This window comes from Eubalaena glacialis, chromosome 10, assembly GCF_028564815.1.
Source record: "Eubalaena glacialis isolate mEubGla1 chromosome 10, mEubGla1.1.hap2.+ XY, whole genome shotgun sequence".
NCBI lineage: Eukaryota > Metazoa > Chordata > Mammalia > Artiodactyla > Balaenidae > Eubalaena > Eubalaena glacialis.
In genome coordinates this window covers 74981340-75244479 of record NC_083725.1, presented here as the reverse complement: position 1 = coordinate 75244479, position 263140 = coordinate 74981340, and the positions used below count along the sequence as shown (strand labels likewise).

The following is a 263140-nucleotide window of genomic DNA, read 5'->3' as shown; positions in this document are numbered from 1 at the left end:
GAAAGGTGGAAGCTGCAATGTCTTTTATGATCCTGCCTCAAAAGTCACTTATCATCATTTCTGCAATATTCTACTGATTACTCAGGTCAGACCTATTTAAGGTGGGAGGGGAAATACAAAAGAGCATGAGTATCAGAAGGCAAGAACCACTGGGACCCATCTTGGAAGCTGGCTACCACAGAGATGTAGGGCAGAATCCAGACTCCACCATTTGCTTACCTATGAGCAAATATGAGTCTTCATTTCTTCATATGTAAAGTGGGAAGGCTAATATTTATCTTGCAAAACTGTGATGATGAGGCTTAAATGAGACACTAGTACATATGAGACACAGCATCCTGGTACCAGGCAACTGTTGATATTTGGCTCATGTGGTGGTTTTGTGCTGTGTCAATTTAACTAAACTGAAATTTAGTCCCCCAAATTTCCCTTCCCAGTCTGGTTCCAAGATAGGATTGGTCACAAGAGAAATTTGTGTAAGATTTGAAAGGAGCAAGTGAAGCAGCAGCCCTTGTGCTCTGAAGATGCCAGGTACCAGCTGCAGATTGCAAACTTGTTACTGACCTGCTGGCACACTGTTGGTGCAGAGCAGCAACTGGTCCCCAGCTCCTCCAGCTCCCACCACATCTCCTATTTCAGCTTCTCCAAGCCTCTGGGGCAAGGCACACATGTAGTTCTGTGGTAAATGCATCAACTTCTCCTGCAGACCACCTGCATCAGCAGCATGAGAGATAGCTATGGGTTCCGTTTTGTCCTCATAGGTTCCAGTTTGTCCTTGTGGATTCCAGTTTGCCCTCACTCTCCCCCAGTTCAATCCAAGCTGTCTTCCTGACTGCTAGCCCTGATGACCTATCAGTTTCAGGCCATTTCCGGATGCAGAGTCTACAGCCTTCCATAGAATTCTTCACCAGCTTTCCTTTGTGATCCCTGGTTAGTTTCCTTTGATCCTCCAGCCATCTCCTTCCAGACTTTTTCTCCCCCAGCTTTTCCTACAATTGTGCTGTATTTAATCCCCGTGATAAATCCTGTATTCCTTAGTGGTGCTGCTTCCCTGACCAGCCCCTAACTGATGTTGAAATTTGTGAAGTTAGATACTGTTAACAAAAAGCATGTGTTACTGGCTTTGGGCAGGGGTGTGGCAGAAGCTAAAAGGATCTCAAGTGAAGGTTTGAAAGACAGTGAGGGAATTGTTGAACGTTGCTGCTTTGAGTTGAATTGTCTCTCCCCAAAATTCATATGTTTAAGTCTTAATCTCCAGTGTCTCAGATGAAGTTTTACAGAGGTAATCCAGTTAAAATGAGGTCATTAGGGTGGGCCCTAATCCAATATGACTGGTATCCTTATAAAAAGAGGAAATTTGGACACAAACACACGGGAAGAATGACATGTGAACATGAAGACAGAAATCAGGGTGATGGGTCTACAAGCCAAGGAACACCAGAGATAGCCAGCAAATCACCAGAAGCTAGGAGACAGGCATGGAAAAGATTCTTCCTCATAGCTTTTTGAAGGGACAAACCCTGCTGGTAGCTTGATCTTGTATTTCTAGCTTCCAGAACTGTGAGACAATAAATTTCTGTTGTTTAAGCCACCAGTTTGTGGCATGTTATCATGGCACCCCTAGCAAACTAATAGAGTTGGACAAAACCTTATAGCTGGTAAAAAGTTTGGCAACACTGTTGCCTGAGATAATGTAAAATCTAGGAAGAGTATCTAATGAAAACTAGTAAAGATACTTAATGATCTTGTGGATCTGGCTAAGGAGATTTCCAATCATAACATTGAAATTGCCAACTGGCTTCTACTATTTCTCTAAGACAAAATACAAAAAGGGAGTTGAACTAAGTTTGAATTGTTCAATTTTCAAGTAGAATCTAGAGGGACTGTAAAGGAGCCAAGATATGCTGGTTTCAAAAATAAAATTCTTCCTAATCCCCAGTCTCTCCTGGTAACCGACAAGGAGCACTAGGCCTGCCAGTGAGCTCTATCGAACTCTCATCTTATCTTGGCCAAAGGCCTGTGTCGAAGAAAAAAATCAACTGATAGTCAATCTAAGAAAGAAATGGAAGATTTTATTCAAGCCAACCTGAGGATTATAATGCAGGAAGCAGTCTCTCAGAAAGCTCTGAGGACTGTTCTGCCTGTGAGAGGTCAAAGCACAGGTATATAAGTTTTTGAGACAAAGGGTTCTACATCAAATGACATACTGACAGTGGACACAATCAGATCTGCACATAAGAAGTGGGTCATCATGACCCCTTATAAGATTAAGAAGGAAAACATTCTCCTAGAGCTTCCCTGGTGGTGCAGTGGTTAAGAATCCGCCTGCCAATGCAGGGGACATGGGTTCCAGCTCTGGTCCGAGAAGATCTCACATGCTGCGGAGCAACTAAGCCCATGCGCCACAACTACTGAGCCTGCGCTCTAGAGCCCGCGAACCACAACTGCTGAGCTCATGTGCCACAACTACTGAAGCCCGCGCACCTAGAGCCTGTACTCCACAATGAGAAGCCACCGCAATGAGAAGCCTGCACACCGCAACGAAGAGTAGCCCCCGCTCACCACAACTAGAGAAAGCCTGCGCACAGCAACAAAGACCCAACGCAGCGAAAAATAAATAAATAAAATAAATTAAAAAAAAAAATTCTCCTAAGGAGGTCTGGGTAACGCAGATGCACAATACACACTAAAGGGGAAGGAAGAGGCCCAAACAGGCGGAGAAAATTTTTAAATAAAATATGAATTTTGGGCTTCCCTGGTGGCGCAGTGGTTGAGAATCTGCCTGCCAATGCAGGGCACACGGGTTCGAGCCCTGGTCTGGGAAGATCCCACATGCCGCAGAGCAGCTAGGCCCGTGAGCCACAATTACTGAGCCTGCGCATCTGGAGCCTGTGCTCCGCGACAAGAGAGGCCGCGACAGTGAGAGGGCCGCGCACTGCGATGAAGACTGGCCCCCGCTTGCCACAACTAGAGAACGCCCTCGCACAGAAACGAAGACCCAACACAGCCATAAATAAAATAAATAAATAAATAAAATTTTTTAAAAAATATATGAATTTTATCCCATCACTGAAATGCCCTGTAATCAGTGGGCACAATCTGGCAACAAGAAGCAGAAATGCTGAGCAACTGTTCCTGAAGCCGGCAGATGTGGGAGTGGTGTCCGGCCCCTGGCCACTCAGCGGCTGATAGCATCTTTGTGACTGCCATTACCCCAAAGCTTTCCTGAGAGGAAGCTTCTGGTTCCATGGGAAGTTTCATAAACCAATGCCAGGATTTAAGTTCTCAGAACCAGGACAAATTGCAGTCTCCTCAACTGGTGAAAACAGCTCTCTCCGCCTCATGGGGTTATTGTGAGGATCAAATAAAATAACAGCTGTGAAAGCGTGGCATAGTCACTAAAGCCCATCCAAATGGGAGGGGCAATCATGAAAAACAGGAAGGAGGAGAATAATGGAATTCTGATGCCAACAAGGACAAAACCCTCTGAGGCCTTAGGGTTGGGTGGTTTGCTCAAGGTGCAAAAGCAGCAAAATCTGATCTTGTAACTGTAAGAATTGTGTGACAGGGTTAACTCTGAAAGCCTCCTCCAACATCACTAGCTGGAGTTTAGGCTGAACCCCATGTTCCAATGAAAATCCTGATTTAATCATCTGTCACTGAGACCAAGGCCATATCTATTGCCCCATGGAATGCATGAAAACTCCATGTCAGCCTGACCCATTAAGAATAGGGATGAGGGTAGAGTTAGGAGAAGCTTCTCAGATGTGGAGATTGAGTCTTTTTTTTTTCAATTTATTGAAGTATCGTTGATTTACAATGCTGTGCCAATCTCTGCTGTACAGCAAAGTGACTCAGTTATACACATATATACATTCTTTTTTTATATTGTTTTCCATTATGGTCTATTACAGGATATTGAATATAGTTCCCTGTGCTATGCGATAGGACCTTGTTTATCCATTCTAAATGTAACAGTTTGCATCTACCAGCCCCAAACTCCCAGTCTATCCCTCTCCCTCCCCCCTACCTCCTCCCCCTTGGCAACCACAAGTCTGTTCTCCATGTCTGTGAGTCTGTTTGTTTTGTAGATAGGTTCATTTGTGCCATAGTTTAGATTCCACATGTAAGTGATATCATATGGTATTTGCCTTTCTCTTCCTGACTTACTTCACTTAGTATGATAATCTCTAGTTGCATCCATGTTGCTGCAAATGGCATTATTTCGTTCTTTTTTATGGCTGAGTATTCCATTGTATATATGTACCACATCTTCTTTACCCATTCGTCTGTTGATGGACATTTAGCTTGTTTCCTTGTTTTGGCTATTGTGAATAGTGCTGCTGTGAACATAGTGGTGTATGTATCTTTTGAATTACAGTTTTGTCTGGGTATATTCCCAGGAGTGGGATTGCTGGATCATATGGTAATTTTATTTTTAGTTTTCTGAGGAACCTCCATACTGTTTTCCATAGTGGCTGTACCAACTTACATTCCCACCAACAGTGTAGGAGGGTTCCCTTTTCTCCACACCCTCTCCAGCATTTGTTATTTGTAGACTTTTTAATGATGGCCATTCTGACCGGTGTGAGGTGATACCTCATGGTAGTTTTGATTTGCATTTCTCTAATGATTAATGATGTTGAGCATCTTTTCATGTGCCTACTGGCCGTCTGTATGTCTCCTTTGGAGAAATGTCTATTAAGGTCTTCTGCCCATTTTTCCATTGGGTTGTTTGTTTTTCTGTTGTTGAGTTGTATGAGCTGTTTGTATATTTCAGAGATTAATCCCTTGTTAGACATGAAGATTGAGTCTTGAGAATTAGTGAAAGTTCACAGATAGCTGTAGAAGAGAAGGAAGGACATTCCAGAAAGAAAGAGGTAGCTAGCTGCATGCACAGAAGTACGAAAGCAAAAAAAAAAAAAAGAATGGTGCTTTGGCTATGTGATATCGTGATTTATAAAAAATAGATTTGCTCTTTGTCCCATTTCTGGCACAGAGCTCCTAAAACCCTTAGAATTTCCTAAGTGTTGAGAGCCATAATGGTGTCGTTTGTTATGTTAATGAGGTGACTTTTGGAAAGAACCTAAGGATAAGGGCTGACTGCCAGAGGAACCAACCATTTGATTAGAGGGTTGGAACCTTCACTCCCACCCCTTTTGACCTCTGGGGATGGGAGAGGGGTTAGAGATTGAGTTCAATCACCAGTGGCCAATGACTTAATCAATTGTTCCTATGTAATGGAGCTTCCATAAAAACCCAAAAGGAGGGACTTCCCTGGTGGTCCAGTGGTTAAGAATCCTCCTTCCAATGCAGGGGACGTGGGTTCGATCCCTGGTCAGGGAACTATGATCTCACATGCCGCAGGGCAACTAAGCCCGCGCACTCTAGAGCCCGCGTGCCACAACTACTGAGCCCGTGCGCTCTGGAGCCCGTGCGCCACAACTAGAGAGCCCACGTGCTGCAACTACTGAGCCCACTCACCACAACTAGAGAGAAGCCCGCGCACCACAACGAAGAGCCTGCACGGTGCAACGAAAGATCCCACATGCCGCAACTAAGATCCCACCTGCCACCACTAAGACCTGATGCAGCCAAATAAATAAAAATATTTTAAAAAACAAAAACAAAAACAAAAACCGACAGACACAGGATTTGGAGAGCTTCCTGGTTGGTGAACCAGAACACATCCACATGCAGGCCCCAAACTCGGCAGAAACAGAAGTTCCTGTTTTCGGAAACTCACCGTATGTATCTCTTCATCTGCCTGTTCATTTATATCCTTTAATAACTTCTGTGATAAACCAGTAAACTAATAAGTAAACTGGTTTCCTGACTTCTGTGAGCCATTCTAGCAAATCAATCAAAACCCCAAGGAGGGGGTCGTGGGAACCTCTGATTTAGAGTCAGTGGGTCAGAAGCACAGGTAACAACTTGGACTTGGAATTGGCATCTGAAGTCATGTGAGCCTTGTGGGTCTGAGCCTTTAACCTATGAGATCTGATGCTATCTCCAGGTAGATAGTGTTGGAATTGACACCAGCTGGTGTTGGAGGATTGCTTGGTGTAGGGAAAACACTCACACATCAGAATTGAAATCAGCATCTTGAAGAGATATCTACACTCTCATGTTCATTGCAGAATTATTCACAGCAGCCAAGATACGAAAACAACCTAAATGTCCATTGATGGGGAGTGGGTAAAGAATGTGGCATATACATATATATATACATATACAATGGAATATTATTCAGCCGTTACAAAGAAGGAAATCTTGACATTTGCAACAACATGGGTGAACCTGAAGGACATTATGATAAGTGAAATAAGCCAGACACAGAAAGCCAAATACTGCATGATCTCACTTGTATGTGAATCTAATATACTCAAACTCATAGACTGTAAGAGGAGAATGATAGTTGCCAGGGGCTGGGGGGAGGGAGAAGTAGGGAAATGTTGATCAAGGGCACAAAGTTTCAGTTTTACAAGATGAATAAGTTCTGGAGATCTGATGTACAGCAATGTGAATATAGTTAACAATACTGTAGTGTATACTTGAAATTTGCTAAGAGGGTAGATCTTAAGTGTTCTTACCACCACCAAAAAAAACAAAAACGGTAACTGGTAACTATGTGAGGTGATGGATATGTTAATTAGCTTGACTGGAGGAATTATTTCACAATGTATACATATATCAAAACATCAAGTCAGGGCTTCCCTGGTGGTGCAGTGGTTAAGAATCCGCCTGCCAATGCAGGGGACACGGGTTCGAGCCCTGGTCCGGGAAGATCCCACATGCCGCGAAGCAACTAAGCCCATGCGCCACAACTACTGAGCCTGCGCTCTAGAACCCATGAGCCACAACTACTGAAGCCTCTGCACCTACAGCCCGTGCTCCACAACAAGAGAAGCCACCACAATGAGAAACCCGTGCACCGCAACGAAGAGTAGCCCCCGCTCACCACAACTAGAGAAAGCCCATGCACAGCAACAAAGACCCAACGCAGCCAAAAATAAAATAAAATAAATAAATTTATTAAAAAAGAATTCAAGTCATATACCTTAAACATATACTATTTTTATTTGTCAATTATACCTCAATAAAAATGGAGGGAAAATCAGCAATGTCAAAAAGAAAAAAAAAACTTCCATTCTTCACTCTCTTCCTTTCTTCCTCAGTGCCTTCCTTCCTTTCCTTCTTTCTTTTTTCCTTCCACAAATAAGTGTTGAGCATATTCTCTGTATCAGGTATTGTGCCAGGCACTGGGAGTCCAACAATGAACATGAAGGTTGGCCCTTCCCCTCATGGACTTAGAGTTGGGTGGAGGTCCTGTCCTTTCTGCTAATGACTTGAGAAGGCCATGCCATGTGGGTGCTGCTGAGTTTACCACTCCTGGACTGTTCAGGGTCCTCAGAATAGCTTCCTGCTCCTTCTCATATTTCCAATCTTTCCCCATCTCTCCCATCATCTAACCTTTGATACATTAGTAGAATCATCGGAAGATTTTACTTCCCAGGAAACAAAGGATGGAAACTTTAGAGTCAGCTTTCTTTCTTTATGATATTTGATTGATGCACCATCTTGTAACACATTATCAGATCCCCTGTTTACCTGGTTATTATGTGACCATCAGGTTAATCCTATTTTCCTGTTCTTAGTAGGATTTCTGCTTTTTACATAATTCTTTGGCTTACTTTTGTTCCCTGTATACATTCATCCCTCATTACACTGAGAGAAATATATACTTATACTTTATACTGTTGGGGAAGTGGAAATTTCCCCTTTACCCCTCTTGAGTTCCTGTGGGACTAATAATAAAACTGACACAAAATAAATTAACAGGAGAAAAAGAAACAAATTTTAATTCATGGACTTGGAGGTGCCATAGAAATGAGACTTAAGAAGTGGCCAAAGCAGGAAACTTTTATACTTTTTAGACAAAAAACCAAAACAAAACAAAACAATAAATTTGTGAAGACATGACAGGACAAAGAAACTTATGTGTTGGCTGTTCAATTAGTGAAGAATCTAAACAGAGTTGGGCCTGGGGGAGTACATTAAAGAAGTAACAAGGTTTGTCTATACAGGCTTCCTGGCCTGACTTCCTTACCACTAGTAATAAGGGTCCCTTCTACCTCCAGACGCAGAGAGGGCACCCTTCACGTGAGAGACTGATTTCCTGCTTTCAGGGAGACCGAGGGGAGAGTCAGACTGTCCCTCGTATGTTGGCCGTTTCTTAAGTAACTTTAATTCAAAATAATCTGTATGCCATTGAGGCACATTTTGGGGTGGCCTGCCCTGAGCCCCAGAAATACACAAAATGTATTTACCAGAAGAAACAAAGTGGCCAAAAATAGTAACACCTACTTTGAAAATTAATAAGAATTTAAATATATTTTATTATATTTAGCCTCATTTGGTGTTTTTTGTTTGTTTTTGTTTTGGTTTTTTGGCTGTGTTGGGTCTTTGTTGCTGAGCACGGGCTTTCTCTAGTTGCGGCGAGCAGGGACTACTCATCATTGCGGTGCGCAGGCTTCTCATTGTGGTGGCTTCTCTTGCTGCGGAGCACGGGTTCTAGGTGCGAGGGCTTCAGTAGTTGTGGCGTGCCGGTTCAGTAGTTGCAGCACGCAGGCTCTAGGTCGCGCAGGCTTCAGTAGTTGTGGCGTGCAGTCTCAGTAGTTGTGGCTCTCAGGCTCTAGGGCGCAGGCTCAGTAGTTGTGGTGCACGGGCTAAGTTGCTCCGCGGTATGTGGGATCTTCCCAGACCAGGGATTGAACCTGGGTCCCCTGCATTGGCAGGCGGATTCTTAACCACTGCGCCACCAGGGAAGTCCCATTTGGTGTTATAATTACCTTTTTATATGCCTCTTTAAAACTTTTCACTTTGAATCATGGACTTTAGAAATGTTATAATTAACTGTAATTATTATTCTTTTTTGATGCTCAAAAGAATCACAACACGACTGCTGAGAGCCCTGTTATATTGGCTTCAATGTCCAATCAGCACTATTTCAAATATTTTTGGAAGCATCCTTTTCTCAGATGTTACAGGCTCCTCCTTGTCTTTCCCTGTTCCAAGACATGGAATTGGCTATGCTTTTAAAAGTCTTGGCTTTTTTTAAGGAGCATAGTAGAATCTAAAATCTGGATGTTGGGTGTGCAAATCAATTTGGTAGTGAGTAAAGTTGTTTCCAGGTGACAAACCTGACGAATATCTTTCTTTCTAAGTCCACATCAGTTTGCATTAAATCTTTCCACTTTTATCCAACTCTTAATTATTCTAATGTAAAAATATAGTTATTTAATATACCTTCTGCTTCCTTAATTTTTAACCCCACACCAAATCTATGATTATAATCTCTTCTCTTTTATAATCTTTATTTGAATCATCTATCACCATTCAGAAGTCTCTTCTTTGATGCAAATTTGTTTGCATTCTTTTTTTGGTCCAAAATAAATTTAGTGCTCAGCTGTAAGAAAGATTTTCTTAGCTGTTAACATCTATACCTTGGCTATTTATAAATGACCTGTGTTCTGTTTCAATTTTAACCCTTTTTTGGGAAGAATCTAGATATAAATATGAAACAAATGAACAGCTTAGTGTTGTAATCAAATAAAACTTGGTAACAAAGCAAATCTGATACATATTTCATGAGTTGTTATTGTGATAATAAGATAATTAAGCATGTATGGAAAAGTTTGCATAAATGGTGGTAAGTATACACCTGAAGATAGTATGTCAAAAGTTAGATGGTAGGAGAGGTAGGGAAAGATTGGAAATATGAGAAGGAGCAGGAAGCTATTCTGAGGACCCTGAACAGTCCTGGAATGGTGCTCAGCAGCACCCACATGTCATGGCCTTGTCATCAGCAGAAAGGACAGGACCTCCACCCAATTCTAAGTCATGAAGGGACGGGCCTACCCGCATGTTCATTGTTGGACTCCCAGTGCCTGGCACAATACCTGATACAGAGAAGATGCTCAACACTTATTTGTGGAAGGAAGAAAGAAAGGAAGGAAGGCATGGAGGAAGAAAAGAAGGGAGTGAATGCTTAATATATAAGGCACGTTTATATTTCCAATCATTCCAAACAACTGTGTAAATACATAACAAAGCAGTACAACCAATTATATAATACAAGCATACTTCAGAGATACTGCGGGTTCAGTTCCAGCCACCACAATAAAGCATATATTGCAATAAAGCGAGTCACATGAATTTTTTGGTTTCCCAGTGCATAGAAAAGTTATGTTCACACTATTTTTAGTCTATTAAGTGTGCAATAATAGCATTGCCTAAAAAACCAATGTACCTACCTTCATTACAAAATATTTTATTGCTAAAAAATGCTAACCATCACCTGAACCTTCAGTGAATCATAGTTTTTATGCAATAGTAATATCAAAGATCACTGTCCACAGCTTACCATAAAAAATATAATAAGAATGAAAAAGTTTGAAATATTGGGAGAATTATTGAAATGTGACACAGAGATGTGAAGTGAGCAAATGCTGTGGGGAAAATGGTGCCGATAGACTTGTTCAACATAAGGTCGCCACAAACCTTCAATTTATAAAAAGCACAGTATCTGTGAAGTGCAATAAGCAAAGCACAATAAAATGAGGTATGCCTGTACTAACTAAGCAAAACTATAAAATACATAATTTCAGGAAATCCCCCATGAAAGGTAAAGGCATGACAAATGCCACTGATGGAGCAAGTTAAGTGTAATGATTAAAAGGGACCCAGCCTCCACAGGGTGTATGATTCCATTTGTATGAAACGTCCAGAATAGGTAAATCCATAGAGACAGAAATTAGATTGATGGTTGCCTGGGGCTTAGAGGAGGGGGGAAATGGGGAGTCACTCCTAATGGGTTTCCCATTGGAATGATGAAAATGCTCTAAAATTGATTGGGTGATGGTGGCATAACTCTATGAGTATACTAAAAGCTATTGAATTGTATACTTTAAATGGTTAATGGTATGGTATGTAAATTTTATCACAATAAAGCTGTTATAAAAGGGGGGAGGGCAGCCTGATGCATGCCAGCTCAAGTTTAGAAGGTGCCACCAAATCCCCTGCTCCAGCCAAGAATCAATTATAAATAATCCCAACCTACATAAATAACCTACAACCGTGGCCAGTATGAAATGGTATTATTTTAATTTGGGGTCTAGTAAAATCACTGTAACATAGAAAAGTATCAAAATAAATATTACTTCTACAAATAAGTATAGAAGTAATGAAAAAGAAATTAAATCCATGGTTTTAATATTTTGAAGTTAGACTTAAATGTGGTTATAGCCTTTGTGATTATTTTATTTTCGTGATTCTGTCTGCTATTTGGTGTGTTGGGATGTTTCAGTGTTTGAGAAATCAGTCTTATTGGATTTGTGATTATAACTTGGATTGTTTAAGGGAATTTAAGTGATGAGGTGATCATTATCATGGACTTCTCAGCACTCATTCCACTCTGAGATAATTAGTAAAAGCCAACGGGCGGTCCCATTCTCCTTGCCAGTGATTGGTTTAGGAACAGGCATGTGACACAACTCTGGCCAATGAGATGGAAGTTAAAGTCCATGTGGGGCTTCTGAGAGAAGTTTCCACAGTCCTAAAAAAGGGAAATAAAAGTCCCACTTTCTCTGAATTGTTGTGTCTGGATATGATAATGTCATTGCTGCAGCCACACTGCTACAAGCCTGAGGCTTCTACCAGGACACAGAGAAGGGCAGAACCAAGAGAATCATAATAAAGTGGAGCTGCAGCCTGGGCCCACCATGCCCACAGCCCATCCCACCTCAGAGCTTCATGTCATGTGAGATAATACATTTCCTTATTGTTTAAGCCATTTTGAGTCAGGGCTTCCTTTTATTTTCACCCAAAAGAAACATTTTTATAACGGGATTTAAATGTAAAACTGTAGTTTAAGAAACTTTTAAAAATGTATTAGTTTTAAAAATAAACAAATGGGACCTAATGAAACTTAAAAGCTTTTGCACAGCAAAGGTAACCATAAACAAGATGAAAAGACAACCCTCAGAATGGGAGAAAATATTTGCAAATGAAGCAACTGACAAAGGATTAATCTCCAAAATTTACAAGCAGCTCATGCAGCTCAATATCAAAAAAAAAACAACCCAATCCAAAAATGGGCAGAAGACCTAAATAGACACTTCTCCAAAGAAGATACACAGATTGCCAACAAACACATGAAAGGATGCTCAACATCACTAATCATTAGAGAAATGCAAATCAAAACTACAATGAGGTATCACCTCACACCAGTCAGGATGGCCATCATCAAAAAATCTAGAAACAATAAATGCTGGAGAGGGTGTGGAGAAAAAGGAACCCTCTTGCACTGTTGGTGGGAATGTAAATTGATACAGCCACTATGGAGAACAGTATGGAGGTTCCTTAAAATAGAACTACCATATGACCCAGCAATCCCAGTACTGGGGATATACCCTGAGAAAACCATAATTCAAAAAGAGACATGTACCACAATGTTCACTGCAGCTCTATTTACAGTAGCCAGGACATGGAAGCAACCTAAGTGTCCATCGACAGATGAATGGATAAAGAAGACATGGCACATATATACAATGGAATATTACTCAGCCATAAAAAGAAACAAAATTGAGTTATTTGTAGTGAGGTGGATGGACATAGAGTCTGTCATACAGAGTGAAGCAAGTCAGAAAGAGAAAAACAAATACCTTAGGCTAACACATATATATGGAATCTAAAAAAAAAAAAAAGTTCTGAAGAACCTAGGGGTAGGACAGGAATAAAGATGCAGATGTAGAGAATGGACTTGAGGACATGGGGAGGGGGAAGGGTAAGCTGGGACAAAGTGAGAGCATGGCATGGACATATATGCACTACCAAATGTAAAACAGATAGCTAGTGGGAAGCAGCCGCATAGCACAGGGAGATCAGCTCGATGCTTTTTGACCACCTAGAGGGGTGGAATAGGGAGGGTGGAAGGGAGACGCAAGAGGGAGGAGATATGGGGATATATGTATATGTATAGCTGATTCACTTTGTTATACAGCAGAAACTAACACACCATTGTAAAGTAATTATACTCCAATAAAGATGTTACAAAATAAAGTAAAATGAAACCCCCCCAAAAATTTATTAGTTTTGTTTGTTTATTAGGCATATAAATTGGATAAATTGAGCATCAGTTATACCGGAAGTTGTAGAGAATGTTCCTCTGCACAGACAGAAGCCCCCTGGACTTTGAACAACCTAGAAACAGTGTGGTGAGGCAAATTTCAAACAGGGGTTCATGCCGTTGATCCTCATATGAGAACCTACTGGTAACATGACACGTGTCTTCAACTGTGTCATTTATTATAAACTCAGGGAAGACATAGCTGCAAGAATCACAAACACTGACTTACGCTGGGATCACAACTGATTTCTGCTGGTATCTGTAGAAATTACAAACACTGGTTTCTGGTGTAGGAAGAGAGGTTAGAGTGTCCAAAGGAACAGATCACTAGCAGCTGTGCTATCAGTGACCAAAGGGGACTTCACAGGCCAGGAGCCCCCAGTTTAAATGCCTTCAAGGCCCAGGCAGGATCCATACATGAAGGAACATGAGTGGGAATGAAGCAGTAGGAAACGGTGCTCCTGTCTACAGGGAGCATCTCCGCTCAGGCCCAGGTGATGCTACTGTGACGAAATGCAGCTTCAGTGTTGCCAGATCTTCCCTTTTTCAAGAGAAGCCAAAAAACTGGATCATGTGAATCTTGTGGAGTTTTAGATTAGGGCAACCAATTCAACTAAAAGAACAAAACCAAAACACTGCGGGGCCAAACAGCACACATCTACAGGCTGTCTGTGGTCCACAGGCGGCCAGTTTGCAGCTCAGCCCATAACTTTAGAGTACATCCAGAGGGTAGACATATGTGGAAGTCGGCAAACATTTTCTTCCCACAGGAGCTTCTCAGACACTGAGATCTGGGGCTACATAGCTGAAAAGACGTGATTCATAGTAATAGCCCAGTAAGAAGGATTAGCTGCAAAATGCACACGCATAGTTAAACAAAATAATCTGTTCCATGGGGCTGGTTGGTGTCTTCTGCTTAAATCTCAAAGACAAAGACAATTTTTATTTCAATCCTTGTCAGAGCCAAGTTGCATATTTGTGATTAGCTACCAGCATGATCAGTTCTACTAAATTGCTTTGCTGTCTTCCCAGGCTTTATAAATTAGGATTAGTCATTCATCTGTAACCAAAAAATTAAAAGAGAGGGAGAAAGACTGAGACCACTGGTCCAAAAGAGACATGAGTCCCAAGAGAGTCTTGTCACACCTCCCTGGAGCTTCCCAGCAAAGCCCAGCACAAGTTTCTGGTCTGCAGGGGTCACACAACAAATATTCCCTGGTTTCTCGAAGATAAGAGTAAACCCAAGGCCTGTGAATGCCTCTGACTCACAGAAAAATCTGCTCATTTTCATGGGTCTGTTTGTGTGTCATTTTTTAAAAATTGTGATATGACACATGGTAGCAGGAGGAACTTAGGCTAGATAGTAAGAACAATTTCCGGACTAACAGACTGTGAAATATTACAGCACATTACAAATGAGGAAGTGGAGGCTCCATCTATGCAGGAGTTTTCCACTAGGGTAAACGCCTGATTCTGTTGGTCAGATGCTATCACTGGTGAGGTGGGAAGGTGGCATTTGTATAATGTGTCCTCGCCAGCCTGCTCTTCACTCTTAACAAGAGCTGCTATTTACAGAGGGTCAACCTGCTCACTGTCCTAGGTCCTTTATCTTATCAAATCCTCATAGAAACCCAGTAAGAAAAATTATCCCTATTTTACAGATGAGGACACTGAAACCTCAGAGGAATGAAATAACTTGCTCAAGTTCATCCTGTTAATAAATGGCAGAACTAGGATTAGAACTCACCTCTGTGTAGCTTCCAAGTCCAGGCCCTTTCTCTAAGGCTGTGCTGCTGCAGGTGCCTGGGCAGAACACCTGTGGCTACCTGTGGGGAAGGGAGACCAAACAGCAGGTTCAGGCAAGAAGAGTGTTACGCAAAAGAGTTGTGAGAACGCTGCTGAGGCCCGAAGAGGAAGCCAGTGTCAGGAAGAGAGATAAAATGCCAACTGGGGAAGTGACAGAGACACGAAGGGGAGGTAAGGTCAAGGGATATCCTTCCAGAAATGAATCTGCACTGACTTGGACAGTCCAGGAAGTGAAGATAGAGAACAGGGAGTTCCTTTTAAGCAACACCCAGCCTGTGTTCTCAAGCCCACCAAGCAGAGGCTGGGTGCTGCTGACCCGCCCAGATCAGATTTTCCTTTGGTGACTCCTCACCTCCTAACAGTACCCTTGGACAATTCTCATTCCCACTCCCCCGCCCATCAGCAATTTTCTTTGATATACAGGAGCTAAAACACTGTTTCCAACAATGACTCTGCAATTGAGTCAAGTGCTTATGTCCACATTCACAATACCTATAATCATGTAACTTTCCTTCTCTAAAAAACTGTCCCCGTTGTTTCTGCCCTGTTAGGGCCCAGGTTTCTGGATTAGGATTATTGCTACCACAAAAGAGAGGGCAGGTTGAAAATTAGTGGGTCCCTACAGCCTCCATATATTTATATGTTAAGCCATATCGCCTTTCCTACTTAACACTTGTGGCTGAAGAGTTAGTGTTTTTATTGCAAAATCAGCCAAAAAAGCAGGTCCAGGCCAACTTTGGAGCAGCAGTCAGCTGTAGACTATTTCAAGAGGTGATTTGGGTCCTTCATCCTCTCTCTTAAGAGTTCATTTCCTAAACTCCAGTATGGGCCCAGTAGCTCCAGTCTCTGTGTTCAGATAGGAAATCTAAGGAAATGAATACAACTGCAGAGACACAGAACAGATTCACTGGGCTGGTCTTCCAGCTGTTCAACTAGATCTGATATCCAGTTCCCTTAATTAAACTCAAAACTTCCTGGACGCTCAGGCCTCAAGAAGCAGGAGGGAACCCCAAACCTGTTCTGCTGGTCAGTGCCTTTGGGAAATTCTTTCATTCAGTCTGTACTTTCCTGAAGCTCACCCCGCTAACAGTGAGGGCAGGAAGAGAAAAATAAACCAGAAATCAAATAAGTCAACAAATAAACAAACCAGAAGGACTTTTCTTTTCTCTGAATGGCCTTTGGTTGGCCATGTCAACAAATCAATGCAAGGACACACCTTCCTGAAATTATTTCTCACCCTAACCCCCACCCACTATGAAAAAAGCTGGAGCTGACTTACCTATGACTGCAATGAAAGTGTAAAGTTCTCCCAGGCCTTCAAGAGTTTCGCCTAGGGATTAGCACAATTCTGGGGAATGCTTTGGATTTTAGGCTCATTCAATTACTCCGTAATCAATTTTTGAGTACTTCCTATTTTCTGGGTGCTGAGTTAGAAGTGGTGAAATGCCCCAGAGATGACTAGGACACATACCCTGCTCCCTAACTGCTCAGGGTGCAGTAGGGGAGATAAAGCATGAACTTGATGACTGTAATCAAAGGAAGAAAGTGCTTCATGTCACAAGAGAGAGATAACCAAAGAATAATCATCATTTATATTTGAATGGGGCTTTCTGAGGTCAGTTTCCGTATATTATCTCATTTGATCCTCGACATACTTGTGATGGACATCTGCCGTTATTCTCATTCAGCATCCTTTCCCCCTTCTGGTAAGTGTGCCCTAACTTCTCAGTGAAGAATCTCCAGCCACCCACTATGATCCTGTGTGCTGCTGCCAGGGCTGCACCCAGGGTCTGAGGCAGAACAAGTCTCCTGGGCCGCAGCCAACCCAAGCATCAAGTTCTCCTGGCCATAGTGACCACCTCAGGGATGGGAACATGACCCACTGAGAGCAATGAAAATTCAGTTGGTACTTCTTTCTTTCTTTTTTTTTTGGCCACACTGCACAGTTTGCAGGATCTTAATTCCCTCGACCAGGGATCCAACTCGGGCCCTCGGCAGTGAAAGTGAAAGCACGGAGTCCTAACCACTGGGCCGCCAGGGAATTCCTTAGTTGGGACTTCTGAGAAAGAGATTCTCAAGTTTGTCTGCTGGACTTGAAGCACGAAGACTGTGGGTTCTGGGAATGCTGCCAACCATCTCGCCACTCTTTGAACCTGAGCCTGAAGGTGACAGAGCGAAAAGCAGAACTGAAAGAAGGAAAGATACAGAGTCTTGATTATATCATTTGAGCTTTGACTTCACCCATGCCTGAAGCCATCTCTGCCCCTAGACTTTTCACCTATATAAATCAATAAATGCTGTTTCGTCAGAAGCCAGTTTGGGTTGGGTTTTGTTGTCACTCAAAATCAAAAGAGCCAAAAGAAATTTTAACTCCATGGGGTAGATATTTCTATCTCTGTTTTATATAAGAAAAATTGAGGCTCAGAGAGGTAAAAAGAGATAGCTAAGGAGTAGCAGAACCAGGTCCTGATATCAATTCACAGATTCAGTCATTTATACCATAGCTGCCTCCCTCAGTGACAGAAATCCAGAGGAAACGCAGATAACTTTAGTCTGGAAAGATTAGCCAGTCTTTGTAAGAGCACCAGTTGAGCTGGACTTTGAAAGACAGGTTGGATTTGGCCTGAAGTGATGGCAAAAATATTCTGGGTAAAGGGTAATATGCAAGGTCGTGGATGTGAGAAATCTCAGGGGCATATGGAGAATAACAGGTACTTGGGTGTGTCAAAAGCATTGGGTGTGGGCTTTCCTGGTGTCGCAGTGGCTAAGAATCTGCCTGCCAATGCAGGGGACACAGGTTCGAGCCCTGGTCCGGGAAGATCCCACATGCCGCGGAGCAACTAAGCCCGTGCGCCACAACTACAGAGCCTGTGCTCTAGAGCCCGCAAGCCACAACTACTGAAGCCCGCGAGCCAGAACTACTGAAGCCCGTGCGCCACAAGAGCCTGTGCTCTGCAACAAGAGAAGCCACTGCAATGAGAAGCCCGTGCACCGCAAGGAAGAGTAGCCCCCGCTCGCCGCAACTAGAGAAAGCCTGCGCGCAGCAATGAAGACCCAACGTAGCCAAAAATATAAATAAATAAAATAAATTTATATTTTAAAAAAAGCATTGGGTGTATAAGAGAGCATAACAGGAAATAGAGTTAGGAACATATATAGGATCAGAATGTTTGGGGAACAATCTATAAAAATATTGAATCACTATGCTGTACACCTGAAACTAATATAATTTTGTAAATGAACTACACTTCAATTTAAAAAAAAAGAAAATTTGGGGAACTTGAACTTTATCCTGAAGGTCAGAAATTCCCAAACCCCACTGTATTAAACATTGGCTTCAATTGACCGAAACTCAATTTTCGCCAGCTTAGTTGTACTAGATCTTGTAGATGAGGTTTATTGACACAGGAAAGAAGGCTCGAACCCAGTGAGGAGAAAGAGTCAAATTTTTGGCTTTGAGTTCCAAAACAGTGTCTTGAAACCAAGACAAGCTGACACAACTGAAGCAGGACTCACTGCTCACACAAAGAAAATGCTGGATAATTTTTTCTTAAGATGTATCTGAGATTGAAAACTACAAAGGGAAATTCCCAGGTGCCAGAAATCAAAAGGGAACCCAAAGCTGGCATGGTAAGCAGAATGCGAAGCTGAGACAGGATAGGTCTTAGGCATTAGGGATGGGATTTTAATGTTGCTGTGGCAGCAGAAGATGAGGCCTTGAGCCCTGACAAGGCCTGGAATTAGAATAAAAATCCTATCTATTCCCCACAGGAGGATAGAAAAACTCTGCTTACCAGCCTGGGGAAGGAGCAATAAAGTCTGCCATTGGCCTGGGCGACAGGCAGAAAAGGAATCACCAATGATAAATTAGAACCCCAAGCCTGTTCTGCACCAATGTGGGACCCGAATTCACATTATCCATCAGGTGCGGGTCACAAAATGTTGAGCAAAATACAAATAAATGCCTACCTAGACATCATGGTAAAACTGGAGAACATCAAATATAAGAAACGAAAATCTTAAAAGCAACCTATGGAAAAAGACAGACTACCTACAAAAGATGAACAGGCTTTAGCAGGCCATCATGAGCAACAATAAATGGCAGAAGACAAAGGAATATCTTAAAATAGCTGATCTACTGAGCTGCAAATGACAAAGAGAATGAGAATCATGAGACTGTTGGGTAGCCAAACAGAGAGCGATGTTTTAAGAACGGAGAAGTTATGACAAAAGCTGCCAAATAGTCAAGTACGATTAGGATAGAGAAACATGCATTGGATTTGGCAACTTGAACAGCATCAGTGGTTTTTTTTTTTTTTTTTTAATTAATTAATTTTTTTTTTATGGCTGTGTTGGGTCTTCGTTTCTGTGCAAGGGCTTTCTCTAGTTGTGGCAAGCGGGGGCCACTCTTCATCGCAGTGCGCGGGCCTCTCACTATCGCGGCCTCCCTTGTTGCGGAGCACAGGCTCCAGACGCTCAGGCTCAGTAATTGTGGCTCACGGGCCCAGCTGTTCCGCGGCATGTGGGCTCATCCCAGACCAGGGCTTGAACCCGTGTCCCCTGCATTGGCAGGCAGATTCCCAACCACTGCGCCACCAGGGAAGCCCCACATCAGTGGCTTTGACTTAGTGGTTTCAGTAGAGGGGTGGGGGGCAGAAAGCCCGTGTGAGGAGATTGAAGTCAACACAAGGAAGTGAGTTTTTATCTCCCAAAACCCCTTTACTTCAAACACATAGCCAGCCATGACATTTAAAATTATAAAAATGAATTTTAAAAAAGATATAGCTGGGACTTCCCTGGTGGTGCAGTGTTACGAATCCGCCTACCAATGCAGGGGACACGGGTTCGAGCCCTGGTCTGGGAAGATCCCACATGCTGCGGAGCAACTAAGCCTGTGTGCCACAACTACTGAGCCTGCGCTCTAGAGCCCGCGAGCCACAGCTACTGAGCCCATGCGCCTAGAGCCCGTGCTCTGCAACGAGAGAAGCCACCGCAATGAGAAGCCTGTGCACCACAAGGAAGAGTAGCCCCCGCTTGACGTAACTAGAGAAAGCAACGAAGACCCAACACAGCCAAAAATAAATAAATAAATAGAAAGATATAGCTGGACCCTCACATATCTCCATGAGCCAGAAATGAAATAGAAACACAGTAAGATCAGTGGGGCCCATGTCTCAGGCTTGTGGGCTCCAAGTCTGGAAGCTGGACTTTGGCAGCTGGGTGGGCGTTCAGCTCCTGTGGTGGTAAAGTGCTCCCCTCAATTTGAGGGACTGAAACTCACGGCTTGATAGCAGAGGCTGATGTGGGGTCCACTGCTTGGGAAAAGAAGTTGAAGAAAACAGCTGTCAATCTAGGAACTCTGACTTTATTAGAGCCTGGGGAGGTGAGGACACCTTGCTACCAGGGATTGTCAAGTTGTCTACTGGCCCTTGACTAGATATGCCATATCCCTAATATCTGGGGCTGGAGGATCATAATCCAAAGCCCTGGCTCTAGGTTGAGGTCCAGAGGGCCAGATGGTGGCATCCTGAGAAAGGATGAGAGGAAAGTCAGAAAGAGAGAGAAATCAAACAAAAACAAATCTTTTCTCACTCGAACCATAATTCCAAAACATATGAAAGAAGCTACTTGGTGAGAAAGATGGCCTTTGAAATTAACCATCAGATCAGAAATTTTCTCAAATTTCCACTGGAAATTTGTAAAAGAGTATAGGAAGACTTTAAAATAGGATGTTGAAAATGTTCAGAGATGAATGCACACCTTCCATTTCAAAAGGAAATTATTAAGCAAAAATAGACTGAAATGAAACAATATGAACAATAACCAATTAGAAATCCTTGAAATGAAAAATACCCTAATTGAAATCTAAAAGGCCGTAACAGGGGAATTCCCTGGAGGTCCAGTGGTTAGGACTTCACGCTTTCACTGCAGAGGGCCAGTTTCAATCCCTGGTCAAGGAACTAAGATCCCGCAAGCCACACAAGGTGGCCAAAAATAAAAAATAAAAAAAGGCCATAACGGGAGAAACTCTAGATTGAACACACTCGGAGAGTGAATTAGAGAATTGGAAGAGAGAACTCAGGAACTCACTCACAATATAACATGAGATAAACAGAAAGAAACAGTAGTTAAAATATGGAGAACAGATTAAAAGGTTTAAATATTTATATAATAGGAGTTCCAGAGAATTGAAAGAAATGGCAGAGAAAGCAATATTTGAAAAGTACTGGGTATGTTTTTTCCAGAATTGAAGGAAAAGCCTTAGGAATGAAAGAAATTTAGACTCTGCCAAATTATTATTCAAGAGTATTAGGGGAGGTGAATCTCAGCATATAAAAATTAAGAAATTCTTACCACTCACAGGCCCTTCCTAATGAACAACTGGGTTTTGATTCTAACATGTACATTTGTTCACATTTTAACATCTCTGAAATCATGACGCATATTACAATCAATTGGCAACTTTTAGTTTTAGTTTTGTTTTCCCTTTTTAAAAATAAGTCTAGGGCTTCCCTGGTGGTGCAGTGGTTAAGAATCCACCTACCAATGCAGGGGACACGGGTTCGAGCCCTGGCCCGGGAAGATCCCACATGCCGTGGAGCAACTAAGCCCGTGCGCCACAACTACTGAGCCTGCTCCCTAGATCCTGCGAGCCACAACTACTGAGCCCACGTGCTGCAACTACTGAAGCCCGCGCGCCTAGAGCCCGTACTCTGCAACAAAGAGAAGCCATCGCAATGTGAAGCCCGCGCACCACAACGAAGAGTAGCCCCCACTCGCCACAACTAGAGAAAGCCCGCGCGCAGCAACAAAGACCCAGCACAGTCAAAAATAAATTAACTAATTTAAAAAAATTTTTTTTAAGTCTAGATTTTTGTTTGCTTAGTTTTCTATGTCCTTATCCTAATGTATCTTCAAATGTTCCATCAGCTGTGTATATCTCCTCTCAAGTATACTTCTTCCCTTTAGGCACGCTCTCTATCCCATCTCCTTGAAATCTCCTCTGGAGCCTTCTGACTTGTTCCAGTGGAAGCTGGTTGTCCTCTAAGCTAGCAACATCATCGTCATCTTGGATTCTCCATTCACCATCATTTTGGGGATTTCCTTCACCTCTCTCTCATGATGAAGACCTGGTCCTCTAGTTCCCATTCTTTCTCCCTTTTGGTTTAACCCCTTGCTTTACTGGAGCAAATTCTCCTGTTGTGTCCCAAAATTGCATTGGAAGTAACATTTTTTGAGATTTTGCGTGTCTGAAAATACTTGATAGCTTGGTAGGGTTTGAATTCTAAGTTGAAAATTATTTTTTCTCAGTATTTTGAAGGCATTTTTCCATTGCCTCCTAGCTTTCCATAAGAAAGGTGAGAATTCAGATGCCTTCTGATCTTTGAGGCTTTGTAGAAAACAGGTCTTTCTCTCTGAAAGGTTTTAGGAAGACCTCCTTGTCCACGCTGTTCTGAAATTTCTCCATGGAGTACGGATTTTTATTCACCCTGCTAGACTTTTAGTGGACCCTTTCATACTTTATGATGGGACCTTCATTCCAGCTCCAAGTCTTACCAAGTCCAAAGCCTCATCTCCTGTTGCTGTAACAACATTAAATCCCATCCTTAGTGCCTGAGACCTACCTTGTCCCAGCTTCTAATTCTGCTCATCATACTAGCTTTGGGCTCCTTTTTGGTTTCTGCCTCCTGGAAATTTCCCTTTCTTGCTTTTAATCTGCCTTGGTGATATCATCCTGTGTCATGGTCTTAAAACACCATCTATACACTGACAACTTGAAAATTATATATCTACAACAGACCTCTCCAAACCTGCATATTCAACTGTTCCTTCATATCTCACTTGAGTATCCACAATAGGAATCTCAAATTTAAAATTCCAAGCTGGAACTCCTGACAGCCCCCCTAACTCTGCCCCTCCCCCAGTCTTTTGCTTCTCAGTAAATGGCGTTCTTCCAGGTGCTCAACCTGAAAACCTCAGAGTTACCCTGGACTCTCTGTCTCACACCTGCATAAAATGCCATCAGCAAATCCTCTCAACTCTACCTTCAAAACATATCCAGAAACCAGTGAATTCTTACCATCTCCATTGCTAACACCTTGGTCCAAACCACCATCACATCTTGCCTCAATTATTAAAACAGCTTTCAGTGGTGCTGGACTATCACTTTGGTGCCCCCAGTGAACTACAGCTCCTATATTCATGTCCTTGAATGGTTCCTCCCCTCAAAACCAAGGTGGCCCTGTACCTGCTTTAAATAAGAGAATGTGGCAGAACTGATGCTTGCCAGTGCTGAGCCTAAGTCTTTAGAAGGTGTGCCAGCTTTTAATTTTACACTTCTGGAAGCCCTGCACTGTCATGTAAGAAGTCTGGCTTTGGGACTTCCCTGGCGGTCCAGTGGTTAAGACTCCGCGCTTCCACTGCAGGGGGCGCGGGTTCGATCCCTGCTCGGGAAACTAAGATCCCGCAAGCCACACGGCATGGCCAAGAGGAAAAAAAAAAAAAAGAAGTCTGGTTACCCTGTTAGAGAGGTCACCTGAAGAGGGAGAAGCTATAAGACCATATGGAGGTGAACCAAGGAATCCAGCCAACAGCAAGAACTAAACCGTCAGAACTGTGACCCCAGTGCTGCTGTTGCAGCCAGACCCCGACTGTGTGTGAACACATGTGAGCAAAGGAGCCATATGGGACATTCCAGGCCCCCTGAAATTGCTAGCCCTGCTGTGCTTTGTCCGAATTCCTGACCCACAGCACCATGAGTAACAATAAAAGTTTGTTGTTTCAGCCTCTAAGTTATGGGGTGGTTTATTTTGCCCCATATATAACATAAACTCTAGTGTCCCTGCTTCCTCCTTCACACAACTCCCCTCCCCGCCCCTTCAGTCTGTTCTCCACACAACAGTGGGAGAGATCCTGTAAAATGTAAACGAGGTCCTGTCACTCCTCTGCTCAGAATCCTCCAGTGCCTCTCATCTCACTCAGGGTAAAAGCAAAATCTTTACAACGGCCTACAAGGTCTCAGAGGGTGGCAAACTAAGGCCAGAGGGCCAGACCCTTGTACTGCACAGGAAAGAAGACTACTACACTTTTTAAAAGTTGTTTAAAAATTTTAAAGGGGGGCTTCCCTGGTGGCGCAGTGGTTGAGAATCCGTCTGCCAATGCAGGGGACACGGGTTCGTGCCCTGGGCCGGGAAGATCCCACATGCTGCGGAGCAACTAAGCCCGTGCGCCACAACTACTGAGCCTGCGCTCTGGAGCCCGCGAGCCACAGCTACTGAGCCTGAGTGCTACAACTACTGAAGCCCGCGCACCTAGAGCCCGTGCTCCGCAACAAGAGAAGCCACCGCAATGAGAAGCCCGCGCACCGCAACGAAGAGTAGCCCTCACTCGCCGCAACTAGAGGAAGCCTGCGCGCAGCAACAGAGACCCAACACAGCCAAAAAATAAATAAAAATAAAAATAAATTAAAAAAAAAAATTTAAAGGAAGAATATGTGACAGACCATGTGTGGCCTGCAAAGCTTAAAATATTTACTATCTGGCACTTTACAGAGAAGTTTACCAAACTCTGCCCTTCACAGTCTGGCTCCTCTATGACTCTCGGTCATTCCCTTTGCTCCGCTAGCTCCAGGCCAACTCCTCCTCGTCATTCCTTGCAGTTTCTTGCAGTTACACTAACCAACCAGGCATGTTCATGCCCTGAGGCCTTTGCTCCCGCCCTTCCTTCCCCCAGGTATTTGCCCAGCTAACTCCTCTAGCTTCCTCAGGTCTTTACTCAAGTCACCTTCTCAGTGGGGCCTTATCTGACCACGTTATTTAAAATTACAGTCCCCCTGCAGACACTCCCTAACTCTCTCTGCTTTATTTTTCCTTATATCACATAACATGAATATATACTTTTAACTTTTTATTATCATTGTTTATTTTCTATATTCTCCAATACAATGTAAACTCCATATGGACAGAAACCTTTGCTTTTTCACTGATGCATTCTCAGGGCCTAAAACTATTCCTGGTGCATTGTAGGTGCTCAATATATATTTCTTGAATGCCCTATGAATCATGAAAACCACCACTTTCTTCTGTTTTCTGCACAGCACTTGTCACTCGCTCTAAATACCATATTTTGGGGTTTGTCCACCAACTCATGATAGTGGGGACCACAGAACAACGCTCAACAGATATAAAGTATTCAATGTAATATTTAGTCAATAAACAAATACACCTCCCATGCATCTTTTAAAAGAGAGAATGGGAAGTGAGGAGGTAGAAACACAGTAAGTCGACAACCTTCTCAAGAATTTTTGCTGTGAATGGGAGTGGAGAAATGGGATGGTGGCCGGGAGAGCAAATAGGATCAAGGGAGGGTTAAAAATGGGGATACAAGGCATAACCAGATTGACACAATCAGTAGCATAGGAGAAAGGAGGGGATTAAAGAAGCAGAGTTCTTGGAGAGGTGAGAGCATTGGGATGCAGAGCGTAGGAGGAGAGGTTGGCTGGTGATGGGAGGGAAGAAGGAGCCGCCTCCAGCAGAGTTAGAGCCTCCCACGTAGGTGGGAAGATGAGGGAGTTCCCATCTCCTGGCTTCGACTTCCTGAATGAAGTGTGGGAGGTGAGGTTATCTGCTGAAACTAAGGGTGAGCAGGATGTTGGAGGTTTGAGAAGAGAGAAAAGTTAGAGACCTTACTAGGGAAATGTGAGAGGACAGCTAGGCAGTTGTTGAGGGCCCATTTGGAGTCTGTAATCACAAATTTAAACAAAAGCAGTCAGCCCAGTTGGTGATTTCTCTTGAGCAACATCCAGCTACTTGGTTGCACGTGCAGAAAAGACAGAGCTGAGTTGAATCAGGGTGATTGTAGCAAAGCAGTGGTTCTCACTGTGTGGTCTCCAGACCAGCAGCATCAGAATCCCTGAAAACTGGTAAGAAATGTAAAGTCTCAGGCCTCATTCCATATGTCCTGAATCAGAAACTCAGCAGGTAGGGCCCAGCAATCTGTGTTTTAACAAGCCCTTCAGGTGAGGCTTATGCTACGCCCAGTCAAGTTTGAGCAGCACTGCAGTAAAGGGAAAGAACAAGAGACCTGAGGGTGCTTATAAGGAAATAATTATAATGACAGACTGGAGAGTCTAAACTGGAAAAGAAAGGAAATAAAGGCCTGAGGGACTGACCAATAGTGATAAAGTGGTGGGGATCAATGGCTTAGAATATAATGTGAATTGGGACTTTCCTGGTGGCGCAGTGGTTAAGAATCCGCCTGCCAATGCAGGGGACACGGGTTCGATCCCTGGTCCAGGAAGATCCCACATGCCGCGGAGCAACTAAGCCCGTGCACCACAACTACTGAGCCCACGTGCCACAACTACTGAAGCCCGTGCGCCTAGAGCCTGTGCTCCGCAACAAGAGAAGCCACCGCAATGAGAAGCCCACGCACCACAATGAAGAGTAGCCCCCGCTCGCTGCAACTTGAGAAAGCCCACGCGGCAACGAAGACCCAACACAGCCAAAAATAAATAAATGAAATAAATTTTTAAAAAGAATGTAATGTTGGGGCTTCCCTGGTGGCGCAGCGGTTGAGAGTCTGCTTGCTAATGCAGGGGACACAGGTTCGAGCCCTGGTCTGGGAAGATCCCACATGCCGCCGAGCAACTAGGCCCATGAGCCACAACTACTGAGCCTGCGCGTCTGGAGCCTGTGCTCCGCAACAAGAGAGGCCACGATAGTGAGAGGCCTGCGCACCGCGATGAAGAGTGGCTCCCGGTTGCCGCAACTAGAGAAAGCCCTAGCACAGAAACGAAGACCCAACATAGCAATCAATCAATAAATAAATCTTTAAAAAAAAAAAGAATATAATGTAAATAATTGTAGTACAGCATATTCATTTTCTATTAATATTGCTGCCAGACAAATTACTACAAACTAAGTTGCTTGAAACAATACCCACCGATTATCACATAGTTCTGTAGGTCAGAAGTACAGGTACAACATGGTTCAACTGGGTTCTCTGCTCAGAGTCTCATAAAAGCTGAAATCAAAGTGTTGGTTGGGGGGACATCCCTGGTGACGCAGTGGTTAAGAATCCGCCTGCCAATGCAGGGGACACGGGTTCGAGCCCTGGTCCGGGAAGATCCCACATGCCGCGGAGCAACTAAGCCTGTGCGCCACAACTACTGAGCCTGCAAGCCACAACTACTGAAGCCCACGCGCCTAGAGCCCATGCTCTGCAACAAGAGAAGCCACCGCAATGAGAAGCCCACGCACTGCAACGAAGAGTAGCCCCAGCTCGCTGCAACTAGACAAAGCCCACGCAGCAATGAAGACCCAACACGGCCAAAAATAAATAAATAAATAAATAAATATTTTTTTTTAAAAAGTGTTGGTTGGACTGCATTCCTCTCAGGAGATTCTAAGGAGAAATCTCCTGAGATAATACAGGTTGCTAACTAAATTTAGTTCCTTGAGGTAGGAGGTGTGGATGGTGAACTCGGAAAAGCTTGAACTCACCTCCTCCCACAAGCACACAACCATTTACCGAGCAACTATCTATGAGAACGATCTGAAGATCAGCAGAAAAGATTTTCTACCACTAAAGATATAAAGAAGGAACTACAATGAGATGGGTAGGAGAAATGGAGACACAGTATAGTCAAGACCCACACCCCCAGGGAGGTGACCTACAAACGGGAGGATCATCACAATTGCAGAGGTTCTCCCTAAGGAGTGAAAGGTCTGAGCCACACATCAGGCTCCCAGCTCAGGGGTCCTGCACCAGGAAGATGAGCCCCCAGAACATCTGGCCTTGAAGGCCAGCAGGGCTTGTGTACAGAGAGCCAGAGGGCTGTAGGAAACAGAGACTCTGCTCTCAAAAGGCACATGCAAAATGTCACATGCTTCAAGTCCCAGAGCAGAGGCAGTAATTTTAAAGGATCTTGGGTCAGATCCACTTGCTGACCTTGGAGAGCCTCCTGGAGAGGCAGGAGGCAACTGGGACTCCCTGGGGCACAGATGCTGGCCACAACCAATTTTGGGAGCTTTTTCTACCATGAGGACACTGGTTCTGGCAAGTGACTTTTTGGAGTACTGTCTCTAGCTTATTAGCTGTGAACTTACCCACTCACCAGCACCAGTCCTGGGACTCCCCGGGCCACACAGCCTGCCCCACCAGGTCCTGGCTCCCCAATCAGCAGGCCGGCACCAGCCCCACGCCCCCCGGGCCATGCAGCCAGTCACACAACGACCCATCCCCTCCCACCAGTGGGCCAGCACAGCCCACATAGGGGGCACCCCTAGAGCATATAGCTCTGGTGATAAGAGGGGAGTGTGCTGCTGGGGCTCATAAGACGTCTTCTACATAAGGCCACTTCTCCAAGATTGGGAAATGTAACCAACCTACCTAATACATAGAAATAAACCCAAAGAATTAGGCAAAATGAGGAGACAGAGGAATATGTTCCAAACTAAGGAACAAGACAAAATTCTAGAAGAAGAACTAAGTGAAATGGAGATAAGTAATCTGGGTAGATAAAGAATTCAATGTAATCATCATAAAGATGCTCAATGAACTTGGGAGAAGAATGGGTGAACACAATGAGAAGTTTAACAAAGAGAAAATATAAAGAAGAAACAAACAGAGCTGAAGAATACAATAACTGAATAAAAAATACACTAGAAAAAAATCAATAGTAGATTAGATGATACAGAGAGATGGATCAGCAAACTGGAAGAGTAGTGAAAGTCACCCAAGCTGAACAGAAAAAAGAATTTTTTTTTTGGCTGCGTTGGGTCTTCGTTGCTGCACGTGGGCTTTTCTCTAGCTGTGGTGAGCAGGGGCTACTCTTTGTTGCGGTGCGCGGGCTTCTCATTGCGGTGGCTTCTCTTGTTGCAGAGCACAGGCTCTAGGTGCACAGACTTCAGTAGTTGCAGCACGCAGGCTCAGTAGTTGTGGTAGGTGGGCCCTAGAGCGTGCGGGCTTCAGTAGTTGCAGCACGTGGGCTCAGTAGTTGTGGCATACGGGCTCAGTAGTTGTGGCTTGCAGGTTCTAGAGCACAGGCTCAGTAGTTGTGGCACACAGGATTAGTTGCTCTGCGGCATGTGGGATCTTCCCAGACCAGGGCTCGAACCCGTGTCCCCTACATTGGCAGGCAGATTCTTAACCACTGCACCACAAGGGAAGTCCCCAAAAAAGAACTTTCAAAATGAGGATAGTTTAAGAGACCTCTGAGGGGACTTCCCTGGCGGTCCAGTGGTTAAGACTTTGCCTTCCAATGCAGCGGGTGCGGGTTCGATCCCTGGTCAGGGAGTTAAGATCCCACATGACTTGGGGCCAAAAAACCAAAACATAAAACAGAAGCAATATTGTAACCAATTCAATAAAGACTTTTAAAAATGGTCCACATCAAAAAATCTTTAAAAAAAAAAAAAAGATCTCTGAGACAACATCAAGTGTACCAACATTTGCATTTAGGGGTCCCAAAAGGAGAAGAAAGAGAGAAAGAGGGCAGAGAACTTATTTGAAGAAATAATAGCTGAAAATTTTCCTAACCTAGGGAAGAAAACAGGTCCCGGAAGCACAGAGAGTCCCAAACAAGATGAACCCAAACAGGTTCACACCAAGACGCGTTATAATTAAAATGGCAAAAATTAAAGATAAAGAAAGAATCTTAAAAGCAGAAAGAGAAAAGCAACTAGTTACATACAAAGGAACTCCCATAAAGCTATCAGCTGACTTTTCAGCAGAAACTTTGCAGGTCAGAAGGGAGCTACCTGACATATTCAAAGTGATGAAGGATAAAAACTACAGCGAAGAATACACTACCTGGCAAGGCTATCATTCAGATTTGCATGAGAGATAAAGAGTTTTACAGACAAGCAAAAGCTAAAAGAGTTAAACAGCACTAAACTGGCTTTATAAGAAATATAAAATGGACTTCTCTAAGCAGAAAAGAATAGATCACAACCAGAATTATGAAAATTACAAAAGGAAAAATCTCATTGGTAATGGTAATTATACAGTAAAGGTAGTAGATCAACCACTTACAAGGCTAGTAGGAAGGTTAAAAGACAAAAGTAGTAAAATCACCTATATCCACAATAAGTAATTAAAGGATACACAAAACAAAATGATGTAAAATATGATGTCAAAAACATTAAACATGGGGGGGGGTGTAAAAATGCAGGGTTGTTAGAATGTGTTCAAACTTAGATTAACAACTTAAAATAATCACGTATATTTATAAGTTGTTATATATGAACCTCATGGTAACCACAAATCAAAAACCTATAATAGATACATAAAAAAGAGACTGGAATCCAAACATAACACTAAAAGATAGTCATCAAATCAGAAGGGAAGAAAGCAAAACAAGAAGGAAAAAAAAAAAAAAGAACTACAAAAAAATCAGAAAACAATTAATAAAATGTCAATAAGTACATACCTATCAATAATTACTTTAAATGTAAATAGACTATATGCTCCAATCAACAGATATAGAGTGGCTAATTGGATAAAAACACAAGACCCATAAACATACTGCCTACAAGAAACTCACTTTGGATCTAAAGACACAGACAGAAAGTGAGATGATTGGGTAAAGGTATTCCATGCAAATGGAAACAAACAAACAAGCAAAAGCTAGGGTTGGGGCTTCCCTGGTGGTGCAGTGGTTGAGAATCTGCCTGCCAATGCAGGGGACACAGGTTCGAGCCTTGGTCTGGGAAGATCCCACATGCCGCAGAGCAACTAAGCCCACAAGCCACAACTACTGAGCCTGCACTCTAGAGCCCATGAGCCACAACTACTGAGCCTGCATGCCACAACTACTGAAGCCCACATGCCTAGAGCCCATTTTCCGCAACAAGAGAAGCCACTGCAATGAGAAGCCCGCGCACCGCAACGAAGAGTAGCCCCCACTCACTGCAACTAGAGAAACCCCGCACGCAGCAACGAAGACCCAACACAGCCAAATATATATAAATAAAATAAATAAATTCATTAAAAAAAAAAAAGCTAGGGTAGTAATACTTATATCAGACAAAATAGACTTTAAAACAAAGACTGGTGCCACAACTAAGGAGCAGGTGAGCTGCAACTAAGCAGCCCTCAAGCCGCAACTAAGGAGCCTGCCTGCTGCAACTAAAGGAGTCCACATGCCGCAACTAAGACCCGGCGCAACCAAATAAATAAATAAATATTGAAAAAAAAAAACAAAACAAAGACTGTAACAAGAGACAAAGAAGGACATTACATTATGATAAAGGGAAAGATCCAGGAAGAAGACATAACCATTGTAAATATATATGTGCCCAACATAGGAGCCACATATACATAGAGCAAATATCAACAAGAATAAAGGGAAATTTTGACACTAACACAATAATAGTAGGAGACTTAAACACCCCACTTACATCAATGGACAGATTATCCAGACAGAAGATCAATAGGGAAACTGTCACTGTTTGCAGATGACATAATACTATATACAGAAAATGCTAGACACCACCAAAAAACTATTAGAACTAATAAGTGAATTCAGTAAAACAGCAGGATACAAAATTAATATACAGAAATCCATTACATTTCTTTACACTAACAACAAAACACAAGAAAGAGAAATTAATAAAACAATCCCATTTACAATTGCATCAAAAAGAATAAAATACCTAGGAATAAATCTAACCATGGAGGTGAAAGATCTATACTTGGAAAACTATAAGACATTGATGAAAGAAATCAAAGAAACAAATGGAAATATATACCATGCTCGTGGATTGGAAGAATTAATATTATTAAAATGACCATACTCCCTAAGGCAATCTACAGATTTAATGCAATCCCTATCAAAATACCAATGGCATTTTTCACAGAACTAGAACAAATAATTCCAAAATTTGTATGGAAACATAGAAGACCCCAAAGAGCCAAAACAATCTTGAGAAAGAAGAACAAAGCTGGAGGTATCATTCTCCCTGGTTTCAAACTATACTGCAAAGCTACAGTCATCAAAACAGTATGGTACTGGCACAAAAACAGACACATAGATCAATGGAACAGAATAGATAGCCCAGAGATAAACCCACACTTATATGGGCAATTAATCTACAACAAAGGAGGCAAGAATATACAATGGGGGAAAGACAGTCTCTTCAATAAGTGGTGCTGGGAAAACTGCACAGCTACATGCAAAAGTATCAAACTAGGGACTTCCCCAGTGGTCCAGTGGGTAAGACTCAGCGCTCCCAATGCAGGGGGCCCAGGTTTGATCCCTGGTCGGGGAACTATATCCCACATGCATGCTGCAACTAAGACCTGGCACAGCCAAAAATAAATAAATAAATCGTAAAAAAGAAAAGAAAAGTATCAAACTGGACTACTCTCTCACACAATGCACAAATATAAATTCAGAATGAACTAAAGACTTAAATGTAAGAACTGAAACTTTTACAAAACTCTGAGAAGAAAACATAGCCAATACATTGTTTGATATAAACCATAGCAATATTTTTTTGGATATATCTCCTCTGGCAAGGGAAACAAGAGCAAAAACAAACAAATGAGACTACATCAAACTAAAAAGCTTGTGCACAGTGACGGAAACTACCAACAAAATGAAAAGACAGAGGGAATTCCCTGGCAGTCCAGTGGTTAGGACTCCATGCTTTCATAGCTGTGGGCCTGGGTTCAATCCCTGGTCGGGGAACTAAGATCCCAAGAACCACATGGCACAGCCAAAAAATAAATAAATTTTGAAAATAAAAAGACAGACTCCTGAATGGGAAAAGATATTTGCAAATGATATATCCTATAAGGGGTTAATATCCAAAATATACAAAGAATTCCTGTAGCTCAATATATTAAAAAAAAAAAATTAAAAAATGGGCAGAGGGACTTCCCTGGTGGTGCAGCGGTTAACAATACGCCTGCCAATGCAGGGGACACGGGTTTAAGCCCTGGTCCGAGAAGATCTCACATGCCGTGGAGCAACTAAGACCGTGAGCCACAACTACTGAGACTGTGCTCTAGAGCCCGTGAGCCACAACTACTGAGCCCATGTACCACAATTACTGAAGCTCATGTGCCTAGAGCCCGTGCTCTGCAACAAGAGAAGCCACTGCAATGAGAAGCCCGTGCACCGCAACGAAGAGTAGCCCCCGCTCGCCTCAACTAGAGAAAGCCCGCGCACAGCAACGAAGACCCAACACAGAAAATAATTAATTAATTAATTAATTAAATTTAATTTTTAAAAAAATAGGCAGAGGACCTGAACATTTCCCCAGAGAAGACATACAAATGGCCAACAGACACATGTAAAGATGCTAAACATCTCTAATCATCAGGGAAATGAAAATCAAAACCATGAGATATCACTTCACACTTGTCAGAATGGCTATTGTCAAAAAGACAACAAATAATAAGTGTTGGTGAGGATATGGAGGAAAGGGAACACTTGTACACTGGTGGTAGGAATATAAATTGGTTCAGCCCTATGAAAAACAGTATGACATTACCTCAAAAAATTAAAAATAGAACTACCATACAATCCAGCAATTCCATTTCTGGGTATTTTTTCAAAGAAACCAAAAACACTAATTTGAAAAGATATATGCACCCCTATGTTCACTGCAGCATTATTTGCAATAGCCAACATAATAGAAGCAACTTAAGTGCCAATTGATAGGTAAGTGGATAAATAAGATGTAAAAAAATATATATATATACACCCAACCATGAAAAAGAATGAGGGACTTCCCTGATGGCACAGTGGTTAAGAATCCACCTGCCAATGCAGGGGACACGGGTTCAATCCCTGGTCCGGGAAGATTCCACGTGCCGTGGAGCAACTAAGCCCGTGTGCCACAACTACTGAGCCCGCATACCACAACTACTGAAGCCCACGTGCCTAGAGCCTGTGCTCCACAACAAGAGAAGCCACCACAATGAGAAGCCCACGCACCGCAACGAAGAGTAGCCCCCGCTCAATGCAACTAGAGAAAGCCCACGAGCAGCAACGAAGACCCAACGCAGACAGAAATAAATAAATAATTAATTTTTTTAAAAAAACATAAAAAAGAATTAAATCTTCCCATTTGCAACAGCATGGATGGATGTAGAGGGTATTATGCTAAGTGAAATCTCAGACAGAGAAAGACAAATACCATATGATTTCAGTTATATGTGGAATCCAAACAATGAAACAAAGGAATAAACATGAAACAGACTCATAGATACAAGAGAAGAAATTGGTGGTTGCCAGTGGTGGGGTGGGGGAGGGGTAGATGTGTGAAATAGGTGAGGAAGATTAAGAGGCACAGACTTCCAGTTATAAGATAAATAAGTCATAAGGATGTAATGTTCAGCATGAATATAGTCAATAATATTTTAATAACTTTGTATACTGACAGATGGTAACTAGACTTATCTTGGTGATCATTTTGTAATGTATAAAAATATCGACTCACTATGTTGTACACCTGAAGCTGATATAATATTGTAAGTCAATTATATTGTAAGTCAATTATACTTCACTTTAAAAAAAAGAACTCAGTTCCTTGTGGTTGTAGGGCTCAGGTCCCCATTTCCTTTCTGGCTGTCAGCCAGGAGTCTCTATAACTTCTTTTTTTCTTTTTTAATTTCTAGCATCAGCTCTTTATTTTTTTAAAATATTTATTTATTTATTTATTTATTTATTTGGCTGCACCGGGTCTTAGTTACAGCACGCAGGATCTTCGTTGCTGCATGCAGGATCGTTGTTGCGGCATGTAGGATCTTTTTTTTTTAGTTGCAGCATGAGGGATCTTTTTTTTAGTTGTGGCATGTGGGCCTTTATTTGCGGCATGCGAACTCTTAGTTGCAGCATGAGGGATCTAGTTCCCTGACCAGGGATCAAACCTGAGCCCCCTGCATTGGGAGCACAGAGTCTTAGCCACTGGACCACCAAGGAAGTCCTCTATAACTTCTTGAAACTCCTGCATTCCTTGTTATGTTGTCTCTTCTATCCTCCAACCAGCAACAGCACATGGAGTCCTCCTCACACTTCAAATTATCTCTGACTGCCCCTTTTGCCACATCTCTTCTGCTTTACTTCTTTGTTGCATTTCTCTGACTCCAGCCAGAGAAATTTCTCTGCTTTTAAGGCTTCATGGGATTAGGCTGGACCCACCTAGATAATCCAGGATAACCTAGCTATCTTAAACTTTGTAACTTTTTTACATCTGCAAAGTCCATTTTGCCATGTAAGGTAGTATATTCACAGGTTCCTGGGTTTAGAATGTGAACATCTTTGGGGGACCTCTGTTCTGCCCACCACAACATCAAGTGACTAGAACAAGTGAGCTGGAGAACTGGAAGGTAGAGATTTCACAAGTGGTGAAGATTCTGGTGGTAAGATCTCAGGTGAATCCATAAGAGTAAGGAGGAGTAGAGGGAAGCAAGCTCAGGGCAAGGCTCTCTGCCTTATTTAGCCATTCGTTTGGAGCTAGAATTCAGATGAGATATGTGTGCCATAGGGAAACACATGTTTATTGAAATTGAAAAATGAAGGCTAATGGGATAATTAATTTGATAATATCTGGGTTTGCCAATATTTTTATATGACAGACATTTCCCTTAAATTGAATGCACCAAATCTGCAGCTCCAAGGTTTTAACAAATTATAGTTAAAGCCCATAATAAGAAAAAAAAACACATTTTATTTTAAAAAATTATATAGTTGACCCTATATACACAGTTTATTTTTAAAAATTATATAGTTGAACAGTGTGAGGGTTGGGTGTGCCAGCACCGCCCCCAGCCGCAGAGTCAAAAATCACATTATATAGTTGTGACTCCCCCAAAACTTAACTACTCATAGCCTACTGTTGGCCGGAAGCCTTACCTATAATATAAATGGTCAATTAACACATATTTTATATGTTATATGTATTATATACTGTATTCTTACAATAAAGTAAGCTGAAGAAAAGAAAATGTTATTTAAGAAATCACAAGGGACTTCCCTGGTGGTCCAGTGGTTAAGAATCCACCTTCCAATGCAGGGGACACAGGTTCAATCCCTGGTCGGGGAACTAAGATCCCACATGCCGCGGGGCAACTAAGCCCGTGCGCTGCAACTACTGAGCCTGCACGCTCTAGAGCCCGCATGTCACAACTAGAGAACCTGTGCGCCGCAACTACTGAGCCCGTGTGCTCTGGAGCCCACATACCACAACTAGTGAGCCCATGCACTGCAACTACTGAGCCCACACAGTCTGGAGACTGAGCGCCACAACTAGAGAGAAGCCCACACACTGCAACGAAGAGGCTGCATGCCGCAATAAAAGATCCCGCATGCCTCAACGAAGATCCTGTGTGCAGCAACTAAGACCTGATGCAGCCAAATAAATTAATTAATTTTTAAAAAAAGATATCATAAGGAAGAGGAAATACATTTATAGTATTTTACTTTATCAATACTATGAACTTACATCCTCTGTTTACAGGATGAATCATCTGTCAGCACCTTCATCAGTATTGTCTTATATGATACAAAACACTGTGGGTGTTATAAGTATCACTAATGACAGACATGAAAAATGAAAAGATAATGTAAAAAAGAAATTTTTATTTACAGGTATTCATGCATTGATAATGAAGAAGCAGCAATATGATTGCTTTACGGTAGCCTAGTATAATTGATACAATTGCTTCACAGTAGCCTAGCCTATACACTAATGAATCGTTATAAAATTTTTATAGCATATAGTATTACAGTCATATTCATAATATAGTATTAGAAACATTGTTACTTTTTTTTTTTTTATGGCTGTGTTGTGTCTTCGCTTCTGTGAGAGGGCTTTCTCTAGTTGCGGCAAGTGGGGGCCACTCTTCATCGCAGTGCGCGGGCCTCTCACTATCGCGGCCTCTCTTGTTGCAGAGCACAGGCTCCAGATGCGCAGGCTCAGCAATTGTGGTTCACGGGCCTAGTTGCTCCGCGGCATGTGGGATCTTCCCAGACCAGGGCTCGAACCCATGTGCCCTGCATTGGCAGGCAGATTCTCAACCACTGCGCCACCAGGGAAGCCCCTACGTTTTTTAAAAACAACTTACCTGTGATGATAGGCTGATACCTAGTTTCTCCAATTATCAGAGAGGCATACTGTACAGTAATGTAATTCTTTGAAAGCAAAGTTATAAAACAGTAAGAAAACTAACACATTATTAATTTTATATTAAATATCACTCTCCTTATGCCTACATAACGATAGGGTATCCTCTTCAATACCAGTCTTGCACACGATGTTCTACAAGACGAATACTTAGGAGATGCTGATGCTGACACAAAAATATCTCATACAGTTCTTGCTGTGCAGTTATTAGACTTTCATACAAAGACACAAACATACACAACAGATAAGTTTATTAACTGTACCACATGATGATTATTTACTGTACATTAAGTGGAAGTGGATCATCATAAAGGTCTTCATCCTTGTCATCTTCGCATTGAGCAGGCTGAGCGGGAGGGGAAAGAAGAGGGGTTGGTCTTGCTGTCTCAGGGGTGGCAGAGGCAGGAGAGGCAGGCACACGCGGTGTATCTTTATGGAAACACAACATAATTTGTCTGACGTTTTTGCTTTTTCGTTTCTCTAAAAATGTTTCTGTGCGGTACAAATCCTTCTTCCACCATTTGCTTTAGTTTCAGTGCCCGTATCACAGAAGGGTCTATGTTGTAAAAGAAGTCAAAAGCAGTCTTAATTAATCAGAACGCTTCTGCCAGATTGTCTAACATCAATTTGTTTTCTGGCACTGCTTCTTCTGTGTCTTCTTCCTCCTCGTATGACACTGGTTCAGAAGCACTCACCTCCATCAAGTCACCTTCTGTGAACGCCTCCGGTGCGGTGTCTATTAGCTCTTGAATTTCTCCAAGATCCATATCCTGAAACCCTTCACTCTCCCACCTTTTTTGCCACATCCACAGTGTCCTTCATGATTTCCTTGACAGGCTCTGTCGTAAATCCCGTGAAGTCATGCACAACACCTGGACACAGTTTTCTCCAGCAGGAATTTATTGTTTGGGGACTGATGGCTTTCCCAGCTTTTTCTATAACAATGATGGCATCATCAATGGTGTAACATTTCCAGACTGTCATGTTGTTTTCTCTATCAGGGTCCTCTTCCACAGAGTTGACAATCCTTTCCATAGAGTACCGTGTGTAATGAGCCTTAAAGGTCCTTATGACCCCTCGATCCAGAAGCTGAATTAGAGACGTTGTGTTTGGGGGTGAGTAGACCACACTGACGCCTTCAGTGTTGAACTCATAGGGTTCCGGGTGGCCAGGGGCATTGTCCCATATCGAAAGAATATAAAAGGCAGTCCCTTACTGGCAAGGTATTTCCTGACTTCAGGGACAGAGTACCCATGGAACCAATCCAGAAAAAGGGTTCTCGTTGTCCAGACCTTCTTGTCGTACAACCAAAAGACTGGCTGCTGGTGTTTATCTTTTCTCTTCAAGACTCAGGGGTTAGCAGCTCTGCAGATAAGGGCAGTCCTGGTCATAAACCCCACTGCATTTGTGCAAAACAGTAGAGTTAACCTACCCCTTCCTGCCTTAAATTCTGCTGCTCACTTCTGTTCCTTACTAATAAATGTCCTTTGTGGCATTTTTTTTTTTTCAGAATAGGGCACTTTCAGCTGCATTGAAAATCTGTTCAGGTGGATATCCTTTCTCTTCAATGATTTTCTTAATGGCTTCTGGAAACCTGTCTGCTGCCTCTGGTCAGCAGAAGCTGTTTCTCCTGTTGTCTTGAAATTTTTTAAGCGAAACCTCTTTCTAAAATAATCAAACCATCCTTTGCTGGCATTAAATTCTCCAGCCTTGGATCCTTCATCTTCCTTTTGCTTTAAGTTGTCATGTAATGACCACATTTTCTTGAATCACATTTGAGTTTACAGGTATGTCTTTCTTACAGCAATCCTGCCCCCACATAAAAGCTGCATTTTCAATACAAGATAAAAAGGCATTTCGCAAAAGTGCAAGGTTTTCACTCCTGCTAGAGTAGCTGCAGCGATGGGCTTCACGAATTTCTTTTTCTTTTTTTGCAATGGTCCGTACGCTGGATTCATTTGTCTTGAAATGGTGGACAATCACAGCTGCAGACCTCAATTTACGGTACATATCAAGCAATTCAACTTTTTCTTGTAAAGTCATGACTTTTCTCTGCTTCTTGGGAGCACTTCCGGCATCACTGGTAGCACTTCGTATGGGTCCTATGATGTTACTCAAGGTTTACAGTATTGCCTTAAACACAATGGAAAATACGTGAGAACCATGAGAGATCACTTTTTACTGTGATATATTTCTTACTGGAGAGAGCAGTTAGTAGCTGCTCATGTGGAGATGATTATCCTCACAAAGCCTTTTAAGCAGATACTCACAACACTTGACCTTACTGCAATAGCAACAGGATGTGGCTACGAAATTATTAGAGTAGTACAGTTAGTACTACAGTTAATTTTATGCAACTATGATTTAATACTGCATCTTTATGTTTGTTTACACTTCTCTGGCCTGCGAATGGCGCCATGTATGATCTGTAAGTTTTTGCATACCTAAGTTTTGATAAATTTTAATTTTTTATAATAGATCTGTATAAATTTTATGGTAGTAAATGGTAAAATAGACTAGTATCTACATATATTTTATGCATTCATGACATACCTAACTTTTTAAAAAATGTTTCAATATTTCTAGGCCATGTGGTTTGTCTGAGAATTTTTTCAAATTGTCACAGATCTCAAAAAAATTTTCCAATATATTTATTGAAAAAATCTGCATATAAGTGGACCCACACAAAGTCATGTTGTTCAAGGGTGAGCTGAATGGGCAAGGCATATTAAAATTCATTTTTTATGTTCCCAGTTCCTTCTGAGTGTATTGGGTTAAATAAGAATTCTTTCTATCTGAAAGAATAAAATATATAAGTAATATTAATTTGTTAAGTCTTGGTAAAGCCTTTCTGGTATGCTTCCCAGAAATTGAAAAGTGAATGATTCTAACTGGGTAACAGTCCTTTTGAAAGTTAGGTGGTTTCCAAGTCTTTTGCTTTCAACAAAGCTGAAAATTGAGGTGTCAACCGATAGATTATTAAAAATAATTTTTGTTAAAAGATTGCTATGTGATTTTTGGCGTTTAATTCAGAAGGGGCTCAAATAATTGAGAAAGTCTACAATATCAAAACTCCTTACCCCACACACCTATGGTCAATTAATCTTCAACAAAGGAGGCAAGGATATACAACGGAGAAAAGACAGTCTTCAGCAAGTGGTGTTGGGAAAGTTGGACAGTCACATACATCAATGAAATTATAACACACCCTCACACCATACACAAAAATAAGCTCAAAATGGCTTAAAGACTTAAATATAAGACATGACACCATAAAACTCTTAGAACAAAGGCAAAACGTTCTCTGACATAAATCGGACCAATGTTTTCTTAGGTCAGTCCCCCAAGGCAATAGGAATAAAAACAAAAATAAACAAATGGGACCTAATCAAACTTACAAGCTTTTGCACAGCAAAGGAAACCATAAACAAAATGAAAAGACAACCTATGGAATAGGAGAATATATTTGCAAATGACGCAACAAACAAGGGCTTAATTTCCAAAGTATACAAACAGCTCATACAACTCAATAACAAAAAAACAACCCAATCAAAAAATGGGCAGAAGACCTAAATAGACATTTTCCAAAAAAGACCTACAGATGGCCAACAGGCACATGAAAAGATACTCAACATCGCTAATTATTAGAGAAATGCAAATCAAAACCACAATGATATACCACCTTCACTGGTCAGAATGGCCATCATTAAAACATCTCCAAATAAAAAATGCTGGAGAGGGTGTAGAGAAAAGGGAACTCTCCTACACTGTTGGTGGGGATGTAAATTGGTACAGCCACTATGGAAAACAGTATGGAGACTCCTCAAAAAACTAGAGATAGAGTTGCCATATAATCCAGCAATCCTGGTCCTGGGCATTTATCTGGAGAAAACTTAATTCGAAAAGATACACACACCCCTATGTTCATAGCAGCACTATTTACAATAGCCAAGACATGGAAACAACCTAAATGTCCATCGACAAATGAATGGATAAAGAAGATGTGGTACATGTATACAATGGAATACTACTCAGCCATAAAAAAGAATGAAACAATGTCATTTGCAGCAACATGGATGGACCTAGATATTATCATACTAAGTGAAGTAAGTCAGAAAGAGAAAGACAAATACCATATGATATCACTTATATGTGGAATCTAAAATATGACACAAATGAACTTATCTACGAAACAGAAACAGACTCACAGACATAGAGAACAGACTTGTGGTTGCCAAGGGGGGAGGGGAGGGGAGGGATAGATTGGGAGTTTGGGATTAGTAGATGCAAACTATTACATTTAGAATGGATAAACAACAAGGTCCTACTGTATAGCATGGGGAACTATATTCAATATCCTGTGATAAACCATAATGGAAAAGAATATGAAAATGAATATATATATATATTATAACTGAATCACTTTGCTGTACAGTAGAAATTAGCACAACTTTGTAAATCAATGATACTTCAATAGAATAAATTAAAAAGAAAACTTCCATTCTCATTTACTTATTTTTGTGAACAATGTAATATTTAACCACCAAATAAAACATAGGCCAAATAAAAACATAGGCATATCATCTCATTGAGAAAAACATTTTTACTAAAATTTTTCATGTTTAATAATTATTTATCATAATTTATAACATCTATATTGTTCTGACCAATTATGTACTACTAATAATTATGATGCTAATTGAGTCCAGAAGAAATTTAACATCTATAATCTGATAATCATAGGAAATATTTTTTAAATTTCAATTCATATGGTTTTTTGTTGCAGAAAAGAATAATAAAGTAATCAATAAAAAACTTTTAAGGATAAAAGTATGTTATATCAGGATAAAATTCCATGGGGAGAAGTGCAATGGATTTTACAAGTCCAAGGAGAAGATGCAAGATACAATTACAACTTTAAAGAAGATCTTGTTTTCTTTTTTTTTTAATGAATAATGGTGGGCATCAAACTGCCATGGTATTTAGATCTTATTGATACATTTTTTAAGGTGTCAATATATGCAGGAATTCCCTGGCGGTCCAGTGGTTAGGACTCCGTGCTCTCACTTCTGAGGGCCGGGTTCAATCCCTGGCTGGGGAACTAAAATCCCACAAGCCGCACGGCGCTACCTAAAAAAAAAAAAAAAAAAAAAATTCACTATGTGCAACCAGAAATTACATCCTTTGAAATTATTTAAACTTCTAATACAAATTCTAAAAATGATTGTGGGGAATACAGCAGCTCAGAAGTTTGAGGACTGCTGGCTAAAGACAACAGCAGGAAATACCTACCCATAGTAGGTGTATCAATGAATCTTTGTTGAATTTAATTAGCAGCAAGAGGCAGGGAGACTAAGACTAGAGGCAGGGAGACCAAGAGGAGATTGTTACCATAGTCCATTCACTTTTAATTTTATTAATGGACTGGCTTCTCTGAATTGGGAACTGTACTATGATCTGGAGATCAAATAGTAACCACGGCCCTGCCCTTGTCGAGTTGACAGGCCTGGAGAAAGGCAATGAGTCCTAAACCAAGGCAGTAGCGTCGAGGGTAGAGGTGAGGGGATAGATGTCAGTAATACTGACACTTGCTGGCTTATCTACATGTCTTGTCTTTATTCCATGTCTTCCTTTTTTAAAAAATAAGACTGGGACTTCCCTGGTGGCACAGTGGTTAAGAATCCGCCTGCCAATGCAGGGGACACGGGTTCGATCCCTGGTCCAGGAAGATCCCACATGTCGCAGAGCAACTAAGGCCGTGCGCCACAACTACTGAGCCTGCGCTCTAGAGCCCACGAGCCACAACTACTCAGCCCGCGTGCCACAACTACTGAAGCCCACACGCCTAGAGCCCGTGCCCCACAACAAGAGAAGCCACTGCAATGAGAAGCCTGTGCACCGCAATAAAGAGTAGCGCCCCTCGCCACAACTAGAGAAAAGCCCACGCTCAGCAACAAAGACTCAAGGCAGCCAAAAGTAAATAAATAAATAAATAAAGTACATGAATATATAAATGAAGTACATGAATATATATAAAATACAAAATAAAAAATAAGACTAACTTGCTGAAAGTCTAAGTCCAAATACTGAGGATGCAAATGCAGGGCCTTCTTGAAACTGAGTGATTTTATGACCCAGGCTCCACCCACCACCAATTTTTTAAATAACAAAAATAACTCTTGCTCATTTTAAGAATTCAAGTAACACCAAAGTGTAAAAGTGAAAAGTTAGCCTCTTTGTCCCATCCAATCTCATTTCCGTAAAGCAACTGCAGTTACAAAATGGGATGATTTTTATGATGCCAGACCCCAAGTGGGAGAGGATGTGGACAGGAGTCAAAGGTGAGGGGGCCAGACTCCTGTGTCATGCTGCCCTGGATCCAGATCTTTGCTTGCCTTGAAGGTCTAAAGCAACATGGCAAGTTTTGCACACACGGACACACTCAGGATTGTGAAAGATGAAACTGTGACACCCTTTGTGTTTCCAGCTGCCTCTGGACTCCAGGGCCCAGTGCATTTGTTTGTGCATAGCCCCTGCAAGCCGATTCCCCCTCCCAGGGCTCTGCTAACCCTAGCCCCATCCGTATCAGTCCTTTCAGGGACTTGTATATTTGAAAACCCCGCTGGTTAACCCAGATGAATCTCAAAATTGGTCTAATTGGTAGGTCTTCCCAGCACCCCCTCCACTGGCCAACACGTCCTGCCCCAGGAGTTGACCCACCTTAGACAGTACACAGCGGGCAGGAGTGAGGGGCAGTAAGCAGGGTCTCAGCCTACACGGCTGTTTGGGAAGCTTTAGAGCTCTGGTCCCATATTTGTGCCTCCTTGACCCAAGGCAGGCCCAGAGGTCCTGGGCAGCAAAGAGCAAGTGGATTTGCCACAGGAGCACCAGCCAATTCAGTTCACTCTGCTTTCACTTCTCCCACCTTGGCATCTCATATAAGTGTTGGTAACCCTATGAGACTGAGACAAATGTCCTACTCAGGGAATACGCTAGCTCTTTCATTCACTTGGACACTTCACCTTTTAACTCAGGAAGGCTCTGACTGGATACAGCATTGATTTTCTCCCTATTTTCCGTACTGTAGGAGCAGAGAACGCATTTGATGAATGAATGACTGAGTGAATGAATAAATGAACAAATAACTACATGGTCTCTGTAAGTTCCAGTTTTTTAAGATTGTCACTTTTTTTTTTTTTTTTTTGGCCACACTACGCAGGCATGTGGGATCTTAGTTCCCCAACCAAGGATCGAACCTGCGCCCCCTGCATTGGAAGGCGGAGTCTCAACCACTGGACCGCTGGGGAAGTCCCAAGACTGTCACTTTTAAAATATCCTTCCATTCCCTGTCTTGGTTCAGGTCCTCATAATCTTTTACCTGTACCCTTCACCCAGACCAGGAGTCTCAGCATTATACTTATACCGGCTCTTGGCAGCTTCCATCACTCCCACATTTCAGCTTCAGCATCACAATCTGCCTTGGAGACCCTCAGGCTCATCTCATTATGCTCTACATTCAACCATTCAATCATTCAACAAACATGTATTGAGCATCCACCATGTTTCAGGCACTGCTCTGGGTATTTGGGACACATCAGTAATTTAAAAAGACAAAACAGGGACTTCCCTCGTGGTCCAGTGGTAAAGAATCCTCCTTCCAATGCAGGGGACCTGGGTTCGATCCCTGGTCAGGGAATTAAGATCCCACACGCCGCGGGGCAACTAAGCCCACAAACCACAACTACTGAGCCCGCACGCCTCAACTAGAGAGCCTGCATGCAGCAAACCACAGGGCCCACGTGCTCTGGAACCCATGCACCACAACCACAGAGCCCACACGCCCTGGAGCCTACGCGTCACAGCTAGAGAAGAGAAAACCCACACGCCACAACTAGAGAGAAGCCCGCGCACCGCAGTGAAGAGCCCGCATGCCCCAACGAAGATCCCTCATGCCGCAACTAACACCCAACACAGCCAAAAATAAATTAAATAAATAAATAAATAATAAATAAATCTTTAAAGAAAAAAAAAGACAAAACAAAGATTCCTGCTCTGCAAAAGCTCATATTCAAATATTTATGTATTTGAATACATAGGTTATGTGGTTAAAAAGTTAGATAAAAAAGAAAAAGGTAGAGCAGGGAAAGCAGGGTCAGAGTGCAGGCAGAAAGATGCTGCCAGGGACAGTCCCACTGAGAAAGTGAGCCAAGAAAAATCTTAAGAAGGTGAGGGAATGGGATAGGAGGGTAGCTGAGAGAAGAATGTTCTAAGTGGAGAGAACTGAGGTGGGAGTGTGTCTGAATGTTTGAGAAACAACAAGGGGACCCGTGTCGCTGGAGCAAAGTGAATGAAGAGAACAGTAGGAGACAGAGGTGCACTCCTCTGCATCAGACCGCACAGGGCCTCGTGGGTTCTTATAAGGACTTTGTTGGAGGGTTCTGAGCAGAGGAGGGACTTGCTCTGACATGTTTTGAAAGAATCCCTCTGGCTCCTGTGCTGAGAAGAGACTGCGGGGGGTGGAGGGGTGTGTAGAAACAGAGGAAATTGTAGGAGGCTACTACGGCAGTAACCCAGGCAACAAATAACTAAAAGAAGGTCTGACCAGGATGGAGGCAGTGCAGGTGGTGAGAAGTGTTTGGATTCAATTCTGGATATAGTTTGAAGGCAGAGCCAACAGGATTTCCTGACAGATTGGATGTGGGAGGTGAGAGAAAAAGTAAAGTATGACTCTCAGGTTTTAGTCTGAGCAATGGAAGAATGGCACCCTCATCAACTGAGGCAGGGGAGGCTGTGGGTGGCGCAGTTTAGGGGGTAAGATCAGATTTTGGGTGTGGACACGCTGACCTTGGGTTGTCGTTTAGACTTTTAAGTGGAGATGTCAAGTAGATGTCAACTGGATAAATGGGGAGAGAGGTCTGAACTAGAGCTCATGTCTTCTCATGCTTTAATATCATGAGTTCACTGACATCTCCAAAATCTGCTCTGACTTCTCCCCTAAGCTGCAAGCTCCTATATTCCACCGCCTACTTGACTTAATTGTTTAGCTTTCTAACAGACATCTCAAATTTAACATGTCCAAAACTATGTTCCTAATTCCCTGTCTCCCTCTACAAAACACAAACAAATGAACAAACAGCAAAACGCAAAAAAAAAAAAAAAAAAAAAAAGGCAATTCCATTCTTCCTAAAACTTTAACTCATCACTGACGGTTCCTTTCAAATTTCACATTCAAACCATCAACAAATCCTACTGGATCCATGCCCAGGCTAACTGTACCACCTTTACCAATGCACCCTAGTCCAAAGCACTGTATCATCTCTTGCCTAGATTATTAACAACCTCTGAACTCTGACAGTCTGTTCTGCACAACAACAAAATTGATTCTTTTAAGAGGTAAATCAGAGCATCTCATTCCTCTGCTCAAAACCCTCTAATGGCTCCACTATCATAGGGTGTGGTACAATCCACCTTGCTGCTCACTTTCATCTTTCCCACTCACTCCACTTCTATCACACTGGCCTCCTCCAACATGCCAAGCACACGCCTCTGCCTCAGGGCCTTTGCACTTGTGTTTCTTCTGCCTAGAAAACCCTTTCCCCAGATTTGCAAAAGGACTGCTCTTTCACCTCCTTCATATCTCTGCTCAAATGTTACCTTATCAAAAAAAATCTGCCCTGACTACTCTATAAAAAAGGAGTACACCTGATCTCCCTCACCTGGCTTCATTTCTCTCTGTTGCACTTATGATTATCTGACAATATAATATATAATACTTAATATTTAACATATATGTTTATTGTATGTCTCCCTTAACTAGAATTTGAGCTCCATAGTAGCACAGACTTTGTTTTGTTCGCTTCTCTATCCTCAGTGCTTGGACCAGTGCCTGGCATGTAGTAGACATTTATTAAATATTTGCTGGATGAAGGAAGGAAGGAAGGAAGGCCAGCTTCTTTGGAGCTTAAGGGTTCATCATGACACCAGAAATTGGCTGGAGAAATTGGCTGGAGAAAAAAGACCTCAGCATGAACTCTCTGAACACAAGTTCATAGCATAACCACACACACACACACACACACACACACACACCCTCAATAACCTGAAACCCATGAAAATGTACAACAAAGGGAGATGATGAAATATGCTTGTGGGGTGGAAAAGTATATAGCCATTAAAAACACTAATTACGAAGATAGTAAAATGTTTATGGTATATTAAGGAAAAGTAGTAGATTGTGAAATAGAACAGCTCTCAATATACAATTATTGTGCTACTATAATCACAGCAATGCAAAATGCATGCACACAGGAGAGCTGATGTTTAAAACAAATTATTGTGTTAGGCCTATTAATGGGATTGTGGTGGTTTTGTAATCTTTTTTTTCCTTCACAATTAAAAAAGAAAATTCTTGTATTCTTTTTTCCTTAAAAGGAACACGTTTTAACTCCCTGGGCACATTGGCTGAGGAAAATCCCAGCCCAGTGAAGTCAGTACCCAAGTTCCCCCAGAGACTCCAGCGAGCGGAAGAGGGGTCCTGGGCCACGCCTGCGCCGAGGGCTGCCCCAGAGGCTGAAACCCAGTAGTAAGTGAGGCATAGAGCGTTTGCATGACTAACCCGGGGAAAAAACCCACCAGAGAGTTATTTCTATTTAAGCGCAGAGAAATGCAGAAGTAAATCTACTTGAACCCAAGTTGGCTTTAAAACGAAACCAACAGTGCCCCTGGAGGGTTTTTTTTGGGGGGGGCGGTGGAGGTGGGGAGGAGCTTCTGTAAGGAGAGAAAGTCAAGTCCAAGCTCTAATGACCCTCACTGGAGAACCAAACTCTTCCACTGGGGTCCAGATTCATGGGCCTCGGGCCCTCAGGGAGACCTCTGTGTTAGTGCCAAGGGTTCTGAAACTAGAAACGCACTGAATGTCAACTTTAGACAAGCTTTTCTTAACCAAACTAAGGTTATGAACATTGGTCATCATAAAAGATACAAAATTTCTTACTAGAAAAAGGCACATCACCCGCCAAATTGGAAACAATTTCAGGGCTGTCATGGACTCCCTAAATCCTAGACAATCTTACTTGGCCCTGTACCCCCAGATTAAGAACTGCTGCTGGGTCTCAATAAATATGTTTTACATACAATGTGTACATACAACGTGAGCGCTGTTTTTCGTCTCTTGATAGGTTTGTGATGAATAAATACCAACTAACTTAAAAGAAATACTGAATTCACAGACTTTGTTTTTGTTGATGTTATGTATGTTCTCCAGGCAGACAGTAAACTCCCCTGCAGGTCCAGGAGCATGTTAAAGGGGGTCTTCTATCCCAGGGGTCCCCTATCCCTGCAGCAAGGCTGTCGTCCAAGTGTCCTTTCCAAGAGAGTGGGTCCTGCCGCCTCTCCCCGGTCCCAGGGCCCAGGCATTGGAGGGCGCCTCTGCTTTTCGGGGTTTTTTCACGGAAATGCTGCAGCCGCTGGTTGGCTCACCTGTATTTAAGTTTTACTCTCCAGTTATCAGCGGGTTTTCCGGACGTAGATGTCGGCGCGTGTCTAAAAGAGTAAGCAGCGCGGGCCTGAGCGCGTAGCGCAGCCCTCCAGGGCGCTCCGGGTGAGGTCCACTGAGTAGAGCCCCGCGGGGCCCGGGCGTAGGCGGCCGTCGCTGCTGCGGCGAGCCGCGGAATGTCCTGCCCGCGAGCTCCCCCTCCTGGGCGCGCCCGGAGGCCTGGCCGGACCCGGGAGTGCACCGCCTTCCGGCCCGAGGGGCGCACCGGGCGGCGCGGCGTGGAGGCAGCTGGCGGGCTCCGGCTCCCGGCAGGCCTCGGCCTCGGGCGGAGCGGCGCCACGCCCGAGACTGTGCGGTTCCTGGACATCCTCCTCCCCGGCCCGGCGGCTCGCGGATTGAAGGGGAGACTGGGAGGAGAGGGGCGCACGGCCCAGCCCATTCCCCATCACTGACGATTCCAGGACGATCCCCCTCCCGGCTCTCTACTCATTCCCTGAGATGCTCCAAGACCTGATTTCGACTTTGGCAGCCCAACTTGGTTGGTTCTAGAAGCCCCGGGTTGGCTCAGTCTGGGACTCATCTGACAATAGTATCTGGCGCACAGTAGGTATGTGTACATCTGCTGAATAAATAAATATTTTATTTTTCATGTTTGAACTGCGTCTGCTTCAACAACACTTCAACAGTGAGCTCCTTGTGAAGAGTAGGTACAGTCAGTGATGTGCCGAGAAGGATGGGGGCGGCCGGGGAAGTGAGGGGAGATACGCGGGCCCAGCGAGCAGCTTCTGAGTGAGCTGGAAAGTCAGCGCCCAGAAGCCATCCGGGCGCAGCGCCTGGGTGCCGCGGAATTCGGCGCAGACGACCAGAGCCGCGGGCCACGGGCCCTGGGGTCACGGAATTGGGAAAAAAAAAAAGGACGCTAAAGGGAGAGCCCGAAGGGGACAGTCCCCACCCGACAGCTGGATACAGGCCCAGCTCTAAGGGATACTAGAGACCCCAAGAGACCTGAACACAAGGAAGCCGGTCAAAGGGGCCCCAAATCTCCCTGCAGAGACAGAGCGACACATCCCCCCGGCCTGCGGGCTCGGAGGGCAGATACCAGTGGGCGAGCGTCCCTGCGGCCCTGACCCAGGCTGCTCAGGTCCTGCGGGGTAATGTCAGCCTGCAGGGGGCGAAACGTTCCTTTCTCCTGCTGGGCTGCGGCTGAAACCAGAGCCAAAAATAGAAGCTGAGATCAACCGAAAGGAATGAGACTGAACAAACATATGCGTGTGTCTAAAATCCTGATGGGACACACAATAAAGTAATATTCCCAAACACGGCTGTAAGGCGGGATTACTTAGTGAGGAATGCTCGGATAAATGCATGAAAACTTGGAGAAAAAATTGTAAGTTCCACATTATACATCAAAATAAACTCCATGTGGATTAAAATTCTAAATATTTTAAAGAACAGTCATAGAAACACTATATCAAATAGGATAAAACCGAATTATGGCTAAATGTCAGCATTCTCAAAGCTGTAAAGCAATAGAAGAATGCAAAGGAAAACTAACTTTCAAAAATACAAAAACTGAACAGGATTTTTGAAAGAAAAATATTGACACCAAACAACAAGCAGAAAACCCCTCAAACGTATAAAAGCTTGTTTAAATATATAAAAACAACCAAGATATTAATAACTAAATAGACAAAGAAGTTAAGTATGTAATTCATGAGGAGAAATAAAATTACTACACAAGTGCATGGGGAAACGTTCATTGTCCTTGAAAATCAAACATTTTAAACTTAAAACAACTTTGAAAAATATTGAATCATTATGTTGTACACCTAGAACTAATATAATATCATAAATCAATTATACTTTAATTTTTTAAAAAACCTTGACAGGCGAGTTTAACTTCAGCCCTTTTGGCTCTCGGAGCAGCAATATGGCGGTCGGAAAGAATAAGCGCCTTACGAAAGGCGGTAAAAAGGGAGCCAAGAAGAAAGTGGTTGACCCATTTTCTAAGAAAGATTGGTATGATGTGAAAGCACCAGCTATGTTCAATATAAGAAATATTGGGAAAACACTAGTCACAAGAACTCAAGGAACCAAAATCGCATCTGATGGCCTCAAGGGTCGTGTGTTTGAAGTGAGCCTTGCTGATCTGCAGAACGATGAAGTTGCATTTAGAAAATTCAAGCTTATTACTGAGGATGTTCAGGGCAAAAACTGCCTGACTAATTTCCATGGCATGGATCTTACCCGTGACAAAATGTGCTCCATGGTCAAAAAATGGCAGACCATGATTGAAGCTCACGTTGATGTCAAGACTACCGATGGATATTTGCTTCGTCTCTTCTGTGTGGGTTTTACTAAAAAACGCAACAATCAGATTCGGAAGACCTCTTATGCCCAGCACCAGCAGGTCCGCCAGATCCGCAAGAAGATGATGGAAATCATGACCCGAGAGGTGCAGACAAATGACTTGAAAGAGGTGGTCAATAAATTGATTCCAGACAGCATTGGAAAAGACATAGAAAAGGCCTGCCAATCTATTTATCCACTCCATGATGTCTTTGTTAGAAAAGTAAAAATGCTGAAGAAGCCCAGGTTTGAATTGGGAAAACTCATGGAGCTACATGGTGAAGGCAGTAGTTCTGGAAAAGCTACTGGGGACGAGACAGGTGCTAAAGTTGAACGAGCTGATGGATATGAGCCACCAGTCCAGGAATCTGTTTAAAAATCAGACTTTTAACGGCGACTAATAAAAGACCTCATTTGTGAAAAAAAAAAAAAAAAAAAAAACCTTGACATAGCACTTTACATCTACTAAAGTTGCAAAAGTGTTTTAAAATTATAATGCATATGTTAGCAAAGCAGAAAAATAATGGAGTCACAATAATACTTTGAATATTTTAAAAATTGATTTATTTTATATACATATTAAGACAATGATAAATTCATTAAGCTGAAGTGATATAGTCAAATATGTGTCATTTTATCTTCACTAAATTAACAAAACCTTAACCTCAATGGAAGGTGACATTGCAAAAAGATTGCTTCACCCCATCCTCCTCCAGAGCTGGAGTTAGCCAGACATAAAATGCCACTTCTTCATTTTCAGTACACTCAGTCCGTTTCAAAATAAAGTATCTAAAGATATGAATTAAAGTACTGCCACAGTTTAGGGAAAGGGTCTTCAAAGTAAAAGCAAAAAAAGGTCTTGAGTGAGTTTATCCACTTTTGTGGTTTTCAATACCATCACTATGTTAATGATTCTCAAAACAGATTCCTAACCCGAACCTCTGCCCTGAACTTCAGACTCAAACATTTGTCTGTCCATCTGACCTCTCCAAATGGATGGCAAATGTAAATGTCCAAGACTGACCACCTGTTCTCCATCCCTCCTCCCCCAAACACACACACACACACACACACACCACGGACAAAGTAGTTTCTCTAACAGTCTTCATCTGTTAATAGCAAGTCAATTCTTTCAATTGCTCAGGCTCCAAACTTGGAGTCATCCTTGAGTCCTCTCTTTCCTTTAAAAGCTGAATCAGGTCATCAGTTCTCTACTTAAAACCTACCATGTCTCTCCATCTATCATATCTGTAAAAGCTGAACTGCTCACTGTTCCCTAAAGGCCCCACCACCTCTCTAACCTTTTCTCCTATGCCTCTCCCCTCCCATCACTCCTCTTGGTCAGACTGGCCTCCTTGCTGTTCCTCAAATACACCAGGCACGTGCCCACCCGAAGGACCTGTTTCCTCAGCCAGGAATGTTTTCCCCTCCATACTCAAATGTGGTACATGCCTCACTGCCTGCAGATCTTTACTCAAAAGCCAAAACAACTTTCTCAGTGAAACAAACACACAAAAAACTCCCTGCTTTGGATTTTCTACTTTATCACTATCTAAAAGTATATATATATATATATATATATATATATATCTTTCACTTGTGTATTTTGTATATTATCTATATTTCCTTAGAATGTAAGCCTCTGAGGGCAGAGATGGTTGTCTGTTTTGTTCACTGACGTATCCACAGTGCCCAGAACGGTGCCAGCCACCACATGGTGGGCAGTGGATAAATGTTCACTGTATAAATTAGAGGGGAAAGGAAAGAAGGTAATACAATGTGGTAAAGATCAGAGACAGGAGGAAACATACTCATTAACAGAAAACCAAAACAAACAAACAAACAAAAACCCAGAGAACTAGCTTAGGGAGATTATTAAGAATACAGGTGTGGGAATTCCCTGGCGGTCCAGTGGTTAGGACTCCGAGCTTTCACTGCCGAGGATGCAGGTTCAATCCCTGGTTGGGTAACTAAGATCCCAAGCCGAACGGCACAGCCAAAAAAAATTTTTTTTAATTAAAAAAATAAAAAGAATACAGGTGTGGTAGTGCAAAAGGTTCTACAAAATATAAATAGGTGTCTGGGTCACCAAGATAAAGGCTGGAGGCCAAATATTCTCTGACAAAGAAGACTGGCTCCCTCCCTAGTTCGTACTTTACATCAGGCTCCATCTTCAGAATCAGTCCCCTGAAGGGTAAGAATGCCAGAATCTGCACCATGCCCTGCCCTAAAGACATACCCTGGCCCCGGAAGGTCGCATGGAGGGGCTGATGGGACAAGGGGATGCCTAAGACAATGTTTGTCTCATTTAGGATACTCTCAAGTAAGGTAAGGTAACAGAAATCTCAACTCAAACTGGTTTAAATAATAAAAAGACATTATTGTCTCAGAAGCAATGAGGATCTGACCATTTGTTTGATCCAGAAGTTCTCAACAACTTCAGGGGCTTGTTTCTCTGGACTATCTCTCAGCTCTGCCCTCCTCTGTGTGTCGGCTTTGTCCTTAGACTGTTTTCCCTTGTGGGAGCAGGAATGGCTCCAGTGTTTTCAGACTGTACATTCTTAGACCACCCCATGCATACAGATTCCTGGCTTCAGTCTGTTTGGGCCAATGTCTGCCATGTGCCCAAAGCAACCCCTGTGGCCAGAAAAAAGCCAACACGCAGATGGGGGGTTAGGGTTTTGGGAGGAAGCTGCCTTAGGCCCCTCCCCTGAGTCAGTCACTGGGCCAGGGGTATGGGCTTTCTCTAGCTAGTTGAAACATACCGCTGGGGCTGGAAGTGAAGTCAATCCTATCTAAAGAGCATGGCTTCTCCATAGAGAAGAGAGAGTGGAATGGATGTGGCGGACCAGCCACGGGATCCATGACAAAGGAATATGCACCAAGGGCTGGGGTGCAGGAGATCATTGTCTACTTCTATTCTGATGCAGGTCTAATTACCCATCCCTTCACCAGGGCCTGGTCCTGCAGAGGCTCCCAAAGAACATCACCAAATTTTTGTTGGGAACCTGGTGCAAAGCCCTAAATTACACACTGGGTTGCCTAGGGTCTTTGTTTGTACAATCATAGAGGCCACTTCAATCATGGTCTCCTTTGGTCCTGGTCAGTCAGTCCCACTGTGCCTCCCTCCCTCCCTGTCATCTCAGGCTAACTCTCAAAATGCAAGTCAGTCCAGTTACCTGGCCCCTCCCTTAGTCTTGGATGGTGTTGCCCTCTGTCCTTCCTGCCGCTACTCTCAGCCTCCTGAGCCTGTATCACCTGCAACCTTTGTTCACCTACAGAAAGAAGCGCCCTCCACTTTCTGCCTTAACTGAAACCTGGCTGAGGACATGGCTTCCCTTGCTGATCTCTTGAGAGATGCCAACTCATTCCCATTGCCCACCTACCATGGGACAAGGAGGAGGGTGGTCAGCATCTTTCCACCTCTCACCGCCTCTTTTGGACCATCACTCTGCTTTGAGTCTCCCTTTATTGGCACTGCCATCTTCCCACCTCCCAACATTCACTGGGAAATATTGCCATCAGCTTGGATAACTTAGTGTCTCTGTGGGTAATACCGTCTACATTTTGAAGTCTCTGACTCCCGTGTCTCCAATGAACTTGGCCCTTCTTGCCACTTAGGCCACTCATCCTTTGGGCACACTCTGAGCCTTGTCATCACCTTGAAGGGCTCCACTGTCTGACAAAACCCCCGTTCTCCAAACATGGCCATACTTGTAGCTCTCCTTCCCTTACCTCACCACCTCCTTTGTCTCCTTATCCTTCCTTCTTCTTGTCAACACATACTGCTAAGCAGTGGTGGGGAAAATTCCATTCCCCTTTGGACTGGGACCAGGGTCTCCAGTTCCAGCCCCCTGACATCTGGATTCTCTACCACACTTCCAAAGCTGCTCCCTCTAATGTCACGAGACTTCTATGTTGCTAAACTAGAGGTACACTTCAGTCCTTATCTTATTAGTCCCCTTCTCTACATTGACCACTTCCTCATTCTTGAAATTCTCTTCTCCTGGGGCTACCGAGACACCTGTCACTCCTCATCTTCTTCTGTCTCCTTGGATGCTCTTTCTCCATCTTTGTCACTAGTTCCCTTTCCTCCATCAACCGCATAAATATTGTTGTTCTTTGGGTTTACTTCTCTCGTTTTACAAATTCTTCTCAGATTCTCTCTCTCAGGCCCGGGTTTCAATGGTCACTCAAATGCCAATGATGCCCAAATCTAAAACTTGAGCATGGATATATAGCTGATCACCCATTGGATATTGCCACCAGTGTGCCTCAGGGACCTTAACCTTAATATGTCCAAAATTGAACTTTCTATTCTGTAACTTGAACTCCCCTTTCTCTTCACTAAAGCATCATACTCTGTGTGAAATGGCAGAGTCTAAGTTAAGACCAGCAGATGCTGCCTCTCCCCTGGATAGAAAGGGAAACTTGAATAGTACTCATTATTACCAACTTAAGATGCATTAAAATGTCCCAAACCTTCCTTTGATTCAGCACGTTGGTGAATATAAAATCATTTACAATCCTATTCTCCTCTTAAAGTCCTGAGTTGCTCAACTGTAAATTCTTTTCCCACGGATGATTTCAGGGGGAAATACGGTGCCTTGGCCAGTTGCTCATCTTGGGTTGGCAGTTGACATGAGTCATGCAGTACAGAGCAGGGTCTAGGTGAGCAGATACAGTGCATTTCTCTGCATGGTTAAAAATGAGTTTTGCTTTATTGCAGATATTCAGCTTTCTATGAGAAGAGGATGGGTCACATATAAAGCTAGGGCTTCCCTGGTGGCGCAGTGGTTGAGAATCTGCCTGCCAGTGCAGGGGACACAGGTTCGAGCCCTGGTCTGGGAAGATCCCACATGCCGTGGAGCAACTAGGCCTGTGAGCCACAACTACTGAGCCTGCGCGTCTGGAGCCTGTGCTCCCAACAAGAGAGGCCGCGATAGTGAGAGGCCCGCGCACCGCGATGAAGAGTGGCCCCCGCTTGCCACAACTAGAGAAAGCCCTTGCACAGAAACGAAGACCCAACACAGCCAAAAATAAACAAATTAAGTAATTAATTTAAAAAAAAAAAAGTTTTTTAAAAAAAAGCTAAAAACAGATGTCCTATGAGAACACTCCAGGAAAGTGCCTAGGTTTCTGGGTCTTGTATTCTCTCCTGAACTGTGGGCTCTCAGAGGCAGGTCTCAGGTCTTTCTAGGACTGAGAGTTTCCTAGAAAGGCAGATGCAAGCTCTGGTAATGGAGCTTTCAAAACTGGCTGGGAGCAAAACAGTCCCTACTGACACAGCTCCCCTTGGGTATCACTGTGATCAAGGGATACAGAGTAATCGGAGGTCTGAGAAAGAAGAAAGCTTGGATAGGATTAATTTAACCTACTCAGTCCGTCATCTGTGTAAGAGAGACCTCTTGGTGCGTGATGCAAGAAACCAAAAACTGGGGCTTCCCTGGTGGCGCAGTGGTTGAGAATCTACCTGCCAATACAGGGGACATGGGTTCGAGCCCTGGTCTGGGAAGATCCCACATGCCGCGGACCAACTAGGCCCGTGAGCCACAACTACTGAGCCTGTGCGTCTGGAGCGTGTGCTCCGCAACAAGAGAGGCCGCGACAGTGAGAGGCCCGCGCACCGCGATGAAGAGTGGCCCCCGCTCGCCGCAACTAGAGAAAGCCCTCGCACAGAAACAAAGACCCAACACAGCCAAAAATTTTGAAAAATAATTAATTAATTAATTAAAAAAAAAAAAAGAAAAAAGAAACCAAAAACTAACTAACTACTTTGAGAAAGAAAAACAGGGGCGTGGGGCTTACTGGAAGGATAAATGATTGTTTCAATAGCAACCAAACTAGAGGAATGGGAGGGAAACCCTGAGTTTGGGCCTCGGTCAGATATAACTGGAACCAAGGATTCAATATCTGGGGTTCTCTCTGCATGCTGGCTTCAACTTTTCCCACTACAGACCAGGCTCCTCAGTGAGGCTGAGTGCCAATAGCTCCCTGGCCTCTCACATCACACCTGCCCCTGCAGAGAGGAATTGGCTTAGTCTCTCTCTGCTCTGAGGAGGGACTCTGGCCTGGCTCAGGGTGGGGACTGACCCCCATACTGAAACCGTGCAGGCCCATGTAGGGGCTTAGTCTCTCTCAGGCCCCTCTGTGTCCCCGCTGATTTTTGATCGGGAAAAGAGGCTATGGAAATACACTGTGACCTCCTAGGCCCTCCTTGTGGAACAAAGAATAGGTCCCAGCAGTTAATGTTTGGGGAAGTAAAGAATGCAGAAACAAAGATAGGGCAGTCAAGCAGGAGAGTAGCCTTAAACAATAAATCAGTCACAAGGACCCCCAGTTCTGTTTCAAAGGTAAAGATAAGTCTGACGCACATTCTTAAGTTGTTCTGCAGATACTAAAAACCCCACCAGGTGGAGGAAGTTGACTGCCTGCTGACCACCAGCATGTTGCCCCCAGACCAGTTGGACCCAGAAAGTTGATGATGTTGACTCCTGAAGTACCACCCTGTTACCTCGCTACCAACAAATCCGAAGGATGTACACAAGCTGATCACACACCCCAAAACCCCCTCCCGCATTCTGACTTTGAAAACCCTTCCCCAAAAGCCATCCAGGAGTTTAGGACTTTTGAGCATGAGTGGCCCCTTTCTCCTTGCTTAGCACCTGCAATAAACGCCAGACTTTCCTTCACCACGACTCAGTGTCAGTAGATTGGCTTTGCTGCACGGAGGGCAAGCAGACCCAAGTTTGGTCTTGTAACAGTACCACCGATGGCTGGGCTGTGAAGAGATCTGAGAGCCCTCTTGAGTCAAGTGAGCCAAGGAGACAGAGTCCCAAAGCACGGACCCATTCACTGGGCACCCACCCCATGTAATAAGAACACTTCCCAGGGCAGAAGGAAGTATTAGAACATTACAATTACAATACTATAATTAGAATACAGGCATTCACCCCTAGCAAGGATTGCTATATCACTGTTAAGTAAGTGTTTTTCAATCTTTACCCAAAACACAGTCAAATAGCCTTAACACATTGCCCATGCTAAGTTCAAGGGTTAGAGCACATGGGAACATGGCTGAGCCCTCTCTCCTTGCTCTGTCAGCTGCTCTCCCTCTGCTGTACTTCTAAGGCATCAGCCCCTCTCATCTGTCCCAAGCTGCCCGAAAGTGTCTTCACAAGCTGCCCTGTGTATTTCCCTCCCTCACACCATCTTATCTCTGAGTTGCTCTCTCTTTTTATTATGCCCAAAGGGAGAGACTTGAAGTTGCCTCCCTGCCAAGGGAAAATGCAAACAGATGTAAATCTGCATGTGCTCCAGTTTCACAGAAGGAGCCTGGTGGTTGAGGATGAATTTCCTTCCCAGACCAAGTGCGGAGGAAAGGGGGAAGGGGAGGAGCACTCGTGTCGCAGACTCCCCAGGTGGGTCTGGTTCTCTCCTGGGTGAAGCCAGGGATTCTCTGGCCTCCAGATGTGCGAGCCAGTGTGGGTGAGCTCGTGGAGCCAGTGTGACACACGACTGACAACCAGTGAAGCAGTAGATGGGGGTTGTGCCAGCCTGATCCAAGCCAGGATCCAAAACTTCTGCCTCTGGCTTGCAGTTGAATTTGGTTTTCTACACAGGCCCTTGTAGTTCTCTAAGATTTAGCTCTTACTCACCTTCTAGCTACATTGGTTAGGATCTTCCCCCTTTAATTTCAGCCTTTACATAGAACCTTCTGCCCCAGCCTGCTTGGCAAGCACTCCAGCCAAGATCATAACAGCAACACCCCGGGGGCTCAACAGCAGCAGCCAAGGAATAAGAAAGGAAGAGAAGCAGCAGCCCCTGCCAAAGGCGAAGGGATGCTTAGCTCCAAAGCACAGCCCTGCCCTCCACCTGCCCCAACTCCTGTCTCTGCTGGGGCTGGCTGCTCAGCGTTCAGGGACCAGGGGCTAGGAAGGGGCATGGGGGTGGCTATGCCCAAGGCTCAGGCACAGGGGCCTGGGCACAGAGGAGGCAGTAGCGGGAACACTGGAGGCAGGAGGATGGTACAGGGGACAGGAGGAGCAGTGCCTGCAACTGGCCTGCTAACGGAGCAGACAGCAGGACCAGTGTTGTGGTAGGAGCGGACTCTGGGCTCTTGCCAGAAGAGGGGGCTTGGAAGAGGCCAAAGTTGCAATGGTGATGGAAGCTCTTCTCTCCTTTTCCCCCCAGAGTCATTTTCCTTGACTGACAAGGCCTAGGACCTATTATATATTTTTCTTTCATTTGTTCATTCATCATTATTTTCAACTCTTCTCTGAACAAGAATAAACAGAAATCCATATTTCTCAGCAGTTTATCACAGAAGTGAAACCCAGAAATGGAAAACATGAACCTCACAAAATGAATCTGGGTTCCCAGTACAATTGGGCAACACTAGCTCACTTCCTCTCCTCTAACGCACAGTACATGCTCCCCATCCCAATACCCCACACAGCTCCATTCCTCTGCGCCCTGTTTACGCTAATCCCTCTACCTAAGAAACCCTTCTATTGATACTTTATCCACTTGGCACACTCTTACTCATCTTTCCAGACCTAGATGAAATGTCACCTCTCCTGGGAGCAGCAACATTCACCCCTCTCTCCACTGGATTAATTGCTTATCATTTTGTCCACACAGTGGCCTATGCATGCCCTAAAAAAGCACTTATTGGGCTTCCCTGGTGGTGCAGTGGTTAAGAATCCGCCTGCCAATGCAGGGGACACGGGTTCGAGCCCTGGCCCGGGAAGATCCCACATGCCATGGAGCAACTAAGCCCGTGCGCCACAACTACTGAGCCTGCGCTCTAGAGCCCGCAAGCCATAACTACTGAGCCCATGTGCCACAGCTACTGAAGCCAGTGAGCCTAGAGCACATGCTCTGCAACAAGAGAAGACACCACAATGAGAAGCCCGCGCACCACAACAAAGAGTAGCCCCCCCTCGCCGCAACTAGAGAAAGCCCACACGCAGCAATGAAGACCCAGTGCAGCCAAAAATAAATAAAATAAATTTTTTTAAAAAGTTTTTTAAAAATGCACTTATTTTACTGTATATATAGTTAGATGTTTCTAACACCTCCACGTAACTGAGTACAATGGAGAGGGTGGGGGATTACCTTGTTTGTATTTGTATCTCAGTGCCTAGCACTAGTTAGTAACCCCCAGCACAGTGCAGGTCCTCAAAATACATGTTGATTGAAAAAATGAACCAAAGAATGTAATCGACAAAGTAAAACTGGGTGCAATTCTACTCTGTACTTCAGTCCATTCAATGTTGGAGCCAGGAGGGAATTTCCTGGCAGTCCAGGGGTTAGGATTCGGCATTTTTACTGCCGTGGCCCGGGTTCAGTCCCTGGTGGGGGAACTAAGATCCCGCAAGCTTCGCTGTGCGGCCAAAAAAAAAAAAAAAAAAGCTGGAGCCAGGAATCTGTTTGGGAACTAGGTCCTCTTCCTTCTCCAACTTCAATATTCCCTCCACCTCTCTGAATGAAGAGGCATAAATACCATCCTTTCCCAAATTTATATGTCAAATACAAATTTAAGACTCTTCGCTGGTTTTTATCTCCAGGTTCTTCATTCAAAAATAGCATCTTTGGGACTTCCCTGGTGGTCCAGTGGTTAAGGCTCTGTGCTCCCAATGCAGGGTGCACGGGTTCGATCCCTGGTCGGGTAACTAAGATCCCGCATGCCGCACAGCACAGCCAAAAAAAAAAACCAAAAAAACAAAAAACATCTTTGACCTCATAGCAATAGTGTATGGCAGACAGGAAAACAGACTGCACAGTCTAATTATTGTCTAAATCACCAGGCTGGGTAAGTCTCTTTAGCTGTTAATAAAACTGTGTGTTTTCTAATCCTGTTCAGCAGGGGTTAAGTCTATCAGCAGAATTCTTTCTGGAACTGCTGTGCGTGGTGCTTCACACAAAAGAACCACTAGAAAATTGATGCTATAACCACATGTAACCAGAAAGAATGAGGCCGGCCAGGGGGGGATGCTGCGGAGTCTGCTGCCGTCACACACGAGTCTTGACCCAGCAGGAGCTTTAACAAAGGGATTTATCAGGAACCCTAGAATCTTTGGCATACATTTCTCAGTCATACAACGCCTAGAATATTTAATTCATGGCTGCAAGTTTAGAGAAATATGTTGCACCACTCAAGCTCTTTTAATTATAAGCAACAGAAACTCACCTCAGTATAGCTTAGGACAAAAAGAGGAATAAATACAGTAATGGAACCAAACTAAGATTGGCTTCAGGGACTGATAACACTGTCAGATCTTGCTCTTCTCGTTTCTCAGTTCTGGTTCTGTGCTGGTTCATTCTCTCCTGCAACAGGCTTTTTCCAAGCAGTGGAAAGTCTGGCTTTCCCATCTTTGCCAATATATTAATAGCAATTGGAGAAACTTCAGGGTTCCAGGAAAAACTCCATTTGACCCAGCCCAGATCGCATAGGTGCCCCTGGATTCAAGGGAGTAGTCTCATTACCAGAAATTTTAGGGCCCGCAGGTGTGATCACTGGACAAGTCTCTGCAAGCTGGCTGACTTGCCCAATTTGTACTGACTGCACATGCTAATAACGTCAAACATTTTTAAAGTGTATTTTTTCTGATTACAAAATAAAGGCTCATTGTTTAAAATATAGAAGGTTCATAAAGGAGAAAAGAGTGGGAAATATCCCACAATCTCACCGCTCAAATGACAGTCATTGTTAGGCCTCTATTCTTTTAATGCTTTTTAAAAAAAAAATCTCTTATACAATTTTGCTTCCTGATTTTTTTTTCACTTCAACATTATAACTCAAACATTTCCCTAAGTCATAAAAATTCCTTGAAACTTTGCTTTAAATGGTTATATAGTATACTCTCTATGTATTTCTCTCATTTAGAAGGAAAGAATGCAGTGGGGTAGGGCGGCATTCCTCGCACGTGTGTGCATCTGTGCACAGGCACTTTCAGTTCACGGGATTCGATAAGAGGCCTCAGACTGGATTCCCCTCCCCCATTTCCTGCATTCCCCAAAACACTTCCAAACTTGTCTCATCCACACTCATTCTTCCTCTGCTCCAGGCTCAAAGGACTTGCTATGAATTGGGCTAGTAGTTCAGCCAAACACTTTAGGTTTGAACACTGAATCTTTGTACCTATACCATCTGGGAAATTTGTTTTACCACTCTAAATATCATGTGTAAAATGGGGATTTTTGTGTAGAATTCTTATAAGGATTAATGACATTATGTACGGAAAACATTTAGCACATAACAGGTGATCAATAAATGATAGCATAAGACCCAAAGATTCCTCTCTAGCTGTATGGCCTTTTCCTCCCTTGCCCTGCTTTTTCAGCCATGTTTCTTAAAAATAATTTATACTTGCTATCTCAACTTGCCCATCTCCCATTTACACCCAACTCACTGTAATCTGTCTTTTGTTCCCCCTCCATTGACACTGCTTGCCAAAGATCTAGTGAACTTCAGATGCATTCATGGAGCTTTGAGTCATTTCTTAATCTTTTCTGCAAACAGTCACAGTTAACCAGTTTCTCCTTCAAACTTCTCTCCGTCTCCCTGATACCAGAGTCTTCCCAGTTTTCCTAATTTTCATACTGTTCCTTCCTGTTCTCCTTTGCTGCCTCACTCTGCCCTTTAATTAGTGTTGCCCTCAACTTTCATGCGTCTGGAAAAAGCATGATTCTTTGCTATGAGATCTGAGTTGAAATTCTGGTTCTCCTACTTACCAAATTGAGTTCCTAAGTTACTGAACTCACCTGAGCCTCCACATGCTAATCTGTGGAAAGGTAACTCCTCTCCTAGATAATCAACCTAAATGGAGTCATTGTACACTGAACCTGCATTTCCCATTGGTGTAATGGATTAGTAGCCATAAACTGGAATTCCAGGCCTAGAAACTCATTTCATACCTCAAGAATGTCAAAACTCAAAACAAAGAAATGCTCTTCAAAATATTTATTAACCATATAAAACTAAACAATATGAACTATAGTATAAATGTTCCTTTGAGGCATTTTTCTTCATGGGCTGGACTGGCTGAGGTTTCTTAGGCTCTTAGTTTAACGAAGTTTGGACAGAACATGCCATCTTTTCCTGGTAACTCTTCCTAGAGCATACACAGATATTTTTCCTTACTCCAGAGACCTTTGAACTGCATTGAAAATTAGGGTCATCTGCCACAAAGAAAAAAAAAGTTTAATGACGTTCAGATGAAAGCCTCTCAAAGTTTTTGAAAGTTAAATGCTGGGAGAGGGACAGTTTCAATGATGTCTTACTCTTGCATTTATATAAAAATCTACTTTGCTGAGCTTGAGAAATGTCTAACAGTACAACAAGGTTTGCAGGAGAAATGTCTAGATCCACTCACTCCACAATGTCAATCAGTTTCAGTGATGCTTTTTACAGTTATACAAATGCCTTCAAAATACTAGGCAGTTTCCTCCAAATTCCTAGTTCCAAGCTTCAATTATGATTTTCACAATATCCAAAACACTTCCAAAATTTTTGATCCATCCTCTTTGTTGATTGCTTTAACTGGCCTTTAATAATTTCACAAATAAAAATACTGTAAGGATGCAACAACTTTGATCTGTTGGCTAAAGTCAGTGAGATGCTTTGTGGATACCAACTGGGGAGGAAGAAAAACTAATGTCAGGATGCTGCTGCTTAAGAATTAGGAGACAGCCTAAAGCATTACCCAAACCCAGCTGTTACCAATTTTTTAAATACCATTTCTTGCCCTCTGGAACAGAGTAAAAAAATCAAAGCTTAAGAATCGGGTCTTCAAAAGACATTAGTTCATTAATTAAAGGGGACTGCCTTGAATTCTTGGCAAGATAAAGGTAAGGCAACAGTTTCAATTTGTAGTCAACTGCAGTATGGGATTCCTCCTACTCAACTGCATAATCAATATTTTAAAATTTTCTTCCTCACTGAAGTTAGCTTTCCAAAAAAGTAATTTTATCAGTGTTAAATATCTGTCTCAAACAATAACAGGCCTCTGCATTTTAATTAATGTTTCTGGGAAATTCTTCAATGCTTCCATATTAGCACTTGCAGCTGATTCTCCAATTCTGACCTTACACTAACAAGTTCTTATTCCATTATAAAAACAAACAAAACCTGTTCAATGTGCAGTGTTCCCATCTAATGAAATCTAACAAGTTCTCATTCCATTATAAAAACAAACAAAACCTGTTCCATGTGCAGTGTTCCCATCTAATGAAATCCTATCCCCTTGTTTCCATGCATAGACCTCCTAGTTCAGGCCCTCCTTACTTTTACACTGATTTAGTACAATGGCTTTGAAGCCAAGCTAAACCTAATTCCCACAATCCATTCTCTAACCTGCCACCAGCATCTTCCCAAGGTATAGGTACATAAATTGCCCTTTGAGCCATCCCTCCAACATAGCACTTACCACATTTTATTGTCATTTTGTGTTTACATGAATCTCCTCTATTCTACCCCGAGTCCCTAGTGGACCTATTTCTTTGGTCTACCAGTTAGTACATAAAAGGCACTTAACCTAAGTATACTGCACTGAATACGAGCCCAACTCTCATATCAGCTTTCAGAGAGCCTAAGAATTCCCTTTGAAAATCAGATTTTTTTCCTACTCAATCTACTACTCTTAAACAATGTGAAAAACTTACTGCAAATCTTGATGAAAAACAACACCTGATTTTTTTCTTTGAAGCTAGTGCACTAGAAAAATGCACCTTAATGACTTAGTGAGTGATGCTCACAAACACCAATTATTATATTTCTTATAGCTTTGTCCTCAGTGGCTGAAATGTATTACCTGCTCCAGCCTATGCAGCTTTAAGTTTTTCTGTCTTCCACACCTGTCAGCTTTTATATCTAATGTATCTGCACCAACTCCTCTCGTGCCTCTAAATTGTACTTTTTAACATGCCATGGGCTTAAAAGCTAAAATAATCAAGCTTGTTAGAAATGTTTATAGCAGAAAGAAATAGACCCTAATCAAGAGAAATGATGTACCCATGATCAAAAAGCCCAAGGATCTTGCAATGTTCATTTTTACCTGCTAAAAGGCCTTCACTGCTTACTCTCTGGTTCTAATCTACGTCAGAAAAAGATGTCACATAGAATTAGCACTGTTAATCACTTAAATTTGCACTCTCAATTCTAAAATCCAGCCCAGTTTAGTGAGTTAACACCCTCCCCACTTCAAAACTCTCTTCTGTGACTCAGTTCAAATTAATGTTATAAGTCCTATCCATTATATTCACTTAATAATCTAAAGCTATTTTAAACCACATTATACATTTCTAGCAGATCAAATGCATAATATGCAATGTGATGTAAAGATACTATTTATGACAAAAAACATTGAGGGTTGATGGGTAAATTTTTGTTAAATCTCAAAATGTAACTAATGTAGACTAAAGCTCATCATTAAATAATCAGTGTTTCATATTGTCAAAAATGTGCCCTCTGCTTTTAGTATTTCATATACATTATACTCTACATTTTAAAATGTAGTGATAATGGAGATAAAATAGTAGAAAATAGGCATCATAAAGATTTAGACAATTAAGGTAAGCTCAGAGTGACTTTTAATATGCCAATCAATGTTAATAAAACACAAGTCAAACAGACTAGTGCAAACATGTTTTAAACCAAAATTAATAGGAAAACAAACAACAGACAAATTCTATTTTTTTGCAACAACTGTTAGCCAGTATTATTAGTCAAATGGCTAATCACACATAAAACATATTTTGTGATAAACTTGGGACAGTCAGAAGTCATTCTGGCATTTCAAATAGCTATGTACAGTATCACCAAGATTAGTTTATATACACAAATATTGAAGAGAAACCAGGCAAAACATTTAAAAAACAGACTAACAATATAATCAAGTACAAAACGTGGGTGGAGGGAGGAAACATTTTTTAAAAAGAGTCAGGGAAGGGCATTATCAGGAAAAAGTACAAAACCAGTAATAATTATACTACATTAATACAGCATTCCAAAGAGGGGGGGAAAGGTGCATTTTTCCAATGCACTAGCTTCAAAGTTCAAAGAAAAAAAAAGGCAAATAGCTGCTTTTCATCAAGAGCAGCTATATATTTCACATAATTGTTTTAAAAAGAAAGCCTATTAACAACGATGATTGTTTAATGCTACAATTTTACAGCAAAGACAAAACTAAAATAGCAGCAAATTCACAAGGCAATACTTCCACAGAATTATCATTCCATGGTTCATGCAATGCCTACAAAGTGCTCCCAGTTGGATATACAAGTATAATTCACAATTTTAAAAAAGAAATATAAGATTGACACACAGGTACATTGAAGGCTGAGGAGTACTGAGTCTCTTAGCATTTCCCTTTTCAAAGGGAGAATAGGTATGTAATAAAGCCCTTGAGTCCTTTTTTACAAGTCACTACAGGGACAGATACCTTTTATTACAATGCAACAGCTAACTATAAGCAGCACACCACCACAGTGGTTAACCCTGGAAAGGCTGGTGTAACATCCAACAGTGACTGACATCCTACAGAAGACAGACTGGTAAAACTAGACAAAAGCCTGATATAGCACTGGTCAAAATACAGCTTTCAACTGTAATTCACAAATAAAAGTCCTAAAAGATATTTCAGTAAAACTACTGACACCGACTGAGAAAGTAATTGCAAACTGAATTCTAGCAGTGATTTCAACCTAGCTTCCTCTTGTCACAGTTTTTTTTGGGGGGTGGGAAATGAGTAGTTCAGTATATGGTAAGGCTGACAGAGCGGTTCATTTTCTTTCCAATAAGTCGAGATGTTCTATTACTCTGGGTGGTGGACCTGGTGGCCATCCGGTCAGTGAAGAGTGCTCTTTCCTCAGCCGCAGCTTTTGCCATCTGGGCTTTCTTGAGTTCTCTAAGAACGTAAAAACAGGAAACAAGACTTTTCACCTACTGTATTAATCCTAGGAAGGGATCCTAAGAGGCCAAATACAAACTACATTATTCAGTTGGGAGATCTTTGCATGACATCATTACTCTAAGATGCAATTGAGGAAAGAAAAAATACAATATTGTAAAAATCTCTTTACATAACACAGACAAAAGGAAAATTCTACTTCCTCTTTATATGAACTATGATGGCTATCAAACTAATGGCAAAGGAACCTTTAAATATTTCAAGTCAGTTTTATTAGGTTAGAATCAAAACGGCAGCAATAAAGCAAATGAATTAGAATGATCATTCCAACCAGTTTTCAAAAATGTCAAAGGTCATTCAGAGCAAATATGAGAATCATCTACTAACCTAATCGACATTTATTTCATCCTTTCATAAAAATAAGTAGACTAGAACGTTTCAAGGAAAACGTTAGTTTATGGTTGAGAGTTTGGAGGGAAAAAACTGATACCTGCTCATTTTAGTTTTTGTGGTAGTTTGGGGCTTGGGGATTATCACCACTGCAAATATATGCAAGTTTAAAAAATTTTTAAGGGCTTCCCTGGAGGTGCAGTGGTTGAGAATCTGCCTGCCAATGCAGGGGACACGGGTTCGAGCCCTGGTCTGGGAAGATCCCACATGCCGCAGAGCAACTGGGCCCGTGAGCCACAATTACTGAGCCTGCGCGTCTGGAGCCTGTGCTCCGCAACAAGAGAGGCCGTGATAGTGAGAGGCCCGCGCACCGCGATGAAGAGTGGCCCCCGCTTGCCACAACGAGAAAAAGCCCTCGCACAGAAATGAAGACCCAACACAGCCAAAACTAAAAAAAAAAAATAAAAAATAAAAAAAAAAAAATTTTTTAAGTCCATAATTTCAAAGTTTAGAAACAACACAAATTTGTAGGTCAAATACCAATGTAAAGCAGAAATCCCCAAACTTTAACCGTATAACATGCCAAGCCACTATATTCTTCATTGATGGAAAGTCTAAATCATCTCTCATTAAAATTTGAGAATAAAAATGAGAAAGTAAAAACAAAAACAAAAACCCCATCACTTACTTCTGCAAAAGTGAATTTTTGAACTTTTCAGCATTCAGTTCTATTCGTAATTGTTCTGCACTCTTCCTAGAAGCAGACAGCAATACTGAATGCTTTACCAGTGCCATTGCCGAAGGTCTTCTCTCTGGATCTGGATGAATCATAACCTTAAAAAGAGAAGTAAAATTAATGTAAAGACATGCAATTTAATAAAATATTGAATCATGTCAATAAAGTGCCTCATATATAAAATGCTCACTTTTAGCAACTCTGTAAATTCTTGGGAAAGGACTTGTGGAATCCGAGGTAATCTACCCTGTCTGATTTCATGCCATTGGTCTCCATTTCTGGGAAGAGGCTCAGCACCAGCAGCACATACCACTGTGAGGGCAAGGGCAAAAATATCCGCTTTTGGTAGATGGGTATAGTTCTGTAAAATTAAAAAAAAAAAAAACTTAAGGGAATATAAAAATGGCCAAAATAAAGTAAGATTACACCTCAATGATGATTTGGGTGAGAAATAAAAACAAAATTAAAATGTCCAATGCCACACTTAAGTTTAGGAACTATTCAGAGAACAAGCTAAATTTGGGGAGATTATTATTTTTTTTAATGATAAAATAATATACACTCTGGGGTGGGAAAGTAAATACATTTCTAAAAGTATTTAGGCATTTCTAAAAGGCCTCTTCTTTATCACTAGCCCAACTCAACTCTCAGAAGAAACTCCTATCCCCCTAGGGGCATTCATATGAAAATACAAAACATACATACATCAACAAGTCAGAAATATGCATATACATATAAAACACAAATATACATATAAAAAGAACAATGGAATCATATACTTCATTTGTTCTACTTGTTCTATTTTCATTCAAAACTCTTATCAAGAAATATTTTGCAACACTCTTTTTGAAATAGCACTATTAACTATGTGCCATAATTTACTTAATCATTCCCTTATTGCTAAATACATATTTACATCGTTCTCAATTTACTTGTATATGACTATCTCTGAAGGAGAGACTCCTAGAAATGGAAATTCTGGGTCAAAGAGTACGTGATTTTAAAATGTTGAAAGATACTAACATTTTTTTTTTTAAAGATTTTTTTGATGTGGACAATTTTTAAAGTCTTTACTGAATTTGTTACAATATTGCTCCTGTTTTACGTTTTGCCGCAAGGCATGTGGGATCTTAGCTCCTCGACAAGGGATTGAACCCGCACCCCCTGCATTGGAAGGCGAAGTCTTAGCCACTGGACTGCCAGGGAAGTCCCAATACTAACACTTTGATCCCCAAAAAGGCAATGCCATTTTAAAGTTCCACGAGTAGTGTATGGAAATTTCTCTTTTACTGCAACTCCACCACTGTTGAATATTATAAATCTTTGCCTTTACTGACTTTCGCTAGATTAAATACGTCCACAGCTAACAGTTTACACTTTCTATTTTGTATTACCTTTCTACCAGTTATTAACTTAAAATTTCAATACATCTGCATTTATAGTTTTCTAGCAACTGATAAGTGTTACAAGGCAAATGGCTTAAAGGAGAAAAACTACCTCCTGCAAAACTTCATTTGCAAGAAAACGGCTATCACCCTCTTCAACTTGTGGACTAGAGATCCTTGTTACATGCCCAAGGTCACCTAGAAGTATTGAAAAAAATACAGTCAAGAATTAAAACAAACCAGCCTCTCCCTCTTTATTTTGAGGAAGTAATCTGGTTATTTTTCTTTCTTACCTATTTTAAACATAACTTTGTTGGACACCCAGTCATCTTCATCTCCTTCTTCAGAGGCAGCATTTGGGATTGAAGTTCGAGATATGAAAATATTACCTGTTGAACAGTTATTTAGGTAAGCCATACTAACAGTTAACAGTTAAACCAAAGTTCACAAACAAGTCATATAACAGAATCAACCAGAAAGCTTTTAAATATATAGATTCTTATGTGTTCTACCCCAAACCCAGTGAGAATGAAAATCTCAGGGGACAAGAACTGAGACTATATTTTCTATGAATAAATTTTCTGGCCTAGCACTGGTCCTTGAATACTTGGAAACCACTGCATTAGACCCTTGTCACCTACACACTGATCTTCAGCAGTTTTAATTATTCAGAAATAATACAAAAGGCAATTAACATACTAATTTGTGATGCTGCCAAAGAACAAATTTTAATCTAATGCTACAAGGCTGGTGTGAAAAGAATAAGTCATGTAGCTATTGAGTTTGGCTGACCATACAGCATCTACATCCCAATGAGGTTCTGTGGTTCACTATTTCTGCTGTACACTTTTTCTTTTTTTTCTAATTCAGGTAAGCTCATGATTAACATAGGTTTTAGTGGCAGATTTTATTTTAGTAGTTTTATCAATATAGTATAGAATTTATAAATGTTACATTCACTAGAGTCATCTTTCCAATTTTGCTTTATTTACAGGACAACTTATTTTATGGTGGTATTTGTAAATTTAAAACTTCACACACCTTAATATTTTCAACTTTTGTACTTGTAATATAAGCATCCACTATGTTTGTCTGACATTTAATACAAGCTATGAGTGAGTATGGGCAAACCTTATTGATCCAAATTAACTGCCATCAGTTCAAATATAGTTTTTCCTTTTTGAAAATAAACATTTTAGTAAGTTAATGTACAAAAATTCTTCACATACTTCATATAATTAAGTTGTACAAAATGATTTAAATTCCCATGAATCACACATATTTCCATAGATTAAAAAAGAAAAAAGAAAACCACCTCATTAAATTCAACTTAAAAACACCTAGCCTACAATGTTAAACTTAAATCCATCAACCTTTTAGTTATAACTTCTAATTTATAGGATAGAGAAAGGAATAAGCTAGGAAGCAACCAGTCAAACCCAGAAGAAAGGATATCTTGCAAGACAAGGTCTGTATTATTATTATTATTTAAGTAGGGGAAGGATAAAACCTAAAAAAGAAAAATGGATTTAACCTGGTGTATTGTATGGTCCTGAAATGGATACTAGTTTGGACGAATCAACTGTTAAGGACTTTGGTCAACTAGGAAAAATTTTAATATGATCTGGCTACTAGATGAGATAAAAATTTACTGAAATGTAAAGGTAGAGACAGTTGTCTTAAAAAAAAAGTTATAAAACAGTATGTACATTATGATGTTATTTTTGATAAAATGAGAGGGATTTGCACTAAAATGTTAGTATAGGATTCACTTGCATACTTTTTTTAATGCAAGATAATCTAAACGCATGTACCATTTTGTTTTCTGAATAAAACAGTAACATTTTGATGGCATTTTACAGGCTAGAAATACCACCATGTTTGTACAGCACATAAGTTTTCAAAGCATCTTCACAGCTCAGTTTATTCTAATAACCCTGTTAGCAGCACTGACATTATAATTGTAGTTCCAAAGATTAATACAAGAATGGGGATTTAATTCTTTTTTTTAGTCCAGCTTGTCTATATTTTAAAATATTCTACAATGTACTAATTACTACTTCTGTAAAATACAATTTTGTTTCAGTTTAACCTAAAATTATGTAGGCCTACACCTTGATTCGTACCACTGCTCCTTCAGTTTGAAACCTCATAAGCCTTTGAAAGAATACTATGAGGTTGTTCTGAGCCATAGTATGGTCGATCTACTAGAGCCAGTTATATATAAAAATCAATTTTTTTAGCTGAAAATGATCTAACAGTAAAGAGAAAAAAAAATAAAACCACTATGTTCCTAAACTCTCCAGTGCTTATTTATCTGCAACATTTTAAATAAATTTATAATCACAATACATCTGTCATTTTGTTTTCTGGGTCATACAGTGACAATTTTATTATTTCTTTTACAGACTAGAAATACCTCCAGGTTTGTAGCAACTATGTTTTCAAAACGTTTTCACATTTCTCATTTTATTCTAATAACCATGTTAGTGGCACCAGCATTAATTTAAAATTATGGATCTATAGCCTAGTACAAGAGACGGGCTTTCAACACAGGTTCTTTTAGTCTCCCCAGAGTCCCACTCTAAGACTATGTGGTTCCCATAAGATGCAGCACATTTTTTTCAGCTTTTAGTAAAAATGAGTTTGTTATTTCAAATTTGGGATAACAAGGGAAGAGGTGATGGGAAATAAAACAATACTAATAAGTGGGTCAAAAATCTTTTAAAACTAACAATGAAAAAACATAGTAAGATGTTTATGTTCCCATATTATTTTAATGAAGTCATTTATTCTCTATAACCCTAAAGAACACAGGTCAGAGGATCTATAATACTTACTAGGCTTTATATCCATGTGAACCAAAGACATTGAATGAATATACCTCAAGCCCCGGCCAACTTGCAAAAGGAGATCCTTCAACTCTGCTTCTGTAAAGTAACTCATGCTTCTGTAGTTTTCACTTACGGCATCAGCTAAACTTCCACCTAACAAACACAAGAAAAATTAGAATTTTCTTCTTCCTGAAATATTATTTTTCTTCCACCTTTACTGTATGACCACACGCAACCAAGAAAGTGACATTTTATATAGGACCTATTCTCTTCAACCTGTTTGTGAAATCAAAATTTTATTTATTCTTTCAGTAGGTAATACACTCACATGGGTACAAAGTACAATGTAAAGTCTCTGTCTTATGAATACATACTTCAGCAATGCACCTGGTTCTCTTTCCCAGAGTAAATCAATGTTATCAGTTTCTTACGTATTCTTTTCAACTCCTTTTTACACAAGCGATAACATATTTTCATTATCTTGAAGATCATTCTCTACCAATATACAAAACTACCCCTTTCTTTCTTGTGTCTACAGAATTCCACTGTATAATTGAATGGTAATGCACTAACCAATCCCCTAATTGATGGACATTTAGAAATAATTTCCAAGCCTTTAATACTACATACTGTGGTCTCAGGAATAACTTCGTACATTGGTCATTTCACACGTATTTAGTATATCTCCTACAAACAAACTGCTGGGTCAAAGGGTATGTACAATGTAATATACACATGCATAGTGTGTGTGGGAGACAGTGTTTTATTACATACAGAATAAATTTCTGTAGCTGAGAGGGCCATTTCTGTTTATCCTGCAGAAGAGCTTAGGGTTGGTATTCACACCATCAGTGCCAAGATCTGATTGCCTCTGAAAGCTCACATAAAATAACAGTACACTCAGTTTCTGATTTCAAAATGGCTAATACTTAAATTCTGCTAGCATAAGCTTATGTAAATCTGGGGATTTGGAAGATAAATCTGGGGCAATAACACACACACACAGAGTACCCCTTAGAGAAGGCTGTACCAATTCAAACTACCATGTTTAATGTGTGAGAATACCTGTTTTCCCACACACTTAACAACAGAGTCTAAAAATTTTGTAAGTAAAAAACAGTATCTTAGTATTGTTTTAATTTATACTACCCTTACTATGAATAAGAACATAACCTGCTTTTATAGAATCAGTCAAACCAATTAGCTAATTTGTTTATACTTTAAAAAACTTTTAAGTTTATACTTAAAAACTTTGTTTATACTCTGTCTCAGAGGAAACGAGGAGTTATTGTAATAAATAAATAAATAAATAAACCACTTCTGTTTAAAGCTTAGTTGGGAATAATAAAATCAGAACCAAGGTAATAAAATCTAGGTCAATGATATACTACTCAGAAAAGGAGGTCCTATAATTTGAACAAGACTGAATAACAAAACGTCAAATGTGTTTAAAAAAAATAAATAAATCACACACCTGGAGAGCTTAGGATTAAGTATGTTTTCTGAACTTAACTTGAACAAATCTTGAACTGCAGGAAGAGGGCTCTAGGAGGGAGCAGGTCAAGAAGCCTGTCAGACAGGTGAGCTTGGAGTCCTAGATCAAGTTTACCAAGAAATAACATGGCTGCTTTTTAGTGGGTCTAGCAACTATAGCTAGGCCAGTTCCTTCTATCTTGTTGCTGAAAGGGCAAGAGGTAAGAAAAGCAAACCACTGATCTGATATTTCAGGTTCTACTCCCCTACTGATCAACATTTTTCTACACCTGTTTATCAAGAGTAGAAATTCAGTCTATCACCAAACCAAGAAAAAAGGCTCAAAATGCAAACTACGTTTGAGACAACAAGGAAATTCAGTTAAGATAAAGGATATCAGTTAATCAACACAACAAATGAATGATAACAGAATCCTTCCCTGTGAAACTGTAAGAAAGGATCTAAAGACCAGGCCTATTAGGACATTCAAGGGTTTATGTGGAGAGAATGGTGGGAAAGGGAAACAAAAGAAGAGCTCACAAATGTATCTAGATAGCCTCACTGTCTTTCATCTAAGCAAAATAAACAACCATACAAAGAGGCAGTCCTATTTTACAGAGGTCTATTTGTTTTTTAAAGATCCATATTCCTTAAGTGTTTTACAATGCTCCAAAATAATAAGCTATTTCAAAAGATTATTTTATAATCTAACTTTATTACAGGACAAGGTCTCTGTAATCTGAGAGGGTTAGCAAGATGGCTCATTCCCTCCCAACTCCCAGGCCCAAGAGTTTTCTCAAAATCATCTGAATGACACAACCATGCATCTGGACTGTGGCTGAAATACTTAAGACAGCCAGCCACATCCAACAAGGTGAGAGGGAGAAAGAAACTAAAAGGAGATGGTGTCTAGCAAATATGGAGGGGAGATGGTATTACGGTAAAGTTGTACTATTATTAAATGCCGTTACTAAAAAATGGAGGTTAAGAAACACAAGGCCATGGGCGATAGCTTCATAAATGTTTTGATGGTATGAAGAGAAACATTTCAAGAGATGTGTGAAACGAAACAGCAGCAATGCTGTATACTGAGCACTTATTCTTTCAAGGGTGGAGATTAAAATGACAACTCAATGAGAAGTCAGGTATGCGAAATGAGTCTTTTACTTCTGTTTTGTTCATTGTTTTCAAATACAGAAAACCTGAATCTACTACCTATACCACTTATTTATTCACAAGCTATGAAATGGCTGGTCTTAAGAAAAAATGAGAATCAACAAAAATAATCTTTGCTACTTGACTGTTCATTAAATTCTAAATTCTCTAATATTCACCGAAGGTACACAGAAATAAAAATCCATCATATATAAAGATTTAGGTATATAATAACAGCTGTCTGTAAGAATCAGAAGTGAGGCCGGGACTCCGGTAAAGCTTTAATAAAAAGGAAGGACACACGTTGATTGCTGAAGGACCTGCTGAAATTCAAAGCTATACAAAGGTCCAAAGTTAAACCTCTATAAATGCTTGTTTTAGGGGGGGAAGGAAGGAGGGAGGCACAACTAGGGAACTAAAAGAGCATAACTCTTACTTTACAGAAACATCTCAGTGGATTCTAGTGGTAAACTAGGTTGGATAGATGGAAGGGGGAGCAAGATTCAACAAATGGCTAAATTTATATCAATGGAGAGTCACTGTCATTTTATGAGTAACCAATATCAGTTTTAGCAGCACATAAAATGAAATGGAAACGGAAGGCTAGATGCAGGGAGCCTGGATTATTAACTACTATATCCCCCCCCACACACTATGCTAAGTGCTAGGGATACCAAAATATATATGGCAAGGCTGCTGTCCTCTCAAGAAAATCAGTTTAATTTGAGTAAAAGGCACACAAATAACACGCACGGTTCTACTATCCAGGTAGCAAGAACAAGGTTTTCAATATTAACTTCCACGTAAGAATTACTTGCACTTGAAATTCATGTTGAAATTCAAAGATCAGGTTCTGATCTTTGAATTTACAAGAGTAAAAGATATACAGAATTAGAGCAAGACTTTAGATAAAAAGAAGTATCTCCTTGGTGTTCATTTTCTTGAGCTTACGAGTTTACAGGGGAACCATTGTATTACTCACCGTTACAATATTCATTCTGTATAAGCATATGATCATCTTCTGCCCATGCAGAGAAATATCGAACTACATGAGAATGTTGTCCAAGCACTGCATGAGCATATACTTCTCTCAAAGCGTTCTGCCTAGAAGTTTGAGATTAAGAGGATGGTAAATCATTTTTATTCAAGCCTGAACTGGTTAATTTATCTGAAAGTTCATAAAAGAATCTTGACTTCTGGATCTATCATTATGCTGAAGGACAACTTGCTTGAAAGAGAGGGAGTTAAAACTCTGTACCAGATTTTTCCAAAGACTTCCATTAAAGAATGTTAGAAAGAAGGAAGCTTGCTGGCCCTAGGATTCAGAAAAGATGAAACTCCACTTTACTATGAATTCATGGATGCTACTAGAAATAAGAAATTTAAGTTAGGCTCCAAGATCAGACCCCTTATATTATTCTACCAAGTCCAGTAAGAACTAACAGCAAAAAATGAAATGGATCTGATTAAATCATTACAACTTCTCAAACGTTAAAGAATTAATTAAATTCAATGATTGACCACCTAAAACCTTAACATTTGTAACATCATACTGAACAAAAGAGCAGATGACAAAATCTTTAATACATACTCATCAACAGAGCCAGCCAATGGCTTTTTTGATCGCTTTATGGCATAAATGCATCCATCCAGCCTCTTCACACATTTAAACACAGAACCAAATTCTCCAGAGCCAATCTTCTCTAGCTCATGAAATTCTGTTGTATACCGTGACTTCATATTGCTTTCAGTAATTGTAATTCTCTGTAATAAAAAGTGTATCCATATATATATATATAATACAAAAGTATGAAAATGATTTTTTCACTATGGTGATAGCACTATGTGTGAAATTTTAAAATTATATCTTATGTTTTGCAGGTGCTCTGTGGGAATTGTTCCATTTGTAGATGTGTTTTTGATGAACTTGTGAGGAGTGACAAATTCCGCATCCTCCATCTTGACTCCTCCCTAAAAATTATATCTTATGTTTTAACATGCATATATGGTAGCTTGCATATGTGGCTTATTTAACATGTATATGTGGTAGCTTGTTAAGACGTAGAAAATCAAATTTCAAAAACAATAAAAAGAAAATCAAAAGCTATTTACTTTAGCAGGTCTTGTTTCATCTTCAAACTCATAATCACTGGCTTCCATGTCTTCACCACAGGAACTGAAAAATATTATTTTTTCCATCAACATATCTGACAGATACATCAACTAGAGATCCAAAACTTTATCTAACAGGTATATAACAAAATGAAAATTTAATGAATGAAAACAGAAAAGCATTTAATTTTGTAATGACAAGATACAGCTCAACTGATGGAAATGTTGTTCTTGCTTAAATACACCAACACCACCACACATATCAAAATTAAAGCCTTTGTAAATCAACCTTCTCTGCCTGTCTCATTTTGACACCAGCAGATTTCCTACTATCTAGGCTTTTTATTCCTTCTTTTCCCACACCACTCTTTTCCACAGGTGATTACTGAGAATTGCTAGTAATGGAGAAAATTCTCAGTGCATAAACTTCCATGTCATTCAGTTGAAACTAAATTTTAATAAGTATACCAAACCAATCTTGGGTGGTTGAGGAACAAAACTGTTGAATAATAAATAACTTACTCATTCCAGTATGTTCTCTTTCTTCTACGACACTGTCCTGAGGAATGAAGTAACACAGAATCTGGAGTAAAAGGATTAATATTCACTTGAGGAGTCTGTCGTATGTCAAATTCCCTTTTTCCTGACTTTTCTGTATCCATGAATAGAGAACCACCTCGGAGTTTAACAGAACTGGAATCGATTCCTCGAGCTTTGGAGAGCAAACTCTAGGAGGGGGAAAAAAAAATGTTTAGGATCCAAGTGCTATAGCCGGCCTTCTCAACCTAACTTTCAACAAGGCTTTCACGAGGCTGAATGTGTAGGTCAAAGCAACACACAACCCTTTGTTATCTTTCAAGCAAATAAACAGTGGTTAACTTAGGAGCCTGAAGCTGGATACTAACCACCTTTTCTGAAAAGGCCAAGTAAAATAAGGTCTCTAACCCCAAAAAGAATATGAATGCAGACTAAAATTAAGTTCATTCTAGAGGATAAAAGTTAACAAGACCTTTCAATCCATCTAAAAATGGAAAGCAGTCAGGGAGCCCTATAAAAGCTCCCCTCCCCCATCCAAGTAGGGCTTTGAAAGCCTCCTCCGTAGGACTCCTCCCCTCACTTCCAGAGGGATCTTGCCGTGGGCAAGTCAGCTAGCAAACAGTAGAGCACAAAAGCACACATCTTCCTGAAGTTTATGACTAGTAACGGTACTGAAACTGACTCACTTAAAAAGGTGCATTTCCTGCATTAATCTTATAAATGCGGCACCTGTCTTAATTTCGGGAAGTGTCCGTTTTAAAATCTTCTGTTACTTCTAAAGTTCTATAAGTGGTCATCGGCTTACTCACTAGCCATTCAGCAAACAGGTGCTGAACACCTACTTCTTTAAGATACCTTATCAACGGTATATGAAAGCCTGAGGATCCAGGCAACAACACCAATGCTGGTTTTTAACAGTTGGACGTTCCTAATCCTGACACTCAGGCTGACCAAACTTGGGAACTGCAAACCCAAGGGTGTAAACAAACGCTTACCCAATAAATATTCTGTCCGGAAAGAGGCTTAAACGCTACCCCTGAGTTATTTACGAATCTTTTTAAGACTGTAAATGCTTGAAGGCCAGCCTTTTCTCCCAAGTCGAAGCGCAGTCTCCCTCCGTATCTCAAACTTTCCCCCATAAGGCCATCTGATACGAAACGATAAGCGCATGAATTTTTTTTTTTTTTAACCGAACTCCTGCGTGCGCCGCCCAAATTACAGGACCGATCACTGCGTTTAAAAGGCACCAGATGGCTGCGGCGCTCGGGAGTGTCAGGTGGCCGGGCCAGGACCACTCGAGCATCATTCCAAACCACGTTATCGGTGCCACACTCCCGGCTGCCACGCTCGGGGCGGCCCCGACTCAGCGGGCGTCAAATCGTCAGCCACCTGGACGGCGCCGATCAGCCCCTTTGAAAGATGAAGAAGTTCCAGACGAGGCCCATTGTTCAGTTACATAATCTTAACGGACAACTTCTGGGCAGGGCCCAAAAGAGGGGCTGCCAACTTTTTTGTTGCGGCGCAGGAGAGCGAGCGCGGGTGCGGCCCGGCGGTTATGTAACCGAACCCGGGCAGCGCCGCGCTCGGCTCCCGGCGCCACTGCCTTTTTAAAAGGCTGGGCCGGCGCGGGCTCGGGGCGCCCCGGCAGCTGCGTCCTCTCACCTTGGGGGTGTGCGGCGTGTCGAAGAGCCGCAGCTTGCGGAAGGTCTTGTGGGGCGGGGTGCCCGGGTGGTCCGGCAGCGGCGAGCAGGGGCCCTCGCCAGCCCCGCGCTCCCCGCAGCCCCGCGGGGACGCATCCCCCGGGCCGCCGCAGCGCACAGGCGAGAACGAGCTGCCCAGAAAGTAAGCGGCCGCAGGCGACTTGACCGGCGACGAGGAGCCGAAGCCCTCCTCCTCCCACGAGTCGCCCTCGGCCCCGCCGCCCGCCGCGTCCGCGCCCGGGCAGGCGCCCCGCAGCAGCATGTCCTCCTCCAGCTCCCCGGGGCTGCCGGGGGCCGGGCCGGGCGAGCGGCGGCGCTCGGGCCCGGGCTCTGTGGGGCTCCGCGCGGGCGGCAGCGGCGAGTCAGGCTCCTGAAAGGCCGAGTCCTCCCCGGTGCTGTGGCCACTGCCTTCCTCCTCCTCTTCCTCCTCCTCCTCCTCACAGTCGCTGCTGGGCGAGAAGATCAGCTTCTGCCGCAAGGTGCAGGAGGCCCCGGCGCGGAGGGGCGGCGGCGGCTGCTGCCGGCTCAGGAAGCTCATCGCGCCCACGGGGCTGGGGCGGAGGACCGGAGAACCTGGGCCCGCGGAGTCCAGGGCACGGCCTGCCCAGGGGGCGGGTCCGCCACGTGCGACTGGGCGCGCCCGGTGGCCGCGGCGGCGGGCCTGCGCGGCGGCTCCGGGACGCTCGAGGCGGCGGCCGGCGGGGGCGGCGGCGGCGGCGCGGACTCTTCTGCAGAGGCGGGGCGGCCCGGGCGCCGAGGCTGGGGTCTCCGCAGGTCCAGCAGCAAGTTCGGGCTCCGCGGCTTCCCGCGACCGTTAACCACGTGAGTGCCCAGTCCACCAATCCCCGCCCAGCCCGGGGTTTGAAAAAAAAGGAGGGCGCGACGTAGCCCGCGGGGGAGGGATCAACTACGCGATTTTGGCGCGAACCCGCTGGCTCCGCCCCCCCGTCCCCCGCCCCCCCGCTCGGCGCGGATCCAGGCCTGGGCGGGCGCGGTGCCGCGGACCTATGAGCGAGCTGGATGGCTGGGAGCTGGGTCCGGCACCGCCCGGATGGGGCCGGGCGGGGGAGCAGAGGCGGCCCTCTGGGAGGAGCGAAGGGTGGGGACTGGACTAGGCCGAGCCTAGCGCCGGCCTGGACCAGACCTCTTCGCCGCCCTTCCGGCTCCCCGGAGTCAGGAGCGGGACTTGCGATGGGGGAGCGCCTCGGGGTCCCTGCGGGTCGCGGGGAGCGGGGGACCGCCGTGGCCCTTGGGCGCTGCCCAGGGAGACCGACCTCCTGTCCCGCATCCCTTTGGTGCCGGGCCCTGGGACTCAGTGGGCGTGGCTGTGGGGAGTCTGGTTCCAGGGTCGAGGTCTGAGCCGGGAATGGTGCCTCCGGCCTCTGGACCCTTGCGAACCGTGTGCAAATGGGTTAGGCCGACACCGAAGTAAGCCGGAAGACGGACGCTCGAGTTCTCGAGGCGAGGTCACTGGATGCGGGGCGCCCTCTGAACCTCGGTTATCCCCCAGAGAGTCTGTTAGGGGCCGGTGTGTCCGCAGCGAGGAGAGCGCCCGCAGGCCATGGTCCCCTCTGCCGTCGCCGCTCTCCACCGCCCGCCCCCCACTTGCCCACAGTAAATAAAGCAGCACCACACTCGGCCCTAAGCACAAAACCAAGTGCCCACCACGCGGCCACGGTGTTTATATTTGTTTGCCAGCACGTGGGCAAGTGTTGGCAAAACAGATTGGCTCCGCTCGCTGCAAATTTCAAAGCAACTTGAGAAAAAATTTCTCTAGTACTCCGTCAAATTGTGATTTAATCCGTCCCTTACTGTCGCACATAGAAGTTTCTGACAATTTTTCAGTTGTGAGTAACCCCGTAATGAATATTGTTCCTTCTCGTGTTGTTTTTCCTCTGTGTTTTGTTTTTTATTCTTTAGGATACATTCAAAGAAGTGAGAATTACTGGCTCAAAGTATATATAAACTGCCAAACTGCCTTCCAGAAAAAAAAAATTACGTTCTCACAAGCGGTGGATTAGAGTACACCGTTGGTGAATTCTGGACATCAGTGGGTACTTAATGTTTGTAGATATAGTTTTGTTGTTTTGATTCGTATCACTGGACAGTTTTCATGGGCTTAATGGCCATTTGCATTTATCTCTCTTGTCTGTTTTTCTTATTGTGGCACTTTATGGATATTAACACCTGACCATATATGTTGTTCTAACACTTTTCAAAGGTTAAACTCAAGGTGGTTTTTAACAATGGAAACACATCTTAGTACTTATCACATGGGAAATTCCCTGAGATCACATAACTGAAGAAGCAGTGAAGGGTAAACAGTCGTCTTCTCCAAATATTTGCTAACTGATGTATAAATGTGTCTTTTTTGTGTGTTAGTCCAAACTTAATTTTAAGCTCTCAGAAGACTGGAACTCAACCCTTTTGTATATTTCAGAGGGAGGTGTTCTCTGATGATCCGTGGCCAAAGCCAAGGAGTGGTTTTTAGCACCCTCCCTCCAACACTTCTCTCCTAGTGAGAAATATAAATTCTTTGATACGGATAGTTGACATTTTCTCAATTTCATGTGAAGTGTAAATAAAAATAACTTTAGAAAACTTCTCTTTATTGATCTGTAACATGAGTTGTATGTAAAAATAGTGTGCTTCCTAGGTAAACAGAAACTTTAAAGCTGAGTAAACACCTCTCCAGAGCGAGGTTTTTGTCCCTAAGCCTCTTCTATATAGGAATCCTGTATCCTCTATATCGCTACGCATGCAAGCTCACGCTGGCCCCCCCCTTCACGCTTTCACAACACCCTGCTTTATTTCCTTAACAGGCTTATATCTATTTCAAAGTGTGTTGATTGTTTACTCCTATTCCCTTCTAGAAAATGAGGTCCTTGAGTATAGGGACATTTTCCATTTGTTTATTGCAGTATTCTGATGTGATTTAGGTGCACAATATCTTCTGAGTGAATAACAGAGCCCTTACTTAAATATTTGTTGATTGGTTTATTTTTCTCTCTATATTATTAATTCAAATGGCATAGAAGTCTCCGACTTACCCCTGCAACCCCCAGCCCAAGTCCCCTTCCTGGAGGAAAACACTCTTCTAACATTTTTTGGGTTTTGTCACCTCTTAACTTTTCCACCTCTCTGCTTCCCTGAACTGGGAGGTTCTTGAAATTGGCTGGGGCAAAAGGACCTGGGTTCCGGATGGGAAGGGAAGAGTTCTTGGTTCACACCCAGGTCCTCACACAGAATAGGAGAGGTAAATTCCCAGCAAATGTATAAAATTACTGGGGGAAAGAAGGAATTTTTTTTTTTTTAAGTATTGTTAAAAGCAGTAATCAGGGCAAGAACCATTTGACTTTCGCCACTTCCATGTAAAATAGATATTCCCGGCTCCAGACTTTACACTGCACCCGGCATGGACTATGTAACACTCTTTGTTTACTTGTCTGGCTTCTCTCCCACCCAGCGCTGAGATGGAGTTTTATTTGTCTTTAGAGCTCCAGCAACCAGCAATGTGCCTTGGCCCCAAAGAAGGTTCTTAATAAATGTTTCTGGAATAATTAAAATGTAGTGTTCTTTAAAACAAAAGTGCCAAAATGAGTAAGAAACCCAGGCCCTGCCTCCTCCAGCTGAGAACAGGCACAATGTTACGGTTTAACTGCAGCAATGTCCTAACTGAAATTCTAAATGATTGTTCCGATTTTTAAAATTTCATGCTCCTCAGAGTACAGCACTCACTGTACTAAGAGACAGGGTTACGCCCACCTGCCCCAGGGCATATCTAATTCAAATTTCCTGTTCTTTCCCTACCCTGTGTTGTTTCTAACTGTAATGTTGCTAGGCAACTTTTGCAGAATCCACAGGCTTGTGGTAATGTTGTAATAACTGAGCGAAAATTTTGCCTCTGGGTATTGGGAGAACAAACTTAACCTGTTTATCTCCTTTAGACTGATGATTTAGCAAGTAAAAGGCTTTTTCATGCCACTGTTGTCAGCCTATTCACCTTCCTTAGCAGCAAAATAAGCAAGATTCCTGCCCTGAAGATTTATAATTGAGAGTCCTGAATCACCTTCTCAAATATTTTTTTTAAAATAAATTTATTTATTTTATTTATTTATTTTTGGCTGCGTTGGGTCTTTGTTGCTGCATGCGGGCTTTCTCTGGTTGCAGGGAGCGGGGGCTACTCTTCATTGCGGTGGGCGTGCTTCTCATTGCGGTGGCTTCTCTTGTTGCGGAGCACAGGCTCTAGGTGCGCGGACTTCAGTAGCTGTGGCACGAGGGCTCAGTAGTTGTGGCACATGGGCTTAGTTGCCTCCACGGAATGTGGGATCTTCCCAGACCAGGGATCAAACCCGTGTCCCCTGCACTGGCAGGCGATTCTTAACCACTGCGCCACCAGGGAAGTCCTCAAATACTTTTAATATATACAGCACATAAATATATGTGCATATTCTCATTAACATAAGCCATGAACTTTTGAATGAAAAGTCCTTCAGAACAAGGACCTAATTTTTCACACTGATGTAAAGTCTCTAGGAATGTTTGTTAAGACTAGCCAGATTTTACCCAAAGCTGAATCCTTTCCAGTTTATGTTTTTGATTCTGGAGAAATAATAACTTTTTCTAAAGAAGAGCCTACTCTGATAGATATCTAATTTTTTTTAAAAGCCATGTTGGTCAAATCTGTTTTTCACTTAAAAACCAAATAATATGCTAAAAAAGTTAAACTGTCTTTCTTCATCTTGCTTAATATCTTTACCTATCTCCTTCTGCTGGTTCTCTCAGCAAACCTCATCTCACTTCAACCCAGCTCTGTTACCAAGTGCTGGCTGGCCCCAGGAATCCAGTTCTCAAACTAGAATGTGGTAACTCCTACCACTGCTCCTGTTTGACTTCTCAGGTATAGATTAGATTTCTCTCCTTTGTCACTTGCCTTAATACCCTCTGATGGATGACACTGTTTGACCATTTCACCACATGTTCATCAGCTTACTCTGATACAGAATAATCAAATCCAGTTCCTCCTTTGTTCAATGGATTAAATGTGAGACTAGCATTGTCCCTTACGAATAGTGTTCAATAAATGTTATGTGTGCTTTTACTTATAACAGTGTTATTCGAGAATATTCATACTTGTTACTGGCTTTATACTCAGTAAATGCAACATGTGATTCCTGGTGTCACCAAAATAAGTTTGCTTAACGTGGATCAACAGTTAAAGTTTGTGTACAACCAGCAAGGGTAATCAAATCAGAACAGAGATAGTATTGATAAGAACTTGAAAAGTATAGCTAGGGAAGAATGACCAGTTGAAAGCTTGTATTTTAATGAAATGAGCATAATTTATTTTCATGCCTAATGAATCTTTAAGGATTACTAACATACTATTTTCATTTATCCTTCTGACATTTATATAAGATCAAGGGCAGATTCCATTACATGCAATTATATAGATTATGTACAAAAACTTTGAGGATCTAAGATTCTCATTCAGTTTTTTCTTGAGGGCTTCAACACTGAGAGACCGTGCTGGGGTGCTTAACAGTTGTGTCTGTACATACACAAAACCTTGGCTATAACCAGTTTTGTTAGTGAAAGAAGCCTTCAGGCCTGCTCCCAGTTATCTCAGCCTTTACACAGGCCCCCCTAATCTTCAACGACTTGACAGTCCACTGCAATCAGTAAGGCCTGTGGCAAGAATACTAACTTTAAGACTTTTCCCAAGAGAAAATACTGACCACTGGCCATATTATTTCTAGATAAGAGAGGAGTTCTCAACCCACATTTAAAATTACAGCTCTGTGAGGCAGTTAGCCAAAACATCATGCTTCCTATTTGCTATTTTAGAACTTCTTTTTACTGGAATGGAACGAAGTAGCCCCATTTTCTCCAATGTTACTTGCAAAGGGCTGCTTTTCTCTCTATTCTTCATGAGTTTCAATAACTGAAAAGGTCACTTCACAGTGGCCACAGTTATAAACAGGAGGAATCAGTAAGTGAGTGCCCAACAGAATGCCGGTGCTAAATACACAATCGGGTAATTGATTAATTGCCTCTCCTCCTGGGTTAGTGACATACACAGGAAATGACCCGGATGACCACGAGTTGTCTGCTGGCCACACTGTGATTATCTAAACCAGCTTTGTTCAGATTACTGCCGCACAAAAGATGTGATGACTCCTCTCCAGTGAGACAAGGGGCCCAGTCTCAGTAAGAGAGGGAAAGGAGATAAGGCAGACATCCCATGCTGGTCTTTTGTGAAGCAACAGGAGTGTGTTTGGGTATTGCTATGTTTTCATGACTCAGTGGTGAGTCAGTTTTAAAGTTCTGTAAAAGGCCTTGTTCAGCTCAGACAGGATTGAGAGATGAGCTCATCCAGTAGCTAGTTGGGTAGAGAATACGCGGCAGTGTGGGATACGATCAGCTGATTGGTGGTGTAAATATGTACATGGAAAAAAAACATACCAGTGAGGATGGACTAGTTCCTGAATGCAAAAATCAACTCTACCTGGCATCTTCTATTGAGTGCGTGCCATGTTCAAGCACCATCCATATCCTACACACTGCCCCTACTTTTATACAGGTCAGAATATGAGAAATGTCCTAAGTGCCACAAAAAGCTGGAGTGCTTTGAAGGGAGCTGGGAAGGCTATAGTGCCAGCTATATGGTAGGCACCGAGCCAGATGCTTTACATATTTATCTTACTTAATCTTTATAGGAACCGTCCAAGAGGTATTTTTATTCACGTTTTACGGATGAAGAAAATGAAACCCAGACACGTTAAATGCCTGTATCACACAGTCATAGAGCCAGCATTACTGAGACTGTATTACTACTGACTTAAAGAATAGCTCTTTCTACCCTGTCAGGAATGGGGTAAGGTGAGGGTGAGAACTCACTGGGAGACTTGATGGAGACAGTGTCACAGGACCCAGCCGTGGGCCAGGCTAGTTGTACAGTGTGCTGCTAGAGTCTGGACCGCAGGGCACACTTCCTGTACGGCGTGATTGAGGGGAGTGGGAATCAGAGACAGTCAGACTTGGCACCTCTACCTTTTTGTTATACCATAAAATCCACATGTATTTTAAATTCTAAAGTCAAGAGGAAAGATTATAAAGATTGATACTATGCTGTGTTGCAGAGGGTTGTCTGCTATGGGGGTGGGTGTAAATTGGTACCACTTTTAAGATATATTTTTTAATATTTTTAAAAAATTAATTATTTAGTTTTGGCTGCGTTGGGTCTTCGTTGCTACGCGCGGGCTTTCTCTAGTTGTGGCGAGGGGGGCTACTCTTGGTTGCGGTGTGTGGGCTTCTCATTGCGGTGGCTTCTCTTGTTGTGGAGCACAGGCTCTAGGCACGCGGGCTTCAGTAGTTGTGGCACATGGGCTCAGCAGTTGTGGCTTGCGGGCTCTAGAGCGCAGGCTCAGTAGTTGTGGCATGTGGGATCTTCCTGGACTAGGGATCGAACCCGTGTCCCCTGCATTGCTAGGTGGATTCTTAACCACTGCGCCACCAGGGAAGTCCCTAAAAGATTGTTTTGAATATTTCTGTTACAATTTAAATATTTATAATCTTTGACTCAGCAATGCTAGTAAACATTTCTACAGGTTTGCAAAAATATATAAAAGAATGTTTATTGTATTAATTCATTCAGTAAATACTTAATGAGATTCCCCTATGGGCTTGGCACCCTTCTGGGCACTAGGAACACAGCAGTGAAACAAAACAAAGTCCTTACTTTCATAAAACTTTGAGGCCTCTGGTGGAGACAGACAATATATAAGTAAACAAAGGTACAAAAAGTATCAAGTAGTGATAAGTGCTATATAAGAAAAAGGGAGGTGTCAGGGATTAAGGAGTGGTAGAGGGTTGGAGGGAGGTGCTATTTTAAATAGGATGATCTAGGAAGGCCTTTCTGAGGAGGTGGCATTTGAGCAGGAATCTGAATGAAGTGAGGGAATCAGCCAAATGGAGATTTGGAGGAATTGTGTTGTAGGCATTGTTTAAAATACCAAAAATTGGAAGCCACCCGAATGTCCATTAAATAATAAGTAACCACAGTTTGCAAAATAATGAGATAGAGCTATATGTACAAAATGAAAAGATATCTAAGATACGAAAAAAAGGTTGCAAAACTGTATAATGATTCAATTTTTAAAAATTAACCTAGAGTAAATATATTTACCACAGGGAAGACATTTGGAGAAATATACAAAATTATCAAAAAATCTCACTTCCAAAATGCCTAGGTACCAACTAAAGAGAGAGCCAAGAGGAAGGCCGTATCATTGCTCTAAAACAGGATGGGGAAGGTGGAATATGGCACAAGTCCTGGAGACCCATACCCTGCCTTTTCTGACATGCTAGAGCTCTCCTCTCTTTCTGGTCACTGATGCCCTAGCCCTCCTTCCCTTTCCTCGCTTCCCCACCTCCCTATCTCCCTCCCCTGGCTTTGCTCTTGGGAAAGGAGCCTGTGCTTCTGTTTTCTTAGCCTGGTTACTTCATCTGGACTGGTCTTCCTGCAGGTCTCAGACAAACAGCTCTGTTCTCTGGCTGCAGTCTGTGGTGAGGTGCTGATAACGAAGGGGCTTCCAGGAGCCCTCTGATTTATTACAGGCTCACTTTTAAGCACAGAATAAGAGGCTTTGTCCCTGGTTACCAGCTTCAGAATCTTAACTGAGCCAGGAGCTCAGTTTGGGACGTAGGATTGCTCACACACGCTCCTGCCAATTCTGACTGGATCACCTGCCTTGCCTTCAAGGTTTTTGAAGCAGCCCAGCCTTGTGTTTGATGCCCACCCACCACTACCAAGCTCTGCTGATTTCCAGGGCCCTGTGTGTCTGTGTGCTTGTAAACCAGTGGTTAGAAACAACAAGAGCACAGAATAATGGCGAAGATGAAATAAAGACACAAAACATGTTCTGTGCTCCTGGATTACTTCTAACAATTTTTCAGTTGATTATTTTGGATTTCTAGGTAGGCAATCATATAATTGATAATTCTGTCCTTCTTCCTGGTATTTATGACCCTTACTTTGTTCTGTTGTCTAATTGCATTAACTAACACTTCCAGAACCACATTAAATAAGAGGTGAGGTGTTCAATGGCTGGTTAGCTCAGTTGGTTAGAACATGGTGCTAATTATAGGAGAGGTAGAGCGCATTCCTGTCTTGCTCCTGACTTTAATGGGGATATTAAGAATAATATTGGAAAAAAAGAAGAAGAATATTGGTTGATAAGATGCGATTATGTGTATGTGTGCATGTGGACATGATTTATATCTGTTAGGGAAGTATTCTTTTCCTTTTGTCAGAATATTTATGAGGAATGATATTCAATTATATCACATTTTAGCAGTTCTCTTAATTATTATGCTTTTTCCTCTTTTTAATTATTTATGTGGTAAATTAGATGAGTAGATTTTCCTTCTATTATGCCACTCTATTCTTCCTGAAATAAACTGTAGTCAAGTTGTTTTCAGAACATACTGCAAAATTATGTTCATGTATTTCATGTAGGCATTTTGCATCTATATTTATAAATGGAACTGGTCCATAGTTTTTCTGTTGTACAATCTTTATAGGATTTTGGCTTCATGAAACACTGGAATGTTTGCTTCTTTCTCTGTGCTTTAGAACAGCTTTAATAGTATGAGAATGATTGATTCTGTGAAAGTTTGAAAGATGTTGCTCATTAATGTGTCTAGGTTCAGCTTTTTTTTTTTTTTTTTTTGAGGTATTGCTTTTTTTTTTTTTTGAGGTCCTGCATTGTGTGCTTTGTTAATGAACTTTTATTTTTTCTTATTCAGCAGTAAAAGTGTTTAAGGTCATGAGTTTTCTTGTGAATACAACTTTGGCTGCATTCCATAAGTAATGTTTCATTGACTTATTTTTAAAATAATCTATAATTCAACTTTTTTAAACTTCATGTTGAGGTATAATACACATACAGAAAAGCAAACATATCAAAATATGTACACTTTGGTGAATATTCACAAATTCAACACTCAGATTAAGAAATAGAACATTACAGCTACATAGTTTACAGGGTCCAATGAGAAATGAAAATGCAATGTTCTAGTTTTATTAAGAACTTTAAGATGGTGACAGCAGAGCATTAAACCACCAGTGAGGCCTTTCTAAGTGCAGGGCCCTATGGACATGCCCATGAAGCTAGAGCTTCAACTTCCCTCTGGGCTTTCTTCTCACCCCCAGCTCCCCTCCCTACCAAGAGTATCCACTGTCCTGACTTCAAATAATGAGAATGGTTTGGCCCGCACTCTTAGGTCCAGCTTCCTTTGCTGAACATTATATTTATGAGGATCATTCATACTTTCACATGCAGTTGAAGATCATACATTCTCATTGCTGTGTACTTAAAACTAGTCTATAATTTAGTTTTGGTCTGTCACTGATTGAAGAGTTGTTTAGGAAAACTTGAGAATTTTTCCTAGTGATAAGAGTGCATTAGACTGACTAAGTTCTAACTTCCTAGTCTCAGAGGTGGAGCTAGAAACAGGCTCTTCTTCCTCCGAATGAGCAAGTCCTTAGTCAGAGCACATATAGTATGAATAAGGAACAGTCAGCTTCGGAATAAAAAGCTCCTCCTCATCTTCTTCTGATACGCAATGAGGAAGAAAGAGGAAGAAAGCTAGCCAAAGAGGGTAGTTAAAGGCAACAGTTTTTAAAAACATCTCCAGAGTAGTAGCAGATGCAACCCTTGGGAACAAGGTCAGAGCCTGCTTGTTAGACTGGGATCCAAGGGTAGGGCAGCAAAGGGCATTTATCCCAGTGGTTGCTGTCTAAGAACATGGGGTAGGAGCTTCAGCACCCTTTTGCATCCAATCATGGTTGACACTGGGGCCCTGGACTGGGCTCTGCCTTTGGGTGAGCAAGTGACTTTTCCTGTGGGGATGGAGGAAGGTGACCCTATAGACCTTTCCCTGAGACTGTGCAGTGTGATGCAGGATGCCAAACACTGCCAACAACCTGCCCATGCATTCATTAGGAGTGGGCTAAGGAGTGTTGAATATTGGTAGGAATAAGTGACTAGGACTTGGGACTCTTAGGCCTGGCAGAGATTTGCCCTGTAAGTGCATGTGTGAGAATATTTAGTCCTCAGCACCTTCTAGTCACAAGGATTGCAGCTGGCATCTCAGAACTGAATCTCAGATGCCCTCAGAAGTATTTCTTTGGTCAACACTGGTTATAAAGCCAAAAGTGGTTGCCAGGTTGAGCCAAGACACAAAACTAGTCTCCAAGGTCTGGTGTGGGCATTTCCTCCTAATGTCAAACTCTGTGACCTGAGAAGGCAGTCAGGGTCCTTCTCTTCCTATCACTAACCCTGTTTTCTCCTAGCATGAAATGACTTCCTTCAAGATTAAGGACTGCCCTCGCCCAGGCACAGCCAGTTGATTTGTTCCAGAAGGAGGTGGTGAAGCAGTGTGTAGCTGTCGATTGCTCCCTGAACCTACTTAGCGCCTCCTGCTGGTGGCTGACCCCAAGGCTTGCCATAGCCTTTCATCCTTAACTAATTGCTTTCTTTTTGACTTTGATATACCCACAAAATTTCACCAGCTTCACAATAGTGAAGATCACCTTTGCAGAAAAAAATGGTCCACTTTTCTGTTGTTCCTGATTTTCCGTTTAAAAGAACATTAAGTAATTTCAGAATGTTAGAAAAGCTCTAATGCAGTGGGGAAACCGCTTGGCTGATCAGTTTCATCTGGGTAAACGGTCTGGTGAGTGTAAGAGCTGCTCCCAACTGGGACCCATTGCCCTCCCAGGGTCCTCATCGGCGCAAAAGTTCTGTCACTGGCTTGGAGCAAAAGCTCCCTATTTAAAAAGATAAGGCAACTCCCTTGCGGAAGCAGAGATTTTACCTCTTTCCTTTTTCCTTAGAAATTGCAGAATTTATCTGGAGGGCACTGGGACTGAGTCTGCAACTCAGATTAGAGCTGTTTTCCACATCCTTTCTTAGGCAGATGGGCTTCTGGACAGATTAGTGAAGGTGCTCTGTCTTCTGGAGAGCTTTTTTGGATGCCTCCTGTGTGTCCAGGGAAACTCTGCAGAAGGGAAACAAACTGGGAGAAATTTGGGATTGACATTAGAGCAAGAATCCTATTTTCTGTCATTTGAACGCAGAAAAGTGAAAAGAAAAAGCTTTTGCCAGCTAATTTTCATTTTACCTATTCATGCAATTATCCTGATTCTTGAGTGTTCTTTATTCTCAACATGACTTGCTTTCTGCCTTTCAATTTTAGCCATGCTCTGGAAGCAAAATGAAATTCCTGTATGGAGAATTGAGGACGCTGTACCTCTCAAGCCAGGTGAGTTTAGAGCTGGAGGGAACAGCCAGAGGTGACCTGCTTTGCAGGACCTCCAGGAGTTATGGGGAAGTAGAAGTTCCCAGTTACCCTAAGGGAGCCCATAAAAGCGTATGATATATTCCCCAAACACGAGTCACACCTCTTGTGTGACAGCAAAAAGAGAATTGAAGAGCTTTCCTCAGCAGGGCAGGCTACATAATCTGTGGGGCTTAGTACAAAAAGACAATATGGGGACTCTTGGTCAAAAAGCAGGAAAAAAGGGCTGTTAAAGGTATGCATAAAGCCAGATATAAATAGCATATGATTCCACTTCTGTGAAGTACCTAGAGTAGTCAAAGTCATAGAAAGAGAAAGTAGAATGGTGGTTGCCCGGGGCTGGAGGGGGCGGGGAGAGGGAGTTTTTGTTTAATGGGTACAATTTCAGTTTAGGAAGATGAAAAAGTTCTGGAGATGGATGGTGGTGATGTTTGCGCAACAATGTGAATGTACTTAATGACACTGAACTGCACACTCAAAAACGGTTAAAATGGTAAATTTTATGTTATGTATATTTTAGCCCGCCCCCCCATACACATAAAGAAATACATAAGCTTTTTCCTCCTTTTGCAGACTCTCTCGACTTGTCATGATGTTTTTTATTTGCTATTTAATGTCGTCCTAAGTAAAGAAAAATTAAAGACAAATTTTTAGCATGAATTTTACCCTTCATCTTTATATTATGCAATGCCAGTTTTAGATGAAAATGTCAAGAGTATTTAAGTTGTATTTGGAATCATTGAAATTACACAATTTGAATTTTGTGGCTCATTCCAGGAGGGTACCTTGAGCTGGCTAGAAGAGAAAAACAGAGCCAGCCTCAGGAAAAGTGGAAGGAAGAAGTGAGGATCCCCCTGGCACAGAGCCAGGAGAAAGGACCCTCCAGGGCATAGGACCCCATGGGTGCCTGAGGCAGGTGGTCTCTTCGGCCTGACAGCTGCCACCTTCCCCTTCCCACAGGCCTGCCACCTCAGCCCACAGCAAACAGGCTACTCCCAGGTATCCTCAAAACTCAGACGCACTCAGTACAAGGATGGGCAAGAGCTTGCCCCTGTCAAGACTCCGCTAACGTCGGCCGCCCACCAGGAGCACCGTGGTGCCGCCAGGCTGGGGTGAGGATGGCTGCCACCATGCCCCACTCCACAGCATGCATGCCCCCAGCACCCACCTTCCTACACTGGCACCAGGCCCCTGCCAGGCAGGGGAGTGGCAGTGAGAACCCATCCACGGAGGCCGCAGGGGTGGGAATGTGTGTAAGTTCAGGCTCCGAGCCCCCAGTGCCTGCTCCACTGTTCCATGAGAATTCCCTTAACCCAAAGTTAAAGATAAAATGATTAAGAATTTCAAGACTGCAACCACAGTGCATTAAATCCCAAGTGCAGGGTCCTCAACGGTACCGGTCACATGTCCCGTTCCTCAGGCCAAAGAAAAGAGCATGTTTGGCTAGGGTATTCTTTGAAAGACCCCCTCATCCCTAAAGGAAACCTAACTAAGTGTATAAGTGCTCACAGTGGAGGGGCTGAAGCAGCCTTTCCCTTTCCTTTCCCTCCTTGACAACAGACTCCATCTGTGCCCCTTTCCTTTCAGCTCCCCACTCCCCGCTCAGTGTTGGTCAACTGGTCTACAACTAATCCATGCCAGGAAATGTAAATTCCTTGGGATGAGACATGGAATCCAGCCCGTTTCAGCGCTGAGTGCATGGCTTCCCGAGTTACCTAGTCCCAGGGCTGCCATACAGGAAGGCGGCACGTGAGACTGTCCAAGGTTAGTTTGCCCCTAATGGCCTGGGGGTGAAGTGGGGGCCCACAGAGCAGTGTGGCCCTCTGGAGAGCTGCCACCTGTAGAGGATTAAGGAAGCCAAATCCTTCTCTTTATTTCCTAAATTCTTATGAGTGCGGACTGTAGTGGCCTCAATTTGTGTCTGGGATAGAGTGGAGGTGTTTTTCTCGGACTGAAATGTTTGCCTTGAGCATCGCCTGGATCATATTGCAGAGAGTTATGCTTCAACTAGCTCCATCTGCTAGAATGTACTCTGGGGGAATTCCCTGGCAGTCCAGGGGTTAGGACTCGGGGCTTTCTCTGCCGTGGCCCCAAGTTCAATCCCTGGTCGGGGAACTAAGATTCTGCAAGACGTGGAGCGGCCAAAAAAAAAAAAAAAAAATAGTGTACTCTGCTTTCATCAAGGGTCTTGGGGGACTCTACAACTTCAGAGGGCTCCTTTCTGCACCCTGCACTAAGAAAGCCCACACCAGCTTTACTAGCAACTCTCAATACATCAGCTGGAGTCTTCCCTTGGGGCAATATGCCACCTTCCTATGCTCCTGAGGTCCCTTCGCAGGAAGGCAGATAGGGGACAAACCAGCAGCACCCCTCTGCCCTTTTCTCTGGTGCCAGTAGGAAGGCATTTTCTTTTGAGCTGAGGTATAATCAGGCCCACCAGCCGCGTCCAGCTCTGCACTGCCCAATCCAGCTGGCAAAGGAGCTGGGGCGAGGGAGAAACACCCTGGAACCTGAACAAAGGCAGATGGCAGGCAAAGCCTAAGGAGGCTGAGCTTGGGTTTTGGTTCTGGGAAGTACAGCAGACCCAGCTGGGCCCAGCTGAAGAGCTCCCTGTCAGCAGCCAGACCCGGGACCGGGAGGTGGGAGCACCACCCCGTGAGTCTGAGATTCTGTTCTTCCTCTATCCCCCCATGCTGGCCCCTTTCTGAGCCTCAGCTGGGAGTTATGGGTGTGTTTAAATGTCTCTGTCAAGAATGGAGACTGAGACTGTGGGTGACTGAGACCTTTTCTAATGTTATCTATCTATGAAGAGCTTTGAAGGGAAAGCAGCCAATCCCCCCGCCCAACCCTGAAGGGTTTCCCATTTCAAATCACTAAATCATGACCCTTTTTAGCAAGACTTCAAAGAACCTGATCAAAGATAACATTTATATTAAATAAAACAGCACAACATTTTTTCCTTTTTACTGTAAGGCTTGAAATGAAAAACAGCCACGTTTCAGCTCCCTGGCAAACAAAGCATGGTGAACAACAGCAAAGAAGTGATTGTTGCAGGACAACCCTCACACACCCTCCCCCCCTTTTTCTGGACCTTGGTAGAGCCTACACTGATTTTCCAACATTAGAGATGGTTTTTCAGGTGCTCAGGTCATTGGGCAATCGAGATCGCCATAGTTCATCTTGATAATCTCTGCCACAGGTTATCATCTGAGAAGGCAGTTGTGGTGTGGTGAAAAAACACCCTGGACTTGGGAGTCAGAAAGTCTGGGTTCTTAAGTCTTTGCCCTGCCTCACCACAGCTGTAAGGCCTGGGTAGACACTTAACCTCTTTGGACCTTCAGCTTCCTTATGTACAAACAGGAGTAGTAAATCCCACATATCTCACAAAATTGTTATGAGTAGATAAAAATGTATGGAAAAGTACTTATTTTGTGCTTGATACACAATATACTCTCAATATATGTGTTGTATTTTATTATGTTCGTGGTATTTTCTACAACACTTCCCCCCACCTCCATACCAATTTAATGAAACAAATATAAAGGTAACATTTAAAAAATTGCTGTATTCAAAATTAATAATAAACTTTAGGGTAAATATGCTTTAAAACAAAAGTACATAAGCAAAAATAAATAATTTACACCAACCCACTAACCTAATTTTCAGAGTAAAGCCATTTCCAATTACAGCACTATTATCCCGGGCTCCAGCCTGTGGTCAAACTTTGATAGTTCATTATTTTAAAAAAACAGTAACAAGAAACTGAACGCTAAGGAAAATCTTTAACAAAACCAAAGTACTGGATTTAACTTTTTAATTTTAAATAACCAAACTTTGTAATTTTATACATAATCCAATGTAATGCTAATACAATTAGCACTTCAGCTTGAAGAGCTGGTATTTAACAGGGATGGAAAACTATAGTGAATAGTCTTCAAACCGTGAGATACAAATAAAAATGGACAAGTATACAGTAGAACAAAAACTGCAGACACTCTACTAGCTGAGGGAAATATGTGAAGGCTTTACATCCTTTATTATCCATGATGGCTTTTGGAATTATGATTGTTTGATGTATAGAACCTTTGACATTTTAGATACAGCCTTTAATTTTTCACAGTAAGTTAAAAATCTATCATAAGACTCCATAAGACTTCACTGGTCTTGCATGTAGACTCTAGGATTTTGCAATCTGATAAAAGAGTAACATAAAAATTTACCGTATTGCCCTAATTTCATACTTCCTTGTACACAATGAATCAGTTTGGGAAATCTATTCCAAGGGTTATATACACAAAAGTGTCAAGAATAAAATGTTCTCCACTCTTGCATAAAAATGTGTACAGTGTTTCAGGAATGGAAAATTTCTAATTTTCCTGGGCCCGGGCTTCATGGATCTCTGCTGCCTGAAGATGAAAGGCTCGTCTTGCTTTATTGCTCCATTGTTCTGAGGATTAATCATCCAACCCTGGCGTTTCTCCTTGTTGGATCCTGGATGCTATTCTGATGGCTTCTTCCAGAGATGGCTGTTCTCCAAGCTGAAACATACACAAAACCACAGTCAAGATGCCAAAGAAATATAACATACCAGAAGTAAAATTTCTCTCTGTAACTCTGACACCTGGGCTTGTTAAGGTACAACTGCTGATCCACAAAACATAAAAACAAATTCCTGCCGGGGATACAGTTTCTTTATTTAGGATTTTGATAAACCTTCACACATGCAAGGAACAAAAGATGCTCATCTTTTCCAGTGGAGATAGAGAGCTTCCTGAGCCTTTAGCTTTTATGCCCATAAACTAAATTAAAACCAGCTGGCATTTTCTTGAGTATGTTCTAACCCTTTTCCAAGTAAATACATTAAAAAAAAAATCTTCCCAAGGAAAGGTAATCTACACCTAGCATTCTAGATTCTCTGCCTGAATGCAGTGACTTCCCAGAGAATGTGTTCTTCACAGTCTTCTGACATTCCCCACCATAAAATACAGCTGTGCAGTGATTCTCAGAGGACTAACTTGGGGTCTATGTTTACAGGAGGTTCATTTCCAAGGAATAACTCCTAAGTGCTTTATAGAATCCTGCCTAATTAGACTTTTATTCTGAGAGTAAAGATGGCTGGCCAGGTACACACAGGTATATATATATACCAGGAGCTTTATTTGTCTTGTTATAAATTCCCCTAGAATATACAAGGATGGTAGAAAACAAAGTTTTAGTCTCTTTGAGTCTACTTCAAACACAGCAATTTCCTTAATGTGGCTAAGTAATACAGATGATTCTGTGCCCTGCCTCTGTGAAGGTTACGCATAAAGCAGAGTGTACAAGGCTGAGAGCTGAGCAGCACTGCTGTCAGTGGAGGACAGTTGCCATTGTACCCACCTGAACTGCAATCTGGGTGCCGTTGGATGTTGCCACTAAGGTCAAAGGTCTGGTTTCTGTGGTTACTAAGTGATGGCTATGCTGTTGGTGCCCCATTTCTGATGATGCAGTATGGAATGCTGCCAAGTCCTGAGCCACAATTGCAACCTTAAGAAATACACAGAAAAATTAAAACTATGATTTAAATAGGTTAAAATCCATTTAACACAAGGGACTGTCTTCAAATTCAAGAGGAAAACCTCCCTTCTGACCATACACTTGTAGAAGCCTAAAGCTGGAAAAGACCTTACATATTGTCTATTCTGGACTCTTTTTTTTTTTTGGCTGTGCCACGCAGCTTGTGGGATTTTAGTTCTCCGACCAGGGATTGAACCCGGGCCCTTGGCAGTGAGAAGCGGCAGTCCTAACCATTGGACCACCAGGGAATTCCCATGGACTCCTCTTTTTTATTTGAGCAAGTTGAGGCTCAGATAGAAGGGACGTATCTAAGGTTATGAAGTGAGCCAATGGCAAAACAGGGTAGAGGACACTGAAAAAGTGGATTCGCTATGTCAGGCTCCATTAACCAGGAGAGACATGACTGTGCCTAGATTCTATTATCCCTAAGCGGCTGCCTGTGAAGTTACACACGTGGACTAATTCACACCTCAAATGTCTATTTATTCCCGAGTTTGGATCACTGGTAGATATACTATTTTCTCCTGTTTATCTGTTGCATTTAAAATTAGATTTCCAGACTTCCCTGGTGGCGCAGTGGTTGGGAATCCGCCTGCCAATGTGGGGGACACGGGTTCGATCCCTGGTCCGGGAGGATCCCACATGCCGCGGAGCGGCTAAGCCCGTGCGCCGCAACTACTGAAGCCCGCCCGCCTAGAGCCCATGTTCCGCAACGGGAGAGGCCACCGCAGTGAGAGGCCCGCACACTGCAATGAGGAGCAGCCCCCGTTCACCACAACTAGAGAAAGCCCGCATGCAGCAATGAAGACACAACGCAGCCAAAGATAAACAAATAAATTTATTTTTAAAAAAATTAGATTTCCATAAAAAAATTAAAAATTAAAAAATTAAAAAATAATAAAAAACAATTAAAATTTTTAAAAATAAAAAATAAGACAAAAGAATAAAAAATAAAAATAAAATTAGATTTCCATTGGGAATTCCCTGGCGGTCCAGTGGTTAGGACTTGGTGCTTTCACTGCCAAGGGCCCAGGTTCGATCCCTGGCCAGGGAACTAAGATCCCGGCAAGCTGCATGGTGTGGCCAAAAAAAACAACAAAAAAAAGATTTCCATTAACTAGGAAGACAAAGTACCAGTAGCATTACTGACAAAATAGCAACTACCTTTTTTTGTGTGTGTGTGGGGGGGCCTCACCATGGCCTGAGGGATCTTAGTTCTGACCAGGGATCGAACCCATGACCCCTGCAGTGGAAGCGCAGAGTCCTAACCACTGGACCGCCAGGGAATTCCAAGCAACACATCTTGTTATACTCACTTCCTCTTTTAGATTCCATGGAATCTTTCCATCTTGTTCCTGAAGCATCTACTCAAAGTGGTTAAAAGTGCTTTTGTGGCTCTTAAACCACAAATATAGCTTTTGCTATGTGGATAACAAAGAAAATGGCATCAATTACTTCTGTTATATGATATTTAAGAATTTTGTCCAGCCAAACTCAGAGAAAGAATAAGTTTAAAACTGAAACTACTATTTTACTTGGCCATTAATCCATTAAAAATGCTAGATTTTAGAGCTAATAGATATTTAGCTTGGATCAATTCCAGTAATGTTCCATAGTCCAGCAACAGATTTCAGTATGGCAGTGGGGGAGTAGCTTATATTGGACTAACCCTTCCTGCAGATAACAATCATAAAGTGTGGAAAAAAATATGAAAAAGCAACCATTTGAAGGCAGTGGTGAATGATGAAAAGCAGGCAGGAAATGGAGGGGATTCTCAAAAGAAGGGAACCACACTGGGTCACATCTATGTTTAAATAGCTTTTCCACTGAGGGCACTCACCAGTCTGAGCAGCACAGGGCAACTTAAGGTATCAGATAATGGAGTCTATGGCTGCCAGAATGGCTACGTATTGAGAGGGATATCCTAGAAAGGAGAAAACCAGAGGGAGGGGGGCTCCCAAACCTGTGTATAAACTCCCCTCAATTCTTTAAGACCTCAGAACTGCAAACGTGTTGGGGAGGTTCCAATAAATCTGGTAGAAAGCAGCAGCTAGAAGGCTGAAAAGCTGAGAAGAGATTTCAGCGATACCGCAGGACAGACAGGATTTAGAATTTCAATCCCACCAAGTTAGAGGGGTTTGGAAAATACCTCAGGTTTTCCATTGAAACCCTAAGAGCCACACTTTAGGAGTAAAGATTGTATCCCAGGACTGAAGATTCACCCTGAGACTAAATGGCAAAACTAAAACAGAACTACTTTAATAAAGTATAAAACCCAGCCTCTACAAGTAACTTAACTACCTGACAAAGCAAAATCAACATTCTTCAGAGAAATATAACAAAATTAAGAATCTCTATAATGTATCATCCATAATGTCCAGAATACAATAAAAAAATTACAACACATAAGAAGAGGAAAATGTAACCCAGAGTCAAGAGAAAATGAAGTCAGTAGAAACAGACCATGAGATGACCAAAACGTTAGAGTTAGCAAACAGGGACTTTAACACAGTTATTGTAAATATGTTAAAAGGCTTATGGAATGCACACAAGAGGAAATCTCAGTAAATAAATGAAAACTATAAAAAAAAAAGTAAATTCTACAATCGAAAATGAGAGTATCTAAAATTATCTGAATGGGCCTAATAGAAGATGATGATGTCAAAAGAAAAGGTCAGTGAACTCTAAGATCAATAGGAATTATCCATCTGAAGAACCAAGAAAAAAGATAAAAAAAAAAAAAGAATGGCTCCCCAGCAACTTGTGGGACAATACCAAGTTAATATACATGTAATTAGAGACCCAGAAGGAAAAGAGAAACAGAATGAGGCAGAATAAAAACTTTTGATGAAATTATGGCCAGACTTTTCCTAAATCCGGTAAGAAACAAATACCCCTCCAAAATTATTATATAATGTTTTATAATATTATATATATTGTCTTATAATTATATATAAGAAACCTAGTAGATAAATACAAAGAAGATCACACCATAATCACATTGCTAAAAAAATCTAGAAAATAGCCAGAGAAAAACTGATATATTATATACAGGGGAACAATGATATGAAGATGGCTGATTTCTCATCAGAAACAATGAAGGACAGAGACAATTTAAAGTGCTGAAAGAAAAAAATTAACTGCCAACCAAAAATTCCATATCTAGCAAAAATATCCTTCAAAACAAAAATGTTTCAAAAAGAAGGGTGAAATAATATATTTTCAAATAAACAAAAACAGAATTTGTCACTGTAGATCTGCACTACAAATAATGCTGAAGCATATCCTTCAGGCAAAAGGGATGATTCCATATGGAAACTCAAATCTACAGAAAGGAATAAAAGGCACTAGAAATGATAAATTAGTGGGTAAGTATAAAATATTATGTTTCCTGTCGTCCTATAACTTACTTAAAAGATTAACTGTTTAATGCTAAAATATAATGTTGCATTGTCGGGGTTATAACATGTAAATGTAAAATATATCACAGCAGCACAAAGGGTAGGGGCATGAATGAAAATATACTGTTGCAAGGTTCTTAGATTTCATGTAAAGTAGTACAATGTTAAGTCTAAGTAGACTTCAATACCTTAAGGATGCACATTTTAATCCCTGGAGCAACCACAAAAAAGTAACACAGAAGGGTATTATTAGGAAGTTATTTGAGGAATTAAAATGAAATATGTATGCACCTAATAACAGAGATTTAAAATACTGGAAGTAAAAAAACCCCTAACAACTAAAAGGGAGAAATACAAATCCACAATCATAGTTGGAGATATTAATTCCTTTTTCTTAGTAACTAGTAGAACAAATATAGAAATGATTAATAAGGTTATAGAATATTTGAACAACACTATCAACCACCTTAACCTAATGTGTAGTATGCTACACCCAACAAGTGTAGAACACACATTCTTTTCAAATACATATGGAATACAATGGGAAATCAATGAAAGACAGGGAAAACAAGTCTCAAATTTCAAAATAATGAAATCTTACAGAATATGTTCTCTGACCATAACAGATTTAAATTAAAAATCAAGAACAACAGGTATCTTGGAATTCCCTGGTGGCACAGTGGTTAGGAATCCGCCTGCCAAAGCAGGGGACACGGGTTTGAGCCCTGATCCGGGAAGATCCCATGTGCCGTGGTGCAACTAAGCCCGCTAGCCACAACTACTAAGCCTGCTAGCCACAACTACTAAGCCTGCGTGCCACAACTACTGAAGCCTGCATGCCTAGAGCCTGTGCTCCGCAACAAGAGAAGCCACCACAATGAGAAGCCCGCGCGCCCCAAGAAGAGTAGCCCCCGCTCGCCACAACTAAAGAGCCCGTGTACAGCAACGAAGACCCAATGCAGCCAAAAATAAATAATAAAATAAATTTATTAAAAAAAAAAAACACATTTTCTTATTAAAAAAAAAAAGAACAACAGGTATCTAGAGAAGTACCAGATATTAAGAAATTAAGCAACCTTCACGCAAATTAAAACCACAATGATATATCATTTCACATCCACTAGAATGGCTAAAATTTTTTAAAGTAACAACACAAGATGTTGATGTTGTGAAACAAACAGAAGTCTTCTTTTTTTTTTATAAATTTATTTATTTATTTATTTGTTTATTTATTTTTGGCTGCATTGGGTCTTCGATGTTGGGTCTTCATGGCTGCGCACAAGCTTTCTCTAGTTGCGGCGAGCAGGGGCTACTCTTCGTAGTGGTGCGTGGGCTTCTCATTGCAGTGGCTTCTCTTGTTGCAGAGCTCGGGCTCTAGGCACGCAGGCTTCAGTAGTTGTGGCACGCGGGCTCAGTAGTTGTGGCTTGCAGGCTGTAGAGCGCAGGCTCAGTAGTTGTGGTGCACGGGCTTAGTTGCTCCATGGCATGTGGGATCTTCCCGGACCAGGGCTCGAACCCGTGTGCCCTGCATTGGCAGGCGGATTCTCAACCACTGCGCCACCAGGGAAGTCCCAAACAGAAGTCTTATACATTGCTAGTGGGAGTGTATGATGGTCAAACCACTTTGGAGGACTGTTTGGCACTTTCATATAAAGTTAAATATACCTCTACCCCATGGCCCAGCAATTCCACTAACAGGTATTTATCTAAGAGAATGAGACCATATGTCTACAAATATACTTGTACTAGAATTTTCACTGCCACCTTATTCACAATAATCAAAAATTGGAAGCATCCCAAATGTTCATTAAGGGGAGAATCTATCAACAAATTGTGATATACTCCTACCACAGAATACTGCTCAGCAATAAAAAACAATGAACTGATGTTATAAACAAGAACATGGATAAATCTCCAAAATATTATGTTAAAAGAAAAAACCCAAAAATAGAAGAGTTCATACTCTGGCTCCACTATGCAAAGTTTAAGAACAAACAAAATAATACAATCAGAATAACTAGGTGGAGACTGACTGGAAGGGGTCTCAAGAGAACTTTCTGGGGCGATAGAAATGTTCTAGATCTTGTTTGGGATGGGATGGGTGTGTATGTTTAATAACTCACTGAACTGTAAACTTAAGATCTGTGCAGGGAATTCCCTGGCAATCCAGTGGTTAGGACTCTGTGCTTCCACTGCCAGGGGCCCGGATTTAATCCTTGGTTGGGGAACTAAGATCCCACAAACAGCGCGCTGTGGCCAAAAAAACCCAAAAAACAAACAAACAAACAAAAAACCTGTGCATTTCACTGTATGTAAATTTTACCTCAATGAAGAAAAAACAGATTGCAGGCTAATATGAAAAACATGTTCAACCTCACCAAATAAATGAAAGTAAAAATATAATTTATCCTTGGCTTGTGAATTATGCAAATATAAAAAAAAAAATCCTAATGCTAGTGAGAATACAGTGAAAACAAGAACACTTTTAGATCCATGGCATGATTGCTAAAACTTTCCAGAAAATAATTTGGCAATATGTAGCAAGAAGCTTAAAATAGTTCATACCATTAATCTAATAATTCCATGTCTAGAATTTGTTTCCTATGAAAATAATCAGAGGCTTGCACAATTTATGAATGTGGAATGAGTTAATATGTTATGCATATCCATTTTATGGATTATTTTGTAAATATTAAAAATCCTTTTAAAAGAACGTTTAGGGACTTCCCTGGTGTCACAGTGGTTAAGACTCCAAGCTCCCAATGCAGGGGGCCCGGGTTCAACCCCTGGTCAGGGAACTAGATCCCACATGCATGCCGCAACTAAGGAAAAGGCGAGCCGCAACTAAGGAGCCCACCTGCCGCAACTAAGACCCGGCACAACCAAATATAATTAAATAAAATATTAAAAAAAGAACATTTGATTGATATGAGAAAGTACTCAGGATGTAGTGTTAAGTGGATGACAAGCATACAAAATTGTATTATAATCCTAACTTTGTTCACATACGCATACACACAGAAAAAAAGATGAAGTAAATAGTCTTAAATGTTGAGACTGGTTATTTTAACATCAAGGTAGATAGCTGATTTTTAGTTTGAGTCTCTATTTTCAAATTCTTTTGGGTAGATACCTTTAAGTGGAATTACTGGATCATATGTAATTCTATGTTCAACTTTTTCAGGAACTGCCACACTGTTTTCCACAGCAGCTGCACCATTTTACATTCCTATGAGCAATGCACAAGAGTTCCAATTTCTCCACATCATCCCCAAAACTTGTTATTTTCTGTTTTTTGGATAACGGTCATCCTAATGTAGGTGAACTGGGATCTCATTGTGGTTTTTATTTGTACTTCCCTAATGATAATGATGTTGAATATCTTTTCATGTGCTAATTGACCATCTGTAAATCTTCTTGGAGAAATGTCTATTCAAGTCCTTCACTCATTTTTTTAAAAAATTTATTTAATTTTGGCCGCATTGGGTCTTTGTTGCTGCACTTGGGCTTTCTCTAGTTGCGGCAGGCAGGGGCTACTCTTCGTTGCAGTGTGCGGGCTTCTCATTGTGGTGGCTTCTCTTGTTGTGGAGCACGGGCTGTAGGCGTGCGGACTTCAGTAGTTGTGGCACGCGGGCTCAGTAGTTGTGGCTCACGGGCTCTAGAGCACAGGCTCAGTAGTTGTGGTGCACGGGCTTAGTTGCTCCGTGGCATGTGGGATCTTCCTGGACCAGGGCTCGAACCTGTGTTCCCTGCATTGGCAGGCAGATTCTTAACCACTGCGCCACCAGGGAAGTCCCCTTCACTCATTTTTAAATTGGTTTGCTTGCTTTTTTCTTGTTGAGTTATAGGAATTCTTTATATAGTCTAGATAATTTTCCCCTCATAATATTATTTTTATTTTATTTTATTATTTTAAAATATATTCTAGGGACTTCCCTGGCAGTCCAGTGGTTAAGACTTCGCCTTCCAATGCAGGGGGTGAGGGTTTGATCCCTGGTCGGGGAGCTAAGATCCCACAGTCCTCTCCGCCAAAAAACCAAAACAGAAAACAGAAGCAATATTGTAACAAGTTCAATAAAGACTTTAAAAATGGTCCACATCAAAAAAATCTTAAAAAAAAAAAAAAATATATATATATATATATTCTAGATATTAATCCCTTTTAGATATATGATTTGCAAATATTTTCCCTCATTCTGTAGATTGTCTTTTCACTTTCTTGGTAGTGGCTTTTGATGCACAAGTGTTTTTAATTTTTTTTTTTTTGGCCATTCCTCGTGGCTTGTGGGATTTCAGTTCCCTGACCATGGATTGAACCCGGGCGACGGCAGTGAAAGCCTGGAATCCTAACCACTAGGCCACCAGGGAACTTCCGAGTGTTTTTAATTTTGAATGAGTTCAATTAATTTTTTTCTTTCATCACTTATCATTTTGGTGTCATATGTAAGAACTAATCTCCTAATCCAATTTATCTATTTTTTCTTTCATTGCCTGTGCATTTGGTGTCATACGTAAGAAATAAGATCATGGGCTTCCCTGGTGGTGCAGTGGTTGGGAATCCGCCCGCCAATGTAGGGGACACGGGTTTGAGCCCTGGTCTGGGAAGATCCCACATGCTGCGGAGCCCGTGCGCCACAGCTGCTGAAGCCCACATGCCACAACTACTGAGCCTGTGCTCTAGAGCCCGCGAGCCACAACTGCTGAGCCCACGTGCCACAACTGCAGAGGCCCGTGCGCCTAGAGCCCGTGCTCCGCAACAAGAAAAGCCACCGCAATGGGAAGCCCGCGCTCCACAACAAAGAGTAGCCCCTGCTCACCACAACTAGAGAAAGCCCGCGTGCAGCAACTAAGACCCAAAGCAGCCAAAAATAAATAAATAAATTTATAAAAAAAAAAAAAAAAAAAAAAAAAAGAAATAAGATCATGAAGATTTTCACCTATGTTTTATTCTAAGAGTTTCATAGTTTTAGCTCTTAAGTTTAGGTCTTTAATCATCTTAAGCTAATTTTTATATATGGTATAAGATAAGGGTCCAACTTCATTTTTTCGCATGTGGATATACAGGTTTCCCAGCACCATTTGTTGAAAAGACAAATGAAAAGCCCTTTCCCACTGAATGATCAAATTCTGACTGTCAAAATTTAGTTGACTATATATGTGAGGGTTTATTTCTAGATTCTCTATTTTATTCCATTGGGAATATGTATTACTTTTGTAATCTGAAATTAACTAACTAAAATAGATGGAAAGCACTGACTCTTTAGTCTATACCTAACTAGGCTTCCAAAGGCACCTGGAAAAATGAGTCTCAGAAATGCAATTACCTTAATGACCAAAAAAAAAAAAAAAAAGACTTAGGGAAGGACTGACTACTTTCTTCCCATGCATGTAAAGAAATGGTTACAACCAATGTAAGTGTTACAGATAATTCACAGGTGGGTCCAAACACCCCAGTGGATAGCCAACGTTTGCCCGATGGCCTACATGTAGTTAACAGCAGAAGGAGCAGTAGCAGCAGCAGGTCCGCAAGTGAAACCCCATCCCTGTTGTCATATCCCTAGTTGCTGGAAGCTGCCTGGCTTCATTCTAGCTCTCAAAGCCTTCTCTCTTGAGAACTTTTCTAGCTCACAGGCTACAGATAAGCTACATGAGAATGTGTGCTTTAGGGTCACTATCTTTCCAGACCTGCAACTGTACAAGGTATATTTACCCAAGCTGGGCTATAAACCCATCCAGGAATCCTAAAGCCATGGAAATGACTGCAAACTGATTAGGTGGGACCATTCCATAAGACAGCCTGAAAGCTAGTGGTTGCGTTTTTTGTTTGTTTGTTTTGGCATAAGGTAAAATTAGAAACAATAAAAATGCATGGATCTTAGGTGTTCTGTTGAGTTTTGACAGTTAGCTACAACTGTGAAACCACCACTTAAAACAAGATGTAGAACAGTTCCTTCATATTTCATTCCATCAATTTCCTCCCCAGCCAAGCAGCACTTTCTGATTTCTATCACCATGGATCGTCTTGTCTGTTCTTGGATTTCGTGTAAGTGGAATCATATGGTATATATTCTAGATGGAATTGCTGAGTCATAGAGTAGAGGTATGTTCGACTTCATAAGAAACTGCCAAACAGTTCTTCAAAGTGGTTGTAACATTTTATACTCTCACTAGTGTGTTGAATGTCCTAGTTGCTTCATATCTTTGCCAACATTTGGTTTTGTTTGTCTTTTTTATTTTAGCCATTTCCCTGTGTCTGAAATGGTATCTCTTTGTGATTTTAACTTGCATTTCTTTGATGATTAAAGACGTTGAGCACTTTTTTGTGTTATTGCTTTTCATGTACCTTTTTTTGTGAGGGGTCTGTTCAAATAAGCAATCAGATGATTTGCTCATTTTTAATGGGTTGTTCACCTTTTTATTGTTGATTTATAGAAGTTTGTCATATATTTTCAATATAAGTCCACTGTCAGATATAGTGTGAATATCTTTTTCCCAGTTTGGGGCTTATCTAATCTTTTACTACACATTGTCTTTTGGTGAGCAGAACTAACTTTGAAGAAGTCCAATTTATCAGAAAAGAAAAAATTTTATTATTAGTGCATTTTGTACCCTGTCCAAGAAATCTTTACCTTAAGGTTGCAAAAACATTCACTTTTCTTCTAGAAGCTTTATGATTCTGAGTTTTGTATTTCAAGGTGTAGAAAACCTTCAATTTTGTTCCTTTTTTCAGGACTGTTTTGGCTATTTTAGGTCCTTTGTATTTTCACGTAAATTTTAGAATCGGATTATCTGTATCTTCAAAAATGCCTGCTGGAATTTTTATTGTGATGGTATTGAATCTATAACTGAATTTAGGAAGAATGACAGCTACTAATTGACAGACTTTTTCACTGAACAGGGTAAGGTAGCTGCAGTGAAACCCCGCACTGCCTTCAGCATAGCACAAGAAGAGTTTTAAAATGTTATTAACCAACATCATTTATTTTAAAAGAAATGAAAAATTAAACTACAAAGAGATACATTAGATTGGCAAAAATCCAAAGGTTTTACCACTATGTTGACTATCAGAAGGGGAGGAGGCACTCTCAAAGGCTGCAGCTAGGAATGCAGATGGGTACAACCCTAGAAGGGAGGTCTGGGAATATCTATAACAATTACCAATGCATATGTCTTTTCACCCAGCAATTCCACTCTAGGGATTTATCTAGTAGCAGATGTACTCACACACATGCAAAATCACATGTGCACAAGGTTATGTGTTGTTTGAAACAGCAAAAGACTTTAAATAAATTATGGCATGTCCGATACAGTGGAATATGATATAGCTTAAAAAAAGAATGAGGAGGTAATTCCCTGGTAGTCCAGTGGTTAGGACTCGGTGCTTTCACTGCTGGGGCCCGGGTTCGATCCCTGGTTGGAGAACTAAGATAACTAAGATCCCTCAAGCCATGCTGCACGGCAGGAAAAAAAAAAAAAAAAAAGAGGAAACTCTCTATATAATGAAATAGAAAGATTTTCTAGATGTATTATTAAGGTTAAAAAAGAAAAAAGGTGAAGATGAGTATAGAATTTACTACCATAAAAAGGGAAGGGGGGGAAGATGACTATTTATTTGTATTTGTTTGTATATGCTTAATGAGTTGTTGGGAAAATTATGCAAGAAACTGATAAAAGTGGATTATATCTATTGGGGCAGGGGTGGAAAGAAGACTTTTCACTGCATATCTGTATATACTTTTTGATTTTTGAATTATGTGAATATATTACATATTCAAAAAATTAAATTTTGCAAATGAATTTTTTTTCTAAGCATCTGATGATGATAATGATGATAGGAAGAGCAACCATTAATGAACACTTAATATATACTTGGGCTGACTACTTTATATGCATTATCTTGCTTAATCCTTCTATTAACCTCATGGGGTAGATGCAATAATCACTCCTATTTTACAGATGAGGAAAAACTGAAACTCAGAGGGTTATGTAGCTAAGAAGTTGTAAAACTGGGATTCAATCTGAGGTTTGTGTGCTTAACCACTATATCACACTGTACATCTATGTAACGGTTTTGATATGATATATGTATTGACTGATATAAACGAAAAAAGCAATTACCTGCTGCCCTTCCGTACCCTCGGCGGTAACCATAGCAACAGAGTGTGTTCCTGCTGAGGAGATGACTGCATCATGAGCAGGTACTGTGATGGGCGTTCCGTCCTGTGTTACCATTGTGATGGTATTGCCAATGGCCTGCATGTCAGCTTGAGATATGTTGACCTGCAATACAATGCATTTTACAATCAGGCAATGTTTCTTGTTTTATCTGGCAGTCTTTATTAAAGGCTAGGCCTAATCCTTGTATAAGTCTACTCTGGGAGCAAATAAGCATTTTACAATGGAAAGAGGTCATCAGAAAAACTGCATATTCCTTTTTTTTTTTTTTAAATATCTTTATTGGAAAAACTGAATATTCCTTAAATGCATTTACTCCTCTCCATCTCTATTGCCAATTTAGACCCTTATTTTTCTCTCGTCTAATTTTCTGCAATACAATGTCTTTCCAAATACCTAGTCTAACCCATCCCTAATCATCCTCTACCTTGTCACCTTTCTAAAAAACAAACAAATTTCATTATGCTCCCTGCTCAAATCCCCAGTGACTCCCCATCACTACAGTTCAGACTTCTTACATGGCACTCATGACCTTTCATCATCTGGCCTTAACAGCTTCTCCAGACTCATCTTTCACTACTTCCAAACCAGCACACAAATCTGGCACTCCAGCCACAACAAATCATTTGCATCCCCGGGAATGTCATATTCTGTTATATTTTTGTGACTTTGCCCTTTCCTTCACTCTCTGCCTGGCTAACTCATAAAAATTCTTCAAGATCCAGCTGAATGGCCATTCTCTACAAGGGCCTCCAAGATTCCTTCAGGAAGCATCATTTACTCCTTCCTCCAGGTTGCCACAACACTTTACATACCTGTCGATTATATACCCATCATTATGAGAAATTATTGTTCATTTTAGGAACGTCCCTCTCCTACTAGACTACGATACCCCCCCTTCCAGTACTCCCCACACTAACTTTACCAAAATATCTGTCATTGGGTTCAATAAATGTTTGTTTTTTAATTGACCAAAGGAATGGAATAGAAATCCCTAAAGCAAATAGGAAGGTTATATCTAGAGAAAATACAACATTGGGATGGGAAAAATAGCTGCTTTAAAACATATGAAGAGGGATTAGACTCATTCTATATGGTCAGAGAAAAGCCATGAGTGGACGACACAGTGGTAGGTTCCAGTCTGATAAAACCTCAAATTATCCAGCAATGGAATAGACTGTCTCTTAAGAGAGAAACTGCCTCATCTATATGGGGGCTGCTGTAGAGGGAATTTCTCCAGTATAGGGAGGGAAGGAGGTTAGATCAAATGACCTCCACAGAGCCTATCTGTGATGACCTAATTTTTAAAAAAGGCTTAGGGTTGATGCTGAATTAAAATTGTGTTAGTAAATATGTTAAATCTTATATGCCGATCAGTGGACAAAGAGTGCTGTGTAGAATTAGTGATGTCAAAAGTAAGGGGAAGAGGAATGAATGGGATGGTACAAGTGCTTTGTATTTTCCTATCCTGAATACGTTCTGCCTTCTAGCTAACATCAGCACATTAACAGTTATCAACACAAAGGGCAAATTAATCATGGGAGGTGAAAGTCCGAGAGAGACAGGTAAGAAGAGAGTTCTCCATGGAGGAGGTCGATATAGAAGGATAAAGAACCCCATATGTCTATTTCCACCAGTTATTAAGACAACCTTAGCTAGAGCTTAAAAATGAAATCAAGTCTGAATTATTTTAGGCTAGTGGCATCTAGAAAACAATGACAAGTTTGACTATTGAACAACAGCCATTACGTTGCTCTTCCTGGGGAAATCAAGATACCTCTCCTATTAATTCTGTGAAGCTAGTTAAGTAAACTCCCATGATTCCAGGTAGGGAGAGAGTCACACTCTGGAAATTTTACAGATGTGCCCATCACTGACTTGCCAGGATGTTTTAATGATGTCCTTGTCACCTCAGCCAAACCTCTGCTGACTTCTCAATCCTATCCCTTCTCTGAATTGGGTTTCACATGGATCTATTACTTTTCAAGCCCTCAATTTCACTGTGGTTCTGACCTTCACCACCTCACATTTGAACTATACCCATAACACCATTTGAATTCTACAGAGTCACAAACCTTCTCTCTTTACTAATCTCCCTGCATGTAGTCGCTTTCAACAGGCTACTGGAAAGCCTCCAGGAGATCCAGCACTGCCTACAAGCTAAACTCCAAACTCTGTGCCCCAATTCAAGGCTTTCCTCAATTGGGACCCAACCTGCCTTTCAAGCCCAGGCTCAGAGAAATATTATTTAACTTGTTTGACTTCTGGTGGGTACTTACATGCTGAGTCCCGTCCTGGGATATGAGAGTAACCTGTTGACTCAACCCAGACTGGGTTACTGTGGCTACTTGTGTAGACACAACATCGTCCCCTTCTACACCTGTAACATACGTGATCTGGGACCCTTTAAGAACATCTTCACTTTGACCTGTTTAAAACAAATGAATTATTTATTTGATCAAACAACCAAGCTGTTTAGAAAACAGAGGAGATTTTAAATATTACAGAGTAAACTGACAAAAATTAAATGGCATGTGTATTAAATTCTAAATCATGTTTTTTTTTCTTTGGCCATGGGGCATGTGGGATCTTAGTTCCCTGACTAGGGATTGAACCCGAGGCCCTTGCATTGGAAGTGCAGTCTTAACCATTGGACCACCAGGGAAATCCCTAAATTCTAAACCATGAAAATGGCTTCCAGCACCTCCTGCCAATCTCTCCACCTCCTCTTTTGCAAAGCCAAACCAAATAAAAGCAGACCAAACCAAACTTTTCCACATAAAGTGTAACTGTTCTAATTTTGAGAGACCTTGCTTATTCTCTTATTTGGAGTAATTATGTGATACCATGCATGTGTGCTGGGGCGGGGAGTGGGGGAACTGTACAGGGAGACTAACTGGCAAATAACCCTTCCAACATGGCAAGTATGCACTAAGTCCTTGCAGTCACTTAAGAAGCTGCTAAAAATGGTAAGACAACCTTCATAAACGTTAACCACAAAACCAGAATGGTATGTAAACACAACGTACTAACACTAAGTTACTTACTCTTTTAACACAAGTGACTGACTATAAGTCATCAGTACACAGTGACATCATTGTGTAAAGACAACGTAATGGCATATTTTCTGGGTTAAGGTTAACCATTTAGTAAGTAACAGAACAGGAGCCCCCCTCCGCTTCTTTACTTCACAAAGAACCAGCAAGTAAACAGCAATTTCAATAGTCAATTACTGCCATACTTGGCAACCAGGAAGATTATTGATCCCTCTCTTCTATTGCTTTCCACCTCTCATGATGCCAGAAAAAGGGTAAATATTTTTTTTCCTTCAAAGAAGGACTTTATATGCTAATTTATGAGTACTTCTCAAAGTTATGGTTGATGCCTACACTCATACAGCTACAGTCATCATGGTGTAATCTCTATGACACTCACTACTTCATTTCTTTTTGTTCTGTTCCATGGCTATTTATTATATTTATTATTATACCATTATTCCAATGGGTTCAAAACCTAGGGGACCATATGGGAGAAAAGGAACATAAACCCATCCTTATTCTTGGAAAAACAATCTTACTTTAATTTTTTTAACAAAATGTATATTATATTATAGATTATCTTCTAGAACACAAGAAATTCTGACAATCTGAAATATCAACATTTAAGGAAGAGATTAAGGAAGCTTAAAAGAGGAACAGTCTTAAACCTAAGTTTGACATCATGAAAGTCTGCTTTCTAATTGCAACGATTTAGCAGCTGTTGTAATATCTAACCATGCACACTTACACTGCTTTGGCTAGAAAACAGTATAGCATTCAAGAGTGAAGGAATTTGGGGGAATTCCCTGGTGGTCCAGTGGTTAGGCGCTTTCACTACCAGGGACCCGGGTTCAATCCCTGGTCAGGGAACTAAGATCCCACAAGCCACGTGGCATGGCCAAAAATAAAAAAAATTAAAAAATAAAAGAGTGAAGGAATTGTTATTTTCTTACTATCACATGACTGATATCTGAAAAGACAAATTAGAACTACAGGGAATTATTTGAGTAGACAGTGAATGATCTGTTCTTTTCCTTATTCTCCAACCATTTTTTTCCTACCTAAATGTTTTTCAACCCTTCAATACTAGTTGTTAAGAATGGGTAAAGATGTTTTAATTTTCAAACTTACTCCATTTAGGAGGTACTCAATGAAACAGGACAACATATGTTTTTGTTTATTTGTTTGTTTTAGAAAAACCTACTTCATTTTACCTATTTAACTATGCTGATTTATTTAACTGAAATCATAGAATCTAATTCTCTAAAATATTTTTTCCAAGAGTTTATCCTCATTGAAATGAATGTTTTTGTCTCCTACAACACTACTGAATAGCACATGAATCAACTAAGAGTTATCTGGGAGTGCTTCACCACTCTTATGATTAAGACCAACATCTTAATACACCCAAATAGTCTAGGCTGCCCCTGCCTTGCCGTGCAGTCTCATTTCATACCACCTTCCCAGGCAGAAGTGCCATGCTGGCCAGACTTCTTTCAGTCTCTCCAATTTACTTTGCTCTCTCCCACCTCAGGGCTTTTTGCTTGTGCCAATCCCTCTATCTGGAATGTTCTTTTGCCTTTGCTCCCTGTTTACCACCCCCCCAACCCACCACATCCCTGACTCTACACCAAGTTAACCCCTATTCACCCTGTAGATCTCTCCAAAAATCACTTCCTCAGGGGAGCCTTCTCTGACCTACGAGACTAGACTAACTTCCCCTCTTATATCCCAGAGCATTAAGCACCTTTCTTTGATAGCAATTATCACAGCTGTAAATGATATGTTTGTGTGACTATTTGAAAAACTTTATGATTTGAGAAAATGCTTTAAGTCATAAATTATGTTCATAACTGTTGATTTTCAAACACAGACATAGACATACTGGAAAAAACCCTTACCTGGGGGAGGCTCAAAGAAGGCTTCCTGCTCCTCCTCGATGGGCTCAGTGTCATTGTGAGCTGTCCGTTTGTGCATGGCCAGCGTGGAGATCTGCTTGTATGTCTTCCCACAGTGGTTACAGTTGTACGGTTTGGAGTGAGTGTGAACAACATGATGTTTGTACAAACTGGAATATTCTGTGAACCTTTTGTCACACCCAGGGACTGTACAAACATATGGCTTTTCCCCTAAGAACAGCACACACATACAAAAAAATCAACTTTTACCTACGAAGGCATAATCATTCCATACCTTCTGGGGGGGGGGGGATGGGAGTGGGGGAGGGGGCAGTGAGGGGGAACCTCTAGTGGCAAAAATAGTTGTCAAATCCCTTTCTATCCTGCTAGGAGGCAGTGCACAAGAAAAGACTCCTTAACTATGGTTTCAACTTGGCTCAAAAGGTGGTCTGCACCCTGAGTCTCATCCCATGCCTGAATACCACTTTCCCCTTAATTTCAAGGGATGTGAAAAATAAGGATGGAGATGTTTATTGCCCAGTTAACTCTAAGATTTGGTGAAACTGTTATTGTTACCTGTAACTAGATAATCTAGATATCATTAGTGATACTTTACTAATAATGGCAATAATAAATGCAATTATTAGTATAACTAATGTAGCTTACCCTAAGGGTTTTTTTAAAAATATTTATTTATTTTCTAAAAATTTTTATTTATTTATTTGGTTGCACCGAGTCTTAGTTGTGGAAGGCGGGTTCCTTAGTTGGGGCTCCAGGGCTCCTTAGTTGCAGCAGGCGGGCTCCTTAGTTGTGTGGCATGCGAACTTTTAGTTGCGGCATGCATGTGGGACCTAGTTCCCTGACCAGATATCGAACCCAGGCCCCCTGCATTGGGAGCGCAGTCTTATCCACTGCACTACCAGGGAAGTCCCAATATTTATTTATTTATTTTATTTGGTTGCACCGGGTCTTAGTTGTGGCACGTGGGCTCCTTAGTTGTGGCAGAAGGGCTCCTTAGTTGCGGCAAGCGGGCTCCTTAGCTGTGGCATGTGAACTCTTAGTTGTGGCATGCATGTGGGATCTAGTTCCCTGACCAGGGATTGAAACCAGGCCCCCTGCACTGGGAGCGCAGAGTCTTAACCACTGTGCCACCAGGGAAATCCCACCCTAAGGGTTTTATAAGGACAATAAACAAAGATTTTCTAAAAAGTCTATGAGACATAGTTTGGACACTTCAGTAAATCTAAAAGGACACACATTTTATATTAACTTCAGTTGACTTCTTGCATCCAATCAAAAGCTATTAAATATTCACTAAAACCAACTCAATACAAAGTAATTCTTTTTCCATGAAACAGTCTGAGAACAATGTAGGCAGTACATATATTTTTACAACTTTTCATTATAGAAAATTTCAAACATACACAAAAGTACAGAGAAACAGTGCAATAAACCCCCATGTACCAATCATCTAGCTTCAACTATCAATTCATGGACAATATAGTTTCATTTATTCACCACACATTTCTACCCCCTCTTCCCACCCTGGATTATTCTGAAACAGCTCCAGATAGCATTCTATCTCATCTATAAATATTTCAGATTGTATAAAAGATGGATGCTTTTTTTAAATAACAAAATTAACAATAATTATTTAATATCATAAAATATCTAGACACTGTTAACATGTAGTGGGGGGAATCTAACACTGAGAGCAAACTGGAAGAAATTAACCTAACTCTAGTTTTTTTTTCTTTTATAAATTTATTTATTTATTTTTGGCTGCGTTGGGTCTTCGTTGCACACTCGGGCTTTCTCTAGCTGCGGTGAGTGGGGGCTACTCTTCGTTGTGGTGTGCAGGCTTCTCATTGTGGTGGCTTCTCTTGCTGCGGAGCACGGGCTCTACAGCGCAGGCTCAGTAGTTGTGGCGCACGGGCTTAGCTGCTCCGCGGCATGTGGCATCTTCCAGGACCAGGGCTCAAACCTGTGTCCCCTGCATTGGCAGGCAGATTCTTAAGCACTGCGCCACCAGCGAAGTCCCCCTAACCTTAGTTTAAATGAATACTTGTAACCACTTAGAAGGGGTATGGGGGCCAGGGCCAGGGTGGGGGGTAGCGGGGGGAGAATAAACTAATTAAAGTAACTCATACACACAGTGTTTGACTAATGCTCTCAGTCTTGGACTAGGCTGGAGTGGGGAAAACTGCAAACAAATCTTCAATTCTTCTTGGTAGGCTTGTTTATTGTAGTGCTATGGGCAAAACAACTCTGAAACTATTTTAGGTGTAATAAAGGATTAAGCGATGAATAAATGTGTCAATGCTGTTGGAAGCCAGAGCTCTTACTATGGAAGAAGGGACATACAAATACGGAATGAGGGAATAAAAGAGCTCTGTAAGATGAGCTGGAATTGGAGGTACTGGTGTGAACTCATATAATCGCTAAAATGTGCTTATGTGTGTATACTTATGCATATCCCAGTCTGTTCTCATTTTACACCTTTCTTGGGTTAACTCCATCTCCTTCCATGGTTCTAAACACAGTAAAACCAACCACAAATAATAAAATCACTAATGTAATCTGTAATATACGTCTTAGACATTAGTAATTGAGATTGCTTCCGTCCTTTGCCCAGCCTGCATTCTCAAAGCAGGGCAGGTTAAAGTTCTTATCTTGCGGAATGGTTGTGGGGGAGATATGACAAGGGCAAGGCCAGGCAGGGAAATGTCAGGCAATTCCAACTCAGAGAACCAGCCCTATTCATATTTAGGCTGGAGCAGAAACTGGCACTAGGTGGCACCAAACCACAGTTAAGATGGAAATGAATTTGTATTTTTGGTGGGAGGGGGGTTGTTTTGTGTTTTTGTCTTGAAATTATACTTTTTTAAATTGAAATATAATTGACTTACAATATTACATTAGTTTCAGGTGTATAGCATACTGATTCAATATTTTTATACATTACGAAATGATCACCACGATAAGTCTAGTTACCATCTATCAACATACCAAGTTATTACAATATTATTGACTATATTCCCTATGCTGTATATCCCATGACTCATTTATTTTATACCTGGAAGTTTGTACCTCTTAATCTCCCTCGCCTATTTCACTCATCCCCCAACCCCCTCCCCTCTGGCAACTACCAAGTTTGTTTTCTCTATCCATGTGTCTGTTTTTGTTTTATGTTTGTCTGTTTTATTTTTAAGCTCCACATAAGTGAAATTATATGGTATTTGTCTTTCTCTGTCTGACTTATTTCACTTAGCTTAATACCGTCTAGGTATCCATGTTGTCACAAATGGCAAGATTTCATTCTTTTTTATGGCTAATATTCCATTGTATGTGTATCACATCTTTTTTTTTTTTTTAATATTTATTTATTTGGCTGCGCCGGGTCTTAGTTGCGGCATGCGGGATCTTTTAGTTGCAGCATGTGGGATCTTTAGTTGCAGCATGTGGGATCTTTTAGTTGTGGCATGCAGGATCTTTAATTGCGGCATGCAAACTCTTAGTTGAGGCATGTGGGATCTAGTTCCCTGACCAGGGATTGAACCCGGGCCCCCTGCATTGGGAGCATGGAGTCTTAGCCACTGGACCACCAGGGAAGTCCCTGTGTGTATCACATCTTTATCCATTCATCTATCAATGGATACTTAGGTTGCTTCCATATCTTGGCTACTGTAAATAATGCTGCAATGAACACAGGGGTGTATATACCTTTTTGAATTAGTGTTTTTGTTTTCTTCATTAAAATACCCAGAAGTGGAATTGCTGGATCGTATGGTAGTTCTACTTTTAATTTTTTGAGGAACCCCCATACTGTTTTCCATAGTGGCTGTACCAATTTACATTTCCACCAACAGTGCAATAGGATTTTCTCTTCTCCACATCCTTGCCAACACTTGTTATTTACTGTCTTTTTGATAACAGCTATTCTGACAGGTGTGAGGTGATATCTCATTGTGGTTTTAATTAGCATTTCCCTGATAATTAGTGATGCTGAGCATCTTTTCATGAAGACATAAATAGAGTTGAATTGCACTTTTGAGCTCCCTAATGGCTAGCTGCACAGTCTCAACTGGGTCATCTGACCATCCTTCCAAAATGGACTGCATTTTACACAGCTGAATCTTTACACTGCACTTATAGCATAATGTGGGCTTTTATGGTATTATTGACTTGATGATCATTAGCCAGTCGTTTCTTCCAGCCCAGACCTACCTCTTGGGTCAGACCACCATTTATAACTATCTACTGGATATCCCTACTTCAATGATTCTTAACCATATATGCATATAAAAGACCTGGAGAGTTTTTAATATATACTGATGTCTGGGCCTCACCTCAATAAAATTATGTCAGAGTCTTTGCAGATAGGATCTGGGAAGCCAGTCTATTTTAAAAAGGTGAATTCAATGTACAGCCACATTTGAAAGCACTACTCTACCTACATGTTCCAAAGATCGGTATGGCCAAACTTAATGTAGGCATCCCTCTTATTAGAATCTAATTTGTCCATAAAACATGTTGAATCGCTAACTTTCAGATAATGAGTCTATATTCCATTACTTTAAATGGGAAAATTAGTTTTCCCAGCCCATCTAAAAATCCCAGCCAATTTCCCCAAATATCACAAAAAGGCTCTTAAGCACCCGTGTTACAACACACCAAAAATGTCTGCATAATATGAAGCACTTAAAATACCAATTATCTAATTATTTAACACTCAATGAACTCAGTAGCCGGTATATGTTTGTGTGTAATACACAATGATAGTGCAGTATCAAACAGGAATTTTGTTTCTTTCTACACCACAAACGTACTATAATTTTAAAATGAAATATCTTAAAGATATAAAGGAATGCAAATTATATTAGCAAAATACAATTTTTCTTCTAACCTACAGCCTTCTTTTCTAGGCCTCTTAGGTTTTCACAGCCTTTTCCACTTTCTTAGGAAACATACAAATAATGTAGGGAAGATGATAGCAATAATGTATAATATACAATGTAAGCATAAGGTATGAATGTATCAGAAATATGAGTTCAGTGTATTCTATGTTATCTCACATAGACTCACATGCAACTTAAAATTTTTTCCTTTTATAGGAAAATGCATGTACAAATAGATTCATTATAGTGGGTTTTCAATTCGAATAATAAATTTTGAGGAAAAATTTTACCAACCATTACAGCAAATATACAGATGGTGAGAGTTCAGGTGTGAGGGAAACCCAGAGATCTGTATATTGCAAACCGACACTATTATCTTCCCTTCTCAACCTTCTCTTCCCCATCTTAGCATTATCATCTAATCCATCACACAAGTCAGAATGATAGGTTCTCCTCATTCCTCATGACTAACTTGGTCACCAGGTCCTTTGCTGATACCTCTTCAATGTATTTCATTTTTATCCTTCTCCATCTCACTCACTTCAAATATTCGAATGGCCCTTGATCAGGCTCCTTGCTTATGGTCTCATCTCCCTTTAACTTCTTTCTATGGTATTGACAGAGTGATTTTTTTCTTAAAAAAGCAAATTTTCTTTAAATCCTCTTAAGGTTTCCCCTCTGTCCATAGCAGTATTCAAAACTTGTTAACGTACCATTTTCAAAGGAAAGGGATTGTTGTAAATGCCCGAAAACATTTCCAGAGATATCCAGGGGTCTGCAGAATGCAGACTAACTTGCACAACTAAAGTTCCATTCTACAAAAATGTCTTTTCATTTTGAATTATCACAAGTTTACTCTTAATATCAGTAATAAAAACAATATATTAAAAATCTCCCTCTCATTCACCTTTCCATTCACATCAAAAATACAACCATCTGAAACTAACACAATATTATAAATCAACCATACTTCAAATAAAAAAAAATACAACCACAAAGTGGAGAATCAAAATTAAAACGTTTTAAGGGGAGGGTGGGACGAACTGGGAGACTAGGATTGATATATATACACTACCATGCGTAAAACAGATAGCTAACAGGAACGTGCTATAAAGCACAGGAAGCTCAGCTCGGTGCTCTGTGGCGACCTAGATGGGTGGCATGGGGGAGGGTGGGAGGGAGGTCCAAGAGGGAGGGGATATAGGTATACATATAGCTGATTCACTTCATTGTACAGCAGAAACTAACACAACATTGTAAAACAATTATACTCCAATTAAAAAAAAAAATTTTTAAGTTTTGGGGAATTCCCCGGCAGTCCAGTGGTTAGGACTCGGCGCTTTCACTGCAGGGGGCCGGATATGATCCCTGGTTGGGGAACTAGGAATCCCACAAACCATGCAGCGTGGCCAAAAAAAAAAAAAAATTAAAAACTTTTGAGCTGCAAATGACACCATCAAGAAATTAAAACAAAAACAAAAACAAAAAAACCCCCCACAATAACAGGAGAAAATATCTGTAAATCACATACCTAACAAGGGACTTGTATGCAGAATATAATAAAGAATTCTTGTAACCCAACAAAAAAAAAAGACAACCCAATTTAAAAAATGGGCAAAGAATTTGAATAGACATTTCCCCCCAAAATACATACAAATGGCCAATAAGCACATAAAAAGATGCTCAACATCATTAGCACACTAGGAAAATACAAATCAAAAGCACAATGAGGTAGATATCACTTCACACACACTATGACGGCTATAATCAAAAAGAGAGATAACAACTGTTTGCTAGGATGTGGAGAAATTGGAACCCTCATACATTGCTGGTGAGAATGTAAAATGTTGCAGCCACTTTGGAAAACAGTTTGGCAGTTCCTCAAAATGTTAAACAAAGTTATCATAAGATCCAACAATTCCACTCCTAGGTATATACCCAAGAGGAATAAAAACATATATCCAAAAAGAAAAAAAAAAGGGAATTCCCTGGCTGTCCAGTGGTTAGGACTCTGCGTTCTCACTGCCGAGGGCCCAGGTTCAATCCCTGGCAAGGGAACTAAGATCCCAAGAGCTGTGTGGTGCAGCCAAAACAAAACACCACACATCCACACAAAAAACTGTACATGAATACTCCAGCATTATTCATAATAGCCAAAAAGTGAAAATAACTGGTAAATTGATAAATAAAATTTGATGCATTCATGTAAAGGAATACTAGTCAGTAATTAAAAAGGAAAGAACTACTGATATGACATGGCTGAACCTCAGTACTATTATGCTAAGGGAAAGAAACCAGACAATAAATACCATATACTGTACATCTATATGAAATATTCAGAATGGGAAAATCCATAATTGCTTATGGCTCGGGGGTAGGGTGGGAGAAGACTGCTACCAAGTATGGAGTTTCTTTCAGGTGAGATGAAAATGTTCTAAAATTGGATTTTGGTGATGGTGGTACAACCCTATGAATATAATAAAAAACACTGAATCATATACTTTAAATGGATGAACTGTACAGTACGTGAATTATATCTCAATAAAGCTGTTAAAAAATGTATATCCATAGACACTCTGCAATAATTATGTCTACTATCCCTCCCTAAATCAACTGTCCTGGACAATATCTTGTCTGTCTCTGTATTTCTGGTGTCTGGCAGGGGAACACACAGCAGATGGTCAATAACTGTTGAATAAATAAATATAAAAATGCTAAGGTGAAGTTTTTTCAAGTTGCATAATCCATTTCTACCATGCCAAGTGGCAGGAAGAAGGGAAGAGATTACTTGTAAATGGTTTATAGGAGAGGCAGGAGTTCAACTGAGCCTTGAAAGACAGAAGACCAAGAACTAGAGACCGTTACCTGTGTGTATCCTCACATGGTTTTTATAATTGGTTGCACTGGCAAATGCCCTCCCACATCCTGGTTCTGTGCAGTAATAAGGTCTTTCTCCTGTGTGTGTCCTAATATGCACTTTTCTGATATTCGATGTTGTGAAAGACCGACCACAGCCTTCAAAGTGACATTTAAAGGGCCTTTCTCCTGAAAACACAAAGGGAAATACATTAAATGGTGCAAAAATACACAGAAAATTGAAATGTCTTATCCTTCAATTCTGCCTAGGATCATTCATGCTCAGACTCTAGCCTTTTTGTATTGAGCTTCCCTTGGAGTTTTTTTTTTTCCTCTTTTTTCTGTCAACAGCATCGTCTACTCCAAACTTAAATTTACATAGGAAAACCTGAATAGTATTCAAAACTCATCACTGATTACATGACTTTCCAAGATGGAATCACCCAGAAGGGCATATTAAAAAATGAGCTGAAAAAAGACAAAGAAATACATATCATAAAGAAATACAAAAGAAAAATAGAGTCAAGAATAAGGATTAAGTTAAAACAACCCTAGAATCCCCTAAAAGCTTACCTCCTACTTTATTTATTCTATAATACTTGAAGAAAAAGAATTTTTGGTCTTTTTAAAATCTAGTGTCTAACACATAATATGAATCAAAAATACTTGCTGAATATATTACTATCCTCAGGAGCCTGGAGACGCTTGCCTCTGATATAACGGATAAAACTAAGAGCACGAATGAAATAGAAGCAGGGACCTACAGCTTTGTTCCTGAACACTGTAAAGTAAAGCCGATTTGGGATCATATTTGAACTAAAAGTTAAACTTTAATGACTGGAAGAATCCTCCATGAAAATCTGCTGAACTATCTCAGAATACTTAGAAGTATTTGGGGACAAAGCGATAACACTATGTTTAAAACATCTGCAGTAAAATCTCAAACTAAAGGACCTTATGCTATACTACTTAGTCAACAGCTTATAATAGCATCTCTTATCAACAGTTTCTGAAACTCTTCCAGCTCTGATCCAAAGCAAATAATTAACTTTATATTACCAATCTGCAAATAATCAAGTACAAGGAAGGGAGGGGAGGGGAGAGAAGATAAGAACAAAGTACCCTTTAGGAAAAGGAGAGAAGGAATTTAAGGATAGGGGAGATGATCACAAGGAAGTAACAAGTCTTTCTTTCTGTGGGGTTGTGAGGGGTTCAGACACTTTTTTTAGAAGCAGCTTAATGCAGAAGCACTACTAAACTGAGAAGGAATTGGGTGCCTTAGGTTCTGGTCTCTGTTGGGCTAAGTAGATGTATAATCCTAGGTAAATAAGCCTGTTGCTCAGATAATTCCTGAAAACTGAGAGGGTTGGTGGTCTAGGGCCATTGTTAATCTCTTGGAACATGAACCCCTTTGAGAATCTAACAGCGTTACAGGCCTTCATCGTGGAAAGAAGCATACGTGCACGAATGGCAAATTGCATGGAGTTTTGGGAGTTTAAGAGAAGCCCTTGATGTTGACTTCCTGAAACGCTTCCAGAAACTACTTCCCCAAGTCCCTTCCTGCAGATTAAGAACTCCTGGCCTAGATCTGACATTTCTTCACACCAGTACCTGTATGAGTTCTGATATGTTTTTGTAGATCTCCTGAAGTTTTGAAAGATTTAGTACAATTATCTTCTGAACACCGATATGGCTTTTCTCCTGTATGAGTTCTGACATGACTTTTTAATCCATAACCTTTAAGAAAAATTTAAAAGAAATTTAATTACACAAGACCCCTCTAAGCATGCCCATTGAGATTAAGTTATTGAAAAATATAGTAAACACCAAGGATATAATACTAGGCAAACACAACAGAATAACTATTAAAAAGGTACAAGAGTATGACAACTCAGGACTGTCCTGCTGAAAATTCAATAGTTTCATCTCTGTCTAGAAGAGATTGTGTGCTTCTTTTTTTAAAGTGCCCCAATCTTATTAGATGTTTACAACTCATACCCCAAAATCTTGAAGAAGAATCGAGACATGATACCCGGAGAAAACCATAATTCAAAAAGATACATGCACCCCAATGTTCACTACAGCACTATTTACAATAGCCAGGATATGGAAGCAACCTAAACGTCCATCAACAGAGGAATGGATAAAGAAGATGTGTACATATATACAATGGAATATTACTCAGCCATAAAAAAGAACAAAATAATGCCATGTGCAGGAACATGGATGGACCTAGAGATTGCCATACTGAGTGAAGTCAGACACAGAAAGACAAATATCGTATGATATTGCTTATATGTGGAATCTAAAAAAAAGGGTACAAATGAACTTATTTACAAAACAGAAGTAGAGTCACGATATAGAAAACAAACTTATGGTTACCAGGGGATAAGCGGGGGGTGGGAGGGATAAATTGGGAGACTCAGACTGACATATACACACTACTATATATAAAATAACTAATAAGAACCTGCTGTATAGCATAGGGAACTCTACTCAATACTCTGTAATGGCCTATATGGGAAAAGAATCTAAAAAAAAAAAGGGGAGAGTGGATATATGAATATGTATAACTGATTCACTTTGCTGTACACCTGAAACTATCACAACACTGTAAATCAACTATACTCCAATAAAATTTTAAAAAAATAAATGAATAAATGGATGAATACAGGAAAAACTTATAGAATGTTACAATTAATATTTGTACAGTAAACTGTATGTAAATTTTACCTCAAAAAAGAAATGTAAACAAATATTGAAAATGTTAGTTACTGATATGCATGCTGAACTGTTTATGGTGGTATACTATAACATTATTTTTCATTTATATAAATGTTTGTAAATTTTCATAATAAAAAAGAAAAAATCCTGAGAAACAAAACCAAAAAGAATCGAGACATGGAATGAGGAATAGGGTGAAGTCAGGAGGCCTGGCAACAGTCCTGGCCCTCTTGGATGTGTACCTGGGCAGGACCCATCCCACTGCTAAGCCCCTGTTTCCCATGGTACCCCCTAAGGTCTGTCCTAATGTTAAACTCTGTGTCAGCTTTAATGCTCGACTTTTGTTTTTCCTGCTAAAAGAAAGAGTGTGGAGTGAAATAACAAACACAGTAGGCAGAAACAGGTCTGAGGAGCAAAATGAGAACACAGAGAGAGAACAGAGCAAGCAGGACAAAAGGCAGTAAGGGAGAGACTGGAAAACTAGTCACTGTGTGCCCACTAATTCAGACCAAGGCAAGGGGTCAGTTCCTGCCTCTGACCCGTCTCTGCTTGACCCCCAAGTGGAACCAAGAAACAAAGAAAATTCATGTTTTTACCTGTTGCAAATGCTTTCCCACAGCCTGCATGCTCACACTGATAAGGCCGGTCTCCTGTGTGTGATCGCTCATGCACCTGTTATTAAAACACAGGCATGAGTTTATTTCCTTGAGGCACTCCACAGGTGGATGGTCTCCACAGAGACCTTTTTTATTTCCCCACTGCTGAATTATTTTGTTGCTTGTATGTTATTTTTGAAAATCAAAATATAACTTTTCTTTTCTCAAAAACTACAGGTCAGTAATTCTCAATATAGACCAAATGTTGTATGTTAAGAAGTACTCATTTTAAATAAGGAACAGGGGACTTCCCTGGTGGCGCAGTGGTTAAGAATCCGCCTGCCAATGCAGGGGACACGGCTTCCATCCCTGGTCCGGGAAGATCCCACATGACACGAAGCAACTAAGCCCGTGCACCACAACTACTGAGCCTGCACTCTAGAGCCCGTGAGTCACAACTACTGAAGCTTGCGTGCCACAACTGCTGAGCCCACGTGCTGCAACTACTGAAGCCCACACGCCTAGAGCCCATGCTCCGTAACAAGAGAAGCCACCACAATGAGAAGCCCACTCGCCGCAACTAGAGAAAGCCCGTGTGCAGCAATGGAGACCCAAGGCAGCCAAAAAAAAAAAAAAATATATATATATATATAAATTAAAAAATAATAAATAAGGAACAGGAATACTGGAGGTTTGAGTTTTTCTAGAGTGGTCAAAGGTGTTTGAATGGAACATGTACCTGGTGAGACGTAGGAGTACAGGGAGACGCTGCACAACATAAGGCTACGAGTATGGAGGCTGCTGGCAGAGGGGCCTCAATCTGAGGCAAGGCTTCACTGCTGACTAGTGGTGTGGCCATGGCACTTGCCTTCTCTCAGCCTCAAAGTCCTCTCTGTAAAGTGGGGACATAATAGTACCTACGATAGAGGGCTGCTGTGACAAATGAATACTCATGACAATGGCCAACATTTACTGAACCTTTACCACATGCCAGGCCATTCTCTTCAGTACTTTACATGTACAGAATTAACTAACTTAATTCTCACAACCACCGTTGAGGGAGGTACTTTTATCATCCAATATTATAGATAAGGAAAATGAGGTACTTAAGAGGTCAAGTAACATGTACACACTGATAAGTAGTGGAGATGGGCTCTAGGGCTGTTATTCCAAATATGCTAAATGCACACTTCCTGACACATTGTAAGTTATTCAATAAATGTTAGCTATTATTTTTATGGGTCATGGTATGTTGTGTTTAGCTGCAATCAAAATACTTGGCCTATGTATTTGACAGACAGGACAAACTAACACCAACTTTTGCTACATTTCAGCAAATCACTGTTAACGGAATAATTACACATACATCTCCCATGTAATTACATAAATTTCACATCTGAGAAAAATGTATTCAAATATGTAGAGTACCTATCATGTGCCACGTAGTATGCTGGACATGAGGGAGCCAGAAATGAAGAAAGCATAGTCCAAGCCCTCAAAGAGTTCAGTTTCTAAAAGCTGCATAGGCTTTTTTTTTTTTAATTTATTTATGGCTGTGTTGGGTCTTCGTTTCTGTGCGAGGGCTTTCTCTAGTTGTGGCAAGCAGGGGCCACTCTTCATCGCGGTGCGCGGGCCTCTCACTATCGCGGCCTGTCTTGCTGCGGAGCACAGGCTCCAGACGCGCAGGCTCAGTAATTGTGGCTCACGGGCCCAGTCTGCATAGGCTTTTGTATATGAGGGTATTTGTATCTTGATAGGTGGGGGAGAACAATGGTGTTTGAATACTGCAAATACATTATGTTGGCGTTTAATGCCCTAGATATTCTCATAACTAGACACAGCCTTTCCTTCATATATACCTTAAGATGATGAGCTGTTGTATATAATTTTCCACACCCGTCATAGCCACATCGAAAGGCCTTCTCTCCGCTCTGTTGAGACTTAGCAGTTACTCTTGTTGCATGTCCTTGTAAGACAATCTAGATGAAACAAAAAGTATGATTTAAATTATTTATACAGAAATAAAGTAGATGAAGTTACAATTTTCAGGATAGAAAAGATAAAACTGTAATGTGGTTTTCCAGACTCAGGTCATCATTTTATGAAGATTCTATCATGCTGAGCCAGTTAGGTTAATTCTGTTCCATGGCTGAAGTCAGCAGCTCTGGAAGAAGTCAAAAGGAGATCCACAAGGGGGCATAGTCAGCGCTCACAGGTCGATTCCCACTCTAGAAAAGTCAAGCCAGGGAGCATTCATCAATGCATTATATGCAGGTGTTCCTTGACATACTCCAGGGCATTAAGTGTATATATACATATATATATATTTTATAATGTATATATGTATTTTAGGACATATGTTTAAACAATGTAAAAATCATTTTCAATTTCAAAAGCAATGGAAAAGCAGGGGTTAGGTCATTTGAGTCGCCTGTGGGAGACATTACAATCCATATGATCCTAGTCTATACTTATATAGTGTTAAGTAGAAGATCACTTCTCTGGAACTCAACACAAGACTTTAAACAATTGCACTGATGTTAGAGGTTTTTTTAAAGATTATGACCTATTTTAGAAATTGAGATACCATGAAAATTGAAGAATGACTTTCTACTCTGTGGGCATGTGGTGATGGTGCTGCTACATCCTATCTGTGCAGAGTGTCATACTTGGCTCAAAAATGACTCTGGGATTTCCCTGGTGGCGCAGTGGTTAAAAATCGCCTGCCAATGCAGGGGACACGGGTTCAAGCCCTGGTCCGGGAAGATCCCACATGCCATGGAGCAACTAAGCCTGTGCACCACAACTACTGAGCCTGAGCTCCAGAGCCCGCGAGCCACAACTACTGAGCCCATGCACCTACAGCCCGTGCTCCGCAACAAGAGAAGCCACCACAACGAGAAGCACGTGCACTGCGACCAAGAGTAGCACCCGCTCACCACAACTAGAGAAAGCCCGCGCAGCAACGAAGACCCAATGCAGCCAAAAATAAATAAATAAAAATAAATTTATTTTAAAAAAACTGCCAAGCCAAAGGACTTTGATCTGCAATGTAAATAAAATTAGTTTTTAATGAAGTCAAAACTAATGGAAACCATGAAAAAGGGCCTTGGATTCTAACAGAACATGTAAAGCATCAACAATGCTGCATGATGCTAACACATTTACAAATTACATTCTCATGTGTTACCTAAAATATTAATCAAATGAAACTCTCATTTGGTTTTCATAACCCCACGAGATAGGTAAGGCAATGATTATTGTTCGCATTTAGCTAATAAGTCTCAGATCCAGAGAAATTAAATAATTTGCCCACAGTCACACAGATACTACATAGCAGAATGGAAGCTCGACTGAGAGGTTTTTATTACAAATTACATGTTACTTTAATAGCACGCTGTTCTGCTTAACTAAGGGTGGTGTAGCTGGAGGGCAATGACAACCGTCATAGCCTCCCTGAAACACACACATCCCATCATCCTTATGGTTCTTACAACTGAACACATGGGCATCCTTAAACAGAGTACTTCAAATGAGTGTTTTCAAATTCGGTACTACTGACATTTTGAACATAATAATTCTTTGTTGTAGTGGGGCTGTCCTATGCCTTGCAGGACATCTACCCAGTAGATGTCCCCAATTGTGACGACCAAACTTGTCTTCAGACACTGCCAAATGTCCCCTAGGGGGCAAAATTGCCTTCCCACGAGCGCATTATGTTTTAGATACTCTAGGTCTTTCTTGTTCTATGAAATCTGGTTTCAAGTAAGAGATCAGCTCAGCAGCACAACTAGTATGCTTCTATTATAGATGAAAGAAAAAGCTCTAAACTGTAAGCATCACAATGAAAAAAAATCTAAAGCTTTGAAACAAGACTGTAAAAAAATCTATCGCATTAGGTATAGACCTCTTTACTTTAAAGTTCAGCCAGACACAGAGTTACAACTTCTTAAGCAACTCTGGCAGAAGTAGGATGAGTACTAAGAGACAAACCAAGACGTTACAGGTCCTGCTTATTTGCAGCAGTTCTTTTGGGATATTTTGACCTTTTAATACCATGTATTGGGTCCTCAACCTCAACTATGGTACTCAATTGTTTTGGAGGATAGAAGATTCAGGAAGTTCTGGTCTAGCACTTAATGAAGAGAAATATGAGTCACAAATACAAGCCACATATATAATTTTTTTTTTTGGCCGTGGTGGGTCTTCGTTGCTGCGCGCGGGCTTTCTCTAGCTGCGGCGAGCAGCGGCTACTCTTCGTTGTGGTGCGCGGACTTCTCATTGAGGTGGTTTCTCTTGTTGTGGAGCACGGGCTCTAGGCACGTGGGCTTCAGTAGTTGTGGTGCACGGGCTTAGCTGCTCCGCGGCATGTGAGATCTTCCCAGGGATGGAACCTGTGTCCCCTGCACCGGCAGGCGGATTCTTAACCACTGCACCACTAGGGAAGTCCCCACATATATAATTTAAAATGTTCTAGTAACTACATTTAAAAAAGGAAAAAGAAACAGGTGAAATTAATTTCAGTAATTATTTTACCCAGTATGTCCAAAATATTATCATTTCAACATGTAATCAACAGGAGGCATTATTAATGAGATATTTTACATTCTTCTTTTCATTGTAAGTCTTTGAACTCTGGTATGTATTTTACACTCACGGCACATGCCAATTCTGACTAGTCACATTTCAAGTGCTCAGTAGTGACAACATTTTGGACAGCACAGATCTAGTCTGTAAGGGAGAGGTACAAAGGGAAAAGGAGAAAAAGCTACAGTCAGAACAAAAATCCTATTCAACTTTCTTCATTTTCTTTGTCTACTGGCACAAACACCAAATGGTTATATGTCTGCAGATAAAGAGTAAGCGTGCTTTTTATGACATTGTTTCAGCAGTTCTGAATTCCTAGTATGTTTCTGGGTTCAGAAATTAATTATTGATCATAACAGAATTTTATGCTAATAGTATAATGTTATACGGACCAATGGTAAATTCACTCATTTTTTGTAAGACCTATTCTAGTTTATTACAAGTGTAGTTACAACTGTCTTTCTTTAAAAATATTCTATTATTTAAAAACTTAATTGTTAGTCACAAATAAGAGACAGAACCCTATTGGGCCACTCCAAGGCACTGACCTACATCTCTTGTATATATTTACACTGTGTTTGCATTTTAGTAGAGTTTGACTTAGATGGATTTGACATACTGCAGTATAAAAAATATTAAAGTCTCATTTTATGAATTCAAAGACTTGAAAATTTTGCCAAGAATCACGTAGTTTCAAAGCTGGTGGGCTTAATGAATTACAAACTGTGTTTATATTACTGCTACTTCATGGCATCACTTCAGTGATAAATAGAAATACTGGCTATCCAGCAATGTTTAAAAGCATCAAATTTTTATGAGTGATTTCTTTTATTATTTATTATTATTATAAATATAAAATCTTCTAGATAACTCCCAACAGTACTACTCAATGGCATTAAGTGGTGATGCTAATGCTCAAGTTAAAAAGTGTTGCCCTGAGCAATAACTTTAGGAGTTAAATATGATAAAACACTTGGAAGACTGCAAAAAACTATGAGGGAGCAGTCAGCCAAATACTAGAGATAACTGCTGAGAAAAAAAGGAGCAGCATTAAAGCAGTAATATACTACAGTGATTATATAAGCTCCAAGAACATCCACCCACACAAACACCAACCCCTCAAACAAACACAAAAACACATAATTCATAACAGAGTCTTGAATTTTGACTTGTAGATCTCCTAGAATGCATCTGTGACTACTCTGTACTTAACTACAAACCTTGGCGAGACTCTGCAGCTCTAGGCTGTTATTTGGGTAAGGGATAGCCAAGGACTGGACCCAAGGTGAGCATCTGAATCAAGGGCAGCCAACCCGTGGCCATCTGCAGCCCAGGAAGGAGTCTGGTAGAAGCGGTAAAAACAGCTTTGCCCAGAAGGAACAATGACAATTAGCTAGACTGGACCTTCTCTCCAGAAGTTGAAAAGGGAAGTATGGAGGGAATCAGTTGTAAACAGAAGAAACAAAAACATATAAAAACCAAAGTAGCAAGGGTTAGTCAGTCACAGTAAGGGTGAAGGCCCAGAAAAAGGATCCACAAACTGCCAAGCGTGGGGCAGACAGAAGACCGCCTGGTCTCCAAAACTGCGTTGCACTCCAGAACACAAGCTTCATCTGGATTTCTGTGATATTTCTATTTCTTTAGTGCCACTTTCATCCATATAATGAATTCTGAGACCTGAGGAGGTAATCTGAGAAAGCTGCTGCCTAATGCACACACTGTTTTTCTGAATTGGTAAGATATTCCTAGGGAGGTAGTGAGTTCTTGCTTTCATCCCTAGAAGGGCCCAGAAATGCTAAGAGAAAGAGATTCTAATATAAAAAAGTAGCCTTACATACCTGCATTTTTTTCTCTTGCTCATTTTCTCCAATCATTCCTGAACCTGTTATGCTTTCACTTCCATCAATGGACACCTATAGGAATAAAATAAAGCTTAAAAAAATTTCACATATTGATAACTGTTTAGGCTGGGAGATAAGTACATGGGTACATTATCATTTATTTCCGTGTATATTTGAAAATTTCCATTATAAAAAATGGGGGAAAAACCTTTTAAATTATATAAATGATATAATTTCAATGCAGGAAAAAAAACACAGCCCTTTTGATGTAAAACTTGAGATTTTCCTTCACCTTTTCCAAACTCTAGTTTCTACTTTATAATTCATAAGCAGTTCCATCTATACCTCATTGTTTCTTTTCTGGCACTCATCCTTGAGTATATCTTTTTGTGAATTACCTGCCACCCATTTCTCTTCTATAAGCTTTTACTCCATTCCTTTTTTTGTCTTCAAATGTTTCTTTCTACCCTTCACTTCTTTTAAGATAAATGCTGATCTTCTCCTTGATGCTGTCTGATTATGACTTTGAATTCCTAGTTTCTTCTTTTTTGCTTTCTTTTCTTTTAGTGAAAGATAAAGAAGCTGTATCTGGGATGTTCTTCACATTGCAAAATGCTGTGTACCTTTGCTGCATACTGTTCCAAAGCACTGATGGTGTCGGGATCGATCGTGGCATCCCCAGTGTGTAGACCTGCCACTGTCCCATCAGCCTGAATTGCCAAGATGGTGTCAGACTGTGGGACTTGCACTGCATGGTGGATGTAAGCTGTGGTGCCGTCTTCCAGCTGAACTGCCTGTAATGCACTCTGGTCATAACTATCTGAGGGAGTAGAAGAGAATGGCATTAAATTAAAGGTAGTCTGATAAACAGTTACATATTTAAAGGAAGAAGGGAATGAACTTTTATCGAATATTTACTATGAGCAGGGCCCATGTGCTTTATGTGTGTTATTTCATTCAATCCTCACAATGATTCTGTGAGGCAGGTACATTTACCACCTTATTGTACGAATGGGAAACTGAGGCTTGAGGAAGTAAAGTCACTTTCCTTAGGACCCAGGAAATAAAAAAAACTAACAATTAACAGTCAAAATCAGTATGCAGGGCTTCCCTGGTGGCGCAGTGGTTAAGAATCTGCCTGCCAATGCAGGGGACATGGGTTTGAGCCCTGGTCCGAGAAGATCCCACATGCCGCGGAGCAACTAAGCCCGTGCGCCACAACTTCTAAGCCTGCACTCTAGAGCCCGTGAGCCACAACTACTGAGGCCTGTGTGCCACAACTACTGAAGCCTGCGCGCCTAGAGCCTGTGCTCCGCAACAAGACACCGCAATGTGAAGTCCGCGCACCGCAACGAAGAGTACTCCCGCTCGCCAAAACTAGAGAAAGCCCGCATGCAGCAACGAAGACCCAACGCAGCAATCAATCAATAAATTTATTTTTTTAAAAAAGTACTAAAAAAAATCAGTATGCAGAGAAACCAGGATCTGAACTCATGTCATTATGACTCCATGGTTTTTTCCCCCTTCTAAATAACCATACTAAGAAACATACAGCATTGTGAAATAATAAATCTAGCCAATTACAGTGAACCTGTGATCAACTCCCACTGCTAAAGAAAAAAAATTTTCAGTTTACTTTTTCTCAACTTTAAATAAATTTATTTACAAATTCAAATATTCTAAATTAAAAAAAATTTCTTCCTTTGGTTTCACAACTAGTCTTTTAAAACATTTACACTCATTCTATAATAAAGTATTTTATAAAGTAGTAACAATAGCTAATATTTATTGAGCATTTACTATGTGACAAATATTGTTCCAAGTGCTCTACATGTTTGTACATTTTGTCTTCACAACTACCCTATGATGTGGATACTTACATAATCCTCATTTCAGATGATGAAATTGAAGCACGAAAAGGTTAAATAATTTGCTCAAGGGCACACAGCTAAAAGACAGCAGACCCAGATTTGAACCCAGATAGTCTGACTACAGAGCTGTGCTCATTGCTCCTATGCATTCCACCTCAAACCCCTGATCCTCCCTACACAAAGCTAATAAACATGAACATTTTGCCATATTTGCTTCAGATAGTTTTAAAATTTTTATTTAGTTTTAAAGACCAACACAAGGGGCAAAGGACCTTGCTAAAGACATTATATTTAAAAGGAAGAAAAAAAATCAACAATTTAACTTACAAATGTTTAATTTCATATTTTAAAAGCAGCCTCTAGTTGAAGTCTTCCAAGGACCAGGGGTTTGCTATTTCAACCTGTTACTGGACAACTCAAATTATTATAAAGTTTTCCCTTAGACTGTGCCAAAATCTACCATCCTATATTTGAGAGAACAAGCATAATCCTTCTTTTACATGACAGCAGCATTTCTGCAACTAAAGGCAGGTCTTATTTTTCCCACACCCTACCTCTCCCTTATTTTATTCAAATGTTCAAAGCTAATTTACCTTTGGAGGTATGGTGAATAAATGCTGTAGTTCCATCTTCTAACTGCACTGCTTGCCCATCCTCTAAACGCAAACTGTCCCCTGCTCAAAAACAATGTTTACATTTAGATCCCATATTTTCCAAGCATATTCTGATAACTCAGCAACAACAGAGTCAATAAACCATTAAACACATCATACAAACCTATACTTGCTTTATGGATCCTTCAACATTTAAATAATTTCAGCAAAGCTGCTCTGAATAAGTGTTTAAAGGTAAAAAGATATTAGAATACCTGTTTTAGGAATATTTACCAGGGGATAGGAGAATTGAAAGAAGGGAAAAAAAGAAAATGAGAAGGCGTGTAGGATTTATCTCAAATAATAGAAATATTCACTTAGAACTGTTGCCCATTTATCTCCAGAGTGCAGTCTAGTAACTTCTTTTCCATTACCTTTGAGAGAAAATCTCAATTAAGTTAAAATGGTCTTTAGATCCTCTCTTTGACATCTACCTATCTCCCCTTTCAGAAGGAGGACTAGAGATCAGGACTAAGTTTAAGTAGTAAGAGGCAGTTGGAGGCAGCAAATACTGAAGTATGAGAATCAGAAGGGTAAGTAAATATCAAATACTTACTACTTTTAGGTATGGGTACATGTTGAACATAGGCAGCAGAACCATCCTCCAACTGAATGACCTGACCATCTATGAGTTTTCCATCTAGAACAAAAGATTTAAGGCAATAAATTAGCACAAGCAAAAATTTTAAACTTTATACAATTTCAAAATGATATCAACTATAAAAACATACACTACTTAAGATCATGTTCATCTTGATTCTTCCCTCAATGTTCTGAGGCAATTCAATAACACATCCAGTGATCCTACAGAAAGCAGAAAATCCTCCCTCAGCCATCCTTTCTCCCCTCCGATTTTCAATTAGACAAGTTCAAGAGGAAGAGTGGCTCATCTGAGCAAGCTACATGAGTCAAACCTCTATATACCTTTCAGAGCCACTTAGGAATCGTGACCCTGACCCCAGCGAAGTTGAAACTGGGAAGATAGAAAGATGTATCAGTGCACGCGAGGCGAGCTGTCATTCTCATCCCTGGGGGCTACAAGTCCCTTGACTATGTATACATATGCTCAGTAGCTTTCCGAAAAAACAAGGAATTTGAGAACTAGGCTATTTCTTGGAGCAAAGTAAACACTGATTTAGAAACAATGTTATAAAAGCAAAACCAAATGTCTACTTTTACGCATATTTTGTAAAAACATTAAATAATAATTTAAAGGGAAAAAGTGAGAAAGGTCTTACTAAAAATAAGTCAGGGACACTACCCCCTCCCCTTTTCCTCACTAATTCTGATACCCCAGAGTATCTTCCAAATATCTCAAAAGGTGTCCTCAAATTATCAAAACAAAATTTAAGTTAAACTGAAATTACTACCATATGTAGTACAGTGTCTGTAGGAGGGACTGGGAAGGGGTATAACTGTTAGGTGTTCCAACTCTGAGGTTATGAATTGCTGGTAATAACCAATGGGCTGTATATGAGGCACATACCTTTAGAATTGTGTTGTATATAAGCAGTAGAACCATCTGCAAGTGTTACTGCTTGCAGGCTTACACCTTCCATATTTTCTAAATTGTCACCATCTATTATAAAAAAAATAGTTATTTTCTTTAGATAACTATCATATGTGTGTGCTGTTTAAGTTAATTTTTTTAGAAATAAAAATTAGTCAAAAGGCAGATTGCTTAACTTAGACTCAAATGGGATTTCTTATAGCATTTACAAAAAATATTTCTACACCCTACTATACCAGCATCCATACCAGGGTAAAAATGCTCATAAAAAGGCTTAGCTTTGTGTTGACTTTAGCTAAAGGAGGAGGAACAAAGTAAACAGTATTGTAAGTTTTCATTTTCCCTTAAGATAAATATTTCCAAACCCACATGATCCCTTCAAGTAAGATTGCTCACCTGCCACAGTTACTGCCTCTGTCAGGCACAAGGTAACATGCTGAGCCTCCATTCCTCCTCCAGGAAACTCTGTCATTCCCTGAGAATCTCGATTTATTTGGGCTAACAACATTTTCTACCTTGAAAAAAATGTAGGCATTGAGAACAAAGAACGATGTATATGAAACAAAATCTACAAACAATATTTATGAACCATAAGAAATTGCTACGGAAGTAAACAGTGTTTAAAATAAGCTGAAATTTCACTTAATATGCAGGGTAAAGTCCAGGGCATGCTTTTAATAATTCATCAGTAAACTACTGAGCACACCCAAGTCTTGCCCATCAGTTCTGTACCATGTCTAAAATTCCCATAATTAGTGTTCTTTGGGTTTAACATGGTTGAAGATTCCCACTTAGAAACCATGAATGGATTGAGTCAATCCTGTTGACTCTATCTTCAGAAATCTATGCTGAACCTGGCCACTTCTCACAAGCTTCGCCATTACCTCCCTGATCCAAGCCACTACCATCTCTCACCCTGAGATGTTACTGCAATAGCATCCTAACTGGTCTCCCTGCTTCTACTGTGACTTCCCTCATCTCCTCTCAACACAACAGTCAGATTGTCCTTTTGAATGAAAAAGTTAGATCACATCTCTCTTCTGCTCAAAACCCTTTGATGATTTCTCATCAGAGTAAAGCCAAAAGTCCTTACACTAGCCTATGAGGCCAATGATCTTGCCCCATTTCTGCTACTCTCCGTCTCATTCGTTCCATTTCAGCCACACTGGTGCCCTTGCTTTCCCTCAAACATACTGGATGTTCTGCTGCCTCAGGACCTTTACATTTGATGTTCCTTCTGCTTGAAACATTCTTCTTGGTAGCTTCATTATTACTCCCTCATCTTCTTCCAGTCTTTGTTCAATGGCACCTCAACGAGAGCTTCCTTATTCACCTCATTGCAAACTGTACCTCCAACCCCCCAATGATGATATACCCCAGCTCTCTTCCCTCCTTTATATTTCGGCATAGTACTAATAAATTGACATATTACATGTATTTACTTATTTGTTTTTTTCTTATCTATTTCTCTCTCAAATAGAATGGACAGGTATTTTTATCTGTTTGCTCATTGCTGACTAAAGTGCCTAAAAAGTACTTGGCACACAATAGGTGCAGAATAAATGGATGAATGGCTCTTTTACCAATCATCACCACAACCCCCTTCCTCCCTTTTCCCATCTCCGGGTCCCATTACCTCTGTAGGCCTTGAGTTGTCTCAAACATGAGTTGGGATAATTTAGCTGCCTTGAGCCAGGGAACTGGATACCAGAGCATCTCTTGAGGACCTTTCCAGGTCTAAAGATCTGATTTCAGTGTCAATATTTAAAAGAGCAATGTGCAGATAGTAGTAATAATTTGCAATTATATTTATGTTAGGACTACTTGAAGATTTTTGTTTTATAAACACTATAAACTACACCCTCTTTGGATTAAAGCCAGGGACTATGGTTTAGACTCTGAAAGGTATCAGTGCTGTGATAAAAGTCAATCACGGGCTGACTTTTCAGGGATTCCTGAAATATTTCTAATCTATAACTGTTCATAAAGCAGACTGAAACTTCAATACTTCCTTGCTACTTCTAAGGGCTAACAGAGAAGCCTCAAAGTAAAACTGGTACTCTGCTGTTAAGCTCCCTGATGAGTATAGGATTGGGACAGGCTAATTTTCAGAACAAGTACTGTCACTATATAACAGAAATAAGACAAGGAAATGGAAGGGAAAACACCTATAAAAATGTAATAAGCACTCTATGATTTTTACAGTATTCATCTAGAAGATGAATTTTGAAAAAGGCAGATTACAAGTTAATTTGGGTCATGATGTTAAGAAATGCCTATGGTGTGACCATAATTCAAGCATTTGTCCTTTTCATTGAATTATCTATAAATCTCCAAATAACTACATCAACAGGTAACTGATATATCTGCAATAAATAAAAGTTCTTTCTTGTCTGAAAGCTGGTCAAGTGTTAACTTTCTTTAGGAAGGCTTCAGGACCTATAGTTTCTATCCTAAGGGAAAAAAATCTACACTAACTGAAAGATCTTGAAGAGACAGCTGATTCCTGGACACAAACTGCTGGCAAATACATGGGGTGGTGAAGGATTCAGCAGAGATCATATGGGCACTACAATTACCAGAGATAATAAGTGATGGCAGGTACACAGGCCATCTTATTCTCAAAAAGGCTCTGTGATACAATTAATGCCCTTTGTTAGAAAATGATCAACTGGGGGAAATATGACAGTGAATAAATGAAATAAATAAGCTAGAGATCAAACACTCTATAGTTGCTCACACCATATCCACCATCATGTCTTGATTATTTCTGGCACCAACATTTTCAGGTTGTGTGAAAATAAGTATGTATGATACACATGACACCTTTAGAAAGGGCCACCTTGCAAAAGGTAGTCAGTTTCCTGTGCTTTAATAATGAATCATGGGCCAAAATCAGACACAGAGAAGGCTGTCATGGGGGCACAACAGGAATCTCAAATGACGACATGTGTGTAATAAATAAAGTGCCTGCCTTTCTGGAAGATGATGATGGATATTAGCATAAGAGAAAAAAACACACTTACAAAATGTAGCAAATGTTATATCCAGAATATATAAAGAAATTCTACAACTCAACATCAAAAAACTAATAACCCAATTAAAAATTGGACAAAGGACTTGAATAGAAGTTTCTCCAAAGAAGATAAACAAATGGCAAACAAACATATGAAAATATGCTCAATATAACTAATTGTCAAGGAAATGCAAATCAAAACCATAATGAGATATCACCTCACACCTGTTAGAATGCCCACTATTGGGACTTCTCTGGCAGTCCAGTGGTTAAGACTCTGCGCTTCTACTGCAGGGGGCCCAGGTTTGATTCCTGGTCGGGGAACTAAGATCCTGCAAGCCGCGTGGCACGGCCAAATAAATAAATAAAAATAAAATAAAAGCAGTATGGAGATTCCTCAAAAAATTACAAATAGAATTACCATATGATCCAGCAATCCCACTTCTGGGTACATATCCAAAAGGATTAAAAACAGAATCTCAAAGAGATATTTGCACACCTCTTCACTGCAGCATTATTCACAATAGCCAAGAGGTGGAAGCAACCTATATGTCCATCGACGGATGAATGGATAAAGAAAATGCAATTTATATATACACAATGGAATATTAGTCTTAAAAAAGAAGGAAATACTGTCATATGTTACATGGATGAACCTTGAGGACATTATTCTAAGTGAAATAAGCCAGTCACAAAAAGACGAATACTGCATGATTCCACTTATATGAGCTATCTAAAGTAGTCAAACTCTTAGAATTAGAAAGTAGAATGGTAGTTACAAGTACTAGGGGAGTTGTTGTTTGATGAGTATAGTTTCAGTTTTGCAAGATGAAAAAGTTCTAGAGATCTATCACACAACAATGTCCATATAGTTAACACTACTGTACCCTACACTTAAAAATGGTTAAGACGGTAAATTTTATGTTGTGGGTTTTTAACCATAATTTTTAGAAAAAGGTCTGAACACATATGGAAACATGTTAGGATCTGTTAAAAACCAAGTGGGTACATAAGCTTTTATTCAATTACTTATACAGGTACTCCTCCTTATATTTGATAGATTTCATAATTTTAAAAGTGAAAAATATCCAAAATTATTGGCAGGAAGAAAAAAAATGTCTGAAAATTGATGGTTAAAATTAGTAACTAAATACTAGCTGACTTCATCCCTTAAAAAAAAGAATCAGTGTTTCCTCAGTGGTATGAATCTACATCAGACCAATATTTTAAAATGTGAAGCCCTTAGATATTTCAAGTTTGGTCTAATTTGTTAGATACAATTATTACCACAAATGATTATGAAAATATAAATCCAATGGTCCAGGTATAAAGAACTCCAACTACAAGTAACCTTTATTGGGGTAAGAAATGATACAAAAAGAAATCTAGATTAACAAATCTTAGAGGTCTTTTTGCACGAAGCCACAGAAGCCAGGCCTTCAGAAATTGTCAAGCTCGGATCCTAACCTCAGGCTGGTTTCACCTCAACACTTAACAGAGAAGCTATGCCATTCTATTACCTGGTCTCAATTCCAAATTTTCCTCATAAATTTACTACTATACAAAGTGCTTCTCCATTTAAGCATGGTCATTTGTGCTGCATTTTATGACATCTCCTAACCTGGAATGAGGAAGTTCCTTAGTATAGCAACATAAAAATAGCAGGCTCTCCTGTACCTTTGCAGTATGCTGATCCAGTAACACTGTTTTGATTAACATTTGTGGAAAACTGTCTTTAAATCCCTTCAATTTTATTTAAATACACCCAGGGAATAAGCATGTTCCGCTGATGAAACGTAATTCAGTTAAGTACAGAGTAGTTAGAATGTGCTGGTGAATGATGTAGTTTTCATAGGCTCTACAGAATGCTAAAGGGTAAAACTGAGGGATAGAGTTTATACTACCTATTTTAAAGAAGTAGAATATTCTACCAGATGGGTGAAATGTTGGAAATCGAAGGCTTTCAAGCTTTTTGCCAAGTTCCAGGACCATTCAGAAATAGAGTATTTGAAACTGACTGGCAGGTAGTTGAGATGAGGCCTAAAACTAAAATACTTGTGAGAAAAAGAGGTGAGAAGAGACAAGAATTGAGAAATGGACATCTAGGTCTAGTCATCAGGAACGTCAATTTTGGTGATGGTTTGTTCTTAACTGAACCACTGATGTGAAAAACAACCCAAAAAAATCTCTCTCAAACCTCAACAGTGTAGCATTAAAAACAGGGCTTGATAAGGGCACACCTGCATAGCTCAGTTTGCTAAGCATGCCCTGGCTTGCTTTCACTGAGACTAGGGAGTTTGAGGAAGCATCAGGAGTAAGAGAAAGGTTCTGATATATTCAAACTCAACTTCTGACATTGCTCTGTTAAAAAAAGCATAAAGTCGTTTCAAAACTATGATGCTAGATTGTACTTTATTTCCCTCAAGATAAACACTGTGTATGTTAATATTTTATTACCCAAATTGCTCATCTTGTCATAGGTGAGGGACGCAAAGCATTGTGAGACAATTATGAAAATGAGAGAGGGCACTCCTGAAACACAACTCTATAACAAAATAGATCCTCTGTCCAAAAAAGTACATTGAATAGGACACTAAACATGGATAGTTAAAACATACACCTCTAGTCAGAAATAACTGTTTGTATAGGTCATATTTACAAAGCATTTTTCAGATCTAATAACTTATTTGATAGAATAGTCCTGAAGGGCCATAAAAGTTCTTGGGCTCTTCCAACCTCTTCTGAACCCCCAAAGCGGTCCAGCAAACTTACATGTCTTTATTTCTTCATGGTGACTATTTAAAATATTTTCCATTTACCTCAAACCTTCTACCCCCACTCCCTCTCCTGCTATCCTCCCACCTTGTCTCCTTCACCACTTCATTTTCAGCAGATTAATCAGCTCCCAACTTCACAGAAAATATAGAAGTCATCAGAGGAATTCTCTGCCAACAAACCTCACTTCACTGCATTTCCACACATTTCTTCCTTCTCTCCTACAATATTACCTTCCTACAAGGTAAGACTAATCCTTCCAACCTGTATTCTGCATTTCATCTGTCTTTCCTCCTTAGAGATCTCAGGGATCTCTTCTGTAAACAATTTCCCTCTCTCTCCCAGTTCCTTCCCATCAATAACTTAAAAAAAACACAAAAACAGGGACTTCCCTGGTGGTCCAGTGGTTAAGACTCCACGCTCCCGATGCAAGGGGCCTGGGTTTGGTCCCTGGTCAGGGAACTAGATCCCTCATGCTGCAACTAAGAGCCCACGTGCCACAACTAAAAGATCCCGCATGCCGCAATGAAGATCCCTCACATGGCAACTAAGACCCGGCGCAGCCAAATACAAAAAATAAATATTTAAAAAAACAAAAACAAAATCGAAAAAACAAAATCTTGCCTCTGACTCAGCTACTAGTCTCCCTTTCCTCCTTATCACGGCTAGATTTCTCTAACAGTTGTTACTATTTCTTGGTTTCCCACTGCTATCCATCTGGTTTCTGTCCCTAAGTATTGAAACTGCTCTCGCTGGTCACTAATCTCCACTCTAACATGAAGTTCAATGGCCATTCCTATGAATGAGAGATGAAAATATTCATCCACAGAAAGACTTATACAAGAATGTCCATAGCAACTTTATTCATAATAGTTCCAAATTGGAATGAACTCAAATGTCCATCAATAAAAGAACAGATAAAAAAGCTGTGATGGGGCTTCCCTGGTGGTGCAGTGGTTGAGAATCTGCCTGTGAATGCAGGGGACGTGGGTTCGAGCCCTGGTCCAGGAAGATCCCACATGCCGCAGAGCAACTAAGCCCGTGTGCTACAACTACTGAAACCCATTCACCCTAGAGCCTTCATGCTACAACTACTGAAGCCCACACACTCAAGGGCCCGCGTGCTGCAACTACTGAGCCCACCTGCTGCAACTAGTGAAACCTGTGCACCAAGAGCCGGTGCTCCGCAACAAGAGAAGCCACTGCAATGAGAAGCCCACTCACCGCAATGAAGAGTAGCCCCCGCTCGCCGCAACTAGAGAAAGCCCTCGCACAGCAACAAAGACCCAACGCAGCTAAAAAAAAAAAAAAAAGTGATGGATGCTTTTCTGTCTTATATTGGGTTTGATATCACTGACCTTTATCTCCTTCTTAGAACATTCTCTCACCTTGGCTTCTATGACTTCCACACGCTCCTGGTTTTTTCCAACTTCCTAGCTAATCCTTTTCCATTTCTCCTATGGGTTCCTAAATATTGAGAACCCGCAAGTTTCCGTCCTAGTTTGTTTTTTCATTTTATGCACTTTTCCTCTTGGAATATCATATCCATTCCATTGGCTTCAAAGATCTCTGGAATTTATAAGCTCTTTAAAATCTATCTAGTCCTTTCTTTTTTTTTTTTTTTTTTTTTTTTTAAAAATTTTTTATTGGAGTAGAGTTGATTTACAATGTTGTGTTACTTTCTGCTATACTAGGTCTTCTTTAATTTCAGCAATATTTTCTAGTTTTCAGGGTACAAGTTTTTCATCTTCTTGATTACATTTATTCCTAGGTATTTTATTCTTTTGGATGCTATTGTAAATGGAATTGTTTTCTTGATTTCCTTTCAGATTGTTCATTGCTGGTATATAGAATCAAAACAGATTTTTGTGGGTTGTCCATGCTTTCTTTAAACATACTTACATCCCACATCATGTGGGATGCTTACATACATCCCACATCATATGGGATGCTTGTAGCTTGTGGGCTACACTCTAGTATCCCCTGTCAATGCTGATCCCACCAGCTGAGATGTACTTACCAATATTCATTTCCCACTTTCTTTCTTACTAACACCATCCTGAGATAGCAATATTCCCAGCTAAGAAATTATATTCTCCAGCCTCTCCTGGAGACAGGAGTGGGCATGTGACTACATTCTGGCTAACAAAATCTAAGTAGGAATTATTGGGTAGGGCTTCCAGGAAAACTCCTTTACAAGATGGGCTAGCTCAGTTAGTATATACCTTTTGCCCTTTTACATTCTCCTTCTTCCTTCCTGGAGGTTGGCTTTAATGACTGGAGCTCCAGCAGTTATCCTATGGCCTCTGAGGGAATCTTAAATATGAAAGCTGTGTGCTAGATGACAGACAGGAGAACAGAAGGAACCTGAGTCCCTGATGATTTTATGGAACTACACAGCCCTGGCTGCCTACCTCTGGACTTCTCTTTTCATTAGAAAAATTAAATCCAGAATTTAAGTTATAGATTTTTCAGATCTATATTATATAACAATTCCTACTTTAATCAGAATTTTATATATGTTGTTGCAGGAAACAGAACCTAGAGAAGGTGGAATCAGGGAGGAGGTAGGGTCTGGGGCAGTGAAGAAACAGATTTTTGCAGGCTGGAAAACGTGATTTTTTTTTTTTTTTTTTCCCGGCCGCGTCGTGCGTTTGTGGGATCCTAGTTTCCCCATCAGGGATTGAACCCGGGCCGTCAGCACTGAAAGCGTGGAGTCCTAACCACCGGACTGTCACAGGGAATTCCCAAGGTGAACTTTTTAATACATAAGTGAAATATATATATGTATAACTGAGTCATTTTGCTGTACAGAAGAAATTAACACAACACTGTAAATCAACTATACTTCAATAAAATTTAAAAAAAAATAAAGTGACAGAAGTGAAATATTTATTCCCAATGTTGCCTGTCTTATCTTGGAAAGCAGATCATAAACCAACTGAGGCAGTAGCTTTAGGGGCAGTAGTAGGAAAATTCAGATTGTTGGTGTGTTTCTTTGATGGAAAGAGGAACTCACAGTAGAGCCAGCCAGTTTGCAAGAAGAGATGATTGGAGCATAGCTTTACTAAGGAAGGAACTCTGCCTAAAGCCTGAAATCTAAATTGACTAGAACCCCATAATTTGGTCCCTTGCACAGCTGAAAAAGCCATCTGCTTCTGTATCCCAAATTAGACAGGCCATTGGTGGTGCCAGCAAAGTGGTTACCTTGGAAGGAGATAAGACTGTGGCTTAAAGGCCTTTTTAAAGCATCTTTCACCTGCCAGCCCTCACGAATGAGCTCATCTATTGTTTCTATGACAATGGCCATTAAGTTAAGAGAGGAGTTGATGGGCAGAGCTCAGAGGTCAGCAATAAAGAGCCAACAACTCTAGAGGAGAGTTTTGGCTGTAGTTGTTTGTTTACATATGGAAGCAAATTTACCGGAAGCAAAGAGACTAGAAGCTACTAAGTTTTTGAGGGATTGTATTTGAGGCCATTCCTGGGTCCTGGAATCTACATCACCAGGAAGTGGGCTACGCTGGTCTATCAGTTAGGATCCAATCTGGAGACAGAAAACATATCAGTTATTTTAAAAGAGAGCATTTAATATAAATAATTGTTAAGCAGATGTTAGAGAACCAAAAAGGCAAAAAGAAACTAAAGTATCATAAAAAGAGTAACTTCAAGAAGCAGTTACCGGGACTTCCCTGGTGGCACAGTGGCTAAGAATTAGCCTGCCAATGCAGGGGACATGGGTTCAAGCCCCGGTCCAGGAAGATCCCACATGCAGCAGAGCAACTAACCCCGTGCGCCACAACCACCGAGCGTGTGCTCTACAGCCTGCGAGCCACAACTACTGAGCCTGTCCACCACAACCACTGAAGCCCGCCCACCTAGAGCCCATGCTCTGCAACAAGAGAAGCCACCACAATGAGAAACCTGCGCACCGCAACGAAGAGTAGCCCCCGCTCGCCGCAACTAGAGAGAGCCCAGCCCGCGCGCAGCAACGAAGACCCAACGTAGCCAAAAAGAAATAAAATAGATAAATAAATTAAAAAAAAAAAAAAGCAGCAGCAGTTACCACCCATACTGCTGTGGCATCACAGGGAAGAGTGTGGAATCATTTCAATTTAGAAGCTGGAACTAGGGTGGCCAGATTTTGCAAAGAAAAACACCGAACACCAGTTAAATCTGAATTTCAAATAAACAATGAATTATTTTATATGTAAATATGTCCCAAGTATTACAGGGGACATACATATACTAAAAATTATTCGTAGTCTAGTCCTTTCTCTTAAGGGCTCCTGATCTATGTATCTGCTTACAGCTTACAGCTGCTTACTGGCCTTGGTGACCTTCATGGTCCACAGTCACCTCCATCTCAAAACAGTTTGCCACAAAATTCTACTTTTGTATTTTCTCCCTCAATGATAAACGCAGTAACCTACCCAGTAGTCAAATCCCCCTTATTCTCCAACCGATCACTAAGAACTATCACTCTACCTCCTAAATATCTGTCAAATCCATTCGCTTCTCTTATTAGGTTGTCTTAATTCAGGGTACCATCATCGCTTGGGTTACTACATCGGCCTCCTAAAATCCACTCCTACCCTCCTCCAATCTAATCTCCAAAGCACAGTCCAAGTGCTTTCAGATCCAATCAGAGCATTTCTCTGTCTCAAAACCTTCAAAACTTTCCCATTTCCCCATATAGTCCAAATATGATCTGGATTCTACTAACTTCTCCAATAAGACGGACAATCATCCTGGGTTGCCCAAGACTGAGAAGCTTCCTGGGTCATGGGACTCTCAGTTCTTTTTTTTTTTTTTTTGGGGGGGGACACTTTGTTATAAAACTGGGATAGTCTTGGGCAAACCAAGACAAGTTGGTCACTCTATCTTCCAGTCTTGTTCTAGCACAACCTCACATTCTACACTCCAGCAATACTGTTTAAAATTCTAGTAGTTAATGATACTGGTATCATTTAATAATAATATTAATTAAAATGTTAATAATACTAATAAATAAAAAGGATAATGATAACTAACCCTTCCAAAATACTATATGCCAGGCATTACTACTAATTCATTGAATCCTTCTAGCAATCCTATGAATTAAGTACCATTTTATCACAGTTTTGCAGACCAAGAAAGTGAAGCTCACAAAGGTTAAATGATGTCCTTAACTTCACAACATAAGTAAGTGGCAAAGTCAACCTTCTAACCATTTGGCTCAACAACTTTTACATGAGCTGCTGGATTATTTGCCACTCCCAGAACAGCCCAAGGCGTCTCCTGCATCTGGGCTCTGAACACTGTTAATTCATACCCTCTAGAATACTCTTCCTCCTCTCTTTACTTGGCTAAATTCTTCAGATTCCACCAGAAAGTTTTATCTGAACTTCCCAAATTGGGTCAGAATGCTTTAGATGTATTTCCCAAGATACTCTGTCCATACCCTTATCATAACACTTATCACAGTATACTTTAATTACCTGTTTTTTTCCAGACTGGAAGCAGTATATTTACAGTAACCAGCTACTAAAACATATCTAAGGAGGATTTCCCTATAGATAGATTGGAAAGTATGGGTTATACCTAGGAAGGAATGCTTATGAGCGGTAGTATAACACTATACTTAAGAATAAGGACTCGGGAGCCAAACAGCCTGCTTCAAAATCTCATTTTACCACATATTATCTATGTGACCTTGGGCAAGTTACTTAACCATGCTGTGCCACAGCTTCCCTATCTGTAAAAGGAAGATACTTCACAGAGGTATTGTGAGGTATCTGTGTTAAATACAAAGCACTTGTAACAGCACATGGCATTATATATATGTTTGCTATAAATGCTTATCAGTAGTTTAAAGCTAAATGAGAAGAGACTGTACGGCTCTATCTCTTGTCTTATTCACTATTTTCTCCTACTACTGTAAAAGGGTATTGCCAGAGGAGAAAGAAGACAAAAAAAAAAGTTTCAGAGATGTGTTATTCTAGAGGAACTTTCCTCTTGTTCATGCTTTTCCTTTTTGAAAATATCTTTACTGAGAAATAATTCACATATCATAAAATGTACCCATTTAAGGTATACAATTCAATGACTTTAGTATATTCAGAGTTGTACAAACATCACCACAACCTGAATTCACAATATTTTTATCACCCCCTAAAAGAAAACCCTACCTCCCCCTTTCCAAAGCCCTAGGCAACCACTAATCTACTTTCTATCTCTCTAGATTTGCTTATTCTGGACACTTCATGTAAATGGAATCATAGTATGTGGTCTTTTGTGACTGCCTTCTTTCACTTATATATAATGTTTTCAAGGTTTCTCCATAAAAAAATAAAAAATAAAAAAAATTTCAATCCATAAAAATAATGAATCACTATGTTGTACACCTTAAAAGAATAATAATGTAAATCAACTATACTTCAATTTTAAAAAGGTAGGGAAAAAAAAAATCTCCTTTTCCTTCTGAAAGTCTTTTTCCCCAAAAAAGGAAGACAAAAAATAATTTCTAAAGGTGATTTTAGGGACTTCCTTGGTGGCGCAGTGGTTAAGAATCTGCCTGCCAATGCAGGGGACACGGGTTCGAGCCCTGGTTGGGGAAGATCCCACATGCCGTGGAGCAACTAAGCCCACGTGCCACAACTACTGAGCCCTCGTGCCACAACTACTGAAGGGCGCATGCCTAGAGCCCATGCTCCGCAACAAGAGAAGCTACCACAATGAGAAGCCCGCGCACCACAACGAAGAGTAGCGCCAGCTCACCACAACTAGGGAAAGCCCGTGTGCAACAACAAAGACCCAACGCAGCCAAAAATAAATAAATAAATTTATTTTAAAAATAAGATAAAATAAAGGTGATTTTAAGTAATTGACTTTTAAAAAAATTTTTATTTATTTTTGGCCATGCTGCCACATGTGGGATCTTAGCTCCCTGACTAGGGATCGAACCTGTGCCCCCTTCAGTGGAAGCTCAGAGTCCTAGCCACTTCACCGCCAGGGAATTCCCTAAATAATTGACTTTTATAACAGACATTTATCTCCTAGTATATTTTCCTTAAATATTATCTTCTCAACAATAAGCATGTCCACTTACAAAAAGCTCCCCAGTTGAATCTAACATTCACTCCTCATTTAAAAACACAGATCTATAATCCATCAACTAAAAACATTTACATACATTCCTAGGTCTCAAATCAAACTGCCCCATCCAAAAGTCTGCCAGTGATTCTTTTTCCTCTCAGCATTTCTGTTTGAAAGGACAAATGCCAGAGGAAAGGGAAGACACTATCCAATAGGTAGGTGGGGAGGTCTCCTAGGAATGTACCACGTTGTCATTCATTTTATATCAAACTACATCTTGTTTTCTGTCTGAATTAAACACAACACATTCCATATACACCATTAAGGTTTGCCAATTCATCTTTCCACTCTAATCAATTTGCCATATGGACTTGGCTATTTCCACCAAACCCAGACAACAGATTAAAATGATCAAAAGTCATCCTTGACTAAACCCTCATTCTTAAATTCACAATAGGGCAATTGTCAACTCCATGATTTTTTTTTTAATGGAACCATATATATGGGAACTTGGTATGACAGAGAGCATTTCATCTTTTTAATTTTTTTTGGCCACACTGCCCAGCTTGTGGGATCTTAGTTCCTGGACCAGGGATTGAACCCAGGCCCTCAGCACTGAGAGTGTGGAGTCTTACCCACTGGACCACCAGGGCATTCCCCTCAACTCCATGATTTTTATCCTTCAAAACCTTTCTTTTCCAACTCCTCACACATTAACTACTGCAATAACTTCTTTACTGCTTTCTCTGCTCCAGTCTCTCATCCTTCCAGTCCAATAACACCGCCAACTACCTTACTTTGTCTTGTACAACAGCAGAATTTTCATTGCATACAATATTGTAATAAAAATTTAAGTTAATAAGATTAATTCCCACTAGCTTAATAAATCAAATCTTTTCGTTTCCTGGTTTTCTTCTTTAACTCCTGCTATCCACACACATACATAATTTTTTACAGCAGTACCTCCCCAAAATGGGACTAGAAGATGAGGGTAGACTGGGGACGGGGCTTTTAATTTCTACTGTATACATTCCATAAGTTAAAAAGAAATTTACCATGTATTATTTTCATGGTTTTAGAACTAGTTACTTAAAAAAAAAAAGTTACTATAAACAGAAGCATTAATAAAGTAAGGAGCACCTAACTTTGCCTCAGGTATGCAAAGATGATTACATGTGAATATGGGCATAAGAAAGATAAATAAACATTTCCTAGGGGTAGGAAGAGTAGAGAAGGCAGTCCAGACACAGGGAACAGCCTTTAATTGTCACTGGCTCTTCCACGTGCCTCTGTTGCTCACTACCAAGATCTCAGTCCATTATCATCTGAATCCTACAGTATTTGCTGATATTTGGCCTGTAGCCCTCGTCACTTTGAATTACCAATCATGTTTTAATTATTATAGATTTCATCTGTATGTTTTATAATTTGCCGGCCTGCTATGCATTTGAATCCTGCTCTCAGCTCCAGGCAATTAACCTGCTGCTGAGCTTCCATTTCCTCTTTTGATAAAATGGGAGAACACTCACCTGATAGGGCTGTTGTAAAAGAATTACGTGAAATAAATGTACATAAAGCCCCTAGCACTCAAGATGTATTCAAAACATGCCAGTTTTCTTTCTACAGGTGAGGAAAGTGAGGTTTACAGAACCTTGTTTTTGGCTGAAAGGCTTCTGATTCCGTTCCTTTCTCTTCTTAGTCCTTTTACTCCCACATCCAGTGTTCCCAATTAGACTATAAGCCTTCTAAGGTAGGTACTCTGTCCTAGGGGTCGTTGGAATTTTGACACCTAAGATTGTATGTTCAATAAACATCTAATGAGTTTAACATAACTCATGTTGCAGAGTGCTTTTCAATGGTCCTCCATTGTACACATCCAGCCATGCATGCTGACCTTCTAGTTCCTAGAACACACCTAACTCTTCCTGCTTTCGCACATATTGTTCAGTGTCACCTCCTATCTAAAATATCCATTCTACCACCACCCTCTTATTCTCTATCACAGAACTCTTATCTTCTTTATAGCACTTATCAGAATTTTTTTTTTTTTGATGTGGGCCATTTTTAAAGTCTTTATTGAATTTGTTACAATACTGCTTCTGTTTTATGTTTTGGGTTTTTGGTGCAAGGCATGTGGGATCTTAGCTCTCCGACCAGGAATAGAACCCAAGCCCCCTGCATTGGAAGGCGAAGTCTTAACCACTGGACTGCCAGGGAAGTCCCACTTATCAGAATTTCTAAGTGAACTCTAAGTTCCATGATAGCAGGAACCACCCTCTGTCCTGTTCACTCTTGAATTCCCAGTGCCTAAAAGAATGCCTGGCACATGCTACACAATTACTAAAGATTTGTTGAACAAATGAATACAATTAGTATGAGGACATGGCTAGTTAACTGCCTAAAACAGGATTAAAGATTAGGTCTTCTTTTATTCCAATGCTCTTTTCATTGTGCCTCACTTCTTATATTACTGTATATTTTATGTATATAGCATGTATAAACTGCCATTAATTTAAATGATTCCAACTTCTTGTGACCATTACATCCATACTACATAAATCTCTGTATTTTCAAAACGAGGACAAATGCATTCGTCATTATTTAACTTAAAGGTGTATATAAACAGCACAACATTCATGCTCTGCCATATTATGTACAGTAGTCAAAATACTGTATCATTCTAGGAACTACAGACATCCTATATTTTAAAAAGTTAAAGAAGTTGGTACTTGGTAGGTTACTGAATAACTCAGTTGAGAGACTGGGCTTTTGAGCCAGTCATAGGTTCAAGTCCGAGCGTTGCTGTATAATAGTTGGTCAAGTTACTCTAAACTTCAGTTGACAAACAGGGATAACTCCAGTACTTGACTTAGGTTTGCAGCGAAGATAAGTTTATGTATATATGTACACCACTCAACAAATCATTTAACTCAGTGCCTAGCCAAAGTTAAGTGCTGAGTAAAGTGCGGTTTTTTGTTCTTTTTTGTTTATTTTGCCTCGCCTCACGGCTTGCAGGATCATAGTTCCCCGACCAGGGATTGAACCCAGGCCACGGCAGTGAAAGCCCCAAGTCCTAACCACTGGACCGCCAGGGAATTCCCGTAAAGTGGTATTTTAAGTACAAAAAATGTAGTTCGGAGTTAAATGCCTGTGTCTCCACATTAATGGACAAGTTATTTCCACAGGGTAGAGACTTCCCACTGAGGCACAGTTTTAAAATGGGATTAGATTTATGGGAAATTATGGAGAAAGCTGTATTACTGTTTTCGATTTTTTATTTCTATAAGGAAGAGGGAGATTTCCAGTCTAAATCCATATTTAAAACAAAATCACTTTGATTTTGACAGTACGGTAAAGTTTAAAACACTGTCTCAGGGACTTCTCTGGTGGTGCAAGGTTGGGAGTCTGCCTGCCAATGCAGGGGACACGGGTTCCAGCCCTGGTCTGGGAAGATCCCACATGCCGCGGAGCAACTAAGCCCGTGCGTCGCAACTACTGAGCCTTCGCTCTAGAGCCCAAGAACCACAACTACTGAAGCCCACGCACCTAGAGCCTGTGCTCTGCAACAAGAGAAGCCACCGAACTGAGAAGCCCACGCACCACAATGAAGAGTAGCCGCCACTTGCTGCAACTAGAGAAAGCCCGCGCGCAGCAACAAAGACCCAATGCCGACAAAAATTAGTTAATTAATTAATTAAAAAACAAAAAACAGGGCTTCCCTCGTGGTGCAGTGGTTGAGAATCTGCCTGCTAATGCAGGGGACACGGGTTCGAGCCCTGGTCTGGGAAGATCCCACATGCCGCGGAGCAACTAGGCCCTTGAGCCACAACTACTGAGCCTGCGCGTCTGGAGCCTGTGCTCCGCAACAAGAGAGGCCACAATAGTGAGAGGCCCACGCACCGCGATGAAGAGTGGCCCCCGCTTGCCGCAACTAGAGAAAGCCCTCGCACAGAAACGAAGACCCAACACAGCCAAAAATAAATAAATAAAAATAAATTAAAAAAAAAAACTTAACAAAACAAAAAACAAAAAACACTGTCTCACAAAAGCCATCCCTTAAAATGCAAATTAAGCAAAGAGCAATGACTCAAGCAACCCAACTCTTTAAAAAATCACTATGTCCTGAAACAAAGCCAGGAGCAAAAAGACTCAGAACTGGGTAAAACCTCAGATTAAAAACCAAAAACAAAAACTAGATAAAAACTTCAAAATTAAGTAATGATGAGAACATCAGGACTCAGAAAGTTCTCCTCCCATGATCATAAACTGTACCTACATCATAAATATTTAATAACAGCTAAAGTAATAGTAGAGGCACAACTCCCCAAAACAGCCAGGTCATCTTTCCATGAAGAATATGATGAATCCTTACTTCACAGCAATATCCCAACCTGCAGCAAAGGGCAATGGACATTTTGCAAATCATATATCTGATAAAGGACCTTTATATAAGAAACTCTTAGAACTCAATAATAGATAAACAATCCAATTTTAAAATGGGGGAAAGACCCAAATACACATTTCCAAAAAGAAAATATACAAATGGCCAATAAGCATATGAAAAAATGCTCAGCACCATTAGCCATTGGAAAATGCAAATCAAAATCACAAGAGATACCACTTCATACCCACTAGGATGGCTACCATCAAAAAGACTGATAATAACAAGTGTTGGCAAGGATATGGAGAATGGGAGCTCTCATACACTGCTGGTAGGAATGCAAAATGGTACACCCACTTTAGAAAAGTTTGACAGTTCCTCAAAAGATTGAACACAGAGTTACCATATGACCAAATGACCAAGAAATTCTACTCCTAGGTATATATATACACACAGAGAAATAAAAACAAATGTCCACACAAAAACTTGTTCCGCAACTGTTCATGGCAGCATTATGCGTCATAGACAAAAAGTGGAAGCAACCTAAATGTCCATCAATAGATGAATGGATAAATAAAAGGTGTTACGTCCATACAGTGAAATATTTGGCAATAAAAAGAAATGAAGTACTCATATATGCTGTAACATGCATGAATCTTGCAAATATCATGCTAAATGAAAGAAGCCAGTCACAGAAGTCCACATACTGTGTGATTCCATTTTTATGAAATGTTGGGAATAGACAAATCTGTAGATTAGTGGTTAGGGAAGGAGGAGTGTTATGGGGAAATGGGGAGTAACTTAAGTGGGTACAGAGTTATTTGGGGGGTGATGAACATGTTTTAAAATTTTGGTGATGGTGGCACAACTCTGTGAATACATTAAACCTACCTAATTATTATAATACTTTAAATGGGTGAATTGTAAAGGTATATAAATTATATCAATAAAGCCATTTAAAAAAAATAAAAGACAGCTATGGAAAAAATAGGCACTCAAGTATTTGTACACTAAATAATTTCCAAAGTAATCAAAATACACCTGGATAAATTAGTTACCTGTCTTACCTGAGCTTTTGTATGATCTCATTACCTATTCTCTTACTAAACACTTAACAGCGAACTGAAACTAAGCACTTAGCAAGAGAATATATTAAATATTGCACAGATTTTTGTCAACTACAGCAAAACACAAGTATCTTCTAGTAAGGTTCGGGTCAAAGCCGACCACAACCTCGAACCTACAATTTTTCACATCCCCACTAGATTATACCAGCTGATTAGACACTTCCAAAGGCTTAAACTGATCTTAAACAAATAATCAGTTTAGCAATTGTATTCTTATCTACTTTTTACTTAACTTCCTTAATGCGTAAACTTAAATGTTAAAAAAAGCAAAAGGGGAGAGAATAAAAATGGATTTACGTTCCACAATAAAATATTACAAAGCAACGAAAGCATTCGTTCACTCTTTGGCCAAAACCGAGAAAAAAGGAGAATGATAAAATTGACAGTTTCTAATATTCGCTGTTAGACCTCAATGACCATAAAAAATAATAATAATTTTTTTTTTTTTTTTTAAGTGAGGGAAACAAGAAATCTGTGCAGGATCAGAGTGGGAGGAAATTCTGGGTGCGATCTACAGGAGGGATGCCGACCGGGCCCTCGACCAGTTCTGCCGCCGGCGCCCCAGCTGGGGCCTGGTGCCGACCGGGGTCCAGCGTCTCAGCCGGAGGGGCTTCGCCTCGGCGGCGCCAAGGGACTCGCTCCGCGCGGAGGTCAGGCCGAGAAGCGCCGCCGGGTTCCCAAGGGCTCCACCCTCCCCTCCTTCACTCCCTCCCCTCGGCGGTCCCCTGAGGGGAACAGGCGGGGCGCAGTGCGCAGAGACAAGGGCGGGGGGGGGGGGGGGGGTGCGTCCTCAGTGAGAAAAGCTCCGCCGCCCGAGTGGCGGCCGCGGGTTATTAATAAACTCCGCTTCTGCCCAGGCGTCTCTACCGCGGCCGGCCGTAGGATCTGCAAGGCCTGCGGCGGAGGCTGAGGAGCCGGAGTCCGAGCCCGGGCCCAACCGGGCCCGCGCCGCTACGCTGAGGGCGGCGGCCGGGCGGAGAATAATGCACACTGGGTAAAAACACATTTATATACGAACCTCCGAGAAAATTTTCCAACAATTCCTTCGTCCGACCACCATGCACCAGGACAGGAAACAGCCGCCCGGCCCCTCAACCCCGCAACCAGCATAGTGGGTCTGAGGCCCGCCCCCAGCCTCCATTGGGCTGTCATTACGTCACTCACTGGACGCTTCCTGCTTGCCATTGGCTCAAATTTAGGCGACGCGAAAGGAGACCACCTTATCCACGCCCCTTTTCCTGACGTCAGCCTCGCCTGGCCTTACAGCCAGCGCCTGAGTGGCTTACCCAAAGTGCGGAACAAAATTTTCTGCTTCTGACTGGTTGGCAGAACCGCTCGTCCCAGCGCGACACCGCCTCGCTGACAAGTGAATTATGCAGATTCTGTGGCCCCAGCAGGAGGCGCCATTTTGTAGCGAGGGAGGGAGGCTGGTCCTTGTGACTAGCCGGGAGGGAGAAGGGTTCACAGACGCCATTTTCCCCACAGGGGCTAGGAGGTGACCTTGGCTCTCCCGGTGGGCTTGCTGGAGCGCGTTCTGGAGACCGGGTGGGCTTTGCCTAGCAATTGCCGAGTGTCGTCCCGTTGGGAGGGAAGTGGTAGGGTGGGGTAGGACAGGATGGGACGCCTCACCGCTCCCTGGGGGCTCTCGGTGCCAACTGAGGCCTTTGGTCTTGGGCGGAGGCTCTGCTTTTCCGAGAGCTGCTGTATGCCTGCCACTGGCTGCCAAGTCTCCCTTTGCTTTTCCAGTCGCCGGGGCATCATCATTGGTAGGAGGATGAGCCTCCTGCCTTAGCTGAAGCTCCGGGGTAGCTCGACAACGCGGCGGTGGTCTTGGACTCTGCTGGGAGACACTGCGGTTGCTTTTGCGCTTTCATGTTCCTTAGGTTCAAATTTTGAAGTCGTCTGTAATGGTGTCGCTAACTTCTTTTTTACTTAACCTTTTGTGTGTGTCGCGAATTAAAGGAAAGTCAAAAGGCTGAGGAAAGCATTGACTCAGTCTCCCCAGTATTAAGAATGGATACAAATTAGTTGTGAAGTTTAGGTAGTGTTTCTTGTAGCTCTCAACCCAGAATTTTTCTAAGCTATTGGAAATACTAGTCATTTCAGGAGTATTCAGTATGTATTCATATGCTTTGGCAACCAGGCTGAATAAAGATGAGGTAAAGTGTGTAGACTCAAGATTTGTTAAATCTGGTGTTCCAAGTGTAGATTTGAGTTACCAAGAGATTGAGAAGGATGGCCCCGTTGTAACTAGAGATTTGTGTCCTGCTTACAAAAGCTGGACAGAGCTGGATGATGTTTGATCTAGTGTCTTTGCATTTCAGGTGATTATGGAATGGCCTAAGTGAGGATAATTAAAGTGTTTTGATTTACATTCGAGTCCAGTCTGAGATTTTTAACGAGACCTTCTTTTAGGTAGGGAGTGAGGGGCAGGCTGCAGACCCTAACCAAGGTATAGCTGCGTAATTGGTGCCCAAACGCCATTGGAAGGAAAATAGGAAGTTGAGTGTCGTTTGAATACATACTCTTCAGAAGTTTAAAGTCGTTTTTATATTTTATGCCCTTATAAGAATAAAAAATGTGGCACATAAAATTGGATTAGGTTGCTTGAAACTGGAGGAATTGGCTCATTCAAAAGTCTTGTACCCAATGGATAGATTTCCCTTTTTCACAGAGTAGAGAGTTCAGATGACAAACGAGGTGTTTTAATTTATACTTTCTGTACCTTCTAGATGTTATATATCTGTGTTTTATAATCAGAAATATTATTAAAAGAATCAAAATACTTTTATGCAGTTTAGTCATTTATTACTAAGTCCTGAACCTCTAGTCAGTTAAAACACGGTAATACAGAATCTCAAAAGGAAGTTAAAAATCACCCTGTAATCGTAGTTTGCAGTTACAGGACATCTTTTTATCCCCAGGACCTACTGAGTGGTTGTAAACATTGAATGGTGGTGGTGGATAGGATACTATAATTCTAATCTGATTCAGGGAGAAACCTTAATGATTTTGTCATAGGTAGTGGAACTTTGTGTTACAGTATTTACCACTGACTATAGAACAGAGTTCAAATGTACATAGTATTCAGGGCCATCCAGAATCTTCACATTTTCCCTAAATCACTTCCTATCCATCATATCTTATTACATCTTAACAAATTAATGGCTTGAAAACATTTCACTGCCAATCAGTACTAGTCCATGCTCTTACACAAAGCTGGACCTTTTCCCCAGTTTTCTAAATAGGCTAACTTATTTCTAGCACCCTTCAAAAACTGTTGCCATCATGTTTTTAAAAACATTCCTTTCAGCAACTAAAAACTTTCTGGAGAATTGGTTGATTTTGGCATATTTGTACAATGATATAACCATTAAAGTATTATATGTATAGAAAAAAGATACGAAGAGAATTCCCTGGCAATCCAGTGGTTAGGACTACGTGCTTTCATTGCCGAGGGCTTGGGTTCAATTACTGGTTGGGGAACTAACATCCCACAAGTCGCACGACGCCCCCCAAAAAACAAAAAAACTTAGAAATAATGCATTCAACTCTTAAAAGTAATTATGTCTAGGAGAAGGTGACTTTGAGTTATCAAATTATTTTCATATAGGTTTATAATAAATTTTTATTATGAATTTGTAGCTTTTTTTTAAACACTGAAGAATTTTTCTTTTTAAACTTTTTATTTCTCTTGTTTTTTCTTTTTTTTTTTTAAACTTTTTATTTCTCTTCTGTTTTTTCTTTTCTTAAAACACTAAAGAATTTAAAACCAACTCTCTCCATTGGAAGCTGTGGCTGTTAGATGTGTCACTTACAAACTGTAGCCCCATTTGTAAAGTAGAAACACTTACTTCACAGTGTGGGAGGATATATGAGAATGTAGATAAATGTAGCACAGTGCTTATCAGAGATACTTTTCAAGTGCTTAATAAATGTTAGCCCATCTCTCTCCAATCCTCACTTTAATGGTCAGCAGCAGTGGTTCTTAAGCACTTTGACAACTCCTTTGAGCTTCAGATGAAAGCTATGAAAAATATACTAAAGACTGCAGTTTCATAGGACTCCTGGACCCAGAATTAAGAGTCCTTGGTCTGTAGAATAAACTCATTCAGTTAATGAGCTTCCACACTGAAAGCATTAATCAGAGCTTAATTAGAACATACTTTGGGAAGTGTATGAGGAAGTTACTTAAAATGTTCCTTTCCAATCTCAGATATATAGTTCTCAGTATATATACTGACATAAGCATAGGTATAATACAACTGGTAATGTTTTGTTAGTGGCTAATTGCATGATTCCCCTCATTTCAAGCTATCTATAGTGACTCCAGTATGTGCAATTTTCCCATTTTACCATTTTACCCCTGGACCACGTGTTAACCCCATTCATTCATTACATCTTTGAAAATATCACCCAGTAAGTGAGCTCCAAGGTTACTAGTTGTGGTTAATGTGTGTTAGGTTTATTTTAGTGGGAAACTAAGAGGAGAGTAAACTCAGTTTACAAAATGTTATCAATCTAAAGCTCCTGAAGATTCCTCCTGCTACCCACCCAAACTCTGGCACCAGCTAGGGCTGTTTGATAGGGTGATGGGATTTAAAAAACAAATGAGCAGCTGGTAGCAAAACAAAATATTGGGGGGAAGAATACTTTCCCTATAATAAGGGGATAGCTGGATCTTAATTTGTATTTAATGAATAAACATTTCATGTTACTTTTTAGAGAACTTTAAACAAATTTGAGGCTTAATAAAACTGAAAATTGAGATATTCATATATCATAAAATTAATCATTTTAAAGTGTACATACACTTCAGTAGTTTTTAGTATATTCACAAAGCTGTTCAACCATCACCATTATCTAATGGAAAACACTTTCATCATGCCCAACAGAAACCCTATGCCCAATAACACTCACTCACCATTCCCTCCTCCCTCCCCACCCCTGCCCAGTGTTCACTAACTTATTGATTTGCTAATTATAGGTCTTTCGTGTAAATGGAATCCTCTGTCTGACTTCTTTCACTTTGTTTTCAAGGCTTATCCACATGTAGCACGTAATTGTACTTCATTCCTTATTGCCAAATATCTGATTATTTGGATATACCACATTTTGTTTATCCATTCACCAGTTGATGGCTATTTGGATCGTTTCCTCCTTTTGGCTATAGTAATGCTAGTATGAACAACTGTGTACAAGTTCTTGTGTGGACATATGTTTGACTTCTCTCAGATATATGCATCATCTGGGAGTGGAATTGCTAGGTGACACTATTTTCTACCTTTTGAGGAACTGCCAAACTTTTACACAGCAGATAAGCATTTTACATTGTATCAACACTGTATGAGGGTTTCAATTTCTCTTCTTCCTCACCAATACTTGTAATTGTGCACCTTCTTGATTATAGACATGCTAGTATGTATGAAATATTGCATCATGAATTCTGATTTGCATTTTCCTAATGACTAGTGATGTTAAGCATTTTTTCCTATGATACTGGCCATTTATTTCTTTGGAGAAATGTCTACTTGGATTCTTTACTGTTTTTAAATTGGGGTTTTTGTGTTGTTGAGTTCTAAGACTTCTGTATATCCTCAAGATTAACAGATATTTTCTCCCGTTCTCTGGGGTCTTTTCTCTTTCTGGAAAAGTGTCCTTTAAAGCACAAAGTTGTAAGTTTTGATGAAGTCCAAGTCATCTCTTTTTTTCTTTTGTTGCTTGTCCTGTGGTGTTATATCCAAAAACTATTACCTAATTCAGTCACGATTTACACCTGTATTTTTTCCTAAGAATTTGAGATCTTATATTTAAATCTTTAAACCACTTTGAATTATTTTGTATATAGTGTTAAGGGTCCAACTTCATGTTCTTACATGTAGATACCCAGCTGTCTCAGAGCCATTTTTTTAAAATAAATTTATTTATTTTTTATTTATTTATTATTTTTGGCTGTGTTGGGTCTTTGTTGCTGCACACGGGCTTTCTCTAGTTGTAGCGAGCGGGGGCTACTCTTCGTTGCGGTGCGGGGGCTTCTCATTGCGGTGGCTTTTGTTGTGGAGCACAGGCTCTAGGCAGGTGGGCTTCAGTAGCTGTGGCTCGCGGTGTCTAGAGCACAGGCTCAGTAGTTGTGGCGCACGGGCTTAGTTGCTCCGCGGCATGTGGGATCTTCCCGGACCAGGGCTCGAGCCCGTGTCCTCTGCATTGGCAGGCGGGTTCTTAACCACTGCACCACCAGGGAAGCCCTCAGAGCCATTTTTTAAAAAGATTCTTTCCTACATTGGTTTTGGGACGCTTGTTGAAAATCAATTGACCATAAATTTAAGGGTTTATTTCTGGACTCTCAATTTTATTCCTTTGGTCAGTATAAGGTATTTATCCTTGAGAATTCCCTGGTGGTCCAGTGGTTAGGACTCTGCACTTTCACTGCAGAGGGCACAGGTTCAGTTCCTGGTAAGGGAACTAAGATCCCACAAGCCACGAAGTGCAGCCAAAAAAGAAAGAAAAAAAAAAGTATCCTTACTAGTACTATTGTCATAATTATTAAATCATGTTTGCTTTAAAGATTGTTTTGACTATTCTGAGTCCCTTGTATTTCCATACAGATTTTAGGATCAGTTTGTCAATTCCAGCAAAAAAGGTAGCTTTTACAAGGATTACACTGAATCTGCAGATCAATTTGGCAAGTATTGCTATCTTCACAATAGTATGTCTTTCAATTCATGAACATGGGATGTCTCTATTTAGGTGTTTTGTAGTTTTCAGAGTGTAAGTTTTTCACTTTTGTTAAGTTTACTCCTAAGAATTTTTGGGATGCTATTGTAAATGGAATTTTCTTAATTTCACTTTCATTTCATTGCTGGCTGCTGTATAGAAATACAACTGATTTGGGTATATTGATATTATGTCTTGCAACCTTGATGAAGTCATTAGCTCTTTGTGTGTGTATGGATTCTTTAGGGTTTTCTGTGACATCATGTCATCTGTGAACATAGTTTTACTTCTTCCTTTCCAATCTGGATGTCTAATTGCCCTGGCTAAACCCTCATGTACAATGCTAAAGAAGTGGCAACAGGGGGCATGCTTGCATGGTTCTTGATCTTAGGGGGAAGTGTTTTTACTTTCATCATTAAGTCCATTAGCTTTAGGGTTTTGGTAGATGCCTTTATTCAGGTTGAGGAAATTCCTTTTTATTTCGAGTTATTAAAAGGATGTTAAAAGAAACTTTTTAAAAAGACTCTGGTAGGAAGCATTTAAATATAAGATTCAAATACCAAGTGTAATTGACAAATTTCTATCTATACATGAAAGCAGAATCTATAAATACATAAAGGAATTATCGCCTGTGCTTTTAAAAAACCTCAAAGGGGAATTACGTCTCAAAAAAAGTTACTTAAAATATATTCCTCTCATAGTAATAAAATTCTGGATTTCCAGCTGGATGTCTAGTTTCCCTTTGTAAAAACCACATGCACCAAAAGTGTGAAGTGCTATTATTGCAAGGGTGGCCAACCTCATCAGGGTAAAACCTAGAATTCAGGAGGGATACTGATAAATATTCACAGATAATCTTCACCAAAATTTAAAATTATATAGAACAGAACTGACATTTTTATAACCAGTATGCTTTAATGTAATTTTAGGTCATTCATTTTACAAACACTTATGGAATGCCTACTATGCTTAAATCATTGTGTTAGATCTTCCCAAAGACACGGTTTATATTAATACAATTCCTAATGACTTTTTCTTCATGCTTGCTTCAGGGACTACATCTGGGACTGAATAGCAGCACATAGCCATAGGGCTGCGGTATGGCCACCCCTGCTCTACACTCTGGTCTCTTCCAGAGGTGAACACAGCAATCACTATCTTGATAAGGTGTGTAGATTAGTAATCACCATTCTGTTACCTGCAGAGAAATAGATTAACATCCTTTATTTAATACTGATAAACGAATAGCTTTTATAAAAATGGATGGCTTAAGTTTACAAAAAAGTGAAGATTTTATGCTAATGTCAGCCATTAAAAAAGACAAATATTGAAACCCAGACAAAATCAGAATTAACTTGTATAAATTAAAAAATAAGTTATAGGTTAGTGAAACTGTGGGAAAGGCTGTATGTTAAATAAATAAATAAAATCTACATGCAACTAATTACAAGTTTATAAATACTCTCGAAAAGTTATCTAAAAGTCCTATAACCTTATTTAAAAACACTGACACATATCAAGATCCATAATCTATAAGAAACTCTAATTTGATGTTATATTTAAGGAAATACTGAAAATAATCGAGGTATATATTTGATGTATTAGAAACTACCATCTGAACAATATTTAATATTAAATATAGTTTAATTTTAAGGTCTTTCATTTCAGTCAAAAATCCATAAACGTAGATTAGTTTGGACTGTATGACAGAGGAGACAATAAAACGTGTTCTCAAATACATGCCAATACATTTTCTTGAAACAAAACCTCAGCAAACGAGAATTTCCATACTGTGCGTGGGAATAACTAAAACCTTTATTAGATATGGTTTCCAATAACAATGTGAAAATGGGAATTATCAATTCAAAGAGCAGTGAAGTTAGAAATTTAAAATAGACTAGATATTAGGTAGGGGATAAAAGGTAAAGGAAGACGAAAATGTTTAATACTATTCAGTATCTCCCCTCTGTACACAATGTTGCATATATACAACTACTCCATTTTAATTTTACTGATTTTATATAATAGTGAAATCCCCTGAAGCAACCTAGGGTTTACAGATGGTGTCCAACTTGGGGTGGGGGGGGGAATTAGAAACACACTTGATTAACAGTTTTCACCCACACATTTTAGACAGACTTTTTTTTTTTTTTTGCCAAGATTTTCATAGTAAATTCATAAATATAGGAAATACTTTCACTCCTTCAGTGTTAAAATAGAAAACCAAACAGTGCCAACAGTAGTGGCTTAATTACTGGCATACAAGAAAAACACAACACCAATGGGTTTTCTTCATTATGCATTTTAAATAATGTGTGCATGTTTCATTTTTACAGTTATAAATTTTCTAGTCTGTTTAGACAACAGCACTTAATAGTCTTGAATCCATTGAGATGTTGCTTTCAATTTGAAATATTGTGTGTATACATGTATATAAAAAATAAACCAATGTATGACTCATCTGACAGATGTTTAGTATCAATAAAAGCTTATTTTTGAACATGCAGTTAGAAGAGAGGGAAGCAAGCCAACCTCTCTACATTGTCTTGTTGCTGGCCTGTTTTTGCAGTGGTATCAATAGTGGTTTTTGGAGGGAACCCTGTGCCTTCAGCCTATCTAAGACCAGATACCACCATCAACAAGAGGGGGAGAGGAGATGGGAAAAGGGAGGTGGGCAGGTGTTAAATGTCAATTTTAAAAGTGTACATTTTGTGTTCTTTCTAGGTACAGGATAAAAACAGATGAATGAGGAAAAAATTTATAATTAGGAAAAAACTGCAATCAAATGAAGACATAATAGCCGAATTAAGTTCTTTTAATAGATTGCATATATAGATGTTTAGCCATACTCTTTTATCAACTCTTTAAGAGTAGAACTTTATATCCAATTTACATGCTTCAAATATCATCTTTCCTATTTGTTACAGTAAGGTCTTGTATCCAAATATCCACTTGTACACTGAGAGCTTTAAGAAAAAACAGGACACAGAGGGAGTTGCCATTTTTAGCAGCAATGAAATATCACTAACCCCTTTTAACATACCGAATTCAAGTCACTATCAGAGGTGAGTGCACCACAAAGTCACCAGGTACAAAATTGCTAGTTCATTTTTAAATTAATAACTTGAAATTACCCCTGCCCCCCACCCCATTACATCCCATCTTTTTATAAACAGCAAACATTTTGCTATTTTATACATAGGCTAGCAGGCTTGTTTCAATATGAAAGTGCTAATTCATTTACAGATTTTTTTTTAATCAGTTATGTAGTGCTACAATAAATGTCCAATAATCTACATAGGAACAATCTTTGATGATGAAAATGATGAAGATTGAATAAGGCTATCGATTACCTTATCTTATTTACATATAAAGAATAGATACCCAATGGTGAGGAAGAGACAGAAATCGGACAAATACTCATAGGTGTAAAAATTACATCTACCTCTGAGCTTATACTGTAAATGAGACATTTTAAATAGTCCTGTAGCCCATGCCTATTTTTTCCTCGGAAAAAGAAAAGCTGCCTTCATGACATCCCCTCTTGTTGCAGATTTCCACAGTGTCACTTGAACTTTCAGTCAGAATCTTACTTTCTTCAAAAAATAAAGAAAATACTCCCTGCCCCCCAGGTTACCTCCCTCCCCCGCCAAAATCCCTCTGGATTCATTTTCAGTGCCAAGTTGCATGATCAGGTCCCACCTCCTGGGTTTTTTTTTGTCCATCTATTGATCAATTAGTTTAGAGTGGATAACATGAACCAGTTCTGGAACCGCTACTAGGAGGAACACAAGCTCTTCACTACAATCACACTGCAGGAAAGTGGTAACTCAATTCATCCCTGGTGCCGGGCCTCCAAAATTGAAAGAACTTGGCACAACTGGAGCACTGAATTTGTATCCTCCATGCTTCTCAATCATTTTGGATTCTAGAAAAACAAATATGTGAATGTTTAATAGAGCATTCAATCATCTTACTGCTTTGGAGAAAAGAAGGAATTGACAGACATTAACAATAGCTTCACCACCAGTATTAGCCAGGAAGTTCCAAACTTTGGCCTCTGTTCTCCCTCCAAATGTATAGAAGAGAGGAGTATATTATGTAGAGAAGATGAACTCTCTTGTATGCTACAGACTTCTTAGCCAACTTTCACTTCCCATTGTTTAAAAAGAAAAATATTTACTCTATTGTTGAGTCAAATACTAAATCAGAAGGATCCAATCTCCAAAGGTAATAACAGCTAATGAATCTAATGCAGGCAAATTCAAATTAAATACTTTAGAAAGCTGTGCCTTTTTTATAAGGAGGAACCTCTTTGAATATAAAACTCGTCTGACGCAGTATTAAGACCTATAGAAAACTACTAGGCTGTGTATTATCTGAAACGTCCTGTATTGAAAGGCATACTGAAATGTTTAACGATGAAAAGAAATGATATATGTCTTTAACATAGTTTTTAAAAACTGCAGTTTTCATAACTTTAAAATTTACACTTTTAATGGAATTTTCTACTATCAAACCAGCCCCATGAGATTTAGCGACCTTATCAAAGCTACTGCACGCTGAAAGTAGTCTTCAACTATACTTAAAATCAGTAAATTATGGCCAAAACCAAAATTCCTTTTTTCATTCCTACAGATTGGAAAGAACTTCTTATCACCTCCAACAACTGTAGCTTTTATGTAATTTTAAATCACTTAATTTAAATTTTAAAGCTGTATCAAAGTCATTAATTGCATTAAAGAGGGGTTGAGGTTGGGACTTCCCTGGTGGTCCAGTGGCTAAGACTCTGCGCTCCCAATGCAGGGGACTCAGGTTCGATCCCTGGTCAGGGAACTAGATCCCAAGAGTCTGCATGCTGCAACTAAAGATCCCGGTGCTGCAACTAAGACCTGGTGCAGCCAAATAAAAAAATAAATAAGTATTAAAAAAAAAAGGGGTTGAGGTCAATTAACATACCATGGGCTGCTCTTCTTTGATCAGCTAGAGTTGCTATATCCTGTAACTGTTTTCTTTGTTCTTCATTAAGACCATGAGTCAGAGCCTGATACCACACGGGATTACGATTTTGTATAGCTATCAAAAAGAAAACAAGGGAAAAAAGGGCAATAAGAGAGTCCTGGTAGTTCTTTTCTGTTCTATTCCCTCTACTCCACCTCCAATACGGAAATTCTGATCTAGTTTATATTCTCCCAATAATAATCTAAGGTATCTTAAATTACTTGTGAAAAAAAGATAAAGGGGGAAAAAAAATTCTGGTTTAGCATTATGCCTCAAAAATCTAATCATAGTCATAGTTCTTATCTCTAGTAAATAAGGATTTAGAGCCTAACCCAATTGTTATATAATATGTAACAAACTAGGGAAACTAGAAATAAAGTTAACCCAAACCCCTTAAAAGATTCAGAATTAAAGCAACTTATTTTTTTCTGCATTGCTTATTCAAAAAAGCTTTTCTTAGATATATGTACTGTCTTTCCATAGAAAGGTGCTCTGCAGTATATAAGTTAAAATGCTCACACATTTTTATATTATAGCCTAAATAACTGTCAAACTCAACCTGTGACAAAGGAATAACAATAATAATAACAGCATGTCACAGGATCAGGTGTTAATAAAAATCTCAGTGTTTAACAAAAACATGCACTATATAAGTTGATATATAATGGTAGCAAGTCTATGTATTTCTGTATTTCAGTTAGCTATATAAAGGGGTGTGTGTGTGGTGAGTGAGTGAGAAAGAGAGAAAATGTTCTCTATAACATGATTTTCTACTTCTACTTTATTGCATTTACTGTGGATGAGCCTTCTATAATAAACCATCCTTTAGGGATTAACATGTGTCTAAGTATACAAAATACAAAGTCACGGACAAAAGCCAGTCAGTAAGTTCTTGGCACTTCAATCAATCCTTACAGCCTGCCATGTAGCTCAGAAACAATTCCTTGCGTTTCTGCAAGCTTGCATCACAACTGCTTTGTCATGGGCTTGGAAGATTAATGCTTTGGTTATCAGAGAATTTATTCTACATCGAAGTTCATAATGCATAGGAATGATAAAATAGCACAGTAGTTAACTCTGGAGGGAAAGGATGTTCAAATATAGTGCCAATTTTAATTTCTTAAGTTGGGTTAAAGAACACAGATGTAAAAAACAAAAAACTGGCACCTAGTATTCCGTAGCCACACACTGTGAAACAGGAAAAAAGAATAGAGATTCCAAGACTATAAATGTTATATAAATGGTCAAATTCTCAGACAGGTAAGCATGGGTTTAGCCAGGGGGAAAAAAAAGATACACAAATACATAAACACAAGAAACAGACATAACAGTAGATATTTCTGGGGAAAGCTGGGAGGTTAGAAATTAGAAGTAGGAAAAACAAACTGTCATTGTATAAACTTTTTGAACTATACAATTTTCCTATGACGTGCATATTTCAAAATTACAATCTAAATAAAAGTAAAATAATAGGATGAGGAAAATACTCTGAATCTCTAAGGCAACAGTAGAAGTAACTTTGGTTACTTTGCCTAACAATCCTAAATCACATTTTAGTTTGGGTTTGATATACCCAAAACCCCTTCTTTAAGGGGCAGACGTAAATAAGAACAGATTGATTCAGGAAAAGGGATCATATGGAGCTATCTGAATTACATATAACAAGTTAACTTACTTTGAAATATAGCTTTAAATATCTGATACTCATCAACAGGGTTATCTTCATCATCAATGATCGTGGAATAGCCTTCCAGGGCAGTTTCTTCAGCATCATCTTCTTCCCAGTCTTCATCATCTCCATCTTCGCCCGCTTGCTTAGCCAGGATCTCCAAATATTCTTGTCCATCTTCATCAATATCATCTTCATCACTCCCCAGTTCCTCTGCCAAGTCATAAAAAGGTGCTCTTGTTAACAATGGAATATTCTGTTACTCACTGACAGTGATCATTGTTGGTGAATTACAAATCACAACTGGATAAATTCAAGGAAGGGGCTTCCCTGGTGGCGCAGTGGTTGAGAATCTGCCTGCCAATGCAGGGGACACGGGTTCGAGCCCTGGTCTGGGAAGATCCCACATGCCGCAGAGCAACTAGGCCCATGAGCCACAACTACTGAGCCTGCACGTCTGGAGCTTGTGCTCCGCAACAAGAGAGGCCACGATAGTGAGAGGCCCGCGCACCACGATGAAGAGTGGCCCCCGCTCGCCGCAACTAGAGAAAGCCCTCGCACAGAAACGAAGACCCAACACAGCCAAAAATAAATAAATAAATTAATTAATTAATTTAAAAAAAAAGTAGGTAAACATATATTTAAAAAAAGAAAAAAAAAAAAAAGAAAAAAAAAATTCAAGGAAGAGTTCCAGGAATTGGTGTTTAAATACATATTCAGCAATAAACAGAAAAAAAAATTCTCATAGAAATCTAAGAAAATTAACCACAACTGTTAGTACTAGAAGTCTGAAAAAGGACTGTATAATATGAGAACCAGCACCTGGTGTGCTCTGAGACTTATGGTATATACCAAATCAAATACCAACAGTAAAGTAAAATAGTTTGTTATATCCACAGAATACCTTTTATGAGATTTTTTTTTTTTTAAAAGGCTGGCTGGCTAAGATAGTAAATGATAAAAGACAAAAATGGCAAGTGTCGTATTTTGAAACCATTACAATAATTTCTTTTAAACAACATCCTATCAGTTTATATTCTTGTAGTCTATACTGTCTTACAAGTGAAATGTATTAGCCAACATCTAATTAACTTAATTTTACAGTGTAGATATAGCTAGATTTTAGCACTAATAGACAGATGTTTACCAACACTAAAAACCTGCCAACAGGGCTTCCCTGGTGGTGCAGTGGTTGAGAATCCGCCTGCCAATGTAGGGGACACGGGTTCGATCCCTGGTCCAGGAAGATCCCACATGCCGCGGAGCAACTAAGCCCATGTGCCACAACTACTGAGCCTGTGCTCTAGAGCCCGTGAGCCACAACTACTGAGCCCGCATGCTGCAACTACTGAAGCCCGCACGCCTAGAGCCCGTGCTCCGCAGCAAAAGAAGCCACTGCAATGAGAAGCCTGTGCACTGCAACAAAGAGTAGCCCCTGCTCGTCACAACTAGAGAAAGCCCGCGTGCAGCAACGAAGATCCAACACAGCCAAAAATAAATAAATAAAATAAATTTATATATATATATATAAACACACACAAAAAACCTGCCAACACTGGAAACTATATATGCCTAGAACTGCTTTACATAATGGTGATACAGCTGAAAGTTCCTGCCTTCATGGACCTTACACTCTTGTTCTATGAATGAATGAACATGAAAGTACTTGGCTATGATCCCACATTTCTTTAGGAGAAGGGCTAAAAGAACAAGTCCAGTGATATTTCTAACTAGGTAATAAGACTGGCTTCCTTCATTGCAAATCCCTTACCCGTTTCATCATCATCTTCAGCTTCATCATCATCATCACTGTCATTCTCGTGTTCTGCATGGCAGGCATATGCTCTTTTTAATCCATTAAATAAAAGAATAAAAGCTGGCAAAATCTGTCCAGAAACCTGATTTAAAACTTGTGGTATTTGTTCCATATCAATAAGAGCACATAGGCCCAGAACACACATCTTTCTGTCGTGAAGCCTAAAAAATAAAATAAAATAAAATATTTCCTTCTTTTCCTTTAAAAAAAGATTTTGCAGAGTTCCTTACAAAGTAAATAAAGATCCAATATATGTCACTTACCCCAAGAAACAATCAACATCATTAAGCCACTGTGTAATAAAATGATTTGTAACTGGTTCAACATTATTAGGGAAGCGAAGATTTTCTAAGGTGTTGAGAAGTAGATGTGGATTATAATACAAAGCTGCAATGGCAACTTGCAGGCACATTGTTCGAAGTTCACTTGTCTTCACCTCTCTTGTCAGTCTCTCTAAAGCTGCTTCCACGAATAAGGGAATACACTGTAGAGAAAGATAGCAAAACATTCCAAAACTGTAAGTAAAGCAGCCGTTAACTACCCACCCATATTAACTTTCTTGTTGCCTCAACTAACCCCCCTTCCATTAAATGATCCAATTTTTATTGTTGAGCCATTTCAGTGGGAAATCCAATTTTAGAGAAAAATTAGTCTTCACTGAGCTACTAGAGCCCCACCACAATAGCAATATTGGATTCAAAATATTCCTACTGACTAACCTTATTGTGGTAATCATTTTGTAATATAAACATTTATCAACTCATCACACCATATACCTTAAACTTATACAACGTTATCTTTCAATTATGTCTCAATAAAGATGGGTTTTCAAATTCCCGTTGAAACGGACCATGGAAATTTAATGACTAAATCTATCTTATTGCAAAGTGATAGTGTGGCAAACAATACTCTCACAATATACTTAAAAAAAAAAATTTGTCAAAACTTACCTTGCATAACAAGTAGCCATAAAACTTGCCAGTCATATTTCCATACATATTAAATATATGATCATTATTAAATATTGGTTAAATTTTAAATGAACAATTTTAACATGTTATCTAGGTGTCATAATAAACAACATACAAAATATATAGAACAAATGCCCAAAATGAGAAAGTGAAGGGAAAGATTCCCTCTCTGAATCCTCCAACACGAATCATTAATAGCTTCACTGACCTGGTCAATGCCACGCCCTTTGCACTGCAGAATGATGACCTCTAACAATTTTGCTGCATGACATTCAGCATCTTCTCCTGCAACTCCTGTAAGAACCTGATCAATACAAAATATAAACTGCAAGGAGGCGTCACAAAACCTTCAATCAGTCTATAGCTGCTGAAGTATTTAAGGTATTCTAATTAATATGAGTGACTGCAATAGTCATTGTACAGACTATAGTCTAAAGCACCCGTAAGGATTTGGAGTTATTCGTCTGTAATACTGGTCTACGTAATCAAAGCACATCCCATGTAGTGCCATTCTGGACCATAGCAAGTTGGCAACCACTATGTCTAAAAAAATATTGACAATGGAGTGTGAGATGAGCAGGAAGTAGAGGCAGTCTGTTGATGGCAAAGGCTGTCTCCAGACAAGAAATAAAAGCATGGACTTGATGTGCTCATTAGCACTAGAGGAATGCAAGGGTTAAGGATAAGGGTTTTGGAATAGGAAAGTAGATAGTATAGATATCTCTGTTCCCAGAGTATTAACATAAACAATATAATTTGGCAATAAATAATAACATAACTAGATGATTATTTTGTGACTAAGTGTTCAGAAAGGAATGACATCGATGAGGACAAACACATCTAAAAACTTCATGAAGCGAAATCATTTTTTAAATGCCTGGTGTTGGGACTTCCCTGGTGGTGCAGTGGTTAAGAATCCACCTGCCAATGCAGAGGACACGGGTTCGAGCCCTGGTCTGGGAAGATCCCACATGCCACGGAGCAACTGGCCCCGGGCGCCACAACTACTGAGCCTGCACCCTAGAGCCCGCAAACCACAATTACTGAAGCCTGTGCGCCTAGAGCCCGTGCTCCGCAACAAGAGAAGCCACCACAATAAGAAGCCCGCACACTGCAACAAAGAGTAGCCCCGGCTCGCCCCAACTAGAGAAAGCCCACACGCAGCAGCGAAGACCCAACACAGCCATAAATAAATAAATAAATTTATTTTAAAAACCCCAAACCCAAACATTTGTAACTCCAATTAAATGTCAGAGGGCAGACATAAAACAAATACTTGTCAAAGCCATTACTGAGAGATCTAGAAATCAAAGCCATTTTCAGTTTATAACTCTTAAAGCCCTTATTCTGTCAGACCCGTATGATAATATGTTCACCATAATGTGGTACGTCTCTTCACAATTTTGTACTTTTTATAGCACCAGCCTCACATGCTTATATTAACTAAAAGTGACCTACCTTTTTGCACATACTGTATATCATTTCAAGGTACTTGGTATCAGACAGAAGTGTGTCTGTATCAACTGTTACATAATTATGAAGCAGAGGCATCATATCTGTATTAACAAAAAGCATCAGTTAAGTATCTTTACTAACATATATGCTGTGTTTCTGAAAAAATCTCAGAAAAAAAAAGCAAGTCTGAATGTTCTGTCCCTAAAGTTCACTTTTAATTATTTAGAATTAAACGTAAAAATGAGGCTATTATTTAAGTGCATTCCTTCATAGTTAGTAGTTAGAGATTATACAAAGAAGACTGACAGGGGGCAGAAGGTAAGAATGTGTGTTAAAGAAAAAAATCTCAAGTGATAACTAAATCAAAATGTATAATGGAAGACTGACGGGGCAGAAGGTTAAGAATATGTGTTAAAGAAAAAAATCTCAAGTGATAACTAAATCAAAATGTATAATGGAAATCAATGGTACGGGTCATCTTTGAGCACTAATTGCTACTGATAACTTATCCAAACAACAAAACACTTAGAATATTCAAGTTTGTATTCAAGTGATACACTAAAATTGAGTACAAATGGGGAGGAATCCTCAGTATTTCTATGATGACTTGACTTACCTGTAAAGTAATCAAAGCCATCTTGCTGAAAAACCTCAAATACCAGAGGTAGTAGCTGCCACATCTGTGGAGACACTTGTTGACATGTCAAACTATGTGCTAAAGAGAAGATCTCCTCGTAGAATTCTAAAAGAGAATACTGAGTCATTAGGACAATCCTTGCTCATATGAAATAGTAGTGTATCCTTAACACAATCAGAGGTATATACCTAAGACATGCTGTTGTAAAACAGTTCCAATGACCTGTAAGCAGATTCCTTCAAGCTGCTGGGTTATCTAAAAGAGAAGAAAAAAATCATATGAAATTGTAGCACACTGAATGAATTATTAAATAATGTATACTAATTCAATGCATTTCAATGTAAAGTCAATATTGTGAACAAATTAATATTTTAAACCTTTGTTTCAAAATGACTCATATTATGAAATTGTGAATCAACATGGGTATGAAATTTAATGAAATACCATTACAATGAGACAAAGAAAGAACATGCATAGTTTACCTGTAAAGAAAAAAAAATTTCCTGGAAAAATGCAAGTAAGTATGAAAATAAAGGAGCCACATCATTCTGCAGAGACTAAAATCTTTTTGTGTGTAAACATAGATTAATTTCAGGCCAGATATAACTGAGTATAATTGAGATGTAAATCAGTAGCTTACTGAAAAATTATTTAAAATAAGGCATTATTCCTACCACTCCCAATAATTTTTAAGCCACCTCCATTTATGTAATAGTAAGCTAGGCCCCCAAGTCATACAAGATAGACAGAAAATACAAACTCCCCTTTTGTCAGTATGGTCCTCAATTGGATCCCAAATCCCTGAAAGTCATCAGAATGTTTAAAAAGTGGGGGAGAGGAAATGAGATAAAATTTACTAATCAGATATAGAAGCAGGATATCCATTTCGAATACATATACTCAATACATCTTCAGCTCTTCAAATATAGTAAACAATTGATTTGTTAACCGTAAGGTAGCTATAGGATTCCTCATGGCTTCTAGCTAGCTCCAATTATAATCTACAAAAAAAATAGTTTACTGAAAATCTCATGTTGCAAAAGGCAGTCTGTAGATAATCTGAAAACATGACTTATGGATTTAAATATCTGCATTGTAATTATAAACAAATTTAGAACAATGCTTACTTCTAAGGGAAGGAAGTAGGGAAATGAGATTAAGAAGTGGTGCCCTAATGGTTTCAATTACATCTATCTGAAACTTCTTACTGGAAGTCTAAGGACATACCATGGAATGTTAAAAATCTAATAAATTTAGGTGGTGGGTAAGGGGTACTGGCTAGTTTTCTATGTTTTTTACTCTTTTCTGTATGTTTTAAATAATTCCACTTTTAAAATTCATGATTACAATTCGCTTACCTTTCCAAAAGACAACAGTAAAAGAAGAAAACTAGGAAGATGATGGTGATGGTTGCACAACAATGTGAATGTACTTAATACCATTGAAATGTACACCTAAAAATGGTTAAGGTGGTATATGTTATATGTATTATACCCTAACTAAAAAACATTTTTATTAAAAAGGAAAACTAGGAAGAATATGTTTTCCTAGGAATCACCATAATTTTGGATCTGAAAAGGTAACCCTAAGAGGGAGCCAAAACCCAGAGCCTTGAGGTAAAGATACTGTGAAACAAATACCTCCTTCCTATTCCTTCTAAAATATTTGTAAGGTACCTACGCAAGGGTACTAGTTAAAAGATAGCAAAATCAAGGTATGTGAGAAGATGACCAGAGAATAGATAAGTCAGAGCCCTCCAAAAAGCATAGAACAGTTGATGAAGAATGGCTTGAAATTCCCTAAAACCTTTACAACACTGGATCGTTTTCTTACTTCTTTATGATCTTCAACTACACTAAGAAGTGTGTCGATGGTATTCAGGATTCCCATAGCAGTAACTGCTTTGTCATCACTTCCTTCTTCATCTGGCCCAGTCTGGATTACTTGATTAAATGTCATTGCCTACATTCAAGAGAATGTAATTAAGGTTTGCCATTAAAGCAGTATAAACACGTTTTTGTCTAAAACTTTTAATTTTTAAAATGTTCTCACTGGGACAGCACAACCGATCAGCATTTCCAAATCAATTAATATTATTTAAGAGCTTGGGCTCTATAATCAATGGTACTGCTCTGCCACTTACTAGGTCACCTTAAACAGATTACTTGACCTCTTTTTCCTGACATCTCCATAGATACTGTGAGGCAAGGCATAGAAAGTGCTTAATATTATGAATATTTTTATTTAAATTACTGGCTAACATTTGACAATGCTCAAATACTAGTCATCAAATAATGGTCATCAAGGTTTTTGTTGCCATTGAATTCAATCATTTTGAAAAATTCTGAGCAAAGTTATTAGTTATGAGGAGTCATAATAATCAGCTTTTTATAATGCAATATACTTTTAATGAACACTACTATATTTATCCAAATGTCTTTACCCACTTCAAAATCAGCTGTTAAAAATATCCACAGCAAATACCAAGAGTTAGATTCTTCAAACCTCAGTATTTAGCAAGAATATAAACTGCACCAAGTAAACCATTGTATAGAGAATATGAATGGATAATTGTTGGGTACATGTCCATATTTTCTATTACCCTTAAATAATTTACAGCGTTAATTCTCAGAAGTTCAGGGCTATGTACAATAGACAAAGGTCAACTATGAAATAACTACTTACACAAACTTCACTTTAAAAATCTACTTATAACTATTATCTCTATCTTTCAGTTGGTCCAAAGCATTCCAGGAAACCACACAAACAAGGTAGTCATGATCCAATGTGAGTAAAAGTAAACAGCTCTGCATTGTAGAGGCATACAGCTCAGGTGTGAATCCCAGACCCACCCCTTCTAATTTGGGCAAATTACTTAACCTTTTTATACCTCACATTTTCTCTCAGTATAGGAATATTCCTCACATAGGATTGTGTGAGAATTAAATGAGTTAAAATATATATCAAGGGCTTAGAATGGTGCCTGACATACAGAAGCTCTGTGAAAATATTTACTGTAATCTAAGTAATGCATAAATGACTGGTTCAAGTAACATACCAAATGTTGTGTCATTTCTACTGCAATAGGAGTAACTTCTTCACTATACTCGCAGATCATTTTCTGAATTACATTGGTAAGATCATCATTTTCTGTTTCTCTTATAATATGAAGAAGAGCCTGCATGACAGGTCTGATGAATGGTGTGATGTACTCTTTAGCTGTAAGAGAAAGAGAAAAAAACTTTTGGCCAAAACAGCTAAAACTCCTTAAAACCTGGCACAACATATACCAAAGAGTAAACAAGAAATCATTTCAAATAAAAAGGAAGACAATGTATCAAGTTTCTAGGATTATGCCTTGTACAATTATGTGTAAGCACATTGCACTATTTTTGAGATATAAATCCTTTACCTTTCTCTTGATTGCTGATCAGCACTTGAAGTGCAATGGCAGCTTCCACTTTAACAGGCATTTCCCTATCATCAATCAGACATCTTCGTGTCAGCTCTAGGGCTGTTTGCAGGTTCTGGTCACTTTTGAACTTCACTTCACAAAAATAGTGAAGGACCCAGCAAGCCTTTTTTAAAAAAAATGCAGTGAGTTACTATAGGTATCTTACATTAAATTCCACCATGTGACAATATCGCTAGTGTCAAAGTTCTATGTGTGGGAATTTGGAGGCTGGCCAGTGGTAGATATGTCCAAAGACACAACACTCGACCAGTACTATGATCCCAACTTACTCTTTGGCTACATGATGTTTGTGTGGATAGCAAGATCTGAATGCAAAACACAGACAGACACTGCTATCAGACACAGATGAAAACTATGCACACGTTATGAGCAGCCATTTAAAGACTTACACGAAAGTCTAGATTAAAACATGGCTTTAAAGTGAACATTTAAAAGTTTCCATACAGAAGTCCACATAAGCAGTTATTCATTACAAGACATAAATGTATAAATCAATACAGCTTTAAAACATACCCTCGCTCTCATGTAGCCTAGTTCACTGCTGAAGAGAGGGAATACATGATTCTGCAACATATATTCCATCTGATCTTTGTAGATCTTCTTCTGTAAAAATAAACAAAGTTCCAAATACAATCATCTCAAATGCCAAACAGATACACAAGTTTTAAAAATGACTACTGATGTTAATATAAAACTATTATAGTGAAAGAACCTCTCTGGAAAGGTTCTAAATGAACAGTACAACATAGATTGAGAAATATCCTGCTCTCAGGGTAATAATCTGGATATCTAAAGATACTCCTGTGAATCTTAAAATAGGATATTTTCTAAACGGTAACAAGTTTTTAAGAAGAGTTCCTTGAATTGCATATTAAATCAACATTAAAAACTGACAACACTTAAAAAAACGAAAGTGACTAATGAGACATGATAACTAAATGCAACGTGGGATTCTGGACTGGATCAGGGACCAAACAAAAAAGGACATTAGTGGGAAATCTTATAAAATGTGAAAGGGGTCTGTAGATTAGTTAATAGTATCATATCAATATTAATTTCCTGGTTTTGAGAATTGCGGCATGGCTATCTAATATGTTAACATTAGAAGAAGTTGGGTGAAGAGTAATGGGAACTATTTTTGCAAATTTTCTCTAAGTATAAAATTTAAAAATATAAAGTTAAAACAAAAACCTGAATGTGCGAAGAGAACTCACTCAAGACTCCCAGACACAACAAATAACCACGTAATTTACCCTTTATAAATGAAGAGAAGAATGGGTGGACAGATATAGAAAAGCTGAAAGATACACAAAATATACCGACAAATTAATGGTGATGAATTCAGTGGAGCATCATATGCAGCAAGGTTTCTGGGAGTAGGATGAACTGTGTCTAAATATTTACTTACACCTTGAAATAGTTATCATTTATTAACTTTAAAGTGAAAACAAATTTCAGATCTTATGAAGTCAGATGAAATGTGTACAATTAAGGTGAGGTTTCTAAACATACATCTAATCCAGTCAGTCATTCTTTACCAGAAAATGTGTGCCACAAAAACATGATGTTCCTAGGCTGTGAAGGGATATATTCATGTTTACAAATTTCCTTAAAGATCAATTTTCTGAGAAGAAAAAAACACTACTTTACAATTGTCTTGCAACATGAAAAGAAGATAACTCATATGCAAAAAGAATTACCTTCAGCACAAGCAACAGCAAAAAAGTATAGAGGACGTTATTTCAAAATCAAATTAAATGTGTACTTCAAAGGACGTTATCAAGAAAGTGAAAAGATAATCCACAGAATGGCAGAAAATACTTGCAAACCACAAACAGTTGATCTTTGAATAACGAGGGGGTTGGGGTGCTGACCCTCTGCGCAGTTGAAAATCTGCATTTAATTTGCAATTTGACCTGCATATCTGTGATTCCGCATCTGCAGATTCAACCAACTGCATATCATGTAGTTCTGTAGTATTTATTGTTGGAAAAAAATCCATGTGTTAAGTGGACCCAAAAACAGTTCAAACCTGTGTTGTTGAAAGGTCAACTGTATATGAAAAGTTTCTAGTATTTAGAATATATAAAGAACTCTAACAATTCAACAATAAAAAGACAAATAACCCAATATAAAAATTGACAAAAAGTTTGAATAGAAATTTCTCCAAAGAAGATATACAGTGGACAATAAGCACATAAAAAGATTCTCAACATCATTAGCTATTAGGGAAATGTAAACCACAATGAGAGTACCATTTGACACCAACTGGGATGGCTGTAATTTAAAAAGACAGATAATAACAAGTGTTGGTGAGGACATAGAAACTGGAACCCTCACACAGTGCTAATGAATATATAAAATGGTACAGCCACTTTGGAAAACAGTCTAGCAGTTTCTCAAAATATGACCAGCAATTAGACTCCTAGGTATGTATTACCCAAGAGAAATGAAAATGTATGTCCACAAAAAAATGTGTACAGAAATGTACATAGCTCCATTGTTAATAATAACCAAAAAGTAGAAACAAATGTCCACTTACTGATGAATGGATAAATAAAATGCAGCATATCAATACAATGGAATATTATCTGGCAATAAAAAAAGAATGAAGACTGACACATGCTGTAACATGGATGAACTCTGAAAATATGCTAAGTCAAAGAAGCCACTCAGAAAGGACCACATGTTTTATAATTCCATTTATATGAAATGCCCAGAATACGCAAATCCACAGAGGAGACAAAAAATAGATTAGGGCTAGGGCTGGGAGATTTGGGAGAAAATGGGGAGTGACTGATAAAAGGGTTTCTTTTGGGGATGATGAAAACGCTTTGGAATTAAGAGTTGACGGTTGCACAGCTCCTTGAATATAAGAAAAACCACTGAATTGTACACTTTAAATGGGCAAACCATATGGTATGTGAATTGTACCTCAATTCTGTTTTATCTCAACTGCTGTCATTAAAACAAACTAATTGTGCTTGTGCGCGCCCGCACACACACACACACACACACACACACACACACAGAAATACCTTCAGAAGTATTTCAGCTAAAGAGCCAATCATATGCAGGGCTCCATCTTTTTTTCGAGGATCAGCATTTGGTTCTGTAAGAATCTGGTAGCAAAATCCCATAGTCTTTTGTAGTACCTAGATTAAAAGAGAAAAGTAATGCTTTATTGGATATCCGAACAACCCTTTTAAAACATTGACGACAAAATGACCTATATGGCTACCATTAAAAACTAAATGTTCGGGATTAGCAGATACAAACTATTATATACAGAATGAATAAACAACAAGGTCCTACTGTATAGCACAGGGAAATCTATTCAATATCCTGTGATAAATTATAGTGGAAAAGAATATGAAAAAGAATGTATGTATATGTGTAACTGAATCACTATGCTGTACAGCAGAAATTACCATTGTAAATCAACTACACTTCAATAAAATAAATTAAAAAAAAAAACCCAAGTGTATATCTGAACATATTTTAAGTATTAAAGCAAAAGTTATCCACATATTAAATAACCTACCTCTTTCCTCTTACTACAAGCTGTAAACAAAAGTGTCTGGGCAGCAGTGGTAGGAGAGATGAAATCCTCAAACACATCTATAGAATAAATTTAAAATTAATACAGAAAATAGTAATTTCAATTTTTTCAACAAACATTTTCACGTAATTTACAAAAGATGCTCTGTAACAACAACAAAAAAGGACCTTAAATTTTTGCTAAATCTTCACGGAAGACGAGCATGAAAACAAACCCAGATCCCCATATAACTTTGCAAAAGCCTAATTCCTTGTCTTTCCTGTACAAATTAAATCTTAATCCATCAACTTCTCCCAATGATTATTTTCTTTCATACAAAACCCCACTACTGTGAGAATTTTCACAATGGGGTCACAAAAGTACAAACGACTGAAAGTACATAAGATTTTAGTACAAAGAAGGACTAATACTCAACATTAGCCAAATTACAATTCTTTAGTCCCATGTAGAGACTCCAGCTTCCAGTATGCGTTGTCTCCATTTCCACACACATGATGACTGACATGGAATCCAAAAGTATAGTTTAGACACTTAGTGTTTAAGGTGTAACCTTGAATTTCTAACAGTTTTGGCATGTGCCAGAAGCACATCCAATAATCATAACTACTAACGCTACTGTATTTGTGTCTGCTAAAAATGAAGATTATCATTCTCAAATGCCAAAACTAATGAATAGCTTCCTGAAAGTCTAAACAATGAATAAATTGCATTAAAACAACAGAAGATTTTTCAGTTCCTAAGATGAGGCCTTAATATTCAAGGTTTACTATATACAAATTTAACTACCGACATACTTTGTTTCTAAAAAAGCGAAAATTCCTTACCAAACTTCATGCGTATATATTCATAGGGGTCTTCTTGCCAAAGTTCCTCATCAGCATCTGTATAGCACATCAATGGAAAAATAACATCTTGGATAATGCCCTGTAATTTAAAAGTTAAGATAAGTTGGTCTTGAAATTTAAACTTTCAAATTTCCGTTAAGTGCTAAAACAAAAGTAACTCTCCAGTTTGTGTTTTAAAGCTTAACATCAAACTTCAGTAAAGCATTTAATGCATTCTCAGATCGACTATCAACGTACATATCCTCACCCTCTGTGCGACGAGTTATTATAAGACATGTGTACATAGGTAGCAATTAAGTATTCCGAGAAAATGCAATGTGAAATTTTAGTCCATCAAACCCTACAGTTCTAAATAAAGCAAATAAATTACATTGGAAATAGTACATAAGCAAATTAGCCTCAAAAGTAATTTGGTGAAATAGTCCTTTGCTTATTCCAAATTACACGATGTTAACTAATCATGTTAAACTAATCATGATCCAACAGTAAGAACTTAAAGGCAAATTTTAAGATAACAGTTTCAGATTAAAAAATAATCTGAATATCCACAATATACCTTTTATAAAGTTTGTCAGGATGTTGCATCATTTTCCTAATGTACAATTACCAGAACTAGACTAAGTAACACAGGTCAACAAAAAAATGCACTTTTTCAACCTTTTTGGTAATTAATGTTATTTCTATTATATTTTCTAGAAAAACAGTTCAGATAGAAAATTATTACTTGTATATGAGGCTTCAGATTCTTCCAGGTGAGAGCATGAGAAACTCCTTGATTAATATAATTTAATGTCTGTTGTAAAACTCGAGGAGCCATATATTGCTTCTCCTTGTACTGATATAACACTTTCAATAAAACCTTTGAAAAAAAAATTTTGATCAAAAAACAAAGTTTAAATAGAAAGTTTAACCACTTACAAGCTAGCAAAAACATCTGACACTTCTTACCCAGGTCATTATCATAAAATAGCCACCATATTCTTTTAAAAAGAAAGTAATTTTTTAAATTATATATTGGAGAACCATATTTATTCCCAAAGTATTTAAAATAAACAAATTGAAGTAACACTATGTGTCAAAGGACTAGTTTCTGATTAAGTATAAAAAGAAGAGAAAACCATATGCTACTTGTGGAACATACCACAATATTCTGAGACAGCACTAAATTGTTAAAATCAGCTTCTAGGCAAATCTTACCCAAACCATTCACCTACTTATTTAATGTCTGCCAAGAGTTCTAATTCAGCTTCATACTTGAGAATAGCAGTTGTCAAAATATGGTCCACAGACCTCTCAGAGGGTCTGACAGGTCAAAACTATTTTCATAATAATGCTAAAACATTATTTGCCCTTTTTACTGTGTTGGCATTTGCATCGATGGTACAAAAGCAGTGATGGTAAAACTTCAGGTTCCTAACATGAATCAAAGGAGTGGCACTAAAGTGTACTAGCAGTCATCATATTCTTTACAGCCACATAATCGCAGAATAAACTTTCCTTAGGAATGTCCTTAGTGAACCAGAAATATAAATATTAATAAATGGGAAGTATACATATAGCACTTCTGCTACATACCAAAGTACGACGGTTGGAAGAAAAGCTGAAATAGTAGTTTTTCCCACCAAATATTATCATAAGCATGAAAGAAAAACTGATAGACAAATTATGATTATTTAGACTTGTGTGTGTGGCAGATTTTTTTCTCAAAAATGAACAAAATGAGCCTCTCACTTCAAGGAAACTGATAATATGTTACTGGTGTTAAAATTTGAGCTTTCAAGCAAAACTAGAATTCTCAAAATCTTACACCCACCACTTAGATCCACTTGACAGCTTTCCAATATTTAAAGATAGTTATGAGATCAGTGGTGATATTAATGACTGTAATTTTTTAAAACTACATAAGGAAATCTATAAACATTTAGAAAATCGGAATAGACTCAATAAGTCAACATTTTCCAATGACCAGGGCAGGATGTTACAAAATCACATATGGATAAAAGACCCATTCAAAGTGCAACGGATGTTAATGTAACAGAAGATGAAATGTTTATTGTTACAGTTTCAAACTCTAAATTACAATTAACCTTTAAGAAAATACCATTGCCAAATGTTGTTGTGATATCAAAAATTTCCCCAATTATATGAAAAGTATATTAAAAGTCTTTCCTTTTCCAACTTCTTATCTTTGAGACCAAATTATCTTTATTTACTTCCATTAAAACAAATTGAAACAGAATGAATACGGAGGTAGATGGGTATACAGCTGCCTTTTATTAAGGCAGACATTAAAGATATTAGTAAAAATGTGTAACAATGCCATTTCCTCCTGCTAAAAAATTTTCATTTTGGAAAACAATTATTTTTAACAAAAACATGTATTCTGGGCTTCCCTGATGGCGCAGTGGTTAAGAATCCGCCTGCCAATGCAGGAGACACGGGTTCGAGCCCTGGTCCAGGAAGATCCCACATGTCGCGGAGCAACTAAGCCCGTGCACCACAACTACTGAGCCTGTGCTCTAGAGCCCGTGAGCCACAACTACTGAGCTTGCGTGCTGCAACTACTGAAGCCTGCGCGCCTAGAGCGCGTGCTCCGCAACAAAAGAAGCCACCGCAATGAGAAGCCTGTGCACCACAATGAAGAGTAGCCCCCGCTCGCCACAACTAGAGAAAGCCCACGCGCAGCGAGGAAGACCCGACGCAGCCAATACATACATACATACATACATATATACATAAATAAATAAAATTTATAAAAAAACAAAACAAAACATGTATTCTGTTAATATGTAATAGGTTTGTTATTTTTAAATAAATTAATACCATTAAATTTAGTTTCAATTTTTAATACAGTAAATATCACAAGGTATAACCCACATAAATGGAAGCTTGTCAATGTTCTCAATAATTTAAGAGTGTAAGGAGGTCCTGAGACCATAACATTTGAGAACTACTACAGTGTTCAAAATGTTAAAGTCTGCTACATGCAATCTTTGAATGCCAAAGAAACCAGAAATAAGCAAGACAAATTAACATTATAGTGTCATGTTTCTACTTGGAAAAATTATCTTAGACTTACTTGTTGGACACCAACAGCAAATGCTTTCAGAAATACTTCAGCAAATTCATTATACTCCTTGGAAACATTGCCAGGGCTTCCATATCTAAAAGAACATTCAAATGCCCATCATGTCTTCATAATGCTTTATATCAGCACTTATAAAAAAAAAAAACAAATTCTTGAAAAAAATAAACTCAAATTATCATATATTGAGAAATGTGTACCTTTCAAAAAGCCTTGCTAAGATATGTAAAGCCCACTTCTTACATTTCCACCATGGTAACTCAGGTCTATCATCTTCTTCAACTTGAAGTGTTTCCTTTAAAGAGACATTTATTTAATGATAGACAATACAATCTAAAAGGAATAGTGTGAGTTCAGAACAGACTCACAAAAACATGAATCCTCCTCCAATGATGGCCTTTCATAATAAAAGGCTAGAACAGGAAAAGTATTAACCCTTATTTAAATATAAGAGGCACTTCACTTCACTACTTAGTTACAAAGGACATGCTTTCTCAAAGTCTTATAAAAGTTTAAACTCAAACATTTTAGTCAAGATCCAAATAATATAAATCAAGGTCATGGCAAGTAGCTTAATTAAAACTAGTATAGTTCAAATCTAAAGGGCATGAGAAACTTCATTCTAGAAATCTAGTTTCAAAAATATTACTATACATACATAAATATATATGTATGAGAATGTTCATTTACAAAACATTTGTAACAGAGAAAAACTGCCAAGAACTAAACATTCATTAACAAGGGGATGTTTAATTATGCAACATCCATTAAAAGAATGAATTGGTTCATTATATATTGACCTAAGATATCCATGACATATTTTTAAGTTAAGGCAGAGAAATGAGACTGTGGAACTACCAAAACTCCCATACACTGCCAGTGAGAGCAGTGGTACAACCACTTTGGAAGTTATTTATAAAGTTAAACATATACATTCATAGCAGCCTTATTTGTAATCTTAAAATCTTAAAACCACCCAGATGTCCATCAACTTGTAAATAAATAAACTGTAGTACATCCATACAATGGGGTACTACTTGTCAATAAAAAAGAACAAACTACCATAGCACAACATGAATATATCGTAATATTAAGCAAAAGAAGGTAGATACAAAAAATTACCTTTTTATTAGATTTTAGAACAGGTAAAGTTAATCTATGGTGCTAGAAACGAGAATGGTGATGGTAGGGATGACCAGACCCAGCCACCAGCCAACATTCTAGGTGATGGTTACTCGGGTGAATATGACTCTCATAACTCACTGAACTGTTTACTTATATGTGCATGTTTATGATTACAAATTATACCAAAAAAGGTGCAAAATATAAGTATGAAAACTCTTAAAGCTGTATTTTACACCTATTAAATGTGTACAGAAAATAACACATCAAACTAGTTTCCCATGGAATGCAAGAAATGTCCTATTTATTTCTTTTGCATTTTTTTAAAAATAAAAATCTGAGCAATAAACTACAAAACAGGAGGCTGGTCTCACTTATCTCACTAATAAAATTATGTTGGATAAATTACATAACCCTTCCATGTCTCTGTTTAAAATAAATTCAGAAGGAATTATTTTGAGGATTAAATAAGCAAGGTATATAAAAGTACTTAAAACACACTAGGGATTCAGGAATTGTAAATTTCCTACCTCTCTAGAAAACTAGATAATAAAGAAAAATTGTGGTTATTTTAAAAATTGTTATTATATGTGAAAAAAATAACATAGTTGGACAATTCTGTATGTACTACTGAAAACTGCTAAATTGTACACTTTAAAATAGTAAATTTTACGGTATTTGAGTTATAGCTCTATGAAGTTGTTATTTAAAAAGCAAGTAATATAACTAACTACAAAGTTTGACCAACTTGTAAATCAAGTTCTACCCCTGTTCATGCATGTCTGACAAATTATTAGGCTAAAATCCAGCTATGGGTTCTTTGTTCCTTTTTGAGATATAACTGATATTGAACATTGTTATTAGTTTAAGGTATAAACATAATGATTTGACATATGTATATACTATGAAATGACTACCACAGTTTAAGTTTTAGAAGATGGTGAAAAGGTACAAACTTCCCGTTGTAAGATAAGTAAGTCCTGGGGATGTAATGTAAACATGGTGTCTATAGTTAAAAATACTATATTGTTTATCTGAAGGTTGCTAAGAGAATAGATCTTAAAAGTTCTCACTACAAGAAAAAAAATTTCTAACTATGTCAGGTGACATATGTTATGAACTCAATTAAAAACTGAAGAAACAGAGAATTAGGATGGAATAAACAAAGATATAATACAAGCACTTAATAATATACAAAATAACCCTTTACAATTTTTCACTTAGTATATTCACGTATGTAAACAAATGAAATGATGTCTCTTTATCTAGAAAAATCTGCATCACAAATAATATAAATTCACAAAGAATGTTTTAGGAAATATCAGTTAAAATTCTCAAAAGGTAACTAAATATTTAAGCTTAGTGATATAAGAAATACACAGAGACTTACGTTAGGTACATCCCTGTTCACAACAGTCTTTAAAATTTCTATCCATTCTGTCAGGTTCTGTTGGTTTATCAGCTCCAGTGGTAGTGTATACTAAATTAAAATCAAGAATCAATATTTTAAAATCCTTACAAAAGAAAATCCAACTTCCTTTTACTCTTCACAAAACCTACAAAAAGTACTTCATTCAATCCACACTTCCTCTTTCAGTACATAGGCAAATTTCTCATCTGGATGATTTGGTTAGTTATGTACAATGGTGAACTGTGGCAGTGATAGTGGGCATCCTTGTCTTATTCCCAAATTACTGGGAATGTATCTGATTTTCACCATGAGGTATATTTATTGTGATTTCTAGTGAACATTTTTTATCAAGGTAAGGAAATTTCTATTCCAGGATTCTTAAGTATTTTTGTTTTGTTTTGTTTTTTTAAAAGCAGAAATGGTTATTAAATTTTATCAAATACTTTATCTGGCATCCTTAAAGACTGTTTACAGGTCTCTCTTTTCATGTAATATAAAAGTTAATCACAAAAACTGGTTTTTTACTCTTGATCCATTCCTGTGTTCCTGGGATAAATCACATCACTTAATAGGCTCACAACATCAATATCCTATTTAGGATTTTAGGACCTCTATTTTCACAAATGAGACAGTACTATATTTTGATTTCAAGGTATGCTAGTCTCAAAAAATTAGTTGGGTCCTATGCCCTAGAATAATTTATAAAAAGAACTTATTTTTATAATCTAGAAGTTGTGATCCTACCAGTTAGAGGGAAAAACAATTAAAAAACAGTATATTGTCTATCCAAATCACTTTTTAAAAAATTATATAAGAAGAAGCCATTAGAAAGATATTAGATTATCTTTAAAGATCTAGCAAGGGCATGAAAAATCCAACCAAACAATGGAGCGAGTCAGTTATAATAATCTTAGTGGAAATAGTCACAGGTCTATTTAAATGAGATTTAAACAAAAATAAGTAATGGCATGAATTGAACCAAAGGTCCTGGTAGATGAGATGAATCTTTCTTTGGCTATGTGGCACAAAAAGAGCCAGAATTTTAATCCTAATCAAAAACTCTGTTTCATAAGTAATTACAGTCCACTGAGACTACAGACACAACCATTTCTTTAGTGGGATCTTTTATCCCAGGAAGCTTTAGAACAATATACAAAGATAATAAGGCCCATTACAGTGTGCCAGTCAAGCCCACAGTATTAGTATTTTTGTGTCAAGCTTAGGAATAGGTTTTGCAATTACTGGGACAATCTATGTATATTTGGCATAACAGAGCACACGTTAGATGTAAACTCTACTCCAGTAACTGATTTTCAGACTTGTGAATTCTTAAGGTGAAAGACATAAGAAAATTTTACTAATTTTGTAAATAGTATTAGATGGTTTAAGAGAACTTAAGATTGCCCACTTATAATTTAACATTTATTAGAGCTATTTGTGTATTTGGGAAAGTATGCTTGGTTAGACTTTAATGTATTTGTAATTTTGGCAATTTATATTTGACTAGCAATTTATCCACTTAATGTAGATTTTCAAGTGAAATTATTTTTCAGATGCTGAAATTCTTTATCACTGTTCAAGGTGGCAAATGATAGACTGACTTTACGTATAAAAACTACTATATAAAATTACCTGAACAAGAGCATAGAAGATCTTGAAAATCTGTTTCTGGATGAGGACAGATTGATCAGACTGATCAGAAAGAAGCTGGATAAAACGGTCCTTTAGAACTGGCAGGAAATGTTGCATTGCTGCTACCAATGGACTCCGTTCCTCTGGTTTCTTATACCTTTGGGTAGGAATACAAACTAATTCTGTGAGAATTTATTCACAATTTTATATATATATATAGATAGGTAGGTAGGTAAGTATATATATCTATATATATATCTATTATATATATATTTATGTCTCATATACATATGAGATATAAATTTAAACTACTCGTCTGTTCATACAAATATAAGCAAATACTTTCTAAGCAATTTTATATTCCTAGAAAGAAGAAAAACCTACTATGGAATCAAACCACAGGCAAAAAGCAACTTGGAAAAAACCTCAAATAATAGTATCTAAAATTTACTGAGCATTTATTATGAGGTAAATAATCTTCAAGGCCCCATTAGCATTCTCACTTCCATAGTTGAGGAAACTGAGGCACAGAGAAGTTAAGTATCTTTCCCAGTATAGACATCTAGGTATGAACCTCGGCAGATTCAGGATCTGCCCTTTAACCACCTCACTATGCTATCTGTAACTGTGAATACTGATATAACTGAGGAGCTACAACGATTTGGCTTTTAAACATTAGCAGCTGATCAATATAAAATTGATTACATATAACCATCCTTAAGTAATTTACATACAAAGAGCATTAAGGCAGAAGTGGCATCTATAAAGCAGAAAATATTCTATTTCTAAAAGCACTATAAATCAGAAGTTCTTTGGTAACCTTTTGGCAACAAAACCTGACCTCAACAGGCTATTTATGATCTCTATTTATCCCATTTGGAGTGAATATTCACATATTTTATGTCAGATATAATAATAATATGTTTGATCCCTGGGTACTGGTACATAGGAGTGTACTATGTGAACCTTGTTACCTTTCTAAAATCTGAAAAATCCTGAATTCTGAATCACATTTTGCTCCAAGGATATGAGTAAAGAATAGCTAATTGAGACATTCCCCCATAGAGATTCCTTAGCATTTTAACACTATTGTTAAAAAGTCTGTTGGCTTTTTTCTTTTTTAATTTTTAAATAATTGATTTTCCCTACCAGACTCCAGTTTTATCTACCAGTAGCCTTTCTGAAGGGAGAAAATGTATCTAAGAATTGAATATCTTAGCACAGTTTTAAAAGGTAGACACTCTTAAAAGACTGGATTGTTTTTTCCTACTGGGAGAAATGAGAAGCAAAGTAAATTGCCAAGAATAAAAAACACCAAGAGAAATGTTCATGCTAATAATGACTGAGATTATTAAACAATTAACTGACAGACTTCTAAATATTATTTAATGTGCTGAGAAATTACACTTAGCATACATTTTAAAAGGTTACCTGTACATTTCTTTGAGTCAATAAAATAACAATTTACAAAAGGAAGCCACTTGCACTCTCCAATCTGATTAGACAAACTATATTAATTACTGACAATATTATCTTTTAACAATAAAGGTGAGGACTATATTATATTATGCACCTCTCTCCATTATCCAACCAGGTGATCACCCACATTAAGAGGGTTTGAATACCCATTCCATGTTAGATATTCTTCTCTCCTACCTCCTTCTCTGCGCTGAGTAGTGGACTGGAAGTTGGGTGGTACCATATCCAAACTAATGGGTATGAAAGTAATTTATGCAAGGAAACAAATACTATTCCATACGACCTGAAAGTTCCTGAAAGCGTGAAAATGTGACACTAATAAAAGCCTAGGGAGCGATCAAGATGGTGGAGGAGTAGGACGTGGAGCTCACCTCCTCCCACCAATAAAAGTCTACTACCACAAGGCTACAGTGTGTCAAACTGGTGAACCATACTCACAGGAATCCTCAAATACTAGCCCATCACTGTTCTGTTAAAAAAAAAGTCAACGGTTCATCATGTAAAAGACCACATGCAAATTCCCCATCATGGCATTCAAAACCCTCTTTTAACACGGTCCCAATTTACCAATTCAAAATGATCCCCCTCTACCACCAAAAAAAAAAGAAGACAAAATGATCCCCAATTTCTCAACAGAAGTTATCCATACCATTTAGTGGTCTCCTCACTACCCACTAAAGACAGTGTCACATTTCCACCTCTGTACCTTTCTTTCTTTGCTCATACTATTCCATGTGGTGTGAGATGCATTCCTCTTCAAATGTTCCTTCTATGCTCCTTCACCTGACAAGCATTTCCTGAGGATCTATGCTCCTGAAGGCCATCACAACTTCCAATTTCTCCATGAATTTTCTTAGAACTGCTTCAGTCCACACAGATCCCTCGTGAACACCCTGTGCTCCACAATCAAACACTAGCTGAAAATGAACTGAAATTCCAACACTGTAGCAGCCTATGTCTCCCATTTTAAAAATCCCTGTCATACTCTCTCCTGCTAAGATTAAGGACAGGAGAGACGAACCTCCTCAATGACAATGACAGCTTATTACTGTTATTCTCTCTCAGTTTAGTCACTCACTTACCAGAACTACAACTGGCACTCTGACAGAGGTTGGAGCAACAGCTGGAACATTCCTTAGCAGGAAGATGGGTAGCTGGTGGGAACACAAGAAAACACCAGTACCAATGCTGTAAATGGTTTATTTCTCTCCTGCTCAGAACAAAAGCAGCAGTTCATCAGCTACTTTGAGTTGGAACCCAAAAAGGGTATTGGAGGCTAACTACAAGTCCCAGAATTAGAGGGCTCACAATGGCATCTGTGTAGCTGTTAGGACTGGAAATAAAGCCACCATCATGGTGTGTGTTCCTCCCTCATAATTTGCTAATATCAAAACTTTCAAGTGCCTACCAATTTCATTACTTTCACCACACACTTAAGAGAAAATCTCTGCAACATTTGGCTTACTACTTTTAGTGCTATACCTCAACTTCCAAGGTTAGATTTTTTCCTGATCCTTAAGCCCAGGTCTAAAATGATCCCTAAATCTTTCTTACTGATAATAATTACTTACATGAACTATAATTTGCTCAAGTATGCCAACACTGAAGCAGATGACTATGAATCCCTCAAACAGAATGATTAAAAATGATCATATGAAATTCCAACATATTCTTCTTAAAGAATTAGAGGTAGGTTCTTGAAACTTCGCAAGAACCCAAATTAAGATAAAAATTCACAGAAAGGCAGAATAAAGAGCTCTAATGATCAATGTACTTTGACCCCCTTCACATCTTAAAAACTTATCTTTAGGCCTTTTATCAGCACAAATTGAGGAGCCTATATTGAGAAGTTAGGGATAACTTGGGTTTTGAACAGGGAAACAGATCATGATTAAGAAAAAAGGGCACAAGGAGTTTCAAAGTTGAATCAACAGAAGAGATTGCAGAATTAAAACAAGAATGCTATTTCAAAAAGAAGACACAATTAAAATCAACATGTAAGTCACTAACTTTAGTATGTATACCAAATGAAATTTCAAGATGTTCAAACCAATTAGCTTAAATTTCCCAAGCTTTTTCTACTTCTCAAAACTCTACAGGAATTGAGAGAGATACTTACTCATAATTTTTCACAAGCTGATAGAGGCAAAGAAGAATTCCTAGCCAACATGCACTGTTATCAGACTGAAGGTAAAAGCCAATTTTGTCCACAATGGCAGTCCAACGACTTGGATAATCATGTTTGATGATATGGTGAATGCATGTAGTAAGCTGTACCCTAAAAGTCAAAAATAAACAATAAGAAGGAAGAAATGCTACCTCAAGTTTTGTTAACTCATACAAAGAAAAAGGCTGTTTAGACAAAAATAAATAAGTCACTAAGCAAAAACTGTTACTACTGACTTAAAAGAAACCCAACAAATGTTACAAATGCAAGTGATTTTATTTTTATTTTTCATCCCCATCATCAACTGACAGGTTTCATTTAGAACATCAACTATTCTCATTAAAAATTCTACAAAATCAAGGGTTAGGACAGGAATAAAGACGCAGACGTAGAGAATGGACTTGAGGACACAGGGAGAGGGAAGGGTAAGCTGGGACAAAGTGAGAGAGTGGCATGGACTTACATATACTACCAAATGTAAAATAGATAGTTAGTGGGAAGCAGCCGCATAGCACAGGGAGATCAGCTTGGTGCTTTGTGACCACCTAGAGGGGTGAGATAGGGAGGGTGGGAGGGAGACGCAAGAGGGAGGAGATATGGGGATACATGTATACGTATAGCTGATTGACTTTGTCATGAAGTAGAAACTAACACACCACTGTAAAGCAATTATACTCCAATAAAGATGTTAAAAAAAAAATTCTACAAAATCATACACAACGAGCTTTCAAATATCAAAAGACTATACAATATAAAGTATATGACAGTATTCTATAACTTTCTATACCCCCTTTCTTCTGATCATAGTATGTTTCACAAGTTTTACATGAAGTTTAAAGTTTTGGTTTTTAATAAATATAAAATTAAACTGTAGTAAGAAAATAAAACAAAAAAGAATTCTCCTGTAACAGCATTTGTTAAGTTTTGTGCCACAAAAAATGACAGATTTTTATGTTCTGAAAAGATCCCCTCTTCTGCACCCCTCCAAAGCCCACAAATTATATACCTGCAACAAAGGTTAAGTTTAAAACATATACATACCTGATGAGCTCAGGAGAGTGGATAATGGCTTCTACAATATTTTCTCGAATACAATGTCGATCTTCTTCTGGAATAGTATAAGGGGATATATCCCCTGGTGCCGTTTCCCGATCAGGCCAATACTGTGTTATCATATTTTTCAAATAGATAACACCTAAAATATAGATCAATTTGACAAAAGAATGTGAAAGCATTGTGAATATCCCTGTGTCTACACCTCAATTTATTTCTGTCAGACCAAACATTGCTAGGAAAGCTAATCTTTTAAAATCAAAATACTATACTCCATAATTTTAAAAGTTGATAAAACACAAGTTTAATGCTCAGCTACAGTAATCACCCACAAAGTTATTATTAAACATACAGTCTAAGAGAACTCTGCAAACTACAAACAAAATTGTTTTTACAACACGTTTATACACAACACTTTTCACCCGTTTTCTGTAGGAAAGCTGTTTTACCAAATCCGCTTTCTAAATGAAGCCTCTAAAAACAAAACCACATACATATACCAATAGTTTCTATAATTAATAACCCTGTTATACAGACTGAATGTTTGTGGCCCCCAAAATTCATACAGAAACCCTAATCCCCAATGTGATGAGGGGATGAGGGCTTTAGTAGGGTGATCAGCTAATGAGGGGCTCTGCCCTCACGAATGGGATTAATGCCCTTATAAGAGACCCTAGAGAGCTTCTTCCTCTTCTACCATGTGAGGGCCTATGAACCAGAAGTAGGTCCTCAGAGACCAAATCTGCAAGTGCCTTAATTCTGGACTTCTCAGCCTCCAGAACTGTGATAAATAAATTTGTTGTTTATAAGCCATCCAGTCTATGGTATTCTGTTAGAGCAGCTCAAAGTGACTAACACACACAAAAGTTGTTATTTTTAATCATAGAAAAATTACAGTATATAAAGATTCTCAGTCAAAAAATTTAAGTATTTCAATCATACACCACAATCACACCAATTCAAATTCGTGTTATTTTATGGGAGAATTTGCTGTGTTCAAAAATTACAGATTACTACCTTCTGTCAGTTATCATACTGCCACCTTGCACATTGCTAGTTCCTTCTGTCAGTTATCATACTGCTAGCCTGCAAATTGCTAGTTAACTCTAACTGAACTAGCTTGGTAATAATGTTTTTTATCCGGACCCCTCCACCCAAATGAGAGAGAAAGAGAATCCTCAAACACAAATGTACAGAATGTATAGGAAAGGGAAATTATTCAAAATTAATTTCTAAATTCTGCAAAACACTGATTCTTCTCTGATTAGTAATTAACACTTACCTGGAGTCTTGTACCTATTCCAACAAGGATAACTGATATAACTATGATTTTTATATTCTACTTTGGTTCATCTTGGAAATTAAAATAATACCCCATCTTACAGCATTTCAAAAAAGATTACAACTACATATTAAAATATCCTTCAACAAAAGCTTTAAGATAAACTACATCTACAGTCAAGAACACTGACTCAGCATGTGGGACTGACATATTTCAGATTAATACTATTTTATTCTTTAGTTCCAAAATAGAACAAAGATAAAAATTAAGACTTGATATAGCCCCTATGTCTTCCAGATATAACCTCTGAGTATTTCTTTCCATCATAATGCACAAAGGAAGTGAATATATATACTTATTTGTACACTTTTGATTCAGTATTTTAAAAAGTGTTTGCTTGAACAAAACACGTAAACAAGTGAGAACTGCACTGAAAGAACCTCGTGATTCACAGTCTACTCCATCCAGAATGCTTGAGTTCTACTACAAAGACAGAATGAATGCATCTTTCAAAGTCTAGCAGATGAAACCACCATACACCATGTACTACAAAATATCATTCAATTATTACAAGGATGTAATAAATTTTAAAGTAATGATTATATTTTGAAAATTAGGACCAATTTCATAGTTTGGTTGCTTCTGGTTTTGTACATACTAATAAACAACTTTCTAGTAGAATTTAATTTTGCTAATACGCATAATCAAGTTTCTAATGTGTTAAGGTCCCTCCTAAATGCCAAATGCTTTCAACATCTTAGTAAAATTTTGAGATTTAAAGGCAAAGATTCTTATCTAAAAAAATAAATGGGAAAATGTTAACTTCATTAGTAAAAAAGAACTGACAGTTAAAATAAACAAAGCGACCTTTTCCTATTTAACTAGAAAATTTTTTTAAAGATTTACTGTTGACCAGGGTCCAGCAAAATTACTGTATTTTATAGGCACAAAAAATGTCCCATTTTTATGCTACTTATATACCAATTTAAAAAAATCATAAACAACTTACATTCATTCATTCATTTACTGAGTACCTGCAGTGTGTCAGGCAATACCTTAGGCACTGGGCATACAATTGTTAATCAAACAGACCTGAGATTAAATTCCAACAACTGAGAAATGGTTCACTGCATATGGCACATTATTGTAAATTATTTAGCCATTAAAACATAAATTTTAAGATTAACACTATGTAGAGAAAAGGGATGTGCTTACTATACATTAAATAAAGTAAGCAAAAAAATTTTTTTTAACAAAACTGGTGTAGGGAAAAAGAACAGAAAGAAATAACCTCAGAATATAACAGGTTTTTCTAGAATAGTAAGGTTATTGGCACTTTATATTTCCTATAAGAAATACATCTGCAAATAAATTAAACAACAAGCATTAAAGATGTGAATTCCATTATTTTGCAGACTAACAGATGATATCAGGAGCAGTATGCCACATTTTCATAGACTCTGATACTGAGGGAATTACTCAGTATTTTGTTGAAACTGGAACTAAGAAACAGTACCTTTTACATGGTTAAAATAGTAAAAGCAAACAGCTGGAGGTTTGTATCTTAGAATCATCCATCATGGAAGAAAACAGGGAATATGGAGACTCTTTCAATAGATCCCATCAATTTCTCCTTCCAGCTTCTTTTTTAATTCAGTGAAATATCACATTCCTTTAAACTCTGCCACCAGATATCAAGGCACTTGTGGCAGTTTATAGTAAACACAACAGAGCAAACCAATTTTCAGTGAAGAAAATCACTGAAGGGCCTTCCCAAGATACTTCTGCTATTCAACTATGAACCTTTGAAATGATATTATTTACATACATCCAAGAAAATAATTCAGGAAACTTGCCTGCCTGTCTCACAGGTAAATCCAGTTGTTCCGACATAGTAATCTGAAGCAGTGTTGAAACAAAATTCAGAGACTTGTGTGCCTACAAATAGAAAAATACATTTTAAATTTCTGCAAATAAATATTCTCAGTACTCTATTTCACTGCTTGGCTGGCACAAAAGGCTCTCCTCCACAAGTTGATTCCAGCCTTATTTCCTATCACTCACGTATAAGGAACTCAAAAAATTCAGTAACCTAACTCCTAAAACTTTTGTATGTTTGCATTTGCCTGTGTACCATTGCACTTCTAACCTACACTGGTGGCAGCAGCTCAAAAACAGTGTCTTATGTGATACCTATTTCCTCAATTCAGTAATAATTTCTCCAGAGACATTCTATTAAGTGGCTAAACAAAAATTAAATGAGTAAAAATTAATAGCCTGAGGGGCAGTTTCCAAGGTGCTAATAACGTTTCTTTTTTTAAAAATTTTTATTTATTTATTTATTTAATTTATTATTATTATTTTTTTGGCTGCGTTGGGTCTTTGTTGCTGCGCGCGGGCTTTCTCTAGTTGTGGCAAGCGGGGGCTACTCTGCGTTGCGGTGCGTGGGCTTCTCATTGCGGTGGCTTCTCTTGTTGTGGAGCACGGGCTCTAGAGCACAGGCTCAGTAGTTGTGGCGCACAGGCTTAGTTGCTCCGAGGCATGTGGGATCTTCCCGGACCAGGGCTCGAACTCATCACGTCCCCTGTGTTGGCAGGTGGATTCTTAACCACTGCGCCACCAGGGAAGCCCAACGTTTTATTTCTTAATACGGCTGTTTTATAAAAGTGTGTCCAGTTTGTGAAAATTAATCAACTGTATCCTCACGATCACTTTTCTGTATGCACATTTCAATAGGAAATTTAAATGAAGAGCTTTGAACATACAATAAAAGTAGGATACAAACTATACGATAATTTCGCAAATATATTTACATGAATATACAATGCAACATATACAGAAAACAAGGAAACACACCAAAAATGCTAATAAGTTGTATCTGGGATGGTAAGATTATAGAGGAACTATTCTATATGTTATTTTCTATTATCCAAATTTTATGCTATGATCCTGGGTTACTTTCATTAACAGTACAAAAGTTACTTAATAGTTCCTAAATTTGTCATATTTGCTTTTGATTTATTAATAAAAAACTGAAATCTCTTCTCGTATGTGTTCTCATTCCCTCTCTCCCAATATAACCACTTCCTATAATGTTATCTCCTCCTTCCAGCCCAAGTTTTAGTATTTTTCTGCACATGTTCACACGGACACTAGTCATTTTTATTTCAGTTTCTTCCTTACAGATTTTTTTTTTCATATCTTTATTGGAGTATAAATGCTTTACAATGTTGTATTAATGTCTGTTGTACAACAAAGTGAATCAGCTATATGTATACATATATCTCCATATCCCCTCCTCCCTCTTAAGCCTGCCTCCCACCCTCCCTATCCCATCCCTCTAGGTCATCACAAAGCATCGAGTTGATCTCCCTGTGCTACTCAGCAGCTTCCCACTAGCCATCCATTTTACATTTGGTAGTGTATATATGTCAACGCTACTCTCTCATGCATTCTACAAACACATTCTTAGAAACAGAAAAATTTCCCTTTGGATATAAAAAAATGTGTTTCACATTAGACCCAGAGTGATACTTTGCTCATTCAGTCACTCCAAAAATTATTTACTTAGGTGTTCCTGGTGTAAAACACTATGCTAGGAGCTGAAAATACAAGGTTGAACAAGACAATGAGTCTCCATGACCTCATGGAAACTTAACAGTGAAGGAAAACAAGACAATCAAACAGGTAACTGCCATAAAGTATAATGGAAGAAACAGAAAACACTATGGAAGAATCAAAAGTAGAACCTCCTAACCCAGAAGTAATGCTTAAATTTAAGACCTGGACAGGAGCAGTTAGATGAAGGGGAGGAATTTACCCTTTCCAGTACTCCAAATAGATCTGAACACAGTTAACCATTATCACTTTCTTGAAACACCCTTCCACCTACGTAGTTCATACACCACTCTTTCTGGTACCTTCTCAGGCTCCTTTGCTTGTTTCTCATTCTATGTACAAATGCTAGAACGTGGTGCAAGAACTCAGTCACAGGCCATCTTTTCTGCTCCCTAGCTGATTTCATCCAACTCCTGTCTTTAAATACTATCTATAAATCAAATATGTCATTTCCAGTCCAGGACACTCTAACAGACCTATTTAACATCCCTACCTTCATTGTCTCACAGGATTCTCAGACTTACTATGTTCAAATCATTTTTTTCCCTAAAAGCTGTGACTCTACTTCCTTGTACCACCTCTCCCAACCCTTGTCATCCCTATCCTCACAGTTATTCATGTCTGAAAACTGAATGTCATCTTTAATACTTGCCTCTTTTTTACCCCAATACAATATATCAGGCCCTATCAATTCTATATACAAAATGCTTGTATAATTATTATATCCACTTTCTCCATTCCTATTAACACCAACATAGTCCAAGTGACTATCATCTCTCTTAATGTAACCATCTGCCCCCCCAACCATTCTCTATTTAGCAGCCAATAATCTTTAAAATTGTAAACTAATCCCCTTTAACCAAACCTTTTAACAATTTTCTACTCTTATCTCCTAAAGCCTAAAAGGCCCTGTGTTATCTTGCTCCTGCCTATATCTTCAGCCTCATTTAAAGAAACCTTCTTGGGGCTTCCCTGGTGGCGCAGTGGTTAAGAATCCGCCTGCCAATGCAGGGGACACGGGTTCGAGCCCTGGTCTGGGAAGATCCTACATGCCGCGGAGCAACTGGGCCCGTGAGCCACAACTACCGAGCCTGCGCGTCTGGAGCCTGTGCTCCGCAACAGGAGAGGCCGCGATAGTGAGAGGCCCGCGCACTGTGATGAAGAGTGGCCCCCGCTCGCCGCAACTAGAGAAAGCCCTCGCACAGAAACGAAGACCCAACACAGCCAAAAATAAATAAATAAATAAATTAATTAAAAAAAAAAAAAAAAGAATCCGCCTGCCAATGCAGGGGACACGGGTTCGAGCTCGGGTCCAGGAAGATCCCACATGCCACGGAGCAACTAAGCCCATGCGCCACAACTACTGAGCCTGCACTCTAGAGCCCGCAAGACACAACTACTGAAGCCCACACGCCTAGAGCCCGTGCTCCACAACAAGAGAAGCCACCGCAATGAGAAGCCCTTGCACAGCAACGAAGACCCAATGCAGCCATAAATAAATAAATAATAAAGAAACCTTTTCACCCCCCACTGCCCCACCTTGGCAGCCTTCTTTAGGTCCTTTCAACAATACACATTACCCCATTGCAGAGTCTTTGTACATGCTATGACTTTCTACCTACAACACTTCTCTCCAGTGCTCCACCAGAGTTAAATGGTCCACAGCTTCACATTCTTTGGGTCTCAGTTTAAACATTTCCTTAGAAAAGCATTTCCTCACTGATCACACTAGGGCTAAGCAGGGCTCCCTATTACTCTCATAAGCTCCAAGGTTTTTTTACTTCATAATACTTATTACATATTTGTAATTATTATATTTGTAGCTGGTTTTATGTCTGCTTCTCCTATTAAACTTTAAGCTCCACTGAGAGTAAGGACTTTACTGTATACCCAGTTCCTCACATGTTTGACATTCAAAATATTCAACAAATTTATTGAAAGAATAACAATGAATCAACAAAAAAAGGCGCTTTGGAAGCAGTTCTGATCACCTAGGGGCTGTACAGAGTGAAAAAACGTATTTATATTTTTAGACCGATGAGCCCACAAAGACCACTACTATGGCACTTTTTAGGCCATTAATATTACAGTAGATATCTTGTCTCCTGCATCAAATTGTGAACTCCTGGAATGAACTGCTAGAATCAGACAGTTACAAACATAAGTCATGTCACTTCCTACATTTTTAACTCTTGAGCAAGTTTGATTCAGCAAATCTAACTCTTAATTACCAAGTTAGTATAACAAAATCTACTTCACAGGATAGCTCTAAGGAATAAACATGGAAAGTATTTTGGCAAATATCAAGACATAACAAATGGGGAGTTCCCTGGTGGCCTAGTGGTTAGGATTCCGGGCTTTCACTACCATGGCCCAAGTTCAATCCCTGGTCGGGGAACTGAGATCCCACAAGCCGCGCAGTGTGGAAACACACACACACACACACACAAAGAATTAGTACAAGTGGACAAAACAATCCTACCACAAAACAATATATGCAATACACCAAAGCACTGGTAAAGATGGGAAAAAAAATGGAACACAGTGCTGGTAGACGTATAAAACGGTACAACCATTTTGGAAAACTGGCAGTATCTGACATGCACCTATCTTACAACCTAGCAATTTCCCCCTTACATATCCAAGAGAAATAAGTGCTTATGTTCACAATAATACCTGTCCACTAACAAGTGAATGTATAAACAAACTGTGGTACAATTCATACAATGAAATACTATACAATAAATTTAAAAAATAAAACCAACCTACGGAATCAAGCAATAATACAGATCTCAAAAATATGTTGAGAAAGAAGCCAGACTATATCACATACTCTGTGATTCTATTAATGTGAAGTTTAACGACAGGCAAATCCAAGCTATAGTTAACAGAAGTCAGAATAATGGTAACCTGAAGACAAGTCTTAAGAGAAAATTCTAGGCCAATGGAAATGTTTTATCTATCTATCTTATCTGTCTACCTACCTACCTATCTATCTGTCTATCTTAATCTAGATGGTGGTACCTAGGTAAAAGCTGACTGAGCTGTACATATTTTTGAGCTTTGTGTTATATGTAAATTATCCCTCAAAAGAAAAAGCCAACAATACTACTTTTACTTGAACATTCACAGCATTATTCATAAAAAAGTGGAAACAACCCAGATGCCCATCAACTGATGAATGGATAAGCAAAATGTGGCATATCCATACATTCATGTAACGTTATTCAGTAATAAAAAGAATGAAGTACTGACACATGGTACAACATGTATCAACCTTAAAAACATTATGCTGTGTGAAAGAAGCCAGTCACAAAAGACTACAGATGGTATGATTTCATATATATCAAATGTCCAGAATAGGCAAATCTATGAGCAAAAAGTAGCCTAGGACTGGAGGTGTAGGGTGGAATTAGGAGTAACCGCTTAATGGTATGGGGTTTCTTTTAGGGGTGATAAAAATGCCCTAAAGTTTGTGGTGATGGATGCATAACTGTGAATACACTAAAAATCACTGAACTGGATACTAAAGTGGCTAAAATCAATAAATTTATTTTAAAAAATCAACAAAACTAAACATTGAAAACAAGCACTTAGTTTATTACCCTATTATTTTAGGTTACTTTGAATGCCTTCAAAAACAAACCAGCATAAATCCAAAAAGTACAACTGACCAAAAAAAAAAAAAAAAAGTTACTTTCAGACAACAGAGCTTACACTAAGGGTAAGAAAGAAAGGATATTTCTGTCAGCAGGAACAGCACAAGCAATCTCAACCTGGGACATCTATCTACTGGCTCCATCCAGCTGAAATTCCTAATGCAGGAAGCCTTGTATTCTCCCAAAGAAGGTAACAAATGGACTTAAATTAGTACTAAATATTAAAAATCAGGTTCTCAAGAAAATTGAGACAAAGTAGGTTCGTAATCACTTAAGACTGGGATGGGGATTAACTACAAACTGGAAAGAGGCATCTTACTGGAATAATGGAAATGTTCCAAAACTGGATTGTGGTAATAGTATTATCTACCAAAAATCACTGATTTCACTTAAAACAGGTAAAGTTTACGATATGTAAATTATACCACAATAAAGTTTAAAAATGGGGGAAAAACCCCACGGATCTGTACAATTATAAAACACAGGACAAATAAAGATATACATTAACTATACAAGTTAGGAAAAAACTCTTTCAAGCATTGGGTAATCTCTAACAACTTTCCGGCATTCTTGGATATAGCAAACTATCACATATTTAGAAGAATTCCTATCACATGTTAACTATTACTATATTTATTAACTATCATAAATTTTAAAGGTCTTCATGTTTTACATTATAAAAAATAAATTTAAGTAAAAATATCACTAGCATCAATTTTTATCACAAAGTTTGGCAAACACTGATTAGGCTTGAGAAAATGCTACAATAAACCTTTTATGAGTCAAAGTATAAATGTAACTTCTGGATGCTGACACTAATTATAGGCCCCTCCTCAAGCTCCTGGCTTCTAGCAGTCAGAGAACCAGGAGAAATGAAGCAACAAATGGGTCATTATATATCATTAAGTAGAGCTAAAACTGCTAATACTCAGGTTTAAATGCTGCTCACCATAACACAAAACTACCTTTCTAGACAACTTCTTACCTTCTCATGATCTGTCATCATGCCAAATAATTCAACGTTCATCCTTAACCCACCTCATCAAAATTCCTCAAGAGCCCCAACTCCATCTCCATCTCCTTTAACTCCACTCCACTTACTAGTACTTACAACATGCCAGATACTACAGAGATAAAAGATCACCACTATAAAGTAGGTTGGGAGATTAATTCTAATTAGACTGACAGGTAAGTTTTTTAGTTAGACCCTAAAGGATTTAAACCCCCAGAGATAGAGAAAAAGGATTTTTAAAAGGAAAAGAAGTATGGGTTATGTTAAAGAGATTACTAGAAGAATGAAAGAGAACAGTGAAATACAAAAATGAATGGGTAGGGACTTCCCTGGTGGCGCAGTGCTTAAGAATCCGCTTGCCAATGCAGGGGACATGGGTTCTAGCCCTGGTCTGGGAAGATCCACATGTCGCGGAGCAACTAAGCCCGTGCACCACAACTACTGAGCCTGTGCTCTAGAGCCCGCGAGCCACAACTACTGAGCCTGTGAGCCGCAACTACTGAAGCCTGTGCGCCTAGAGCCCATGCTCCGCAACAAGAGAAGCCACTGCAATGAGAAGCCCGCGCACCGCAACAAAGAGTAGCCCCCGTTCGCCACAACTAAAGAAAGCCTGCGAGCAACAACAGAGACCCAGTGCAGCCAAAAATAAATAAATAAAAATAAATAAATCTATAAAAATTATTTTTAAAAAAATGAATAGGTATATTATGACCACATCAAGATCCATTAAGTGTGAACTTTTTTTGAAAGTTTTTACATGATCAGATCTATGCTGCAGGAAGAATAAGGTCCTGAAGCAGTATGAAGAATGTAATTCTAGGATAGATGACTATTAAAATATTACAAGTAGAAAACTATTATTACAACAGGTAATAATAAGCCTGAAAAACTTCTACTCCACAGGTAGCTCCCCTTACTCCCCAAAATAAGTCAAACTACAAAAGAAAAAAAAAATGAAAGCCATACATATCACATAAACAAATTTCCCCTGACCCTACTACCTTTTTAACCTACAAACTTATTCCTACCCCCTTACTAGCATTTCACTCACTAACCCTGTAATCAGAAATTGTTTTCCCCAAGGTTGCCAATATTTTTAAAGCTCCGCTCCCCTGCCCCCACCAAACTCATTTTGCTTTAACTTCCCTCATTTAGAAATATCAACAACCCTCTTTTTCTAATAGCTTTTTTACTTACTACAAAAGGAATTCATGTTCACTGGTAGAAAATTTATGAACTTCATTTAAGGAAAAAGGAAACTATACCTACAACCAATCCTCTTACTTGAAATTCCTTTTCTTGGCACCCTTTGGCTTTTCTGCACAATTCTCCGTCTCCTTTTCCCTATGTTTCTCAATGTCCCCAAATGGGCATGGCCCAAAGGGTATGCAGCCCTCCAGTCCACCCCACACCTCTGGATCGCACTCCTTTCCTCTCAATTCACCTGCAGAAGAAAAATCACTTTTCCATTACTGCTTTCTCTCCTAAACTTCAGTGCCACATTCCCAATTGCCTACTAGACATTTTCTCCTTGGTGTTTCCAGCTGCTCGAACCAGACAGACTGTAGTCATGCTTTCTCCAATACCAATTTCCCTTCTAGACCCACATTTTCCAATGTAATCACCTAATGTCAATATCTTTAAAGCTTACTCTTTAAGAGGGAACTTTTTATTAATTCTCGCCATTTTGTAATGTAACCAAACAGACCTTCAATTAGTTACTGTACTTTACATCATTTATAAGGAGGAGAGGCGCTTAAGGGCACTATGACATCAGAGTTTACATAAAATGAATACAATCAGGTAATTTCAAGAGCCAAGGAATTTCTACCCTCTCTGCTTTACTAAAGAAGTTGACACAGGCAAATACTGTATCTATTTTACCTACATGAAATATGAGGCATAGTTAGGTTAAGGCAGTGTAGTGGTAAAACCGGGACCAGGCTGAGGCTCTTCACTGTGTCCTCCTGCCTTTCATTAAATTGCGGTAATGCTTTCCAACTAAGGAGTGTTTAAAAAACTTCTTAATTATAAATTACTTAGCGACCAAAAAAAAAAGCGCCCACTTTAAATCAAGCTCATCGTTAACGTGCCACTGACAGAAACAATAAATAATGCATGCATCTATTTCTGAAAAAGAAAATTGTTTTCTTACAAATATTAATATGGTGTTATCTTTCTTTCAGATCTTTAACATGTTCTGTCACTGAATAACTTCCTGTCTAACAGTCCAAGAATCCAGGAACTTTCCCTCTCCAAAATTCGCAACAGGATCTACTTCATGATATTCCTAATTAAAGAATGTTAACCTGCTCAAACTACACACCATTCTATCTTCCAAAAATATACACCATAATCTCATAAATATTTGCTGAATTTCTAGACTTGCTAAATTGTCCTATAAACGTGCCGTCATTTTGCACTTTTCCAGACCTAAGATTTTCATTGATTAAACATTTCATAAGCCTTTAATAAAATAAAATCAAATTAACCATTTATAAATAAATATATCACTTTCAGTTGTAACAGTAACCATCTGTGAAGACAGCAGATGTGACTTAGGTAGTTCGTGAATTTTAAAGATAAACACAAAATATCAAGAAACTTATCAAAGCTATGTCCTCTTACTTTTTTTCACATAAAGCACGTGAAAAAGCAGCATTTCTGCTTACATAAGCATTTTACAGCAATTAAGCTTAGGAACTGAGGGTTTAAAAGAGATTTAAATGAGATTTATGGTTAGGAAAAATTTCAGTTTTAGGAGATAAGAGGTTAACAGGAGGGGTGAGCAGCATGAGTAAAGGTTTGCATATAGAAAGGTTTCCACTGAAGAACACTGGCAGCTAAAGCAGGAAGAAAGCAGCGATATTGTTCTCTGTTATAATAATCTGCCAAAAACCTCCAGACATTATTTTCTTTATCTTAAAAATGAAGGGCTTCCCTAGTGGCGCAGTGGTTGAGAATCTGCCTGCCAATGCAGGGGACACAGGTTCGAGCCCTGGTCTGGGAAGATCCCACATGCCGCAGAGCAACTAGGCCCGTGAGCCACAGCTACTGAGCCTGCGCGTCTGGAGCCTGTGCTCCGTAACAAGAGAGGCCGCGATAGTGAGAGGCCCGCGCATCGCGATGAAGAGTGGCCCCCGCTTGCCGCAACCAGAGAAAGCCCTCGCACAGAAACGAAGACCCAACACAGCCAAAAATAAATAATAAATACATTTTTTTAAAAAATGAAAAAAACAAGTATTTCTGAGTGTGTGTGCTCGCGCGTGCGTACAGATAGGAAAGGACAGTCTGTATTCAAGAGCAAATAGTCTGGAATATAAGAAACAATGTTGAATGAATACCAAATGCACATATTTTAGATTAGCTAAACAAATTTTTTAAAATTGCACTTCTAGATACACTAGAATATATAGTATAGAATTTAAATGAGAAGTGATAAATGTCTGTAACACAAACCTACTTTAACAATTCCAAAATGAGTATTCTTAACATTCTTAACATTATTCAAGGGCTTCCTTGGTGGCGCAGTGGTTAAGAATCCGCCTGCCAATGCAGGGGACACGGGTTCGAGCCCTGGTCCGGGAGGATCCCACATGCTGCGGAGCAACTAAGCCCATGCGCCACAACTACTGAGCCTGCGCTCTAGAGCCCACGAGCCACAACTACTGAAGCCCACGTGCCACAATTACTGAAAGGCCGAGCGCCTAGAGCCCGCGCTCCGCAACAAGAGAAGCCACTGCAATGAGAAGCCTGCACGCAGCAACAAAGACCCAACTCAGCCAAAAATAAATAAATAAATAAACATATTAAAAAAGAGAAACAAAAAAAAATTTCTATTATTCAAGATCTTATTTCTCTTTGCACTCAACAAACATTTACTATAGAGAGCCTATAATGTGGCAGGCATTGTGCTTACAAGAGTGCCAATTTTCATGCTGCAATAATGCTATCTACTAGTGAGCTCAGTGTCCAAATAATATGTACTTGTGTTCTTTCTCCATCAGTGCTGATCATCTGCCACTGAGATGAACAACTACAAAGTTAGTAGACTGAGATAGGAAATGAAACGTATTGCATGTCGGATTGGTTAATCAATTGGCACTTAAACAGTAATTCAAATAATCTGGAGAGAACTTAGTAGGTGTCAAACACTTCCCTAAAATTTTTACATTCATCATCTCACTCAACCCACACAACACAATGACATACCATACTAACATAAGGAAAATGATGGTTAGAGTTTAAGTAATTTTAACACCCCACAGCTAGTGCAGAAATCTTCAGTAGTTTAAAAAAAAAAAAAATCAAAATGGTTTTCTTCAGTCTTTGAGGCAAAGCTTGTTATACAAAAATATTTCAAATTGGGACATGAGAGAGAACAATGGGTTCCAAATTACAGCAGAGGTTCAAAAAAAAAATCAAAATTCATAACACACTACAGAGTAAGTGGGGAATACTAAATCAGATTTATCTTGAAAATATCTGCCAAAAAGAGTGTCCTTACTGTGGTCTTTAACAGTCTTATAGAACTTTATCTATATGTAACATAAAAAACATATAAACAGGGACTTCCCTGGTGGCACAGTGATTAAGAATCCACCTGCCAATGCAGGGGACAGGGGTTCCAGCCCTGGTCCGGGAAGATCCCACATGCCGCGGAGCAACTAAGCCTGTGCGCCACAACTACTGAGCCTGCGCTCTAGAGCCCGCGAGCCACAACTACTGAAGGCCGTGCGCCTAGAGCCCGTGCTCTGCAGCAAGAGAAGCCACCGCAATGAGAAGCCCGTGCCCCGCGACGAAGAGTAGCCCCCGTTCTCCGCAACTAGGGAAAGCCCGAGCGCAGCAACAAAGACCCAACGCAGCTAAAAATAAACAAAATAAATAAAGAAAATTAAAAAAGAAAAAAAGAACCCTTAAAGTCCTTGAAGTGGAGGTGGTATAAGACATCTAAAGCCTATACTGTTCTCTATTATAACAGGAAGTCAGTAAAGCCTACCATTAACAACCAAAGAGTTGCAGTAACAAAACACAATAATTCCTGACCTCATGAAACTCAAAAAATTATACTGGGGAAACAATAAGTAAAATACATATGATAAATAAGTGACACAGAGAAAAATAAACAAGTGAAGGGAGACAGGGAGCATGGTAGTCAGGCCACTCTTCAGGGATACGGAGACAGTTGAACAGTGATAGAAGTTTCTGGGAGACAACTGAGTAAAAGGAGTTCCAAGCAGATGGAACAGTTAAGTGCAATCGCTCTGAGACAAGGGCACTTCTGGTTTTGTTTTTAAACCATCTGCACTCTAATACTTGGATAACATTTACAATTTTTATAGAGTTAGTGATTACTTCACTTAACTGAAGAGGTCCATTCAAATGGCAATGATCTTTTTCTTTTAACTAAATGAACCAAAATGTAGCTTCAGTTGAATGAGACATCACGGACTAATTGGTTCACCCTATTTTATCCAAAGCAAGAAGAGCTTGCCAGAAATAAAATGCCACTTCCTCCTTCTTACTACAGTAAAGCTTCTTCAAGACTTATCTGGGATCTATTTCCTAAATCAAGGTTCTGCCACAAGAAAGTCAAAGCAAGAAGTATTCAAATGGAAGCACTTCATTAAAATGGAATCAAGATTAGAAATGAGAATATTCTAATTAATGGAAAAGTTGTCTTAGGAAAATTACTAAAAAATCTAGGTGTAATAACAGAAAGAAATTTGCAAAATGTAAACATTTAACCATCACAGAAATACAGACCAGATATCAAATTTTTTTTGAAAGAAAAGATAAGCAGTGTTCACTACTCGAGTATTTCAAAACCCTAACAGCAGCTTAAGGGTTAAGTAATAAATGCTTTGAATACTATTTTGATTATTTATCTTCTAAAAACTAGCTTGTGAAATACTTACCCCAGGTCTCTACTACAAGATGTTAGTACATACAACTGAACATTCAATACCTGCTTGAGGAATAAATGAATTTCAAATTTGCAGAAAGTATCACTTACCCAATTTTTCTACAAGGGAACCAATTTTTTCAAATAATAATTTTTAAAATTAATAATTACACACAAGTATTTTAATCAAAATAATGTGCTTTTAGGGCAAAGTCATGGTAGAAATCACTATGACTAAACTTTTAGTGTGTCTAGGTTTATATATGCATTAGCACATCATCAACAAAATAATGTTCATCTTAACCTGTGTCTATCACAAAACAAATCAAAATAAAAAGCAATCCACAACTCCCTCTATGGTTTAGTAATGGTTCTAAGTGGGAATTTCTTTCAAATCACTATTTTATATCCAAAAGAAATCTATCCTCCTCCTAAGGTGTCTTCAAGCCTAAGAATTTCAGCATCATTCTTGGCAAGATCTAATGGTCTTATTCACATATAAAATAGATTTAACTTTTTATTTTTAAATAATTTTACACTTAATTTGTCTATACTCCGTGGGTGGTCTTCTTAAAATTTAAGTTCCTTGAGGCCAGGAATTTCTAAAACAGCACTGTACACTGAAGATGTTCAATTACCAATACTCCTGGAAGTCAATATAAATAATGTTTTTAAATAATTTACCCATCAGCTAAGAAGAGCATAAACTAACTGAATTTCTATTTTAACGAGGGACTTCTCTTTATGTAAAAAAAAAAAAAAGTACACTAAACCTCACTAAAGCTGGGCAAATTCATAGGAAGGCATAGGAAGTGACAGCGATCCTTTAAAGAAGCCTTTAAAATACTCACTAAAATATAAGAAGTTACAGAAATTTAGAAACAAAGAATGAAACTGAAAAGAGTACAATAAAATACCCACATAATAAGGCTCTTTTCCAAACGGTGGTCTCCTCCAAAAATATGGGAAAAAAAGAAACCAACACTCAGAGAGTTGACATGGAGCTTGGCACGTTTCAAGGCACTCTGTCTTACATCGTCTCCCTTGACTGTCACAGCAAACCCTGTGGCCTAATTTTATGAATGGGAAAAACTCAGCGTGGAAAGGTTAAGAGACTTGCCCAAGGTCAGTCAAGAAATTAGTGGTACAGCTCTACCTAGAAGGGTGCACTTCACCTGACACCCTGCACTAAATCGCGCTGCCTCCCCGACCGAGGCGTTAACAGAGTAGAAGAGCAGTGAATCAGACTCCCATGGGTATTCCGCACTCCCCGCACCCTGCCTAAGAAGCGGGGGCTCGCCTCTGAAAGCTGTCCCTAGCAACTCAGCCGGAGAGGAGAAAGTTGTGCAGGTCATAGATCAGCCCAGGAAAATGACAAGCTGACAGGCACAGCCCCCAGTGGGACTAGCTCTGCATTCCCAGGAGCCCCTCCGAATCCGGCGCCAGCGAGACTGCTGCCGGAAACGTCTGAAAAACCTCCCGGTGACTTTCGCCCCCTCCTGGGCGCGAGAAACGAGGTGAGAATGAGCCAGAGGGCGGCCGGCCACCCGAGCCAGCCATGTGTCCAGCCCGTCACGCCCGCCTCGCCCCAGCCGGCTCTTCATGCCTCGACCGCAGCCAGAGGCCCAGCTCAGGATCCGACGCAAAGGCTGCCTTGGCCACCGCCGCCACCACCGCCGCAGCAGCCTGAGGGCCCCGGCGTGGCACTCGCCGTCAGGTCCCCGCCCCACGGCTCCAGTTGGGCCCCTCAGCGACGCCGTCCCCGCCTCTGGCCAGGCCCGGAGGGCTCGGCCTGCCACAGTCCGCCCGCCCGCCCGCCGTCGCCGCCGCCAGCCCGGCGTCCTTACTTCATTGAGCTGGCGCTCCGCGGCCTCACGCAGGGCTGGGTCCATGGTGCCCCGCAGGGCCTCGATAATGGTGTTGGGGTCCATCGCAGGGCGGACGCAGTCAAACCCGGGGATCGGGTACTACTGGGCCAGGAATAGCGCCGCTCACTGCGCACATGGACCCGCCGCACTCCGCAGCGGCAACCGGCGCGAAAGGAAAGAGAAGCGCCAAGGCCCCGGATAGAACCTCTTCTCTTCGGCGTGGAGGCGGGAGATGCTCCGGCCACTTCCTGTCGGCGCGCCCGTGGAGCACTTTGGGAGTTGTAGTCCACTTGGGCAGTCCGCAGCCCACGTGGCCCTGAGCTGTCGCTCCTACAGACAAGACCTGCTCTTCAGAAAGAGAAAAATGTTCAAACTTCACAGAAAGAAAATTAAAACAATCAGTTACAAAGATCTCACATAATAATATACCTATGGTAACCATAAGGTAAGGCTGATGCAATGTGTGATGCTAGTAGCTGTGTAATTGAAGGAAGCCTTTTGAAAAGCAATTTGAGATGTGTTACTAAATGCCATAAAAATGTTTATAATCTTTGACCCAGCTAATCCCATTTATGACACTTTATCCTAAGGAAATAACATAAAGGGTTAAATGAACTTTATGTGTAAAACGTGTTTATCACATTACATATTTATAATCAAATACTAAAATTATGGGGTTTTTGGTTTGTTTGTTTTTTTTGTTTGTTTGTTTTTTGAGTATCCAAATTTTGGCACAGACTTTATACAGATCACCTCTAAATGCAGAATAAAAGCATAATCCCTATTAAAATCCACCTTCTTTAAACAGTCAAACATTTTCAGAAAGGTTAAATAACTTGCCCAAGGTCACTTAATAAGAGGTTCGCCTAGGATTTCAAACCAAGGATGTTTCTGTTTTCAAAGTTTTCATTCTCTCCAATGAATCAGTCTGCCTCTCAAAAGAAATGTGGAACCGTAGGGGAATGGTTAAGCAAATTACAGGAATCCAGTCGATTAAATTTTTCACAGTCACCAAAAATTATAAATGTAACAACACTAAAACATTTATATATAGATACAGCTTTGTAACATAGACAAAAACTGGGAAACAAGGCTGGCAAATGAAAGTAACTGATTTTCTAGCATGGTGAGATTTTCAGTAATTTCCTTTCATACCTGTTATTGTTGTAATAAAGTTATGTAAATGTATTTACTTAAAATGAATCATAAGCCTTCAAATACAATTTGTTAAAAGATCACTTAATTGTTTTTACTTTACAAAAAGGAAAAAGGGAGACACAAAAGGCTTTCCCTGGAATAGTGGGCTTTGCAATATTAATCTCTTATGTGCCAGCCACTGTGCCTGGAAGTGAGGTATAATTATTCCTGATTTACCAATGAAGACTCCAAGGCTTAGACTGTGAAAGGTCATAAGGTTTTCATAATATAACCTGTAAGATCTATCATTGTATTGATACAATCTGTTTAAGAATTTCATCTCCCTATTCCATCCCTCAAATGTAAGGGCCTTGAAAATAAAGATTATGTTTTAATTCACTTTTGAATCTTCACCTCCTATCACAGAGCTTGAATATCTACTAGGAGTTCAATAAATATTTTAGTGAATAAATGAAGAAAGGAATGAGTGAACTAGTAATGACTTTTAGTTGTCAGTGGCTGAGCCAGAATTGAAACCTCAGTCTTCATGATTCCAAAGCCAGTCCTCTTTGCATTACTACATAGCTATTTTAGATTCCAGCATTGACTTGTACATAATGGAATTGTGACAATTATAGCATAGCACAATGTATGTAAAAGCACTTGACACAAAGAAGGTGCTCCAAAAATGTTAATTCCTTCTCCCTGAAACTGAAACGGTGAAGGAGTGGTGGGGGAAATACGGTTTTTAAGCTATAGTGCTGGGAACTGGGAGCCAGCAAGGTTTGCAGGTCTATAGCTGGAGTGGGGGCCTGTGTCTCATGCTTCAAAGAGAGTAGAGCTCATAGGGTACTAGACCCTGTCTAGGGAGCCAGAGTTCCTTTATCCACACAAGGAGCTTGGCTCCACGACCCTTCAGGAGTTTAGCTGGCAGAGTGATTAGCACACCCAACTAATTTGTCGGGCTTTTTAATTTTTAGCTAGTAACACACAAAATGTGACTTATATGACTGGAAATTTAGATGTGAGCTCCTCCAGGGCAGGGACCATGTCTATCTCTTTGTGGCAGACAAAGAAATGAGTGTCTGCTTGGAACTCCCTGGTGGTGCAGTAGTTAGGGCTCCGTGCTTCCACTGCAGGGAGCCCAGGTTCAATCCCTGGTCGGGGAACTAAAATCCTGCATTCAGAGTGGTGCAGCGCAGCCAAAAAAAAAGAAAGAAAAGAAAAGAAATGAGAGTGTGCTCAATAAATACGTGTGTGAAGATTAAAAGAAAAAGCACCATGTTAGGTCAATATAAATATAAATAGATAATCTTTCCTCACCCCTCAATCCCTATTCCCAGTGCCAAAGGCAATATAGATATCTACACTTCCTTGGGCAACGTTAGTCTGAGGAATTCAGAGAAGTATAAAACACAGGGTTTCAGGGCTAGTTTTGAGCTAGGATGGGATTCCACAAAAATCAAGAAGAGATAAGGGACAATCCAGGAGTGATTTGGTTAATTGATCTTATAAACAATGGTTCTGTTGTTCAAACAGAAAAAAAACCTGTCTGGCTGCAGGTAAGAGAAAGGAAAGCGGGGTTCAGGGAGTGACCATAATAGCTATAAGGAAATGGAAAGAGTTAATCTTCCCTTTACAGCCCTCCATTGGCGGCTTTTGTGGGTGAACACCAATGACAAGGCCCTTGATCATAAGTACCTCGCATCCAAAGGCATCTTAAGGCCCAGACTGATCTGTCTGAGGTGACTGGATTTTGTCAAGACATCCTATAATTACTGAAACCCCACATGCTATACTTCCTATGTTAGGCCTATTTCAGATATCCAAAACATTTCAGACAAAATTTTTCATGAAGTTTAGGTTGCTCTCAATAAAGGTAATCATTATATTTGTAACTAAGTGGAATTTATTTTTACAGCTTGGTAAGGTTTTTACTCTAAACAATTTAAAGTGTAGGGGGTAAAAAAAAGACATGGAAGCTAAGAAAAGAGCTATTGATTATGTTCTGAGGCACGTACAAACTGTGCTGCCTTGGGTAAAATTTTTTTATCTCATTGGCCCTCATTTTTCATTTCCATCATCTATAAAATGAGGAAATAATTCCATCCCAGACTCCCAAAATTATTCTGAGAATCCAATGAGGTTGGAAAGTGCTTTGTAATTATAAAGCTCAGTACAAACATAAATTGTTACTGGTATTAAGGAAAGGGCCAAGGAGAAAGGAAGGTAAGAGGGCAAGGAAGGAAAGTTAAAGAAAGTGAAGAAATGGGGACTTTCTGCAGAGCATCCTTCCCAGCAGTAAGTGTGCACTTTCAACAGTTTGGTACGTATATGTCCTTATAAAGCTTAGTATATGCAAGGAAAGGTAAAAGACAACCTTGTATTGATACTGTCACATGAAGACCATTTTATTGCATTTCTTTTAAGTACACTGACCTACACAAAATAGAAGTTTATGACCTAAACCATATAAAAATTTTTAAAGATCAACTTCATCAAGGTGTAATTTACATAAAATTCAATGAGTTTTCACAAAGTTATACACCCATGTAACACCACCATAATCGACATATAGATTCTAGCCATTAGCCCTTCCCAGTCACCTCTTACGTGCTCAGCCCCATGACACATATGCTTTCTATTCCTGTCAGTTAGATTTGCCTTTCCTAGAGTTTCATATAAATGGAAGCATTCAGTAAGCACTTTTTATGTCTGGCTTTTTTTTTTTTTTTTTTCCACTCACTGTAGCACTTCTGAGATTATTTCTATGATGTTGAGTACATCAGGTCATCCTTGTTGCTAAATGGCAGTCCATTGACTGGACGTACAACAATTATCCATTCATCTGTGGCCCTTTGAGTCATTTCCAGTTTTTGCCTATTGTGAATAAAGCTGATATGTACATTTGTGTACAAATCTTTGCATGGATATATGTTTTCATATCTCTGGTGAATAGCTAAGAATGGAAAGGCTGGTTTGCATTGTAAGTGTATTTGTAACTTTATAAGATACTGCCGAACGATTTCTGAAATTGGTTGTACAATTTTACATTCCCACCAGCCATCATGGACATTTCATTGTTCCACATCTTCATCAACAGTTTGAATTCTCAGTCTTTTCAGGTGTGTCTAGGGACTTCCCTGTTGGTCCAGTGGGTAAGACTCTGTGCTCCCAATGCAGGGGACCCGGGTTTGATCGCTGGTCAGGGAACTAGATCCCGCAGGCTGCAGCTAAGACCCGGCACAGCCAAATAAATAAAAATAATAATTTAAGTCTATCTAGTGCAGTGGATGTGTAATGGTATGTACAAGATGCATTTCTCTGATGACTTAATAATGTTCAGCATCTTTTCATGTGCTATTATATATATTTGTATCATCTTTTGAAAAGTAACTGTTTTGCCTGTCTTTTTTTTTTTTTTGGTCATGCCACGTGGCTTTTGGGATCTTAGTTCCCTGACCAGGGATTGAACCACCAGGCCACGGCAGTGGAAGCGCCGAAAGCACCAGGGAATTTCCTGTTTTGCCTGGTTTTTTTGTTTTGTTTTGTTTTTAATATTTATTTAGTTATTTATTTGGCTGTGCCAGGTCTTAGTTGTGGCACTTGGGATCTTCATTGCCGCACGCGGGATCTTTAGTTGTGGCACGCAGGACCTAGTTCTCTGAATAGGGATCGAACCCGGTCCTCCTGCACTGGGAGCTCCGAATCTTAACCACTGGACCACCAGGGAAGTTCCTTGCCTGTTTTTAAAATTGGGTTGTTGCCTTACTGCTATTGGGTTGTAAGATACTCTGGGTACAATTCTTTCTGTCAAATTTCTGTTTTGTGAATATTTTCTTTTGGTTTGTGTCTTAATTTTCTTAACTGATCTTTCAAAAAACGATTTTCTATTTTGATAAAGTCCAATTTATCTATTGTTTCTTTCATAATTGTGCTTTTTGTGTTCTATGTAAGAAATCTTTCTCACCTTAAGATTGTAAAGATTTTCTCTTACGTTTTCTCCTAGAAATTTTACAGTTTTAGCATTTATGTTTTGGTTTATGATCCAATGTGAATTAATTTTTTGTGTGTATGGTGTGAGGTAAGCATTGAAGTTAATTGTTTCTGCATATGGATATCCAGTTAGTACAGTACAGTTGGTTAAAAAGCTTACCCTTTGACCATTGACTTACTTGGCCACTTTGTTGAAAAATCAGTTGCCCAAATACATATGTGAAGATCTATGTTTGAATTATCTATTCTGTTCCATTGATCTATTTATCTGTCCCTATGCCAATATCACAATGTCTTGAGTCTTTTTTTTTTTTTTTGAGAATTGTAAAGTCTTTTTTTATTGTCTCTGCTGAGAGGAGTCTACCATCTGTTAATCTGAATATTTGTGCTTCCAATATTTTGCTTTTTTTAAAATTTAAATCACTTAATTACCAAAAAAAAAAAAGTATAGTCTATGTCTATGAACATTTCTAGACTGATAACTGGGAATTTTCAGTTGTGCTTGTAAGTTTCTTAAATAATGCCAACTGATAATGACATCACTAACTTTGATACCCTATTATTCTTATTTTCTGCTTTAAACAACTGTAACCATTACCTTTTAAATAACCTGAGTCAAGTAACTTAATTGCACCCCATTACAATTACACTCTCAAACTGGGCAAAAGTTTTGTTTAGCTGTTCATACCATCATTTCCTCTACCTTTCCCCTTCCCTACAACCCCTGTGTGAATTCTTTTTTTTTTTTTTTTTTTTTTGTGGAAGTGCAAACTTCTGTTTACCTTGAATCCCACCCCCAAAGGCCTGTCCTTCAGAGTCACAAAGACAGAGCCTTAGAACTGATATGTAAGAACTGTAACTTATGTTATACGAATTCCATTGAAACAGACACAAAAAACAGTCTACAGGGTGGCCATAAAGCTGGAAACATAGGTAAATATATATAATGCAATTGAAGATATTTTCAAAGTGTAAAATACACACACACACACACACACACACACACACACACACACACACAATGCTTCCAGACTTTATGTAGAATGGAAATCAAGTTCCGCATACCTGGAATCCTGTTAAATGTCACCCAGAAATGTTCATCAGGAGAGTAGGTGTCCTTCGACCACCCAAGTAAATCAGTGGCCCTCTGGTCTTGGAGAACAAAATTAGCAAATTCTCTTGTACGGGCTACATAGGTGGAGCCAAAGTAAATGGTGAGATTATGGGGAGGAGACATTTTTCTTATCCAAGTACACAGCATGAAGGAAAACAATTGGTATTTCTGCTCCAAGTGCATAAATCTGGTCCTTCTGATAATATGAGGATGAGGCAGCACCCCTGGGGTGACGTTTTTCCCTTTAAATCCTTTTATACACTGAACGATCTCCCTGTTGGTTTTCAGGGGGAAATCTTTTTTTTTTTTTTTTTTTATATAACAGGTTCTTATTAGTCATCAATTTTATCCACATCAGTGTATACATGTCAATCCCAATCGCCCAATTCATCCCACCCCCACCCCCACCCTCACCCCCCCACGGCTGTCCCCCCTTGGTGTCCATACGTTTGTTCTCTACATCTGTGTCTCAATTTCTGCCCTGCAAACCGGTTCATCTGTACCATTTTTCTAGGTTCCACATACGTGCATTAGTATATGATATTTGTTTTTCTCTTTCTGACTTACTTCACTCTGTATGACAGTCTCTAGATCCATCCACGTCTCAACAAATGACCCAATTTCGTTCCTTTTTATGGCTGAGTAATATTCCATTCTATATATGTACCACATCTTCTTTATCCATTTGTCTGTCGATGGGCATTTAGGTTGCTTCCATGACCTGCCTATTGTAAATAGTGCTGCAATGAACATTGGGGTGCATGTGTCTTTTTTAATTATGGTTTTCTCTGGGTATATGCCCAGTAGTGGGATTGCTGGATCATATGGTAATTCTAGTTTTAGTTTTTTAAGGAACTTCCATACTGTTCTCCATAGTGGCTTTATCAGTTTACATTCCCACCAACAGTGCAAGAGGGTTCCCTTTTCTCCACACCATCTCCAGCATTTGCTGTTTGTAGATTTTCTGATGAAGCCCATTCTAACTGGTGTGAGGTGATACCTCACTGTAGTTTTGATTTGCATTTCTCTAAGAATTACTGATGTTGAGCAGCTTTTCATGTGCTTCTTGGCCATCTGTATGTCTTCTTTGGAGAAATGTCTATTCAGGTCTTCTGCCCATTTTTGGATTGGGTTGTTGGTTTTTTTAATATTGAGCTGCATGAGCTGTTTATATATTTTGGAGATTAATCCTTTGTCCGTTGATTCGTTTCCAAATATTTTCTCCCATTCTGATGGTTGTCTCTTTGTCTTGTTTATGGTTTCCTTTGATGTGCAAAAGCTTTGAAGTTTCATTAGGTCCCATTTGTTTATTTTTGTTTTTATTTCCATTACTCTAGGAGGTAGGTCAAAAAAGATCTTGCTGTGATTTATGTCAAAGAGTGTTCTTCCTATGTTTTCCTCTAAGAGTTTTATAGTGTCCGGTCTTACATTTAGGTCTCTAATCCATTTTGAGTTTATTTTTGTGTATGGTGTTCTAATTTCATTCTTTTACATGTAGCTGTCCAGTTTTCTGAGCACCACTTATTGAAGAGACTGTCTTTTCTCCATTGTATATCCTTGTCTCCTTTGTCATAGATTAGTTGACCATAGGTGCGTGGGTTTACCTCTGGGCTTTCTATCTTGTTCCATTGATCTATGTTTCTGTTTTTGTGCCAGTACCATATTATCTTGATTACTGTAGCTTTGTAGTATAGTCTGAAGTCAGGGAATCTGATTCCTCCAGCTCCGTTTTTTTCCCTCAATACTGCTTTGGCTATTCGGGGTCTTTTGTGTCTCCATACAAATTTTAAGATTTTTTGTTCTAGTTCTGTAAAAAATGCCATAGGTAATTTGATAGGGATTGCATTGGATCTGTAGATTGCTTTGGGTAGTATAGTCATTTTCACAATATTGATTCTTCCAATCCAAGAACATGGTATATCTCTCCATCTGTTGGTATCATCTTTAATTTCGTTCATCAGTGTCTTATACTTTTCTGCATACAGGTCTTTTGTCTCCCTAGGTAGGTTTATTCCTAGGTATTTTATTCTTTTTGTTGCAGTGGTAAATGGGAGTGTTTCCTTAATTTCTCTTTCAGATTTTTCATCATTAGTGTATAGGAATGCAAGAGATTTCTGTGCACTAATTTTGTATCCTGCAACCTTACCAAATTCATTGCTTAGCTCTAGTAGTTTTCTGGTGGCATCTTTAGGATTCTCTATGTATAGTATCATGTCATCCGCAAACAGTGACAGTTTTACTTCTTCTTTTCCAATTTGTATTCCTTTTATTTCTTTTTTCTCCTCTGATTGCTGCAGCTAGGACTTCCAATACTATGTTGAGTAATAGTGGTGAGAGTGGACATCCTTGTCTTGCTCCTGATCTTAGAGGAAATGCTTTCAGTTTTTCACCATTGAGAATGTTTGCTGTGGGTTTGTCATATATGGCCTTTATTATGTTGAGGTAGGTTCCCTCTATGCCCACTTTCTGCAGAGTTTTTATCATAAATGGGTGTTGAATTTTGTCAAAAGCTTTTTCTGCATCTATTGAGATGATCATATGGTTTTTATTCTTCAATTTGTTAATATGGTGTATCACATTGATTGATTTGCATATATTGAAGAATCCTTGCATCCCTGGGATAAATCCCACTTGATCATGGTGTATGATCCTTTTAATGTGTTGTTGGATTCTGTTTGCTAGTATTTTGTTGAGGATTTTTGCATCTATATTCATCAGTGATATTGGTCTGTAATTTTCATTTTTTGTAATATCTCTGTCTGGCTTTGGTATCAGGGTGATGGTGGCCTTGTAGAATGAGTTTGGGAGTGTTCCTTCCTCCACAATTTTTTGGAAGATTTTGAGAAGGATGGGTGTTAGCTCTTCTCTAAATGTTTGATAGAATTCACCTGTGAAGCCATCTGGTCCTGGACTTTTGTTTGTTGGAAGATTTTTAACCACAGTTTCAATTTCCTTACTTGTGATTGGTCTGTTCATATTTTCTATTTCTTCCTGGTTCAGTCTTGGAACTTTATACCTTTCTAAGAATTTGTCCATTTCTTCCAGGTTGTCCATTTTATTGGCATGGAATTGCTTGTAGTAGTGTCTTAGGATGCTTTGTATTTCTGCGGTGTCTGTTGTAACTTCTCCTTTTTCATTTCTAATTTTATTGATTTGAGTCCTCTCCCTCTTTTTCTTGATGAGTCTGGCTAATGGTTTATCAATTTTGTTTATCTTCTCAAATAGCCAGCTTTTAGTTTTTTTTTTTTATAAATTTATTTATTTTTATTTATTTTATTTTTGGCTGTGTTGGGTCTTCGTTTCTGTGCGAGGGCTTTCTCTAGTTGCGGCGAGCGGGGGCCACTCTTCATTGCGGTGCGCGGGCCTCTCACTATCGCGGCCTCTCTTGTTGTGGAGCACAGGCTCCAGACGCGCAGGCTCAGTAATTGTGGCTCACGGGCCCAGTTGCTCCGTGGCATGTGGGATCTTCCCAGACCAGGGCTCGAACCCACATCCCCTGCATTGGCAGGCAGACTCGCAACCACTGTGCCACCAGGGAAGCCCCAGCTTTTAGTTTTATTGATCTTTGCTATTGTTTTCTTTGTTTATATTTCATTTATTTCTGCTCTGATGTTTATGATTTCTTTCCTTCTGCTAACTTTGGGTTTTGTTTGTTCTTCTTTCTCTAGTTCCTTTAGGTGTAAGGTTAGATTATTTACTTGAGATTTTTCTTGTTTCTTGAGGGAGGCTTGTATAGCTATAAACTTCCCTCTTAGAACTGCTTTTGCTGCATCCCATAGGTTTTGGATCATCATGTTTTCATTGTCATCTGTCTCTAGGTATTTTTTGATTTCCTCTTTGATTTCTTCAGTGATCTCTTGGTTATTTAGTAATGTAGTGTTTAGCCTCCATGTGTTTGTGTTTTTTACGTTTTTCCCCGTGTAATTCATTTCTAATCTCATAGCGTTGTGGTCAGAAAAGATGCTTCATATGATTTCAATTTTCTTAAATTTACTGAGGCTTGATTTGTGACCCAGGATGTGATCTATCCTGGAGAATGTTCCGTGCGCACCTGACAAGAAAGTGTAATCTGCTGTTTTTGGATGGAATGTCCTATAAATATCAATTAAATCTATCTGGTCTATTGTGTCATTTAAAGCTTCTGTTTCCTTATTTATTTTCATTTTGGATGATCTGTCCATTGGTGTAAGTGAGGTGTTAAAGTCCCCCACTATTATTGTGTTACTGTCAATTTCCTCTTTTAGAGCTGTTAGCAGTTGCCTTATGTATTGAGGTGCTCCTATGTTGGGTGCATATATATTTATAATTGTTATATCTTCTTCTTGGATTGATCCCTTGATCATTATGTAGTGTCCTTCCTTGTCTCTTGTAACATTCTTTATTTTAAAATCTATTTTATCTGATATGAGAATTGCTACTCCAGCTTTCCTTTGATTTCCATTTGCATGGAATATCTTTTTCCATCCCCTCACTTTCAGTCTGTATGTGTCCCTAGGTCTGAAGTGGGTCTCTTGTAGACAGCATATAGATGGGTCTTGTTTTTGTATCCATTCAACAAGCCTGTGTCTTTTGGTTGGAGCATTTAATCCATTCACCTTTAAGGTAATTATCGGTATGTATGTTCCTATGACCATTTTCTTAATTGTTTTGGGGTTGTTTGTGTAGGTCCTTTTCTTCTCTTTTGTTTCCCACTTAGAGAAGTTCCTTTAGCATTTGTCGTAGAGCTGGTTTGGTGGTGCTGAATTCTCTTAGCTTTTGCTTGTCTGTAAAGCTTTTGATTTCTCCATCCATCGAATCTGAATGAGATCCTTGCTGGGTAGAGTAATCTTGGTTGTAGGTTCTTCCCTTTCATCACTTTAAGTATATCATGCGACTCCCTTCTGACTTGTAGAGTTTCTGCTGAGAAATCAGCTGTTAACCTTATGGGAGTTCCCTTGTATGTTACTTCTTGTTTTTCCCTTGCTGCTTTCAATAATTTTTCTTTGTCTTTAATTTTTGCCAATTTGATTACTATGTGTCTCGGCGTGTTTCTCCTTGGGTTTATCCTGTATGGGACTCTGCACTTCCTGGACTTGGGTGGCTATTTCCTTTCCCATGTTATGGAAGTTTTTGACTATAATCTCTTCAAATATTTTCTTGGGTCCTTTCTCTCTCTCTTTTCCTTCTGGGACCCCTATAATGCGAATGTTGTTGCGTTTAATGTTGTCCCAGAGGTCTCTTAGGCTTCTTCATTTCTGTTCATTCTTTTTTCTTTATTCTGTTCTGCAGCAGTGAATTCCACCATTCTGTCTTCCAGGTCACTTATCCGTTCTTCTGCCTCAGTTATTCTGCTATTGATTCCTTCTAGTGTAGTTTTCATTTCAGTTATTGTATTGTTCATCTCTGTTTGTTTATTCATTAATTCTTCTAGGTCTTTGTTAAACATTTCTTGCATCTTCTCGATCTTTGCCTCCATTGTTTTTCCGAGGTCCTGGATCATCCTCACTATCATTATTCTGAATTCTTTTTTTTTTTTTTTTGGCTCAAACACAACTCTTCTTTGTTACTGTAGTTATTTTTGTCACACATCTTCTTGATTCACTTTTTTTTTTTTTAGAGTATTAGTCATTTTATTTTTATTTATTTATTTATTTATTTATTTATTTATGGCTGTGTTGGGTCTTCGTTTCTGTGCAAGGGCTTTCTCTAGTTGTGGCAAGCAGGGGCCACTCTTCATCGCGGTGCGCAGGCCTCTCACTATCGCGGCCTCTCTTGTTGTGGAGCACAGGCTCCAGACGCGCAGGCTCAGTAATTGTGGCTCACGGGCCCAGTTGCTCCGTGGCATGTGGGATCTTCCCAGACAGGGCTCGAACCCGTGTCCCCTGCATTGGCAGGCAGATTCTCAACTACTGCGCCACCAGGGAAGCCCTATTCTGAATTCTTTTTCTGGAAGGTTGCCTATCTCCACTTCATTTAGTTGTTTTTCTGGGGTTTTATCTTGTTCCTTCATCTGATACATAGCCCTCTGCCTTTTCATCTTGTCTGTCTTTCTGTGAATGTGGTTTTTGTTCCACAGGCTGCAGGATTGTAGTTCTTCTTGCTTCTGCTGTCTGCCCTCTGGTGGATGAGGCTATCTAAGAAGCTTGTGCAGGTTTCCTGATGGGAGGGATGGGTGGTGGGTAGAGCTGGGTGTTGCTCTGGTGGGCAGAGCTCAGTAAAACTTTAATCCGCCTGACTGCTGATGGGTGGGGCTGTGTTCCCTCCCTGTTGGTTGTTTGGCCTGAGGCAACCCAACAATGGAGCCTACCTGGGCTCTTTGGTGGGGCTAATGGCAGACTCTGGGAGGACTGACATCAAGGAGCACTTCCCAGAACTTCCGCTGCCAGTGTTCTTGTCCCCACAGTGAGCCACAGCCACCCCCCGCCTCTGCAGGAGACCCTCCAACACTAGCAGGTAGGTCTGGTTCAGTCTCCCCTGGGTTCACTGCTCCTTCCCCTGGGTCCCGATGTGCACACTACTTTGTGTGTGCCCTCCAAGAGTGGAGTCTCTGTTTCCCCCAGTCCTGTTGAAGTCCTGCATCAAATCCCACTAGTCTTCAAAGTCTGATTCTCTAGGAATTCCTCCTCCTGTTGCCAGACCCCCAGGTTGGGAAGCCTGACGTGGGCCTCAGAACCTTCACTCCAGTGGGTGGACTTCTGTGGTATAAGTGTTCTCCAGTCTGTGAGTCACACACCCAGCAGTTATGGGATTTGATTTTGCTGTGATTGCACCCCTCCTACCGTCTCATTGTGGCTTCTCCTTTGTCTTTGGATGTGGGGTATCTTTTTTGGTGAGTTCCAGTGTCTTCCTGTCGATGATTGTTCAGCAGCTAGTTGTGATTCTGGTGTTCTCACAAGAGGGAGTGAGAGCTTGTCCTTCTACTCCGCCATCTTGGTTCCCCTGTGTGAATTCTTGCTCTTATACGCAAAGACACCGGAATTCCTAACCCCTGATCCTCTCTCCAGCCTGTTCTCTTGGTGTAGGTTTGGTTATCCCAAGAAAGGTCCACTCTTGTAGCTTCACTCTCAGGGCGCCGAATGCCACAACGTCTTGAGTCTTAAAGTCAGGTAGCATAAATCCTCCAAATTTGTTACTCCTTTTCAAAATTGTTTAGACTATTCTAGGTTTATTGCATTTCCAAATACATTTGGAAAATTCAGCTTGTTGATTTCTAATTTATAAAAAGTGTGTTGGGATTTTGATAGATATTGCATTTAATCTATATATCAGTTTGGGTAAATTAACATCTTAACAATATTGAGTGTTCTAATCCATGAACATGGTATATCTCTCCATTTACTTAGATATTTAAAATTTTTCTCTCAGTAATATTGTTAGTTTTCCAAGTACAGATCTTGTACATATGTTCTTAAATATATGCCTAAATATTTTGTGTTATTGTTAATCCTACTTTAAAATATCATCTTCCAACTGCTGTTGCTTGTATCTAGAAATGCAATTTATTTTTGTATTTTGACCTTGCATCCTGCAATTCTGCTAAGCTAGTTTATTGATTTTAGTAGTTTCTTTTCTATGTTCCTTAGAATTTTCTGTGTACATGATTAGGTCTTCTGCAAATAAAAACAGGGTTTTTTTTTCCCCCATTCTTTAACCACAGGTTGTTCACAGATTCTCTTTATCAGATTTTAAAAGTTCCCATTTGTTCCTAATTTTCTTAAAGTTTTTAACATGAATATGGTGTTGAATTCTGTCAGATATTTTTCTAGAGCTATTAATATCATCATATGGATTTTCTTCTTTATTCTGTTAATGTGGTGAATTATATTATTTGATTTTCACATGTCGCTTTCCTGGAATAAACCTTACTTGGTCGTAGTGTACTACCATTTTTATATATTGCTGTACTCAGTTAGCTAACTTTTTTTTGGAAGATACCTACATCTATCTTTGTGAGGGATATTGGTCAGTAGTCTTCTTTTCCTAAATGGCTTTACCTGGTTTTAGTACTGTATCATGGTAACACTAGCCTCATAAAATGTACTCCTTTCTCCTTTGTTTTCTGGAAGAATTTGTGTAGGACTGGTATTATTTCTTCCTTAAATATTTTGTAGAATTCAACAGTGAAACCATCTGAGCCTTGGAGTTTTCTTTTTGGAAAGATTTTCAATTATGAATTTAAGTTTTAATAGATATAGGACTGTTCAGATTTTCTACTTTTTTCTTATGTCAGTTTTGGCAATTTATGTCTATCAAGGAATTTTTCCCTCTCATCTAAGTTATCTAATTTATTAGAATAAATTGGTTCATAATATTCACATGTTACTCTTTTAATGTCTTCAGTATCTGTAGTGATATTCCTTCTTTGATTCCTGATATTAGGAATTTGTGTCACATTTTGCTACTTCTTGCCAGGTCTGGTCATTTCTTTATTGGATGCTAGATATGGTAAATTTTATGTTGTTGACTGAGTGAATTTTCTTGTCTTTCTTTAATGAATGTTGAGCTTTGTCCTGGTAGGCAGTAAGTTATTTGGGTTCAGTTTGACACCTTCAAGCCTTGTTTATAAGGTTTCTAAGGGTAAGTCTAAGTTAGCATTTATTATAGGGCTATTTTACAGTAAAACTAAGGTGTGGCCTTTTGGGGTTCTATTGATGTCCCAAGTGATCAACAAGGTATTTGCAGTCTGGCTGGTGGGAACTCTAGGGTCCCAGCCCTGTGTGAACTGTAAGAACTATTCAGGTCACAGCTTCCTGGTTACTATTTGCCCAACCTTTGAAGTTTCACCCTATGTATAAACACCCTGGGACTTCCCTGGTTCTCCAGTGGGTAAGACTCCACGCTCCCAATGCAGGGGGCCCAGGTTCGATCTGTGGTCGGGGAACTAGATCCTGCATGCATGTCGCAACTAAGAGTCCGCATGCTGCAACTAAAACCCATTGCAGCCAAAATAAATAAATAAGTCTTAAAAAAAAAAAGATCACAATCCTGCTCCTTGTTTGAAGTCAGAAAACAGTTGTTTCATATATTTTGTCCCGTTTCTAGTTGTTTACAGCAGGAGGTGTTCACTGTTACTCCAACATGATTGGAAACAGAAGACTCTCTGTGCAATTTTTAGCTACTATGGGCAGGTGAATACTCTCTTTATCACATAAAGTAGTCAGGATAACCATGAGGACCAAAAGAGAAATCACATCAGGATTATTATTTTAATTCACAGTGGAAAGTTTCCTTTTACCTGCTCGCTCATAATGTGGGGGAAATATGCTACTTACTTTGCACAGTCCTTTTATATGCAGATCCAGCCCAACAAGCAGATTGAAGGGTGGAAAATAGAATACATGGGAGGTAGCTTTGGCCCCAGTAACCAGAAAACTCTGACCTGAGGTCAGATTACCCCATTTGTTGGGAAGGAGGTCTGTGGTTGGTTATTTGGTAGACTTCATTTTCCAGGAAGGCAGTCTAATGGAGAGCTGACCCAGAAAGACCTAGCTTTTAGCTGGCAAAAATTATTCCAGTTAGTCATAGAGCTTCAATACCATTATGGTTTAGTAGAAGGAGCATTAGTGTCAAAGACAAACAGACTTGGGTTGAATCTTGAATTTTGTTTTTTTTAATTTATTTATTTTAGTTATTTATTTTTGGCTTTGTTGGTTCTTCATTGCTGTGCGTGGGCTTTCCCTAGTTGCAGCGAGCAGGGGCTACTCTTCGTTGAGGTGCGCAGGCTTCTCATTGTGGTGGCTTCTTTTGTTGCGGAGCACAGGCTCTAGGCATGCGAGCTTCAGTAGTTGTGGCATGTGGGTTCAGTAGTTGTGGCTCGCGGGCTCTAGAGAGCAGGCTCAGTAGTTGTGGCGCATGGGCTTAGTTGCTCCGCGGCATGTGGGATCTTTTGGGACTAGGGCTCGAACCTGTGTCCCCTGCATTGGCAGGCGGATTCTTAACCATTGCACCACCAGGGAAGCCCCAGACTTGGGTTGAATCTTGACTTTACAACTTCCTAGTTTTGACATGACTGAGGACCTCAGGTTTTTTTTGTTTTTGGTTTTGGTTTTTTTTTTCTGTAAAATAGGAATTTTATCATTAGATTGTTGTAAGGTCATGTATATCAAGCAATTAGCACAAGCCCTGCACACAGGGTACACAGAGTACAGGTAACTCAACTAATGGTAATTTGAATAGACACCTCACCAAAGAAGATGTACAGATGGCAGATAAGTATATGAAAAGATGCTCAACATCATATGTCATTAGGGAATTGCAAATTAAAACAACAACAAGGTGCCACTGTACAACTATTGTTGTATGTGGCTAAAATCCAAAACACTGACAACACCAAATGCTAACAAGAATGTGGAGCAACAGGAACTCACATTCACTGTATGGCAATGCAAAATAGTACTGCCACTTTGAAAGACAGTTTGGCAGTTTCTTACAAAACTAAACATACAATTACCGTATGATCCGGCAATCACAATCTTTGGTATTTACCCAAATGAATTGAAAACTTATGTACAAACAAAAATCTGTACATGAATGTTTATTGTAGTTTTATTCATAATTGCCAAAACTTGGAAGCAACCAAGATGTTTTTCAATAGGTGAATGGATAAACAAACCAACAGTAAATCCATACAGTGGAATATTACTCAGCAATAAAAAGAAACAGGCTATCAAACCACAAAAAATATAGAGGAAGCTTAAGTGCCTATAGTTAAATGAACAAAACAATATGAAAAGACAACATACTATTAATATATGATTCTAACCATATGACATTCTGGAAAAGGCAAAACTATGAAAAAAAGTGAAAAGGTTAGTGGTTGCCAGAGGCTCAGGGGAGGGAGAGAGGGATGAATAGGTAGAGCACAGGGGATTTTTAGGCAGTGAAACTATTCTATATGATACTGTAATAGTGGATATATGTCATTATACATTTGTCAAAATCCATAGAATGTACAACACAAAGAGTGAGCACTAATGTAAACTGTGGACGTTAGTTAATAATATATGAATATCAGCTCATCAGTTATAACAAATGTACCACACTAATGCAAGATGTTGAGGATAGGGGAAACTGTGTGGGGAGAGGTGAAGGGATATATGGGAACTCTCTGTACTTGCTGCTCACTTTTTCTATTATCCTAAAACTGCTCTAAAAACTAAAATCAATTCAAAAATCAATAGTGGCAAAATGATAAAATTACATAAGTGGAGAACAAATTAGTGGTTATCAAGGGTTAGAGATGGTGGTGGACAAGGGGGAAAAGAAGTAATGTGACTATAAAGGGGATAACACAAGGGTGATATGACTATGGAATAGCTCTGTATCTTGATTGCAGTGGCAGCTACACGAATCTACACATTGGATTATATGGCATAGAACTATACACACACATTGTACCAATGTCAATTTCCTGGTTTTAATATTGTGCTAATGTGAGATGTAATGGGGAAACTGGGTGAAGAGTACACAGGACTTCTGAGGACTATCTTTGCAACTTCCTGGGAATTTACAATTGCATAATAATAAAAAGTTTTTTTAAGAATAAATATCATAACCAAGAGGAGTCTAAGTAAACATGAAGGTTAAATGCCATGTAGCTGTACCACAATGTTCACTGCAGCACTATTTACAATAGCCAGGACGTGGAACCAACCTAAATGTCCATTGACAGATGAATAAAGAAGATGTGGCACATGTATACAATGCAATATTACTCAGCCATAAAAAGAAATGAAATTGAGTTATTTGTAGTGAGGTGGATGGACCTAGAGCGTGTCATACAGTGAAGTAAGTCAGAAAGAGAAAAACAAATACTGTATGCTACCACATATATATGGAATCTAAAAAAAAAAAAAAAAGGTACTGATGAACCTAGTTGCAGGGCAGTAATAAAGATGTAGACATAGAGAATGGACTTGAGGACACGGGGTGGGCGGGGGAAGCTGGGGCAAAGTGAGAGTAACATCGACATATATATACTACCGAATGTAAAATAGTTAGCTAGTGGGAAGCAGCAGCATAGCACAGGAAGATCAGCTCGGTGCTTTGCGATGACCTAGAGGGGTGGGATAGGGAGGATGGGAGGGAGGCTCAAGAGGGAGGAGATATGGGGACATATGTATGCATATGGCTGATTCACTTTGGTGTACAACAGAAACTAACACAGTATTGTGAAGCAATTATACTCCAATAAAGACCTATTAAAAAAAAATGCCATGTAGCATCCTGGATAGGATTGTAGAAGAGAAAAAAGACATTAGGGAAAAACAGGACATCTGAATAAAGTATGGACTTTAGTTAATAATAATACATCCATAGTGGTTTATTAGTTGTGACAAATGTACCATACTAATGTAAGATGTTAATAATAGGAGGTTAGATGTGGAGTGTAAGGGAACTCTCTGTTCTATCTTTGCAGTAATTCTGCAAATTAAAGTTATTCAAAAATAAAAAGTTTATTTAAAAATAATAAACGAATAGTGGCAAACTTATAAGAACATAAGTCCAAGTACATAATGACATATCCAGAATATATAAAGGATTCCTACAAATCAGAAAAAAAAAAAAGACAGACAATTTAAAAATCTACAAAAGTCTGGGGGCTTCCCTGGTGGCTCAGTGGTTAAGAATCCGCCTGCCAATGCAGGGGACAACGGGTTCGAGCCCTGGTCCGGGAAGATCCCACATGCCGCGGAGCAACTAAGCCCGTGCACCACAACTACTGAGCCCGTGCTCCACAACAAGAGAAGCCAGCGCAATGAGAAGCCCACTCGCCACAACTAGAGAAAGCCCACTTGCAGCAACAAAGACCCCACACAGTCAAAAATAAAATAAATAAATTCATCAAAAAAAAAAAAGTCTGGGAGTTCCCTGGTGGCCTAGTGGTTAGGATTCTGGGCTTTCACTGCTGTGGCCCTGGGTTCAATCCCTGGTTGTGGAACTGAGATCCCACAAAGCTGTGCAACGTGGCCAAAAAAAAAAAAAAAATCTACAAAAAACTTTGACATCTCACTACAGAGAAAAAGAGTAAAACAAAATGAACGATAAACTTATGAAAAGGTGTACAACATCATTAAAGTCATCAAAGAAATGCAAATGAAACAACCATAAGGTAGATTGACCCATGCAAAAAATGTCTAAAATTTAAGTGATTGACAATACAGTGTTGGTTAAGATGTATAACGACTAGAACTCTTATGCATTGCAGGTGGAATATAACTTGGTACAATCACTTTGAGTAAATGTTTGGCAGTGCCAACTAAAACTAAGCATTCATATGACACTGGATATATACTCTAAAGAAATTATTGTTTATGTCTATCAAAAGACATGCACAAGAATGTTTGTAGCAGTGTTCTTTGTAATTTCTCAAAACTGGAAATGACCCAAATATCTATTAATAGAATGGATAAATAAATTCATACACTGGGATATTACACTGAAATGAAAAAGGACAAACTATTGATACACACAATATGGAAGAATCTCCCTGAGAATGTTGAATGAAAGAAGTCACACACACATACAGTATGTATTGTATGACCCCACTTATATTAAATTCAAAAGTATAGGGACTTCCCTCGTGGTGCAGTGGTTAAGAATCCGCCTGCCAATGCAGGGGACACGGGTTCGAGCCCTGGTCCAGGAAGATCCCACATGCTGCAGAGCAACTAAGCCCATGCGCCACAACTACTGAGCCTGCACTCTAGAGCCCATGAGCCACAACTACTGAGCCCACATGCCACAACTACTGAAGCCTGCACATCTAGAACCCGTGCTCTGCAACAAGAGAAGCGACTGCAATGAGAAGCCCGCACACCGCAATGAAGAGTAGCCCCTGCTTGCTACAACTAGAGAAAGCCCCCATGCAGCAACGAAGACCCAGTGCAGCCAAAAGTAAAATAAATAAATAAATAAAATTTGAAAATAAATAAATAAATTCATGCACTGGAATACTACACTGAAATGAAAAATAACAAACTATTGATACACACAATATGGAAGAATCTCCCTGACAGTGTTGAATGAAAGAAGTCACACACAGATACAGTATATATTGTATGACTCCATTTATATTTAAATTCAAAAGTATAGGGACTTCCCTGGTGATCCGGTGGTTAACAATCTGCATTCCAATGCAGGGGACAGGGGTTGGATTCCTGGTTAGGGAACTAAGATCCCACATGCCGCATGGCGACTAAGCCCAAGCACCACAACTAGAGAGCCCGCGAGCTGCAAAGAAGAGCCTGCGCGCTTCAGTGAAAGATCCCACATGCCGCAACTAAGACCCAATGCTGCCAAATAAATAAATAAATACTTTTTAAAATTCAAAAGTATACAAAACTAATCAATGGTTGTAGAAGTGAGAATAGTGGTTACCCCTGAGGATACTGACAGGGAGAGGGAACAAGAAACCTTCTGGGATGATGGAAATATTGGTTTGAATGGTGGTTACAACAGTTATATACACAAGCAAAAATTATCTAGCTCTTCACTTAAGATTTGTGCACTCTATTATATATGTTATGCCTCTATTAATCTTCCCTGGCAGTCCCGTGGTTAGGACTTGGTGCTTTCACTGCCAGGGCCCAGGTTCAATCCCTGGTGTGGGAACTAAGATCCTGCAAGCTGTGCAGCACAGCCAAAAAAAAAAGAGAGAGAGAGAAATAATAACATTCACCTATGTCAACCACAGCCAACTAGAGAAGATAATAGAAAATAACATACAACTCACAATAACACCATATTGCCTTACCATAAAACCATAGCATTAAAAGCATGTATGTATGTCACTGGCTCAGAAACAGACAAATAGAAAAATGGAACAGAACCAAAAGCTATAAACTGGACCCTCATATAAATGGGAATTTCATATATGACAAAGGGGACACCTTAAAGTAACTGGAAAAGTACAGGTGGTTTAGTGGGTAGTTTTGGAAAACCTGACTCTTTTTAAGGACAGAAATAAAACTGGATCCCTACCTCACACCATATACATAAGTGGATCCCAGGTAGATTACATACAATTTTGAAAAGCACAACTGTAAGGCTAATAGAAAAAGTGTAAGAGAATTTTTTTTTTTTTAACTTAGATGAAGGGAAAGGCTTATAAAATCAAACCCAAAAATGTATCTACATGAAAATAAAGATTTCTATCCTATAAAAGATACAACAGACTAAGTTAATAGACAGATAGCAGACCCTATAAAGATATTTACCACATCTGAAACCCACAGAGGGGAACTTCCCTGATGACACAGTGGTTAAGACTCCACGCTCCCAATGCAGGGAGCCTGGGTTTGATCCCTGGTCAGAGAAATAGATCCACTTTAGGTTCGCAGGCTTCAGCAGTTGTGGCTCGTGGGCTCTAGAGTGCAGGCTCAGTAGTTGTGGTGCACGGGCTTAGTTGCTCTGCGGCATGTGGGATCTTCCCGGACCAGGGCTCGAACCTGTGTCCCCTGCATTGGCAGGAGGATTCTTAACCACTGTGCCACCAGGGAAGTCCCCTAATGGCTTCACTTTAACCTCACCTATTTTAAGGCCCTATTTCCAAATATAGTCACATTCTGGTAGTTAAAGCTTCACCATATAAATTTTGGGGAGGACACTATTCAGCCTGTAACATCCTCAGTCCCTCTTTTTCTTTCCTAATTCGTCTTTGTTTCTTCAAATATTTGAAAAAATTAAAATCACCTATGATTGTGGATTTCTAAATTTATTCTTATAATTCTATCACTCGGTTTGCATTACATATTTGGGGCTATGCTATTTACGGAGGAACTGAAACTTTTATCATTATGAAATGATTCTCTAGCTCAGTAATTTTTTTCATTAAAGTATATTTTATCTGCTATTTAAAAATGCCTACTCACACAAAATAATATTTTATGTTTTACAAGGATAATGATTACTTAAGGATACATATCAAACATATTAAAATGGTGGCCGATGGAAGGGAAAGAGATGTTAATGAGAGTCACAGACGAAGGGGGGAAAAAGGAAGTGGTCTCACATGGATCACTGATGATAATGTGCTATGAACTGAGCTTATAATTAACAAGTCTTCACATCTGAGATCTAAAAAGTAGGAAGGCCCATATAGGTCATAATTATTAATTTTCAAGGAGTCCAGGAGGATTTTCAGATTACAACATATCATGATTCCTGAACTTAGAGGATGAAAAATACTACTCTAAATAGAGTTAGAATGAAGAGCATTCCAGGAAGAAGGCATAGCAGGTACGGGGACATAGAATAATGAGTGTACATGGCATTTGAGAGTGGAAAGGGGAGGACAATAATGAGAGATGAATTCAGAAAGGTCAGCTGGTGCCAAAATGTAAAAGTAATATGTAGACTTCGCGCTACAGGTAAAAATGATTTTTAAGACAGTACTGTAGAGTGGTTAAAAATCTCAGATTTGAATCCAAAAGCCTTGGATTTGAATCTGAACCATACCACATGGCAGGTATATGACCTTGGGCAAGTTATTTAATCTCAATGAGACTCAGTTTCTCATTATAAAAATGTAAATAATATTTATTTCAGTGAGTTGTGAGAAGTGAGAATACGCACATAAATCTCTAAGCACAGTACCTAGCATGTAGTAAACATTTAGGACATGAGAGTTATCATTATTATTATTATTTTTGGGGGGATCATCATCATTGTCATCATCATGCTTTATTATTTGAACCAGAGAATTACCTGTATTATAGAAAGATCATTCTGAGTCAATATGAGTTGACTTGGAAGGAGTGAGACTTAGAGCAGATAAATCTGACAAAAGTGAGTTGCAGTAGTCGAGGTGAGAGATGATTAGGATCTAAGTGTTGCTAAAGAGCAGTGCTTCAGGAAGTAAAGTTCATGAGTCTTTCCTATACCTCTTATTCACCACTTCAAATCCTTTTAGCTATAGCTATCATGACCAATTCCGTGCAGTTTCGACCACCTTCACACAGGTGCAACTTGATAGTGCCTCATTTCAGGCATGTAATTTACCCCTCACTTTCTGTCCAAGGACTTCTCTGATTACACTTCTTGGGATCCTGTGGGCACCTGCTTAGGTGTTTCCACATCGTAACCCAGAAATGCCCAGAGAGGTTTAAGCTTTTTGAGGCAACCATAAACAATGAGAACAGGAATGGACAAATAAATGTTTCTCCCTTTCTTCCCTTAGATGGATAGTCCTGAGATACCTTTCAAATAACTCCTCAGACAATCTCACGGGATCTAGCACATGGTTGTCCAGAACAGTAGCTAACTACATAGCCCCATTTATATTGGCTTCTTCCTCTTTCCTTGTTTTAACCCATGTTGTCCCTTACTTTTGCCCTCTGGGATCATGCTCTGAAATAATCAGTTAAGCCTTTGTCTTAGGCTCTGCCTCAAAGCAACCCAGGCTAAGAATGGTGTTGAGTAAAATGGTCTTAGAAAGCAGAACTTGAGGAAGGAACTGCACCACCTAGTGAGGACTTCATTGCTGTTGATAAGTGGTTTAGTGATACCTCTGACCTGCCCGGCTTCACATTTACTAAGAATCTCACCTGTGGTTGATTGGGATGAGGTGCAGGTGAAAGGGGCGTGTTGGCTATCTATACAGTGGCTGTGGCACTTGAAGAGTATGGGGCAATGATTATTAAGAGGATTGTGGAGGGAGCTCACTTTTTATTAACACTGTAAGACTTGAAGAAAAAAGGAAAAGGACAAACTCCTGTCAGCAAATCAACAACTTTAACTAAGCTGTGAAAGCAAGAGGGCCTCCTCTGTGACGGCATTTCAGAAGACTCTCAACACCTGAAATAACAGAGCACTTTGTGCTGAAGATCGGGCCTACGTTCTCATCAGAAGGGTAGCATTGCTTCAAAGCCTCAACAAATCTCTTAAGTCAAAGTCAGTCCCTGATAGGAAGAAGTGGGGCCCTAAGTCTGGGAAAAAGACACTTAGATGAATAAGCATGAGAATTTTGAACCCCTGGATTCTAAGATGACTCTTGTCCTTTTTAAGGACACCCCTCATTGTTCCAGGCTCATAATACTGATACCAAGGTTTAGGTCTCAGGACAGCCCAGGAGGGGAAATATCCTTCCTGCTCCAAGAGAAAATAAATTACACACCAAAAGAATTATAGGACTTGGCTAATACGTCCCAACAAAAACCAAAGGAGTGTATCTTGAGAGAGTTAGAGCAAGGGAGTGGAATATTAGACTAAATAGGTGAGAATTTATTGACATGGAGGCACTCGCCCAAGACAGATTTAGCGTCCTGGCAAGAGCACACTTGGAGCTGGTCCTAACATCCTGCTGGGGGTGGCTCTTTAGAAGCTTGAATGCAAGGAACTATCAACACATCAATACAGCTTCTAGCAGTTAGTAAGTGGTTATGGCTCTGTAGAAAGTAAGGACCAAAACCATTTTGTCTTTAGCGGAAAAGACATTAGTACCCATTTACTGTCTTGCCCCAAGGCTATTTTATTTAGCTCTCCTGCTCTGTCACTGTATAGTCTGCAGTGACCTGGATCTCTTAACATTCTACAGAACATCACAGTAGTCAGAACATCATACTAACTGGATCTGGTGAGCAGGAGTGATAAATACTCCCCAAAGCCCTAGTAATACATATGTAGGCCATGTAAACTCATGAAAATTTAAGACACTACCATGTTGGTGAAGTGTTTAGGGATCCAATGGTTTGTGGCATCCCTTAAAAGTTAAAGGACAAGTTGTTTCACCTTGCACTAGGAAAGCAAGCAAAAGAATCTATGCTTGGTGGACCTCTTTCAGTTATGAGAGCAGCATATGCCACTTTGGGAATACTGCTTTATCCACTTATTATCTAGGAAAGCTCCTACTTTTGAGTGAGACTAAGAGCAAGAGAGGGACCTGCTACAGAGGTCCAAGCAACTGTATGCTCTGTAGCAAGTCTAAGCAACAGAGCAAGCTGTCCTGCCACTTGGGTCATATGACTCGGTAGATGTGATATGCCAGAGGTATCCATGGTAGGTAAAACCACTGTATGGTGTCTCTTGCAAGCTCCAAAGGAGAGTTGCCACATGTTTCTAGCGTTCTAGACCAGGTGTTGGAAAACCGTGGCCCATGGGTCAAATTTAGCTTGGTTTTGTTGTTGCTGTTGTTTGGTTTTGGTTTCGGTTTGTTTGGATGACTTAAGGTTTTTAAACCTAAGTGACTTGGAGGGTGGTAATGCCATTAGAAGATACCATAATGCAGTAGAAGCATGTTTGCTACTGAAAATATTTAATTTTAAATATTTGGGACTTCCCTGGTGGCGCAGTGGTTAAGAATCCGTCTGCTAATGCAGGGGACACGGGTTCAAGCCCTGATCCAGGAAGATCCCACATGCCGCAAAGCAACTAAGCCCGTGCACCACAACTACCGAGCCTGCGCTCTAGAGCCCACGAGCCACAACTGCTGAAGCCCGCGCACCTAGAGCCCGTGCTCCGCAACAAGAGAAGCCACCGCAATGAGAAGCCACCGCAATGAGAAGCCCACGCACCGCAACGAAGAGCAGCCGCGCTGGCAGCAACTAGAGAAAGCCCGCGCGCAGCAACGAAGACCCAACACAGCCAAAAATAAATAAATTTATTTTTTTTAAAAAAATAATAATAAGTAAATAAATAAATAAATATTTGGGTATATCTTTGTGATGCCCAGTGCATAGGATATCATGCTGACCTAGATATCGAGTAAAAGCTGGATCTTGCATTCAGCAAACATATATTGAAATTCTACTACGTGCAAACCAGTTCTGGTTCAATGCCATGTTCTAAAGATAACTGACACCATGAATGAACTAAGACTGAGAAATGGGGAGAAGATAGGCAACGTATCAATAGAAGGAGAAGTAAATAATTAAACACCTATTCTATGCATGGCTTTATGTTTAGCTCTGCTATGAAGGTAACAGAGATGAAATGGTCACTGTATTTACTTCAAGGTACTCATCTAATAGAGGTGATGTTTTTCTATAACAGAGTTGGGAGTGAGAAATATTCTTAAAAGAAGTAGAAATGGGAGCTCCAAGGAGAGAGGAAGCCATTACTTGCAGCTAAGGTAACAGGATGGAGGAGATGCTGTCTGAGCTGGACTCTGGATACATAACACTGAGTCATGCAATAACGAGACCATGGGGCAGAACATTGTAAAAAGAGGAAATGGCAGAGGCACAGAAATGGGAGAGCATGATTTGGAGAAGCTGGTAGTTAGGGTCTTTGGTTGCAAAGATCATATTACCTTAAGAGATAAAGATTTCCTCCAAGGCTATGTGGGAAAATAAAGAAGACAGGAATCTCAATCATGTAGGACTGAGGCCTTGTGGGGGATTAAATTCCATCTGGGAACTGGAAGGTTACACTAGATCCCAGGCAGCTCAAGGGAACAGGTATTTTGTGTGGACCCCTTTCTAAGGGTGAGCCACTGTGTAGGGACGCTCTTTCTGCATCCGTTGCTCCTGCTCCTACGACTTCTCATTTTGCTTCTGCGTACTCAAGACGTCTGTCTACTCCTGCATTCTGCTGTGTCATAACTTCTGGTTACAGCCTTTTCTCTGTCTTTCATCTTCTGACCCTGGCATTAACTAATTGCCTGTCTGGGTCTCAAATTCAATCTTTGCAAGAGAAAATTTGATTGATCTGGTTAATTATTATCATTCCTATTGAACATCTCTCTTGGGCAGTTGGACAGACTATGAATAGACTGGTCAATTAGATGTGGCAAAGTTGACAGAGCCCAGTGGCATAGGACAAGGTGACCTCAGAGCAGTGGGAATAGAAGGCACTGCTCCAAAACTGGGAATATCAAGTGAAGCAACTTGGCCTGATCCTAGGTATAGCAAAGAGAAATAAACCTGAGACAAGACAATAATGGCCATAAGTGCCAGGATGAGTCATTTAGATTTATTTGACTAGGCCAGTTGTTCTCAACCTTATCAGATCTCTTTTTGTAATGTCCTCTATGCTATTCTTAAATGACGTTTATAGATACTATAGTCTAAATACACATATTTTTAAAGAATCAATATAGTGCTTTAACTATAATACAAGGAAGAAATAAAAGGAAAGTGAGGGGGCTTCCTTGGTGGCGCAGTGGTTGAGAATCCATCTGCCAATGCAGGGGCATGGGTTCGAGCCCTCGTCTGGGAAGATCCCACATACCGCGGAGCAACTAAGCCCATGCACCACAACTACTAAGCCCGCGCGCCTGGAGCCCGTGCTCCACAACAAGAGAAGCCACCGCAGTGAGAAGCCCGCGCACCACAAGGAAGAGTGGTCCCCGCTCGCCACAACTAGAGAAAGCCCACGCACAGCAATGGGGACACAACACAGCCACAAATAAAAATAACTAAAATAAATTATTTTAAAAAAAGGAAAGTGATTTACAATAAAATAATCTGTATTTTAATATGCAGTTGCTCATGGACAGCTACACTAGAAGTCATAAAGCAGTAGTCGGATGCTTGCAACAATACAAAAGCACAAAATTATACAAGTTCTGGCTACAATTCAGACCGATATAAGTGTGTTGTGTTGGTGACTCAGATGCCATCAACAATATTGGAACCAGTAATGGTAATTTTTTGAAATGGTGTCGTCAAACCCTAGCATAGTGTCCAGTACTCAGTTAGATTTAGTGTTTTCTGAGATGAATAAAAAACTTTTCGAAAGCAAAAGAGATCCATTCAAGATTTTTAAAAGAGAAGTACCAGGATCAGAATAATCTTCAGGAAGATTTAAGACCCTAAAAGATAATAAACTTCAAGGTCTGGGTTGTTTTCATATTTGGCTCATCTCCCACTCCTACCCCAGTGCTTGTAAGTAGTGGGTACTGAATACATGATTTTGAATTGAATTGATTTGAATCAAAGAATTTCCCCAGCAAAGTGCCCACAGGGCCCTTTGGTATAACATTAGCTTTGGGCAGAGCTCCAGAAAAGCAGCGTTGGTGGAAGAGATTCCCTTACCACAGGGCCCAAAGTTAGTCCTATCTCTATTTCATATGTGCAGGATTTTGGAGTCTGAAATAGAATGTTCTAAGTACAGCTCTATTGCAAAGAAAGCTACATTCTGTCAGATCATCTCAAGATTCACTAGCAACAAGCGCAAGGACCAACAATCACAAAAGTCTTTAACAAAAAATCCATTCTATGTAGCTGGCACACAATGTGTTTCAAACTTCGGTTGCCTGTTTGAGGAATGTCTTCATTACCAAGCATAGTGCCTGGCGCATAATAGCCACTTAACGAATATATGTTGAATGGATGAATGAATAGCAGCAGTTGAAAACAGTGCCTAAGATAGAAAAATGGAAAAGCAAAATTCTAGTGTATGTTACACCAGAACCACATCCGGGACTCCATTAGCTTTCAGTTTGAAGAACCATCTAACAGACTGACTCAAAAGCAAGCATTCAGGCTACACATCCAAAACAAAACAACAATGAAAAAGTAAGTAATATATGTGCATGGTGACAAAGTAGTGCAGAAGAGCCTAAGATGAAAAGTAACAGCTTTTTTTTTTAAAAATAAATTTATTTATTTTTAATTTATTTTTGGCTGTGTTGGGTCTTCGTTGCTGGGTGCAGGCTTTCTCTAGTTGCGGTGAGCAGGGGCTACTCTTCGTCGTGGTGCACAGGCTTCTCATTGCGGTGGCTTCTCTTGTTGCGGAGCATGGGCTCTAGGCCTGCGGGCTTCAAGAATTGTGGCATGTGGGCTCTGTAGTTGTGGCTCACGGGCTCTAGAGCACAGCCTCGGTAGTTGTGGCACACGGGCTTAGTTGCTCCGTGGCAATCCCGGAGCAGGGCTCAAACCCATGTCCCCTACATTGGCAGGCAGATGCTTAACCACTGCGCCACCAGGGAAGTCCCAAGTAACAGCTTCTTGGTCTTCTTCTCCCCACACCTTTCAGTCTCATTGCCCCAGATAGGTCCAAGTTTCTAAAAGTAAAACTTTGTTCAAAAGATCGTATGACATTATACACCTATTTTCAGCTTAATCCATTTTCTCTAACTATGAAACTACTGATCTGATTAAGAAGACTTACACATGGAGTTGATTTTCAAATGGTGGGTAAAGTTTGCAAGGAAACACTTCTACCATTTCAACTTTGGTAGCCATGGCAGATGTTGCCTGTCATTACTCAGTATAAAGCCATTGTTCTCTTTAATAGCAGAAAGACAATAATATTTATTTATAAGTAAACATTTGTTGAGCATTATGTGCAGGCATTCTAAGCACTCACTTTACATATATGATCTCATTTAATTCTCACAATTTATGAAGTATGTACTATTATTATCCCAATTTTTCAGATGAGAAAACTGAGATTGAGGTTAAATAACATGTTCTGAGTCATACAGAAGACAGTAAACAGTGGCACTTGAACACAAACTGCTTGAAGAAAATCTGAAAATGTCTCACAACACAACTCTGAATCCCACTTCTGTCAGACTCCTGGAAAGGTCTGGTCTTTTAAAATGTATACCTTACAGCATTAAAGAAAGGCTGTGATTATCCAAGTGGGATAAAATATCAAAAGACTATTTGGGAAAATGATGCGAACTCTTAAAAAGAAAATAAGCTTTCCTGTACTGCAGTGGTTGGCAGCCACTTTTCCTCATAAGGGTCCTCATTTTGCCCAGTGAGAACGTTTCCGATGGAGGACAAAGGCTGACAATCAGAAACAAGTAAAGAGCAATAAACAACCTACAGCCAATAAAACAACCTACAGGGACTTCCTTGGTGGCACAGTGGTTAAGAATCCACCTGCCAATGCAGGCGACATGGCTCCGACCCCTGGTTAGGGAAGATCCCACAAGCCGCGGAGTAACTAAGCCTGTGCACCACAACTACTGAGCCCGCAGGCCTCAACTACTGAAGCCCAAGAGCTCTAGTGCCCACGCACCACAACTACTGAGCCCATGGGTGGCAACTACTGAAGCCCGCGCTCTAGGGCCCGTGGGCCACAACTACTGAGCCTGTGTGCTGCAACTACTGAAACCCACACGCCTAGAGCCCATGCTCTGCAACAAGAGAAGCCACCGCAATGAGAAGCCCGCACACCGCAAGGAAGAGTAGCCCCCGCTCGCTGCAACTAGAGAAAGCCTGCGCACAGCAACGAAGACCCAACACGGCCAAAAAAATTTAAAAATAAAAAAAAAAAACCTACAAGCACACCAACAGGAGGATAGTAGTTTATCTGGTGAGCGTAATGCAGTTATTTAAAATAATGATCCTGAAGATCTGTGAGCCATGGACCAATGTTTACATAACATTACCTGAAAACAGTAAAATAGAAAGCGATAGCTCTGTTGCAGCTATGTAAAAATCTCTTCTTTGTTAACGTTAAGTAAAGAGAGAAGCAAAAGTAATTATGGTTTCTGGGGCTTCCCTGGTGGCGCAGTTGTTGAGAATCCGCCTGCCAATGCAGGGGACACGGGTTCGAGCCCTGGTCCGGGAAGATCCCACATGCCGCGGAGCAACTAAGCCCGTGCACCACAACTACTGAGCCTGCGCTCTAGAGCCCACGAGCCACAACTACTGAACCCACACACCTAGAGCCTGTGCTCCACAAGAGAAGCCACCAAAATGAGAAGCCCGTGCACCACAATGAAGAGGAGCCCCTGCTCACCACAATTAGAGAAAGCCCTCATGCAGCAACGAAGACCCAATGCAGCCAAAAATAAATAAATAAATAAATAAAAAGTAATTGTGCTTTCTGGTTTAGGGACTGTAATTAGGTGTCATTTCCCATCCCCCACCCCCCAGCAATTTCTATAGTATCATTTTTCACTAAAAAATAAATTTGAGCAAAAACGATAAAGCATTATTTTACTAAAATGGGTTCTGGCCTCACTATTGTAGAAGTGGGGAGAAACAGGAGAAAGACCTTGGGATCACGTTTATCAGGGATCTCTAGAAAGTTCCCTCTGCCACACTCCCATCTTGTTGAAACTTTGTCTCAGAAACCAAGGTTTATTTTCTCTTGGAATTCTGGAAGTTTTGCTCTTGCATTAAAAAAAAAAAATGTGAGTGTTTTGTTTTCATTATTATTTACTAAATTTGAGAACTGAGTCAGGCAAACCAATTCTGGTCCTGGGCAAGTCCCTTTGATCTTCAAAATCCACTCAGTCTTTGAGACACACAGTCTGTCTCCTTTCACAGGTCAGGAGCTTCCACTGAAACCTGCATAGAGCATCTGTTGCTTGGGGCGACTTCAAGATGTCAAATTTCCGTCTCAGATTCCAGTCCCGGGGCGGGATAGTGGAAAAGCTGCGCCTGATCTCTTCTGGGCGGTGGTGCCGGGATGGCCTGGGATCCGCAGGCGCAGCCCTCGGCGCAGGCTGCCCGGACGCGGCGCGCGGGAGCCGAAGGCGCGGGGCCGCTGCAGTCGCGCGTCCGCCCTCCCCACGGGCCTCCGCGGGCATGGACTGCGCTGACTCAGCCCTTCCGGTCAGTGGTGGCTCCCCACTGCCCCGCACGTGCGGCCGCCGAGCGTCACGGCTCACAATGCAGAGCCGCCGGCGGCCGGCGCTCTCCGCGCTGACCGCGTTCCGGCCCCGCCGTGACTAAGCCGCTTCCGCCTCGGGGTCCGCTCACCTCCTGCAGCCACCGCCGTCGCCGCCACGCGCCTTCTTCCGCCCGCAGCCGCTGGGCTCTAAGGTCCCGATAGGGCTTGGCAGCTGGATAAAGCATCCCTGAACTCCAGTGCCCTCTGCAAGGCTCTTCTCAGTGAACTGAGGAGCTGAGGCCTCAGGTCGGGAAAACGGCCCTCACCGTGCAGTGCAGAGAGTGGGTGACTGGGGTTGAGGTAGCGGAGGCCTCGGCAGCCCCACGACCTGCGTTGGAAGCTCAGCATTGCCGCTTGCTTGCCGGGTGTGCGACCCCTAGAGAGTCGCTCAATCTGGCCAAATCTCATTTTAAACATGGGCGAAATGGGGATGAGTCCATACCCACCTTGGTGGTGTTGGCCAAGCCTAGTAAATAGCGGGAACTCAGCAAATCTGACTTTTTGTTATTATTTCTTTAGAAATTACCTTTTGGATGTAGTTCTCTCTCTCCACGCCACCGCAACCATCTTGTACTTCTTAACATCTCAGTGCAGGGTCACCGCGGGTGACTTCCTAACTGGTTTTGCCACATTCCCATCCGACTCTCACACAATGACCTGGCACATTTTTAAGGCACACTATGTTTTTCAAGCAGATTGCCCTGCTTCAAGAAAATGGAACACCTCCCTGTTGTTTTTTGGTTTGCGTAGAAAGTCCCTTTCCTGGTATTTAAGCACTAGAGTGTAGCCTGGCTCACCCGAACCCTCATCCCTCCTGTAAATATTTATGCTTACTCTTCATCCTACACTGTGGCTCATAGATTCCAGCCCTCTCAGAGGTGAGAGGGCGTGTATACTATGTAATAAGTGCTCTCATCTAAGTGCGAACAAGAAAGGAAGCAACTGAGTGAGTAGAGGGGGATGAGAAAAGGTTTCACGGAGGAAGTAACATATGGGGGGGTGTGTGGTAAGGGCAGTGGTTCGGTGGAGTTTGCCAGCACTGTGATAGATAATATATGTATCAGTGTCCTGGTTGGTGTAGAACCCGGACGTCAAGTTGGGCTCTGCACTGTTGTGACAGAATGCTTGAAACACCTAGTCCCTTCCCTTGATTTTCTTGGGTCCAGAAGTACTATGGAAAGTAAAATTTGGGTTTTAAAATGAACATCACCTGATGAAACACAGGCTGTGGGAAGTAATAATGGATTCCTTAAGGGAAAAATCCCCTACTGAGGAAGGAGTTCCCATAGAGGGTAGAATCAGCCACAGGGCCTGAATGTTAGAGAAGGGTGTTTATGAAGATTTTATAAAGCTGTATTTGAACCTGCTCCCCACTCAGTCCTAGGAAGGAGAAGGCTGTGTACTAAAACGGAAACAGCCGACTCACCAGGAGCCCAGGTACCCTTCTGGATGGCTTGCTGAAAGAACTGAATTGTTAGGAACTCAGCTGTGAGATCCCCAACGAAAAGAGCTTTGCATGAGAAAGGGACAGGCATTTGCCTACTGACCAGAGAGAGAAGGGCAGCGCAGATCTGCAAGTTGGCAGAGACAGACTCGAGATGGCAGTAGCAGAGAGAGTGGATGCTCCAAGGGACCTCGCCGTTCTAGGACACCTCCGTGACACTTTGCAGATAGCCCAGGTAGCATTGATTGGGTACTTGGAGAGAAGACAAGGGAGCAAAGAGGTGGCAAGAGGAGCAGTTTACACAGGGACTGCGATTACAGTTGATCTTAAGTTCTTTCTTTTGATGTTTCTGAATTAAAATTTCCATCATGAACATGTTTTACTTTTAGTATCAGAAAAGGAAACAGGGGACTTCCCTGGTGGTCCAAGGGTAAAAAAAATCTGCCTTCCAATGCAGGGGACGTGGGTTTGATCCCTGCTCGGGAAACTAAGAATCCCACATGCCGCAGGGCAAATTAGCCCAGGTGCCACAACTACTGAGCCCGCCCGCCTCAAGTAGAGAGTCTGCGTGCCACAAACTACAGAGCCCACGTGCTCTGGAGCCTGCGCATCACAACTAGAGAGAGAAAACCTGCAGGCCACAACTAGAGAGAAGCCTGTGCACCACTAGAGAGAAGCCCACACGCTGCAATGAAAGATCCCACATGCTACAACAAAGATCCCACGTGCCGCAACTAAGAACAGATGCAGCCAAAAATAAAAAATAAAATCAATCAATCAATAAAATATTTTAAAAAAAGAAAAGGCAACTTTTTTTTAAAGTCATTGCATTGGTACAGATGAAGCAAAATGGGCTTTCTTATTCACTAGAGTTTTACAAGAAAGGAGTCATAGTTCACTTTTTGACTCTGAAAATTATACATATTGATTATAATGTAAACATTGATTATTAATGTAAGTTAAAATTATGATTTAACTACTCTGGGAGGATGGGGAAGTAGTGGAGTTGGGTGTGCGGTGTATTTGTAAGAGTGCTACATCCTCATCTACCACAACAGGAAGGCAATAGAGCATGTTTAACGCAGATACATCAGGAAATAACAGCATAAACACTTTTTTTCTTAATATATGGAGGTAAATACCTGAAGCAACATGTAAAGTGGAAAATGGTTGTTTTGGGCTATGAAGAGGAGTGAGGCAGAAGACTACTGTTTTTCACTATATGTTGTCTAGTGGTATTGAAGTATTGAAATATTTTTCAATGTGTCAAGGAATATTTCCAGTGAAATATTTTTAAACTTCATTCTTTTTTTTTGTTTTTAATCCAAAATGTGTTTATTGGGATAGTTTCCCGTTCATCTTGATTCCAGGGGCTTTTAGTGCTGCCTCCGTCTGAGGGAGCATCCTTCTGTAAGCCTTGCTTTTCCTCCTGTAAGCTGGCAGAGGACAGCCAACACACAAAACTACTGTTTGTGCATGGCTAAAGATGGTGGTGATTTTATAGCATCGTGGGCATTTCACATCCATGAAATAGGAATTGGGGCTCTGCACCAGGCGCTTCTTCTTGTGTTTCCTCTTCTCCTCTTCTGGAGAGGGATGAAGGAGATCCTTTGCAAGAGGCATGTTCTCGTGGGGAGGTCATCACGGTCAGAAAGGTCCTCATTCATTTTTAATGTGGTAAAAATAAAAGCATACAAACTCGTCCCAGTAATTTCATTTCTATTTGTATATCCTAAGGTGATAAATACAGATATGGGCAGAGATTTATATACAATAGTCTTTGCAGGATTATTTATTTAAAAACTGGCAACAATATAAATGTCTAACATAATACAATAATTAAAAAGGATCATGGTGCATTCATATGATGATTTTTTAAATCACATTTTTGAGAATTATTTAATTTCATAGTAAAATGCTAATTTTAAATGAGTGAAAATAAAATGCAAAAGTATACATATTCATAGTAAACAGACTGGAAGAATGTTTATGGTATTTATCTCTGGGAATTAGGATTACAGAGTTTTGCTTTGTTTTTGTTTTAATTACAGAATCTATTTATTTATTTATTTTTCGCTGCTTTGGGTCTTAGTTGTGGCACACGGGATCTTTTCATCGCGGCGAGTGGGCTTCTCTCTAGTTGTGGCACGCAGGCTCAGTAGTTGGGCTTAGTTGCCCTGCGGCATGTGGGATCTTAGTTCCCAGACCAGGTATCGAAACCCACGTCCCTTGCATTGGAAGGTGGATTCGTAACCACTGGACCACCAGGGAAGTCCACAGGATTATAGAGTTAAGAGTGTGCCTGTTGGGTTTGAAACCTAGTGAGACCCTGTGGGGCTCCTGGGCATGGAGACCTTTTGTCCCCCGCTTCTTGTAGGCAAGATTCCAGCCTCCGTGACCTTCCCTGAGTTCCAAAGGGCGGATTCGAACATTTGCTAATCAAGGGAGGGCAGCCAAGAAACCACCTGAGGCAAGATTAAAGGGACCAGAGAGGCTCATCAAGATTAGGAGACTGGGGCTTCCCTGGTAGCGCAGTGGTTGAGGGTCTGCCTGCCAATGCAGGGGACACGGGTTCGAGCCCTGGTCTGGGAGGATCCCACATGCCGCGGAGCAACTAGGCCCGTGAGCCACAACTACTACTGAGCCTGCGCGTCTGGAGCTTGTGCTCCGCAACGAGAGAGGCCGCGACAGTGAGAGGCCCGCGCACCGCGATGAAGAGTGGCCCCCGCTTGCCACAACTCTAGAAAGCCCTCGCACAGAAACGAAGACCCACACAGCCAAAAATAAATATAAAAATAAATAAATAAATAATATAAAAAAAAAAAGATTAGGAGACTGACCACCTGAGATGAGAGTAAGCAAGCCCTGCTCACACCCTAATCTTGTCAGAGACCCCACCTTTGAACCACTGTTATAAAACCCCTCATCAAATCCTCCCGGGTTGGGACACATAGTTTTTCCGAGGCAGGAGCCCACTGTATCCCCCTTTGCTTGGGAAAGCAATAAAGCTATCCTTTTCTACTTCACCCAAAACTCTGTCTCCAAGATTTGATCCGGCACTGGTGTACAGAGAGGCCAAGCTTTCCGTAACAGGTTCTGTAGGAAGCAAATGCTAAGTTGAAGTTCAAAGTGAAAAAAGTTTGTTGAGAAGTTACACATACGAAAAGAAAGGGGAGGAAGCAGGATTGGGTAGAGGAGTGGTTAGATGTGGGACAAAATCTCTGCCACCCAACAGGGAGCTCTGGAACAAAGGTTGCTTATTGGAGGTGTCCTGTGATCAGTGGAAACAGCTAGGCCTTTGTACCACCACCTTCCACAATCATTGGTTGGAGCCACTCTGAGAAGAGAGTGACCTTGGCTGGAAAGGTAAGGATGACCAAGAGGTTAGCAGCTGAAGGCTATCACACTCCCTGCAGCTGGGCAGTAAGTCCTTTCTTGAGGGGGAGTCTGACTAGTGCATCTCTCTATCTGCAGCAAAGGGTGATTTTTCAAAATGCCTATTTTGTATATTTTTTTGTAATCTCCTGATTTTGACACCAAATACGCCATATTTTATAATAAAAATTTTAAACTAGTAAGTAGACTCCAAATAAAAGTTCAGAAGGGATGTCCTAAAGTACATTTGCTTTAGAGCATTGATTTTTTTTTCTTTGTTTTGGTCAGCGATTTTGTCTGTTCAGAGGTCATGACTGTCCATTTTTGGCTTATAGGCTATGTTCCAAATAGGTGAGGTTACCAGAACTGAGTTAGAGTACCTCATCTGTGTAATGAGGAAATTTTATCTCACTATAATTGTGAAAATTATATTATAACTCTTGATTGCTTGGTTCTCTCACTCAACAAACATCTGTTATGCATCTACTTGTTAAACTACTGTAGTAGGCACTGGGTGTAGAAATTAATGAGATGTTGATCACACATTTATAAAGCTCATACTTTAGTAGATGAAATAAGTCATGCACTTAGTAATGTGTTAAAAATGTACATGCCCTTAGAGTTTCAGTTTTGAAAGATGAAAAGAGTTCTGGAGATTGGTTGCACAACATTATGAATGCACTTAACACTACTGAACCATACAGTTAAAAAAAGGTTAAGATGGTAAATTTTATGTTTTGTGTATTTAACCACATTTAAACATTTTTTAAACTGTACATACCCTGTGACTTAGCAATTACACTTCTAGATATGTATCCCAAAGAAACTCTCACCCATATGTACAAAGAAATAAGTGTGAGGACGTCCTCTACAGCATTGTTTATAATAGCAAAAAGGTAGAAGCAGCCTAATTTTTTATCAAAGAGGAATGGATAAATAATCAGAATGGTTCATATATCAACCTGAATTGGTCTCAAATTTTGGGTGAAAAAGCAAGATGCAAAATGATACATACAGGGACCTCCCTGGTGGTGCAGTGGTTAAGAATCTGCCTGCCAAGGCAGGGGACACGGGTTCAAAGGGGACACAACAACGAAGACCCAATGCCAACGCAGCCAAAAAAAAATTTTTTTTTAATTAAAAAAAAAAAAAACACACAACATCACAGTTCATTGGTGATGGATACATATGTGTTCACAGATAAAATTATAGGGAATGGAATGGAAAGATACACACCAAACACATGGTGGAAGTTTCCACTGGACATTGAGAGCAGAAATGGGACTAAGTGGGAGAGTATGTGGTTAAAGGAGACAATAAAATTATCTATAATGTTTTCCTTCCTTTAAGAATGTGAATGCAGGGACTTCCCTGGTGGTCCAGTGGTTAAGACTCCATGCTTCCATTTTAGGGGCCGTGGGTTCAATCCTTCATCAGGGAACTAAGATCCTGCATGCCGCCCGGCGTGGCCAAAGGAAAAAAAAAAAAAAAAGAATGCATATCCTGTAATAACCTATAACGGAAAAGAACCTGAAAAAGAATATGTATATATACACAACTGAATCTCTTTGCTGTACACCTGAAACATTGTAAATCGACTATACTTCAATTAAAAAAATGAAAAAAAAATGAATGCAAATATGAAGCTTAAAAATTGGTATTTCTGGGTAGTGGGAAAATGTGTGATTTTTATTTTATTTATTACATTGTTTTTAAATTTTTAATTTTTTAAAAATAAATAACTGTGGGGACTTCCCTTGTGGCACAGTGGTTAAGACTCTGAGCTCCTAATGCAGGGGACCCGGGTTTGATCCCTGGTCAGGGAACTAGACCCCACACGCATGCCACAACTAAGGAGCCCGCCGGCCGCAACTAAGACCCAGTGCAACCAAATAAATAAATAAATAAAAATATTTAAAATAAATAAATAAATAACTGTGGAGGTTTTTTTTTAATTTTTTTTTTTTTTTAATGCTATTCTTGTCTGCTTACATTCTTTTTATGTATGTATGTATGTATGGCTGTGTTGGGTCTTCGTTTCTGTGCGAGAGCTTTCTCTAGTTGTGGCAAGCGGGGGCCACTCTTCATCACGGTGCGCGGGCCTCTCACTATCGCGGCCTCTCGTTGCTGAGCACGGGCTCCAGACGCGCAGGCTCAGTAATTGTGGCTCACGGGCCGAGTTGCTCCGCGGCATGTGGGATCTTCCCAGACCAGGGCTCGAACCCGCGTCCCCTGCATTGGCAGGCAGATTCTCAACCACTACGCCACCAGGGAAGCCCTGTGGAGTCTTTTTTAAAAAAGCAAATTATGCATGACTAAAGAGAGATATAGGTAAAGTTCTATGGGAGTTCAGAATGGAGAGACATTATCAAAGGCAGGGTGGGAGAGAGAGGGGTTCAGGAAAGGCATCTGAACTATGCCTTCAAGGATGGAGAAGATGAAGATAGATGAGAAAGGAAATGTGGAATGGTACTCCAGGCAGAATGAGCAGCATGAAAGAGGCATGGAGACAGGAAAGCAAGGGACTCTTGAGTAGTTGCTTGGCTGGACCAGAAAATACCTGATGACAAACAGCAGGAAGCAAGGTCTAAAATATGGCTGCAGCCTCATTCAAAAGGAGCCTTCTATGGGAAATCAAAGAACTTCAGTCTGTTCTGTAGATAGTGGCTTGTCATTACGGATTTTAGAGTTGGAATGACAGCATCAGGACCAGAAGATTAATCGGGCCATGAAATATAGAATAGTTTGAAATGGAGCAGGACCAGAGGCAGAGAAAGCAGCTAGGAGGAAATGATGGTAAGGAGTCTAAGTGAGGTATGAATACAGGTCCTTCCCCATCACCTCCCCCCAACCCCTTTTTTAAAACAGCTTTACTGATCCTGGTGCCCTTCTGACCACACACAATAGTCTCTGAAATAGTGTTTCTGCCTCTGGGATGATGTTTCCCAACCATTGTTCATGTTCCTGGCTGAGGGTTATAACATGCACTTCTCAGTTACAGTGGTTCACTGAAGCAGGGGTTCTAGGGACATCTGGTTGAAGTGTGCAGTTTGAAAGAGGATCCAAGTGATTCCTGATCAATCATAACTTTCATCTTGTACAAACACTATCCTAAAGCGTTCAAAGGTTCCCTTTGCCTCGTTCTATTCGAAGGTTCTATTCCCTGAGAATACAAGAGAAGCTCCATGCCTCAGCACACCCCCCACCCCAGGTCTGGTAGCAGCTAACTTCTGCACCTTCTCCTATATGGATACTAACTCCAGCCACGTTGATATGCTCTGTAATTCCATAGGCATAGCCATGCATTTTGTCACTCCCCCAACTCTTTATTTTTCTGGGATGCTCTTCCTCCCAATCTCTGCTGATCAAAAATTCTGTTCACAGTCCAAATTCCACTTCTTCCACGAAGCCTTTTTTGTTCACCCCAGAGGAAATTATCTCCTTCTCAGTTATCAAGGTTTCTACCAGTCACATGACAGCTTATTTTCTCTCTCTTTCTCTCTGTCTCTCTCTCTCTAACATTATCTCTTCCTCTAGTTAGATTTTGAATCTCTGGAAGTGGTGACCAAGTTTTTTCACTTTTCTTTTTGTTTTTTAAATCCCTCTAAAATACACTAGCCCAGACTTCCCTGGTGGTGCAGTGGTTAAGAATCCTCTTGCCAATGCAGGGGAAACAGGTTCGATCCCTGGTGTGGAGAGATCCCACATGCCACAGAGCAGCTAAGCCTGTGTGCCACAACTACTGAGCCTGCGCTTTAGAGCCCGCGAGCCACAACTACTGAGCCCATGTGCCACAACTACTGAAGCCTGCACACCTAGAGCCCATGCTCTGCAACAAGAGGAGCCACTGCAATGAGAAGCATGCGCACCGCAACAAAGAGTAGTCCCCACTCGCCGCAACTAGAGAAACCCGCGCACAGCAAGGAAGACCCAATGCAGCCAAAAATAAATCAATATAAAATAAAAGGGAATGGTTGAATGAATGAAAGAATACATTTTTGAACACTTTTTCAACTGACTTTTCTTTGGTTATTTCCTTCCTGGAGGTTTACCCAGCTGGTAAAGCAGAAGGAAATACCAGTCAGTCTTTCTTGCCAGCTGTATTAGTTTCAAGTAATAGAAAACCAACTCATACTGACTTACACAATAAAAGTAAATCTGTTGATTTATAAACCAAGGAATCCATTGGTGGATTGCTGGCATTAGGATTGGATCAATGTTGTAACAATTTTGCCTTTCTCTTTCAGTTTTGTTTTCCTCTAAGTTGACTTAGTTACCAGGCAGTCTCTCCCTATGTGGTGTCAAAGATGGCCCACAGTAGCTCCAGGTTACATTCTATCAATTTAGTAACCCCAACAGAAAGCACCTCTTTTCTGATAGGGCGAGTAACATTTCCAGGTAAGAGTGTCATTGGCCCAGCTTAGGTCACATGCACATCACTGAAGTAATCACTGAGTCCGAGGAGTGTCATGTTGCTCTGATTGGCCAGGGGGTAAAACTGGGGTTTGGGTTAACCCTACCAGAATGCTGGATTGAGAACAGGAAAGGAAAAATTATGGTACCAGACCAGAAGGGATGCTGAGCAGGCAAAATAAGTGTCCATTAAACACACATTCACTTAACTAGTACTCAACAGTCTCTGATCCAGGTTGACTGTGCCTGAGTAGAGACTGCAGGTGACTCCATGATCTGTCCTCAAATGACTCACTACATAAGGCTGTTCTGATTTGGTCCCAAGGGTTGCACTGTTCTTCAGAGCAGTTATATAATAAAACATCCTACTCAGGAGAAATTGTCCATGCCTGGCTTGAGTTCTATGATGGCCTAGGGCCACTGAGAGGAAAAGACGGGGATCTGATACCACCAGGGGACACAGTGTCAACTGCAATAGTACTGGGCAGGCCAAATCTGCCATTGGGAGGGCACAGGAACAACCAACGAGCAGTAGCATGGGCAAGCAGTTCGTTCCTGGGGCCAAACGGGACCTGACAGGTCTTAATGGGAGAGAGAAAATTCTGAGATAGGAGATACTCGGGACTTCAGATGAACAGATAAGTCTGGTCAGCAGGTAGCAGGACTCCAGCCACTGGACTAAAGTTCAGGGACAGTCCAGTCTCAAGGAGTGGGGAATTGAAAGGGGCACACATGTGCCAGTTGCAGGGGGATCAGGACTTGGCAGAGTATAAGGATTGGATCTAAGGCACTAGGCTGAAATCCATGGACTAGGTCTGGAGTCCACAGCAGGGCTGAGTCTCAAGAATAAGACTGAAGGTCACTTAACCGATAGGACCGGGACATAAGTTCAGATGAGCAACAGCCTTGAGAAGAACCCGTAGAGTGAGGGATGGAAGTGCCATAAATTCCTCTTGCCTCTGCTGAGGATTCTGTCCAGTGACTAGATTAAGCCTGAGCCTGCAGATGCCACTGAATAGTCTCAGCTGAGGGGAAGGGGGGAGACAGAAGTTGGTCCCACAACAGGGTCTAACCAAGTAAAAAAAAATTGAGACATGTTCTCATTGGAATGCATAACCTAATAAAAAATCAAATTGAGGGCTTCCCTGGTGGCGCAGTGGTTGAGAATCTGCCTGCCAATGCAGGGGACACGGGTTCGAGCCCTGGTCTGGGAAGATCCCACATGCCGCGGAGCGACTAGGCCCGTGTGCCACAGTTACTGAGCCTGCGCATCTGGAGCCTGTGCTCTGCAACAAGAGAGGCCGCGATGGTGAGAGGCCACGCACCGCGATGAAGAGTGGCCCCCGCTTGCCGCAACTGGAGAAAGCCCTCGCACAGAAACGAAGACCCAACACAGCCATAAATAAATAAATAAATAAATAAAAATTAAAAAAAAAAAAAAAGAATTGACCAAAAAAAAAAAAAAAATCAAATTGAAAAAACTTTCAGCTGGAATGTATTAAGAAACAAAGACACCTGGAAAGAAATAGATACAATTGTAACAAGATGTTAAATGAGATTTCCCTCTTTTCTTCTTTTCACAGCTTAGAATAATAGATGGCAAGTACCCTCATATTATAAGAAGACATGTCAGATCGTGTTTGCATGACTTGCTCAGGGGGTGGCCCCCAAATTGGTTCTGAGGTCTGTAGCCTGCCACTCCCACTTTTGGTCTGAGAAAAGACGATCAAGAGGAGAGGTTTAACAATGAGGTATCACCTCACATCTGCCAGAATGGCCATCATCAAAAAATCTACAAACAATAAATGCTGGAGAGGGTGTGGAGAAAAGGGAACCCTCTTGCACTGTTGCTGGGAATGTAAATTGATACAGTCACTATGGAGAACAGTATGGAGGTTCCTTAAAAAACTAAAAATAGAACTACCATATGACCCAGCAATCCCACTACTGGGCATATACCCTGAGAAAACCATAATTCAAAAAGAGTCATGTACCACAACGTTCACTGCAGCACTATTTACAATAGCCAGGACATGGAAGCAACCTAAGTGTCCATCGACAGGTGAATGGATAAAGAAGATGTGGCACATATATACAATGGAATATTACTCAGCCATAAAAAGAAACGAAATTGAGTTATTTGTAGTGAGGTGGATGGACCTAGAGTCTGTCATACAGAGTGAAGTAAGTCAGAAAGAAAAAAACAAATACTGTATGCTAACACATATTATATGGAATCTAAAAAAAATGTTCTGATGAACCTAGGGGCAGGACAGGAATAAAGATGCAGATGTAGAGAGTGGACTTGAGGACACAGTTGGGGGGCAGGGTAAGCTGGGACGAAGTGAGAGAGTGGCATTGACATATATACACTACCAAATGTAAAACAGATAGCTAGTGGGAAGCAACTGCATAGCACAGGGAGATCAGCTCAGTGCTTTGTGACCACCTAGAGGGGTGGGATAGGGAGGGTGGGAGGGAGACGCAAGAGGGAGGGGATATGGGGATACATGTATACATATAGCTGATTCACTTTGTTATACAGCAGAAACTAACACAACATTGTAAAGCAATTATACTCCAATAAAGATGTTAAAAAAAAAAAAAAGAGGAGAGGTTTAAAAAGTGAGGATTGCTTTGAAGAGAACTAACAGAGTGCTGTGGTTTTCTTCATCTTTGGTCAAGGGAAAGTAAAGAATAGGGACCTGCCAAGAGGGGAGACTGACATCACAGGTGGATGTGTGCTGAATGGAAGACATGCCCTGAGGTGGCTGGGACCTGGAGCAGAGTATGGTGAGAGAGTTTTTGGGACAATCTGACCTGAGTCCCCTGAGTTTTGGTGTAGAGAGACTGATAATCTTTTCTCACCTGAGAGCTAGGTGACAGGCTGGCTGGAGGACCAAAGATGGTAGGTTAAGGGGCTGGGAAGGGAGAGTTGACAGAATGAGTTTGAAAGGCAGTAGTAAGAAAGAATAAAATTATTCCTTCCATTGGTTAAAAGGTAAGAAACCTGAGTTCTCCTTTCAGCTGTACCACAAATTAACTGTGCTACCATAGAAAACCGCTTGATCTCTCTGGATCTCAGTTTTCTCTTCTATAAAAGGAAGAGTTGGACTAGACTGTCTCTAAAGTACCCCGAAGGGACCTTCCATGACTTTCTAATTCTATGGGAGTATTAGGCTGAACTCCATGGTGACTTGTGGAGTGGGATGGGTTATGATGGTGCATATATATACATCCCATTACACTACGCCCTAGACACTCAGGTCTCAAAGGTGCAGCATTCTCTTTTTCCCCTACCCCATCTTCTCTTAACAAGTACTTAAAAGATAAATTATTTTAAATTTTTTAAAAGAAAAAGTAACTCATAATACCACTAAGCTGACACATTACTAATTATCTTTTGGCTAATTCCTTTCCAGATCTTGACCACCTATCTGCATATTTGCCCCAGTTGCAATCACTAGCACATGCTTTTTGTGTTCTTACAGAGCCCCCGGTTCAATACACTATGCATGACCAAGAGGAGTAGAAGCTTGGGTGCTTCCAGTTATTGCATAATAAGATCAGGCAAGGAACAAGCTGGCCTTTGATAAGACAGTCTTTTGGGGCACAGAACTACTCTGGTGTGGCCTCTCTTCCTCCTTAAGTCTCCTTCCCCCCTCGCCACCCTCACTTCCTGATCCTTCAGCAACAACAGGAACTCAAGAGGCCCGGTAGAGCTAAGCTACCACAGCCTCTGATCTACATGACACTCACTTTGAGGTTGCTTCTGGGCTAGAAATACCAAGTGATCCGTGTAGCAGATATCACAGCAGCCACCAGAGAGTTATGTCAAGCCCCTAAAATCACAGAGAAAACCAATATCAAGGGATATAGAGATGTGCTGGTGATTCTGCTGTTGTTAAGACAGGAGTGAGGGGACTTCCCTGGTGGCACAGTGGTTAAGAATCCGCCTGTCAATGCAGGGAACATGGGTTCGAGCCCTGGTCTGGGAAGATCCCACATGCCGGAGCAACTAAGCCTGTGCACCAAAACTACTGAGCCTGTGCTCTAGAAGCCACAAGCCACAACTACTGAAGCCCGTGTGCCACAACTACTGAAGCCTGCGAGCCTAGAGCCTGTGCTCTGCAACAAGAGAAGCCACCGCAATGAGAAGCCTGCACACTGCAACGGAGAGTAGCCCCTGCTTGCCGCAACTAGAGAAAGCCCGCGCGCAGCAACGAAGACCCAAAGCAGCTAAAAATAAATAAATAAACAAATAAAATTAAAAAAAAAAAAGACAGGAGTGAGGAGGTGGTCACAGAGGATCAGCAAGGTGATGGCACTCCACCCACCTTTTATTAAAATTGAAGTATAGTTGATTTACAATGTTTTATTATTTCAGGTGTACGGCATAGTGATTCCATATTTGGATAGAGTATATTCCATTTAAAATTATTACAAAATAGTGCCTACATTTCCCTGTGCTGTACGATATATCCTTGTAGCTTATCTATTTTATACATAGTATCATAGTATACATAGTTTGTATCCCTCAATCCCATATCCCTATCTTGCCTCTCCCTCCTCCTTTCCCTCTCCCCACTGGCAACCACTAGTTTATTCTCCATGTCTGTGAGTCTGTTTCGTTATATACATTCGTTTGTGTTATTTTTTTAGATTCCACAAATAAGTGATTAACATAGAGTATTTGTCTTTCTCTGTCTGACTTACTGCACTAAGCATAATACCCTCTGTGTCTGTCCATGTTGTTGCAAGACACTCCACCCACCTTAGTGCCAACTCTTGTGTCTCAGTCTCTATGACCTCAGTCCTACTGACAGGAGCACCCCTGAGCCCAGCCCCAGCAAAGTCAAGCTTTTTGGAGAGGTCTTTGTGCATTCTGATCTAGGCAGAGACGGAGATGGTTCAGTCTGGGCCTTGAAATGCTAAAACTTAGTCTGGTATTGTAGAAGCTTAAAGAGCAAGGTGACAAGTAAAGGACAATGGGCCTAGAGAAGCAGGTAGGTAGGGCTTGGTTCATGGAGTCCCTGGAGTCTGCAGGGGAGGAGGAGCCTTAGATAATTTGCAGCAGGGATGTGACTTGCTCAGATCTGTTTAAGAAAGATCCCTCTGGTAACAGTGTGGGGAATGATTTGAAAAGGACGACTGGAGGCAGAGACCTGAGCTTATTAAAATTTGGTTAAGACATTACAGTTTTTAGAAAAACATAGGATTTAATCATTAGAAGATAAAAAGGACAAAATGCACTAGATGATAGAGAAATACTATACCCTTGGAGAGCTCCATAGGTAAAATATCTTTCTTTTTTGTGGGGTTGCCTTTTTTTTTTTTTTGGCATTGAACATTTTAAAGAAATATGTGGTTACATTTTTTTTCTGATTACAAAAGCAACCCATAATCATTGAAAAATTTCAAACATTGCAGAAATATTTAATTTAGGAAGTAAAACTTCTACACAATCCCACCCCCCGCCAGAGGTAACAGCTGTTACTAGTAAAATACCTTTCTCACAGTTGGAAATCTTGCTCTTACCAAAGGACTTGACATGCCTCACAACCAGATCTCAAAAGGCAATGCAAAAAAAAAAAAAAAAAAAAAAAGGCAACGCAATGCTTGGCTTCCCTGAAGAATAAATGATGAAAGATTATTCAGAGCAGAAAAGGTGTACAGAAATAACTGGGTGAAAAGATTAAAAGCTAAAGGATCTAATTCCCAATCATATTTTCTGCTCAGGGGTTCATTTGCCTGAAGCTATCCAGGATGCTTGACTAAGGGATGGCTAGTGTTTACTTTGGTGGAATAAATGAGCTCTAAAAGTTAACCTTGGTTCTTGGTTAAGTATTCATATGTTGCAGTTTTTTTTTCTTTTTTAAAAAAATTTTTATTAGAGTATGGTTGATTTACAATGTTGTGTTAGTTTCAGGTGTACAGTAAAGTGAATCAGTTATACATATACATATACCCACTCTTTTTTAGATTCTTTTCCCATATGTTGCAGTTTTCTTTTTTTTTATTATTTAAAATATTTATTTATTTATTTATTTGGCTGCATTGGGTCTTAGTTGCAGCACGCGCGATGTTCATTGTGGTGTGCAGGCTTCTCTAGGTGTGGCGCACAGGCTCTAGAGCACGTGGGCTTAGTTGCCCCGTGGCATGTGGGATTTTAGTTCCCAGGGATCGAACCCGTGTCCCCTACATTGGAAGGCGGATTCTTAACCACTGGACCACTAGGGAAGTCCCTGCAGTTTTCTTTTTAAAAGGAAAAGTGCTGTCTTGAGGCTAAAAAGGGTTTCCCATTCCTAGCAGGCCTCTTGACATGGTGGATAGCAACAGAAAATAATTCAGTATTTTTGTGCCCATTTGTACCTGTCAGAACGGGATAATAATATCTGTCTGCCTCCCCAGGGAGATGATGAGACAATTGATTGATTTCTTCTTTGTTACCTGCTTTTGAAATCAGAGGGAAAAATCTAGACTTAAGGCCCTTTAAAGGAAAGAACTGTCCTTTCTAGACAATTCTTGGAGAGTTTCTTTAGAAAGAGAGCCTTTCTTGGAATGCATTCTGGGGCTTAATAACTTTTACCGTCAGAAATTCTGAACTCTTTCAAATGCATATGACAGAAACCCAATTCAAACAAGGTGAAAAAGATAAGGTTATTGTCTCATTCCTCTAAAGCCTGACAAAGGTGGAATTGGCTTCAGGGATACAAGTTCCATCAGGAACTATGATTGGATTTGAGAAATTCTATTTCAGTATCTGCATGTTGCTTGAGTGGAGAAGGTGCATTCTCAGAAGCTGTGGAATGGCCATGTTTAGCCATATGCATGTCGAAACACTGAAAGCTAGGCTTCAAAGACAGGGGATACCAAAACAGCTGTGCAGAGAGAAATACAGATGAGAGATAGTAAGCGGACTATCAGGATCACAGTTCTTGATGGTTTTCCAGATTCTCTTTCCTTTCCCTTTGTATCCTGGCTACCTTGGGGCTTTGCTAAAATGCCTTCTCCTTGCACTAGTTTAAAGTGAATTTCTCTTTCTTGCAACCCAAAGAATTATGACTATTATGATCTGAATGTTTATGTTCCCCCCAACCCCTACTGTGATGCTATTTGGAGGTGGGGCCTTTGAAAGGTGACTAGATTTAAAGGAGGTGATGAGTGTGGGGCCTCCATGGTGGGATTAGTGCCCTTCTAAGAAGAGGAAGAAACAGCAGAGCTCTCTTTCTCTGCCATGTAAGTAGTCAGCAAGAAAATAGCTATCTGCAAACCAGGAAGAGTCTTCACCAGGAGTTGAATCAGCAGACACCTTGGACTTCCCAGCCTTCAAAACTGTGAGAAATAAATGTCTGTTGTTTAAGCCACCTAGTCTATGGTATTTTGTTATAGCAACCTGAGCTGACTAGGACAATGACTGAGACAACTACTATGAAAATTAGTGATGGCTTTTGCTGTATACTTTCTGCGAGATGTAGAGGAGCATCTCTCTTATACTGAAACTTCCCTCTCAAAGGTCACCAATTTCTAAGTGCAAAACCCAATGACTTCTACTCCCTTTTCATTCTTCTTTGTCATGTTGACTGTCTTTGCCTTCTGGAATCTCTCCTCTCTTGGCCTTTGTGATCCCCCCTCAATGGATTCTCCTTTTACTTCTCTGACAGTTCTTTTTCAGTATCCTTCACTGTTTTCTTTTTTCCACTTGCCCTATATAGCTGATCTCTAAGATTCTGTTCTTGGCTGCCTTCTCATCTTGCTCTGCCCTCTTTGCTAAATACGTTTATCTACTCCAACGATTTTCTCTTGCACTCATAGGCTGATGACGTCTTCATTTATTATTCATAGCCTTAAAGTTTGCTGAGCTTTAGGTCCTAATTTTTACTCTCCTGGTGAATATCCCCACATAGATAATGTGCAAACACTGCAAAAATGTCCCAGACTGAACTTCTCCTTTCCTTAACCTGGTCTCAAATTGCTTTTCTAGCCACCAGTCCCTTCCATTCTGAACTTCTCTTGCAAGCCACACTGTCTTCTAGTCTCCAGTCCAGCTTTGTAGACTTCCTTTCTGGATACCTCTTCTCTTCTCCCCTAGGCTCCTTTTCTCGGTACTCCCTTCCTACCACAGCCTTGCTCCCATTCTCACTTTCTTGTCTAAATCTTGCCTTGTCCCGGGGCTGGTGGTGGGATGAATTGGGAGATCGGGATTGACATATATACACTAATATGTATAAAATAGATAACTAAAAAGAAAAAAAAACAATGTCCAGAGAAGGCCAATAAAGTAGCCTTTAAAACTTGAAAAAAATAAAATAAATCCTGCCTTGTCCCAATATTCATCCTCCTTTCAGGCTTGCTGAGCTCCTCTTTCCCAGGACATGTCATGCATTTTTACATCTCCAAGATCTGTTTATGGTTTCCTTCTCCCTGGAATGCCATTTCCCCACTGTTGTCCTATTTAATTAAATCCTACTCATCCTTCAAAATCCAACTCAAATGCTAATTATTCCATGAAGGCCCCCTGACACATTCTGTCAGAACCAACCATTCACTTCTTCAGGCTCCCATAGAACCAGCAGAACAAGTGCTATCAATCTGACTTGAGTTATTTCTAGTTATGTATTTTCCTTTCTCTCCTGGTAGAGGATGATTTTTCTTGAGGGAAGGAGCTTTCTTAACAGTGCACTGCACAATTCAGATACTCAATAATATTTGTCAAATTGCATCGTGGAAGAAACTAACTGGAAAAACTGCAGAGATCTTTGATAAGAGGCAGTGTTGCTTAAGAAAGACAATACTTTGGGGGCTGATTTCCCATATAAATTCTTTTCTGTTAAAAAATAGAGTGAGAGATGGGGCAAAAGTAGATTAGGGCAGATGCCCTCTTAACTCCTCTTGGTAGGTGATTGAATTTGGTCTTTATCCTACAACCCAGGTGGGTCTTGCCTTTAAAATGTCTGCTTGGGGAATCCCCTGGTGGTCCAGTGGTGAGGACTCGGCACTTTCACTGCTGTGGCCCGGGTTCAATCCTTGGTCGGGGAACTAAATCCCTCAAGCCGCGTGGAGTGGCCAAAACAGACAAACAAACAAAACAACAACAACAACAAAGTCTGCTTGGAATAATGAAGATTTCTTGAAATTTGTATCTTGAGAGGTTTTGTTCTTTAAGTAAGCGAAAGAGAGAACTCTGCACTGACACATTATATGGTCTTGATACGTGATGGGGCCCACATATGTGAGTAACTGGTTTATGAAGAAATCTCAACCTATCAGGGCATAAGAAGCAGTAAAGCATGCTGGTCAGGAGCTTGGCTCTGGAGCAGGACTGCTGGGGAAATTAACTTCTCTGTGCTTCAGTTGCCTCTTGTGTCCAGTGGAGATTGTAATGGATCTACTTCACAAGCTTATTATGAGGATTAGACAAGATAATATATGTAAAGTTCTTGAATAGGCTAAGCACATAGTAAGCACTCGGTAATTGTGAGGTATTATTATTATTATTTTAAATAAACTTATTTATTTGTTTATTTTTGGCTGCACTGGGTCTTCGTTGCTGCGCGCAGGCCCTCTCCAGCTGTGGCGAGTGGGGGCCACTCTTCATCGCGGTGTGTGGGCCTCTCACCACAGTGTCCTGTCCCGTTGCGGAGCACAGGCTCCAGGCACAAGGGCTTCAGTAGTTGTGGCACACGGGCTCAGTAGTTGTGGCTTACGGGCTCTAGAGTGCAGGCTCAGTAGTTGTGGCACACGGGCTTAGTTGCTCTGCGGCATGTGGGATCTTCCCGGACCAGGGCTCGAACCCATGTCCCCTGCATTGGCAGGCAGATTCCCAACCATGGTGCCACTAGGGAAGCCCGGTATTATTATTTTTGATTACCACTTTCAAGTATGAAGTAGGCAAATCCCCCTCACCTGTACCTTAATGACATCCTGGGCAGATTCTATGACTTGACAACTAAAACAGTTCAGTCTGGTTTAAAATGTCAATCTCATGATTGGTTCAAAGCTCTCCACCTGCCCCAGTATAAGCTAGACTTACGGCAGAGGAGATCAATGGACTTTTTTAATCCTCCTCCCACTCTAGTGCCCTAGAGGGCAAGTGGAGGCTGAGTCATACCCTGGGACACCTTGTCCTCTTCCCTGTTCTCAGGAAGGGGTCAGAGAGAAGGATGAGGCACTCAGAGGTCTTCTCATGTAGCTAGTTGCCTCTTGTTGGAGAGGCATCCTTGAAATTACTACTCTGGTTCAGTTTTGTCCTGCTACTGCTGTGGCCTCTGACGGAGTGGTAGTCTCGACCCAAATGGGTTCACAATCTCTTTATGCACATGTTCAGTTTTACCCCAGATACCTCTTTAGTGATAGATTACTGAAGCACAATTGGTGCTGGAGAGGAGACTGGAAATGATGCTTGATTTTCTTGTTGTTGTTATTGTTCTGACAAGCAGGGACAGTTTACAATCAGAACAAACTCTTATTTCCCACAGTGCCTGCTGAGTAACCTCCCAGGGAGGATGTGTTATAGAGCTGAGAGTGGCTGAAGCAGATCAGAGACCACAAGGCCAGATGCTGCCCAAAGGGTTTCTGGATTTCAAGTACTTTAAAAAGAGCAAGGGGCTTCCCTGGTGGCGCAGTGGTTAAGTATCTGCCTGCCAATGCAGGGGACACGGGTTCGATCCCTGGTCCAGGAAGATCCCACATGCCGTGGAGCAACTAAGCCCATGCGCCACAACTACTGAGCCTGCGCTCTAGAGCCCACAAGCCACAACTACTGAAGCCCACTAGCCACAACTACTGAAGCTCACTAGCCACAACTACTGAAGCCCGTGTGCCTAGAGCCTGTGCTCCGCAACAAGAGAAGCCACCGCAATGAGAAGCCCGCGCACTGCAACGAAGAGTGGCCCCCGCTCGCTGCAGCTGGAGAGGGCACGCGCGCAGCAACTAAGACCCAACGCAGCCAAAAATAATAAATAAATAAAATAAATAAATTTATTTTAAAAAAAAGAGCAACAACCCAAAATAATATTTATTGGATATCTACTAAAGCTAGGCACTTAGTATACGTTATCCATTCTACGTGATAAGGATTATTAGCTCCATTTTACAGACGAGGATAGTGAAGGTAAGAGGAATTAAATCAATTGTCATTATTTTGAGGGCCCTGTTTCTTGCTTAATTTCTATAGCCAAAAAAAAAAAAAAAAAAAAAAATCTAGTTAAGATTTCAGAGAGGCAATATAAACAAAGTCATATTTTAGACATTTAGGAGATAGCTCTGATTGCTAATGTTAATTTTTTTCTGATGCAAATATATGCCTTTACTTTGTATCAATTCACAAGAGCCATAAAATGTCAATTTTTGCCATCCTTACAGTTTTTTTCACTACAGAGAACTAAAGAAAAGAAAAACCTTATTGTTCCTAAGTTCAACGGGGACTTTTTCTATCCTTTTAAAATGTGTCTTCTCTATTCGTGTGTATCTCTTCACCTTAATTGAACGAACTTTTTCATTACTAATTTACATATTCCATTGAATAACAGTGTGTTTTAGGGTGACTCTTCCAAGAGCTATTGAGGAAAATATGTGTTATGGTTAATCTAAGATTTGCTAATGACTTTTGATTTCCTTTGATCTCCGATCCAAGTGGTAAAACGCACTGTGTGTGATACACTCACACCTGGTACAGAAACCAGTGCTAAGGGCATAATTAGAAGTTGACAATGGATGTGATAATCCCAATTCATTTTTCTTTTTCTTTTTGGCAAGACAGTAATTGGCTGGAAATTTAAAATTCTCTTTTTAAATCCTTAAACAAATCACTCCTCCGAAGTTTTACACTTAATCACTACCATCTATCAGCCACCACCTATTCAATGACAAATATGTACAAAAAGCTTGTTGTATACCAGGAACTATTCAAGGTGCTGGAGTACTGTGGTAACTAAGGCAGACAGGGTATTTGCTTTCATGGTGCTTAGGTCTTATCTAGGAAGACAGACAATAATCCAGTAAGTAAAATTTCAGATGCTGTAGTGTGAGGAAAATAAGACTAAATGTCATGAGACAGAGTCATGGGAGGAGGGCAATATTAAATAGGATAGTCAGGAAGGACTGACATTTGACTGAAACCTGAATGATGAGGAGGCAGCTGCTCAAAGATTTGGAAAAGAGCCTCTCAACCTAAGGAACCAGCCGGTGCAGAGGCCTGAGGAAATGTGTGGCAACTTTTAATGTTTTGGGTACTGAGAATGCAGGCCGTCTCTCCAACCAACTCCCCGCCCCTGCCCCAGCTCCCCACCACACACACACTGATAAGAACCCAGCAGTAAGTACAGTGAGAGATTGGAATATTTTACTTAACTTCTGGAAGGTGAAAGATCTGGTAAGGAAATAAGCAGAAGTCAAGAAGAAAACGAAGATGAATTGGAACCTGAAAGGCCTACTAAGAAGATTTTTCTATCATTAAGGTGGATTCTAGGAAATTTAGTTTTGTTGATTTAGTTTTGTTGATTCAATAAAGTTACTGACTAGCAAGGAATCCACCCTAAGTCACTCTTCTTCTATGCTTAGTGCATCACTCTATTTATAACTAAATGTTTCCTGAAGTAAAACAGAAAACAGCCACTTTGCTCCCTGTATTTATGCTTCTCAACAGAGATCCCATAGTAGATTTTCTTACATTTGTGGTAAACTATTTTTAACCATGCATCAAGGGAATAAAAATAGTTTTCATGTGATTATGTCTTTGGAAGTCTGGCACAAAATGTGATTTCACTTAGAGAGTGTGGTGTGACAGCTGTAAATCGTCACATTCCAGCTTAATGCTTCAATATTGTATTTTCAGTGTGACTGAATGGCTGGCTTTTTCCGGCTTTGACTGCCTTTTCTATAGAGAAGCTGGCACTCAGACAAATCCCCTGAGACATCCTCACAAAGAGATGCTGACAGATGTCTGTCTCTCAGAGGTTCTAACTGGGCAACATTCCATGCAGACATGCTGGGCATAAGCGTGGGTGTCTGTGTCTGTTGGCCTATGGGAGAGGCTTCTCATTCTGTCTTGCCAGCAGCCAAAAGGCATGGAGAGCCCTTTGGGATGGGAGTTCTGCCCTGGGGCCAGCATGCTCAGGTAGAATGGCACTGAGCCAGTTTAACAGGGCAAGGAGTCTTATTCAAGGAAGC

General features: G+C 40.1%; 4 protein-coding genes, 2 non-coding genes and 1 pseudogene across 11 annotated transcripts; 2 read left to right on the top strand and 5 right to left on the bottom strand.

The window, feature by feature from the left end:
• Window positions 1-50523: 50523 nt before the first annotated feature.
• Window positions 50524-51385, top strand: LOC133099380 (small ribosomal subunit protein eS1-like). The gene has a single exon (XM_061202996.1). The coding sequence runs from the start codon at window positions 50559-50561 to the stop codon at window positions 51351-51353; it is 795 nt and encodes a 264-aa protein (XP_061058979.1). The 5' UTR covers window positions 50524-50558; the 3' UTR covers window positions 51354-51385.
• A 14371-nt stretch (window positions 51386-65756) lies between these two features.
• Window positions 65757-79807, bottom strand: WEE1 (WEE1 G2 checkpoint kinase). Its single transcript, XM_061202994.1, has 11 exons — window positions 79176-79807; window positions 77499-77704; window positions 76977-77040; window positions 76456-76628; window positions 75847-75968; window positions 72243-72389; window positions 69696-69791; window positions 69515-69600; window positions 68208-68378; window positions 67970-68115; window positions 65757-66888 (listed from the first exon to the last, which is right to left on the bottom strand). The coding sequence occupies exons 1-11, from the start codon at window positions 79749-79751 to the stop codon at window positions 66735-66737; spliced, it is 1941 nt and encodes a 646-aa protein (XP_061058977.1). The 5' UTR covers window positions 79752-79807; the 3' UTR covers window positions 65757-66734.
• A 15722-nt stretch (window positions 79808-95529) lies between these two features.
• Window positions 95530-154653, bottom strand: ZNF143 (zinc finger protein 143). 6 transcript variants are annotated; one of them, XM_061202976.1, is made up of 16 exons: window positions 154575-154644; window positions 135580-135694; window positions 135160-135252; window positions 134230-134313; window positions 133614-133697; window positions 131773-131969; window positions 131147-131221; window positions 126581-126700; window positions 124722-124797; window positions 123013-123138; window positions 121411-121590; window positions 113651-113878; window positions 110991-111139; window positions 108655-108816; window positions 96959-97105; window positions 95530-96117 (listed from the first exon to the last, which is right to left on the bottom strand). In XM_061202976.1, exons 1-16 carry the CDS (start codon window positions 154614-154616, stop codon window positions 96034-96036), a joined length of 1962 nt encoding a protein of 653 aa, XP_061058959.1. In that variant the 5' UTR covers window positions 154617-154644; the 3' UTR covers window positions 95530-96033. The 6 variants fall into 6 exon arrangements, with proteins under 6 accessions (XP_061058959.1, XP_061058963.1, XP_061058964.1 ...); XM_061202980.1 differs by lacking the exon at window positions 154575-154644 and adding an exon at window positions 154087-154097; XM_061202981.1 differs by lacking the exon at window positions 154575-154644 and adding an exon at window positions 142199-142217.
• TRNAE-UUC (transfer RNA glutamic acid (anticodon UUC)) lies at window positions 98117-98189 on the top strand. Its single transcript has one exon. It is a non-coding gene; the product is annotated as a tRNA-Glu (tRNA).
• Window positions 154654-162040: 7387 nt separating the features above from the next.
• Window positions 162041-209208, bottom strand: IPO7 (importin 7). The gene is made up of 25 exons (XM_061201439.1): window positions 208974-209208; window positions 194789-194870; window positions 191639-191792; window positions 190550-190708; window positions 186952-187108; window positions 185299-185388; window positions 182987-183081; window positions 182781-182865; window positions 180426-180560; window positions 179681-179780; window positions 178839-178915; window positions 178333-178449; window positions 175808-175897; window positions 175232-175397; window positions 174878-175038; window positions 173653-173781; window positions 172008-172074; window positions 171799-171924; window positions 171186-171283; window positions 169936-170031; window positions 169020-169240; window positions 168712-168917; window positions 166947-167153; window positions 165230-165346; window positions 162041-164198 (listed from the first exon to the last, which is right to left on the bottom strand). Exons 1-25 carry the CDS (start codon window positions 209055-209057, stop codon window positions 164101-164103), a joined length of 3117 nt encoding a protein of 1038 aa, XP_061057422.1. The 5' UTR covers window positions 209058-209208; the 3' UTR covers window positions 162041-164100.
• On the bottom strand, window positions 175481-175664 carry LOC133100158 (small nucleolar RNA SNORA23). The gene has a single exon (XR_009702401.1). It is a non-coding gene; the product is annotated as a small nucleolar RNA SNORA23 (small nucleolar RNA).
• Window positions 209209-243545: 34337 nt separating the features above from the next.
• LOC133099374 (small ribosomal subunit protein eS27-like) lies at window positions 243546-243817 on the bottom strand (annotated as a pseudogene).
• Between the last annotated feature and the right edge of the window lie 19323 nt (window positions 243818-263140).

What these genes read in the sequence shown, in the direction of transcription:
- LOC133099380 (XM_061202996.1), top strand. Translation starts at nt 50,559, where the DNA reads ATGGCGGTCGGAAAGAATAAGCGCCTTACGAAAGGCGGTAAAAAGGGA.
- WEE1 (XM_061202994.1), bottom strand. Translation starts at nt 79,751, where the DNA reads ATGAGCTTCCTGAGCCGGCAGCAGCCGCCGCCGCCCCTCCGCGCCGGG. An exon ending in ATGAAACAAGACCTGCTAAA is followed by an intron (nt 76,629 to 76,976) that starts GTAAATAGCTTT and finishes TTTTTATTACAG; the next exon opens with AGAATTACAATTACTGAAAG. An exon ending in CAAAGTTATGTTTAAAATAG is followed by an intron (nt 69,601 to 69,695) that starts GTAAGAAAGAAA and finishes CAATACTTCTAG; the next exon opens with GTGACCTTGGGCATGTAACA.
- ZNF143 (XM_061202976.1), bottom strand. Translation starts at nt 154,616, where the DNA reads ATGGTGGTCGGACGAAGGAATTGTTGGAAAATTTTCTCGGAG. An exon ending in TGTACCCATACCTAAAAGTA is followed by an intron (nt 133,698 to 134,229) that starts GTAAGTATTTGA and finishes ATTGTTTTTGAG; the next exon opens with CAGGGGACAGTTTGCGTTTA. An exon ending in TGGGAAAGCATTTGCAACAG is followed by an intron (nt 123,139 to 124,721) that starts GTAAAAACATGA and finishes TTTTTCTTAAAG; the next exon opens with GTTATGGATTAAAAAGTCAT.
- IPO7 (XM_061201439.1), bottom strand. Translation starts at nt 209,057, where the DNA reads ATGGACCCCAACACCATTATCGAGGCCCTGCGGGGCACCATGGACCCA. An exon ending in TTGCTGTTGGTGTCCAACAA is followed by an intron (nt 180,561 to 182,780) that starts GTAAGTCTAAGA and finishes TTTTTTTCAAAG; the next exon opens with GTTTTATTGAAAGTGTTATA. An exon ending in TGAAGATGATGATGAAACGG is followed by an intron (nt 167,154 to 168,711) that starts GTAAGGGATTTG and finishes ATGACTTGGCAG; the next exon opens with AGGAACTGGGGAGTGATGAA.